Below are 253,727 nucleotides of genomic sequence, written 5' to 3' on the forward strand. Positions count from 1 at the left end.
CCGAGGGCAAAAAGTTCACAAGACCCTTTCTTAACCACTACTTGGGAATGGTGGCATGCACCTGTCTTCTTAGCTACAATGGGAAGCATAAAATAGGATCATGGTCCAGGCAATCCTGGGCAAAAAATTAAGACCCTATCTCCAAAATAACTGGAACAAAAAGGGCTGGAGGGGTGTCTCAAGCAGTACAGCACCTGCCTCACAAGCACAAAGGCCTGAGTTCAAACCACAGTTGACTGCATTGATAGGGAAAGGAAGACACTAACTACTCCAGGAATGCTGCTTTAAAAAAAAAAAAAGTCTAACATTCTGGATGGATATGAGATGTTTGAACAAACCTGTACCAGGTGCTGAATTGCCAACCACTCATGGAAAATTCTTGAATAAAATCCTATAGTGAAGACAGTTTATAATCTTATTTAAACTGAAAACCGTATGTTTTAAATCGCACACATATGAAGAAAAGGAAAAGGTTATTAATCTGTCATGTGCATTTTAAGAGTGAGGCAAGGCTTTTCCCAAGTTCAGCAGGAGACCAACTCTGTTTAAACAAAAGTGAAAGGCTTTGTGTCCAGGGAAATGCAATGTTTTCACCTTAAATTAGGTTCCATTCTTTCCAAGAAATGCAGATACCTGGTTGGGAAGCAAAGCTATGTGTCTTTTAATGTGGAAACATGGATAATTAGAAATCCAGCAAGAACTGCCACCTGCGCAGTTCCCATTCCCAAACTTGTACTCCCCACACTGCTTCCATCTGCCTCTACCTGCCTTCTATCCTGTGCTTTCCTATTAGATATTAGGATTGGACCTGCAGCATAAATTCAGGTAAGGGAAAGGGGAGGAAACCAGAGATGACAAGATCTAGGAATAATGTCAAAGAAAAAAGATTGTGGGGTAGAATATGAAGGTTGGAAATTATTTGTGTTTGACTCATATCAAATGAGAAATAATTTTAAGAAAGTTTTTGATCTAGATGCTTTTCCTATATGATCCTAAATATCTGGTTGCCTGGAACATCTGAGAGATTGTCTAATTTCCTCATTTTTCATAGAGTATTTTGGCATTGTTGGACACTAGCAGACACCATTCATGGGGAATGTGGCTAAGAAGTTTTCTAGGGAAAGGAAAGAGACGGGCTTAATTGTCAGAATCCAATTAATCCTATTAACAAGGTTAAAAAGTTTAAATCCAAAAGGGTCTATCTAGTTCAATCTGGATCAACAGCAAATATGCCATGAAGAACTCTACACAAAGAACAGTGGTAATTATAGCCACATGAAAGAGGGGCATGAATTAAAACTACAGCAGCAGACCAGAGAACATGCCTCTCAATATGGCAAGACTGCTGTAGTTGTATTAAAATGTCTTAATTGTATCATTGATGTGGGCTTCAAAAGAAAACTCAGAAGCCACAGTGGCTTCGAGGGCATGAGTATTATCAGAAGGATAAAGACAGCTTCTCCAGAAGAAAACAACTCTAAGAGGAAGCCTGGGAGCTTTTGCATGGCAGAACTAATCAATAATGTCTTGGCTTTATCTATATTCAGTTCAAAAAAATTTGATGGCATCCATGATTGAAGATCACTCATACAATTATGGCAACATCAAAGGTATTCTGTAGCATATGCTCATCCTGGGAAGTATAGAAAATCAGAATCTAAGTGTATATACATCAGTGCACTCCACAAGAACACAGAACCCTGCAAAGGATTTGCTGAGTGCCTTCCCTCCAACATTTACAAAAAAAACAGGGTAAGTCTTCTATCCTGCCATAACCATGCACCTTTTCCTCTTCTTCTCCCAGTTTGCTAATCTTTGGATCTTAAAACAGTTAAAACAGCATGCCTCCAAATGTACTTATAAAAATTTTCCGGGTGAAAACAAACATCTATACTGGATAGATTTTCCTTTATGCTCCTCCATGAAGCCAAAAGAAACCAAATCATTTCCAAGGAGATTAAGCAGAAAGGAAAGGGAAAAACTGGTGAAATTTCCACCTAGTCCTTGAAAGAAAGAGGGATGAGGACTTCGTTGTCAAATTTCACATGCAGCTCTGCAGAACAAAGGAAGAAAATGAGACGTGCAATTACCCCAGCTTTAAGGACTCAGTGCAAATCACTTTAATCACCCGGACTTTGTACCGCTGTCATATTTTATTTTTTCTTCAACAGGTGTACAAATTGTTTGGACTGGAGCTGAAAAATAGCATTCAGGCCCTCTTGGCTGAATGCAGTCACAGTATTTCAACTGCTTAGCTGGTTTTGGTGGCCTGGTGTTTCTTTTAAGAAAGAGGGATATATCTGTTTGATTGTGATTTATTTTAATTAGATTAGCAACAGAAAAATCATATGACTTTCCTCACAAAAGTGGTTCATCCACCAGGCGAGCGTACACTGACTTCATATCAGAGATGTAAAGCAAACTGTTGCCCTAAAATTGAGCTGAAGAAAATTCTGAAGTTCACTACAGTCTTTCTTTACCTGTGCTTAATATCATTTTATATTTGAGAGTCTCCCGTAAGTCATATACCCAGATGCTAAGTGACATCACACTTTATGGAAGTTGGTAGTTTTATTTTCTGCTTTGCTTTTAGAATTGATAAGTTGCAGAATCCCCGAGAAAAGTAATCAAGTCATAAGTTATTAACAAACCAAAAAAATAACCATGCTTCTAAAAATAATCGTTTTTTCCTAAAACTTTGATTTGGGTCTATTTTTGTCTCATATGTTAAAGCACAGCAATTTTTTCTAGACAAAAGTTGAAACCGCATATTTTTTTCCAAATACAACATCTTCATTTCTCCACCTGATTAGGTACAAGAGCAAGACTTTGAAGTAGGGATTTTGACTCAACAGCCTCATTATTTCTGCTATATATACAACTTTTAATTAAAGAAATCAACAAAATGTTACATTTCAAATACACTCAACATATTTTTAGATTTATCCCATGGTAGTTTCTACTATTTAATAGAAATTTTCCCAAGTCATTGGGCTTCAAAGTAAGGAGACTCTTTCCAAGCTCCATTGGAGTAAAAAGCTGAGGCATAGCATCTCTCCAGATCCTCTGAGAAAGAGGCCAACATGGGATCCGCCATCTTGGCAAGCAACTGTCACCAGTTCAGTTTGTAAACTCTGGGACTACTTTGGCAGCAGCAGGTCAGACCTGAGGAGCCTGCTACCAATTTGAGTGTTGCTTCACTCAGAGGGCATCCCACGGCTCGGAGGAATTTGTCTGCACATTGCGATTCCTTGCCTTGTTTGGAAACACTGCATGTTGAACTCGCCAGAGCCTCCAACCCCAGTGAAGAGCGATATTATTAGCTCTGATTGACCAGGTCTGACGGTAAGAGAGTGAGAGTTAGTAATACATGAATTACACAGAGTGTGTATCAAGATGAAAATAAAAGCTGCAACGTGCAGACAGGAGGGGTGAAGGGTCCATTGAAAATCAGAGAGATTAGCAACTCATCACATTATTTGTGGGTTATCAGGAGACAGAGGTAATGAAAGTGAGACCTATATCCTTGATCAATAAGAGTTTGACTGCATTTTGAGTTCATTTTCCCCTGCCGAGAGAGAGACAGCAGGCTTACTATTGATCACCGTGTTAATCCATAACCAGACTGGGCCTTAGCCTGGTGGAGCAGGCAGGAAAAATAAGATAATAAGCAGGAACTCTTGATCTTTTATTATGGTGTGCTAGATAAAGAGAGTGCGGGGGTTCAATGTGGAATACTTTATGGTTAACCCTTACATTCCCTCTTAATTTGGAATGCATGAGGAGAAGAATTGCAGCCCACCTTCATCTGACTTCCATTTGACCTCATTTTGCCTGCTTCCTAACTAAAGTGTGTCAAGGGCCCTTTTTAAAGATTAGAGACAGACAGAAACTGGGCCAGAGAACAGTCACTATAACAGTAGGTACATATTAAAGAAGAACCCTTTCCAAATTCCACTGAAGAAAATCAAAGACAAGCATTAATATCATCTGCTTACACATTTTGTCATGACACAGAACCTCAGAATCTTTATGCATATGAACTTCTTGTAATACTTGTCTGTCATTCTTCTGTTTCAATAGTGACACCAATTGGATTGTAGATCAGCAAATAAGAAGACTAGAAAAAGACATTTGGAATTCATTTTGGTGATCCATGGTCTCATAAATGTCTTTGGGGCAAGCATTATTGCTGATAGAGGACCATCTTGAAACCAGGGGCCATTGATTCTTTCAGAACCTCCAGAATTACCACCTAGGTCTAAACTAAATTCCTACTGTAATTTATCTATAAAACTCTACCTCTTTCTTATAAGTCAATGTTTACTCATAGAACTTTTTGCTGAAATTTAAACTAATTCCATTCTAACTCCCACCAATCCATATGACACCCTTTACAAATAAGGAACATGTGACCCTCTGAGCAAGCAGAGCCAAAAAAAGTAACCGGACAGGGCTTGAGTCTCCCCTTCCCAATTCCCTCAGATACTTTGGACCATGTACTAAATAGTGGCCTTAATATCTACACAACAGCCTTGATGTCTACCTAATGGCTCTGATGTCTACACAGCTGTAAAGAAAGCAAGTTGATGCTTTCAATTAGCCAAGTCTGTTGCAACTGTCACAGACACAGTTCAGTTTTACTTCATGTCCTTGTCTCAACCCTACTGTTTCATCTTTAGATGCATCCTGTCCTTTCCCAAATGACTTTCCATCTTGCTTTTTCAGGATGTTTGTCCTTCTGCCCAATGAGCACCCATTGGTAAATGGTAACTTCTGTCACCCTAGAGTTAGGTGTTCAGAAAGAAAAGGAGAATGGAGTGGTGTGTTTGAGGGTGTCGGTATGTGAGAGAACACACAGGCTTCCCTAACTAGAAGAACTGGGCAATCCATATGACAATTTTAAATATGAAGGATTTTTTAATTAGATGTATTTTAACTAATTCATACAAACACAAAAATTGCACAAATTCATGGGGTACCATGTGATGTTTGACACAGGTATACATTGTGTATCAGGTTATTTCTCAAACACTTATCACTTCTTTATCATGAAAACATTTAAAATCCTTTCTTCTAGCTTTTTGAGATAGGCAGTACACAATCACTATCTATAGTCACCCTACGATACAATAACATACCAGAACACTTTACTTCTATCAACGCAACTTAATACCCATTGATCAAGGCAATCTGACTTAAGTGACAAATTTAAATATAAGGCCCTTTTTAAAATGAAATGCTTTGTGGTTATTAAGTACTTTATCATTGGATAGCCAGGAAAGTTAAAACACTCAATTAAGTTCATATAGTTATTATGTGCAGAAACTGGGCCCCAATTCAAATTTCTAAAGCCGGAAATAACCAGTTATTTTCACAAGAGTCAGCCCAAGAAAGGCTAAACTAGTGAAAGCTGCTAAAGAACTATTTCTCAGAAAGAGTTAGCATTGGTTTTGAACTCCTATATTCCATGCTGATGAAAACTATCTCTAACATAGGTGAGGCATTGATTTTTCTCAAAGTTTAAGTTCCCACTCTGAGAGGGCTTGTTCCTATTAATTTATATTTTGTATGTAGGAAAGATTGTTCAGAAAAAAAAGGATATCTCTCTTCTTTAGAATAACATGTCAGGGTTGGTGGACTGGCTCAAGTGGTAGAGCACCTAACAAACCTGAGGATCTGAGTTCAAAACCCAGTTCCACCAAAAAATTGACTCACTAAATAAAATAATATGTCAGTCTTAATTGGCCAGAAACCTCATAAAACAAGACAATCAGTCACATAGCATCATTTAAGTATGCAAGGACAGAACAAATAATTGTGGAATCACTTTAATAGTTTGTCACATAGCTGGGGACATGGCTTGAGTGGTAGAGCACCTGCAGAGCAAGCCTGAGGCCCTGAGTCCAAACCCAGTAACCACCAAAAAAGGAACTAAAGAAACCTGAGCCTGGCATCTGTCATTCCAAGCTACACATGGGATGCTGAGATCATGGATGATCAAGGTTCCAAGCCAGTCCTGGCAGAAAAGTGTGTGAGAACCCATCTCAATGGAAAAGAGCAGAGCATGTTATCAGTGCTTGTTTTCCCAACAATGGTGAGAAGTATTAGCAAGAAGATCATGGTCCAGGCCAGCCTGGACAAAAAGTGAGCCCATATCTCCAAAATAACCACAGCAAAAAGGACTGGAGGTGTGGAGCAAGGGGTAGAGCTCCTGCCTGGCAACTATGAAGCCCTGAGTTCAAACCCCAGGACTGACACATACACACAAAAAAAGTCAGTCACATAATATTGAAATAATGTGACTCCAGTTGGAATAACGGATGTTAGAATATCTGACTATGTTGGCCTATAACTAGTCCTGAGTCCTTGGGCAACCTTTCTGAACTTTTATGATCTGCATGATGATTCAATCTTTAATGTTCTATTGCCACCTACGGAAAAATGATCCTAGTCATCACCAACTGTCGCCAGTGATACTGATTCTTGGTGCCACAAAAAGAAGAAAATGAAGTTTTGTTCTTTTTTTTGTTCTGGTCCAATGTGATTCTTCTATGCTGACTTGAGTTTATTATCTCTTGTAAGAAATCAAGAGCAATTTAATAAAGTAGATGCCACCAAAAAATAGTTTAAGCAGGTAGAGGGAAATGTAATGGCTTAAGAAAATACTCATTTCAAATTTAATAAAAATCAGGATCTTATTTAAATTGGGAAAAAACATCTAAAGATTTCTCTGGTTTGAGATGGAGGCCTGGCTGATCAAGCCCCAGTAAACAAAAAATGAAACAATTTCTGTGGTCTGAATATTTGTATCTCTCCAGAATTCAAGTTGAAACTTAATTCCTAATGCAATAGATTTGAGAAGTGGGTTTTGGGGAAAGAGATTTAAACATGAGGGCTCTACCTATATGAGTGGCATTGATACCATTCTCAAAGAGATTCCAGAGCACGGCCTGGCCCTTTTCCCCTTTGGCCGTGTGAGCACACAGCACTGGACACCTCTGGTCCGGCAACAGGGCATGGCACAACTTGGAAGCAAAATATGAGCCTTACCCAGACACTGACTCTATCTACACTTTAACCTTGGACATCTCAGTTTTGAGAACTATGAAAAATAAATTTCTATTATTTATAAATTATTCGGCCTGTGGTATTTTGTTATATAGCAAGAACAGTTAGAAGCTAAGAGAAAGAGATCCTCACAGAAATATTTTCTTAGTTTTGAAGAGAAAACAGAGTCCTTATAGAAAATATGATAATCACAAAAAATATAAAGAATAATGTAGTCATAAGACCATTTTGTAGAATAAAGTCAGCTTTTTTGTCCTATGCTAATGTATCCATGAAAATTCTTTTTTTTAAATAAAGCAAAACAATTTTATTAGCATGTATTAATTACACAAAATAATGTGTTTCCTTTTGACACATTCATACTTTGATCATATTCGCCTCCCCCTTCCCCACTCTCCCGCTGGTCCCCTTCATCTTCACAAGTATTCCCCCTTCTATTTTCATGTCCTTTTTTCTGTACAGTTTCTGAGACCTTATACCCTCATGGGTATTATGACTCAAATGGTAGAATATCAAATTTCCCAGTATTATCATTTGGATATAAAATGTCCCTCAAAAACCATGTGCTAAAAGCTTGGGTGTTGGCTGATGGGTTTTGGGGAAGTGATTGGGTCACAAGGATCTAACTTCATCAGTGGATTAATCCACTGATAGATTCATAATTGAATGGACTATTGGGAAGTGGTGAAAACTGCAGGAAGTGGGACCTAGTTGGAGGAAGTAGGTTACTGGGTACATGCCCTTGAAGGGTACATCTTGTCCCCAGTACCTCTCCCCCTCTACCTCTCCCCCTCTGTCTCTCTCTCTATCTCCCCCTCCCTCTATCTTTTGGTCACCACAAGGTGAGCATCTTCCTTCTACCATGTCCTTCTGCCATGATGTACTGTCTTCCCCTGTCCCCAAAATAATGAAGCTAGTCAACTATGTACTGAAAGCATGAGCCAAAATCTTTCCTGATTTTCTCAGGGATTTTTTTCACAGTGATTGCAAGCATTGTATGCACATATGAATAATAAAACAATTAAAAAAATGAAACCTGGGAGTCCAGCATGCCTGCACTAAAAAAAAAAAAAAAAAAAGAAAGTGACTAACACACCCAACCATTTTTGACCAAACTTTCTCTTTTTTTTTTAGGTTTTTTTTTTTATTGTTTTATTATTCATATGTGCATACAATGCTTGGGTCATTTCTCCCCCCGACCCCACACCCTCCCTTACCACCCACTCCGCCCCCTCCCTCTCCTCCCCACCCCCTCAATACCCAGCAGAAACTATTTTGCCCTTATCTCTAATTTTGTTAAAGAGAGAGTATAAGCAATAATAGGAAGGAACAAGGGTTTTTTCTAGTTGAGATAAGGATAGCTATACAGGGAGTTGACTCACATTACTTTCCTGTGCATGTGTGTTACCTTCTAGGTTAATTCTTTTTTGATCTAACCTTTTCTCTAGTTCCTTGTCCCCTTCTCCTATTGGCCTCAGTTGCTTTTAAGGTATCTGCTTTAGTTTCTCTGAGTTGAGGGCAAAAAATGCTAGCTAGTTTTTTAGGTGTCTTACCTATCCTCATATCTCCCTTGTGTGCTCTTGTTTTTATCTTATGATCAAAGTTCAATCACCTTGTTGTGTTTACCCTTGATCTAATGTCCACATTATGAGGGAGAACATATGATTTTTGGTCTTTTGGGCCAGACTAACCTCACCAGAGAGCTGCAGAACCTAATGAAAATATATGCAAATCCAGAAACCAGTAACAATTTGCATTCTTTTCTTTTATGTAGTAGGCTCAGTTGGTATCCAAAAAAGCAGGATCCCATTGCGTAGTGTAACAAAAAAGAGAATGGCAGCCTAGAAAGAGGATTCTATGGACCTTGCAGACAATCTCCATTGACTGTTTGCATGAATGGATCTGTAGTGGAAGTCCTTAGAACTGCTTTGTACAATTACTCTCTTTTTTAAATTAGGATATATGCATTGTGCAGGGAAGATTCATTGTGAATTCAGTTATTAGATGCCCCCACCAACTTTCCCATTTGACCCCTCTCACCCCACTTGAAGCAATTGCAAGAGATTTCATTGTTCTATTTCATACAAGTATATGAAGTCCATCCATACCATTCCCTCACCTTAATCTCCCTCGATCACCCTGCCCTCTGCATAATTATTCTTATGCAATGCCTGCCATCAGTGGTGCATAGTTCCTTTCCATGTCGTGACAGATTGTTGGGACATTTACTATCACCACCTCTCACCCTGAAATTCTTGAACCCCTAAACAATACCACAAAGGCATTTGTCACCAAGAGGACTGATGGTCATACCATCTGCTGGAAAAATCACTCAGAGCCTGAGCGATGAGGCATTCTGAACAGTGGTTCTCTGAGGAAGGCATCATCACACATAAGCTCATCAAGAGAGACAGTGTGGTTGAGCCTGCAATTCAGTATTTCAATAAAAAGGCTGGTGTTACTTCTTTTTTCTTTGTTTTTATTTTTTTATTTTATTATTATTATTATCATATTATTGTTGTACTTGGGGCACATTGTGACATTTATGAAAGTGATTACAAAATATCATAGTTGAATTCACCCCTTCCATCATTATCCTTTATTCTCCCCTCCCCATTCCTGGAATAGTTTCAACAAGTCTTATTTTTCCATTTTCATACATGAGTATATAATATTTCTACCATATTCACCCTCCTACACCCTTTCCTTATATCCTCCCACCTCCCACTGGTACCAACACCCCCAGGCAGGACTTGTTTTATTTTTTCTTAATATTTTTATTAGCATCTATTAGTTGTAGAGGGAGGCTTCTTTGTGACATTTCCATTTCTGTTTACAATGTACGTTGGGTAGATTCATCCCTACCATCATTCTCCCTCATCCTCCTCCTACTACTTAAAATATTGACAGGTTTCATTGTCCTATTTTCGTACAAGTATATAAAATACATCAACCATGTATTCATCCTTCTTTACCCTCTCCATTCTCCTTCCTCCTGCCACAGGCACCCTCCCCCTAACAGGACCTATTTTACACTCCTGTCCTTCATTAATTAAGCATATATTCATTGTCCAAAGGGGTTTCACCGTGGTATTTCACCAATGAATATATTGTACTGTAATCAGTCTAACCCCCCATTACTCTTCCTTGCCCTTTCTCCCCTACTCTGTATTGTTCAACAGCCTTCAGTGTTTTTGTTATGTCATCTTCCTACAAAGATGCAATGTACTTCAATATTATTCACTTTTATCATTCTCTTTTCCTCTCCCTCCTCCCCCTAATATCCTCATGGTGCTACTTCTGAGGTCATACATTTTTTATTATGGTATTCCAGTTCTCCTCTCTCTTGGTTGTACAATACAGGATGGCAACACAAAGCCTGCCATGATTGTAAGAGAGAGGGTAGGAAGAATGGAGCGATTTACTCCAATGTATCACACAACCACAGAGATACTCTCCAGGGCTAGAAGGGTGTGATATCACTCTTCATGGAACTTCCAGATCACTGCTTTCATTGACGCCACCATTATCTGGAGTCTTCTCTCTAAACCAGAAAGTCTAAAGAGGGAAACAAAATGAGCCAAAAAGTTTAAACTTTTGATTTTTTTTTTCACTAAGAAAACACTCTTTAGTTGGGTGCTGGGGGCTCACACCTCTAGCCTCGCTCCTTGGGAGGCTGAGATTGGGATAATTTTGGGTTCAAGGCCAGCTAGGGCAAATAGCTCAGGAGACTTCATATCCAAAATAACCTGAACAAAATGAACTGGAGGTGAGGCTCCAGCGGTAGAGCACTTGCTTTGCAAGCATGCAGCCCTGAGTTCAAACCCCTGTCTCATCCAAAACTAAAAGAACACAACTCTTTGAATATGCTTTTGCTTTATAGTTTAACAACAAAATGCTTATAATTGGAACACAACAAAAATGGACACTACAAGAAATGAGGGGTCATGCTAATGTCTTATGCAAATATTATCACATGAACATACACATTGTCTTTTACTCACTTCTCCAGCCACATAACACATAAGTCTACAAGGACAGGAGAATGGAAGACTTTATTGAAGCAGCAGAACTTTAGAGTTGGAAAGCAGGTAGATGGCAAATAAATTAGCAGAGCCCAGAAAATGAATTCATAAACTAAGCATGGCAAACGCTGTGGATCAATATGTGTTATGTGAATGATACTCCAAAGTGAAGGCATGTGTGATTCCAGGTTTCCCTGAAACAAAAGTGGAAAGAGATATAAGAAAATTGGGGACAAGATACAGCAGTTTACACCTATAATCCGAGCTACTTGGGAGGAGGAGATTGAAATTTGAGGTCAGCCCCAGCAAAAAAATTAGTGAGATCCATCCCAACAAATAAGCCAAGCATGGTGGTACATTCCTGTAACTCCAGCTACTCAGGAGTGATAGGTAGGAAGATTGCAGTCTGAGGTCATCCCTTGGCAAAAACATAAGATCTTATCTGAAAAAAATAACTAAAGCAAAATTTAAAGCATACCTTCAGCAGCAGATCCTCTGCCTAACAAGTGCAAGGCCCTGAGTTCAAACCTCAGTCCCACAAAAAAAAATAAAATAAGAAAAAAATGGTTGTAAACATTACATAAGAATAAATCAAATCTTTAGATCTCTGCCTAGCACACATAGCCAAAAATGTCCCAATCTCACCAAAGATAAGAAAGGACAAGAAGGGTCACAGCCATGTCACTTTCCAGTTAATGGGAAGAGTACAGAAGACCGGAGGGATATAGGTGAGATGTAGGCACAAAGCCTTAAGACTCAAGCAGAGAAGTGGTACCCATCACTCCTCTTCTCAGGCCATTGCTCATGGGCATGTCTAGTTGCAAGACAACACTGGGAAATGTAGTCCCTGACTGGGCAGCCGCATGCCTCACTTGCTCACCATCAAGGATGGGAGACAAATTTTGGATGCATTATAAGACTAGGAATAAATTCTGACCCCATAAATTCCTAGAGTTAATATAAGAATATTACCCCTGAAAGGCATATGGGACCAGTTGCACCTTGGATATGCAAAACGACAACAGACTCTAATGTGGATACTAAGGTTGTGTCACCTCTCATCCCCAGACATCAAAGATAATCCCAGATGTCACCAGAAGCAGAGAAAGACAGCCCCAAAAACTCTGCATTGGCCAAAAGAGCCAGAATTTTCCAGAGAGTTTAAAACTATAAGCGGTTATAAATTTATATTAACAAAAAAAAAGCAGGTTGAAAGTTCAACAGTCCACCACTGACCTGACCACCACCCTGTCCTCCAATCAGCTCCTGAAAACATCCAATCAGATGCCAGGAAATAAAAGAGTTTTTGCTAAGTATGATAAGCATGCATCATAACCAATCCCCTCTGTGGACACTTAGTATGCTTCCAGTTTATTGTGTTAAACAACACTATGTGAATATTTTTACATATGTGAGTTTCCAAACTTTGTTCTGTTTTTTTTCCTGTGGATAACATCCCATTAATGCAACCACTGCATTAAAGAGAATTCACTTTTTAAGGTCTTTGTTACCCTTTTCTAAGCTCATTGATAAGTTCACAGCAGTATATTGGAAAACTAAACTCTCTTCATCCTGAGTTTTGAAAACCTCTTAATGGTGGTGTGTAATTGTAATTCCTGCATTCAGGAAGCTGAGGAAGATGGATTATAAGTTCAAGGCCAGCCTGCGCTACATACAGAGACCTTGTCTCAGAAAGGAGAGGGGGGAAGGGGGGAAAGAGGAGGGGAGGGCAAAGCATTTCTTAAATATTTCACAGGAATTTTTTTTCTAAAATTGTTTATTAGACAATTTTTGTTTCCAATGCATATCATATAAATTGAATAAGGGTCCAAAGTGAATAAGCAAGTGAAGAAGTGTTTAGTTCCATAATGAGTAATAATAATCCATTTCTAATCAGTGAATAAGAGGTTCTCTAATAGGTGCAGTCGGAAGAATTACTGAACAGAGACCCAGGAACACTACACTCAATAGCCACTTCTGGCAGCAGAGAGCTATGTGGCATTGATAGATCACTCAACCTCTCTGGACTTTTTTTATCCTTACAAAAAAATAGGTTAAATTTATTAAGTTTTTTTGCCATAAGGTACGAGAAACCTTACTGGTAATATATCTTATTTTCTTTTGAGCCAAAAATACTACCCTAAATGCTGAGCCATGCATGATTGAAACAGAAAACTCAAGGGGAGAAGAACTGTTTCATTTTGTTCTGTCACCAAAATAATCTCACTAGAAATCGTATTATTAATGAGTCCCTGATGCAAGATAGCAACTGCTGGCTTACATTCAGATGGATGGCTGTAGCTAATGTAAAATTTTCAGCATCATTTCACTTAAACTCAAAATTCAAATTCAACAAACATTTATTGTGCCAGAAGCTATTCCATGGGAAGAATATAAAACAATGACCCTGTCCTGAAGAAGCTGACAACATAGTTAAGTCATTTTCTCCCAGTAGGCTTTCAAGATAGAATAGCTCCTCCTTCAAATAATAGGACAGACTACTAAGACCAAGAAATGCTAAAATTAAATTACAAAATGTTCAAGCTATCTCAAAACTGAAGCTCACTTTTAAGTTACTTGTACATTTTTCCCAATATTTAATATAATTTGCACATATTGTAATAAATGATTTTAAGGCATTTGGGTTGTCTGTGTGTTATATATGTATATGTGTGTATATATAATTTACCAAAGTCTTACTAATAGCCTATACTAATTTTAGTTTCAGTCATGTTAAAATTAACTATTTATACATTTAATAATGCTTGAGTCAAGGTTTCAAAATTAACAGGAAAATAGGATTGACATCAGAATGGCAAAATGTTATAAAACATAATTACTTAATTTTTAAAATTAACTCCATATAATTAACTAATACATCAATAATTAAGCAATATGTAATTAAGTAAGTTATAGTCCATGCCATTTAGTTACTTAATCATAAAAATGAAGCATACTTTTATAAACAAATGAAATAAATATGAAATCAATTAAATATGTGGTTGGAACTAAGAATAAACATTAAGAATAAAAATTATCTATTTTCACAATCTGTGTAATCAGAAAACAGATTTTATGATGATATGCATAATTATTACATTAGTATGAAGAAGTTGGTGTGGTTTCCATTCTTTAGTTTGCCGGCTCTGCCGCTTTTCAGCTGTGATGTGCAACTCACCTTTCTATGTTTATTTCAGCAAAATCATGTTATAATAGTGTCTACCACTGTGGGTTGTTGTCAGAATTAAATAAAATAATACATGAACAGTGCTTCCCATAACCCTTGACACATGGAAAATTCTAGACACCATTTGGGAAATGGATAATTTCATATTTAATCAGACTTCTGTATCTTTATACAACCAACCCATTTCATCTCTGATAAATGAACTGTAACAATGGATGCAGAAGTATTATTCTTTAGGTTAAAGTCATAATGAGTCCTGTCTCCCAATGACTTACCCCTTTCTACTCATAAATATCCAGTGTTGGAAGTCTTAATCAGTACCACTTTCAAACTTCTTCAGCAAAGTAGTTCTGATAGCTGTGAGCTCTCACTTCCAACAGAGAATTCATATGGATGGGTCCTTTGAGGGAAGACCAAAAAAATACTCAAAATTACTCCAACTAATATAAAGTGAAGAAATATGTTGGCAGGACATTAGGAAAACATTTTCAGAAGGCTGTAGAAGCAGGCTTGGAAGAGGCAGGAACAGAAGCAACTCTCTGGGGTTACCATGGACAAATGAGGACCATCCTCATTGTAGAAATCACCTTGTTAGAGCCAGCCTCTGAAGAAGGTGAAGTCTTATCCCTTCCTCCATGTTCTTACGAGGCTTAGAATATGTGCCCACATCTGTCTGTACAGGGGCAGGGAAAAGAAAGATCTGTCCCACTGGACCACTGTGATGGGAGGGACACAGCTGGATACCAGTCACAGAACCCTGCATCAGTTAGATGCTTTGACAAATATGAATCAATTCTGAACAGCCCCAGAAAGTGGGATTGTCACAGTTAAATGCATAAAGATTCCATGTGCTATAGTTTAGATCTTAAGGGTCCAGTAAAGACCCATGTGTTAAAAGCTTAGTCTCCAGCCCATGGCACTATTGGGAGGTGGTGGAAAGTTTAAGAGGTGGGGTTTGGTGAGAGATCGTCAGGTCATTAGGAGTGTGTCCTCAAAGGGAAATGTGGATCTCCGGTCCCTGCCTTTCTCTCTCTTTGACTTCCTAAACATGAAATAAGTGGTTTTGCTCAGCCATTTGTTCCCACCATGATTTGCTGCCTCACCACAGGACCAAAGGAATGGGGGAAAACATCATAGACTAGAACCTTCAAAGTCAAGAGCCAAGTTGTGCACCGGTGACTCACACCTATAATCCCAGCTACTCAAGAGGCAGAGACCAGGAGGATTGCAATTCAAAGTCAGCCTAGACAAATAGATCTATCTTAAGACCTTCTCTTGAAAAAATCCATCATGAAAAAGGCCTGGTGGAGTGGCTCAAGCAGTAAGAGAACCTGCTTAGTAAGTGTGAGGCTGTGAATTCAAACCCCAGTACCACCAAAAAAAAAAAAAGAAGAAAGAAAAAAAGAAAAAACCAAGAGCCAAAATAAATCTTTTCTCTTTATAAGTTGGTTATCTCAGGTATTCGTCATAGTAATAGAAAGCTAACATCCCATAGACCTTTGTGAAACTTAAATGTAATTCCATTAACATTCCTGGGGGAACACCAGTTTAAGTTCTCGCCTGGGGAGTTTTAGCAATCACAATACTTACAAGGTTTCATGTTAGAGGAGTGGAACTAAATCCAGAAGATAATTATAAACTAGTGGAATGGTGATACTTTATAGAATTAAGTAATACCATGTCAATGAAAGAGTGTCACTCATAAAACACTGCACACCATGTGAAAGTAAAGTATGAGAAGTATCAGCAGACGTCTTTCAAACAATGTATGTCTTTTAGCAGGTGAACAATGGATTACAGATAGGACTTGCTCTTCTCCCCTTCATTGTTCCCCAATCTACCAGTTTGCTTCTCTTTTGACAATGCCACATTTAAATCACAGCCAAAGCAGAATTTAAGAAAAATAAAAGCCATTGGAAAGAATACATACCCTGAAGGTATGCTAAATATAAATACACACACATACCATATTATAAATCCATTCATAAAGTACTCCACTTCCACGTTTAATTGGCAATGTTTGCATCATGCAAAGAAAGAACCTAAGAATAGGAAATGCGTTCTAATGAGGTTTGCCTCTGGAGCAGCAATCAACTAGGAATTCAGGGAATGCTCTGGCTTGAGTATTAGGAGGACTAGTTTGTTTGCATCTGTTAAATTTACAGTGCTTAACTTTTCAATGCCAAGACTGTCAGATTTCCAGAAAATGTTTTATTCACTCAGTTTCCTTTGTCTGCAAAATGAAGCTATCATTGAAATATTTCCAAGGAAATCCCAATAGAGATCTTCATAGACAGAGGTAATTGCATAGACAGAATGAATTGGCTCTAAGGCTTTTTACATGTAGAAAGGCAAATAATATTCCAATAATATTGAAGTCAACAGACCTAGGGTTTGGGAGGTAAAAGCCACAGAGTAATGTTATGAAAAATGGTGAAAAAAAAAAAAAAGCCAAAGAACTTTTAGGGAGAGAAAGCAAGTTAAACCATACCTTTTCAAAGAAAGGTTGAAAAACTACATATTTTGCTAAATACTAAAGAGTCCAAATGATACTAAAATTCTTAAAAATAAAAAAAATTTTCCTTTATAATATCTTCTGGTATATAATATTTTAAATTTCTAGTGTGTCATTTATCATTTTATATTAAATTTTTCTTTTTTTTCCACCTTTCTTTTTTGGTGAAGCTCAGAGCTCAGAGCTTCACACTTGCAGAGCAGGCACGCTACCATTTTGAGCCACATCTCTTGTCCATTTTGGAGCTGGAGCTCTCAAACTATTCATCCAGACTGGCCTCAAACTGTGATCCTCTCAAGCTTAGCCTCCCAAGTAGCTAGGTCCAGAGGTGTGACCCAAGAGCCCAACTAAATTTTTCTTTTTAAAATGCCTCTATGTTCTGTTTGAGAAAATTGTCTATCCTGTATTCATAAAAATAATCTCATTTTTATTCATGGAAATGTATAATTTTTTGCTTTTACTTTAAATTCATTGTCCATTTGGTATTATTTGTATATGGTATAATCTATGTTCCATACTTTTCACTTGGATAGCCAGTTGTTACAGATTATTCATAGAGGAAAATATTTCTTTTGTTATATGGCCTTGTTGAAAATTAAGTGACCATACATGTAGGGGTCTGTTTATGGAATCTCTTTGTTGCTTTGATTGGTCTAACCCTACCATGACTAATTATTCGATGCTAGTTCTTTGCATTTACATATATATTTTAGAATCAGAACATCAATATCTTTAAAAGAAAAAGATCAGTTGTAGAGCTACTAAATCAGAGCTAAACAATTGAGGTCCAGACTTTCCCATGAGGGAGAAAAGAAAAGTATCTCTTTTTCTGCCACTTTTTAGTATTCATTAATAGTACAAAGGTGTTTCATGTGAAAATTCCATAGATGCATTCAGTGTATCTTGAATAAATTCACTTCCCCTGTTATAGCCTCTTAATCCTCCTTCTTCCTCTTAAGACAATATTTAGTGGGTTCCTTTATGCTATCTCTATACGTATATAAGTAACATATCATGATTCTCTTCACCTCCCCTCACAGCCTCCCCATTTCCCCTCCTCCTCTTTTTCTGTCACTCTCATTCTTAATGTCTTTTACTGAACACCACACTTGGTCATAATGACACCAGCTCTGATGAGCTCTGATGGAGCACTTGCCAAGCCCTGAGGCTATGGTCATGACCAGGTAAGGATGAGGAGGCAGCTCTACCAGAGCCACTGGAATTGATTGTGGAGAAGAGATGACTTCCCAGGAAAATTAGGGTGCTAGAGATAGACAGTTTTAAAAGAATGCCAGGTTGTGAGACACAGCCCCAGAATTAAACAGACTGGAGTTTACACATACCTTGATTTGTTTGTATTAGAAACTACCTGGTTTAGGGGGAAAGCAAACTCATTTGGCTTAAAATGTGCTTCTAAGGATGTACTGGTTCATACATTCTGAAATATAACAATGGAACTCAGGGTGAAATATATAAAAAAGTCAAAGCTGTGCAGTGGTCCTGAGATTCACAGTATGGTCCACTGAAGAACATAGCAAGAGCTCAGCTAGCAGAAACACAAGTCTTCTCATCATGAACTATTACCAAATAGTCAAATGAGGAAGCATCAACCAGAAATTTCTTTGTTTGCTTTCTTCTTTTTTATTTGATTTGTACTAGTCAAGCAATCGTGCTAAAAAAAAAAAGGAAGGGGCATATTTTCAGATTGAAGTGTACAAGTTTAAGAAGTCACTTTTGGCAACTTAAAAAGTATTAATAGGTTGGCTTCTACCAAATGTCTTTGGAAAACCCAGGTGAACTTCTGAACATCAACATGGCAGACTTGCAAAGTCAAACCCAAGCCCTATGAGTATCTGATGAATCCACTTACTCATTTTAATTGGAATGTGGAAGATGACTCAAGTGATGCAGTTGGCAGAAGATCTACATTCCTTGGAAATGGCTTCCAGCCTGGGCTGAACTTTCTGCTCTGAGCTGCTTGGCTGATCTGTACTGTGCACACCTATGGGAAGAGACTGTCGGTTTCATCCTATGAGGTAAACAGCTGCTTCAGAAGCTGCTTGGCTACATCTCAGAGGATGCTTGGCTCTGGTGCTCTGAAGATTACCCCCTTGTTCCTCCTTTTCCTATCTCCAACTCCATCAAATTTCTGTCTACCTAATGCCTTTGCAAGAATTAGAGCCAAACAAGACCTTAGAACATCAATCCCCTTGTTTGCAGATGAGAAAACTTGTATACTAGGCTCTCTGGGAAAGTTTTTGTAGTGGAAGACAATGTCTTTGCCCTTGGACAAGAAAGCTTCTTGTTTTGTGTTTATCTTGTTTTCTTCCCATGACTTTCTTTCTTTTTCTTCTTCCTCCTCCTCCTCCTCTTCCTCCTCCTCCTTCTTCTTCAGGGCTGGGAATTGAATCCAGGATCTTGTGCCTTGCTATGCTAAAGCTACACTTCCAGTGACTATTTTTGTTTCTTCTTCTTAAATTACTTATCCTAAAGCCCACCTATGTTTCAATTAACTTAATGTATTGAAATATCTAAAAAAAAATGAAATTGGGAGAGCAAGGAAGAACTTCAAGTGTTAAAGTGTATGAAGGGTGTGATATTTGTTTGATTTAGAAAAATTAGTCTGAAGGATTATCATCAACCTTGTGGTACCGTTTAATTAAGAACCTAGGGCTGGGGTTGGTGCTAGATACCTGTAATACCAGCTATTTGGAGGTAGAGGTAAAAGGATTGAGGATCAAGACAAGTCCAGACAAAGTTAGCATGAGACCCTATCTGAAAAATAAACCAAAAGCAAAAGACAAGTGGTAGTGCACTTGTCTAGCAACCATGAGGCCCTGAGTTTATTCCCCAGTGCCAAAAATTAATAATGATAACAATAATAATAGTATATTATTATTTATTACTGTAATAAATACAGTAATAAAGTGCCTATCTGTCTATAATGCTGTGCCAGACAATATATAGATGGAATTAAATGAACAAGCACCCAGAGTTCAAATGTACAATTCCATGTAGGTTGCCTTAAGACAATAGCAATTAGTGTTCCTGGTTGGCCTCACCTCTCTTCTTCTTGCCTCAGATGCAGGTATATCTGTGAGTACATTTCTAGCCATCTCAGATTGTCACAAGCACAAGAAGCCATCTGAACTTGGAGACCAGGTCAGGGTTCATTTGGGATATGATGCAACTTCATCCAGTTTTGCTTCCTCCCTACCTTCACCTGGCCCATATCAACAAGGAGTCCTTGGTACCCTTAAAGCCTGTCCTTTCTTTGTAAGTTCAGATTCAAGTTCACAACTGCTAACAAGAGAATAGGGCTTTATGAAATATGACTTGTACTACATCTTCTTTTCCTTATTATCTTGTTTTATTTCCTTCTAATCTGTTTTATTTAACAATATCATTTGCATTTTGTTGATCATTTTGAAGCCTTTTTGGAGCAATTTATGTTTTATATTATATTTTGTCAATGAATATAATTAACATGTGTGCATATAATTTGGGGGCATTGACAAAAGAGAATAGGCTTTGGAATCATATTATCCTGCTTTAAATTTCTGCTCTGCCACTCGGTTTCTGGTTGACCTAAGATGAGCTAATTCACCTCTCAGAAATTTGCTTTGTTCACCTGTGAATTAGGCATGAATGAAATTCTATGTACCTAGGACAAAGTTGTCATTGCCTGGGACAAGTAATCACCATGCTGGACATTAGGTATAATTATTTATGAAGCAGATCATCTGCAAAATATTTAGCAATGATTTTCTTCTCAACAGAACTGGGCATTTTCTGCTAAATTCAGCAATAGCAACATTCTACTCTTTCCCCATCCCAAAGCAAAAGTACAAGCTGTAATCATCACTAAGGTATCAATATGCTACAAGGAGGGAAGGAACCAAAAAGAGCAGAAGGAAGAAATCCCAGATGAGTACTTAAGTGAGTCTAATACTTGCCAAACCAGCTGGAGCAGCACTATACTAGCTCACCACTTCCATGCTCACCTACAAGGCCAGTCTCAGCATCAATTGAGAACTTAGAAAAAGTGCAAGTCAGAATTGCTAACTGTGTAGCCTGGGAGTTTGTGATTTAACAAGCTCTTCAGGTGATTCTTATGCAGGGAATAGTTTGAGAAGCACCACTGGAAACCTGGTGCTAAAAGTTACCTTCACCTATCATCAGCCAACCCAGACAAAACAAACCAATGACCCACAGAACATCTCTAGCCTCTAGGATTATTCCTTTGGAACTACAAAATGATTTTTTTAAACAGCTGCTTTCCCTTTCTTAAAACTTGGTGATCTCTGGGTTCAATGATGTATCTCAAGAGGAAAAGAATGTAGAATAGTAAACTTAAGGTCAGAGAGTTTAAGCAAAGTCAGCAAGCAAGTTAGGGAATACAATATCACTTGTTAAGGGAAAAATGAGGTTGGACCAGAATACATAATTTTACACTGTGGTTTGCATCTTTTTCCCCTGACAATGTCTTTGGTGTTCATTTTTCATCCTCCCACATCAGAATGTTATTTGGAGAAGGGAAATAGTGTGATTTGCTGAGTATCAAAAGAAACAATCAAAAAACAAACAAACAATTTTACTCTTACAGCAACCAGATCTCATCTTGGTATTACACAGCCATGGTATCTCATTTCTAACAAATACTTAAAATTATACTTGTAAATGGCATGCTTCTATCTGTAGAAAAAAGATGTTTCTTGGTCCTTGTAAAATGGATATTTAAAAAATTTCCCAGATGGCTCCATTTTTTTGCAACTTGGCTTACAAAACAATGATTTGAGTAACTGGCATAATTCAGTTATCCTTTCTCTGTCACCTCTAACAAATGGCATGGTCATCTTTTTAACTGTTTTCAAATAGATTGAATTACAAGAACGTTGAGCCCAAGATCCACTACATGCAGTACCTGTCCTTCCTTCTTCCTAGTTCCCTTTGAAAGCATTTGAGATGTTTTGTTCATTCCCACTCAGTTTTCTCTCAATTAGGCTTTAAATGATTTGGTTTCTGAGATTCATTATGATCACCATCTCAGAAGATAATAATGAGATTCATCTTTTATGGAAACTACTCTGCCAACATCAAGCTAGGAACTTTTGATCTCTGCTTGCATATTCTCAGAAAGCCAGAGAAGTTGATTTTATTCTTTAAATAGAAAAGACAAAGCTGAGACCAAGCTAGTAATGCTGAGAAGAGCTTTCCTAGGCTGGTGCCATTTGGTGGCTAAATCAGGGAATAACATTTTTTAAAGTAGAAACTTCTAGTCTAGATCACCGTGTTTCCAGGTTTAAAGTTAATATACACATCTTTGCTTAATTTGCCTTAGAGACAACTTCATATCTGACTAGCAGGGAGATGAGCCTAGTAAGGCACCAGCAATGGCCTGCCAAAGAGTCACACTTGATGGGACCTGTGCATCCACTGTAATATGTGGTGTTGAAAGAGAAGTCTGTTGGGCCCTTGAACACAAGAGGAGAGCCTCGAGAGAAGTGAGGGGAAACAGCTGCATATTCATTCATGAGGCATCTTCATGAAGGGCTAGAAAAAAAAATAAAAAATGTGGGCTGGGATTGAGGGTGTGGCTCAGTGATAGAGCACTTTCCTAGCATGTGTGAGGCCCTGGGTTCAATATCCACCTGTGTGAATGAGAAAAGGAAAGAAAGAAAGAAAGAGAGGAAGGAAGGAAGGAAGGAAGGAAGGAAGGAAGGAAGGAAGGAAGGAAGAGTAGGCATCATATGGGAGAGGAAAAGACCTGGATTTTGGGTTTGGTTTTGGCTCATTTTTTTAATACTTTTTTTTATGGTATTGGAATTTGAACTCTACACTTTCTACTTGCTAGGCAGGTGCTGTACTACTTCAGCCACGCCTTCAGTCCTTGATGTTTGTAATATATACATATTTCAATGACATATAATTTTACATATTTATGGATTACAATTTTAATTTCAGTGTATATTTATGAATATAGTTTGGTTTGGTTTTTTGCTAGTCCCTCTGTTCTCTGTATTCCTCTTCCATCTCAAAATAATAACAAAGATTTATTTTAAGAAGGAATTGGGCTGCATGTGGTGGTATACATCTATAATCCCAACATTTGAGACTTTGGATACAGGAAGCGGCAGGAGGATCATCAGTTAAAAGTGAACCTGGGCTGGGATACAGAGTAAGAGTCTGTCTTAAGAGAGAGAGAGAGGGAGAGATGGGGAGAGAGAGAGAGGGAGAGAGTGAGAGAGAGAGAGACTGAAGAAAGAGAATTATAACCTACAACTACCATTAATAACTCCTCCAAGAATAAGCAATAAGAACTTCAAGGTGGTTTGGTGTGCTCAACTGTTTCCCTTCTTTTTTCGCATGTAAGTGTATACAGGGACACAGGGACACACCAGGAAACATTTTGTGCTCTCCATGTGTGTGATTGGGGTGGTATCTATCTTTGTCAACAAAGTGATAAAATAATTCCAGAGACTTCACAGATTTCTATTAGGATTTTATTACATGGTATTGTACCTTTTGTAACAATAAATTTACCTTAAACATACTTGTAAGATAGGACTTTCACCTTATGAGAATTGAAACAAGCATGCTAAACACTTATAATATATGATAGATACTTTCTATGCCAAATTCTGTTGAACAGTTAACCATTTTATATAATACTCAAAAGAAAATTAAATGGGAAGTCCAATTTATGTTTTTATTTTTGAATAGCTGATATAAATTGATTCCTTTTTAATTGAAAGTTACATAGCTTGATTACACAACCTCAATAACAAAAAGTCAGTTTGCAATCACTTGATTTACCCATGTTTTGTACCTTGCCAATATTAAATTAATTCGCCTTGTGATAAAAATAATTCCTAATGTTGAGAAAATATGGATAAGTAGAGAGAAGCTTTATTAAGATCATCAGTATTAAAACTAAATCCTTTTTTCCTCATTAAAGAAGATACAGTCAATTTAATTAATGTACATTAATCCCTAGTTGACATTAAATTCATCTAAAATTCTACACTCATATAGATTATTAACACTAAGACACAAAAGTGTTCAAAATAATTAATACATAGAAGAAACGCATTTCTAGAGATCCAAGTGATTATATTCTTAAATATTCTATAGATGAATTAATCATTATGGGTCATTCTTTCATTTATTGAATACTTAAATTTGGAAAAAAGGAGACCAATAAAATACCTTATCTAAGAAAAAAACAGTAAACTTTACTAGGATATTGACTTAAGAGTTGATATTTTCTTCTAAATCAACTTGCAGTCATCACATTATGAAAGCTGAGTCCCAAATTATCCTTACACTTATGCAATTGAAATTCTTATTTTGAGAGATAACTTCAATTTGTTGATGTTTTCTCCTTTCCTATTTCTAGAAAAGGGAACATTTTATAAAACAATGATTAATTCACCCCATCATTTTTAAAATCTCTCTAGATTGTGAAGCTTTTTTGTTTTAAAACATCTTTTACATGTGAACTTAAATTTTCAATTGGATATTTAGAGCATACCAACTTCTAATTGTTAAGTATATGCCTACTGGCATATTTTTATTCTGACTTTTATCAATCTGTTTCAGGATACATGTCACTGTACAAAGAATGTCATCATGTACTTTAACACAGACTTCAAATAATGTTCTCACCCTAAGTACATGCAGATCAGTCTTATAAATGTTTAACTTCAATTCATGAATTCCTTTTTTATAGGGCTCAAAACTTCTACTAGGGTAGCCCAAGCCAAGAAAAATAACTGTCTTTCCAATGCCCATTAACTTAAAGAACTTACCTTTCATGTTTAATAACAACAACAAGAAATAGACTTGTGTTTTATCCAGGCTTTCAATTTAATGATAAGCTCTTGAGCTAATTAATTTAATAGACTACAAAATGCCAATTTTCTTTATTTACCTTTTTTGTCTTGATAAACATTAGCGTGCTTGAATGGACACCTCTATTTTCCTTGGCATTTTAAAGCTTCCTTTCATGTGTGTGAAAAATGGCTAAATATGTCAAGGTTTATCAAACAGACCCTTGCTTTTTTGGCTGGTCCCTTTCTCCTTATCTAGCAAACATGTTACCCTCTCCATCAAAATGTGGCAGAGCAAACACCTCCGTGGGCCCACACACAAAACCAGGGCTACCTTTAAACAGCCTGAGACACTTTAAACTCAGCTAGAAAGCTGATTAGGGCCCAGACCTTTGGACATTATCTTATTTTTGATAGCTGTGCTATGAAAAGGCAATAAAGAAAAGTCTGTCTAATGGGAAGGCGAGTTAAAGTGTCTGCTTATTTAGGAGCTGTACTTGAAAGGAAGGGGGGAAATGTGTAAACTAGTTTAACTACTTGCTAAAATCTCAAACAGAGCAATTTTTTTAAAAAAAGAATTTATATATAACTTAAAGGAGAACCATGATACTTCCTTAAATCCACCAGTTTTCATTCAGAAACAGATCACAGTGGTAGATTTGCCTTTCTGAGGATATTCTAATATGCTTGTTTCATGCCTTTTAGGCAATCTTGAGACTCCTGTTGGTCTGTATGTGAATATTTCTGGCCTACTGAGCAATTAGGAAAAGACATAAGAGGAAGGTTTTTATATTTCAGCAAACTTACCTTTACCCCAACCTAAAAAAGTGAATTAATTAAGAAAAAAATGAGAAAATATCTAATACTGAAGCTGAGTTTACACATCAAAAATTCACCTCTCATATCAAATAAAGCAATGTCATGATTTTTAAGAGAAAATATTGTATCAGATGTGCAAAGTCTAGCAAATCAGGACTTCCTGGATTTTTGGTGTAATGTCTTATGACATTGAAGACATTGTAAAGAAAGGAAGTGAGGAGGTTGTAGAATGTTGACTGAAAGAGAAGAGGCATGTGATTCCAAGTGCAAGGTTAACGTTGACACATGTCAGAAAACACCAGCTCCTGTGCAGGCTTGATAGCAGGAATTAGTTGGGGGAAGGACGTAAAATAAAAACTACTCATACCTGAGGTTCTGTGATCTAACAGTAACAAAAGCAAGTCATATTCTGTATCCAGAGGGTGACCGAGACAGAAGGGGAGGATGCTGTTAACCACCTCTCAAACACTCCACTTTCACTTTAGCTCTGATCCCAAGTTACTATGGAGAGTGGCATGAGTCCAACTCAAAAACAAAAAGAAAGATACTCCACAGTTGAGATAACACTGCTATCATTTCCAATCAAGTTGGTTTTGTCTTAATTCAGCATGTAGGTAGGAAAAACTCAACATGTGGCTGGGGGGGAAAAAATCAAGTCCTGAAGATTTTCATCATTTCAACCCATTCATTGTCACATTAAGATCCTAGATTTTAAAAAATATTCTAACATGTCATTAAGTCATATCTTTCCCTATTAGAAATAAAATTGAACTTAGTCTAACAGAGAATAGTGCCTGGCACCTATAAAATGTACATTATGAAAGGATGCTTTTAACAGAGTGTTAAACTGTCATTAACATGTTAAATGTCATTACCAGAGGGTGTTAAAGCAATGCAGACATACTTACAAAGCAAAGTGACTGGAGCTGGAGGTATGGTTCAAGTGGTAGAACACCTGCCTAGAAAGTGTGAAGCCCTGAGTTCAAATCCCAGTACTGAAAGAAAAAAAAAAGGCACAAGAAAAAAATAGTAAAGTGTTTGGATAACAAGGACCCGGCTGTTTGACTTTTTAGGGGCTTTGGTTGACTTTTTCTGTGACTTGACTTATTAATATTTTGGTGACATTCCCAGCACTTTCTGGGGCTGCATTTTACCTTGGCTTTTACATATAAGGTTATTTAGCATATTTGGGGCTTAGGAACACAAAGAGGCTGGTGATCACTTAGTTCCTTGTTGACAGTTTTACACTTCTGAAACTTCACTAATCAGAAGCAATTCGAATTTAGAGTTTAAGTTTTGGAGTCTGGTCACAATAGTATAGGTAACCATAACAAAAATATTGTTGTCAATAAAAACATAAGGCTATAGTAATAGGCTATAGGTACTAGCTAGTGAATAATTAGGAATTATCAAATGTCAGGTTTAGCCATAAGAGCTTCACATGAGTTAATTCACATAATCCTCACAGCAAACCCTAAGAACAGCATAATAATGTATTTCACTAGATGAACAAACTCAGGCACAACGAAATTAAGTCACTTGCCCAGGGCTGCACAACAAGGAGCTAGCCAAACTTCAAAGAACTTAATTTGTACATGTATGTATGTATGTATGCTCATGCATTTAAAATAGTGTCCCCTCAAAAAGAAATAAGACCTCATTCAATTTATTTGACTCTTCAGGAAACAACATGTGAAATTATTTTCTTCATTATTATAGATAATGGGTATAGTGTTCTATGAAGAAACCTGGTAATGAATGTCTTTACAAGGTTTACTCTCAATGCAAACCAATGACTTCTAAGTCATTTTGGAAAGTGACCACAGATCGATCTATGTGGTATTTCAAAACTTCTTAAGCTCATGTGATTAAAATGTGGAGAATGTGTTCACTGAAAACAAATTGGCCTTCCCTTAACCTCACCAGGTCTTCCTTGGTGCACTGTACTGCCACAGGGCATGGGTAAATATTTCCTTTGCCAGCCTGCCCTTTCTCTTTCTCTCTGAATAGTGTGTCTGTACATACTTTTGATAAAGGCTGTTTTCTCAGCAGAAAGATACATCTCCTGGAGTTTTGCAAATGCTCTGTTTTTTGTCATTGAATATCATCTAAGGATAAATAGCAACATCTAGGGATAAAAAGAGTTGCTGAACATGATATTATCAGCAAAGAAGCCATAGTATCAGGATTTCTCAAATCTGTCCTAAATAAGAGACAATCCAAGAAAGGCTTCAGTCTCTACACTAGTCTCACATCTAGTTAATGTCTTTGCAACATTTTAAGGCACACAATGAAGTTAAAAGGTACACTTTTGTGAATAATATTCAAGAATGAAAAAGAAAGTTTTAACAATCAATGCTGTCATCATCTGCCATCAGTTAGGTATTTGTAAAACTTTTTCTCCCAATAATAACCTAAGAACTGAAGTGAGGGGGGAAACTGCTTTAGATACATTGACTTATTTGGGGAACAATTATGTTCCTAGTATCTTTTTTTAAGACTTGAATCTCCACCTTAAACTGTAGCATTAGATACTTAAGCAACAAACCACTTTGGTAATGACTTTCCCATTTGACCTAAAATGGCAAAATTATACTCTGATGGACAAAGAGATACATAGTTGTACTAAGATGGCGTTTTGGGGATTCAAGAGTCTTTAAAAGACAAATGTAAAAACACCAAGCATGATAAACAACATTTCCGTCGCTGAAAACAATACATGCTTAAAACTTTTGTTTTGCATACATATAAAAATATTACTAAAGCAAGGGGGTGGGGGAGAGGGAGGGGATGAGGAACACAGGGGAGAAATGGCCCAAATTCATTTTTTAAATGAATTTAAAATATATATATTACTAGCCAGAAAAATAGTAATCTAAAAAGATGTCTAGAAAAATGTACCCCATTTTTAACAGAGCAAAAACAATCCAATAAACACAAATTAGTCATTACACATATACACGTGTACTCTGCTGGCCCTAGCACAAAAAAAAAAAAGTTTTGTTTTTGGAGAAGCCCTCCTTCCTTTTAGAAATCTCATAGAAAGTACCTCGATAATACTACTTTCAGGTCACTACTTTCAAAATTATCAAAAGTATGTGCCCAGAACATTATGTACTGAACACTTTTTCACTTCATCTATGGAATTAAATAATAACAGCAAAAATCCAGTTTGTTGCCAACACAACCTCAGAAGACTATCTGTAAAAAAATAAAGAAAAAAAGAACCATTTTGTCTGCCTTTTTGTTTCCACACCCCAAATCTGCTGTTGAAAGACAGTGAAAGAAAAAAGAAGCCCACACTATTCCACATTGTCCTCACCACCTCTCCACCCCTGTGTCACCCCCATTTAAAGAAATGCTGATGCAGTCAGAGCTTGAAATGAATCATCTAATGGGAACTGTGATAAATAAAGGTCCTATGCCCTATAATTATTAATTATGTAAACTGAACCATCTCAAGAGGCATTGAAAATATTTGGGGGCTGCAGGTGGAGAGTGGTTTGTTGGCAGTAGTGGTTCATTGAAATTTCCCACAAGATTTTTTTTTTTAACCTAGTCTGTGATGCAGAGCCTGCTGTGCTAAATTATGAACCAAAGTCTTTGGGGTGGGAACAATCAATCAAAATACCTGGGGTAGTGTGTAATGTGCATGCTCGTGTCAGCGTGAACAGGCTGCCCCTGCACACAGTCCCCCAGCAGGTTAAATAAATACGATACTATAGACAAACCGACAGGATCACACGGCTGCATCAATCAGCTGTTGATAAAATACAATCTTCCTTTAATACACGCTGAGAAAGTTATTTAACACTTACAAAACCTATATCCTTCTCTTCTCCTTTTTTTTTTTTTAAGTCTTCTTCGAAAGTGTAACTCTTTTAAAGGGCAAAGGGAAGAAGTTGGGAGATCCTGGAGGGAAACAAGTGGATTTGAATGGCTCCAAAGAAACAAGGAGACCCAACTATTTAACTTGGAGGTGTACAAATGAAAGCGGGTAGGGGTGAGGGAACTGGCCAGAGGGTCGGGGAGAATGCAAATCTCACCTGAAATATTTCAACAGATCTGGAAAACGTGACCGCCTTGTTGAAACATTTCCTACTGGGCGGGGAGGGGGACAGAGGGGAGGAACCCCGGTGCATTTCAATTTCGTCTTTATTTTAATTCATTTTGCTCTGTTTGTGTGCCTGTGGAGCAAATGAGAGGAAGTACGATATTCTGGATTAATTGGAGGTGGGGGAGAAACAACTGGACAGGAAATAATTTAAAAGAGGAAGCCCTGCATGAATTTGAGAGAAAAGTGACTCCATAGAGCTGGTGGTAAAAAGGCGATGATCGATGACTTCACACCGGTGAGACTTGTGGGTCAGGTGCAGGGGGATGGTTAGACGGCTGCCCTGAGTCAACAGCGAGGTTGTTAGCGCCTGTGTGGTTTGTGGCTTAAAAAACAAATAGCTCCTCACCAGGAGAAAGTATTCCACTGTCCCCACTTGCAAACAGGCAAAAATTAAAGAGGTGGATGTCAGGACAGTCCAGAGCGCCAAGTCAGGCTGGACTCCTTTTTTTAAAGTCGATTTTGACCTTAGCTTTGGGCTCATGCCTGGCGTCTGCAACTCGCTTGCCCTGCCAGAGTTTACCCGGCTCCCTCTCCTCTGTAGTGCGCCTTGACCGAGTCCTGGTGGGGAGTGACCGAGCTCTGGAAGAAGGACAGCGTCCCTAGGGAGAGGTAAGGCCCTTGGTAAATAGTGACAGCCTATCTCCTAACAAGTGAAGATTAATGTCCCATCCAAACCTAAGCTCTCCTAAGTGCCATCACCCCAACATAAATACTGAGAGTGAGGAAAGGCGTCGCCTGCCACTCAAATACCAATCTTTCCCAGCCTGTTGAAATAACTCGTCGGGACAGCTCGAGGTGTTGATGGCCACGTTTGTCAGCGCGTCAGGCCTCCTCCGGACCCTCTTTGGCCGCAACCCAGGCTCATACCGAATCTGGGCCCCCCCCCCCCCCCCCGAGACCCCAGGTAGCGCGACTTCCTCCAGAGTCTACGCATACCATCCCCCCCCCCCTCCGGGTTTCTCCCAGATTCGGGCCGGGGCAGAGGGTGAGTTGGTGGCCCCAGGGCCTAGGGTCCATCGCAAAACCCGCAAATCACTGCAAACGTTGTCCCCGCGTCCAGGTTGTCCCAAGAGGCTGCTCCATGGGGCATTAGCGACGCAGAACAGCGCCGGGACGCGCGTGGATGATGGCAGCTGGCACAAAATCCCACCCCACCCACCCACCCCGACCCCCGCCAGTTCTGTGCTGGTCCTGCTGGCAGGGATGGGGACGCATGAGGCTTAGGTTATCCGAATAGAGATAATCCCCCGAGACTCACTTGGGGTTCGTTAACACATGCGCTTAGGGTTTTCCTTAGCCCAGGCTGCTGCGACTTGGGGAGGCTCTGGTACCCTTGTAACCTTTGGGGAGCCTTTGCGCTTTCAAGAGCTCTTTACCTGAAAGTGACACCCGCAAGCACTCTCCTGGGACCTGTTGGGCAGATGGAGTGGCAGGGCCAGGCGGGGCCTGTTGGCGAGACACGGGGACATTTGTCATGGGTGACCCGGCGCCTCGGCTTCTGAGCCCACGCCGGCACGGGGAGGCCCGCGCTAATGTAATAAAGCGAGAGCGACAAGAGGAAAGGCCTCTCTCGCCCCGGGGCCGCCACATGCTCACTCTGTTTTACTGTCAGGATTGGCCGAGGCTGTGGCTTCGTTTCATATTCCATTAATATTTACAGCAGCTATTGAATTTCCCATTACAAAGTTCACCATACACACTGCTAATATGAAATTTTAATAGTATTGTGCACATTATGAAAAGTCCTACCATTAAAAGGGGAGGAGGGAGAATCCCAAGGAGAAGTTGCCCTGGAAGTTACTCACCAACGAACGCTTGAAACGCCCCCAAGTTGAAAAATGTATTCATTTGCAATTATTATCATAAAGATGTGAAACGTTTTATCAATATTGAAATCCAGAGAGGGGGAGGGGATGGAGTGTGTATAAAGCAGCCTGGCTAAATTGGGTTTTCCAACTTCTATGTGTGATGCTTTGCTTTCGCTTAGAGAAAACGTTTTTGTTCTACTTGGCAGGAAAGGAAAGAGGCACAAGGTTATGTTGGATTCTGGATGCATTCAGACCTGGCTGGCTCCTAGAACTGCAGGAGGGTAGGTGTGTGGCAGTGGAAAAGCCCTTCCCTTCTCCAGCCCTGTCCCAGTTCTTCCAACCTTCCACTCACCTCCATCACCAGGCCCCAAAAGTTCCTAGAGCCCTGGGGGAACCCACACAGCCAAGAACTGTGAACTTCATGTAGTTCTCTGAGTTGTTCAACTTCTCAGAATTGGGACCCTAAGGTCAAGAGGATTTCCTGGGAGAAAGACTGTCCTGGTGAAGGTGAGTCCTGTTCCCTATGATAGTTGACTCAGCCATGGGTGAAGGACAAATTAGTTTGGAGGGAAAGGGGAAGGAGAGAAACAAAGAATTTGGCTTGGACACTTGGAAGTACTCCTGCCCAGATCCCAACCTCTTGGCTGGCCACACTGAGAGGTAGGGTTGGGGTTTCTCTCTTAAGACCAGGGGCCACTCGTGTGGCAACTTCTAGCTTCAGCTCCAGCTGAAAATGTACCTACCTGCACAGAGGAGTGCCCTGGGAGCTTCCTCCTATTGCATGTGCCAGCAGCACACATACCACCTCCTCAACCTATCTCAAACAGACTGAGACCCTCACACAGATGATGCCCAAGTGCCACCAGCTCCCTGAGATGTCCTTTCCGTTTTAACTGTAAGGATGTCCAACTTTCTGGGAGACCCAACTGGTTCCCAAGCTTCTCACTTTTCGGAGTGAGCCTTGTCCTAGAGTGGGTAGATAAAGTGAAAAGAAATGCACACTTTATTTTCTCTGGAAGATGGGGTATGCTGTTATCTCTCTAATGTACACCAAGCTTTCCCCAGCCCACCAGCCCTCACACCATCCCTCCTCACACTCCTCGGGTGTAAATTCATGACGATATTTTGAGCAACACTGTGGTTTCTTCATAAGCTTCTATTTCTGCAATGAGAAGGCAATTTCTGAATCTTTAGGTTATTTTTCAGCTGAAGAAAAATGACAGTACCAGAAGGTAAAGATGGGTGACATTTCCACAGGAGGATCTGATGTTGATTTTTCCCCCAAGTTAAAAAAAATTATTATTATTACTATTCACCACCCCCCCCAAGCATTTTCCTTGTGGTTTTCTTTATATGTGTGTGTCAAAGCCCCTAAATGTGTCATGCTTTGTCACATCCTCTGTGTGTGTTTTTAGAGAACATTTGAATAAAAGGCTGGATGCCAGGTATTGGTGACACAGGGGGTGGAATTTTCAGCTGTACCACAAAGAGTTGGCCGCCTCTATTTGCATAAGGTCAGAGTAGTGCTTCTGATAGAACTTTACCAGCATCTCTGTCTCTTAGCAACACTCTTGCACTCTTGGTCCCTGCATTAAATTGACTGGTCCCTTCCTTTTCTTCCTTTCATTGGGAGGCTTACAATAAAATGTCACCCTTCCAACCTGTGCCTGTCACCCAGTAGGTCATCTGTATCTCCCCCTCCTCCCTCCTCTCCCCCCTCCCCCACCACCTCTTTCTCTCAAGCTCCAATTAGACAGTGAGATTATTCATTGAGTAGATTCCCAAAACTGTTTCATTTTATGGTGTTAATTAATATTAATAGCATTTCTCCTTTTGTTATTAATAAAAAGCCCTCGTAAACAGAGGCAAGATAAGGAGCAAATTGCCAGCACCTGCCAAACAATGGGCCTGGAGAGGGGTAATAAGGCAAGGGGAGATAGAGGGAGCAGGATGTCGGTCAGTCTCCCCACCCATTAAGTTGATGTGGGGTTGTACAGGCAGTGTGGAACCCTTGAAATGCTTGGAATATGCCAGGCAGCCCTCTTGGCTCTGGGATGGGATCCAGTGACCGAACCCAGATGCTGAAAGGTAGTGTTAATGGAGGGTCACATTGGGACAATAGTATCCATCACTTGCCTCCTGGCTCTTCTGTCAATGGAGTCATTTTTGGCTACTCCATCACTCAGATTTGGGATAAATTCAATTATTACCTTCACCTTGGCAACAGTATATACAAATCTACACCCAAGGGACTAACTACTAATAATAGTTATTATTTTATCATGTGTCCCTTTTTAAAAAGAAGAAACCCTTAAGTGTTCAATGCATTCCTTCCTATTTTATTCTATCAACAGCTGCCCAGTTATTCAACCTCACAAGATAATGGCTGCTTAATTAGCACAAAAAACTTCTGTCTGAATGCCTGAATAATTATTGCTGATTTTTACAACCTTATCTGTTGGACAAATTAAATAGTCTCTGGATATTCTCTAAAGTTTTTGCATGAGTCTGACTTAGAAAGGGTCTGGGCTATCTTAGTGCATAGAAAGTGTTTCTTCTCTTTTGAGAAGTGTTTGCAACTGAGTGAAAGCAAGAGTTTGTATCCAAAAGGAAAAATGAAGGGCGAAGAAGAGCACTTTATATGATTCTTGCTCAAAAAGTTAAGAATGCATTTAAGTCAAGTAGCAGAAATTTTAAATCCTACAAAGCTCTGCCTTGAGAGGGAAGTCAGAGAGATGGAAGGATGGTGCCAAATTCCCTTGAATTTATCTCTTCTTTCTTCTTGGACAGAGAAACTGACCCCTTTCTTAGAGTTTTCTGAAACATATTTCTCATGCCCATGAGTGTAGTAAATAGTAAGGTAAAATACCCAGCTGTTCTCTGATATTTTCACAACTCCCTAGCCCCTTTTTCTCTTCATTCTAGCTTGCATGCTCTATAATTCTCACAGTGTTTTGCCAGATAAATTTGCAGGTAATGGGGTCTGAGAAAAGCAATCAGGGTTAAAAGTCAACTAGCTCCTCTTTAATAATTCACGTGTCATATTTCTTCCACTATGTCAAGTTTGCTAAAGAAGATGGACAGGGGCTGAGAGGCAGCCATTTGAGTTTATTATTCCAAGCCTCACAAGGGAGAAAAACCATAAAAAGAGATATCCTTCACTCTCCTCCCAAAGGCAGTAAAACAGCCCACACCCTTCACAGAGCTCCCAGGTCCCCACTTTCTTGCCTCATTTTCCAGGATGTCTCCAAACTGCCTGGAAGACTGGCAAAGATTGGGGTGAAAAAAACATTCCTGGAGATTTTCCTATTTTCATTTATTCCTCTTTAAAAATTTATCCCCCTTCCCACCTACCAGGATCTTCCTTTTCATACATTTCCAAGTGGCAATTCTGTACATATTTTTGTCACCATATAGAACACCTCTGCCAGAGCAATTTCACTTACATATGAGTTCTTATTTCAACTTTCTTGTAGATGACCTTTCTTCTTTGTGCAACTGTTTTTCAGCATCATAGCTGTTGACAGCTTCTAATGTCTTTGACTTAAATCTCTTTATTCTTTTTCTTTTGGGAAGGATGTGAAGGGAAATTTCAGATGTGTGACTTTTTTTTCCCAACAATTTGTTCTTTCTAAGAAGAAGGAGGGACACAGTGCAGACAGGACAAGAAAGTGAAAAGCCAAGGAAGTTTAAAGCCTATTTGAGTTTGATTCTGGAGTATAAATTGATGTACTACCAGATCCTAGAGTGGAGGAGAGAAGAAAAAGAAATAAAGGTTGAGTTTTACCAGTTAAGACTTTGTCCAAATGCAGAAAGGAATATTCTTAATTTAGTTTTTATTTTTCTATGCACGTGTTACCTCCTCACATTTTTAAGGATCTCATTTTACACAGACCAAGCCAAGGGAGTAATTCGTTTACATTTTCTCTCTCTCAATCTTTTCAAGGGCAAAATATTAGAAGGAGGTTTTCTATTATGAGAGCTAAAATTCTTCCATGTGTTACTTATTTAATGAAAATTATTCTGTAACTTTACCATTTTTTCCTGATTAATAATAATGAATAATCATTTGAAGAACAACTATTCTGCATTTGTTTAGTTGTGTGAGATTTAAAGCAAAAATAGCACAAGGCAGTCTTTGGAGAACTATAATTTTATCTTCGAAGTACAATTATCACTAGTTGCAATCATGATAGAAAAATAAATAACATCTTCCATGCCCTTCCCTTTACGACTTCAGCGCTATAGAAAAATTTCTGTTTTCTGAAGGTCTTTTCCACGTATGCACTTTATGACTATTTAATTTTAAACTTCGTTTTTGCAGCAATTGCTCTGTGCGTGGTAGGGGCTGGGGCACTTCTTTGGACTTAGTTGTAATATGAACTTTCTTCAACTTCTGTCACAAACTGGAATTGGAGGTCTGTTTGTATGTCTGATATAAGTTGTTGGGAGTAACTGAGAGTTCTAGAAGGAGAGCAAATAATTAAGGTTTATTAAAATCAGGCACATTCTGACAAGAGAATAAATAGTTCTGAAAGAAATTTATAATTGAAGTTTGGGGTTGGGAAAACAAAGTTGGAGGGCTCTGGTTGGTTGCATAATAAAGAGTAGGGGATAAAATGTATCCTAGATCCTCACTGAAAGAAATAATTTGAAACCAATGTTTAAAACTTTTTTGCTTGTTACAGTTTATCTAATTAAACTAGCTACTAAGAGCTGCTTTTCAAACACCAACCCTCCTTGAGCATGAGAGAAACACTGGATGGTCACTAGCTACATATTTGCAATTTATTTACACTCTCTCCCTCTCCACCTACAGAGTTAAACAAGATTGCTCACTTTATGTTTACATTGTTTTGTTTTGTTTTTTAAGGGAAGAAGGGAGGAGACTCTGCACTTTAGTTTTAAGCATATCATACTGCCCTAAACATTGCTAGCAGGAAAGTTTCTAGTTTCTGGTTTGAACTGAGCTAAAACTCTTCAAGGAAACGAACTTTGTAAGCTGGTTTGCTTTTGAAACTACCAACCCTGTTTCTTTCTAGGCTGAGATTATTGGGATGCAGCTGGGATAAACATATCACACCTTTTAGGATGCACTTTTCCTCCACATCGCTTCTGCCTCCATTTTTCCAGATAACGGCCCTCCCACAACTAAGCTGGCATCCCAGGGCCAGTAGCAATCCTGCAAGCTACATGTCCAGATGAGTTGCTAATTTTGAGTTCTGTCAGGGTTCCCCACCCCACTCTAAGTTTAAGGCAGGACAAAGCTCTGCAGGTCTGGACCATCACTAGACAGAGCTGTTTTCTACTGGTGATAGGCGGTGAAAAGCATCTGAAAAGCTGCCAGGGAAAAGAAAGGAGTATTCCCCACTTTGCAAAATCAGCTGGCCGAAGGGACCCTGAACACCTAAGACTGCAGCACTAACTTAGCAGGAAGCCTCCCTTCAAAAAAAAAAAAAAATCAGGCAGAAATATATCTCTGCCCTGATGTAATTTTTCTTCTGATTTAACTAGGTGAGAAGAGGGAAACTCAGAGAAAAACCAAAACAACTCAAAGACAGTCTAGAGGAAGTTTCTGTGAAGGAGAACATACAGTATGCACTCGCCTGTTTCCTAGAGAACGAGAAAGAAATAGAGACTGTAACAGAGAGCGCGAAGAGTCGATTTCCTGCACACATATAGAAGACACAAAGTAGCAAAATTGGGCGCAGAGATTTGTCGGAATTTTCTGGGATGACAGTTGGAATAGTGGCTCCGGGACTTTCAGAGGAGGCAGAGGAGTGTGGGGCAGGCCATGGTCTCCCGGCCCCGCTGCGATGATGCTCGCACTGGAAGTGGGGACAGCGCCAGGGACCCCCAAGGCGCGTCTGGCTCCCCCGCCGCCCAAGCGCGAGGAGGCTGCGCGGTTCCCCACCCCGGTGGAGCCCGCAGATTGTATCTCAAGTCCTGCTAACACCTATCATTTGAAGCCATCTTCGCTCTGTCTTCCAAACATCTCGAGCATTTTTTGATTCCACTCGCCGCTACTTCTTATTGAGTTCCGCGTGTCTCTCTGCAACTTGTCATAGCCTGTAATAAAATGCCCTTTCTGTCGGGAGTTAAAGTCCAGAGGGCAGCGGTTCTATTTTCAACTGACAGCCGAGAAAAGGAGCCGCGGCGACCTCCCTTTTGTCTGCCTGGGGGTTTAACTCCTGCTGGGCCGGCTGGGAAGACCCGGCTTTGCGCCCCAACCCCGTGCTGCGCGCCATCGCTGCGTCCGAGGTCAGGGATACCTAGCACCCAGAAATCACCCCGAGCGAGGGTCGCTGCGATCAGGGGAGCGGCTGTGGGAGAAACTTCTGGGTCTCTAGGGCTAAATACACACGTCCTAAGATGTGGTCCTCAAAATGAGTGGGGAGCCTTATTCGTACTTTAGGGAGAAGGGGGAGGGGGTGACGACCAAGTGGAGCAGAACAGGGTAGGGAAAAAAATAAAAGAACGATGCTGAGACCACATAGATCAACATCTTGGGAGTTTTTCACTGCGTTACGTATTAACCAGTTCAAACTATTTTCTTAGTTAAACCCATCCTATAATTATTTCCATAATCCTGGCATCAAAACAGATTTGTTCGCGGTTTTCTGTCCCACACATACACTGGGCTAACTTGGATGGGGCTGTAATGTCTCCTTGTTGGAAAGGATGGAACTGCTGGGTTGGCAACCCCAGAAAGGGCCCTCAAGTTGGGGTGCCCCACTTTCTTATCTAACATCCCTCAGAGAAATCACTTTACAGTGCCCTAAGTTTGCTGATGAGCGTCAGTGAGTCTCCCAGACATTTTTTAATTTTTCTTCAATAGTTTGTAAAGGAGGGAAGTGATGGTTGTGATGTCATCTGATGGGGTGTGTTGGGGGAGAAGTAGAAGGCAGATAAAGCAGGTCAGGTGATTGACTGATACAGGTAGAACCAAATCAGAAGAACACTGCATGCTGTCTCCTGACATTCCTACCTTTACCCTTAGTTTCTCCACGTCCAAACCCACGTGCAGACCACTTCTTCCAAGTACCCAAAGGAAAGGGAGACTATGAGATTGTTTTCATTCACACATTGAAACAGAAACAGCCTACCACCAAAGCTAGCTTCCTGGCCTGCCACCCTACCTTCCCAGGGATGCCCCACAAAAGAGACAGGCCCCAGAAATGCGCCCAATCTGAGGCATAAACTCCTGATTCAAAGGTTCCCATCCTGAGCCCCTGTCTTCACCCCTGTCCTTCTCATTTCACACACTCTGCTAATTTCTTTCTGCCAGTAAAATTAAAACCAATACTGTCAAAACCCAGCTACTCTAAAGGAAACCTGGAAAAATTGAACAGGTGATCTCTGGAGGTGGGAAAACCAAGTGTCATAAACTGTGATAAGAAAGGGAAAGTAGAAAGATTTGATTCAAGAGTAGGAGTTATTTGATATTTCTTTACTGAGAAGTCCATTGTGTTCAGGGGGGTTTGTTGTTGTTGTTTTAAGGCATTTGTGCCCTCTACATCAGAAGTCATTGGTGGGCGGTTGAAGAGAGAAGTGTAAAATCTAGGAAAACTTAGTAGTGGAGACTTTTTTATTCCTCAAAGAAGAAAAAAAAAAGAATATTAATAATGCACTGCTTCAGCAATATATTTATGAATAATTCTAGTGCTTTGTTTATTGCAACCTTCATTTCTCCTTTTGATTTATTTCTCCAGGTCAATCTGTTGGTCTCAAATGAGGCTCTTGATGTGGACAAAAGGTGGGAGTTTGTCATCAGCTCTGCCAGTGCTGCTGACTTTATGAAGGTGATTATTTCTGTCTGTTCTGATCTCTAGGGAAAGCCAGAATCTTCCTCCCCTAGGAGTCCTACTTTTGTACAATCTGTGTTCATTTAAAACACTGTTCAGAAAGACTTGGGATATATTTGAGGATCCCAACCATAAGAGTCTCCTTCACACCAGTTGGCTCATAGATTCTATTCAAAATGAAGTTATTTGGGAACACGTAAAAGCCAGTAAATTTCTTGGTGCACAAAAGGAAATAGTGCTTTCTGCCCACTGCCTATTTTCACTCAAAAGTGAATAATGCCCCAGTTACCACCAGGCCTGACTTGATTTATCTTGGTTAATAGGATTAACATGTCAGTCCCTCTCACGAATTTCCAAATGCATATCCGGAGAGTCACTGACTAGCTGGTGTCTTTTTTCTTCTCTGCTGGGCATAATGACGCACCTACAAGCAGAGGGTCTTTGTCCTGTGGGAGCAGGCAGATTATCTGTCTCCAGTGAAATAAGGCGTGTTGCAACCACCTTTGCCAAGTCTCAAAGCCAGAACACAGTCACTATAAAATAATTGTGTCACTACCTTACCAGTGCACTGTCCATGTTTCATTTATCTTTTGACTGTAATTGAATGGTTGAAAAGCAAAAATGTAGACAAATTCCAGCTGTATTGAGATCTGTTTCTTCCTCTGCTACCTTGGCCCATCATTAGATACTTTCCCTCTTGGTGCAGGAGGTCAGAGTGTATAAATATAAATTGCATTTTGCATTACTTCTAGATGAGTGAAGCTGTCAAAGCAATAATATGAGCTTTCAGTCCCACATTCTCCCACTTCTTTCCCATTTTTTGGCCAGGAGGTCATGTGCAAATTGAACGTGACAACCCAGAAGACATGTCCAACAGACTCATATTGTTACCCAGCTCAGCTGCCTGGCTCATAACGACATTAAATCCACATTAGTCCCCAGCCTCTGCCAGGCAGGAGCGCCTAAATGCAGGACCCAGGCTGCTCAGAAAGTTCACTTCAATGGTAATATTTCATCTGAACATGGAAGGCAGAGCTGACCTAAGGTATTTTTCACCCAAGGTTCATGAAGATGTTGTATTACAAAGATCAGGACAGTTTCTTATAAGAAAAAGAATAAAGAGGAAGATAAAGTACCAAAGAGCCCTCCAACACACACACACACACACACGAATCTACCTGCTTCTGTGTGAAATGATACATATTTTCTAGAATTCAATAGTGATGTAGTTGGAGATATTTTTCGCTATTATTCCAACAATGTTGTAATTCAGGAAGCTACATGAAAATATGGATTGACCTTATACTGTTACTAGCAAGTTCTTGATAGTATTGTTTTGGAAGTCTAATTGCACAACAAAAATAAAGTTTTAGCAGCTTATTATCACAAACATTAAATAACCCACCTCAAACCACATTGTGCTAAAGTAATCGGAAACCTTCATAAATTTTAAGGAATCTGAATGATTTAGGGGATGGGCAACTGTCTAATCCATGTTACCCTTTCATGTTTTGCCCATATTGCAGTTAACAGAGAGAGTTGCTGTTCATTGACAGGGTGTTTGATGGTTTCTAGGAAATGAGTGGCTGTTTTCATTCCTGTTCCAAATGGACAGGTGTCTACATCAGAATTGGCAACCTGGTTGGCAGACTTAGAGAGTGGCCAATGAGCAAATTGTTTATGGAGAATAAACTTTCCTCCCTCCTGTGATGGCTGTGCACACGTGTGAGCGCTGGCAGTGGGGAGGGAGGAGAAATGGAGATGCTGGAGGCAGAAAGATTGATACAGGTCCATGAAGCATAAAGGAGCTGCAGCTTTTTGGTTCCAAATGGCACCATATGCAATGGCAACTCTCCTGGAGCTCATCTTGTGCTCTAAGTGTACAAATGAAGGTCATGTAATCTTCTTTAGGATGCTCATATCGATATCAACAAATAAAACAGATTAAGAAGAGGTTTTTCAAACTTTGTTAAATTTATAATATTTCTATATATCTCCTCTTTCTCAAGAAAGATATCCTTATTTTCAACCCCTTGGGTGAACTGAATGGGCTTAAAAACTGAATATGAGGAAGTGATAATAAAGAATCAGCTGAGAATCACTGGAAATACTAACTCAAAGTAGAAAGAGTCTCTCTTGACTGGATGCCTTTGGCTCACTCCTGTACTCCTAGCTACTTGGGAGACAGAAACCAGGAGGATTGTGGTTCCAGAACAGTCAGGCAAATAGTTCAAAAGACACCAATCTCCAAAATAACCATAGCAAAATGGGCTGGAGGTGTGACTCAAAAGTGGTAGAGTGCCTGCTTTGCAAGTGTGAAGACCTGAGTTCAGACCCTAGTCCTACCAAAAAATAGAAAGAATACAAGAAAGGAAGGAAGGAAGGAAGGAAGGAAAGAAGGAAAGAAGGAAAGAAGCAGGAAGGAAGGAAGGAAAGAAGGAAGGAAGGAAGGAAAGAAGGAAGGAAGGAAGGAAAGAAGGAAGGAAGGAAAGAAAGAGTCTCTTGTGTCCTAAGTGGATAATGTCACATTTTATCACAAAATACCTAAGGATGACCTTCAAGCCTATGAAAGTATTATCTCTCCTTTCACTGTTACACATAATCATTATAATCCAATTATTCATGCTGATTTTTACTTCTTGTGTGTTGTTATTATTATAAAGCAATGTATAATGCCTATGATTAAGAAAACAAGTTGTTGTGATTCCCCAGAGTCTGGTGTGTTTTGTTTCTTCACCTTTACTTCCACAAGTGTTAGCATTTCAAGTTTTAGAAAATGTTAATAATAGTAAAGAAGCAAACGAAAAAACCCTTCTCTAACTGTGAAACTGAAGCAGTCACTGTTGTTGACACTGAAAACATTTACACATAATTTGGGGCAAATTTTCTGGATATCAGCAGTTTTTAAGAATGTCTAGTTTTACAAAATTAAAAAATTTTATGCTTCCAGTCACAATATGATTATGTAGTTCTCCTTTGTCCTAACAATTCTCTTCTCTTCTTAATAATAAAACAATTTGTGCAAATCTGACCATTTTTCAGTTTTTCTCTTTACAGTATTACCAGAAATTACAGCAGTGGTTATCAAAATCTTTAGAGTGAGACTAACTCCTACACCTCTATGTAGTGCACTCTGTAACCATGGAGTACATTATTTAACTCTCTGGGCCTTAGTTTCTTCTCCTATAAGATGAAGATATTAATAGCCTTCACTTTCCAAAGTTGCTTAAGGATTCCTGAAGTCACATACTTTCCAAGAGCCAGAAGCAGAAGAAAGTCTGAGTTAAATACCATTATTAAAGGGCTGGTGAAATGGTTCAAGGGGTAGAGTGCCTGCCTAGCAAGTGCAAGGTCCTGAGTTCAAACTCCAGTGCCACCAGAAAAGTCTAGAATAAACACCATTGTTGCTGCAGATGATTATGATGACAACCATGATGATGGGTGGTGGTGTAACCTGTGTAAATTTCAATATGTTCATCTGTGCAACAGAATGAACAATACCCAAAGAGTTGGTGAAGATGTTGAAGTTAGGTGAAGTGTCTAAAGTATTTGATGTGATGGCTGAGGTACAGCATCCCTTCTGTAAATAGGAGATGCTTTTGTAGAAATAAGTGAATTGGTCACTTTGCAAAGAAATCTATTCTTCAAGAGTTTCTCTTGGCTGTTCTTTATGTTTAGATGGCATAAGAATAACACGAATAAAGCCAAAGTTGAGAACAATACCCAGATAGCTTCCTTTATCTTGTGACCACAACTCATTCCTCCCTTTCTTATGAATTCATACCATAGGGTGGTAGTGAGAAACCTCATAGAGTGAGGATGGGCAGCCCAAATTCACCTCTACTGCTGAAGAAAACAACTGAAGCAAAAATCAAAATATATGTTACACATATCCAAAGATATGTTTTGGAATATGAAAGAATATAAAAGGTTGGAGTACATTATTTAAATTCTGATTTACTAATTCACTTTCAGAAGTAGAGTCAAAACTTTCTGGAACCTGCATTTAAGGATGAACTGTGATCTGCTTGGAAGCAACAGGGTGGGGATGGGGTGGGTGGCGGGGGAAAGGGGAGAGTAATGACCCAATCATTGTATGCACATATGAATAAAGGAAATTAAGAAACAGGAAAAAAAAAAGGATGAACTGTGTGGTATTTTAAGATTCATCTTAAAGGAATCCTGAAGCCAGTGGCCTGCAGCACCCTCCTTAAGAGTCAGATATATCACTGAAAGCTTGCTATGCCCAGGAAGGAGACCTCAATCATGATTCTTTGGGAACTTTACATTCAGCCAACAATTTAATTTTATTGGAGTTTTTAAATGGTAATTCTGGGTGTCCTGAATAAAATTTTGCATTGAAAACATTCCAAGGACTGGGAGTATGGCTCAAATGACTGGTGCCTGCCTAGAGAGCAGAAGGCACTGAGTTCAAATCCCCATTTTGTCAAAAAAGAAAAGAAAATTTTATAGCTTGTTCCTTCAAAGGCCTTGGTGTTAATGGATGGCTTGGTCACCAACCTGTGGTACTTCTAGAAAGTAGCAGAACCTACTGCTCATCAACCTACTACATTGAGATGTACCCTAGTAGAAGTTGAGTCACTGAAACCTCTGATGCTGTGAAGCCAATATAAACTTTCCCCCCTTTTAAGTGGATTTGTCTTGGATATTTCTTACAGTGAAGAAAAACTGATTTGCACATTGTTTCCATCAGAGGTGGGGGCGGGGAAGAACCGGAAATTTCCATTCTTAAGCAATTTGTGTATAACATGACTAAATAAAATGTTTACCCTGGTTGATTTTGTGAGTCTGGGAGGTGTTTGTTTGGATTTTTTGAGGGGTGAGGACTAAAACAGGGTCTTGCTACATGACTTAGCCAAACCAGCTTCCTAACTGGCCTGTCAGTCAAAATTACATTTGCTCTCTCTCCTTCTTCCTCTCCCTTTTTGCCTTGAATTCATGATTCTCCTACCTCAGCCTCCCAAGTACTGGGATTGCAGATGTGTGTCACCTGATTCTGCAATACCATATTTAAAGCCAAATGTTCATTAACTGATTAGATAGTTGCTCAGACAGTTCCCAATTGCCTCAAATTTGGGGATATGTGCATGTCTCCATTGTATCAATATTACTGAGTAATATTTAAAACCTTTAATGTCTTCATTTCAGCAAGAAAGCCAAATGCAATTGTGTTTGATGCATTCTCTCTAAACATAACTGTCTCATTCTGTAAGAGTAAATTGGATTTGATGAATATTAAAATTTAGGCAAAGAAAAGTAAGTCCTCTTCCCAGTCACCAATCAAGACCCACACGGCCAAGTGTTTGGCATTTGCCTGTCATAGGGAGCAGCCCAAATGACAGACTCACAGATGGATGCCTTCTATGATTAATGGTATCTACCAGACCTGGTGGTGAGGATTGCAGAAATGAACTAGTCCCTTTTGGACTTAGTTCTCCTTCCAAGGCTTAAAATAAAGAAGAATCAGGAAAATTTCCAGCCCCATTCTTTGCTACAAAACCCAAAAGTATTCTTTCTTTTTCAAGAATTATCTGGCAAAAGCAAGCTTGTATTGGGAAGCCATACTGGCCCTTCAAAATTCCATTTTCTCTCTCTCCCTCTTCCTCTCCTTTTCTTCCTTTGTTTTCTCTCCTCTCTCTCTCTCTCTCTCTCTCTCTCTCTCTCTCTCTCTCTCTCTCTCTCTCTCTCTCTCTCTCTCCCTCTGTGTCTCCTTTTATATGTCCTTGACTTCTTTTTCTGCCCTGTCTCTCATGCACTGCCCCACCTCAGTGACCTCAGAGAGCAAATCAGACCACCAGTGTGAGTACTCCAGAGAATCTCTGAAGAACAGAGTAAAGAGTGCGATGCTGGGAAGGGTAGGAGCAGGCAGCATGAAGATGGATTAGTAACACCCAGCTCATGGAAAACACTGATCTTTTTTCTGTTTTGCCTTGTTGAGAATGATCTAGCTGAAATTATACACTGTATACCTTTTATGTCTGGCTGTTTCACTTAGCAATTTGCATTTCAGGGGCAGGGGGTGTATCTTAAGTGGTACAGCACCTACCTGGTGGGTCAAGTATAACAAAAAAGAAAAAAAGAAAAAATATGGACCTCAGGTTCCTCCATCTCTTCTTAGCTTCATGGGTTTTACCATGAATAATATTCCATTGTCTGAATGGACCACCATTTATCCATTTGCCTACTGAAGAACCTGAGTTGCTTCAAGGTTCTGGAAATTATAATACAGCTACTATAAACACTCATATATAGGCCTTTGTGTGGACATAAGTTTTCATCTCGTTTGAGTAAATTGCAAGAAATGTGATTGCTAGGTCATATGGTTAAAGTATGTTTACTTTTGTAAGAAACTGCTGGGCTGTCTTCCAACCCAGTGACCTTTCTGGTGGTTTCAGTGAACATATTAACACAATAAGTACTGAACAAAGGTAGAGAGCTGAGTCTTGGCAATAGCTCCTGGTGGACACTAAGAAAAGAGCTGCCTCTGTCTGAAGGATCACAAGGTCACTTAAGAGGATGTACTTGATCAGGCTACAGGGATTATTTCTCAGCTTTGTGATTTACTTGCTCTGTGACCTCTGAAAAATAGCTTAGCCTTTCCGTGTTTCAGTGTCCTCAACTGTAATTAGGTATGGTAATGGTACCCAGATACTAGGTTCCAAGAGTCACCTAAGATATTTCATGCAGATCTTAATACAACACTTGGTGTAAGTAACTGCTCAATAAATGTTACTCACTTTAATATTTTGCTGCACGCACCAGCACCTTCCCCCAACGAATAGCAAGCTCATACTGTAGGAATGAATTTGTGTGAGGCTGCATTTAAATGCCCCAAAGATAGAACAATTTGATACAATGAAACCTGGTGAGAAAAAAAAAAAAAAACATGGCAACTAAAATAAAGCAAACCAAAACTAGGAAATTAAATGAAATTGCTTCCTCCTTCCAGGTCTTGGTCCAGGAAATAAACTTCCTCCTACTCTCAGTCCTGGTTCTTATTAGTGTCTTGATGGCTTAGAATTCTCTGGAGTAAGTCCTGAATTATGAAATACCCTCTCTCTGGTGGCCTGCCAAAACCTGCTCTGTAAACACCCAAGCCAACTGGCATTCTCAAATATAAGCAGACTCCTCACCCGAGGGCCTGACTTATGTTCATGCTTTTTCTTTTCCCAGAAAACTCCACAGGCAGTTGGGAGGAAGGCCATATAAAGCAATTCTTGTGGTAATTTTTAAATTTTTCTTTGAGCAATTCTTACAGGATGACATAATGATAAGTACTGACAGTGAAAAATAAATGCATTCCAGCTATGTCTTCTTAAGTTGAATTTGTTTTGGAAATGAACAAAAAGAAAACCAATTCTCTCCTGTGCTTTTCCAATTAATAATCTATGTCTCTCCACAATGCCAACACACCACTGAGAACGGAAACATTTGAGTGTGTCTAACAGCTGATTTGCCTTCATGATATCAAATAACTAGTTTTCCTGCTTGAACCACATGAGCAGGGTTTAAGTGTCATGAGGTCAGAGCATATGGAATTTTTTTAAACTAAGAGTAAACAATGAAACCCAATACCACAGACAGGGCAAATGTCTGTGAGGTAGGCACTTACTAATATGAGTTGTATCCACATTAATAAGCCATGGCACTGAGGGCATATTTACATCAAAATATTTGTGAACAGCTACAAACCTAAAATATGACAGCAGAGCTCAGAATCCTGCCCGTCATTTACATACAAGGAAGATTTGAAAAGCTGAACCGTAAGAGATGTGGGTCTGCTAGGATCCCTGAAAAGGATGGCCATCACCAGAGTTTAGGATTGTTCGGCCCACCTATCCTTTGAGAGGGGGGAAAAGTTAAAAAAAAACAGGGGATCAGAATGGGCAGTCTTACTTGTTCATCTCTCTCACCCCAGTGAAGTACCCAAGATAGTTTCTGGTACAGCTTAGTAAGACTTGGGAGAAAAAGGAAAGAAAGAAGGAATTAATCCTAAAATAGGCATCCCAGTCTAAATTTGCTTTTGATGTACCAAGCTCCAGGGAAATTTCTAGGACATTTTTTTTGGCAGCACTGAGGTTTGAACTCAGGGCCTCATGCTTGCAAGGCAGGTTCTCCTACCACTTTAAGCCACTTCACCAGCCATTTTTTGTAACGGGTTTTAGGGTCTCAGAAACTATTTCCTCAGGACTGGCTTCAAACCACAGTCCTCCGGATCTCAGCCTCCTTAGTAGCTAGGACTACAGACGTGAACCACTGACGCCTGGCCAACTCTATCCTCTGAGCAATTCTTTACTTCTGTTTCCTGAGCTGTAGAGTAGAAATAATATAAGGAATATACCACTTTTACCTGCTGTAGGGATTACATTAAATCATAATGCTTAACGCAGTCACTGATGTGTATGGATGCTCAGTCTAGGCCATTACTGCCTTATTCTTGTCATCATTGCTAATTTGGAGTAGACTACTCCCAAAATGAGTTACTGCTCTATCTAAAACAGGAAATAAGCAGGAAAGAGATTAATAGCAGTGTTCAGGCAGGAATACTGGAGTGGGTATTTCAGCACCCTTGATGTCACCAACTGTGCTGTATTAACCTTTTAATTCAGTTTTGAGGACCTTCTCATTAGGGGACTCCATGAGGAGTTTTGGGGAGTGTGTAAGTAGAGGTGACCATGAACTTATCCTTACCTGACAAGCACAGGAAGATCCCACAAACAGAGTCATTCAGTTAAAGTTGCTGTCATATAAAATCCCCTTCCAAATAAAATATCTCCTCAAAACAAAAGATTAGTGTCTTTGAATCTGAATGCACATTTTATTCTAAGCCTTGTCCTTCCCAAAACATATATAGTTATATATTGTTATAGTTTAACAAAATAATTTCTGTTTAAAACCTTTTAAAATACTGTCTGCAATATGCTTGAATATGGTTAAGCAAAAGAATTTTGACCTATATACCCTTGAAGAAAACATTGGTCCAAAAGTTTAGGCAATTGAAGAATGAAGATGTGACTAAATACATTCATCACTATGCTTCTTTCACTGTGTAGACATGACAGAGATTCAGCTACTTGTTAATTTGGCACACATCTTCTACTTCAACCTTTAATTTTTTGTCTGTTAATTAGAAAAATTATTGAGAGGCTGAGGATGTAGAACAGTGGTGGAGCTTGCCTAGCATGTGCAAGGCTCTAGATTTTAGCACCACTAAATAAACAAACAAACCTAGATAGATAATAAAGATACTGAAACCAAACATCACATGAAAACCAGGACACTATACTGACTCTCCCAATCAAGCTTGTAAAAGAGAATTTCTATCTTCAATATCTTTCCAGTCCCTTTGTTAGGACAAACAAACAAAATTAGAGGCTCAGCTAAGATAGATAAGCCTATAAGTAGATAAGTATATGAAATTGTGAAGTTAAATTGATTCTCCAAGATTTAGATTGATTTGAGGGAAGGGTGTGAGCCCAGGCTACACTCTTAATGTACATTAAGCCAGGCCACAATCAAGTAAAGCTATGCCCAGCTCTGCAGAAGCCTTTTCCAATAAATTTTCTTTCCTACTTGAAGTCAAATATCCCTTGGTCTGCTCTTAACCCTGGAGACACAGAGGAGAATGAAGGGAGAAGGAGAGGTGCTTTTATCTCCAGGTACAATCAAAACATATAACTATCTTTCTGCACCAATGGGAGGATGAGCAAAAGAAGATGACCTTATCCTTTCATTTCCTCTCATTGTCAACAAAGTGATCCTCTCTTTGGGTGAGAAATTCCAAATTGCTTAATTTTTATGACTTTTATGGATTTGGCTATACAAGAAAGGAAAGAAGGAAGAAAGGAACATTATTTTGAGAGCTAGTTTTGAAAAGAAGCATCTGAGCTGAGCATGGTGGTACACCTTACAAGCTCAGCACTCAGGGGGTGGAGGCAGAAAGATTTAGGCTGTCAGGCCAGACTTGGCTATATAATGAGTTCAAGGCCAGTTTGGGCTACATAGTAAAACTACTTCCAAAAAAAAAAAAAAATTAAGGATGTAGCTCAGTGGTAGAGCACTTAACTAGTATATGCAAGGACCTGGGTTTGATTCCCAGAGCCAGAAAAAATAAATAAATAAAAGGATTAAAGATCTGAAAAAAGAGTTTTCTATGGTGCCTCTAAGTTGGAATCTCCTGATTACTTTAGCTTACTTCTACCCATCCTTTTGTTCTGGTTTCCATATCATTTCCCATAAGAAGTCTTTCTGGCCCTCTTAACTATGATGAGTGCTCCCTTGGCTTCTCATGGATGACTCTTAGTGCAATTGCTTTTTGTTTGCCTGGTCCTGCTCTGTGGGTTCAAGTCCATGTCTGCATTGTCACTGCATCCTGCTGCCTACCACAATATGTACACATAGTAGTTACTTAATAATCTTTTATGAAAATAATAGAGAAAGCATAGAGGAACAAGGAGGGGAAGGAGAAAAGGAAGTCAGATACATGTCTATAATTATAGCTACTCAGTAGCAAGGGGACTGTGAGTTGAAAGACAGGTGGGACAAAGGTAGAAAGACCCTATCTTAAAACCAAAATACAAGCTAGAGAGCTGGGGGCGTGGTTCAAGTGGTAGAAGGAGAGGCCCTGGGGTCAATCCCCAATACTACAAAAAGAAAGAAGAGGAGGAAGAATAAGAAGAAAGGAAAGAATAAAGAGTAGAAGACAGGAAATGAAGAAGGCAGAGAAGGAGGACAGGCAAAGGGATCGCTTGAGAACCATTTACTATTTGTCATTCCCCTGCACATGGCCTCTCCCTTCCTTTCTTCTCATTTTCTCCTTTTCACAGAAACTCCAATATTAGAATAAAACTAAAACCATCCCTGCTTCAGTATATGCTTCCCCAATTTTATCTGTGTTCTGTTTTTTTGTTTGTTGCTTATTTTGTGTGTGTATTTGTTTTAGTTATTGTCTTGTGTTTTGTTTTTGTTATTCTCCACCTTGGCTCTACAAAAGTGTTTCATAGCCCAATTTACTCAACAAGCATGAAATACCAGTTCTTTCTCATGTACATTTCAATATATAAATGGCAAAGTATGTTTATTAAAATATAGTATTTTATTTAAAGTTTGAAAATCTTACAAAACTTTTCTCAAGTCACCAAATAATTCCATTTTGATACTGACATTGTAACACTAATGAAGATGCTAGAAATAATATTATTTGGAGGTGAAGGGAGAAGAGACACATTTTAGAAAATTCTAGGGAAAATGTGGTCCTTGGATAGTTACATGCTTTATTTGCATTTTCCTCCAATTCTTGAGGTGTCTATTTCTTAAGACAAATGTTTATTCTGTTTAATAAAAAGACAATTTATTCCCTCCCCCAAAGAATCTAAAAATTGGAATAAAGTTCCTTTTGGACATTCTCCAGAGGATGTTTCCCTAAATGGGGTTGGGGATTTACCTCAGTGGTAGAGCACCTGTGTAGCCTACACAAAGTCCTGGATTGGATGCCCAGCACCGCATACAAATACATAAAACAAATTCCTAAACTATATAATGCTATGAGAGTGATATAGCATTGTATATGAGGAAGGGCTAGATAAAAATCTTTCAAAGAAACTTCTGCTGCACTCAGTGAATCTTCACTTATTTATACACAGAGCAATTAAAAGAATAAAAAACAGAGCATAACCCAATCACACCATTGAGGGGAATAACACACGTTCATTTGGATTATTATTTTCCTCCTTCCTTTCCTCACCTTAAGAAATGTAGTTGTTGGGCTTGCTGAGTTCCAGAGCAGGGCGAGAAAATGAGTTGCATGTATATTTGCTCATGATGGGGGATTTCAAAAGTTAGAATTACTAAGTCTTTGGCTGCAAAATAAGAGAGATTTACTTAGGCATTAAAGGTATGTACGAGGCAGTAAAACTGATAGATCTTTATTCCATTGTCGCCTAAGAGACTAGGCCACTCTGAGAAGCTAATGCTAAGGAAATTTAAAGCAAGTTATAGGAAATGCTTCTTCACTTGCTAGAATTCATGCTGAGGAATTGGCTGCCACAGGCAGTCATAAAATCAATCAGTGAGTTGGATTTTTCAAACGGGCTGGATAATGTATGACCCAGTCTTCTGGCTAGTTCGAGAGGAGAGAAGCAATCAATTCACCTGCTTCTAGGCGATCACAGTTGATTACAAGTAGGGTCAGAAAAAGGATGTCCCCCACACTTGATCAGGATAATTAAAAAGTGTTTGCCCACACTCACGGGTCCTTGAAGGATAGTGTGTATAGGACATGAAGATCAAATGACCTGGTCCTATGTAAAGAAAAGTTTTTTCATAGGAACAAAGAAACAAGATAACACACACAAAAAAATTCAATTCCAGGAACTAATGAATGGTATTTCTAAAATCTCTTTATAGAGAAACAATGTTTCCATGTTAATAAATCACATGGTATTTTGTCTCTATTTTTAATGGTGTTGGGAGATTGAACTCAGGCCTTCATGCATGCTAGGCAAGCACTCTATCACTGAGCTACATCCCAAGCCCTAGTTTTGATTTTTAATCTTATTCTCTGACCAGCATTCTTAGAGTACATCTGACAACTTTGAAAACAGTTACGTGCATTTTGATTCACCCTCACACACACCCAAGGAAGAATAGAGTTTAGTTGAAAAGTAGAGTACATTGAAGATAGTAAGGCAATGTTGATTTTGAGGCTGTCATGTTGAATATCAGTATTGAAGTCTTGTGATAAAGTTATCATGGCTTAAATGCAGCCTTTTTATGCTGTTATCTCCTCCCACCTGTTTTAGTTTTTCCCCCCTCTCTTGAAAATGCAGAGTAATTTGCAGGAATTTACTTTATGCTCCCGCAGTTGCCTCAAAAACAATATTGCACCCTTGGCATTTCAATTTATGGGCTTTGGAGAGATCAGTTGGAAGTGTTACTGACTTTAAGGGACAATTACCTAATTACATTTTCCTTGTTAAAGAGAAAACAAAAGTAAAGATAAAAGGTGTCTGAAAGCTAACCCATGGCAAACTACCATAACTTACAATACTCATAGTTGGGAGCATAAGAACATTCTTGTCTGTATAAGCATGTTTTATTTAAACACTTTCCTGACACTCCCCCCCCCAATTAAATAAATGATATCTTTTTCTTGGGTAGTAGTACTGGGATTTGAACTCAGGGCTTTATGCTTACTAGGCAGGCACTTTACCACTTGAGACACATACTCAGCCCCTCTTGCTTTTGGCTATTTTTCAGATAGGGTCTCTCACCATTTGTTCAGATTGGCCTTGGACCATGGTTCTCCTACCTCTGCCTCCCACTTATAGCCGGTATTATATGCTTGATTAGATATCTTAATGCTACTATTAGGGGGGGTTTCTATAGTTTCTATGACACTGCATTGTCAGTTCTACAAGGCATTCCAGAATCAGCCCACAGACACGTAGGAGCTACAAACCTTCTTTGTGGAGGGGGCAATTTCTGGAGCCAGGCTATCTCAGGTCCTGTTCTGGTTCTGCCTCTCTTTCTCAAGCTTGGTTTCCCTGGGGAAATCCCTTCACTCCCTTGGCCTTAATATCTTCACCTAGAACTTGAAGAGAACCATGTTTTCTACATCATAGGATTTTTGTGAGTTTAAACCAACAGAAAGTAAGTGAAAATGTGCCTGGGACATAGTAAGTACTCAGTTACTTTTATTTTCATTCAGTCTCCAGAAAGCATGAGTGCTAATAGAATATGTCTGTCCCCTGGAAGAGAGAGGAAGAAAGTGAGGACATCTGCTGTCATGGATTTGAAGGCATGAGTCAGAGAAAATTTATTTTTATGCTTGCTCCTTATTTCTTATTCCTTTCTTATATTCCTTACCTGTTAGTTTTCTCACTGAAGTCTGTACTCCACAAACCAGCTAAGTCCTTGTGTCTTCTCTCCCCTAGACCTGAAACAGTTGCCTCTTCCCTTCTCCCACCAAACCCTGACTTGACCAAACTCATACTCATGGGTCAGCCCTTTGCTTAGACGTCACCATCTCTAAGAGCTCCCCAAGTTTGAGGTAGGCACACCTCCCATGTGCACTCACAGTCAACCTAGACTTTCATCACCATCTTTTACTGTATCCAAATTAGACTGTGTGGTGGGAATCTTGTCTTTTTCATTGAGCTCCATTTCTGATACACTCATTGTTCAATAGTCCTGAAGGTATGAAAGAAGCAGTTAATATCACCAGGAAAGGCCATGCTGTCTCAGAACATGCATTCAGTTTTCATTTACCTTTTACTCTACAAAACTACCTGCTGACCAAGGTCTGCCAAAATGCAACTGATGTCTTGGCCATTATATTCAAAGCCAACATTACAAAAGAACCAGAGTTGGGGTTGTGTGAAAATATTTGGCCTAGCTTTCATGAAACTAATATTGGGGAAAATCTATGATGCAAGCATGAATTGGGAAAAGTTCAAAACAGCAAACTGGGTGAAATACTTTCCTTGGTACTTAAGTAGTTTATAAAGAAAGACACGAGTCTACATTTAATTATTTAATAAAATTGTGGCATTTACATTTATTTATCTATTAGACAATGTGAAATAGTCTTAACCTTATAATCATGTGAGTACATATAGTATATACTTGGCTTTGTATTGGGTGAGAAAAGTTAGATGACATCATGGGCTAGACAGATGACTGAAGCAATTTGTCCTCCTATTTTACCCAGGCCTGGAAGACGCAGTTACTAGAGGCCAAAGCATAGTACAATCCAGATGAATTATTCAGTTCTTTATTTCTTTTCATGAATATAGGTTGAATCTGGATTTTGAGATGTCTGATGACAAGAGCTATAACTGGCATATTAAACCAAAAGCAATATTCAGAGTCCCTGCTCATGGCTCTCCAGGCATTATTTCATTTAATCATCACAAAAATCCTATGAGATTTAAAATGATTTAATAGAGAAGAGTAATTTGAGGCTGAGTGATTAAGAAATTTGCCTAAGGCCAATAACAATCAGCAATTGAACCAGGCTTCAAAACTTTGGCCATTTGATTGCAAAGTTTTTCCTGTTTAATGGCCAATGCTACCATCACCCAAACTCAGATGAGGGGTAGTGAGAAAAACCTAAGGTCTAGATCTGAAGACTGGCATTAATTATTGCTTATATCAATCTGAGTAGGCCACCACATCTCTCCAGATATCTATCATCTCTATGATGTGATAATAATAATATTCTCTACCCTATCTGCCTTCCAAAGCTTCCATGATAATGAAGTGAAATTGTTTAGATGCAAGAAGTTGGAAACAGGAAGGCACTGCATAAATACCACATGATAAGATTTATTTACAAGCAAAGTCTCTTGCTGGCTTTGTATGGAATTTAGTTGTTATTCTGGGAGTGTTTTTTGTGTGACCATTGGAAATTAGTTCCACCCAAGATAACATCATATATTTGGGGGTGTTTATTTGCTTTTGGTTGGTTGGTTTGTTTTGGCAGTACTCAGGGACTCCCGCATGCTAGGCAGGCACTCTACCACTTGAGCCAGTCTGCCAGCCCTAGATATGATAAATAGATGTTAATGATGGACTTTGTCCACACAGATTAATGGGTGTGATTTGAAGCAGGAAGTGACTGTCCCATGACCATACATCACAGGCTTAAAGAAATAGTAATGGTCACCTTTAGAAAAATAAGAGACAGAAATAAAGTTCCCACCCTAAACACAGTGGTGCTTACAGTCAATTACTGTCTGCAGATTAGGTAAAAATGATGACTGGAAGTGTGACTCAAATATGAGAATAACCGCCTTGCAAGTGTGAAGTCCTAAGTTCAAACCCCAATCCTACTCATAATACCTATCTATCTATCTGTCTATCTATATGTGTGTGTGTATATAGAGATATACATATATAGATAGATATGGATATAGAGAGATATATATTGGGGGTTTCCTGATGATTAAAAATGATTTTTATTTAAAGAACAAACAAGTAGCTACATATTTACTTATTTGTAGAAAACTGGCTACTTACATTATAAAATGTTGTTTCATAGCCTATACATCTCCCTGTAAAATACTTTTTATTAAAATTGAAAATGCAACATATGTTATTAATCTCTATTACATGTGCACAGCTCCGGGAAAATGTAGTGTTAAATAGAAAATAACTTGAACAAGATTAAACTATAAGATTTTCTGCCTGTTTTTAGTGTCTAAACCTCTTTGGTTTCATTAAAACAATAGCTTTGACTATAATAATTTATTTTCACTCCTACATGTAGTGAGTACCCAAGCATATAGTTAAATACTAGAATATATAGCTGTAATTTTTCTGTATCCAATATCTATCCCCTCTTTGTATAATAACACCTTAGTTTTCTCTCAAGATACTATTTCCTTTTTGCATTCTCAGTCCTTAGGTTCAAACAAAGCTGACTCCACTCATTGATTCCAGCAGTTGGCAGATGACTTAAGTCTGGCAAAACAAAAGGATAGCGATTTTTTTTCAAGTCTGGGTGGGTAAGTAACCAATCCAGACCTATCCATATTAACACTTCATTGTTTGGTGGAACTATCAAGAAAAAAACTAGTGCTGGGGTATAGCTCAGTGGTAGATACTTGTCTAGTATGTATGGGCCCTTGGTTCCATCCCCAGCATGAAAGAGAAAGAGAGAGAGGTAGAGAGAGGGAGAGAGAGAGAGAGAGAGAGAGAGAGAGAGAGGAAGAAAGGAAGGAAGAAAGACAAGAGAAAGAAGGAAGGAGATAAAGGAGGAAGGAGGTAGCAAAAGAAGGAAGAAGGAAGGAAGAGAAGGAGGGAGGAAGGCAGAAAGAGAAGAGAAGAGAAGAAAAACCAGAAAGAAGCTAAATTAGTAAGATATAACTTTGGTAATACTAGTAGACACCTTTGCTGCATCTACTTGAGAATGAAACCAATACAAAGGAAAGCAAAAGATAAAAAATAGTTTACTGATGGCTCATTGGCACACTTAGCTCTTCTACCTGGTCATTTCTATTACATGAGCTATTATATTCTTTTTTTATTATACCACTCCCTAGTGAGGTTGTTACTGAAAAGTAAGTCAAACTCACTAACTCATGGAGATTTATCGGTTGTGCAAAATTTATGTGGATTATGGCTATTATCTGTCAGAGCTCCATAGCTCCCTAGGAATAGGAAAGAGAAATTGAAGGCAAATTTGCAGTAGTGGATTTACTGCTTTCGTTTCACTTTTTCCTTAACCCAGAAGGTTGAGTACCAGCAAACATCATATAGCACATGCATTATTACAGGTACTCTTCTAATTGCTCATCTTTGATATAATTCTTGGTCCTATTTTAGCAGATAAGGACACTAAAAGAACAGAATCTTTTGCAGTTTTTCAAAAGACATCCAAACACCAGAGACATATGTGGAACCTCATTATAATACCATCCAGATATCAACATTCATTGTATTTTTATAAACCTGGCAATCTATATAAAAAAAACTAGTTTAAGATTCAAATTATGTTCCACATCTTGCTACTAAGAAGCTGTTGAGGGAGGGGAAAGAGGGAGAATACTGAAGGGGATGAACAAAACTGGGATACCTTATATTCATAAATTAAAATATCACAATGAAATCCCTTGAACAACTATTATAAACTAATTTAGAAAACATTATTTAAAAAGCTGTTAAAGTTTGAAATCACCCAAGGATTCCTTTCACACAGGAAATCTACATACAATATCAGGGGAAAGGAAGGGAAAGATTAGCTTGTACTCTAATAGTAGCCTAGAAGTTCAAAACTTTGGGTTCTAATTCCCATGTTATCATTAACCAACCTCGGGAGTTTGGTACATCATGTTAGTGTCTTGTATGTCAAGGACACTGAATCTGCTCATCTCAAACAAATTATATATGGAGCAAATGAGAACAGATATTTGAAAATGCCTTGAGAAATTTAAGATTCTAAATACATGCAAGATACCATGTTACTACTTGTCAAAAATTCACATTTGCCATCACGGCATTAGAGGATAAAACCTGAAAATCACATGAAAGTCACAATTCTTTGTTTAGTCTTAATGATTTATCCCACCTGTTTCATATCTCTGCAGTATTTCTGTGCCATCAACTCCCATATGCTAAAGAGTTAACAACAGTCAAACAACAGAAAAATAGCTGGCATTAAAATTGCTGAGTTCTAGTACTGACTTACTTCTAGTACTGGCTTATTTGTGTCACTGGATACCAACTTTCTTTAGCCCTTAGTTTTCTTATCCTACAAAAATGAAGGGATTGAACAATGTATCATGATGGTCATCACTGGTACTTAACAATATCTGACTCTCTTCTGTCTTCTAGGCACACAGAATATTACCTTTCTCATACCGCTTACATTTATGCTTGGCTGTATGACTAATACAGTCCAACATGGTTTGAATAGAAGAGACATGTGTGTCATTTCTGGGCATTTCATTGCCCAAGGGAGATCCTCCAGTGCTCTCCTCCCCTACTGGGGCCACAAAGGATACGGCTAATATAAAATAGTTCATTTGTTGATGGTAGAGCCTCCTTCACCTTGGGCCTTTCAGTGGCTTGTGGAACACAATCTCCCCTTACCAACATGCAGTTGTTAATAAAAATTATTGTGAATAAGAATTGAGCTTCTATTGTAATAAGCCACAAGTATTTTCATGCTAATTTGTTCTGGCAGTATAGCCTACCTCATCATAGCTAATATGGATAATTTCTATATTTTTCTCAACTTTCACATATTATGCACATATTATTTTCTGTACTTAAAGAATTATTTAAAGTGAAAAGAAGCTATGAACTCCACAGATCCAGTATGAGACTTTTTTTTGTATGTTACAGAGAAATATGGGGATAAGGAGAGACAACCCCCATACAGTTTCCATACCTCCAGGAAGAGGTACTCAACAAGGTCTCTTTGAATATGTCCTCTAATTACTCTCGCCAAAACTTTAAAAAAAAAATTAGCCAAAGTGGTGGCTCAGGCCTGCTATCCAAGCTACTCAGGAGGCAGAGATTGGGAAGATCATGGTTTGAGAACAGTCCAAACAAAAAGTTAGCAAGACCACATGCTAACTATTACTGGAAGTAGGCACATGCCTACTTCTAGTAATAGGGCAGTCTGAGATCAGAAATATAACAATTCTAGACCTGTCCAGGCAAAAAAGTTCTTGAGACCCAAGCTTAAAAAAAAAAAAAAAGCTGGGTGTGATGGTGCATGCCAGTTATCCAAGCTACAGCAGAAAGAATAAAGAAGAGGACAGTAGTTGAGGACCACCCAGGCAAAAAGTGAGAACCTACCTCAAAAATAACCAATGCAGAAAGAGCTGGAGGTATGACTCCAGCACAAGTGAGAAGCCCTTAGTTAAAACCTCAGTACTGCCAAAAATTAATGGGCTAATTGATAGCTGGGTTTGGTGGTTTGCACCTGTAACCCAGCTTTCAAGAGACTGAGACAGGAGGATTGTAAATTCAAGGCCTGCCTGGACTACACAGAAAAACTGTCTCAAAATAAAACAAATTAAAAGATATGATTTACCTTACTAGATATCAGAAAAAATAAAAACTTGAAAGACCCACATGTGCTAATATAAAGTGTACAGAATAGAAATGTAGATTTAGTACAGACAGATACTACATTTAATTTATTTGTCATATGAATTTGCAAATGTAGCCCAAAGGACTTGAATAATTAGTACATTATAATAAGTCCGGTAAATAACATAATATTCCTGATGTGTGCATTATATCTTTCTTCTCACAGCCAAACTGGCTGATGCAAGGTACATTTTCTATATTTATACTTTTTCAGTTTTTTTTTTATTTTTGTTCTTGCAAAGATCAGAAGATCCATTTAAGAAAAACACCAAGAATAAGAATACTGCAAGTCAAACATAAGTATATTTTTTCCACTTCATCCAGTGCCTTTCTTGCATTTTATTGACACCTACATAATACCTAAATATCAATCTAAAAAGAAATGGATTGATCTGAAAATAATTTGCATGCCTTACAAATTCCAAAGTGCCTCTACAATGGGAGTACATGACCTAAAGAGAAAGGTGGAAAAGAAAAGAGGAGGAAGTGGGGAAAAATGATTTCAGACTCATCCTTTTATTTACCTCCTGTCTTACCATTGTGAATGGTAAACAGAAGGGTAAGAGGTAGGGGGGGAAATGAAGGAGATTATTAGAATGGAGAAAGTAGAAGAAGAAACTGGCCAAACGAGAAGAGTTAAAAAGATAAAGGAGAGAAATGCAGGTTATCTCACAGAGTTTCAAATATGATCAAGTCAAGATTGAAGCACCCAATAAGAAAAACCACTTCTTCACTATTTCCCTAGCCCTGAAGTGTTTCGTTTGAAAAACTTCTACAAAGGCCCATACAGCTCTAACTTTAAAAGTAAGTACGGAGACACATAGGACCCAGGTTACTTTGGTGGAAGAAGAGCCTCCAAATGATCTCTCAGGGGACAAACACCAAAGACCAACCGACTTTCAGTATTTTCATGTTACCTTTATCCCATCTCAGCAGGCTTCCCAGGAAGCTGACAAGGAAATCTAACAATATTTTTTTTTCTTTTCCTTCTTTCTTTCTTTCTTTTTTTTTTTTTTTTAGCAGTAATGTAAGTTTGTACTCAGGGCCTCCTGCTTACGAGGCAAATGCTCTACCATTTGAGCTACACCCTTAGCCTTTTTTCTTCAGTTTGCTTTTTAGATAGGCTTTCACACTTTTATCCAATCCAGTCTTGAACCCCAATTCTTCTACCTCCTCCTCCCAAGTAGCTGGGATTATGGAAGCGAATCACAAAATCCAGTTTCTAATCATTTTCTTGACTCCAAATTTTCAGACAATCCTACCATATTGCATGTACTTAAAGGAGAGAGAGGCAAGCAAGCAAGAAAGTGGTCTAATGGTGTAGTATGCATGAAAACTCATCATAAGAAAAGTAGCTGACAATTTCTGAAGTGCCTACTACTTTCCAGTAATATGCTAAACCTTTTAAGTTCCTCGTCTTGTTTAAAATCTCTATATCATATTTCATGTTTGCTCAACTTATAGGTGAGAAAAATGAAGCATAAAATGATTAAACAATTTCTTTAAGAGCTCATAGTTCATAATGAGAGAGGTGAAATTCTAGTACAGATTATCTGGCCCCAAAACTAGCTTCCCTCATACTTTGTACCACAAAGAGAAGGATGAGCTACCATTCCCCAAAATTGTTCCTGTAACTGCTGAATGTCTTGAGTTATTCATATTCCTTACTTCAATTATTGGTCTCAACTCACCCTTGAGTATGTCACTTATGAAAGTAACTTCTCTTCCCACGTGTCCTTTATTTTTCTTGGTCAGCTATATCCACCTAGCTCAACATCTGAGTTTTAATCTTTATAGACAGAGGGCTTACAGTGAGAGATTCAATAAATATCTGTTTATAAAACTTTGGCAAATGCTCAATTGGGCTCATGTATTTCATAGTTGAAGAGAATGACTCATTGACATAGCAGCAGCAATAAATGTTTGGTGAATGACTGAACATTTAATAATTAATGGGATCTCTCCCAGGAAACTCTTGAGAAGGTACTTTTTTTAAAGACTAGAAAAATAGAGAAAGGTTACTTAGGAGTCTGAGACAAGAAGGGTGTGAGATTGAGGCCAGATTGGGAAAAAGTAGCAAGAACCTGTCTCAAAAACAAAACAACAATAAAAAAAGGTTCAAGTGGTAGAGTGCTCCCTAGCATGGACAAGATCCTGGACTTAATCTCTAGTACTGAGAGATGCAGATAGAAATAGAGAAGAGAGAGAGAGAGAGAGAGAGAGAGAGAGAGAGAAAGACAGAGAGAGAGAGAGAAATGGAGGTTGGATGGTTATAAATAAAACTTTCTCATTTATTCAACTTCATAAAAGCATTCAAGAAATATTTATCTTGGGAGGCTGAGGCAGAAAGATTATAAGTTTGAGGCCAGTCTAGACTACATAGTGAGACCCTGTACCTCTCCACTGCATAAAAAGAAAGAAAGAAATATTTAAGTTCCTTTTTGTAGTCAAAATCAGACACTGTATTGATTCTTTTATAGGGGTGTACTACATTTCTTTGCAACTAATTAACCAAAATACACCAAGTTAAAACAATAAACATTTATTATCTCAGTTTCTGAAGGGCAGAAGTATGAAATCACCTTCACTTGTTGGTTTTAATTTAGGCTCTCTCCCAAAATTTCCATCAAGCTTAAGTAAGACAGGACTAGGGTAAAGGTTCTGGTTCCAAGTTTACTGTTATGGTCAGCAGACCTCAGTTCCTTGCTAACCATGGCAGAGACTTCAACTTTCCCAACATAGACCTTCCTGTAAGCTTTCTCAAAGGCAGAGAGAAAGACAGAGAGGAAGGGAGGGGAGAGGAAAGAGAGAAAGAGAGAGAGAGAGAGAGAGAGAGAGAGAGAGAGAGAAAGAGAGACCCAAGACAGGCCACAACTAACCTTTCATTACCTAGTCTAGTTTCCAAAGTAGTACAATGTCTGTCACTTCTGAGAATTAGACTTCACTTGAAGGGAGGAATATTAGAGGATTAGTAGATACAATTATAAAACAATGAGAGAGGTTGAAAGAGAAAGAGAAATGATTAAACTTTGCTTTATCTTTTTGTATTTTTACTAATTATAATCAACATGTTGTTCGGTAACTTAATTTTCTGTTACTAGACATTATAGATAGTCATATCCCTTGCATAGGAAGAGATATAATTAGAGTTGGATCATTTGTAATCACCCTCTTGTCCTTTCTCAGTCTCTCCATAGATCTCTGAGAAAGAATCAATCTTTGATGAAGATACTTGGTGTCTTGAGACCATCATATGTCAAGGTATTACACAGACGCAAAGTTCTAGTAAGTCTGGGTACCTTAGTAGCTCAAAGAGAGTAGAGGAAAGTTAAAATGACACAGAAACTTAAGATTCTTCAGAGAACCTAGAAACTGCCATATAATTGAATTTCCCAATGAATTTTAATGTTCTAATTTATTTAACTTTTAATGGTCTGACTGTATTTTGACCTGCTGAACTGTTTAGCAGATTAAAATTCTCACCATTGTCCTTCACATCATATAATGAATTCAGAAGCTGATTTTCTATCTGTCAGTTTAGAGAATGCAGCATCTCATCTCTTCATTGAAATCAAGTTCTCCTCACCTTTCAATGGCTAAAGTACCACTTCATTGTCAGCAATGTGGAAAGCCACAAATCAATTAAACTCACCTTGCATTTATGAGTAGCCAGGAATTGCACTTACAATGCTTTTACAAAAGGGGATGGTTAGGGCAGTGTTCGCCACAAAAGCATGAATGTCAGGGAATGGCACATTTGGGGTTGATGATACTTTCCCTATTTGTCCTGTCTGTGACCTAAGCAGAGTTCTTCATTTTTTCCCTCAGGCTCACTGCCACATCAACATTGCAATACTCCTGGTTGCTTTATTTAAATCTGAGAATAAAACCACATGCAGGTTTCTGAAGAGCTGCATGTGGCTAAGAAAGCCTCAGGTTGGAATGCAGCCCTGTAATCCCCACACAGCGGTATGGAGAGGAAACAACTCCAAAGAGAGTTCCAAATACACACTAATGCCCCTTCAAGCTAAATTTTGCATTTTGTTTTCTGCTTTAAAATCTCTATTGGCTGTACATCTGAGAAGGCTTAAGAACATAATTTATTCCATATAAGGTTCTCAGTAATTTATGCTTACTAAATTGGCAACATAGGAAGAATTTTTTTTCTTTGGCTACCATGGAAGATTATTAAAGGCCTTCTTGCTCAAGGAAAGACTGTACGCTAGAGCAGTCATACTGTAGGCATAAGGAAATTTTCTAGTACCTTGGGTTTTCATTGAAAATCATTTTTATCTTGTGAATTTATAAATGTATAATGTCAGATAATTGTCCCTTCATGTGTTACCTTCTCTAGATAGTCCAACTTGGGGATAGACTTTATCTTTCCTAGTCCCTCTTCCCCAAACTGAGTAAATACAAGAAAATCTTATTTCTATAACTCATTCTATTTCTATATTTTTTCAATTTCAGATTTATGCCAAGATAATAGCTCACTGCCCTGAAATGTTTGCTTTCTTGACAAGTAAATATTAACTATTTGTTCTCAGCTTTACCTTTCTCAGCAAGAGAAGGAATTAGTACCAGCACTTTCATTGTTTTGTCTTTGGATAAAAGAGAGAGAGAGAGAGATTGGATCTATGCATACAAGGCCAAAACTATGATTCCAAAGGAGGAACTGTGTACCATTGTTTAGATGGAAAGTCTGAAACATTTAGATACTTAAAATTTATATTCTTCTATTAATGGATGTTACATTTTCCTACCATTTTTGCATCTATTAGATATAAGCATGGGTTGGAGAATATTATTTGTAATTATTAAGTCATAGATCTTCCTTATTATTTATTAAGAATGTTTACATTGAGAATATTAAATTGACACATTTGTTGTCATAATTATTTAGAATCCCTGGTGTAGGCATAAACATAATTCTCCAAGGTGATACAATGAACTGTATTGACTTCTGTGTTCCTCAGCTTTCTATCACTATAAAAAATAATTTATAAAGAAAGAAGGATTATTTTGGCTCACAGTTTTGGATGTTCCAGCCTGTGACAGGTTGGGCCAGTTGCTTTGGGCCTGTAGCAAGATAGTACATCATGGTGGGAGCATGTGTTGAAGCAAAATCTCATGCCTGAAAGGAAAAGAGGGCCAAAAAGGACCTGGGGCCTGACACTCCCACGCAAAGGCGTAATCTCAATGACCTAAGATTTCCCACTAAGCCTCACCTTTTAAAGCTTCCACCACTCAAATAGCACCACCTTGGTGACCAAGTTTTTATCACATAAGCCTTTTGAAGGCATCCAAGATACAAACTACAGCAGGTTCATATTAGAATCATAAAAATAAGTTGATCCATGTTGTACACTCTGCACATAGCCACCAGAATGCAGATGAGTGGACAAGGGATCTAAAGCTTGATTTCCTGTGTTTGGCACTTGTGTCATCCAATTTCATCTAAATAGGCTCTCTAGAATCATATTTCAATATTGTTAATAAGAGCGTTTGATCTTGTCCTTGCCAACAGAGGTCCATAGCTTTCAATCTTTTGCCTGTCTTTGAGTCATGTGTCAGGGGCTAGATATTTGTACAGTTCCTCAGTTGTCTGGATACCAACAACTTCAAGATGATTATTAAAGCTAACATGACCTTTTCAGCTCAAAGCAAACAAAAGCTATACACTTCTTTACTGGAAGTTTTGACTGCTCCCTAGAACCGTGAACACCAGTAAATGTAATGTTTAAAAATATATTCTATTTTGTCTATGAATTCCTTTGCAATTTGAATTCTTAAAAGAGAAATTTCACATGAGAAATAAGATAGTAGGAGGGATTTTTTTAAGGAAGAATGGATTTAGAAAAGAAGAATGAGAAGACGTCTTGCTACTGAGGCAGTGGGTATTTGAAATTACTCCAAGCCAGGGAGCCAGTATCGTGACTAAAACATAAGGTAGAATTCAGAGGGAGCTCATTATGTTTTCTTCATACTTGTTTCCAAGATGTAATTGGTGCCTGTTGGAAAATGTTACTACAGAGTAGTGATGTAAAAAAAGTGTTAAAACTTCATCGATGAATCCCTTTGTCTGCATGGGTCTTGTGCTTTCCCTGGGACTCTCACTTTTAAGAATCCAGGATATTGCCATTCCCAGATTAACCAAAAGTTATAATGGACATCATGGCATAAAGAAGATATTGTCTTCTTCACCCACTCCTTAGTCCAACTAAGAAAGGGGTTTTTTGAGGGGGGCAGTACTGGGGTTTGAACTCAGGACCTCAGGCTTTCTAAGCTGGCATTCTTGAGCCATGTTCCCAGCCCTTTCTACTTTAGTTATTTTTTGGATAAGGTCACATGGGTTTTTTTTTGTCAGGGGGTAACCTTGGACTGTGCTCTTCCTACCCAAGCAGTTACCCCATGCCCAGCTTGTTTGCTGAGATGAAGTCTCAATACCTTTTTTTCCCAGACTGGCCTCGAACCTTGATTTTCCTAATCTCCACCTTCTAGGTAGCTAGGATTACATGGGTAAGCTACTCTGCCTAGCCTATAACTAAGTATCTTAACAAATGCTCAGACTATACATGAAATGGCATATATACATCAAAAACATATAAAATGAAGGTTTAGTCCTGTGAGATTTTACCATGGCTCTGAATGGTAGAAAGGCCAGTGAAAGGATCATTGTTTAGCCTTATCATCAAACTAAGCAGGGAATAAAACAGCAAATCATTAATTTGAACCTTCTCAGTCAGTCATTTTAACATTTTAGCTCATGGGAAGTGTCTCCAAGATCAAGGCCAAGTGCACAGTTTTATATCAGTACTCCTCAGGCTCTTTTGCTCCACCAGGTTGGTCCCACCATAAATAAGAACCATTTGACAATTTCTACTCTATGCAATCATAATTAAAACCTGCAAATGACAAACATAAAAAGATATTCAGATGTTCCAGCCATCATTAACACAAATTAAAAACCTATATTCTTAAACTTGTATCATTCATTCACTCACTCAGAATGTACTTAGATTTAATTATGAGCCTGGCACAGTGCCAGGATCTGGGAACATAAGTGAATCAGCCAGACTTTTAGCCCCCAAGAAGCTTCCAGCCCCGAGGGAGAAAGAGACCCATTGAGAACAAACCAAAACAGTGTGTTTCATCTGTTCTGGTGGAGACACAAGCACCAAAGAGGAAGCCAAAGGTGACAATACTTTTGGCATACATGCAAAGTTAGCAATACATGCTGGCAGGAATATTTTGGGCCATAGCTCTATATGTACAAATCTCCTCTGGTGTTTTCACAAACTTATTGACTTTTTTGGTGTCCTTTCTGCCTTAAATCTGCAGGTAAATGCCCAAGACACAAGGTACTGAATTTATCCAATCTAAATCTGACTACAAAAAAATACCAAACCTCCAACTCCATGGAAAACATTTTAACTCCTCTCCCCTCTGAAAATGACAGAGGAGATGACACACTGTAATCAAAAACTTTGCAGGAAACAACAGCCTCTTTACCAAATCCCAATAATCCAAAGAAATGATCTTGATTGTCCCACAGAGGAATAAGAACATAGACTGACCTCCTCACCTCTGGTCTGTGCTTCCTACAAGTGGAATTCTTCTCTCTCTCTCTCTCTTTCTCTCTCTCTCTCTCTCTCTCTCTCTCTCTCTCTCTCTCTCTCTCGTCTTTACCCTTATTCTGCCCCTACCACACACATCTTATGAGTTCCATGCAAAAAGTCCCTCTACCATGAAGTCTCATCTGTAGCAGAAAGAATTGTTCTCATTTTCAATTTTCCAAAGCTCTCAATATCAGTGATCAAAGTGTGTTATAATGTCATGCTTTCTTGCCTCTCCTCACTACCCTAACAACTTTGAAGGCAAGGAGTGTGGCATTAATTTTGTATTCACAGGTGCCTTGTGCCATACTGGATACCTACTACTAATGTAGTAAGTAGATATTAAACAAATGCACAAATGAGAATGCTTCTGTGAATAGATATAAAATGACTACTCATCCCTGTTCTGCTAGATTCCTGCATTCTCCAAACTGCCCACTCACATGCACAGTCCCAATCACAATCTAAATTATCCTGCCTCCTTCACACATCTGATTATACATTTCCCAGCTTAGAAAGCTCTAAATTCAAAATAGGATCTTGACTGTTAATATTCTTCTAGTTCAGGCTGATGCAGACTATGTTCAGTCAGATGAATAACACACAGGGGAGCTCTTTCCTGCAAGTTAAAGATTCCAATACTGTCTCTTAGGGTATCATTTTGAATCAATAAGATGATAACTAGGTGCACTGATTTTTCTTTCGTTAGAACCTTAGAACTATTAAATGCTTAGCTTCATGGAAATGTAACTTTAGCTTGTATCCAGCCACCAAATTTGATTCTGAATCACTGATTTGCTTTGGTTTTTCCCTTTTATTTGGTTGAATATGCACTTTCAGTTTGCTTCCAGTGTCCCCACTGGCCAGATGAAGAGGATAAGCAGAGAAAGTTGGAGCTATCCTAACTTGGTAAATCATGGTATGAAATTTTAATATACATCAGTGGGCCATGGTAGAACCTTGACCTGGCTTCCCAGATATTCCCTAATATTTTGATATTTCTGCAAGTTGTGTTCACCAAACATCCTTTCCCAGCATGGACCCTAAGTACTATAGCACTCTGCCCATGAAGAACAAGAAAAGACCATTCTCACTGAGGAAAAAATAACCCTAAGCAGATAATGAAGCAGGAAATAATTACAGGCAACCTTCTGAATGTTTGTAAAGACCTATGCAGATGGTATTACAACTAAGGTGAGAAACCCATTCAGATCCCTTAAAAAAGTGGAAATTTTGAACATGGAGTGGAAAATTGAGGCAACTGGGGGAAAGAACACAGCTATCTTCACATTCCCCATATCTCCACAAAAAACTCATCTCCACAAATATATATATATAACAAAAAATGTTTCCATAAATAAGTTTCCACTCAACTTGATCAAAGTGGAAAATATTGTGATACTGACTTTATATGCAGAAACTTTGTGATCCCATGGCCTTCTTCCAAACCTTGTCTTTGCCTCTGCCTAGCTATGTATCACCTTAGACATTTACTTAACACCACTGTGCCTACATGTATAAAATGGAGATAATACAACTCATTTCATCACATGCTACTGCAAAAGTTGTTTTAAAAATGACAAATAGATAAGGTAGGAAGGTACCTGGATCACAGAGCTAAGATGTTCTTCAGAGAAGAACTAACAAACAACACCACGGGTCAGTACTGGGGTTTGAACTCAGAGCCTTGGCTTGCAGGACCTCTCCTATATGGACCACACCTCCAGTCTGACAGGACCTTATCTTAGAAGTAATAGCATACAGCAGAAAGTATCCTTACACTGTCCTATTGCTTCCAATTGCTTTGCTTTGGTCTACATCACTAATGTCAGGACAACCATAGCCTCTGTTATGTGAGATGTGTGTGTGTGTGTGTGTGTTTAAGAATATTTTCTTAAATTCACTGAATATGGACCTCCTTAGTGTAAGAAACCACACTCATGGAAAAAGTTGAAAAGAGAAAAACCAAAACAAGGAGAAGACAAAAAGTTAGGTCCAAAAGTATTCACACCAATTTGATGGGATAATTAATGGTTTTCTGTCATTGTTACTTACAGAAATCTGCTACAGTTACCCTCAAGACATCTGCTTCCCTAACTGATAAACAAAATCAGTTTAAAAGTAATTAATGCCTCTCAAAACTACTGGAGAAAGAGAATAGAAGTTGATTAAAAGGAAAAGTGGGAAGATGTACCCTTTGCCATTGATTCTCCATTAACAATGACTGACAGGGTCTGCTCTGAGAACATTTTGATGGTGCTCCATGTGTAATTTGGAATTATAAATAATTCCAAAGGAACAAGGAAAATTCTCCTGTGCGTCTAGGTCAGGGTCTCTCCCCATCACAACTGGAAGCATGTTGGAGTATTTGGAAGGTGATTATTTGTTTTGATATTGAAAATCACTGCTTGCCATTTTCTCACCTGCCTTCATCTGCCACGAATAATTCCTACTAGAGATGCACCATGGTTTTTATTCTTCTCTCTTCTCTTCTTAGAAGTATGAGTGTTCCAATGGACTCTTACAAGTAATAATTATCCTGCACTTCTTGAGCAGGGTCCAAGAGAACAGCTAGGACCCCTAGTTCATCCCTAAAAGAGGGAAGACACAGCACACTGACCAGTCCTGGGAACAGCAGACAGCACCATGGAGTAAGTCCTGGCCCACCTGTCTACTGCCTCCCAGCTGAGCAGTAAAGGTGCTGATGATGGTAAGGAAATAGCTGGCTGTCTCCTTGCAGGCTAGGACAGCTCCCCAGGAGTGGGTACTGTTCTACTGTTTGGTCCCCAGTGTGATGTTTCAGTTACCTTACCGCTGCAAGTGAACCTAATTCTCTCCTGAATCTAGTCTGGAACCAGAGCTAGCTGCTGCTGAAAGAGACCACCTGTTTCCATTGAGGCCTACTTTGCTTCTAACTGGTTAAATTTGTTAGGGCTTCTTACCTCCCTGAGCTTCAATTTCCCCAGCAGCAAAAAAGAGACAGGAGTAGTATTTATGTCGTGGGAGTGTGGTGTGGACAGTAAAGACAGAACGCAGGTTAGAGGCTTAGCTGCAGCCAGGCATGTGCATCAAGTCAGCACTTCTTGTTTCTGTTTTTCTCTGTCTTTTTTTCCAAAGGAATTTTTGTAGCTGTCAGCAATCAACTTTGTTCGCAAAGGTGAATACACGGCGAAGATCGCTGCAGAACAAAGTGTAGAACTGGGAAAGTGAAAACTGCAAGTATAGATTCCATCAGGACTTGGGGAGCAGAGATGTAGCCGCACCGTGAGGCAAGAGCCTGGTCCTGAAGCCTAGGCTTGGCTGCTGTGCATTGCGCAGGGAGTCTTCGATCTGCCAGACCCGCCTTGCTATTGACCCAGGGCAAGCAGAAGGAGGTTTTGCCCTGTGCTCCTTAACAAGCTCTGAAGCCCTTTCTCCCTCTGGTGCCTCCCAGCACTCACTACGAAGCAAAGAGAGGCAGGCGCCGGCCTGTCAGGTCTTGAGGATGCCAAGAGGCGCGTCTCTGCAGAGAAAACTAGGTCCAGAGGAGTAGACACCCGTTTTGTTTTGTTTTCCTGTTCTTAGCAAAGCAATCCACCCCCACCACAACCCCAGGTCGCCTCATCAAAGTCAAAGCCCTCCTCAATCCCACCTCAAACAGCTTTTCCTCCTCAGGAGTCCCAAGAGACAGAGAATTCCCCACTCCCCGCCCCTATCTCCAGGCCAGGAAAGAAAAGTAAATGTAGGCAGCTGAGGGAGAGTGCAGCATATGCCCCTGCTCTCAGGCCTAAAGAGCACGCCCTCACGTTGCTAGATGCCTTCAGGAGCAATGGGCTTTTTGATTCTGAAGACCTTGTGTCTAGTAAGCCCCAAATAAAGCCAAACCTTTCCCAGAAAAGAGCAGATCTAATGAAGAAGTATTGGAGTGTGATGAATGCAATCGCTTTCCTGAACTTGCCGCACTAGTATTGCTTTCATCGCTCAGCCCATGCATGTTTCTTCTCCCCTGTTGTACCCTCTGGTGATAGCACCAATTCCCTCCCCGCAAAAAGGACTACTGGGACACACTTATTTCTATGCCACACCTAGCCAGACACGGACACCTGGGGTCTTGGAGGGTGAAAAAGTCTCAGCCTTGGTCTGACCTGCTGACTGAAGCTGATCAGGTATGTTTGTCCCCTTGTGGCTTAGTTTGCTAGTCCTACCCACACTCTGGACACCCTCAGAGAGACAGTGAAGCACACTCCAGGCTCCAGTCCTTGCTTTTCCTAGGAAACTCTTTAAGCCAGACACAGGGTTCCTATTGGAGCAGTAGGGTAAAGAAATCTCTCTCTCTCTCTCTCTCTCTCTCTCTCTCTCTCTCTCTCTCTCTCTCACACACACACACACACACACACACACAAACACATGCAGCCACTTTTTGCAACCTGCTGCTCTCCTGACCATCATGCCAAAGGCAAAGCTAAAAACAGGAAGATGATGAGGCCACATTAGGGGCTAATGTCTAAAAAGCGCACAGTCTAAATTGTGCTTTGTGCCTAGAAAACTCTGTGGAAAACATGTAGGAGCAGTCAGTGAGTAAGAAATGGAAAAACAAAAAAAGGGATTTGTCCCTTGTGTCAAAGCATGGACACTGCTGGGGGGGGGAGTAAGGAATAAATGAGGAAGGGTGGGAAAAGTTAGAAAAGATGCTACAGACTGAGAAAAGAGACCAGGGTCTAGGACTGGGAGGAAGGTGGCAGACTCTGGTGGCTCCCAAAACTCTGGTGGCTCCCCGGCTCAGGAAGTGAAAACCTGAGGCTAGAAGGTAGATCTGGTGAGCAGGAAAGAGGAGAACCATGTTAGAATCTCAGTGGGGAGCTCAACTGCTGGCTCCTATCCATGCAGCAGAAAACTTTATTTCCTCAGGGAGAGTATAGATTTCCAAAGGGGCACCAAGACTGCAGGGCAAGGGGAGGACAGGACCATGCTCTACACTAACCCTTGAAGCAGCAGGCAGCTCCAAAGAGCTCAATCAAATGGAAAAGTAAAGGCAAAGACCTTCTGGGTACAGAGTTTAGCCCCTACCAAAATAATTATTTTTCCCTGTCTCTGCAGTTCCAGATCCTACTCCCGGCACTTATTCAGGATTAATTTTAGATTATGGCCCATTCAGAGTTTCCAGCATCCTTAGAGGATCAGCAAGGCTGGGATGCCCACTGTCCAGCATGAACTGTCCTGGGACCAGGATTCTTGGGTGCTGCCTGGGATTTGCCAAGAGATGTCCCCATCCTCATGGGACAACTCTGCCTGGTGGGTGGCTGGCGGTGCCAGCAGGAGTATAGGCAGCCTCAGGCCTCAAACGCAACATTTTTTGAAACTCATTGCTGTGTCCCTGAAAGGTGTTATAACAGCAATTCAATTACAGTAAATGGAGCACAACTTCCTCGCAGCTGGAAAGTCAGTAACTAACTGTGACCAACCGGTGTAAAGGAATCCCAGTAGAAGCAAGTTACTTTTATTTTCTGCCCTCCTTCTGATTCCTCCCTTTGTGTCTTTTCTTCACTCTATATCAGACCACAGGTTAATTAACTCCAAAGAGCTTAGTCTATCTGGACAGAAACACACTGAGAAATTGGCAAGAGATCCGAAAAAGTGAATGTGGCATCAAAAAGTTTGTCTAAAATTTCTTGCATTTCCTTCCTTGCCACTCCAAAGAACAGAGCCCTATTCCCTAGTGGCAAAGTTGCCTGAGGTTGTGATCATCTGGCTGTACCTATCTCCCAACTGTCCACTTTTGCACTTAGTAGAGAGAGTCCTACCAAGAAGCCGACCCACTAAATCCCAGATGCATGCCCTGCAGACATCCGAGGAAAGTTCAGGTTTGCTACTGATGAGTATACACTCCGAGACCATTGGAGGTAATTGACACACCAAACCCGCGAGTCATGTCATGCATTTCATGCTACACTTTAAATAGTATCCAAGAAGTTAATACCAACTATAATGAAGAAAGTGTAGGGGAGGGGAGCTGCTCACTTTCTAGAGACAACTGAGTAGGTTAAAATCGGAGGGAGAGGTGGGGGAAGGAGGAGATCCGCTCACAAGTCAGCCTTGGCAATCATTTAAATAAAAGATAAAATTAACATTCGCTTCTTTGAAGTTAGAGTGAAGATAGCTTGAAAGAGGATTTTATTTAGTGGGTGTCATAGCAAAATGAGAAGAAAAGTCTCTGAAGTTTTGAGGTTCATTATATTTTTAAGCAACATTTTAGAAAGGTCAAGATGACCACAGGGGTGTCCTCGAACGTTCTTCCTGTTTTACGGGACAGACCACTCCCTGCAGTGGAAGGAGGTTTATCAGCGCTGGAAAACGGCGCGGTAGGGATGATGGAGCTGGAAGATGCTTTAGGAGGTCGCTTCTCACCCAGCACTCAGCTAGGTCCCCGAATGCTTTTAGGGGTTGACTCCAGGAGAAAGCAGCGGTTGGGATGCAGCCGCTGTACAGCCTCAGCCGCCCGTAGTTCTCCACTTGCGCCTTTCGGGCTACTGGTTGCGCCTCGCCCTCCCGCAGTCAGCTTATGAAGAGCGGGGTGAGCACTTGCGGCCTCCCGATTCCGAGTCACCAGACAGAAGCGTGAGGAGGCCAAGCCTGGGGTTTGGCCCCTGATTTGCCTTGAGCGCTATGCTGCGTTCCTGGCCCGCTGCGTCCCAGAGGCACCGGGGACCTCTAGCCGGTGCGCGACCACAGGCTTTGTTTGCTTTAAAATCTAAAAGCGCCTTTTCATCTCCAACTGGGACAAACTTCTCACCTCCTGTATGCGATCCTCTGCTGAGTTCTGACTTTTTTTTTTTTTTTTGCTTTTTTTTTTTGTTGTTGTTTTGTTTTTTGGTAAGGAGAGAATGGGACAGTGAGAAAAAGGTTACTCGCGTGTGCTTGGCTCCCAGGGCTGATGATGGTAAGAAGGGAAGATCTGTAACTATCACCGGCGGTCGCCTGCAGCCTGTGATCTGGGGTCGCCGCCTTCCTCCCCGCCCCTGGCTAAGAAGTTGCCAAGAGACATCCTGCGCCAGTCCCTAGCTGGACCCAAGTTGCGTGGACCTCACCTCTCATCCGGAGAAAACCCCGGCTTTGTGGACAGACTGTCCTCTAGACCTCTTCTTTGAGGCTTTTTTTTTTTTTTAAACTGAGGCTCCCGCCAGCTCGGAATTCTGCAAAAGAAATTGCCCCTGCCCCAAGACCTCCCACATTCCAGCAGAGGAGACTTGAATCTCTCTCCGGCCTGATTCTGGAGAGATCCCGGGCGCTACGCCAGCCAGCGGTGGCGTTGATCAGCAGAAACCCGGTGCGGCCTCCCTATTGGAGCCAGGTCGCTTCTGCTCGGAGGCGGCACAGTCCCCATTCAGCCTAGTGTACCTTCTTACTTCTCCCCGCTTCCAAGCGCTCATCCAGCCTGCCCTTTTTCTGAGCACTATTATTACTGGTTACCATGACTGGTCCCATAGTATTCACTGCACAAAACCCCACTTTTAAAGCCCAGTCGGGTACCTCGATCCTTCGTGGGAGACAGAAGGAGAGAAATTGAGAGCCCTGTAGGTGGTCCTTCTCAGAAGCGAAGGTTCCCCTCATTTGCGTCTCTGTCTGCTCAAGTGTTTTAAAGTTAGAACTGTTCTCTATTCCTTCACTGTGAACCTGGAAAGAAATATTTGGAGAAGTAGATTTGCGTGTGGCGACAGCCCAGCAGACATCGACCCTTGTCTCCAAAACTTCCAGGGTGAGAAGTTCTCTGGCCAGAATTGGCAAGTTGGGTGTCTAGAAGGGCTTTGGATGTGAACTTGAAAGACACTCACACTCTACTCCTCTCCACCCTCATTTAGTCACCAAAACCTGAGCCAGCAGCCAAGTTCTCCTCCTAAGCCTGGCACTGGCAAGCTGCGGCATCGGGTGCCTGTCCAGCCATCACGGCCATGACCAGGCGGCCTGCGAGGTGCTGTCTGTGTGCCTCAAGTCTGGAGTGTCCGCAGAGGATTCCTGGGGACTACAGACGCTAGCGTTTTCCAAGATTTGAACTGATAAAACCAGTCAGAGTAACTCTTACACTTTTTTCCTTCCCACCTGTGAAACAACACACATTCAGAAAATAGGAAACTTTTTTTATACAGGTTTTCTCTTCCCTGATTGCGGGGAGGGGGCTCCTCAACAGTGGTATCCCGATATGTGCACTTAAGGGAAGTTCTCCAAAATCAAATATTGGCTCATCTTGGGTTTAGAGTTAATGAAACTCAAGTATAATTCAGATTATTCATAAAAATACCTTGCTCACTTGTCTAAGATAATCAAGGAAAAAATAAAACTGGCAAAATGATGCTAAATCAGTCCCTTTCCCCTGTTTTTCCTAAAGTTTGTCAAACTAAATGTAGCTTTTTTTTAAATGATTCACTGCTTATTTGCTATTACTTCTTGTTATCTAGTAGGTCCCACTGGCTGTCTAGCCAACTCTTTTGCCTCTTTGATTCTGGTCCCATTTTAGAGTTTTAGTTTGTTCTATCTCAGAAAATCCCCTCTTCGTGCCCCCCACACACATACACTGGTGGATCAATCACAGAAACGATTGTTTTTTTCAAGACATCTTGGGGAGGGGGTCAAATTATGAGTGAGCATTTACTCCACAAAATATAAGACAGACAGGCCAATCTCAAGTTTGGAGGTTTAAAGTTGTATGTATGTATGTATGTATGTATGTATGTATGCATACACACACACACAGACACATATACTGAAGTTTGCTCATGTAATCATGTTTATACTCCTGAATATGCAATAATTGACAGTGGTGAGAAATTGTAGGATGAATTTTCAAGATAATACCAGAGTATAAAATGAATAAGAAATCATCCAAATATGGATAGAGAAGCGTCAAACTTAAGAGTCTAGGAGTAGATCATTAATTAGGAAATCCCAAACTCTTTTGAGCTTACTATGATGGTTAGAAATGAAAGATCTCCCCCCCTTCCTTTATTGGAAATAAGACACTAAATTCCTTTTGACTGAAAGGAAGTTACGAGACAAGATGCAATTTTCTCTTTCTTTTCTGACAACTCTGTCATCCACAGGATCACAGCCATGTCAGGGTATCTGTCTAGGAAAGAAAAAAAGAGAGAGCAAGCTAGTGAGAGAAGCCCTGCAGCCTGTGGCCATCTTTGCATCAAAATTTTTCAGACCTCTATTTTTGATTGTGATCCCACTGATCTGAGTTTGAAATGCGAACGCAGTGAAGCCCCTAAGCCTTCAATCGTGTGAAATTTTCAAAAGATCTCTAGAAGCAATCTCAGGCTGCCTGACCCCTGACAGGCACCGATCTCTTTATTCCTCTCTCTGCCAGCACTTCATTTGTTGGAATATCTTTCAGATTTGCACCTCCAGATGACAAACCTGAGTGTTTATTATGTGTACATGAATCGAAAATCTTCAAGCCTGCACAAAAGCACCATCTTAAACATAATATTTAATTTCCCAGCCTAAGTGCCTGCTTCTTTATTTGCTTTTCATTAGCTTAAATATTTTTCCAGGTCTCCCCATGTGTCACTTTGATATTTAGATGATTCTCTTTTAATCATCATTTCCCCCTTGAAAAATCTCCTGTCGCTGACATCTGGGAGTCTCACACAGCAACATCTCAGTGAAGCGGGCAGCAAGGACACACAGCTCAACACATAGCACATCTAGGTGTGGGGGGCACGTCTATAGGTGGGGTGAGTGAGGGTCAGTGGGGTACCAGTAAAACACTTGCCTTTTAGTCAGGAGCCCATGCTGGCTGTGGACCTGTGATGAACCTCCCATCCTTCAGGCCTTTTAGATATTGTTATTATTATTATTATTATTAAAATCCAAACCAAATCTCAGGTTGTCTGCGCAGGTGCTAGGAGCAGCTGTAGTTGCTCCAAGCATTCCTTGCCTGCCACTGGTGTCTCTGAGCGTGGGGACTGGTTTAGATTTTCCACAGACATAAGTCTGACATCTATTCTTGCCCTGGAATTCATGGGGGTTTGAATACACTAGAAAGAAATGGGATGTGGAACACTTCTTGGCTGTTTTGTAAAAATGTCCTCTGCCAAATATTTCACCCACAAGGCACTGGGGTAGAGAAGTTGCCCACCCCTCCCCCAATCTCAGCCCTAGACTTCTTCTTTAGAGCCCAGTGATTCACTCAGGCGTACTTAGTTGGGACTGAGACCTTACACCTCTCCTGCTGATCCCAGAGGTGAGTCGCCACTCTCAAGTACGGGTCCCAAGTCCGGAGGTAGAATGAATGACCCCCTTCCCCCAACGTGTTTGGATGGTTCGTGTTGCCGTGATTAACTTATTAAACCCCCTCGTAATTATTTTAATTTGACTGGAAAAATACATTGGGCAGCGGTAGGATGTGTTTGTATTTATACATCCACCACCCCCCCCCCCGTAAAAACCTGTGTTAAAACAAATGTTACTTTTCTCTCTCTGTACATAGACCCTCCCTTTTTGAAATAGACCGCAGGGACTGCCATTAGATCGAATGGCAAGTCTTTATGGAAAGTGTTTTGCATAATTACATACCAAAACCAGAACAGTCACCTCCACATTTTATGGGTCACAAACCATCAACAATTGCCACATTATTGTCCACGAAACCTTAGTCCCTTCATTGAAGGAGCGGACTCCACTGCCTAATCTAGAACGGGTGAAGATGGAAATTTCTTCTAATAAGAACCCGAGAAGATTATGTCCCCTCAGACAACGTGTTTACATATAGTTATAAAGTTCAGAGGACCGACAGAGAGAGGAAAGGAAATCGGACTAGGCCTGATTAAGAGCGAGCATGGGTCTAATATAGATAGCGCTTCAAAAGGAGCGGCTGAATACTTCTCCCCTTTTCAGATTCGACCCCTTTTCTACCTTTGTGATGCAGTAATTAAGATATTCTTATTTAGACAGACAGCTTCTCTGGTAACTGAATAATATTAGCTCCTTTGATGTCAAACTTTTGACAGTTATCACACCAGCACTGGACAATTTAGCACAAATGCCCTCCTTTAAAAAAGGGATAGAAAACCCCCATCGGCTTTGAAGAAATCTAATAAGTGTGATCCTTATCACCAAATGATCTAAATCGCCGCCGACAGGCCGCCCAGCTATAAATTACATTTGGTTGTACATAATGAAGCCGAATTTGGGTTTTAGCTCATTGATGCTGTACTGGTGGAAAATGGGGTGGATGCCCCACAATTACACCTTCCCTATTCTGGACCTCTAGAATGGCTACTCGGAGTGGGGAGGAGTGTAAGAGGGAGAACACCCACAAACTATCGGGTGAGGGCAGGAATCCTACAGAGGTAGGGGCACATGCGGACGGAGCACATCACCCTTGCCCCAGCTCTGGGGAGTCGGGCAGGACCAGTCACCTACTCCCGGGATTAGACTTCGCTGTTGCTTTCCGAGCTTGGTCGCCAAATTTGGGATTTGCCAGATGGCAGGATTATCTGCGCGTCTGTTATATTATGTGTGTGTGTGGAGGGCTGGGAAGAGGGATAGAGAGCAGAGACAGGGACAGGAACGTCCAGGGACCTGGTCCCTTTAAAATACACGCGTGTTCCCTCTTTGCCTATTCCCGAGCTCCTCCGCCTGAACTCTCACCGGAGCTTTTGGCATTTCGGAGCGACCTCGTGGCAGACACAGGCGGAGTCCCCGCCACCACTGCCCCCAGTGCCGACTCCCTGCCTGCATCTCTGGCCCCGAGGCCCAATGCCCAGAAGCGTAGAGCTCCGAGTTTGGAGGGCGGGGTATGAGCGAGCTTCCCCCAGAGGAGAAAAGTGGGGGGGGGGGGCGGGGGGGGGAGTGTTGGAAGGAAAAGGGGCCAAGAGGGCGGCTTAGGAGGGATGGGACTGTGACGGTGACACCTGGAAGGCATTGTCCTTGCGAGAGACACCTGTCAATCTCCGCTCTGAGGTCCTGGGGCTGGGGGCGAGGAGGCCGCGGGTCTCCGCGGTGATGTCATCTCAGAGTCTCTTCCCGGCGGAGGGCGGGAAGGGTTGGGAGGGGCACTGAGCCCCGCGGGCTAGAAGAAGGGTGGGGGAGGAAAAGAGAAAATAAACAGAAGTCGCTCTCACTCGCTGAGTTCTCTGCAATTTACATGGAAATCAATAATCCATCTTTACTGTTATTTCTAATCCTGATTGACCGGCTTGCCTTTTCCTAGGGGAGGAGAGATAGGGTTACAGCATCCTCGATCCACACAATCATTGGGGAAGTCCTACTTTCCCCAAATCCTGGGGTAACAACTCTCCTCTTTTTTTGCCTCTTGTCCAAGCGCAGGTTTCAAGCATGAGTAGGAAACGTTGGGAATGAGTTTTGAAAGTCTTCGGATTCTGCTCGGGGTGATGGGAAGTTAATTAACGCTAGGCTGGCGCCTGGAGTGGAAGAGTGGGCCTCGGCGTGGGTGGGCGGGCCAGGTCTCACGCTAGGGTGCATACGGTGCGGGAGGCTTGTGATCTGGAGGCCCCAGTTAGGAGGCCATTGCTGGACGGAGGTGATCTGCGGTGGCCTGGGCGGAGGTGGCTGAGATGCCCTAAGGAATATCCCGATGTTCTAGGGGAAATTCTGATCTCCCACCTACTGAGCCCCCACCCCCCAACCCACCGTGTGCTACCAAGCTCTCATTCTTTTCGGCCGGAGCTAATTAGCAGCCTGCCAGCGGCCTGATTTATGGAAACGCTCGGGCGGGCGGAGGCGCGTAGCTAGTCAAGCCCCGGCTGCCTCGGGGAGGAGTGGAGGAGGAGTCTCAGCCCGACCCCCGAATGAGTTTCCTTCCTCCCGGCCAGAAAATGAAAGTTGCCAACCCCATACCACCAACAACCTCGACCCATCCAGGAGGCTCCCTCTGCCCCTCTGGCCACAACCTGGGGAGCTGGTGTCCTGGGTCCAACCGGGCCAGTGCCCAGCAGCTGTCCACTGCGGACTGTTGAGGCCGGTGGGCTCCAACCCCACCTGACACAGAGGGCGGACTGGGCGCATATGGAGCTGTCGGCTCCTGTGGTGGCGTAGGCTCTTCCTTTCCCGCGGCCCGTGTCCCCAAAGAATGGAAATCGGACCTGAAGTGACAGCAGGAGGTCCGCATCCCGCCCCCAGGCTGGAGGCGCGGACGAAGAGGGACTTTTCTGGCTAGGAGACGAATGGAGCCGAAAACTCAACTGGCTGGGGAGTCCCTGGAGAGCGTCTTTGGGATGGGCGTGGTTCCCTCCACTTTTCTCCCCAGAGCTTTATCTTTTAGAGGGGGTCCTCTGGGTGCTAGCTTCCAGCCCAGCGGGCTGGGCTAGTATGAGCCAAAGACCATTTCTAGAGCCACTTGCTCGGAGTTTATTCGACATCTAGCCCGGTCTCCAACTTCCGTGGGTAGTTCTGGGTGGTCAAGGGAGAGAAGGGGCGAGGAGGAATCCAATATCCTCCCTCTGGACCCCAGAAACGAGGATGGAGAAGACAAGTTTGGAGGATTCGGTAGTAAAGGCGCAGCCAGACCTGTTGCTGGCGCTCGAGCAGGCTCCCCCTTTGTGAGGAAGTTTCAGGTTGCTAGTATTTCTCTAAGAGGCAATTGGGGAGGGTGCTTTCTATGTCCTCTCCAACCCCCCCCCCAACTGGGAAAAGTGTTGGGAGAAAAGGCTAGAAGATTCCAAGGGCCCGGTGCTCTAACAGGCTCCCTAGCTTAAGACTGAATTCAGGACATTCCATGTCCAAAGTTGGGGGGTGGGATGGGTGGGGAGGGTAGAAGTCAATAGGAAGAGGGCCTCCCTTCTCCCAAGTCTTGCTTTGGCTGAAAGTGGAGTTGTGGAGAGCTGAACTCCCAAACAGCTCTTATAAAGTTAACTTTAAAACAACATTATCAGTTCACCTTTTCCGGAAGTGATTTTTAGACCCTTGACTGGGGCAGGTGCGGAATCCTGACCCTTCATCACCCTCCCAAAATTTCAGCCCTATCCCAAGGTGAAGGCCGGCCAATGTCAGGAGGAACCCCAAGCTTCCTCTTAGATTCCCCGGGGAAACTTAGTCTGCTCATTTCTCTCCCCTGTGCCACCCCCACCATTTTCAGGGGGTAAGATTCCTGGAGTCCTGCAGGACTTGGCCCTTATTGGATAGGCTGTGTGGCAGCGATAGTGTGGCATTCAGTCCCCTGAGTGGTGGGCCCTCTGGATTCCCAAATGTGCTAAGAGATCACCTGCCTGGACACATTACTGTAGTGGCCCAAACTAGCAACCAACATCTAGATGGAAATACGAGGCTCCATACACAACCATAATGTCACCTTTGGGATTCCAGGTTCTCCTGGTCGCCTGAGGGTCACGCTCCAGACACAGTGTCTCCCTGAGACCAGTCACCTCTATGACTCTGGCAGGCGGAACTCAGAGCTAGCAAGTGTTGGCGGTTAGGTGCCCAAATAACATTGTTCATTCGTCTTTTTCAAAGTTGATTTATAGCAATCGACAGGTTACAGCCTCATCTGACTTCATTACTTTTAAAAGCTGTCTATTTCACGACTGTCACTTTTCATCACTTAGCTCAAATAAATACTTGAAGAAATGAATTGAAAGAGACTGTTAGATCATGTTTATAATTTTTTGGTCGCTGCGTTAACATTCCTAATGACCTGACCCTCTGAGTTTCTGCAGACTCCTAATTTGGGCCGAAAATCCACCCATTTGTGCTACAAAACTTGAAGGAAGGTGAAGTGACCAGAAATACCCACTAAAAGGAGAGGCGATGTTGATGACTACCGCTACTGGGTGCCAGGGACCGCAAAAGCAAAGCAAAGCTCCCTGGGGCCTGAAGAGTCCAGGCCTAGTACCTAAAGCCACCGCCGAGGGGACAGACAGCACACGGGTTTGGGGATTCCGGCAGAACCAGCGATTGCAAGGAGGCACCCATATTAAGAACCCGGAACCTGCGTTACTACTGTTCACCTAACCGGGCTGCAAAACCACGAGGAAATTCACGCCAGACGGAAATGCTGCTCGTTGTGACTATTACATTATTTCTATCATTGTGTCAAAAATGGTTTTAAAGGAGCCCCGCGGCAGCAGATTAGGAGGGCAAAGTAAGAGGAATTTCCTCCCTGTCATCTTTGACTTAGAACTTGTGGGACAGGCATCCAGAAAAGCAGAAGTGGGGTGGAAACGAAGTCTCATGGACTGAGGTCCCCTCAATAAGTCGAAATCGTTTTTCCTCAATTTTCCTGCCATTTGTTCAATGTTGAATGCTGGCTTTTCTAATGATAATCTCTCTCTCTCTCTCTCTCTCTCTCTCTCTCTCTCTCAGAAATGGGGGGAAACAGAAAAAATTAAAAAGCGAAGGAAAGGAAAATTACAGAAAGGGAAAAGAAAGGAAAGAAAAGGGGAAAGGACAGGAAATTTGCCTAGTTTGGGAGACAAAGCTCAAAGCGCATCAGATTTTCTTTCCTCTTAGTATTTTTTTTTAATTTTCTTTCTTTTTTTCTTTTTATTGAAAAGAAGAAGAAGCAGCGAAGTCCCCTGAGCCAGAGCAGATGGGTGAGGAGGCAAAGGTCCTCTGACTCCTATACCCTGTCCCCAAGCCCGAGGGTCCGCAGCCGGCACGTCGGCCTCGCTCACTCGGGTCCCAGCGGGAGATGGAGTTCGGCAGATCCCGGGAGCAGCGGTAACAGAGGAAGCCCTAGCCTCGGCCAGGCCGCGCTTCCAGCCACCACTACCCTTCCTCGGCAGTACACCTCGGGCCTTCGCCTGTCCTGTGGGCCGCTCGGCCTAGGCGTATCCGAGCGCTCCCGCACCGTACGCGGAGGCTTTGGTAACTCCGCGTTAACTTGGCTCGGTGGCCGCTGCCTCACTGCGCGAACGCGGGGAAGCCCCGGCGCGCTGCGGTACCTTGGAGCGCCACCTCGTTTCGGAAACTGGAATTACACGGTCGAGCCTTGGAGCCTTCGACTTGAGTGTCACCTGCACTTTTTCCCTCTTCAGACCCTTAAAAGAAGCTCAAATTCACAGGCTTTCTTCCCACAGGTTAAGAACCATTACCAGTGACCAACATATCTCACGGTGGCTTCATTGGAATGTGAAGGAAATAGCAAGAGAAGAACATATATAAGTACATTTCATGAAATTCAAGCTGTGATGCTACTTTCACAAAAATGATACAATGAATGAGACATAGTGTCTAGGAGGCCCCAGTTCGGGCTGCCATGTCTTTTGGGTCATTCAGCTGTGGTCAATGCAAATATCTCCTATGAGACGGGTTCCTATGAGGTTATTCCCCCCGCAATTATGATTCCCACCGAAATCCATTCGTTCTGGTCAGTCGGGCATCCCATACCAGTCGCCAGCCCATTGGGAACGCCTCCTCTCAATTTTCAGCCTTGCTGATAAAATAACCATAAAACACAGTCCTCAACATGTACACCTATCAGCCAGTGAAAGTAGCAACGGCAAGAATGACAAATGTCACAGCATTTCTCTCCAAGAAGCAACTGGCCATTTCACCTTAGTTTATCCAGGTGGTAACTTAAGATGTTTGTCTTACTTCTAAGTCCCTCCACAGGACTATAAAATGTACAAAAAAATATCACTTATATGGTATGCTGAAACTTTGCTTCGGTTTGTTTCCAAAGTGTACCCTCCCAGAGAGAGGTGTTATAAGTAAAATTAATTTCCCACACTAAACATGGTTTTTCAAAAGTGGAGTATCTCTCTTGTGGTCAAGTGGAGATTTATGTGGTTTCTTTGTTTTGAAAGGGATATAGAACCTTACCGAATGTGATTTTGATTATAAGTATAATATCGTTTTTTTTTTTAAAAAAAGGAGTTCAGTGAATTCTACACATAAAATGAGTTGCTGAACTGGGCACTGTGGGGTGGAGATAGAGTGAGTGGTATTGTATAAGCCCCTGTATTTCCCTACCTAGGCAAATCTAACATAAAGCCCCTTTCCTGAAACTTTACACTTCCCTAGGTTGGCAGGGTGAGCCCCCAGGGTGTCAGGGAATGGAGCGAGTACTCTTTTTCCCAGAAACCAGTGCTCCTCCCCCGTCAAAATTACAGGGCTTCACTAGGAAAATAGCCAGGTTAGCTTTCTGGCTGGCTTGTTGTTTTTCCATCAGGCTAGGGACAATTGCTGAGACCACATAAGACTAGCAAGTTCCTAGCAAGACTTGAAGATGCATCCCTCAGGCCAACCAGCTGAGGAGGGATAGCCGGGCCCATGGAGATCCTGGGGCTTCCTGTGTGTGCTCACACTCCTGTGAGCTGACTTGTGGAAAGGAAAGGTAGCTGCTGAGAAATCCTGGAAATTAAGAGGCAGCTAAGAAAGGGGTCCTGGGACCCACTAGGGGATGGTAGTGAGGAGCAGGGACAAAAAACAGAGGATAGGAGATCATCAAAAATAATATGCTTGAATGGACATGTCTGCAGTTGGGAGAAGGGGAGTTTTAAACTGGGGATGTTTTACTTCTCCCTCTCTGCCTTCATTTTGTCCTTTCATTTCTCTCTCCTCCACTCCTTCCTCTTCTCACATTCATGTTTTCTTAGTTTCTTCCTCCCACTGAATAACGCCTGGAGATGAAAAATGATTTTTATTGCTATTACAAGATGCAGTGCAAGGCGGCAGAGTTTGTATTACACCTATGTCTCAATGTTTCACTGATGCGAAACATGTAGCCAGAGGGTGTTGCTAATGACTCCTGGATTAAAGTGAGATTGAGACTGGGAGAAAGAAAAAGGAAGAGAACATAGAGAAGAATTGCATTAGAGAACGGGGGAAAATCACCATATAATCAGGTCTAATAATCTAATCAGTGTATTTTCAGATTTCAAGGTTCCCTCCAAGCTGTAGAGTATAAACTCGAGAGAAACCATTATCCTTTTAAACACCACAAAGGGTTTTTTTTTTCATGTTAATAACTATTAATTATGTTTACAGCCAGTTAAGTGCAGAACTCTCCTTTAGAAAGAATCAAACTTGGGAAATCGCTGCACATTAGATTAAAGGCATTTCCTGCGCCGAGGCCTTTGGGAGGCAGGTGAGGACTTAGTATCACCCAAGGGTGTACCGAGGGCAGGGTGGCCAGCACAAACTCAAGGCTACCGCTCATCGTAGTGCACACAACTAAACAAACGCCTGTGAAGACCTGGTGGGGCCCAGGGTGCCCAGTCCAGGTCGTGGAGCAGCCCCGAGGCTTTCAGATTGGCTTGCGCTCCTGTGTTATCGAAAATATCCCTCCGGGCTTGGAAGTCCCTCGTGCCCGCCCCCGGGGGACCAACTACTTAGGGAAATGTGAGGTTCCTACCGTGGCCCAGCGGGTCCCACCGCCCTGCATGCAGTCCGCTTCTGCACCCCGGGGCACCACAGGAGGGCAGTCCCTTGGGGCTGCGGCCCTTTGAACCCCGGGAGCCCTGGGCTCCCTCCCGGACGCGCGGAGCTTGCTCGGGGCCCGGCTGCAGAGCCGAGTGCGGGTGGCGGGTGGGGTTGAAGGGGAGTGGGAGAGGCGGGAGGGGATGGAGGGGCGGGGGCGGGAGGGGGAGCGGGCGTTAAGCCTGGAAGCTTTGCTGTTTACCCAAATGATTTTCCTTTCAGGCGGGAGACGCCAACGAGACAAGATCAAACTCCCCTTCTAACAGTGCGAGATATGTGATGTGTGTGTGTGTGTGTGTGTGTGTGTGTGTGTGCGTGTGTGTGTGTGGTGTTTGTGTGTGGCGCCTCTTCCCAGCGGGGCTTTGTGAATGGGGGCTCCTGGGAGGGACACAAGGAGGACTCCGGCACCAGCGCCTCCTCCCGGGGGCCGGGGGAAGACGGGCGGAGGGCGCGGGTCTCAATGCACCGAAGTGCGCCCCAGGCGCGCAATGGCCCGGAGAAAGAGAAGCAGCGAACGACAGGGACTCGCTGCGGAGAGCTAAGGGCCGCGTCCCCAAAGACCTAGCCAGAAGACACTTAGTCGTGTGTAGGGGGGTGGGGCAGAATAATATGAATCACATCCTCACTGCAGTCCCTTAATTTCCGATCCCTTCAAAGCTTAAATCCAGCTCCTTAGGCCACTGGTCTCTTCCTGACTCCCTCGCTTCAGATCTATTAGCTGCAAATTAGGCCAAGGTTTTGGCGATTAAGGTAATCGGCAAATGCCCGCGTGACACACACTGCCCCGACCTGAGCCAGGGTCCATCTTTGAACCATAAAATAGTTAAAAATTAAGAGGAAGAGGTAGTGGGTATTAACAAGACATTTGCCATTTTTAAAGGGACCTAGGCTCAAGAAGCTCCATCTGTCTGAGGGAGAGTACCTGGAGGGTTGAGCCTCGGAGCAGCAGGTGACAATCGTCCTGGGTATGACTACTGTGGCTGCTGGAGTGGCCACCCGGGACTGAAACGTCGTTACAAAATAATAATAATAATAATAATAATAATAATAATAATAATAGCAGTAGTAGTGTTCATAATAAGACGTATCGGAAAGCAGAGTTATATTTATTTATTAAGGACACAGTGATAATTAAAATCTGGCTACACAGGTGTTATACCTGCATTTTTTTAATCCCCCACAACTCGTTCCTCTGCCCAGGCTTACCCAAAAAATTTGGAAGTAAACCGATGTCATTCCAGTGTTTCTCACTGAGTCTCTATTGTTCCTCCAACATCAGCCTGCTCCCCACCCATACACTTTTTTAACGAAAGGATTCCTTATTTATTTATTATTTTGTGCAGGGCTGGTGATCGAACCCAGAGCTCACCGCCTACTAGGCAAATGCTGTATAGCACTGAGCTATATCCTCAGCTCCCACCCACCCCCAATTTTAAACAATCGTCAGTCATCATTTCACTTCCTGGATTGTTCTTATTTAACTAAAATTCTACTCCCTTGTCGTTGACTTGCGCAGGACACATTAGGGACCTTATAGCACTTGCTTCAGTCCTCTGTGCCTTCCTACCTCTCTGGTGACCAGGCTTGGATAAACAGTCTCAAGGAGGAGGAAACTTGGGGGCCTCTGATTTTGTATGGCTTGTCAGGGTCCAGGGCTGTGGGGACCAGAGGCAGCTGATGTCCCCTGGGACCAGCTAAGAGTAGAGACATGACGACCTACTTATGCAGTGGTTTGTCTAGGATAAATGTGTGTGAGAGGGAGGATGCTCACGGTGGGAAACAGATGTTCCTAGTAACAGTAAGAACGCAGCTAACGTTTATTGAGAGGTTACTATGCACTAGTTACTGTGTCTCACGCCTGGGGACCCTCTCAACCTGAGGCCAATCCATCTTGGCCAAGAGTAGGCCTCGAAGCAGGGTGGCCCGGCCAAGGCAAGCAAGTCAGGAAGGTGGAGTTGCATGGCTGAAGGTCAAGGTTTCTGCCCCTCAATGCACTCCCCGGTCCGGGCTGCAAGGTGCTGTGAGCCCTTCCCACATGACTGCAGTCATCTGACAACTAGGGGCTGTCCCGCATGCCTAAGGAGGGGAGGCCAACAAGTTCTATTCTTGTTTCCACTTCTGCGCGCTGGAATCCTGAGAGGAAAGTAGACCAGGCCGCGAGGACCGCGGAGACCAGGCCTGCGCAGGTTCTGAGCTCTGGACGCGCGGAGGCCAGGTCCACAGCCAGTCTCTAGGCCTGCACCTTCTCCTACCTAGGTCCCGGCGAAGCTGCGGCAAGTGAAGTGTGCCTCTCTTGGGTGCCAGGGGGCGCTTGAGTGACTCTGGCGCCTCACAACCCAGGGAGGGGCCTTTGGCATTGACTGCCTGGTGCGCCCCCAGAGGAGGGGCAAGGGGCAAGGCACAAGCAGTGATCCAGGCCGCCTCTTCTCCTACTCAGGCCACTTTCCACGGCCCAACCCTCTGGGGATCTCCAGTCTCGGGACCCAGGCCGACGGAGCGGGAATTTTGTTCTATTCTCCGCCTTTCTTTCCCATCCGCCAGAAGCAGGGGGCTGAGACTTGCCTGTAACCTGGTACCGTGCCCTGCGAGGCTACCAGAAAAGCAGGCGCTGCGCTGGCTGGAGACAAAAGGCCTCCGCTCACGGCCTCATCCAGGCCTAGCCGGGAGTCTTTAGCACCCGCCTCCACCTCTGCAGAGGAAGAAGGAGCAGGTGGTAGCATCGATGTAGGGGTGGTTGAGAGAAGAGAACCTTTATTGATTCCTCCAAATTCAACACCTCCCAGACTGAGGGCATGGGCATCTCCAAAAATACACAGTCTGCGCCCCCAACACTCTTCTGCCAGCATTCAGCCAGCCCTCCTCCTATAAAGGGGCCCCTGTGGTATTTTTGTTCTCCTGGCAAAGCACCTGGCAGCTAGGAACACTAGCCCCTGATATTGACCTGCAGACGTTATTCCTTTCCCTAAAAAACGATTCTTGTTTTTCGTTCCTCTACTAGACCTCAGGGAGAATTCGCTGGCTTTGATATATATTTTTTTAATTCTTTAAATTCTCTCTGGGTGTGAGATGCAGTAGGAACTCGCCGAGACTCTGGGCTCCCCACACACCCTCTGTCGCACCTGGAAATTCAGTTCTGCGAATAAGAAGTAGTCTTTTCCTGCATTCTGTCATTTGGATATCACAAATAACAACAGTGGTGCGAGAAATACCTCTGGCTTGAGAATATTGATAGATGATAGTAGCGATATTCACAATCGATCCTTTAATAGGCAGACGTCATAAATCACGTTCAGTGTCCTGACAGCACAGTACTTCACTTAATAATATAATTAAGATTAAAACTCCAGAGGTATTGAAGGCAGCGGGTATTGATAGCTTTAAAAAGTGCATTCTGAATATGATGATGGCACACAATTTGGAAAATATAACCCCTTCCTGAAAAGGTGGGGTCTTCCTGTGCCCCATCTCCAAGTCCCTTTGGCCCTGTTGACTATCATTACCCCCCCCCCTCAGAACACCTTCACCTTTTACCCCCACCGGTAATACTGACCTGGAATACATCTGAGCAGACAGTACACCATGTTTTTTGGTTTTTGTTTTTTTCAGAAATGGTAATAAGCAAGATAGGAGACACGGGGTAAAACTTTGGTGAGGTTCCAGGATTTAGGAACACTTGAAAGAATTATACCTTCAGCCTTGGAACAAAGAGTTTTAAGATGTTCAAGAGACCTAAAAACCAATGTTTTGTTTTTTCATACACTTAAGTTCCTCTATACAGTTTTCAAAATTATACATAGATAAGTGAGCATGTGAAGATATGTGAGTCCACTCCAACCTTGCAATTTAACGGCCTGTCCCCTGTCCCCACACTCAGAGCTCTGGGCCTAGGGATAGGCTCTAAAGCTGTCCCGAGCAAAAGCCAGAGGCAGGAGTCCATTCAGGGGTGAGAATCTACTGTTTACATCAGGGGTAGAGAAGACTGTAAGTGCTGTTGAAATTATTTCAAAGAGTGGAATATTAATCAAATGAATCAGAACTGACAAATGAAGAATATCTGAAAGTCAGTAGTAATTTACAACTTTGTTATTAGTTAAGAGTCACCTGCCTTGTACAGTAATTAATAATGCTTAGATTGGAATCATTTGGAAATCCCCCTCCTATTCTTTTCATTTTCTTCTGTCTCTTAAGGAAGGAAAGAGAGAAAGGAAACAAGTGAGTGATCAGTAGAAACAGGAAAAACACTGTGGGGAGAACAAAACTGGAAAATATAAAGGAAAGGAAAAAAGATTAACCCCATGGGAGGCCATAAGGAAATAAAGAAAATACAGGAGGGAGGCTAATAAATCAGGAAAAGAATTCTGTAACCATATGCCATAAGAAGGACAGCTAAAGGATGGATTTCAAATGGCCCAGAGACCACAGCAAAATGAACAGTACTGCTAAAATATCTCGGGGGTAGCTCAGTTCTGAATCCAGGCAGAGCTCAGGGCATTGTCTGTTTTGTTGCTGTTAACAATGTATTTCTTTATAGCCCAGGAGCAGACATGTTCAGGTCCTTTTCCAAATTCCATCCCTGGAGACCTCGCTGGCTTTCATGTTTCTGATGTCAATTCTCCTTGGTCCTAGGCAACCTTCCCCCAACACACCAGTCTTAACATTAATTATTACATTGTTTCAGCCCCACCTAGACCACATACCAAAATAATGACTTGTTGAAAAACTATAAATCATTTCAGCATCTGAGTTTGGAAAACTGTTTCAGTCGACAGGCTTGCTGTGAAAATCTCAAGAAATTCTCATTGAGGAATATTGCTACTTAACTTTTATTTGTTGGATGAGGGTATTTTTCAGGTTGGCTTTTTAAAAAAAAAGATGGAGGAGGGTTAAAAATAACCCTAAATTTAGCAAACTTTATCTGGTCATTAATATAAGCCCTAGGGTTTTTGTTGAGCCCAGCTTGGGTCGACAAGAGGTAGCTGGAGATTGAGATTTATTGGTCTCTAAATGAAAAGATTCATTTGATATAAGAGGTTAACTCAAAGTTCCTCCACTGTGACTAGCTTCAGTAAATGTGGGGTCAGCATAAAAGCAGTTCAAAGAAACCTGAAAAACATCCAGAGAGAGAGACACACGAACACACTCACTCTCTTAAGCCACTCATGCATTTCTCCTTTTTTTGTCATTTCTTCTGTCCTTACACACACCTTCAGCTTCCTGGCTTGAATCAGTCCACAGATTCTCCAACTTTGCCATTTTGTATCTTCTGCTTTTACTAACAGTCATTGAAAAACTAAGGGGGAGGAGAGGGTAGAGGAGGAGAAGTGAACTAATTCAGATAACGCAGAATATGTTTGTAAATGAAGAGAATGGAGGAGAAAGAAAGGATGGAGAAAAGGGACTGCAGGATTAAAATAGGCAAGTTGGCTGGAAATTGATGAAGTGGGTTTTCAGTGCTGAGAGCCTATGGTAGGAACCAGGAACCTGGCAGAATGCAAGCTGTGATGATGGGGAGAAGAGAGAGAGAGAAGGGGACCAAAGAGAAACCGGCAGTCAGGACCCGAGATCCAGTGCAAGGAGCAGACTATGGAGATGTAAATGAGGGAAAATTAACCTTCGGGTTGGGTCTATGACATGGGCCCTTCACTGAATGTCTGACCCAAGGGCTGCCAGCAGCTTCCCTCTGCACTGAGAAATGAGATAATCGCTCTGAAATCCACCAGCCTTGGTGCAAACAAGCTCTGAGTCACTGTAGTGGAAGGGAGAAGAACAGCTTTCTTTCCAAAGAAAAAGGGAAACAAATGAAAAAAACAACCAGAGTCACAGGCAGGTGCAGAGTGCAAACCTGTCCATGTGGAGATCTGTTCAAGCCCCGAGTCCCTCCAGGTTGAAACATCAAAGGAAAGGAGGTGCAGGACCTAGGAATATCTTCTTTCTCTTGCACCAGTCTGTCACTAAATGCTCCTGATAACTGGGTCTTGGTGAGGCCACACAAGGGACAAATGAACTTTATCTCCTGGAACAAACATGGTCACTGGGTGAGATGATCTTTGCTTAGCCAGAGAAGATGTAGTGAAACAGGGCGGGGGAGGGTGGTTGAAGAGGACAGGCACAAAAACAAGCAAAAGAGAAATTCAAAGGGAAATTCTTAAAAGTGGTTTCCTGCCACATACACTAAACACACAGGGATTTTATTAAACAAACAAGCCAACTACCAAACACACATCAAAAACACATTTGCTCCTTCTGTCATAGGGAAAGAGGGTTTGGAGTGATTGTGAGCTTCTAGTAGGTATCCATCTGGCCTTTAGTACCTGGATATCTCTTCTCTTCCTTTCTCTGTCTCTCTCTCTCTCTCTCTCTCTCTCTCTCTCTCTTTCTCTCTCCCCTCTTTTCCTCCCTTTCTCCCTCCCTTTCTGTATTTTTACAGAAACCATGAAGCCCCAGATGGAGACAGGGCCAAAGGATGATTTCAAAGCAGGGCCCTGTTGGAAGCAAAGGGGGTCGTGTTTCCAAGTAGAGACATCAGCAAACCGCAATCTTAGTGACAGTGACAGCGCAAAATTATGTTTAATGTTGGAAGGAGGAAAGGGGAAATATAAAATTAGCACGGAGAAAATGTTTCCCAGACCTTCATCACAATTTGGGCAGCAGCATATGGATGCGTACAACAGTGGGGGTCTACCACTGGGAGGCAGTGACCCTGCAGTGCAACTGCCCTAAGTGGAGGCAAAGCCCCTCCTGCCCCAGGAGTCCTCACTCCACAGGAGGAAAAGAAAAGCTCCTGGTGGGGGTGGGAAAGGGGGGTTAATGGCACTCCACCCAATCACTTCACTGGATTCAGAACCTCTTTTGGAGAGAAAGGTATGTTCTAGACTGGTAGAGATGAGAGTTCAACAACCAGCCTGCTTCACCCAAACCCACAGGGCTTTGTAATTAGTGATGAGGCTAGTGCAGGGGTTGGCCTAGCTGAGCCTAGATAGACCACAGAGAAGGAAATGGGGAGGGGGTTGTAGATGAGCAGTTCTGGATCCATCCTCCCTCCTCTCAGTAGCCTTGGAAGCTGTAAGGAGATGTTGAAGAAGTAAGAATTATTTAATAATTTAGCAGCTCCTCTTTGGACCTGGCTATCAGTCCTGTTTCTGCAGTCACATACTGGCAAGCAAGACAACAGAGACTTCCCACCATGCTCTCATCCAGTCCATTTAGGTGCACCTCCATTCCCAAAAGCAGGGCCAAGGGCAGGTACACAGCAGCTAGCATAGGCTAGCATAGGGGACTGTCCCAGAGACAGCCAGGGAGGTGGCAATGGTGACACTATAAGGAAACTGCAGTTTCTGTTCAAAACGGGAGATTATTCCTTAAACTGCTCATTTAAAGAGAGAAAGGAAAGATGGAGAGGAAGGAAGAGAGAGAGGAGGGAAAGAGAGAAGAGAGAGGAGAGAAAGAGAAAGAGAGAGAGAGAGAGAGAGAGAGAGAGAGAGAGAGTCCCCCCTTCTTGTTGTGGTTATAAAGAATATTTTGCCTTTGTCTGGAAATCACTGTATTTTTGTGGTTATTAACCACCATGATTTTCCTTCTTAGTGGCAGGTAAAGAGAGCAGGGAGAAAAAAGTGAATGGAAAATTCATTTTCAAGTTATGCAAATTTTTAAAAATAAATTTAAAACTAAACCAGGCAGATAAAAACAGGAGCTGATAAACTGCAATGAACAATAAAAGAGAAGGGAAAGATAATCATTTTAAAAACTGCCCTGTGTAGAAGCAGGGGCAAAAAAAGAAACTACCATTTTCCATGTGGTAGCTACAAGAACTTATAAAAATGGGGGAACCGGCTATATCTGTGGTTTGTAGTTTTATACTTTGATTTTAGCAACAAGTATCAAAAGATCTAAACTAATTGATTGCTGAGTTCCTTGGCCCTTTTCCAAACAGCAATATAGATTTAATTGTATGTTGCTTAAAACTCCATTTCTCGAACAGTGTGAAACATGTAATAAAAGTCATAAACCGTATCAAAGATTATTTTCCCCCACAAGCATAAATACTCCACTGATACTTGGAAATCTTAGCTAATACTACTCTTAATGGGTTAAAAAGAAAAGCATTTGAGAGAGGGGTAGCCACATAAAACCTAAACTCTTAATCCATTTTAACTCATTCAAAATAACCTGCGGTTGCGAGTGGGTGTTTTTCAGGGGAGGGGTCGTGGTGAGGCGACCCCACATCAGACACCTGACTTGTTCAAATGCGGTCCATCTAAACCACATTCCCCTTAAGAGGTTGTCTTTCAAAAAAAAAAAAAAAAAGCACCACAAATATTTCCACCCGAGAAAACAGATCTGAAAAGTTGGAACCGAACTGCCCGGCAGGAGCTCTCTCGGCGGCCGTCACTCTCCGCCGGTCGCCTCCGCCTGGCTTCCCCCAGGGAGAAAGGGGACTGGAGACACAGCAGGAGCGCTCCAAAGCAGCGCAGTGAAATCCTCTTTTTTCCCCCTCCAAGACAGCCCCCTCCAACCCATTGTACTCTGTTATCCGTGACCCCAAGTGGCTGGCGGTTCCAGTCTAAAACCAGTCCCGGCGCCTCCTCGACCAGCAGCAGCACAGAAGAGGAAAGCGTCCCCGCCACGCCTGTGATTTGGTCCGGGATCAAGCGCTGCAGCCGAAGTTCCTAGCCGCCATCAAGCTGGCTGCTCCGCGCGTCGCGGGCCGTGCCCTGTCGTGGCCACGCGGGGCCGGCTTGCAGGCGGAGATCTGTAAAAATCCACGTGAGCCGCCCCCTCCTTCTGCTGCCCGCAGCCCCTGACACTGCAGCATTGAAGCCAGCCCGGAGGTCCCCGAGGTCTCCGTGTGTGACAGTACTCAGCATAGCGGGTAGATGGCACAATTTTCTAACATTTAGAGAGAGGAACCCACGCTGGGAGCAATAAGTCCATTTAAAAGCCTTTTATTTAAGAGGAACAAAGATAACTGACAAGCGAAGTACAGAGACATCTCAATGAAATTTCCAAAGAAGAAAGAGAAATCAGAGGCCAAAGCAAATGCGAACTGGGCTTGATGGAACAGGCCAGCACTTTCCTCCCCCCTCGGGGGAAAAAAATAGAAAGATAAAAGACAAAAAGAAAGAGGTGGTGGTCAATGGGGCTGTGGATGTTAAGGATCCCTGACCAAATTCTGAAAATCCACAGGCACAAGAACTCTAAAATGGCGAGATGGGCTTGGCAGGGGCCGGGAGATCAATTTAAGGGAAGAGAGGTGGAAGTTTTGCCTCAGTTTTAAAGGCTCCTCCCAAATCTTTGATAACAGCCGCTTCAGCTTTGGTTTAGTGGCTTCCGGGGTGGGTGGGTGGGTGGGAATCCCGAGGAGGATGGGCACACCAGGCATCAGCTCTGAACACATCCGAGTCCCTCCCAGGTCCTGGGGACCAGAGGACTCTGTCCTAGAGCTGTCTTCCCTAGAATGGTGTCCAGGGTAGCGAGGATCCTAGGCCCTAAGATTTGGTCAAAACCAGGACACTTCAGCGGCCACTTGCAGATTTAAGAACAATTGCGATCTCTTCAAAACTAAGAAGGGCGCAAGGACTCCCACCGACGTCTCCCTGCAAAGCCACGCAGCCTATATACTTCATCCTGTGATCTGGCACCACCCCCACCTACAGTTTCCTTACCGCCAAACCTGCATGCCAAGGGCCTCCCATCCTCTCCAAGAGAGGAGAGTCATAGACCGAGAGGAGACCAAGGAGTGGTGAAAGGCCAACAGATGGGCAAGACAGCCCCTTTGGTCCTCCGGCTGTGCATTGGCCCCGGACGACTCTCTTCCACCGACCCAGCGGTGGGAAGGGGCGCCCGCAGGGGGTCAAATGATTGCATTTGGGTGGGTGCTCGCTGACATATTTGCTGAGTAAACCTCCCTGGCTGTGCTGAAGGCGAATCCCTGTTGATAAATCCATCATTACAGTTTGGATTTAGGGAGGCAGCCGCGCCACTAAATTCATCTTACATTTGTAGCGCTTTAATAGACATTTATTAAATGCTTTTAGAGAGAGGCATGGGGCGCGTGATTACATCCTAGTTATAGACAGAACATAAAGACCCACGTTAACACCCATTTGCAGGAAGGAAGGAAGAGGTGGGGAGGGGTGGTAAGGCAGAGGGTTGAAGCGAGAAAAGATGAGGCGGGCAGAGGCGCTGAGCCTGGGCGTTATTAGCAAGGGCTGCCTGGCAGGGAGCGAGGCAGGCGAGGGGAGACCCAAGGGTAGTCTCAGGCTGTGGAGAGAAGTATGCGCTCCCCTTTTAGTTCTGGGGTTTCCCTTCCCTTGTCCCCCTCCCGCATGAGGGACTCTTTTTCTTTCTGCTAGAGCACAAGTGGTGTCCACCGCTACCTCTGTCTAGTCTTTCGGTCCCCCCACCACCCTTTACTTTATTCCAGGTCTCTCCAACTGGGACTCTTTGGAGCAGCCAAACTAGGAAGATAGCGAAGGGGAGTCTCCGCACTTCAGGGTCCCAAGAATCTCTTTAAAGCATCCTCTCCACCCCCCACCCACTCTTAACCAGAGAGCTCCAGAGTTAGGCCAGGCCTCCTGCTGCATAAAACAGATGTTCAGGCCACCAGGCAGGGTAGCCCCGCTCGCTTTGAAGGTTTCTTGGCCTGGCAAGCTGTGCTGGAGGATCCCCGCTCCGCCCAGCGCCAAGAGGGGACCAGGCGCCACCTTTGCGCTTCCAACCATTTTGCCAGGGAACTTTCCCGAACAAACCCCCAAACCCCTGGACTTCAAGCTCAGGAAGCTGAGTCTGAAGGGGTCCCTGACCTGCAAAGGGCCTAATGCTTTCTGATAGCCTAAAGGGCTTCACCTAAAGGCCCAGTTCCTGGACTCCACCAGCTCTGCGCGCTCTACTCTCGGCTCGCGCTCGCTCCCCTGAGACACAGCCACCGACCCCAGCCCAGACAGTAGGATCCTTGGCCCTCCCGGCTCTTGGTAAGGAACACTTCTGCTATCTCAAAGTTGCCATAAGAAAATAAATACAAGCGACACTGTACTGGCCAAATCTCATTAGTTCGTTGTCCAGGCCTAATAAAGGAACAGAAGCACAAATTATAGAGTTCAGCTTCAACACACGCTCTGTCACCCGAGATCAGTGTACCGCGAACCTGATTCCAATTGCTCGGAACTTGCTGCGCAGTTTGCCCCCCCACCCCGACACACACACCCTCCTCGCGAGCAGGAGGTTGGGTGGAAAAATATAGTTCCAAAGGGAGTAATGATCAAACTTTTCCTCTCGGAAGCCTGTGCCACCTCATTTCCCATCAGTAATCCCAATAAAATTAACGTCGTGGCTGCAATTGAAAAGAGGAGGGCCCGCGACACTCCTGAAATAACACACTCTCCCCCAGCAAAAGGTAAAAAGCAAAACGGCCCTTTGTTCAGCTAATTAACGAAGGCCCAACTCCGAAAGCAGATGTGTTTGCTTAGCTAATGACAAAGCATGTTTCTTTCAAGGAACGTCATTTTGAGGGGGCCATTGGGGGAGATTGCAGAGAGGGATACCGACCCCTAGGCCCTTTCTGCCTGGGGGTCTCTAACCCCAGTCTAAGATTCAGAGATGAATCCAGCCAATTCATCTTTCTCACACTCTTCTTCCCATGGCTGTACCCCAAAGGCCCAATAGACAGGAATCTCCCCGCTAGCCCGAAGGCCAGACCTGCAAGTCACGAGGGGAGAAAAAAAATAAAAGTTTTAATGACACAGATGCCATATTAAATGAGGCAGTTTTACAATTCACTTTGAATAGGACGCTAACTTATTACAAGTGTGTTATCAGAAGGACGATAAGATTTATAACTCCAAGAGTCAGCTTTACACCTTAATGACAATGTATGTTAAGGGGAGGAAATCTGTTCTCTGTTAGAAGGGATGAGAGTCCCTTCCCCATTTTCAGACATTTACAGATGCATTCAGCAGGATAGATACCGAGCAAGCCCTTTGTGTCTCCATATGAAAGATTCACCCTTTCCTCTTTTGACCATGAAACTGGGTCTTCTTGTTGGATAGAATCTCGCTCAGCTTTTTAGCCTGAGCTTGAGAGAGAGAAGAGAGGAGGGTAAGGAGATCGAATTGGAGATGGAGGTGGAGATGGGCTGACGGACGGTTCTCAGTTCCCCATTCATGCAGCAAAACCATTTTCCGATCTTTCTTTACCATACAAAAGATAGCTTTCCCTTAAACCAATACAGTAAGCAAACTTTAAAAAACTGGGGTCCTATTACAAACCAAGCCCAGCACTAACTGCTTTAAAATTACTGCATAATTAGATTTAGTTGAATTTCACCATTAATTAGGCAGCCGCACTGCAGGGAGCCTTTGAAATCTGAGAAAATGGGGAAAATCATCTGAAGCACGTTTTTTAGACCCAACTTCAATAAATCTTGACAAGGCCTGGAATTCAGAGTACCACGCTCCCCTCCCAGGCTGCTGAATAGAGTTCTCCAGGCCCGGGCTAAGACTAGACATTGGACACAGGGGGTGATTCCCTGATCGTCCTAGAACAGGGCCGGGTCCTAATCTACTGTCTCTGAAGAGGCCAACGGAAGACTCTCTGGGAGGTCAGGTCTGCCCCACCGCCGCCCTTGCAAGCTCTCAAAACTATTAGAGAGAAAGAGAGAGAGAGAGAGAGAGAGAGAGAGAGAGAGAGAGAGAGAGAGAGAGAGAGAGGATCGTCTGCAGACGCGCTCCTGCCAAAAGGCGCAGTCCACGCGGGCTCACACAATTCTGGGGCCTGCGACCACCCTCCGGGAAACCAGCTCTCGGCCCCTGCTTACTCTCAGTCCCTAGTCAAATCTCCTTCCAGGAAAGGCCACCTTTCTCAAAACTTTGACATGCAAGCTGCAAGTTCTGCCCACAACCGGCGGGGGTTCGCAGCCCGCACCGCCCCCCCCACCCTCTTCCTAGCTGCTCTTCGGCCCGCGCCAAGGCGGGCGCAGCCTCTGCATTAATGAGCGCGAGAACTGACCGAGGTCTGTAAATACTGGCTTCTCCCCCTCCCCCCTATACCATTCAAACATTTAAGATCATTTGTGGACACTGATTTTTAGACTTCTCATTTTTGTTCTTGCAGAGGGAGGAAACATGAAATCAACTCTTCTGAATATAAAAGGGGGGGCTCGAAAAAGAGCGTGCTACGTTACCCTTATTTTAATTATTTTAATTACAGAATAATCGAGGACTGCACTCACTTGCCAGCAAGAGTTTAAAAGAGGGTTTTCTGCCTGCAGACGGAATGGCCCTTCGCCCCCCCCCCTTTTTTTTTCTTCTTTTTTGGTAACCAATGTGTTTTCTATTACCCGGCCCTGCCGTGCCTGGCAGCCCAGCGCTCGCGGTGCAATGGGAGACGCCATGTTGGCTCAGCTCATAGGACCAAGTCAAAAGCGAGCTTCAAGGCAGAGTTTCACACGCTCCAGCTCCCCCTGACCGCCCCCCGCCCCCGCCCCCCCCCCCGCCTGTGGCCGCTTAATGCACATCCCAGGAGTGCAGCTCCGCGCGCCCGGCACCCCGGACTTTCCCGGGGCGCCGGCGGAATCCTGTCGCACGTAAGTGGGGGCGGGGACGGGGGGGGGCAGCCACTTTCCCGCAACTGCTGCCAACTCCAGGCCTCCGTCCCTGCAGCCGGCCGGATGCTAACCCAGCCGTCTCCGCGGAACCAGCCCCGGACGTCGCCTGCTAACTTTGAGCCCCAGCCCCATTTGCGGCCCAGGAATCGTGAAAGGCCAAGGCAGGGCGACCGCGAGCAAAGCGAGCAGGCTGCAGTCGCCCGTCCCCCGTCCCCACCCCCCCGCCGTCAACCCCGTATAACCCCCCTCCCCGCCACCCCAGCTCAGTCTTCCCCCAGGTTTGTTTGAAAGTGGCAAGAAACAGCGATCGCCCCTCTCTCTTCTCGGACTATTGTTGCATTTCGCGTCTTTCTGGGTTCTCTCACACCCCCGAGCGCCAAGAGGAGGAGGGGGAGCGTTTGGGAAAAGAAATAAAGCGAGCTCAGATCAGATGGGGGGGAAAAAAAACCCAGTAAGGAAAAAGAGACACTTAAAGGGAAAGAGTCGCCATGTTTAGCAGCTTTTTTTTTTTTAAAGATCTCGTCAATTTCACACAGAACGCACTCGCTGAGTCCCAGCCCTAGTCTTTTGTCCAATTCAGTCGCAGCAAAGATCTTTTGTTCTAACTCAGCGTGAAAAGAAAAACTTTCTTTAAATGCAATAAACTTAAACCCAACTCAAGACTCTAAACAGATCCTCCTCCGGCCACTCTAAACATATACAAGGGGTTTTGTTTTAACCAGTTGAAAAATTTTGAGTCCTGTTTTTCTGCCTTGAAGACCCCCAAGCTCACTGCTGAAACTTAGATTTTTCAACGTCTAGAACACATGCTTAAGGCATAATAAAACAGGGACTGTCTTTTGCTTTGAAAATCATAAATTATAATTTAATGCCAATAATAATTTACAACAAATGGCTGTTTACAATACGCTAACACAAAACAAACAAGGAAAAGGGCCTGTGTTTTACTTATTAGAGAAACTTCACACACTCACATGGATAGCACTTGCAAGAGAAGAAAATAAACAACCTACAAAACCGCCATCTAATGATCAGAACCACTATGCTGTAAGAACATACTTATATTTATATATGTATATATCTACAGAAAGAAAGCTAAGGGTCAGATGGAGAACTCTGCCCAAATGCATAAATCAGACAGATTTTTCAGTTCTGCATGTCTTGACTAGAACTAGATATCCAACTTTAATACACTTTTGCAAAATGATTCGTTTCTTTTCACCTTCACCAGCCCCACTCCGATTTTAAGGTTAAACCACAACATGGCAAAGTGTTTTGAGGGAGGGTAGCTTGCAAAGTCTAAATAAGAACAAATTGCAAGCTCCCAGCACTCAGCTTTTTCCAAACCAGGTAAAGAGAGAAAGAAGGAGGGGGGGAAAAGACTGAAACAAATAGTTACTACTTCCAAATTAGCACACTCTATAAAGTTTCCTTCCTTCTTTTTTTCTCTTCTTTTTCTTATTTTGGCTTCTAAGGACAAAGGATCCCAAGAGCAGTACAGATTCTATCTACACAATCTGAAATGTCCAAATGTCCATGTGTTTTTATGTACATAACTCCAATGGAAAAGACTCCCGTGACCTATGGTCACACACACACACACACACACACACACACACACACACACACACACACACGGAAGGTAGGGGGGAGGGGAGAGACGGCTTAACTGCAAGTTGTCATATATACATTGAAAACAGACCTTTTAGCGCTATATTATAAGCTACATCACTGAATTTGAAATCCTCTCAACAACCACACTAGATGAGAACCACAGAGTATTTTTTTTAAATCACACCTACTTAAGGAAAAAGTCATTGCAAACAACTGCTCTCTATTTACAACACTGAGATCAGCTTGCTTGAACAATCTTCTGCCAACTGTCAGAAATGTACAAAAGAGTATTTTTTTCTGATCATAAAATAGATACTGATCTCAAGATTTCTAATACTTTTCACAATACCTTCCCTAAGCAGGCACTTAAGTGTGACAAATATAAGGGGCTATTTTTTTTCCTGGAAAATCCATTTTTAATTAAAAGGAGGATTAGGTGAATGGGGGTGGCTTACTATATCAGTGTGGCACTTCCTAAACCATAGATAAACCATTAACTTTAGCTTCCCCCCACCCACACACCCAAATGAAACAGGCAAATACACTAGTCTACCTTTGAAGAAACTACCTTTGAAGAAACAACTGAAGACCCCAGCAGCTCAGCGAGAGCTTGTAGGGGCTCTTCTCCATGGAAAGACAGTGAGTGGGGACAGCCAAACAGGTTTCAGATATCAAATAATATTTTAATTTCTGAATACTTTCAATTTTCCTTGGAATATAACACACAAAGACTCGACCAAACAGTTCAGTTATTATAACTTTTACAGTATACAGAAATGTTGCACTTAAAAAAAAACCTTCAGTTTTTTTTAAAACACAAACTGTAAACTCTAAGATACTGAATCAATCACGTTACCTATAAGTGCCAACAGTGTTATTTTGTCATGCTGATTTCAATGGTATTTTTTAAAAAGGGAAAATATCAACAATTATAATACAAAGGGCTTGCAAATATACAAACAGATATAGGATTTTCATAACAATTCAGGAACTAAGTGGGGACCCAATTCAAATTACAAAAGTTCACGTTTTATTCAAACCTCAGCATGTGTCTTGGACACATTCCTTGGCTGCCAATAAATTCCACAGTTCATTCTCTTTCTTAAAATATTTTTAAAAAGCTAGGTTTGTCATGGTGTCTTGGGAGGGAGGGCAGGGTAGGGGAAGTTAAGTGTTGTGTGGTTCCTCCAGTTTGCTAATTAGTGTGCTCAACTTCACCTACAATTTTTGGTCACCACTTGTAAGTGCGTTTCCATCATCTTTGAGTTGCCTTTTAAAGTTTTATGTCTTCCTATGATATTTTCATGGACTCAGTTTTAATTCTTGCAGAACATATATTTTAATGATACACAGTTTTTTAAGAAGCCAAGATTATATCAAAACTTATTATAGAACCACAGAATAAACTGGTTTGGAACCAGAAAAGTACAAAAAAGAACAGCTAGAGGTACATAGACACAGGACAATTAATAATTTGGAAAAAAAAAGACTTACTTTCTCCATTCTGCTAATTTTCTCCCAATCTCCTTAAATGCACTTTTAGCAATATTTTTCAAAAAATTACCAAAAAGAAAAAGACTAATTTCCTTTTTATACAAAAATGATAAGTAGCAAGTTGTTCTGACCGACACAGGAGTTTTTTTTTTTTAATGCATTCTGTAAAAGTTCATTTGACAGTCTTTTTTTTTTTTTTTGAAATTCACAGTCCATTAAATTCTTCCCCTCTCTTCTTTTAGCAAACTTGTAACATCTTTTATATCCTTTCTTAACAGAAGGAAATTAAGCAAACAAACCAGTCTTTTGCCTTTTCTTTCTCTGTTTCACTCCCCCTTCTTATTTTTATTTATTTATTTATTGAATTGCCATATACGGCCAGTTAAAACTGCTGCCGGACAGTAACATATCTCGGATGAGGGTTTCGATGGGGGTTTTACCTACCAAACGGACGAAAAACAATTGCTCTATGACTGAGGAGGAGACCGTGCGGAGGGAAGGGAGGCGAAGCAAGAGTTTTCCGAATCTTGTTGGCTGGTTGGGATACTGGCTCCTAACGTATTCTTCCAAAGCACACTGGGACTTTTCCTGTAAGCTTTCCACATGGGCTACATCAGACAGACCACAGGCATCTGGAAGAAAGTTTAAAAAAAAAAAGGAGAAGGAGAAGAATTCAGTCATCAGATTAAGAGGTTTGAAATGGGTCACATGAGGTATGTGCACAGAGCTCTGTCAAACTGCTCCAACCAGAGTTGGAGCAAATGCTTATGCACTGAAAACTTAAAAGGGGTGTGTGTGTGTGTGTGTGTGTGTGTGAGAGAGAGAGAGAGAGAGAGAGAGAGAGAGAGAGAGAGAGAGAGAAAGGGAGAGAGAGAAAGCATGAGGTGGGTCTGGAGTGTTTGCTTTAAAATAAAACACACTTGGTGTGTTACAGGCTTTCATTACCCCAGTCCTCAGGATAGGTCAGTAGGAGGCCCAAGCAAAGTGCTTTGGGTGTAGCTGACCCAAGTCAGTACATAGACAGACAAACAGACAAAACCAAAACTGCCAGAGCTCCTCCCCTTCATCCTCTGTAAATAATACTTTGTCTTATAATTATATAGGGATGGGGGGGCTAACAACCTGGCTCAGCCTGGAGTAATGGCGCCCACGACCCAGCCTCAGATTCTCCCCAAAGAGGGCGACTCATTTTTCTCCAGTCTTTGAAACTGATTTAAGTGGTCCTTTAAAACTGATCTTGTCAGTTTAACCTATTGAAGAGCAGTCATGCAAACTGTGATCTCTCTGTTCATTTGAGCTGTTTCTTCCCCCCCTTTTCTTCTCTCTCCCTTTTCTCCCACCCCCTTTTATTTTTAAAAACCCAGGTCCCTCTAAGACGCATTGCCTTTCCCTGTTATCTTCAGCACAACACTTTTCTTTTTCTGATACGTGAAAATACAATAAGTGCCTTTGAAATGAGAGGCTTCTTGGTGAAGGCGGTTCAGGTTGTGACCTGACCTTTTGGGGCTCCCCAGACAAGACTGGGGTTAACACATGCACATTGTGAATCGTTAAAACAGATATTCGAAAACAGCCACCACCACCTCCACCCCTAAAACCAGGATACACATGCAACCTCCTCCACTGTGTGTCTAGGACTCTTCATGACTACAGAATGCATAGGTATCTGTGAGCAGGAATTAAAAGATCTGTTTGTCTAGCACGCCTTCCCTCCACACTGTGTGTGTCTCCTTCTGAATCAGATAACAGGGACCTTTAACTCTTTGTGAGGTGATCTGCATTCTCCACACAGACCTCCACATTTTGCAAATAGTAATAAATTAAACTGTTAGGACAGTATCAGGCATTTCTTGTCTTGAAAGACCAAGGGTAAGGGGAAGAACTAACAAGGATATCAAGAAATTAACAACCACCTCCAACATCTGAGAACGTGGGGTGGGTGCCAGGTTGTGGGAAGGGAGGTGAAGGTGCCTGTGGGATAGAGGACTTTCCTGCCTCTATATTTGCATCAGGCAAACATTCTAGACAGAACAGACTAATGGAGAAAAATATTCCAGATCCGACCCTCTGCATAAGTCTCTTCTCTGCTCAAACACTGCCCTCTAATCCATTACCTAAGGACTTCCAAAGGCAGGATTTGGGGCAGCTGTGTGTGAGTGGGTTGAGTGAGTGAGTATATGAAAAACAGCAACATACAAAAGACAGTGGGTTGAGGACTCAGAACCTGCAATAGATTCATCTAATGCCTTGGTTCCCCAGACTTCTCTCTAACAATAAAGCCACAACTTTGAACCTCCTTTTTGTCTGCCACCTAAACTACATATTTTTCCTAGTTTCCTGATTATGAGTTTAAAAAACTGCAGTGGGTGACTAGGTTCCAAACCCTGCCAATGTCCAAATGTTTATTAATCTTAATTGGGAACCCCTTTCCCTTCTCTGCCATGACAAAGGGATCAGCTGACAACTTAGTACAAGAATGTGAAGGGGGGGGTGTAATTTCCACCCACCTGGGCTTTGGTGAACTCAGCCTGCAGGCAGCCAAAAGGCTCAGGTGTGGCCCGAAATGGAAAGCCAGACACTTTCAAAAATCATTTGGCCTCAAGAGTTAATTAATATCAGATCTATTACTCACACAGGTTAAACTACATGCAAACTAATTAGATTTCATAATGCAGTCAATGATGGTTTTATTTCTTCAGCAACATTCAGAGCCAGCCTAAGTTGGCATACACTTTAGGTTGCTTGAAAATTGCCTGAAGTATTTGCCTGGGCAGGGGAAGCAAGAGGTCAGAGTCTACAACCCCAGCAGATAAAGTGAGATTATCCTGGTCCCTTTTTCTCCTCTTGCCCCTTTCTGACAGCTCTTTCCCCTTTTCCTGGCAGTCTGCATTATTTTAATAGGAATATGATTTTGAAAATTGGTGCCCTCAGGTTGCTTTTGCCTGGAGCTCCAACTCCTACTGAGTTCACAGGCAAACTTTTCCCCTGCAAGGGCTAACTTTCTCCTGCAGGGAGGATGCCAGGACTGATCCAGTGCCCAGGGGCATCTCCTACAGGCCCAGCTAGGGTGCCAGAGAAAACCTAGGGCTTGAGGAGATTCTCTGGAGACCAACGAGGCCCAGAAGTCCTGGGCTCAGGGAAGAAGCAGGAGAGAGCATCCCAGTCTTACTAATGCAGATGGGGAAGAGGCCTGAGAGGCTGCTGCCCTATGGCTCATTTTGGGAGTCTGTGTTTGGAAGGATCCTTTCTGCAACTCAGCCTCCTCTTCTGGCCAGGTCAGGCCTGGTGGTGCCCAGAAGCTCTACAAAGTGCCCACTTCTAGCTGCCCTCCCTACTTTGGCCTTTCAGGGGGGAGATTGAGCTTGCCCTGGGGACTTCCAAATTCTCTGGGCCCTAACTCTGCACTTGGGAGTCCCTGGGCATAAGAGGACAGGGCTTCTTCCTACCTGAGGTGAACAGGACTATGGCCTTGAGGCAGCTGTACTCGGCTGAGTCGACGTGCAGTGCCTTGAGTTTCTCCACTTGTTCTTGGAAGATCCGTATGTGGTCCATAAAGGCGACCACCCGGTCGGCGGACATGGGCGAAGCGTGCAGGCCAGCAGCGGCCAGGAGCGGGGCGACATGGAGGGGCATGGAGCACTGCGCCGCATTCAACACGAACAGCTCGCTCCAGGTGAGGCGAAGCAGGGCCACCTGGTCCGTGATCTGCAGGTCAGGGAAGAAGGGGATGTTCCGGGCCCACTCGACGGCGCTGAAGAGCATCCGTGCGGCCAGTTCGCAAATGTTCTCGATGCCCATGATGTTGTTAGGCTGCATGCACTGGCTGCCGAAGCGGGACGTGGGATAGGGCTCGGCGCGAAGCAGCAGAGAAATATATCCGGACAGGTATGAATGGCAGTTGAGGGGGTCCCCGTTGGTCAGCGCGAACTGCCCATGGGTCGGCTGGGTTGGTGGCATCCTGCCCCTCTGCACCGCTGCGGGGAGGAAAGGAGACACTCTGCAGTTAATGACCAACTTCAGTCCCCAGGTCCCCCAGCAGGGTCTGCCCCAGCTCGATCCCAACCTGTCCTAGGCCCAGAACATCGCAAGAGCCAGGCAGACCTGCCACAGACCGAGGAGTCGCCGGGCTCCCAGCACCACTCCTCTCAAATCAACCACCAGGCAAGCTCTGACGGCCAGAACTGCACACTTGCCTGGGAAGCCCTCTTGGGCTGGTCCGCCGAGGACCCGGAATTGGCCACTTTGCCCGAGGGTCCCCGGCGCTGTGGGCGGGATAGAGCATTCTGGGGGCATCTTTCTACTTTACTGCTAAACAGCTGATATTTCTTATTGATTGGAGGAGAGGGAGCGGGAGGGGCAAGTCTAGGGGGAGGGTGAGACGCTCTTGCAAAAGACACAAGGGTTTACCCCAGATGGCCAGTGGCTACCCCGGAACCACTGTTCCCAAGCCTTTCAGCCCAGCCCCAGCCTGGAGGGCAACCCCCGGCAAGAGACGAACAGAGTGAGGTCTGGCGTCTGCCTAATCAGTGTGCTCAGAAAAGGAAAGACCGAGGGAGAGGGAGGAGGGAAAGAGGCCGGCCAAGGCGAGAGGAAGCCAAGGAGAGGCAGGGAACCGGCGGCAAGCGCCAGTGGAGCCTGGGCAGGGCCGGGGAAGACCAGGGAAAGCCGGTGAGGCTCGGGCTGGGGCTGTTATCTGACTCCGGACCAGGAGAGTCGCTCTCGCAGAAACACAAAGAAAGCCCGGCGTTGGCTTGTCCCAACCCGGAGCCCGCGCCCCGGCGCCGAGCGCGCCATTGGCAGAACACTGCTCACGGCGCTTGGCGAATTTTATATCACAAAGACCCAACTCGCGCAGAGCGAAAGCAGCGGCCCAAGGCCCCTCGCCCACCCTTTCCTACTGCCTAGAGCGCTCTCTCTCTTCGTTTCAAAAGTGAAAGGAAAAAGAAAAACAGAGGTATTTTTTTAGCAGAATGTTAATTCACGGAGGGTCACATGAGCGCTGCCCAAGCGGCGGCGTTAATACGGCGAAGTGCATAAAATTGCCATTTGTAATTTGAACCTTCTGTACAAAAGTACAATCTCAGGTTTTTTTTTTTCAGAGGGTGGGGGCTGGGAGAGGGAAGGGGAGGAGGAACATATGTTGAACATGCAGGAAAAACAAGGAGAGGGCGAGCGAGCGCGAGAGAGAGCTTTAAAATAACAACAAACAGCACCCCATCCTTTGCAGGAAGGTGAACTCGAATGAACTCGTAATCAATGCAAAGAAAATGAAAACAGACCGAAGAGAGAGTAGATAAGGCAACCAGTTTGCCAAAGCATGCGGATTTGGGGGTCTGGGTTCCAGTGCAGAACTCGCTTCTAGTATAAAACCCCTTCTGGCTGCAATGCGAAGAGAAGAGCTTGGGGCTTCTGCGTCCTTACCCACAGCAGGCTAGCCAAACGTACCCAGGGCCCCGGGACCCCAGGCGAAGGGGGTAGAAATGAGAGGCCGATACCTTCCCGTCTCATGCCCACTTTGAGGCACTTTTTGAGGCGGCAGTACTGGCACTGGTTGCGGTGGTGCTGGTCGATGGGACAGTTCCGGTTGGCGCGGCACGTGTAACTCAGGTTCCTCCGCACGCTGCGCTTGAAGAAGCTCTTGCAGCCCTCGCACGTGAACTGGCCGTAGTGCTTGCCGCTGGATTTGTCCCCGCACACCACGCACTCGATGTGCTGCTGCTGTTGCTGTTTGTCGCCGCCCGGGCCGCCAGGGCCTCCCTGGCCACCAGCCGCTGTCTGGGCCGGCGTGCTGGCCGGGCCCCCTTGGCCCGGAGTCTGTGGCGTGTGCGGGGCGCCAGGCGGCGGGCCGGGCACGGGCGGCGCCTGCGAGGCCTGGCTGCCCTGAGAGCCGGGCACTTCGTCCTGGGGGTCGCGCCACGTGCTGACTACCATTGCCATATCTATGGGGGCCGCGTCCGGACTTCCTGCTCCCCTGGCTGCGGGCGGCGGCGGGGCTGCGGCGGCTCCCGGGTCTCGGGCTCCGGCGCGCCGCCTTTTGTGTGTGCGAGGGTGCGAGAGGGCGCGGGAGGGCGCCCCGGGTGGCTCAGGGCTAGTTGATTGAGGTTGGTTAGTTTTTCCTGTTTTGTTTTTGCTTTTGCAAAGTTTTGTCGATTGCTTGTCTGGCCCGGTGTGTTTGTTTTGTTTGTTTCCCTCGGCTCAGCTTTGTTGGTTTCGGGGGGCTTTCCGTCGAGGGGGAGGGGAAGGGAACAGGGGAGAGCGAGTGGGAGCAGAACGTGGAGAGAGGGAGGGGAGGGAGAGCTGCAAGTCGATTGTCTGGCTTCAAGACAGAAGTAGGAGGCAAAAAAAAAAAAAAAATTCTCTCCAAAGATCTCGCTCGCTCTCACTCTCCCTCCCTCTCTCGTTCACTCTCGCTCTCAGATCTGGTGTGCAGCCGAGGAGTTGGAGGAGGAGGAGGAGGAGGAGGAGGAGGAGGAGGACAAGGACGAGGAGGAGGAGGACGAGGAGGAGGAAGAGGAGGAGGAGAAGGAGGAGTAGGAGAAGGAGAGGCGACTGTCCGGGGGCCAAGTCCAGGGCAGCCCACAGTCAGCCATTCAGGAAAGCCATCGAAATCAGGAGGACTCGGAGAGCGGAGGCGCCGAGCGCGGGCGCGCCCAGGGAGCCAGGCAGGCCGGGGCGGAGGCCGGCGGCCGGCCGAGTGGCCAGAGCGCTTCCCGGGTCCGGGGGAATCAGCATGAAAGTGGTCCGCGTCCGGCGCTGCGCGGCGTCGTCCTGGCGCTGGGCCGCCGCCGCCGCCGCCTGCCCGGGCGCCCGGCGCGCGCCTCGCTCGTTCCGGCCGCCGCCGCTCGCTGTCGCTTGGTGGAGGCCGCTCGCTGCTCCCTGCGGGCCGCCCGGGCCGCCGCCGCCACCGGAGCCGCCGCTGAAGTCGCCGGGTCGGGCCCGGAGCCGCCGCGTCTAGCGCCGCCGCCGCCGATGAAGTCGCTGCTGCCGCTGCTGCCGCCACCGGAGCCGCTGCTGCTGCTGCTGCTGCCGCCGCCGCCTCACACACATAGGGAAAGAGTCAACTCGCCGGCGGCGGGGGAGAAATGATAAAAGAGAGAAAGGAGGGCAGATCACCACCTAGAAGCACATCCTTCGTGCGCAGAGGGGGGAGAAAAAGACGGAGAGAAAGAATGAAAGAGGGGAAAAAAGGCAGCACGGCACCGGGAGAAAGGAGGCAACTCGGGGAGAGGAGGAGGAGGAGGAGAAGAAAACACACACGCGCGCACGCACGCACACACCGCGGAGAGAAAAGAACAGAGAATCAAAGTGATCAAATATGCTAAAAAGGGGGGCGCGGGAGGGAATGCGATTTATAGGCGCCGGGGCTGGCAGAAGTGGCTTCTCCGCGATCAGCTCACTGAGCTCTCTATATAGTGAACTTTGACACGACTGCTGCAACTTAGCGCACGTTGCTATGGCGACGGCGCGCCTTATAAGGCAGCAGCCGGGGTTGGCCTGGCCAGGCGCGCGCGCGCCGCCCCCTTGCCGTCATTGGCCGGAGCGCGGCGGCCCCGCCATGGCGGCCGCGGGAGCAGCCCGGTCCTAGCGCGAGCGGCGTCGGGACCGCAGCACGGGGCGCGCGAGGGGACGAAGGGGGGCGGGGACCGGGTGGCCGCGCCGCCCCTGTCGCCGAGCGGGGGATGGGCCCGAGCCAGCCTCGGGAGCGCGGCCCCCGCTCGCCCAGCACCCCGAACCCGAGGTTTCCGCCCCAGCGGGGAGATGAGCGCGGCGCGCACACACAACGCCTCTTAAAGGCTCCGCAAGAAGCTTGGGATGGAATCGAGGACTTCGCCTCTCGCAACTTGGCGATACCACGAACCCTCCGCTCGCGCACCACCAGGGACTCCAGGCGCATGTCGGTGCCTACAATGCCAAAGAAACAGAAAAGTTCCCCGCTTTCTTTGCCGAGAGGAAAGGAGTGGAGAGAGCAAGGTGCCGCGAACTGAGCGTGCAGGCGTTTTCCAAACGAACGATTTGGCCAAATCCGGGTGATGGCAAACCCATCTCTTAATCAACTCTCATCACTTGCTCGGTTTGATAGCTCTTTTTTGTTTTTGTTTTTGTTTTATGGGGGAAAGGACTCGTTCAATATCTCTTTTCCTTGTAGGGTTAATATTTCTTAGTTTGTGGCCTGACATTTTAATTGCTCAAATAAAGCATGTCTCGGGTGCTGAGAAGCAGAAGTAGTCTTCATCTCATTGTCATGACGCAATTAAAATAAATTTCCCTCAACTTTACTCTCTCCCGTTGCATTTAGCTAACTGGCAAGCCAATGTCTTGCCACACAGCCAGTCGTGGTAAGAGGGAAGAAGACCATTCTATCTGCTGATGGACAACCGGAGGCAGCCGCTCAGCCTTCCTGTGCACACCCTCTGTACACACATGTAAGCCCACATATATCAATGCACATTTGTCAGTGTACACAAAGACTATGCTTCTAGGTCGTAGTTGAGTACAGACTTCATTGTTCTTCAAGTTCTCTTTAAGCATTCATATAGTCATTAAAACACACCCAGAGATTCTGTCCCAAATTGGAAATGATAGTAGTACAACTCACAAGAGTCACACACAAGCCAGATTCTGCCTGGGGAGAATCACTGCAAAAAGAATAACTTCATAGCCTATGCCATTCTGCTCATCGTAACTAAAATTACTGATACGGTTGTGTCTTTGAATTCCAGATGTTTGGTTTTAAACATTAAACGCACAGAACTGCTCTCCAGAACACACTATATTCCATTCCGTGACTTTGCTGTTTGATTATGACCAGTTAGTAGATTATGATTATTCCACATTATACAACTAAACTATATTTCCAGCAGAGACACTTACACCAAGAAAAAACATAAATCCACAAGCCAACCAGGTTTAACAACAATTAGAATATTTTTCCTAAAACATGTTAGCTACAGAAAAAAAAAAAAAGAACACCCTAAAGAATAAATTGATGACTTCACAAAAGCATCCTTGGTAGCTCATAAAATTGACAAGATACAGTTATTTAAAAAAATAAACCACACATAATCATTGACGTGTGTAGATTGCATTTTGCCTTCAGTTCCTTTTCCACATACAGGCAGAACACAAGGCAAGGACTACATGAGCATATGGGCAGAGAGGGGCTGGTTTTTTAGGAAGGAAAAAAAATCCTCTTTAAGTTTCACCCTTCAAGCCCCCTTGCTCTCTTTTTCTCCGCTGAAATCATGTATTTCACCAAAGCTTCAGGTGCTGGGATTATTTGAATGTTTTAAGAAATAATAATCTATAATGGGAACTGAACTATCATAAACCTGAGAATAAGATTGACACAGAATGAAACCAGGTTGAGAACTTCGCATTGGTTAGAGACACAATATAACTTTCTCCTAAAGAGAACAAGAAAAGTAGAAAAGAAATCATTTCAGAGGACAAGATTTTGTGGAGGGTTTTCCCCCTTGTTCAACTTGTATGATTTGAGGAATTACCTAATGCTGCGGAAGTCAGAAGATTGGGACAAGCTCAGCATATAGTGGTGCTGATGTCGAAATGGGAAATCTAATGTATATTTCCAATTCAACTTAATAGAAGATGCAAATAATTGTTTAAAGGGAAATTTTAACCTTGCTTCTTGAGTGGGAATACCTGCAGAGCAAGATCACTTTTTACACACATGTGAAGGGATGATTTTGAGGAGGAAGAACATCATTCAGAGATTTTGGGCATTTGGAGGCTATGATGGCCTTTTATTGAAAATGAAGAATTTCCAAAGTGTCTCTCCTACAGAGTTGGAGCCAGGTAGGCATAGGGTCACAAGGCTGCCACGAAGTCAGAGACATTTCACGCTGTATTTTAGGGCTCACTCAGTTTTGGAAATGCTGTTTAAAAGAGGGAAAATGTCACCATATGAATTGTAGTTAATTTTACTGAATAGAAGAAGAGACATAACTGTGAAGAAAAAAGACAGAAATATTTTTAAATGTCTTCTTCAAAGATGCTCATTTTTGCCTTGACTCTAACATTTAAAAAACTCTCAAACTAAAAGATAAAATGTATGTATGTATGTAAGTATATATATATTATTTAAAAAGCATCCTGCCCAGCCTTTTATTGCAGATGTAAATTTTATTTTAATAAGAGGAATGGCAAGCTTTAATTTAGCTGATGAAAGTTGGAAAAACATTTGTCTTAATCTGGAAAAAAAAACCCATACACCGTGGAGTATGATTTTCTCACAGAAAGTAGCCTGATGGTCTGTAATTCTTTACAGATTAAATCACAATATGAATACAGACCCCAGCAAATGAAGAGTTTAACTCTGAACTCCGGGGAAACCAGTCCCATCCACCAGGATTCATTGAATTCCTCCTTTCCCTCAATCTAGTCCGTGTGTGTTTTTTCTCTTCCACCACACTGGAGCTCTATGAATAGGGAAAGGGGCTTCCATTGTGTCTCTCTGAACTTCCAAGTCAATGCAATTTTTAACCACTGGCTTGTGGTACTTTGAAAATCACCAGGGGCTGTCAGAGTTGGGTCCTCTGAAAAATTTACAGTGCTAAATCAGAGCATATGCTGGGAGGGAAAAAATTGCTTAAGATTGGAGCAAGTACAGTATCTGTCTGCCCCCTAGTGTAAGAGTCCTCGCTGCCTAAAATTCAACTTGAAAAGCAGCTCTTAAAGGAAACGACTTTGGGCTCACGTAGGCATAGGAGAATGAAACTTCTGTACATTTTAATCTGAATAATTCTTCAGGATTTAAAATTAATTGGCTTTGGTTTGCTTGGACTGTACTCGGATCTTGTCGCCTCTACGTTTCCCGAGTCACTGGTGAATAGGTGATGGTTTTTTTTTTTTTTTGAACTGGGTTTATGTGAGTCCCCCTCACCCTCACCCCCTCCTCTTTTTTTTTTTTTTTTTTTTCTGTCTCTGTCGTCTCTCTCGCTGCCTTTTTAAAAATGAGGAACCGTTCCTTGAACATTTTGGACAGAGCACAGAATTGCTTCTTAAGTCAGCCCGGCGCGGTTGCAATAGACAGCAAAAAGGTAAACGTTTGCCTGAAATCCGCACGCCAGCTCCACCACCCTGCCCGATGGTGAGTACCCTTCTCGTCGCGATTCTCCTCTTAGCTTAACCGAGCGCTCGCCTTCCCTTCCCGAGCCCCAGCCGAGGGCGCCGGGCAAGGCTCTCCTCCCTCCCTCCCTGCCTCCCTGGCTGTCACTTGCACAAGGTTGCAAAATGCAGCGCAGAGGCAAATCGAACAGTAAATTCTGATACTTAGTGAGAACCTAGCAGCTCCTTTGCTTAGCACACCGAGTCGTCTGCTGCTTGGAAAACCAGGCTGATCAGACTGGTTTTCAGTTTGGTCTGTAGAAGGAAATCAGTTTGAGGAGACAGGACCAGGAGATGGGAGGCATCGCAGTCTTTAGGCTTCGGTTTAATCATATTTTGGCAGCTTTGCAATTGTATTTTCCCCCTCTCCCCCCCTCTCCCACCTCTCCTACCACACACATGTAATAAAATATGGCAATTGACTCTCTGTCCCCCCTTCCCCAAACCCCTTAAGCCGCAATCCTAGGCATTTCATATACGTTAGCAAACCCATTTTCTGAAAAGCCCCAAGTCATCCCCAACCCCGCACAGCACAAGGAGAAAAGTGAGAAAGGAGAGAAAGAGGAAAAAAAATACTGTAAGTAAACATACCAAAACCATATTTGCCTTGTTCAAGGTCCCAAACCGCTTGCATCTTCCTTCTAAACTGGAATAACTCTCCTTTAGTTTGGCGGGTGAAATAAACGCTTTGTTGGCCCCCTGAAAAGATGTGACTTTGATAATTAAAGAGAATCTCCTCCTCGGTGTTTATCTAAGCGATTGTGCAAACTGATAAAAAGTAGGCACTAGCCTGCAGGGAAAAAGAGGAAGGGTGAAGGGAGAGATCTTCCACCTCAAGGAAGTGCTTCCCCATGTATTAGACGCTCTCAGTCTTGGAAAACCCTGCACAGTAACTTTAGAGAGACAAGATTTCAGGGAGCTTTGTACATAGCTGCTGAAGAATGCAAGCCTCGCCTTTAAGAAAAAAATCCCCAAACCGTAGGTAGGAGATGTCTGGAGTGATCCTTGTCTCTCATCTCATTCCTTAGAAGGAAGAGTGCGTTGTTACACCTTGTTTGGGGCTGGAAAGACGAGACTTTAAAAACACCCGTCCAATTGAAAAAAAAAAAAATCTCCCAACTTAATGAGTTTAGTCGGAGGCTGGAGCAAACGGCTGAGCCTCAGCAGAAAACCGCCAACAACTCTAGGCAATATTGCAAAGCAAGACGACCCGAGGCACAGCCAAATTCCACTGTTTGGGGTCGAGAGGGATGGAGGCTAATCCTAAAGCAAGTTGGAAAAAAAAAAAACAGAGGTGGGAGAGGAGGGGGAAAAGCAGCAGCAGCCTCAGAGAGACTGGCAGACAAGCTTCTCTTACCCTGTGGATCAAAGACAGAACTTGAAACAGGAGGGCAACATTTTTTCCTAGGAATCTATTGGAATCCTCATTTTCTACTTTTAACTCAAGTCCCCCCAAGTGATTTTTTTTCCTTCTCCCCTGTGGATTAGTGACTCCCTCCCCCTTCTTGTGCCCATTCTAGAACTTTTCTGAAGAAGAAATCTATTTCTTTTTGGGGGGAGGGGTTCCCCATTTCATGCCTTTATATAATGAATGCTTAATTCACCCCCTCCTTTAATTACTCCCCAAAATGAATAAAGGAAGCAGGAATACAATAACTAGCAAAAATTGATAATAAACCTGGCTGCCTCTTGCAGTTTAATACAGTTTAACTAATGGATTTTTTTTGTTTTGTTTTAAGAGAAGAATAATGGGGGAAACACGGATCTTTTATTTTAGGAAACTGTTATGGTAAGATGTATGTCAGACTTGACAAATGGAACTAACTCGCTCCTCGGCTGCTTCTTGTCCTTGTCTTAAACAGGAATTAAGTTAAACACAGTGCTGAATGTTAATTACATGTTTACTGGCTAATGAAAATTACAAATGGTTTTGCCACCTCAAACAATGATGAAAACTCTGAAGACACTGTAATTATATACTTTGAGGGAAATAACTCAGAATATTGATCATAAGAAGTGTAAATCTTTTTTTAACTATTCATTAATACCATAAATATGGGCTACAGAAGTTTTTCCTTGCGGTTTGTCTCATCACTTAAATTGAGTGGATGGCTGGTGAGGTTTCTCTGGGGAGGTGGTGAACTCGTTCTCTTAGTAGAAGGAGGACACTTGTGTAACTCAAGGGTGCCCCCTCCCTTTCGCCCTGCCCCCTTCAACCCTACTGAAGGTCGAGGGATCATTGAACAAGGAGGCCAGGCTCAGGGCAGGTGAAGGTGATCCCAGCCTGGCCTCTCTCCTCCCCTCCTCTGCCCTCTTTTCTCCTCCTTCTCCCTCCTCCCTTTTTTTGCCAGGTCTGATCTATGATTGCCTTCTCCAGCCTAGGTACCTGTGTGACATTCTGGGTTCCCAAAGGAGGACCAATTAGACCAGGAAACTCACCACCACTCAGAAATGCAGCTCTGACAACTTCTCTCCCTCAGAGGTGGCTAGGGCAGTTCAAGGCCAAAGATGAAGAAAAAAAGAAAAGTTGGGTATAGAGGTGGCTGTTGGGTAAGGTGGCACAGATGGCTGAACCAGGGTGGGTTTCCCTGGGTTTAGGAATAATTTTTCTGTTGTCGTTTTCTTTTAAGTTTGGCCAGATTTGGAGTAATGGCAGTCACTCCAATCTTGGAGGTCAAAGGTGAGGGCTGCACTAACCCTAAAAGGCTGGCCTTCCCTGGCCACAAGGCCAAGGGGGCAGGAAAATGGTGGATTGCTCACTGAACTGCTTGGCTCTTCAGAGGGGGCTCTTGTGAAACCCGCCTGCGGGGGGCACAGCACCAAGCGCAGGTTAAAGTGGAATATTGGACTTTTTTTTTTTAAGTGCCCAAGGCTTGTGGGACTGGAGTCTTCTTTTTTCCTGAGAATTCCCAAGGCGCTGGTCTTTGTCTTAGAAGGAATGGAGTTTCTGAATGGTGTGAAAGGGACAGAGAGGGTCGCTTCAAATCGATTTTACTTGTCCTTTCTGTCTTTTCGGATCAACGCCCTTCAATGGGCACAGAGGTGCTCTTTCAACCAAAAACTTGTGCTACATTTTCTGCCTGTATTGGTGCTAAATACAATAAGCATTGGGCAGATTTTTTTTCTTTGCTCTCCAAAGCAAGAAAGCACCCTAATTAAATTGTTTTATATGGACAGTCAAGACGGACCAATTAAGTATGCATTAGTATAAAGATATAGTCTGCAGATAAGGAGGTTTAGAAAACCATGTGTAGGACAAGGCTAGGGCGTTAGCGTTTGGGAGGGGTGACTGGACACAGCAAGGTCGCCTCACCTTCCTTTTTCGGTCCAAGGGAAATTGCAAGGCCCAGGTTCCAGGTGAGAGGGGAGCAGGCCAGCTAACAGGTGGGCAATAACGTTGGAGACCTTCAGGCCTGCTCCTGAAAGAGCAGTGGAGCTCGAGGGGTGGCCATTCCTTCTATTATATATTTCTCAGGCAATGTAGCAGTGTGAAGTGGCAGGTCCCCTAGGGCACGCAGGGACCATGCGGTGCCCCACTTGGCGTCAGGACCACTTTCCGGTGTCCCAGGTCCAGCGTTCCGCTCTATAATAAGTAGTGTGCGCCCACCCAGGGGAGGGTCAGGAGTTGCTGCCATGGCCCAGAAATGGTCGCAGCCCTCTTGGCAGCCAAGAGCCGGGCAGGAGGCCTCCTCGCAACAGCTCCTAGCTAAGCGCCTTTTCGCTTCTACGGAAAGGGAAGTCTCAACGAGGAAAGTAAAGTTCCCACCCGACGCCATCCGGCCCGAGGGGTGGGTGTTGAGGACAAGAAGCTGGCTTAGGGGAAAGGCCGGGGGTCGCAGAAAGGGTAGCAATCAGAATTGGTCCTAGCTCAGCCGGCGATCTGGCCTTTTCCAGCCCCTTCTCTGCCCTCGGAGGTGTGGGCGGGCGGAGAGCATCATCACGCCCCAAGGAAGGCTACGACCCCCGAACAGCGGCTGGGGCCTCCCCGCGTGGCAGCGCAGGGTTGTGATAGGTGGTCCGGGGCCGCCAGGGCGAGAATGCGGAGCGCAGCCTGGAGAAGGGTTCAGGGGGCGCCCAGGGCGTCCCAGGCGGGATGGGGGGCGCGGGGTGGGGGAGAGGGAGGAGTGGGGACGAGGATCGGAGCCTGGGGAAGTGGCTGAATGTCAAAAGTAAAAAGGTTGAAAAGGCAATTTTCCAGGCGCGGTTTGTCCCCCCCTCCCCCCAGAACGGGCTGCACAGGCAGTAAATCAGCGGCCAGGGGCGAGGGCGGGAGCAGCCCCCTCGGTGGGCTCGGCGCCGCCCCGCCCGGACCGTGCACACCTCCCGGTGGGCCGGAATCGATCCCGAGCCTAGCTGAGGATGTCACCGCACTAAATATTTACTGATCACACACAAATAGCCAGGGCTCGAACGATTTTCCTCTGTAAGGAGAGCGCGGAGAGAAGGGTAAATCATTTTATTAGTGTGGATAAAGCCCAGAGCACACTCTGGGCTGGAGTGTTTTAAGATGTGTCTTCAACGGGATGAAAAGAGTTAGGGGAATCGATACGGAGTGATTAGAAGCCCCCGGGGTGACAAAGGGGGACAGGGCTTTCAGGGATTTGGTGGAGCTGGAAGGGGGGGAGCAAGCCTCGAGGGGGGCGACTCTACCACTGTCTGGGAGCTCCCAGCGCAGGCCTCGGTCCTCTGTCCTCGACGGGAGATGCCAAGGCGCAGCAAGCGCCAGGATTCCGCCGCCGCCCGACTTCGCTGGGCCCTCACTGGGTGAGGGCTGCGCGGGCCGCCGCAGGGCCGTGGGCTGCGGAGCCACGGGCTCCACGACGCGAGTGGCAGTGGCCAAGTGGCCACGGGAGTTGAAAACAGGTGTGGTGCAGGGACGCAGTCAAGTTCCCCGCCACACGATCTCTCCAGGCAGCCTGGATAGCAAAGATGTAACGGAAAATGGGCTGCTTTCTCCTCCTGGCATTTCTGGGGCGCCTCCCAGCTACAACTTCCCTGAACTTTCTCCTTGATAAATCTCTGCCTCTCCCTCTGTGTTAGGATTTCTAAAGACATATTGGTCCAGCCCCACTAAGGGCTTTTCCGATCACCTATCTTGTGTTGAGGGCGGCCGCCAGAAGCCACACGGCAAGTGGATTCCAGGCTAGCGGCTCCTGGGCAGGTGGAACGAAGTCTCCTGGTGAGGATCAAGGCAGGAGGCAGGGTGACACCCACTAATGAAGCCCCAGGACGTCTCCATTCTCTCCCAGGCGGGGAAATCGGCTTTGGGGGTATCAGGCCACACTCTAGCCATTGGAACCCGTCTGTGGCCCTACTGCTGGGTGCAGTGAGCGAAAGTGGCCGAGGTGTAAAGTCTTGTAGGCTTGCTGAAGTTCGCAAGGCTTTTGTGGGGTGGGGTGGGTGGGGATTTGCTGGAAGGGAGAGAGACAACTCCTTCTCAAACCCAAGCAGCAAAGACCTGGCGCGAAAATGGCATTTCACTTCTGGAAGCGCGAGTCTCACTCGCTACTGAGAACAAACCTTGAGGTTCGAAACAGCTGCAAATAATCAAATAGGGACTAATTTCTGGGGAAAAGGAGGGGCAGAAGGTGAGGAAAGAAGAGAATCATTTTCGCTTCTTCATCCTTTTCCCGCTCCTGACCTTTTCTTAAAAAAAATGCTATTCCTAAAGAAACTGATGACTACCTACATGTATGTTCTTTATGTGTGCAAGCATGTATGCATTTAGAAAGGTTCAACCCCACGCCCTCTCCCCCCCATTGCTCGGATTTTCTTGGCAGCTTGAGGGGTTTAGTTCAGGCTGTCTTCTTTGGCACTTCGGTGCAACAGGAAATATAGCTGCAGATCCAATTAGCGTTTTCCAGAGGGGAGGGTTTTTTTTTGTTTTGTTTTGTTTTGTTTTTTGTTGTTTTAAGTGGATTCAAGCGATGTGTTCAGGTGTGAAGCGATCAGTGCCTTCCTAGGTAATCCTGGGATTCCTGCATTAGAAGCTATCAAGTAGCGCTGACCTGGACGGGTATCAGGAGCTCGGGCTCCATTAACCCTTCTTTGGTTTTGGTCAGAGAGAAGGTTAACTACACAAATCTATCAAAAGGAACTGAATTAAAAGGATGCAAGGAAGCGAGGAAAGAAGGGAGGAAGGGAGAGAAAGAGGAAGGAAGAAGGAAGGAAGGAAGGAAAGAAGGAAGGGAAGGAAAGGAGAGAAGAAAGAAGGGAAGAAGAAGGGAGGGAGGAAGGAAGGAAGGGAAGGAAAGGAGAGAAGAAAGGGAAGGAAGAAGGGAGGGAGGGAGGGAGGAAGAAAGGAAGGAAGGAAGGAAAAAAAAACGCACTCTAGCTGCTAGGGGCTAGAGCTCTCTGCCTCTCTGTGGACATCCCCCCACCTCCACCCTTCCTATGCAAACGGGGTTTCCATTCAGAAAGACAACAGTGTCATCTATCACCGCAGCACACTCCATGAAGATGGACTTTAGGGAATAGGGGGGAAAAAAGGTGTCGTGAAAAAAATTTTTTTTCCTATTTAACTGACCACCCAGTTCACTTAAAAATATTTCTAACTTGTGTATAACTGGTATTGTATAAGGAAATTAAAACAAAACCAAAACCCAACACATAGTTTACCTCTTTTGATTTAAGCAAAAGCTAATTTAGAATCTTGTCAGTAGCCAAATTATAGCCATAAAGCCCGGATGAGATTAGAAAATATATTCTGCTGGCTTCAAGCCTGGTGGCATTTTAATGTGTTCTAATATGATAGACATGTGCACGAAGGTGTATGCATATGGGTGTGTGTGTATATATTCTTGCAGTGTTAGAAGTCCCTTGATGGATTAAAGGTTCATATACTGTAGTACTAGATAAGGTTGTCACTCATGTGTACAATTCTAGAAGGCTGCCAGAAGTAATGCAGAAAGAGTTTTGAATGAGCTCCTTGGAATCACTGTTGTTGAATTACAAGCTGAAGTAACTTAGTAATAGCAAAGGTTTTGTGGCTTACAAAATCACAGGAAGACACTTCAAAGTAAAAACATCAGCTTTCCAGCTTGGTAGCTTTGGCAGGGCATTTACACAAAAGGTGAGCATCCTTTGCCTGATATATTGATTTCAAAATTCAGGGATATGCTACTCTATTTTTTAGCTTTCAGTGAATTGAAGAATTAAAAGAATAGGCTACAGAGGATAACATAAGCTTTTCTGTCCATTTAATCAAGTCTGATGTGGGATATGCATGCTTTTGATATTAATATTATATTGAAAAGCAACTCCTGGTGAGAAAGTTCTAAAGCTATTTAAAGCCATCTGGACAGCAGTTCTTATTTGGAAGTGGACAAAGTAAGGAATGAAATCTTTTAAATGACAGTTAATTTTTGATATGTCAGAAAGAAGCCTTCATCAAATGGTATCAAGTGCCAGTCACTTGAATGTGAAGGCAAATATCCAGATAACTTAATATTGTTAATTCACTGCACAAAGTGTGCATCAAGAAAATACAAGCTGAGCAACAAACGGGAATTAATTTGATTTAAATTTCTTTTACCCAAAACTCAAGGTGAGTTTCAGAGGTTTTAGAAGTTGCTGATAATTTTTTTTTAAATCCCACTTTCAATATAAAGGACATAATTTGAGAGTAAGTAGATGGCCAAAGACACATGTACTGCTGTAATAGAGAAACATTCCGTATGGATTTAGAAAACATTTGATTAATTATGCTATCAACTTCTTTCTTTTCTTAAAAGGCTGATTTCCTGAAATATTAGAGGTGTGTGTTAAAAATAAACAAAGAACTTTGGTATAAACTTAAGAGGAGGTTTAAAAAAAACATTATATTTAGTTTCCTGACACTCAGAAGTGTTAGCTAAGAATTTATAAACTATACTGCTTGAGAAAATTTACATTGGTCTTTATGTTTTGAGTATAGGGCAGAGAAAGGTAATTTTCCATCTATTCTAATTTATTATAAATTAATCAGTCATATTTAAGAGATTCCTATGTACTTGACTATGGTAAATTGACTGAGATGATGCCACTGTAAATAGTTAAAGTAAAACTAAAAACATGAAAGGAAGGGATATTGACTTCAGTGAAGTGTTATCTTGGGTATTTTTTGACAGGACCACATCACCTCACATATCAAGAAAAAGAAAGAGTTGGGGAACATAATTTCTATGTAGACTCAATGTTAATAACTTACTTATTTACTCCCCAAGACATGTTCTAATTTTCCATTTTATATATTCTTTGTTGCCATATTATCAAGACATTAAAAAGAAACTAGTCTTGTGAAATTTCAGCAGTGAGGGATTTTAAAAGTTATTTTTCTACAGTCTCTTCTGAGTGATAAAGACATAGGCATTACTCTTGATTTTCTTTCATGTAATTTTGACTAATTTAATGGCTTTTAAAATAATCTACTATGTTGCAAAAGTCTACATTGTATATAAAAAGAAAACAAATTCAAAGGCATCAGATCTTTTTTAGGATGAGTAATTGAATGTTTAGTTACTGAAGAGCTTCTATTTCACCCCCCCAGGTTCTATTAAAAACCAATACCTAAACCTGTTCTTCATTCTTAGCAAGTCTTAAAATTGCAACCAACTTGACTGTGGCTGAATATTTAATATAAGAGTCTGTGACTCTCTTTTCTTGTTTACCCTGGAAATGTCTTTAATTTGTGTTTTATGCTTACGTACTTTAAAAAGCATTACTCAGTGTGCTAGAATTATCCACCCTCCTTTAAAAACCAGTGAATAAAAATTCTAATTATAGAAAAGAGGTGTGATGTTTACTCTGTAGTTTCAGTAACATGCAAAGTTTTCTTAATAAACTAGAAGAAATTCTATCTTAGATAAATTAAAATAGGGCAGTAGTAGGGTATGCCTTTTTATGCATGTCCTTTTGCTCTCTCTTACACTTGGTACTAAGGTTTTTGCCTTCACACATTATTGTTAGCAGTACAATTAAAAAATTCAAATAGTCTTGTCTTTATAGATGAATGCAGCATTTCCTTGAATATAATATTCATTTTTGTTCAAATCTATGTGTCCAGAAAATAATTAAGTAATGTTCTTCAAGATACACCCTCCTCCAACTATCAAAAAACAAAAACATTACATATGTTAGCTAATGAGAGAAAAAAAATTTGGGATTCAGTATGTTAGAAATATAGGTACATTTTTTTTTTTAAACCATTGAACTCCTAATAAGGTTTTGTTTCATCTTATCTATTTACCAAGATAGAACACTTGTGTTTTATATTTAGTTTTTGACTTTTAAATTAAGTTGTAAAAGCACATCATTGTAGGCTTTTCGAAGTAAAGGGAGGTTTGAAAAATAAGCCTCCCAGATAAAAGAGAGAAATAAGTGACAGGGCATGATGGCTTGACTCAGCTTTTAGGGATATTACAATACTTTTTCTTTTAAATTCACTATATCATGCTTTTTCACTGAGTGCAAAATAAGGCAATAATGCAAGAGTGGAAAAAAAAAAAGATTCTCTTCCATTCTTTTCCACCCCAAGCCCAAACAAGAAACCTAACAAAACCTAATTCCTATTCCTCCTCCCCCAAAGAAAACTTTTACCATTTTGGGAAAGTTTCTGTGTAATTGTGGGTTTTGCCAAGGTATCCAGGTGGTCAGTTTTTAAAAGAAGCAGCAGTGGAAGGAGGCAGACTTTGGAGTTAGACTCTAGAGACCAACCACTTAGAGGTAAACTTGGGAAAACAGCTGTTGAAAGTGAACCTCTCCTTTCCAAAGGCAGGACAGTAAAAGCTATCTGATAGGACCAATTTTCTTCTTTTCTAAGGCATTTCTAACTTTTATGATTCCCCCCTCCTTCTTTTACTATCTGTCTTTGTGCCTCCAGGGCCAGTGAAAGAGCAGGGCAGATTCTAGATTGCTTTCAGAGTTTGCTTCTCTGATGATGGATTATCACGTCAATTTAAACGGCATAGGATTAATTTGTTTCAATGATTTCTCTTTAGGCTGAATGCCAGCCGTTTTTCTATCTCTTCCCTTGCTCTTGCTCTTCAGAACAACAACGACCAAAAGAGAAGAGAAGAGGGGAGAGAGAGAGAAAGAGAGAGAGAAAAAGAGAGAGAGAGAGAGAGACATTGAGAGAAGGCCTTCTTTCCATATTCTAAATTGAGCAACAATAATAGAAATAGACAAGTTAGCTGTAAAGTTGCAACACAGTTATAGGTTTGAGTGTTTTTATCTCTGCCTAAGAGGCTGGAACATACAGTCAGTCACATTAAAATAAAATTGGTCTTAACATTTATTCAATAAATACTTGTCTTGTAGATAATCCAGTGCCGAGTACTTTTGACACATAAGGGCTTAATTTGTCTTGGATAACAAGTTATTAGTATGGCACATTTAAACTTGCCACCTACAATAAGGTTATTGAGATCTAGAACAAACTCAAATGATCATTGTGAAAAATAGTTTGTGTAAGGGAGGGAGACATTTTTGAGAATGTGTATCTTTATCATACACAGGCATGCACACATGTTTGTGCATGTGCACATGCATGTATCTCTAGATCACATATGACAAATAACTTCAGTGAAGTTCAAAAAAATTCCAGCCATTATGCAGATGTATCTGACCTTTCCAAAATAAGAATGTGTCAGAGAATTTTCTCTTTTGAAAGATTTCCAAAGCCCACAAGGAAAATGCTGTTTAACTCTACTGTATTCTTTGTGAAACCAAACCCATTATGAGGCTGAAAAATGGCACCAAAAAGCACTTAGGTGCAATCCAAAATCAAACACCTCCTCCACATTTTTCACCTCCACTAAATTTGCAGCCAGCTAGGGCATGCCATTTAAAGAATAAAGGCAATTTAAGTGAAATAATCTATCCCTAAAGTGATTATTTTATTTCCTTCCTTAAAGGGAAGTCCTTTAGTGAATGCAGAAAGATAGGAAAAGAATGTCACCCTATGGGGTGAATGTGTTAGGGAAACCAGGTTGTTTGACTACTGGGTTTTTTTTTTTTTTTTTTTTTCACCAGTCTCTTCTAATTGCCTCCCCTCTCCTCAGCATTACCCAGTACTAGAATTTAGCATCATAGTTCAGACCAATAAATTGCATTTGGAATATGAATACAAATGGATTTTTATGGCCTTCCCCCTTTTCTCAGCCCTTTCAATTCAGAGGCGGGCTTTAGTTTTGTAGATTGTACTTTCTAAGGACATCCACAATCAGAGACCAATCAATGGCTGTCAGAACTGGACTCTATGCAATTTTAATTTGTAAAAAAGTTGTTGGTTGCTAACCTTGGGGGAGATTGTGCATGTCTAAGAAACGAAATCTTTGAGAGCTTTCCCTGGGAAATGATGTTACACATGAGCAGAAAATCCAGGCAAGAAAGGCTAATTGAATGAAGAAAGAGAATTAGGTTAAAAAATAGAGTACAATCTAGTATCACATTTTCACCAGTGTAACTTGAAATGAAGGTGTCTTCAAGTCGCCAGTGATGCCACAGTGTTTAGATGTTGGCCACAGATGGGAACACCTATTGAAATGTGTCTGAAGAAGATTAATAGGGCTTGTCACTGTTGGGAAAGCACTGCTTTGCTGTAAATTTCTACCAGCACAAGATGAATTACCGATGAATGCTCACTTATCAACCCCATCACTATCGTTCGACACTAAATCAAATTGAGAAGTTATCTGCAATCAGAAAATTTCTTTTTAAAATAGATATACACCTTTAGGTCCCAACTCTAATAATCCCACTCACAAAACAATACCTCATCCCATGATTCTCCTTTAGCATAAATGGAATTATATTTATATCTTAATAATGAATATATTTATCAAGTTCACATGCAGTGGACAGCTGGCCAAATAGCAAAGTTTGACAGGATTTTAACAAGGATATGAAGGCTTCTTGGACATCATTATTTAACATTTCATAAAATATACTCTTTTTACTTTTAGACTTTTCTCTCCTTTTACTGGGAAGGCAAAAAAAGAGGATGAGTTTACTGTTTTACTAAACTCTGCAACCTAGTAGTTAGGTAGTCATTTAATGTTCTGATAATTTAAATGGGGTAGGATAATTGAGGACTTTTTTTTTTTGGTGGTGGTGGTGGTTTTGGAGTTTGAACTCAGGGTCTCATACTTGCTAGGCAGGTGCTCTACCACTTGAGCCATTCTGCCAGCTGGAGGACAAATTTTTTTAATGATTTAATGGTGTTTCATTTATCTCATGTTTGGGGAATACTGGGTACTGAACCTGGAACCTGCAGGATGCTAGTGATACAGTCTATGGCTGAACTATATACTGGGTTCCCTTTGCATCTCATTTTAAAGTTGATTTATTAGGGAAACAAACCAAGGTCATTATCTATTTTAATTATCTGTTAACCAATTGTAAGCGTCCAGAGGCTTTCAACATCAGGATAATAACTTTTTGGGAAAACTGTCAACTCCTGTACTTGTAGTATTCTATCTATTTAATAAATACGCTCACGTGCACTACCCATTGGATTTCTGTTGAAATCTTTTTTGGGTAGATATTTTGAGTTCCCATTTTGCTGGTGAGTAAACTGAGGCTCGGAGTTGTCTGAAGTCAGGGAGCCAACATAAGCAGTGCTAGACCTGGAAACTCTGTCTTCTGGGTTCTTTTGAGGATATTTTACTCTAAGCCATTATGTAAATCGAGAATAAAAAGATGCTGATGTATCATCTACGTATGCCAAAACCATTGTAAGCATTTATATAGTATTTTATTTTATCTCTATATCACTATTTTAGGAAGATACTACTATTATTTTTATTATCTAAGAAAAAAATGGAAACAAAACAAAATCAGGCTTATGAGGCTTATGAGGCTTAGAAACTTACCTAAAATTCACATTACTAGGAATTTGGGGACATGTTCAAATCCAGGAAGTCTGCATTCAAAACCACTGCCCTACACATGTTCCTGTCTCCAATTGCAAGGAGCCTTGAATTGGCTTATTGTCAGAGTATAAAAGTTCCTCAGACTCTGAGGCAGCATGTTATGGTGGAATAAGCCCTTTTTTAGAGATAAGAAGATCTAGCTTTTTTTCACTTATGTGTGTATTTGTTTGTGTTTTCAGTATTGGGAACTGAACCCAAGGCCCCACACATGCAAGGCAAGAGCTATGCCATTGAGCTGATACCTGAGTTTAAATTCTGACCTTACAATATACTAACTAGATAACCTCTGCCTCATTAGTCTTTATTTTCCTCATTTCTAAAATGGGTGGATGGACCAAATGAACCAAAGTGCATTTTGAGGGGTGTTTTCTCACTCATGATCCTTAACATGAAAGAAGAGAGGAACAGAGAAGCAATACCATCTCAGGTTAATGGAGACAAGTGACACTCAGGGTGAGAGGAGAGGCTATGACTCACATCTCTAGGACATGGCAGCATTGGAAGAGGTCTCTATTTCCCTTTTCTTAGTTTCAGAGAATGCTGATAGCTGATGGGGGTTGGTTCTAGAATCCCCATTGGATACCAAAATTCATGGATGTCTAAATTCCTTATATATTGGCATGATATTTATATAAAATCAACACACATCCTCTTTATACTTAAATCATGTCTACATTATTCATGATATCAAGTACAAGGTAAATGGTATGTAATAATTGCCAGGAAAAATACCTATGTGTCCAGGACAGATGTAATTTAAAAAATACTTTCAAACCTCAGTTGGTTAAACTGGCTGATATAGAGGCTTTAAACCTTAAAACAGTGTTCTCTAGAAAAATCTAGAATTTAAAACTATTAAGGAACACATTACTCCCCACCCCTTTTTCCAGATAAAAGCAAGAGAAAAATTCAAGTTCTGTAGAGGTTAGGGGACATGTTCAGAGTCATCCAGCTAATTAATGACACAGTTAAAACAGGAACTCCTTTCTCCTGGTCCCCAAACCAGGAAGTATCACCACCCTGAACACACCTCTCTTTACTGTACTTGCTCTGTCAAAAACATACTTTTGATCATCTGGTCAGGTCTCTATTATAACTATTTTTGTATTTTCTTTTTTCCTTTATTGTTTTGCTGGGTGGGGGTACATTGTGGCCTTTACACAGGTTCTTACAATGTATCAAATATATCACACATGAATTCACCTCCTTAACCATTCTCCTTCATCGTCTCCTCCCCCAATTCCTGGAGTAGTTTCAGCAGGTATCATATTTGCATTGACTTACATGTGTACACATCTTTTGCACCATATTCACCATCCTACCCCTTTCCCCAACACCTCCCCCGTCTACTTTTCTATTTTCTGATGTGATACTTTGTGTGGGTTATTATTGGTTGTAAAGGAAATTTTCCTAAGTCTTTCACATCTTTTTTTTTTAAATAAAACCTATTAAACTAACCAGCCAAATAATCAGAGCTTCAATGAAGACTCACATTATAAAAAGAATATTCTGTAATCTCCATTAGGTCACTATAATACTCCGATCTGTATTTATTACAACCCTTCTCTGATGTTTCCATAACCAAAATTGCTAGATTTATAGTCTCTAATGGGTTCCCAATGGGAAAAACTTGTATTTTTTAATCTCCCTTTTCTTGTCCCAAATCATCCTTCTCTATACATTGCCTGCTTTGGGAACCCCTGTCTGGGTTTAATCAGAAGTTGCAAGACAAAATGTGCATTATTAAGAAATATAAATATTTTCAGAAGCAATCAAAGGGATGAAAGATTGATTCAGCATGTAGATTGGACCTAATTTGAAGCAGCTTTGTTCTAATGAGAGCTACTGGGATCTAAAGTCAGAAGCTGTCGTGACTACCAGTTGGAAATCCCAAAGTATTTGAAGAACCTGTCAAGATTCCTCTTGCTAGATATTTTGAAACACTTTGCAAGGTAGTCTAGTCTCTGGGATAAAGCACCTTTCATGCCACCCTTACAGACTTGTAATAGTTGTCTCTGAGAAATTGTGACTAATTCCTTCTCTTTAGGGTTTAGATCATCAAGTAGCTCCCTTTTCACAACCTGGAAGTTGGCTTAGCATTAACTTTCATAAAACATTTTGGCCTGGAGGTATCTGTATTACAATTTCATTCCTGGCTTAATAAAAGGTATCACATTATCTACCTGGTCAATCTCTGTTGGCTTTCAAAGTAGAGACATGGAAAAACCTAATAAGCCCCATTAAGATATCTGCTTTAAAAACAATGGGCTGCCTCATTTAGCATGTTACTTTGAAATGTTCCAGCAGAGCTGGGTGGTCATTGCTTGAATACAGGTATTGCTAATTTGGGATCTTTGTTAGTCTGGTAGCTCTGGAAAAAAAAAAAAAAAAGCCTAATCTGTAGGTGGAATTTTAATACACAAGGGATCAAACCCTGATTGTTGTATTTTGTTTTTGTTTTCTTTCTTTCTTTCCTTTAATCTCACTTTTTGTCCAAATGGCCATGTATGAGAGATGGCTTGATTCTCTGGATATGGTTCATCCAGCCACAGCTGGAATTCCAAACAGGACTGAAAATGTCTTTAAAATCAACACAACTCAGGGAGCCTGAGAGAACAAGTTTTCCTTTGTTGTAGGGTATAGTATTATTTGCTGTAGGTTTTTTGATATACATTCTAAATTAGGCCTGCAAAGGCATGCTTCATCTTTAATTCATCACTCTCAGCTGAAAGAGATTAGCAATGTCTAGCACGCACCCCTCGTATGGTGCTGACCTCATCAAGTATGGCCTGAAATTAATTAGCCTCATTCATTCCAAATGGAAAAGGATAATGGAACAGCATTTTAGAGATGACCATCACAAATTGTATGCAGCATATTTAAAAGGCCCCTATTTTCAAACCATGTAGATTAAAATTCTTTCCAGGACTCACAATATGCCTGAGTTATCAAGGACCTAGAGGAGAGCCCAGTCAGGTTTTGTGTGTGTGTGTGTAGTTGTATGTTGCATGAGTGTTAGTGCTTGTGTCTCTTAGATGTGTCTGTTTTTAACTGGATTGTTCTCTAGGATGACACCTGGAATACTTGACCAACAAAAATCTGGTGTTTAATACTCTTTTAAATGATCTGGGAGTAGAATATGTTAAGTGGACTTTTAGGGGGTTGTCATTAACTAGGGCATGACAGCACAATGTGGCTGCTATTTTTCATTAAGATACTATTCATTCTTGAATTTAGAAACAGAAAAGCTTCATAAAGAAATGCTCAACTTTTCTATTTTGAGTTATTTTTGAGATTTTCTATGTTCTTTCCCAGTCCCAATCGTTTGATCATATTTTAAAACATGACTGAGGACTAAGAGTACAGATTCCCTTAAATTTACCATCTTTCTAAGATTAGCTGAGTTTTCCCTTTTGGGGACTGACTAAGGGAGGCCAAATTTTGGAATATAAAAACTGCTTTATTTTCTAGCCAAAAAAAATCTTGACCAGGGTTCTTTGGGATTCTCAAAGATGTTGTAAAGTTTATTTTTATGAGCAGTAGTGTGGGGATTACAAATCAGAAGAAGGAACCCATGACTTCTGTGTTTTCAGTTTTTTAAATTTTTAATCAGTCTGAAAGAATGTGGTGAATTCATGGCAAGGCATCAGTGATATCTTGGGGGAATTTTATATAGTACGCATTTCTTAAGAAAAAAAAATTATCCGAGAATAACCTTGTTCAGTTAAATTAAAAAGCAGATATTCAGTGTAATGTAATGACAGTGTTCACTCAACTCTTGGAGTAAAAAAATGCAGTTTTAGGCAAATAATCTTTTCAGAACTTATTGATGTACTAAGTTTCCTATATATTATTTAAGATTATTTTGTCTTATAATAAAACAGAAACTGGAAGCATGTCTCTCATGTCTAAAGTCACTTTTGTCTAATCTTCTCATCCCAAGAAGGTCCCTTATCTAATGGGTATATATCATTTATGTGTACAAGATCATCAATCACAAACTGGGAACCTATCATTTTGATGTAAAAGATCTACCCTTAAATCTTTCCAAACCTCTAGCATATAATTTGAGGAAATTAGCTAGCTTAAAGTCTGGGCTCTGACTTCTAGGGGATAAAATGCAAAAAAAATAAAGGGGGGGGGGCAGAGTTTAAGTTTTACAAATTTGATATTAAAGTCACAGTTTAATTGAGCCAGGGATAAAAGATGATTTGGTGCAGATCTTTCAGTGTTGACAGAAATAGATAATTCTGCTAATTATCATCTAGTCAATTTGGAAATTCATGGCAAATAAATGCAATAATAAATAAAGGGAAATATTCTGCAAAAATTGCTTACTCATTAAAACATGTCACCCCAAACATGAGATTTTCTTAATAATAAATTCAAAAATATATTTATTATTGAGACAAAGGAAGGCACAGACTCTACAATATTGAAACTTGTTCACATGCTGAACAGCACGCCTCAGTTTTTACTTGAGTTTCTTTGAATAAAAAAAAGATGGCAGAAAAACTGTAAATATATGGAGTAAGCTGTGTGAAATTTGAGTTCATCCAAATTGACAAACTTGAAGTAAAATTTGGATGAACTTATCAAATCTCACTTGGTACCCACCTGAATCCTCTCTTGGTATTTGAAAGTAGAAAGGCAGTTCACTTAAAATTCAAAGCAGATTTTTTCTAGCTTAACCTAGACTTACTATCTTTGTGGTAAAATGCAGTTTCATTTTGGGTTCACAATAAAACTTTCATCCCACTTTATGTAATGGTAAATAGATGATGGGTTAGGACTGAGAGAACTAGAAAATGTTTTTGGAATTGTTGGTTTGTTTTGATTGATTGTGTATTCACTGTAATGTTCTGAAGTAGGGAAAACAGTATATGAAACAAATTTTCAATGATGTACCTGGGAAGATAAATATGAGAGACCCAGAGGAAAAAATCTGTAGCCTTTGGGGTGCTAAATGCCCATAAGATTTTTAAAAAAGTGAAACACAGATAAATTATTGCAAACCAATATCTTGGGGGTACTTGTGCCCTATCCTGAGCACTTCACATGGGTTAGCTAAATTTAGTTCACCATGATAGCACCAGGAAAACACGAATTATTTCTGTTCTGCAGATGAGGAAGATGGGGCACAGGGAAGTTACATAATTTGCTTATGATTACACTGTTCATAAAAGTGATCAAACCCCAGGATCTCTGGTTTGGTTTCTCTGTGGTGATATCCAATGCTAGACTGCCTCGCTAAAGAAAATACAATTACAATATTGTATGGAAAACAAACTGCTATAGAATATAAGCAGGAGGGGTATCTTCTTATTTTTTGGCCACTGAGGACAGTAAAAGTACTAAGGAATACCAAGTAAATTTCCTGGGAAAAACCAAAGTAGATAATGTGCATTTGTTTTTTTGTTTTTGTTTTTGTTGATACTGGGGGTTGGTCTCAGGCCCTGACACCTGCTAGGCAGGCACTCTACCACTAAAACCATACCTCCAGCCCTTTTTGCATTGGTTATTATTTATTTATTTATTTAATTTGGTGCTACGCTGGGGCTTGAACTCAGAGTCTCATGCTTGCTAGGCAGGCACTGGAACACTTGAGCCACTCTGCCAGCCCTTCTTTGTGTTGGATATTTTTGAGATAGGGTCTTGAGAACTATTTGCCTGGGCTGATATGGAACCATGACCCTCCTGCTCTCCACCTCCAGGGTAGCTAGGGTTATAGGCATGAGCCATCGGTGTCTGGCCGTATTGGTTATTTTTGAGTTATGGTCTCACTTTTATGTCCAGACCGGTCTGGACCTTTTTATGTTTCCCCTGGTTGTTGGCATTTCAGGCTTGAGCTACTGTCTGGCCCCTATCTAATCTTTTTATCCTATGGATAGGAAGGAGGTGGATTTCCCAAATCTCCCTTATAGCTTTGCTCAGGTTCCAGTTGGAAAGCTACATGATGTGTAGGATGCCTTAGTGCTACAGAGAGAGAAGGAAAGAGGAGAGAGAGAGAGAGAGAGAGAGAGAGAGAGAGAGAGAGAGAGAGAGAGAGAGAGAGAGAGAGAGAGAGAAGCAACGGAGTGGAATTTAAAGAAAAGAAAGTATAAAAATGACAGGGTGAGAGATTGACTTGGAAAGAAAGATCAAACAACTAAGTAAATAGAATTTGGCTAAAGAACAGTTAATAGAGAACTTGATTGCTTCTCAAAATATTTAGAAAAAATGTGAAGGTGTAAGGAAGCAGGAAAAAACGAAAAGAAGGACCAAGAGAAAAATTAAAGGAACTGTAAGATTTTGTCATTGTTTTGAAAGATTCACAAAGAAGGCTGTATTTTCTTAGAATACTGAAGCCCAAACCAGAGATTTCACAGGATAGGAAACATTTTTCCCTGTCTTTGTGTAAGTTGAAGCAGAAAAGGGGCTATAAAATATGGAATTCTTAAAAATGCTTTGCATATTAATAATTACATGTGGACTACTCCCATATCCTTTATGCTCAAGATCTCATTTAATCTCATGATGAATTTGGAAGGTATATGTCATAAGCTCTGCTTTATAGATAGGAAAATAAGGCCCACAGAGGTTATATTACCTGCCCAGGGTCAGAGAGCCTGAATCCCTTTATGTCTTCTCCAAGTCTGTCCTCTTCTCAGAACACCACATTGTCTTGTATTCTTTCACACCATGTCCCTACAATTTTGATCAGAATATGATGTCACAAAACAACCAGTTCTGGGCCAAATTAATGACAGTGCGTTCCACTCCAGGAATGTACCACCGATCAGAACACATTATGCTGGAATGAGACATTGCCCAGCTACTGAAATCTGGCTGTCATGTTTTAGGAGGTGGCCTGGTCTGTGCAGCTCACTCAGAAAAAGTGCATGTTGATGGTGGAATAGATCAAACACACAGCATTTGGCTCAGAGGGGGATCTAGTAAGAGATGGACAAACATGAGAAAATGGACTAAATCCTCCAAGGAGGTCTCCTGAGTCTACACGCCCCCAAATGAAATCACCTAGCTGTTTATAGGAATCTTAGTGCTGATGAAAAGACTGAATTAACACTCCAAACCATTCCCTGCCAATAGAGAAAAGATCCAGATTCTTTCAAAAGTAAGTAAAGCATCGATCGGTAAAGTGGCAACAACATTTGGGACCAATTACCCAGATTAGGACACAACGGTGGTCTGTTTACACTTTGTACCCCAGAGCCCTTTGGCTCTGGTCCACAAGCTGAAGATTGTAAATTACAGGAATTTCAGCTTTACATTGACTTCTCCCTTGACCTGGGTGTCTGAGCTAGAGCAAAGCAGGTAGAAAAACCTGTTGTGACTTGTCTGAGCATTTCACTGAATAGGATAGGCAATAGTCTTTAAGGTAAGGCCCTTCACAGAGAGATCCCCTACAATGGAGATATGAGTTTTATCACCAGAGAAGAATCTAACTGACTACATACATGTGTAGGTTTTTCTGTTTTGTTTTTTTGCAAATGAAATTAAGAACTGAAGTTTCCCTGCCATCTTTTGCTGAATTTCCACAGTCCTTTAACTCCAGTTTCCTAAAACACTGGATTAATCAGCAACAAATTATTATTATGAGAATTTTGATACTGAAACTGATTAGACTTAGATGGCAAATACAGATGTCATGGGCAAAATAGAAGTATGTAGAACATTTGACCAAAACACTGAGGGTGATAGAGGTTTGAATTATTTGAGGTAGGCATATAGGTTTATCAATAGGAGTTCTCACTTTTTATAACCCACATAATTTCAAAACGTTGTCTTTCTTTTAATATAATCCTGATGTTAAGGGCTTGACCTTGCCAGGAGGGAAAATACCCACAGAGGTCAGGAAACGAGAAGAAATGGGAGAGTATTCATTCCTGAAAAGCAGATTGCCAATTGCAGCAGTGTTGAAAAGACAAGTCATTGTGTTATGTGGGGCCATAACACCTGGGCCCAGAATTTTAAAATTTAAGCAAACTAAATACCGCCATTTGACCATCATGTTGGAAATATCACCGTTGGGGACTGAGTTCTTTTTTCTACAGTTATTTTAAAAAGAATTTAAATAAAAACCAAATTGGGGGATGTGATTAGGGAATATTATGTGACTCTCAGAAGTTGGGAAGCACTTTTTTTTATTTTGGTGGGAATGAGGTTTGAACTCAGGGCTTTTTGCTTTTTGCAAAGTGGGTGCTATAGTGCTTCAGTCACACCTCCAGTCTATTTTGCTCTGGTCATTTTGGAGATGGGGTCTTGCAAACTGTTTTCCTGGGTCTGGCCTCCAACCTCGATTCTCCTGATTTGAGTCTCCCAAGTGGCTAGGATTACAGGCATGAGTCATAAGCATGTGGCTAGGAAGTACTTTTTATTCAATCACTGAGTGAATACTTAATGCAAAGCTGTCTTCTGAGGCAATTCATAGACAATACCATTCCAGACCTTTCATATATCAACATTTTTTTTAATAAAAACTGAGCTTTGGATTTTTTTCAATTTCCTTCCCCTTTGGATTTTTTTCTGATCCGGGTTGATCTCAACAATTTACCATTTTCTACAATGGCAGAACTTCTTGACATTTACAATTAACTCACAAATTAACTTAGAAGTGATAGTAAGTTCTCAGCTAGATGATACAGTGCCCCCTGGGGAACAGACCAATTTCTAGAATAAGGTTAGGACTAAGTTGCTCTGTAGTGATGCTAAAGTTGGTTGTGTAGAAGAAGCTATGTAAGCATGAGCAGGAACCGAGGTGTGAGAGGAGAGATATGTCTAATTCTGGCTGGTTAACTCTGCACTCTGAAATGTCTTCACCTATAAAACAGAGATAGTTTTTTAAATTGTTATTATTTTCAGAATTCAAAGCTCCATCGTGGAACCCAGAAGGAATGGAATGCTATCCCTGGAAGGAAGCTTAGAAGGCACTGATCCAACTTCTTGCTGAAGCCAGAGCTCTGGAAATGGATAGGTGGTCAGACAAATGAAGACAGACCAATTTCAGGAGTTGCAAATTCAAGCCAGGTAACAGCAATGTGCAAATGCTTGGGAAAGGCCAAGCAATTAGGCCAGGACCACCTGGAGAAATGGATGGGACAGGTTCACTCCAAGACTGTTGTTGTTGGAGACCTTTATTCCTTGTATGAACTTTCTAGATCATCTCTCCATTGGGATGGACTCTGTCCCCAGAAGCATAGAACTGAATCTTGCCCCTTCACCCTTTGGCAGATGTCCCAATATGTGAAGATTAACTGTCTCACTGTTCCATCCATGGCCTTTGTTTTAGTTTCCCATAGGGCATGGACTCAGTAGGCTTTGCTTTCCTGAGTTAGCCTTGGTTTGCCAGTGTCTTCAGAAGTTTCTTGGAACAAATAAAGTACTCAGATGTTCCGTGACAGGCAGGGACAGTGTCCACCTTTAGTGTCCTGTTACTAACTTTAAGTAGAGCCCCGCATCGGGGGTAGGGAGTGAACCCCCATACCCTAGAGTCCGATCTTAATCATCTGGGGTATATACTGGGGATTTAATTCATTTTAAAATGTCTCATGTTTATCCCCATTAAATTTCATTTTGCTTTGGCTTTTTTCATAGCTTTTAGATGCTATCTCTCTCATGTTTTTGTTGTATTACAAATTGACTAGAATTTTTTCCTTACAGTTTTGCTCAACCATTGAACTTAAAGTTACAGATGTCAGATTCTCTGGGGCCTTCAATATCCCTAGTGATTTTGTTGAAAATAATTGCATTTTTTTCTTTGATCAGCTCATAAGTAATGGTTAATAAAGGTTTCTCAGAATGAGATTTTCTTAAGTTTAAATCCTAGGTGCAAGGTGAGTGGCTTTAGGCATGCTAATTTATGCGTGCCTCATCTGTGAAATGGGATAATAATGTGACTATTGAGTGTTTTTGTTTTTTCCTTTATTATGCTGGATGAGTGTACATTGTTGCTTGTGAATGTTTTAGTGGTTAAATGAATTAATATTAACTTCTAGTGCCTGGCACATAGCATGTGTTATTTAAAATAATTGAGATGGGATCCCTAAAGATGAGGTTAATATATTGTTTCTCCCTGGAGATGCAGGAATGCATCTTGTGCTAGTATGTTGAGAATATAGGTGAATTGGATTCCTAGTGCTTTACACACTGTATATAAGCAGGTCATATAATCAATGCCATGGTTTCTAATGCTAACAGATTGCCAGTATTATTACTAAAGCAATTTTTTTGGTGGTACTAGAGTTTGAACTCAAGGCCTTAGGCTTGGAGGCAAGAGCTCTATTGCTTGAGCCACACCCCCAGCTCTTGTTGATTTAGTTATTTTTTTCAGGTAGAGTTTCTGCTTTTTTGCCCAGGTCAGCCTTGAACTTTTGTCCTCCTACTTGTGCCTCTTCTTAGCTGGGTAACATGTGTGTGCTACTGCCCCTGGCCCCCAAAATAAATTCTTGATCATAAACAAAGAAGTTGTGTGTTATTCTACCTCAGATCATCTCCATGGTGGCTATTTTGCTGCTAATCTTTCTGTGAAAAATAACACATTAATTTTTTTTTGTAGTGCTAGGGATTGAAACTAGGGCCTAGTGCATGCTAGCTAAGTGCTCTACCACTAAACTACACTCCTAGCCCCAACATCACTTCTTTCCTTCCTTCCTTCCTTCCTTTCTTTCTTCCTTCCTTCCTTTCTTCCTCCCTCCTTCCATCCCTTCCTCCCTCCCGACCTTCCTTCCTTCTTTTCTTTCTCTCATTATTAATTATTCTACCACTTGAGCCATTTTGCTAGCCCTTTTTCGTGTTGGGTATTTTTGAGATAGGGGCTCTTGAACTCTTTGCTTGGGCTGGCTTTGAACCTCAATCCTCCTGATCTCTGCTTCCCAAGTAATTAGGTTTATAGGTGTGAGCCAAAATCACCCATCTTAGTATTTTAATAGATGCAAATCTATCATGGTTTCGTTCAGTAGGAAAGAAAAAAAAAAAATCACACACCCAAGTCCAATCCACACTCAGTAAAGGAGGACTGGAGGTGTGGCTTAATTGGTAGAGTGCCTGCTTTGCAAGCATGCAGCTCTGAGTTCAAACCCCAGACCCACTCTCACACCCGCAAACATGGACATAGACTCAGGTAATGGGGACCATGCTGCATAATTTGTGCTTGCTGCAGTCTGAGAAGGGATGCTATGTATTTTTAGCACGAGAAAGAGCTTCCTGAGATTGTTAGTGTTTCTTAGCTACATCTTCATTTTGCTCAAACTTTTGCAGATTCCTGCACCATAGGCAGACTCATTAAAAAAATCAGTATTTAAACATGAACTCGTATGTGGAAGTCTCTCCCTCTTTCTGCCTTTCCATTAACATGAGCAGTGATGCTGCAAACATCAGGGTAGGTCTTGACTTAAGTGCATGGCAACCTAACACTCCCCTTGGTTCAGCTTCCCTAGGTGAAGTCAAGTTCCTATCAAGTTAGAAATTTACATCTTTCCGAGATCATTTAGAAGCAATTCTCTTTGAACTTCTGTCCATGCTAATTTAAACAGGTTCCCTCTTTTCCTCATTCTGTATTAGCATGGTGGAGCTCAAAGAATAAAATCCAACAGTGTTTTCTCCTTTGTATGTGTTCAATAGATACCCCTGCAGCAGTCACCTGCTGCGAGACGTGGGAGGAGCCCTTCTGTAGGAGTGGGGGCCGTGGGTAATATGATTCGGGGCTGTTGTGTGTGTAAAGTGCTAATACTTTTGACAGCAACTATCCGAAAGGGGTGTAACAAGTCATTTGAAAATTGTAGCAGGCTGCCCTACCCGTTACATGTCCCCCATATCATACCCATAATCTCCCAAGGCAGATACGCTGTTACAGTCCACGGGCCAAGGTCTTCTGTGCTTATATACACACAACGCCCACCGACTGTGCCACAGAGACACTTCAATGGGACTTGTCAGCAGCATAAATTTAGCCCAGTACAGTCGCGACCACAGCGGGCGCAGCTGAACAGAGAGACCTGGCTGTGTGTTTAAAAGGCTGAGGAAGAACAAAAAAGCTGCCAGTTTTCATAAGAAATCTTATCCCTAGAGCATTTAGAACTGTAGCCTGATACTGACTCACCACACTCTTTATCCTTGTCCCAAAACCTATGGATCCGAGGCTGGGGACTCAAAAGCTGCCAAAACAGAGTGGGCATTAAAAAAAAAGGGCATCCCACCGTGCCTTGCATCCTGGCTTATTATGTGAGGGGGGAACAATTCCCCATAGATGATCTTTAGAACATTTATTTATCAATATTGAAAGGAGTACCTCAGAACCAATCCTGTCCTTTAAATATAGAAAAATTTAAAATACATAAAACCAGGGCCTAAAGATGCTCAGCTTCTGAAAGTCACTCAGCTACCCACTCAGAATTACACATTTTTGTGGACATTATAAGATAACATAGATATTGTCATGCTAACACAATCATTCCTATATGAATTGTCCATTGTGTTTTCCACAACGTTATCTAATGTGATTTTTCGGAGGCCTCTTTAGACCTCTCAAGCATCTCCCAAATTGCATCTTCTAAGTGACCAAATGCTAGTGACCTCAAGCCCTGGTTGCAATACAAGTCAAGATTTAATCCTTAGTTCTTGGAGTCGCCACTCTTGACATTGCAAACAGTGAAGTCTATTTATTCATGATTGTTGAAAGCAGTAATTTGGCAAGCAGAGCCTGGGTTTGAATTCCTGCTTTGTGCCCCACTAACTGTGTATCTTGGGAATGTCGCCTAACATCTGTAAGCCCTATTTTTCTCATCTGTATTTTGAGGTTGACAATAACTTCTTCATAAGTGATGCTGGGAGGTCAGCATCAGAACCGATGTGTAGAGCACTCAGTACAACATCCACACGGTGGTGAATGACTGTACTCCATTGTCGCAGTGTGTGGTACTTGGTAGCACTCAATGAAACCTCTTCCTTTTTCCCCACCACATGCTAATAAGTTAATGTTTATGCAAACCTATGTATATTAAGAAAAAAATGACAAAATTAAAAGTCAGTAGTCAATGGCACATGCCAGTAATCCCAGCACTCGGGAAGCTGAGGCGGGAAGATCACTTATGCTCAGGAGTTCAAGAACAGCCTGGCAACACAAGACTCAGTCTAAAAAAAAAGAAATTAAATATTGTTCCATAAATAGCAAATATGTTTAACAGAACACATTTAAAACTATACTCATTCTTTTGTTATTAGTACACAATAGGCTCAGAATGGTCAATTCAAAGTAAAATGAAAAAAAGCAAAGAAGAAGCAAAGAAGCACTTAGATATTAAGTTGAGTCAGGTTAATGGCTCTCTCTAGTGGAGATTTTAGTTGAGCTTTGGATTCCTGCCTCATTGACTGTTATGTGCTGTGGTTATGGGTAACTGTGAAGAAGCTGAATGCAGCCGGTGCTGGTGGCTTATACCTGTAATCCTAACTACTTGGGAGGCTGAGATCAGGAGGATCACAGTTTAAGACCAGCCTGAGAAAATAGTTCCTAAGACCTTCATCTCCAAACTAACTAGAGGAAAATGGACTGGAGTTGTGGCTTAAGTGTTAAATCATCTGCTTTGTAAACATAAAGCCCTGAGTTCAAACCCTAGTCCCACCAAAAAAAAAAAAAAAAACCCAGAAAAAAAGTTGAATGCAAGGCTAGCGGTGTAGGTCAATGGAAGACTGCTTGCCTAGCATGTATGAGACCCTGTGTTTGATCACCAACACCATAGAAAGAGAGGAAAAATGTGTTGAATGCATAATTAATTCAAATTTCATATAGATTTTCTTTCTCAATTTGGAAAAACCCAGAAGTCAGCTACAATTCTTTTAACGATATAAGACTAGTATGCTTCATGCTAATGAATTTAGGCATTGAAAAGTACATTACTCCTTAATAAATTTAGATTCTTGTCATTTCTTCACTTTTTAAAAACAGTTGACAATATGAGGATTCTAGTTTGGAGCTGGATTTAATCATGTGTTAAAAAGTTTTAGCACTCTAATAGACAGTAGTATAGGTCACATTTGAAAAGAAATGTTTCTTTTTTTGGTGGGACTGGGGTTTGAACTCAGGGCTTCACACTTGTAAAGCAGGTACTCTACAGCTTGAACCACAACTCCAGTCCATTTTGCTCTGGTTATTTTGGAGATGGGGTCTCTCGGACTATTTGCTTGGGCTGGCCTCAAACCACAATTCTCTTGATCTCAGCCTCCCAAGTAGCTAGAATTAAAGGTGTGGCCACCAGTACCTGGCTAATAATATATTATTGAATATGAAAATGTAAAATAGGTTAATTTGAAAAGTATGACTAGTTTAACCCAGAATCATGCATTTCTTTTTACATATTTTTCCATATGAAAATGTTGCTTTATCATTGTTAAGTAAACACCCACTGCTCTGTGCAATTTCCTGAGAGCTCATTTCAGAGGTGGGATGTTGTGTTTTGTAGAAGAACGGAGCATCTGAAGTTTAAAATACTTGGAAAGAGCTCATGCAGAATGTTTTCTGTGTGTGTCGGCAAGGAGTGAACTTTTTTTTAGTTCCCACAAAGCAGCGTCTTTGGTTTGAATTTGTGGTTAGAAAATGTTGGAAGTAAAAGAAAATAGGATTTCTTGAATCCTATTTCTTGAATAGGATTTGTATAAAATTCGGCAGAATTGAAGAATGTGTGTAAGAATTTGGGGATGGAAATGCAGTCATTTCTATGTGTGTAGAAGAAGAGTCAGAAATAGAATGAAGCTCTCTGCAAACATACTTTAGGTGATAAACCAAGCTCTAAATCAAAAATGAAATTGATGTACATGTATCCAAACATAACTGTGTACATGTCATTCTTACATATCCAATGAGCAGAGTGTGCACACGATAAACTCTTTACAAGTTCTTTTTGTTCAATCAAAGATAATAGGAAAATAATAGCATTCAAATCTGCCTTCTCCTTTCCATTCTCATATGTTCAGTGTCCAGCTGACCTCTCAAATTCTGGCTAATTTTGTGGCCAGTGGATCTTGTCTAACAGAAATTCTTGTGAAGCAAAAGGTACTCCTTCTGCCTGCCCATATTTTACCAACTTTGCTTGTCGGATCATTTAGGATACTAGGTATTTCCTCAAAAATTAAATTCCCCATAAAAACTTAACAGGACAACAGCAACATAAAGAAAAAATATTATGGGAAAAGTGCCAGAAACTGAGCTAAAATGAAGGCCGAATCCTTTATATCAGGGGAAAGGGGAAAACGGTCAGACAGAAAGAGAAGCAAAAGGAAAAGCAGGGCAGGAGAGGCATGGTGAAGAGGCATGAAGGAGAGAAGGGATGGAAATTAGAACAAGAAGCTATGCTTATTAATAACCTTACTGACCCACAGGCTCCTGACACAAAATACATTAAGGATTCTTGGAACACTGTCTGTCACTCACAGATACAGGAGGAACAAATAAAATGGTGCTGGAAAGTGCAAAGTTTCTGGGAACAGATGTAAAAAAAGGGGGTTGGGGGATGTAGAATGAGGTGAAGGCATAGACACCAGTTTAACAAGCCTTATGGCCTGGGCTCCTCTTCTTCCCTTGTGTCATCATCTCCAGGCAGGCTACCTTCCTCTGACAACCTCTCAGCAAACTAGGGCTTAAAAAGCAAAAAAAACATATTGTTCTCTGGGTTTCAGATGGGACATTTGGAGATTACGGAAAGGTGTGATGAAGTAAATAAAAATTGTCTCGCTCCCTTCCACTGACATTTGATCACGGCTCACATTCTGACTTTTTCTAATCTTTTTCCTCTACTTTTGTTTTTACACACATATTTGTGTGCTTGAAAAATAAGATAGAAGCCCTGTCATAGTTCACTATTTTGTAAACTGCTTTTCCCATTTGATAAGATGTAATAGATATTTGTTCATAGTATTTTTTTTCTTTCAGCAGTATTGGGATTTGAACTCAGAGTCTTGCACTTACTAGGCATCTGGCAGTGAACCACTCTACCAGCCCATTTCTCTTATTATTAAAACTGTCCTAAAACATGACTTTTATGTCACCATGGTATCTCCTTACTTGTAGGTACTCTTGTTTGTAGGCCTCTTGTTAGATATGCATTTGTAACTTTTTACCTTTATAAAATCTTTATCCATTTCCTCTGGATAAAATACTGCAAGTGAATATCCTGAGTGAAAGCCTATTATTTATTGAATTTTTGGGTTATGTTTTATAGAGCTGTACTCTAAAGTATTTGTGCCAATTTATATTCCCACTCACAGCGAATGATTTTTAGAAACATATTAATTCTTCCCAAAATAGGTAAAAAATGTAGTATCCTATTGCTTGTATTCTTTTGATTATTTGTGAGGCTGACATTCTTTTATATTTCTTATTTGTCTTGTTTTATGTGTGTGTGATTTTCATGCTTGTTTTTACTTTTACTTATTTAATTTTTCCCTGTGATTCTCTGGAGGTATTTACTGATTTCTTATTAAATTATAAAAGTTTTTCTTTCCTAAAGCTTAAGTTTATCCTGTATTGCAAAAATGTTCTCTGTCTAGCCATTTGGTCTTTAGTTGTTAATGCATTAATACATGATACAAACTTAAGTACATAAATATTTTCCTTTTTTTTTCTTTCGTATTTACAGAGGCTTTGCACTTCCCAAAGTGAGATCAGTATTTGCTTAGTTATATGTTTTTTGCAGTGTCAAGGCCTCATGCATGTTGACAAGTACTGTACTACCAAGCCACATCCCCAGCCTAACCTGAATTTCCTACGAGTGGTTCTGTTGCTGATTTTATTTTCAAGAGCATTTAAATCTCTCATTTATCTGGATTTTTTTTTTTTTTGGTTCATCTGGCAAGAGTTTATTTAATAAAAAGCTCCTCTTCAGTCCTAAATATTGTAAGTTAGTGGGCCTATTTCTGTGTTTTTACACTTTATTTTATTGTCTTTTTGTCTTCATCACTTTTTCTCCAAGCCCTTCTTTTTATTACTATAATTTAACAATATGCTTTTTTTATTTAGTAATGCAAGTTTCTTTTCATTAACATTAGTTTCCTGTGTGATGAACCCCTATTTATTATTCCATAAGAACTCATCAAATTCAAAATGTAAGAGAAGGCATTTGTATATATTAATGTGTGAGGATTTGACTGTTTTTTTCTTTATTGCTGAGGTTTGAACTCAGGCTATTACACTTGCTGGGCAGGTTCTCTACCACTTGAGCCACTCCACCAGTCCCTGGAGTCATTTAATACTGGGTTTTCTCATGCAGAAATAAGCCATGATTTCTCATTCACCTTTGTGAATGACCTTCGGTAGACTTAAGAGTTTCTTCGTGTAGTTTCTCAACACAGTCTCAAATTTAAGCAGTGCTACTGAGCATGCAGCTACCCTATTGTACTTTGTTACTGTTTGCTGGATAAATTTATCTATTTATCCGTTTTTGTTTTGGGTTTGTCACTTGAATAGTCTCTTATTCCAAAAATTTGTCAGTTTGGTTCTTTTTGAGTTATCTAGGCAGATAATATTATCTGCCTACAATAATCTTTCTATCACCTTCCCAAAATTATAGAACTTATTTTTTCCTGTCGTATTGCAAAAGACTTGAACTTTCAAATCATTTAAAAATATTAATTAGAAATTCCTTTAATATTTTCATTATTAAGTTTGAAGGCCCGAATCATTGTATTTTTGGTGAGTTCTGACTTTTAGAGATGTTTCTGATTTGTAATATCTTTTAACACAAGGAACATTGTGTTTGTTTTTGGTGGTACTGGGGTTTGAACCCAGGGCTTGCTATGTAGGCAGTCTACCTCTTGAGCCACTCCACCAGCTTTTATTTGCTGACCCAGTTGTAAGTCTCCAGGTCTCTCTGCCAAGTACTGAATAGTTTGATTTTGTGTGTGTGTGTGGGGGAGTGGAATTTAAACTCAGGGCTCCATGCTTGCAATGCAGGTGCTCTACTGCTTGAGAAGCACCTCCAGTCCATTTTATTTTGATTATTTTGGAGATGGGGGTCTCATGAATTATTTGCCTGGTCTGGCCTTGAACCACCATCCTCCTGATCTCAGCCTCATAAGTACCTGGGATTACAGGTGTTGCTATGATTACAGGTATTGCCTGACTATTCTTATACTCAGTAGTGTTCTCTCTACATACTGATATCCCTTGCATATATCTATTGATTTTTCTTTTCAAATCTAAACATACTTTTTTCACTGATAGCAGAACTCTCCTTTAGTTCTCAGACATTAAAACTCTGAACTGCCCTTATTTTTTTCATAAGTCATATGAAACTACCAGGCTATTTTCTGCCAACTGAAAAGTTGGTGTTTTGTATAAGATCTTTTATTTTCACATGTTAAGGAAATGCTAAACTATTTTCTCACATAGAAATTATCATTTCATTTGAATTTGCTGACTTTTTGCCAGTGAGAAGTAAAAATAACCCTGGGTTTTGCATATGCCATGCAAAAAGAATTGGTTCCATGGGTTAGACTAGTTAAAGCAACATGTGAAAAGAGACAGAAGGAAAAACTTACAGCAACATTTGGCAACAGTGCTGGGGTTACATATGGGGAAGCAGAATGGTGAGTGCCTTTAAGGTGGACTAGGCTTAAAAACTGTGGGGACTTGTACATGTCTTTGTGTCACCCTGAGCCCCCATGTCTTCACCTCTGAATTGTGAGATAACACAAGAATTAGAGACAACCTCCATTAAGCCTTCAGTCACCTTGCAGGCACTTAGTACAGAAGCTTCTGGGTCTATTACATTCGATGGCAGGTATATGGATGGACCATCAATGGTTTATGACAAATGGAAGAAAAGTCTCTTCTTTAACATAAATTTCTGCATAGAGCCAACCCTAAGCACACTAAAGAAGTTAAAGTTTATCCAACAGAAAGAGATGTACTGGGGTACAGCTAAAGAGCCCCCAACTTCTGCTCAAGGTGGTGGGAACTCAGCCATGTGCCTGAATTTAAGAGCGTTGCCAGTACTTTAAGTTTTTCTAATTTGTGAGCCTGGGCATCTCTTCTATTAGCATCGAACTTAAGTCTAAGAGATAGAATCAAAGTTTTCTTCTATCTTTCCCCAAATGAAAATAGTGATCTAGACTTTTTTTTTTTAACATGGTGGGAGGTATCTGTATTATTATTGTTTAAAATCAATTATCCTTTACTTCATATTTCTTTCCTGTTTATTTTATCTGTCCTGCTTTCCCAGAGGGGCAGAATTAAGGCCCCCATTTGGTTTTTATTAGCTTAATCAGTTAATAGCTGTTCTATAATGCTTTACTTATTGTGTTAATTTTCTGTAGTTATGTCCACAGGCAGCTTCCTGGAAGACCATATTAAAAAAATAAAAAATCTGACTTCTTCTTTAATGGATCCAGTTACCATTTATAGTTTCAGCTCAGATTATTGAACAATAGTGATCTACCAAGGTCAGGGAAAATGCATATAAACTGTAGTATTTTAAAATGTATCTGTGATGAGCTTAAATATTCTGTTAGCATGATGGTATACAAATGCTATTCTTAGTATCTCTCTTGATGGTAGGTTGACATCAGTTCAGGCAGGTTGGACCTGCATGAATATGTCAGAGGTGTTAGTGTGTGCTATTTCCTTGCATACTGTACTGATCACTACAGTTTTATGCCCATGTATCTAATCTCTGGGACCCTAAACCCACTGTCTGTTGCTCTTGGGAGGGTTTTTTTCCTATAAAGAAAGCAAAGATTTATTAGGATACCATTAAAAGGGGAGAAAATTGTAGGTGAGTAGCCAAAGGAGCATAGAATTGCCATTGGGAGTTTTAACGGGAACATATCCTGTGAGAGTGGTGATGTTCACAGGACTTGTTCTCAAATTAAAATGGAGCTTCAAAACAGACCATAGTAACAAACTAACTTACTGGAAGGATAACAAACAAAATATTTGTGATAAATGAGAGAGCTTTGGATTGCCACGTTAGGTTGCATCATGAACTAAATAAAAATACTGAGTCGAAAAGCACTTGATTCCGTTAACAACCATGAGTCCTAGTCCTATCTGTAACAAAAACTAGCTCTCTGGGCTCTCTGGGCCTCAGTTTTCTCCTCTGTAATATGAGAAATCGAGATGGGAGTTGTCTAGGCTGTGGTTGCTCTGTGCTGGGGCTCACACGAGACGCATCATCAGCAGGTGACTGGGGCAGGATTAGAATTCTTCTCACTCATTGTTTGGTCTCTGAAGATTATCATGGCACTTGTCACAAAACAGAGGCCCATTGATACTTTTATGTAGGTTGAATGACCCTTACCTGAGGTGCTAGGGAAAAAAGTGTCTTGATTTTGAGTATTTTTTTCAGATTTTGTAATATTTGCACACACATAATGAGCTAAACACAAGACTCACTTGTTCCCTATATACCTTATATACAGAGACTTAAGATAATTTTACACAATTACAGTGAGCCTGCATTTTGACTGATCTATACCATGAGGTCAGGCATGGAATTTTCCACTGTGGCTTCATGGCAGTGGTCAAAAAATTTTGGGGTTTGAAACAGTTTGGAGTTGAGATTTTTAGATTAGAAATGCTCAACCGGCAATAAGTTAGTGTTGATGGTGAAGCCTAAATAAAACTCTAGTTTGAGAACTATTATGTGTAATGCCTATGAGAGAAAAGGGAGTGGGCACTAGGTCACAATCATGTGAGCTGTGGTCCCCTGGTCATTTCACCCCTCAATATCTTATTTCTTGGTCACAATGTAGGCTCTGTGGAAGAGTCTCTGAAGTAGCTTCTAAGAAAGTCAATGACCTTCCAACAATTGCCAACAAAATAAAGCAACTGAGAAGGTTCAGATATTCTACAACTTTAAAGGCCCAGAGCTAGTACACTATGTTAGCTACTATGATTTTTTTTGGTGAGACTGGAGTTTGAACTCAGGCCTTTGCATTTGCAAAGCAGGCACTCAACTGCTTGAGCAACACCTCCAGTTCATTTTGCTCTGATTGTTTTGGAGATGGGGTCTTATGAACTATTTGCTCTGACTGGCCTTGAACCTCCATCCTTCTGATCTAAGCCTCTAAAGTAGCTAGGATTATAGGAGAGATCCATCGGTGCCCAGCTTATTAACTATGATTTAATGCTTACTGGGAAGATGGATTTTTTTTCTTTGTTTTTTTGGTGATACTTGGGTTTGAACTCCGGGCTTCACACTTGCTAGGCAGGCACTGTATTGCATGAGCCATGCCTTGAGGCAGCCCTATTTGCTGTGGTTATTTTGGAGATAGTGTCTAATTTTTTTAACCAGGCAGGCCTGGAATGTAATCCTCCTAGTTTATGCTCTCTGCTGCAGCTAAGATGACAGATATGAGCCACCTCACTCAACTATTGTTTGAGGTGGGATCGTGAGAAATTTTTAACTGGGCTGGCCTTGAACCATGATCCTCTTGATCTCAGTGCTCTGAGTAGCTAAGATTACAGGTGTGAGTCACTAGTGCCCAATTGGGAAGAAATTCTAAAGGATGGTCTGAAAGAAAAGGAAGGATGTGTGTGTGTGTGTGTGTGTGTGTGTGTGTGTGTGTGTGAAGTTTTGCCAGAAATTTTATGCAAAAATGAGGTCTCCTGTGATTGCCTGTTATTAAGGAATCAAACTGATAAAATGCTGTGTTTAAATAAGTTAATGCCAAGTTATTAGCATAATGCATCACCTGCTTTGCTCTTTCCATATCCTGCCAGTAGTGGTGACCTTTCAGGTAATGCCCTCACAGGAAATGATAAGTGACAAGGACATATTTGAAAGGAAAAGAGGAAGGGTCCACATCCAATTCAGTGAAAGTACTTTGAAGGCATTTAAGGAGGAGTTTGAGAAGTAATTACAAAGTTTAAAAAGAAAGAATCTTAACTTTGATATGATTATCTTCCATAAAGCAATTTGCTCCATAATTTTAAAGTGCTAAGCTACAAATTCAGTGGCTGGATCTGAATGCTATCATTTGTGTCTTGGGGCTTATTTTCCTCCAAAAAAAAAGAAGTTAAAAAAAAAAACTGTTAAGGAGATTTTCCAGAGAGATTAATGTGCACAGCATTAGTTGGTCAGCTCTCATAAAAACTATAGCAGCATAGCATAGCTGAGATTCAGAGCTAGAATTTAAATCATGCAAGAGCCCAGTTAATATGAGCACCTAATTAAGAAATCTGTAATATTGATTTGATGGAGAAAACTCTATCAAGGTGTGATTGGAATTTTTACCTTCCAGTTGCTGTTGGGGATTTTAATGGGAATGTATCCTACATGGATTTTGATAGTCACAGGACTAGTTCTCAAATTAAAATGGAGCTTCAAATCAGAGCATAGGGACAAACTAATTTACCTAAAAGGTAACAAAGGAGGTTTTTACCTAAAAATAAATGTGATAGATTTAACCTCAATGTTAAGTTGCATTTCTCTGTACTTTTTCAACTTGAAATCGCTTTCTACTTCACATATAAATGTTAGACTGCCTTGAAGGGAGATAACAGCTATTGTTTTTTGTTTCGTATACCCTGTTTTTTAGTGCATAATAAATTCACAATATGAAGTGGCAGAGTAAAAATACTTTGTTAATTTTTAAAGGGTATTGCAGAGCACAGTACTTTATTGTAGTACATCTCTCCAGTAACTGGATGGATTGGCCACTCACTCATGCAGCAACGAGGAAGCACCAGAGAGCCAGGCTGCAGACTGAATTTGCCTAGTGCTTGTCAACTCAAACACTGACACACTTCAACTTCATATGAGTTTCTGGATTCCTTTGAAACATCTGAAGTTGTGGCTCTCATGGTCCACAGATTCCTATAATAACATTCATTTGGGACCCAGGAGTAGCTAAACTCATTGGAGGGTTCCTTCACTTTCTGCCATCATTAGTGAAAGTGTTTGCCCCTATCCCTGGGTTAGGTTTCATGTTGCCTCAGATGAATGGATTGAATTCCCTTATGCGTGACTCCAGGGTGAATTCACTTTTTTATTTACCAACCTTGACTATGGGATAGGCCTGGCTAGAGTTTGGATTTGGAGTATCTCCCTAGAAGCCCATGTTGTGGAATTTTTGGTGTGCAGTCCATGGTGCTATAAGGAGGTGTCAGAATATTTAGGAACTGGTGCCCAGTAGAAATTAGGTAATTGAGAGTGTATCCTTGAAGGGAATATTGGACACCTTTCTATCTCTGTCTTTGCTTTCCAGTCACCAGGAGGTAAACAGATCTCTGCCACATTCTCCCACCATGAGTACTGTGCCACCACTGGCTGAAAGCAACAGAGTCAAGCAACCATGGACCAAAACCTCTGAAACTGTGAGCCAAAATAAATCTTTTCTCCCTACAGGTTTATTTTCTCAGGTATTTTGTCACAGAAACAAAAAGATTAATGTAGACCCTCAGGATTGGTATGAATTTCTCCTGCTGTTGGATTTGAATGAGTTAAAGATCTAAGTGTGAATTAATTGCTTCCTGCAGCCTCAGTAAAAGAGAAGGCAAGACTATAAGTACTAGACTTGGAGTGAAACTAGTGGGCACATTTTTACTACTTCACTGTGGCTCTAGAGGGAATTGAGCAGGATCTGAGCACTAAATAACCCTAATGATATCGGGTAGGAGCTCACCGGGGACCTGTTTCAGAGTTTGTCAGAGCATATTAAAATACAATACATTCACATAATCAAAAAAGGCGCATCAGTCCATCTGTCCATACATTCCGTTCTGTTATTTAAATTTGTCCAGGGACTTTTCAAAATTACATCATCTATCCATACCCCCTTCTTTAGTGAATAAAAATGTGGGAAGGATGGAGAGAAAATCAGAATAATGTACATTGGTGGAAGTCCTGTAATTGAAATCATTATTGCTTAAGACACCATTGCTTTAATCAGCTGTATCATAAATCAATGCTTTTCACAAGTGAGGGTTTAAAATAAAGTGCTGTTAAACAAATTGGATCTCTTAAAAGGCATGATGCAATTGGGAAGCTACTGAAAATGGATAAAAAAGTGCTTTCTGAATGAATACACTGGTTATCACATTTTATCTTCCACTTAATTTAAAAAATTATATTACTTGGTCCTTTCTTAGAAATTACATATTGGAGGTCTATAATGGCCAAGCCTTTAACCCATTAAAAAAAATTACTCCCAGGAATAGTTAATATTTGACATTTAATTGCTTTTTCTTGTTGGAGAAAAAATATGTTTCTTTCCTTCCTTTCATGAATGACTTTCCAAAAATCACCTCGTGAGCTATAAAGATGGGAAGAAGTAATTGATTTTCAAAAGCTCAAGTACCTGCATGTGTATTTGCATACACATATGTGTGTGGATGTGAAGGTACTCTCCCTTGTGCCAGGAGCTGTACAGCTTCCCTCCCAGTGGTTCTGTCAGGCAGGTGTTACTGTCGCCATTGAATAAGTCAGGTGCAGAGGCCTAGAGAGGAAATCACTTATGTAAGGTCACACAGGTAGTAAGGGATGGAGACTTACTCCTTCCACCATGTTGCCTCTTTCCAGGTATGCTTCATATCCAGGTGTGGAGTTGTCAACGGAGAAGAACAGATCACCCTGCAGTGGTCCCCATCTTGGAGCATCAAATCCTTGAAGGCTGTTTACGGAACACCAGACTCTTGGATTTCCCAGATCATCAGTGACATCAACCTCAAAAGCCCAACTATGATTTGAGCATTTTCTGCAAGTTCTCCATTGTAACAGTCACCTTATCAGTGACATAGACATAGAAGAGAATTCTCATCAGAGAGAGTTCATGGCAGTGAGCAAGGAAGTCAGTAATCAATGCCTGTTAATATCCATGAGAACTTCAGATGAATTTCCAGGTCCTCCCTTATGATTTGTATCAAGAGAAAGAGGAGACCAGAGGACATTGGTGAGAAAAGGACTCAGAAAGCCATTTATTTCATTTCTTCAAGTTAGAAAATTTCCATTTTGACACTGTCAGCGTCTCTCCTTTCATAGGCAGTAAATTCACTACGAAGGGCCGAAATCTTCTCTTTCTCTCTTTCCTTTTTTTCACTCTTCCCACAAAACCAGGTATTATTTAGGTCTTTGAAAAGCTGCATAAACCAACTGTTCCTCCACAGATTAGCCCTTTCAGAGCTCAGGTGCTGTGCCTCCTTGGGTTACACCGCCGCCTGTGACTTGTGGTCAGATGTGGGTGGTGTCATTCTGCCTTATTCCTCCTTGTAGGAAAACATTTGTATGTTGGCTTCGTCAGGTCCTATTTCCCTTGGGAATGATCCTGTATGCACTTCTTCATGCTCTTGGTGGGCAATTGAGTCACTGGCCTTCATGGAACCTCTGGACATCTTGGAAAAGACCAGGAAGCCTTGCTTTCCCTCTGTGCCTTCACTCAGGCCAGACACGATAAGGTTTGTGACAGCAGAATGAGAGGTGCAATGTGAATGTGCTAAATTGGCTGAGTGAAAGAATGGGAATTTGCATTCTTCACAGATTTTTCCTATCCTAGATATGAAAACACAAAACTTGGCACACTCTTTGTAATATAATGTTTTTCTTTTCTCTTCTTGCTTCCATCTCTTCTTTTTTTTTCTCTTTGCCTTTTCCATTTTTTTTCCTGGTTAACAGTAATTTCCATTGTTCACCTAGGAGTGGTGAAATGTACACTTATATTTGGCGTGGTAGGGAACATTGACAAAACCCTTTTGGAAACCCACTGGAGGTATGCATCAAGAGCCATCAAATTTTATGAAAACTATGCATTAATTGGCGATCAGGAGACTCCTAATGCTTACATTTTTGCTTATATGCAAAATATGAATAGTCATGACAATAGGTAACATTTGTCTGCTTAATATATGATAGGCAATGTGCTAATGCTTTGTGGACATTGTCTCATTTACTTCACATATGAGCTTTGTGTAGTAGATATTATTATCTCCAGTTTACAGATGAGAAAAAGAGAACCTCCAGTATGTTACTTGGTTTGTCTAAAGTCACACTACTAGTGTGAGATTTCTGTCCCATCCTAACTGTAGAGTTTTTACAGTTAACTTATAATAACTTGCAATTCCTCATAATGTGTGGTTAATTTTCAGTGAAAAATAAATACTGACAACAAAAAACTGAAACCACACCAACAAACAAATATTACTAGCTATACTCTTACAATAGCCATATGAAAGAGTAAACAGGATATCTTAGATGAAGAGAAAATAGCCAAACTTGAAATGACTGGTACCTATCTGAAGGAAGACTTAAATATTTAAAGTCTTTCCTCTGGATGAGAATTAGGCAATATGTGAATGGTCTTCAGCTGAGAGAATCTAACTGATATTCTTCCAGTTTAAGGGAGGTCTAAAGAAACAAGTCTTACATGTAGGTCCAAAGGATTTTGAAAGGACTTCATCCAGGTTCATTTGAGGATTTTCTTTTGGAAAGGAGCCTACATCAGTGTTTTAAAACTTATTTTGTGGCAAACATATCTGAAAATATTAATGGAATCTATGGTATCTTTCTCTCTCTAGAAAAACATATACATTCAGAACATATATTTACTTTTATTTAAGAATCTTAGATATCTTTTATTTATCATTATTGTTATTTTGTAATACTGGGGATTAAGCCCAGGGTCTCTTACATGCTGGCAAGAGCTCTATCACCAAACTTCATCCCCAGCCCAGAAATCTTTTAGATTTCTTGCTGATTTGAGGGTTTAAATTTTAATTTCCCTTTCTATTATAGATTACAAGATGGCTGTTTTACCTCAGTTTGGTTGGTGTCCTTTATCTAATAGATCGAGCATGGGTGCAGTTTCTGTAGAGTGTTGTCTCTACCTGGATGACTAAAGATTGTAAAGTAAGTAACTATAATAAATAATTTAGTTTCAATCCTTTTAAAATATGACACTATGTTACTATGGACACTTGTATTTAGATGCATGGCTGAAAGCTGCCATTTGGGTTTTCCGTGTTACAGTGAAAAAAAATGCATGGCACACCTTACCAACAATCAAAGGTCATGGCTGGCAGTGTAAAGTTGACTGTCACAAAGAGAAAAGCTTAACAAGGTGCATAGGAAGCATTCTGAATGGCTTTTCTTATCCTACTTTCAGAAATGCACTTTCATTAAACACATGTTAAGTGAATGTGTATAAGGTAGAGTGTTAAATGGACACGAAAAATGGGTGAATGATGCCCCTGTGTGAAAGCTGATAAGGACTCTTTCTGATACTTAGAGGTTTGGAAGTGCTTTGGCAGCCTCTTGCACTGTCATCTGTGCTGCAAATAAGATTCTCAGCAAGGATGATTTCATCCCGTGAAATATTTTCATCATCTGAAAGAGGGAAATAGTTCTTACCATTTCTGTCCTCTGAAATTGAAAAAAATGCTCAGGTACAAATCCCAAAAGACTTCTTGGGCACTCTAAATATACCATTCAGGGTATGGGACAGAAATGTGATGTTCAGAGGTCACTGGACCCTCTAGTCCAGGAACTTCCCCTCTGCAGTGGTCTCTGCTTATGTTACAGGAGACGGCAAAAAAAGAAATAAATAAAATACAAGCCATCATGCATCTGGTCAATTATACAACGCTCTATCAACAGGGGGAAATTCCTTCCTCACTTCAGCTGGTGAACAGTTATGCCCCGGAGCCCAGGACGGACATGCCTTGTAACTTTTTAACCTAGTTAGTGTAACTGCCAATATTATTCCTATTCATATAAATGTCTAATCCTTTATTGAATCTTGCTAGACTATTTGCCAGAATAATATCCTGTGGCAATGAATTCCACAGGTAGATTATATGTTGCTTTAAGAAGTATTTCCTTTTATTCATTTTAAATTTGTTACCTTTTAGCGTCAGAAGGCAGCCCTTGCTCTTGCATTAAAGTGGCACAGGATAAAGGCATTTCAAACTCAGCTTTAATTCTTCCAAGCACTTTCGTAACTATTATTAACCCTCCTCTCTATATATATACATATATGTACATATCTATACATATGTATGTATGTATTCCATTTTGGCACTTACAATACTGATTAAAGGGGATAATTTAAATAAGGAGTTTTATGCTACTTTAGAGACATAGTAGGCACCAGTAGAAAAGCTCTCTTTGATATTCATTCACACCTATTAGACAAATATTTATTAATATTATAAATACTTATTTGTGTAGGAACTGTTTCAGTTTTGGAGAGATAGCCTTGAATAAGACTTGGTCCTTGTTCAGAAGAACTTAATTTTCTGGAAATGGAGACAAGCAGCAAAATACAGAGTAAATACATAACTACATGGTTTCAAATGGAGTTACACACCATCAGTCCTGCTTATCTGTGGCTTCCTCATCCTCAGACTCACCCAGACATTGTTCCTTGCCATACTCTAAATAATATAGTATAATAACTATTTATTTACAGTGCATCAGGTAATTCCATTGTAATTATGTTGTATTAGCATTTACACTTTATTTACATTTGCATATACACATACATTGTATTAGATAATTACGGTGTATTATAAGTAATCTAGCAATGATTTGGGAAGATGGATATTGATTATTTGCAGATTCTGTATCATTTTATATAGGAGACTTGTGCATCCGTGGATTTTGGTGTCTGCAGGGATTCTGGAATCAATCCCAAACAATACTGAAGGATGAGTGTATTTCAGGAAAATTAAAAGAGTGACTGAGGAAGAACACCAGGGGCCACTTTAGATTGACTGGCCATTGAGAGGCTTTCTCAAAGGGGACAGTTAAAGGTGATGACCATGAGTCACTTATGTGAAATCTTCATGAAGGTGCTCTGTAGCTCCAGAACAACGCTCAGCAGTAGTTGAGGCTCAGTTGTTATTTGTTGAATGCATAAACGAGTCGAGGTTGTTATTTCTTGAATAACATTATTCCAACCTTATAAATCTGAAGGATGTTGGAGTAGAAAAATCAGGAGGTTTAGCTAGTGGGATTCAGGTTTAAAGATCTTACCATATTCCCAACTAACCAGCTGCATGACCTTGGGCAGGTCACCAATTTACTCCTATTCAAATTATTCTGTATAAAAATGGGAATAAAGTTTGCATCTTTCTTGGAGGTTAGTAGATTAAGGTAGTGTCAATATAAATACATATATATAAATATATAAAATATAAAGATATATATATATAAATAAATATAAATATATAAAGTGGATGTTCCTTATATGCTGCTAAGTGATGTGGAGACGTGATTATTCTTGTGGGATTTGGTTGTTCTCAACACTGGGTACATTGGTTTTTCATTTCTCCCTTCCTTATTTTCTCTCTCTCCAGTATTATCCTTGATTCTACTGAAAGCCCAGTAGCGTTCATTGTTCTAAGCTTCCTGTCCTAGAGATGGTTTTAACAGGGTTTATTTGTCTTCCTGAAATTCTTGTCTATTTCTTAAGGACTTTAAAAATGGAATCAGATGGAATTATGGCTTATTGATTCAGTGGACTGGATGTGGCTTTCAAATAGTGATCATTTGATTTTGTTTACCGTTTAATCTTCTTGGGTCATGTTTACCAAACTTCTGTATATAAAGAGAAAGTCTTTGTCCAAATTTCTGAGGGAATCTTTCCCCAGAATCCAAGACTTTGTTTGACATGATCTGATTTACGTGTGTTTAGCGTCTTTCCCGAGTTCTGGTATGGTAGGCAATGGACCATTTCCTCATGTTGCTTCTTGTGATTCTTTTTAATCACCCCTAAGTGTACTTTTCTTTTTAAAATCATTTAAGCAATTTGAAGTAGAAGCATGTGCAGCTCTGCATAATAATGTATTGTAAAGGCATTTCAAGGAATAAATTATTAGGATTATTTACATGCATGGTTCAGATTTACTGGCAAATTTCTGGGGCCTTGGTTTTATGATGTTGCTGCCAGCCTGGCTCCTCTGAGTGAAACTGAAATAGGAGAAGATGCCCTTTGCTGTCCCTCACCAGCACCTCCGCTGCCTTGTTCCTGCCCTTTCAGCACCTCCCTCCATTCCTGCCCCCAAATAACCCAGTGGGGCTCTGCAGCCTTTTGCACCTTTATGTGAAGATATTTCATGGGTCCTCCCCAGACCCGCCCTAACCAAGGTGAGGTGTGCAAAGGAATAAATCTTCAATGGTATAATTTTAGACACTGTGGCAACTGGGAAGGATAACAGTTTTTGGCTGTGGGGCTTTCTCCTTGACCTGACATGATATGGGTTTGCCTACAGCTAGTGTGACTGGCCAACCCTGCATGTAGATTTGCCATTCCTGGGGGTGGCTTCTTCATTTTCCTGCTGAGCGGTTCTGTGCTCCTCTAGAATTCTGGGCATTTGAGCAAGGGCATGGATCTGTTGACTTGTGGCCACATAGGCTTGTCACAGGGTTGACACACCAAGGTGATGGCCAGGACACCCTAAGGGCAGCACAGATGGAATGGATTCCCTTCCACATGGGAGGGGAAGAGGAAAATTGCTGATCCCTCTGCTTGTCCCTCAGCCTCCCTGCTTTATCAGCTGCTCAGCCATTGTTGTTCTATGAGTCACTCCTCCTCTGAGCCAGACAGCTCTCCAGGCCACAGTATCTGAGCCTTCCCACCTACACTGCTTCATTTGAAGCTTTGTGCTCCCAGTGGCTCTTCCGACCACCCTGCTTGCTGACTTCCCACTCTGGCTCCCTACACAGCTGCTGTCTGCAGACCCCTGTTCTGCCCCGGAAGGGAGTCCAAGCTCCTACAGCCACAAGAAGATGCAAAGGTGGCCAAAAATAACAGTACTTTCCAGATGAGGGTGATATTAGAGCCAAGATCATCGCTGGGGTAGGGTATCTTGTTCCTAGTTTTACAACCTAAAAAGTATACAGAAGACTCGAAGATCATACAAGAAGGAGAAATAAAGTCAGCAGAGAACAAGAAAATAGAAACAATTTTTTTTAAAGGATTTTAAAAAGCAATTGAGCTTCTTTTTGCCAGATGGACTTTCATATGTATGGAGAGAGAGAGAGAGAGAGAGAGACAGAGACAGAGAAAGAGAGAAAGAGATTAGGTCTGCTGTCTGCAGACCCCTGTTCTGCCTCCTCATAACATCTCATCCTTTCACTTCTTAGATGGCAGCTCAGGGCTCTAAAGATGAATGTTCCAAGAGAACAATACAGAAACTGAGTCATTCTTTGTGTTTAGTTAGCTCACATGCTCTATTGTTCCACTGTTTCCTAAGGTCTGCTCACACATTCACAGGAAGGATGATAGAGATAATGTCTCTGGATCTGAGGAATGTTAAAGAACTTGTGGTCATGTCTGAAAACTTCTAAAATACCCAGAAAGTTGCCCCAACTCTCAGCCTCCCAGAGTAGCTATCTATTTGGAGCTATAAAAGTTCATTAAGGGGCTGAAGGTGTAACTTGTGCTTGTCTAGCATGTAGGAGATCTTGGGTTCAATCCCCAGCAAGGCAAAAGAAAAAAGTCCACTAAGAATTCAATGAGAAGTAATGAAATATGCACTTGTAGTGGGAGGGGGGTGGAGAAGGACATGAAGTGATACATGAGTTTATACAAGGTAGGGTATAAGAAAAACACTTGCATGCTTAAAGGTCATCGGCAGAGGTCAGAAGAAGGTCTGTGGCCACTTATTCGAGAACACTGAAGGCCAACAGAACACAGTGGTACAGAATTAGCATTCTCTAATCCCAGAGTGGGAGTGGGTTTCTTACTAGCTTTGTTCTCAATAACTTATCTATGCATTGCTTGTTTCACTCTGTATTCCACCAGTCCTTCTTTCCTTTGACTACATTATTGTACTATCCTTCTAAAACTCTACAGCATCATTCAATATACCATGGTCATGACTTTATCCTTTCCGTGCATGAAAAAGAATAACCTTCCATCACCTTCCTTCCTTCCTTGCTATTCCACTGCCATTATTCATACCAGTGAACTTTGCTCTGCCTTAGCTTGTCTTATTCCTCAGCTGATTGCTCATGATACATATTTTTGTTTTTGTTTCTTCTTTCATGCCACTGTTTCTTGCCTTCTAAAATCAGGAATTGTTTTCCATGTGACTCATGCCTTTCTTCTCTCTTTTGATCTGTCTTATTCTAGGAGCCACTCACCCAGCCCAGAGTGACAGGACATCAGGCCTCTGTACATACAGTGCCTGGCTTCCCCATCAGATGCAGCTTTGACATTTTCCTGGGGAGACTCCACTCCAAGGACTTTCAGGTAAGCTTTGCTATTCAGCCTCTCCCCATTCTTTGATAAGCATTTTGTACATTCCATTATAACTAAAAATACATTTGTCTTCATCTGGGCCTTTAGTCTGAAAATACCACCCACTGTGGAATTCACTTTTTAATCCTCATGTAGGCTGGGTTTCTTTTCTCTTAGAACAAAGTGATATATTTCCACTATAGAAAATTTAGAGCACATAGGGGAGCCAAAATAAAACAAATATTATAGATAGAAACATTGGTAATACCTTGATATGGGTACCTTTCAACTTTTGTCCCTTCATATTTATGGCTTTTATAGACAAAAAATAGGATCACTCACTACTTAGATGGTCAGTACCCTTCCTTTAAACCACGTGCTGTTTTATAGAACCAGTTCTATAGAACTCTGGGCCCTGGCCCCAGCTGATTGGAATAGGGCTGGAATGTTTGGCTGCAGCTGGGCTAATACTGCTCTTTCCTTGAGAGTACATCAGACAGTATCTGGGAATGGACCTGCAATATCATACAGAGGTGAGATTAGTAATTGTACCTAGACACTTAAAGATTTGCTGGAGAAGGTGATTTGTAAGAGATGAGTAGGGGACACAGTAAGAAGCAGAGAAAGATGTACAGTTATGGAGACAGAGACAACTTATTGTGTTGGCACTAATTCCTGCAGCAATTTTAAAAGAATGACCTTGTATCCTTGTCTTACTCCTGTCTTTAACTAAGTAGTACTTATGATATTCTGATATTTCAATCTGACAACCCCTGTTCAAAATGAACCTTTTCTATTTTTGGCACCACTGGAGTTTGAACGCAGAGCTTGCACTTGCTAGGCAGGCACTCTACCACTTGAGCCATGCCCCCAGCCCTTTTGGATTTAGTTATTCTTCAAATAGGGTCACACATTTATGCCCAGGCCAGCCTGGATATCCATTCTCCTATTTACACTTTCTGGATAGCTGGAATGACAGATGATTGCCACCATGCACAGATTTTTTTGGCTAAGATGGGATTGTGAGAATATTTTGCCCAGACCCTCATTAAACTGTGATCCTCCTAGCTCTGGCTCTGAGTAGCTAGGATTACACATGTGAGGCACTGGCACCCAGCTGATGACTCTTTTTTATAAACTGCTTTTTTCAGTGAATATTACAGAATGTTTTTTCTGTGTGCTATGTATTATTCTAGATTATAATTTTGATGACTGTACAATGACCACTGTGAATTTACTGATATTTATAGGAAAAGTGCAATTAATGAGCAAAACTTGAGCTGTGGTATTAACTAGTACTGAGTTCAAATGCTTTGCCTGATGCTTGTTTGCTGTGTGGTTTTTGACAAAATAGACGTCGTTTGTCTCAGGTTCTTCATCTGTAAAGTGGTAAACAATGAAGTTAAATTATAGAATGAGTCTTAAACTTCCTAACACATTATCTGTCACATAATTAAGGGTTCAGAGATTTCACCTACCATTACTGATTATCACAAAGCAGTCCTCTATTAACAGCTCTCTTATTTTCAACATAATAAACAGACTGCAATGAACATCCTTTTTTTTTTAAACTGTTTGACATGCTCACCAGCAATGTCATGGGTATAGTAGTTTTTATGTCTATATAAGACAAGATTTAGTTAGGAAAACAGAAGCCACTCTATCTGTTCTGCATGCAAAGAATTTAAAATAGAACTAGGGGCTTGAACATAAATTGGAAGCTTTAGGGGGAAGGAGGAAAGAGAGGATGATACCATAAGTGTGGGTGAATTGTTCCTAAAAGCTAAAGGAGTTGACATCTCAGCCTGAAGACCCAAACCAGGTGGCTCTTAAAAGCTTGCCTGGAATTCTTGAGACTCTCCAAGAAGCTCCCTCAACCAGCTGTGTCCAGCTACAGTGGTAAAGAGCTTACCAGGAAGCCTTAGAGAATCTCATCTGTCCACATCATCTCTGAAGACTGATGTTTTTCACTTCCTTTAGGCCTTCCAACTGTGTGAATTCCTCTGATTGGAAAACCATATGAATAAGAGGTATCTATGAACATCCTGGAAGTTGAATATTTGTGCATAATTCCTTGAGCTAAATTGCCAAAAGTGCAATGGTGAGCACCTATCAATTCCCACCTAGCTAGGTGGGAAACACTAATAGGAGGATTCATGCCAACCTGGGCATTAGTTGAGATCCTATCTGAAAAATAACCAAGGCAAAAAGGGCCGAGAATATGGCTAAAGTGGTAGAGCACCTACCTAGCAAGTGTGAGGCCGTGAGTACAACCCCAGTACTGCCAAAACAAAAGAGAAAAAAACCCAGATGTTGAAATATTGGATAAAAGATGATGTGCATTAAAAAGTGTTTCAAATCTGCCCTGTCATTGCTATCTGTGATGGCTTCTAAGCTATTCATCACCCCAGCCTTTGTCGTCTTTTTCTTTACCACATCTCTGCAGATTTAGAGACAACGTGTTTCCTTCTGTGTTTAGGATGTGACCTTCGCTCAGCTTCCAACAAAATTAAGAGCACTGTCACACTGACATTTGGGACTCTTTCAGGTAAAATTTAAGACCATTTAGCTAGCTATTCACTGATATGCCAGGTGTAGATTAAGTTTATATATAAATGGGATTTCTGAATTTGGTTTCCATTTTGAGAGTTGACTCCAGTGTTGCTAACCATAGAGCCAACTTTGCAACCAATGAGAAGGAATCCTAGATGGAATTGAGGTCTTCTGCACACAAGAAGTCATTTGGTCCCTTGGGCTTTTTAAAATTTGAATTAAAGGAATAGCATTATTATTTTTTTTTATGCCAGGTGCCAGTGACTCATGCCTATATCCTAGCTACCTGGGAGTCTGAACTATGGTTATGGCCAGCCAAAAAGTTCATGAGATCCCATCTCAACCTACAGCTGAGCGTGGTGGCATGGGTATGTCATCCCAGCTACAACTAGAAGTGTAAAATAAGAAGATCGCAGTCCAGGCCAGCCTGAGGGAAAAGTGAGCCCATATCTCCAAAATAATCAGAACAAAAAGGACTGGGGGCACTAGAAGCATGGATTAAGCAGTAGAGTGCCTCCTAATAAGCATGAAGCCCTGAGTTCAAACCCCAGTACCACCGAACCCCCTCCAGACAACCCCTCCCTTTTTTTAGTTGCCAACAGTAAGCAATGAGAGATTTTTAGGTAAGAATTCAGTTTTCTGTCTTTCCTTGGAAAACTGGAAGAACTGGTAATACTGAACCCTCATTCTCCCATGACAACAATGAAGTGAGAGTAACTTTTTAGACAGGAATGAGGTCTCCTTTTTTTGTTTTTAACCACAGTCGCTACCACTTGATACTGTCTTTCCCTGAACTCCACTTTACTTACTTGTGCTATCTGTGTGATTTTTATGGTCATGGCTTAATGACAGGAAGCCCTTGCTCTTTTACAGGTTATCTGAGAATGCCTAGAAAGAACTGGAGGTGAGCAGGAATTTGCTGTGTAGATAGGTGGATAGGGAAGTACCTAATTCAGATGGTACAGCATGTGCAAGGTACAGGCTTTGGGCACAGAAGGGCCACTTGGTCAATCATGAGCAGACAAGTGTGGCAAAGGTGTTTGGTATTCAAGGAAAGTGATCTAGAGACAGAATTGAGTATGCAAGTGACAGGTCATGAGCAGCCTGGCATGCAAAAAAAAAATTTAGATTTTGTCTTATAAGAAGTAGATTGGAACATGATTAGGATCACACCTAAGAGAGTTTCTGACAATGCTCTTGATTCTTGCTGGCATCACACAAAGCACATTGAATGCAGGACCTCAATAAATTCTGACCCTAAGTACATGAGACATGTAATGTTACAGATGAGAAGATACAGGTAGAGGGAGATGGGTTGAGTGACTTTTACAAGGTTAGGTTAGCCATGATCTTTAAGTAAATGGCAAAGCTGAAAGTGGATGCTAGTCCTAACTTTATCCTTAGGAGGTTCTGATTCCTAGATGGACCAGTGTTTCAGAAGAGCTACCATAGCAAAAAAGCTGGGGTTGCACTGGGAGTGAGTACAGGGAGGCAGAGAGAACTGAGCTGCTGGAGGTCAGTCATAGCCATGCAAGACAGCAGTAAGTTCTTCACCAATGCAGAGAGCGGTGACTGTGGGAAACCTTGAGCAAGATGAATCAATGGGGTTCTCCTTCATGGAGCCTGCAAGCCATTGGGTTTTCTCTTCCTGCTTTAATCTACACAGGGTTAGTTGTTCCATGTCCTCAAACAGCTGCACACATCTTATCACATCTACTATATTTTGAGTTCCTCAAGGGCAGGAGGAATTATGCTTTATTTGCCTTAATATATATTTTTTGCATTGCTGAGTGCAGTGCTTTGGTAAATGAGTGAATTCCAAAATTATCTTTTCAGATCATTTCTTCTTATGTATGCAGTTTAAAAGTTAGTGGCAAGTTAAATACTTTTTTTCTTTTAAAATATGAAAATAATTTCCTAACACAATCTACTTGGAGCTATTCTAAAATATGAGGAAAAGTAAGACTGGGAAGTTGTTTAAAAACAGCAAACCCTTTAAGAGTCAATGTCACATTTATTGCTATAAAATATTTTTCTCTCTCTGTTAGACATCTGGTTCCCATTACATACAGTATTGGGTACTTGAGTTCACCAGCCATTTTGCATATAAAGCAGCAGGCACACAAAATCCCCACCGACAACCGCCAATGCCTATTTGCACAGTGTAATTCTTGCTTTACATTTACAGACAACCCTTCCATCACCAACTTAATGGTTACTGATACATTTTTGAAGTTATTTTTTCATACTTACCTTAAAGACAAAATTGCCTACGTTTGAACAATGAAGAACTTCGAAACCTTGAAGTTTTGCCTTGCTGTCATTCTATAGTCCATCTATCTATAATCTAGCACAAAAGTCAATGGAACATCTAAATCTCGAGTCTATATTTCCTAGCAACATTGACCCAGAAATGAGAAACACGATATGGGATGTTTGCTAATGAGTCATGAATTTCATTATAATTGCTTCCATATTCAGGATAGCTCCTTTAAACCGTCTAATCTCGACCTATCCTGCAACAATCCCATGTGTTGTAAATGATTTTGTTTTATTTCTTGGGTTACTGTTAAGGGCTTATTTTCTGGTTCATTTCATTTTCTTAAAGAAAACCACACACTTGTCTGCGCGTGCATACACACACGCACACTCAGATGGGCATACTGATGCCACTGTGGCTTTTGCCTCAGTCTGTATATTTTTAAAATAAAATAATTATGAAACAAAGAAAGGAGCCTTCATAATTTGGTATGGAAATAAAAACAAACACATTTATGAAGAAAGTTGACATAGGGTCCACCTTAGTGTCCTAATTCAGTTCTCTGAGAGTTAAAGCCAGCTTTAAGCAATGGATCAGTCAGCAGCAATCTGTTCCCTTCCTGGATTTCAGAATCCATAATGGAACAGACAGACACAACCAGCATTCACTACAGTAATAATGGAAAATTAAATACGACTTTTAAAAACTGCTCACATTATAAAGTGATGTATTAGCATTATATGATTTTAGCACTTAAAGTGACTGATTCTAATTGCAAGATTTGGCTCATAGCAAGCATTAAAAATTTGCGAGAACTTAAAGGCATTTTTATCTTTGGGGATATTTTAAAGTGGGTTTTCTTTGGAATTAAACTTTATTCCTGCTACATGAAAGATTGTAGATGAAATCTCTCTTTTAAGATAGAACCAGAGGTAATTATAAGTTTCTTTTTCTTGGATTCAGTAAACCAAATAGTAAAAGCATGCTTGCATGTTTTTTCCCTTTCATTTGGTAAGTGGTACTATCTCTTTATGGCTTGTGGATGTTGTCTTGAAGAAGTAAAGCTAGATGCCCTTCCCTAATGAGCTGTTCTGGTGAGCAGAGAGGCACTGATTTCCTGCACCTGGCAATCATACTGTCTCCTTCAGCATCTGTTCTGGACAAGATGGTGGGTCTCTAAGATGAAACTGCCCTGCCACACCTTGAACTGAACTTAATTTACATAGGTTATCACAACATGATGGAAATTTTGAGTCTGAGCACTTCTCTTAGATGTACCTACTAAAGACTTTGCAGGTTCCAGAAAAGAAAGAAGAAAATGAAGGAATGCCATTCACTATTGAAAATTACTTTATGTATACTGGCCTTTTCATAATTTTTCTTTTATGTACTCTATTAACTAGATAGTATTAGAAATCGAAGCTCTTTAGGCTAAGGGAGTCCTTATTGAGCTTGCATGTTTAAGCAGGTTGAAATATATTGAAATTTTACCTCCAACATATGGATTTCTTGTGGGTAGTTTTAGATCTCTCGGAGAATAGTAAAATTGCCTTCTGTCCTTCAGAGTTTTGATTTGATGACCTGCATTGCTATCCATGTAACCAATAACAGGCACTTGAACATGTAATTTAAAAACTCCAGTAAAAGTTTTAAGAGTGTGAGCATCAACCTGATTTTAACATTTTTATTGTACTGTTATTTTTTGAGGTGCTGGGAGTGGAACCCAGGGTCTTGTGCATGCTAGGCAAGTGTATTACCACTGAGCTCTGTCCAAAACGGGTGTTGTTTATTTATTTATTTTTTAGAAGGACAACACAAGTCAGATAGAAGTTTAAAGGCATTGTGTGATTGCCTGTGAATTTTTTGCTAGCAGATCGCTGGAGTTCGTAATTGCTTCCTGTCTTCCAAAACCTAGAATCTACGTAAGGGAACAGAATTGCTTCACGTTGACCTGAATTAAGATAAAAGGAAATAGAAGCTCATAGCTGTTGACTCTTTGTTTATAAAAGCATCATTTTGAGGATATGCTTGAATTAGGCCAAAGTAATACTTCTCATTCTCTCTTAGAATATTTTAAATACCAACTTGGCCAGACCAACAAAATAGAGATACTGTCTTTCCTATATATAGTCTATTACACAATCACATTATTTAATCATAACTAGTTTTCTTAGATATTCTAGAAATATAAACTATATATATATATTATATATATATATATATATATATATATATGCTATTTGATTTATTTTGCAGTGCTAGGCAAATACTCTATCATTGAAATTAATCCCAGCCCCTACATTTTATTTTTAAGTACTTTAAGACTCACAAAAAGTTTTATAGATATTTGGAGAGACCCCAGGCACCCTTCCCTCATTTCCTTTGAAGATAGCATCTCACTTACCCATAGTACACTGTCAAAACTGGGGAACTGATTCAATACTGTTAACTCAGAGAGAGACCTTATTCGAACTTTATCAATTTTATTTGCACATATTTTCTGGGTGTATATTAACATATAGAGATGTACACTTCATTTTTGCAGTGTTAGCGATCTAATCCAGGGCCTGATTCATGTCAGGCCAGTGCTCTACCACTGAGCTACACCCTGAGCCCCAATACAGTAATACTAAGGGAGCATTCTCTCATCAAATGAATATTGATGGTATGCAAGATTCTGCAGATAATGTGCTTTTCTGTACCTTGTGGTTCACTAATGAGGAAATAGAGTTGGTTGCATTAATATAGATTCCTTATGCTCAATTGTTTTATCTTTACATTAATGAACTGGGAAAGTAATCATTCCTATATCAAATACAAACTGTGAGCCAGCTCCTTTAATAAATTGGAGATACAAAGATGGAAACATGAACTCTGCCCTCAGAAAACTCACAAGAAGAGACAGGAAAAAAGTGCACAGTTATAACAGACTGTTGCATACCATAGCACAAATGAAACAAACCAGCATTACAAGCACCTACAGGTGCTCAGCACCATACCAGGCATTAGGGATAAAGTGGTGACTAAAACTGCAGCTGATTTCCTCCTGGGGAGCATCCTGGCAAGTGGAGGAGACAAGACTGCTACCCAGCAGTATCAACCACATGCTGTAGTAGAGGGCTGTGTTTGAGTGGGTGGGTCCTAACCAGATCCAAGGATGTAGGAAGGTGACTCTAGAGCATGTCATTTGGTCAAGGACAGCATCTCAAGACACTGAGAATGAGTACTTAGGTTGCATCTTTGAACCAAACTCTATAAGACCCAATACCGCATCTTTGAGCATCTGCATTTTAGCACATGGCTTGCTGTCACCAGAATAAGTCATTTTTTCCTTAGGACTGACTCAAAAGCTCTTTGATTTCATACCTGATATCTCATCTTTCTATTCAGTGTGGACAGGCTTGGTTTTGGGCTCATCCAGGACATGGGTAGGAGAGAGGCTGACATTCCAACAGCAAAGGGGATGTGGCTTGTCCATTGCTCTTTAACTTGCCAAGATGGTTCCTACTTTTGGACCTTGGCTCATGCTGTGTGCAGAAATACTTTTCCTCTTCTTAATACTTTCATCTATAACCTCATTCTTCAGCTTCTTCTGCATGATTTCCTCCATTGAAGCACTCATTTCTATCAGGTCTCTACTACAAATACTACTTACACTTTCTGGGTTGCCCTTGACCATGTCATTTTTTATACTTTGTACACATATCATAGTATGCTATTTTATAGTCAGTAGTATTATTAAAGAATATTTGTCTCCTCCATTAAGCTGTAAATTCCACGGGGGCAGGGATGATGTCTAATTTATGATTAGTTCTTCAAGGCTCAGTATTTGTTGAATTAATTATTGAATTATTAATAAAAACATAATGACACATATCTGTAGTTTTCCTTTAAGTTTAAGAAATGCTACAGCTGAGATTTAGAAGTATTAATATAATGTACCAGGCTAATTAGTTTTGAACTAATTTCTGGGAGTTTCTCTTCCAAGTTCAGGCTGCTGTAGTTTTCATAGGAAATCATGGTTGCATAATTTTTGTCCTTGATTTTGTTTGCTCTGGTGGCTTTTATCTTGGATGCCTTATTTGATGCAATTGTCATCTTAAGGCCACTCCAACAAAGAATCAACCATATGTCAGGTGTCTACTTCTGGTTGAGGCAGTGGTCACTCTTGCAAAGAGCAGCCCAGAACTGCTTTGCTAAGAGTTCTAACCATGGCTGTTTGCCACTCAGGGGTTCTTGAACATGGAAGACACATTGGCAGACAGGTCCAGAGTCTATAACCTTGAATGAGTCTGTATCTGCTGGACTCCAGATACAAATACTATCTTCACTGGCTTCAGATGGGAGAGTCCATTATCAAGATGAGGGAAATAATATCACAGGCATTTGGGGCAAGGATGAAGGGGTAGAAGTCAGGGAACATCTCTGAAGAGAAGTGATCTTTGAGCTAACTTTATACTGGTGGCCAATGTTAAGTCACTTAGATGGGAGTTTGTGACATGGGCTAAGGAAGTAGCGAGCGTATGCCAAGACTGGCAGAGGTGTTTGGTGAGAAGACTGCACCAAGTATTTGGACATCCAAATTTACGTCTCTTGGAACATTCAATTCATGGACTATGAAGAGTGGTCATTTCCTTAACCCTCAAATTTTAATTATCTAGATAATGGCTTCAATCTTACAGCTGGGAGGCACCCAGTCTATATTTGTAATCTCATATGGATTATGTATCTTAAACTGAATTCTAGAATGCAGTATGAATTCTAGGATTTTCTTTCAAGTTTTTTTCAAGGAGTGTGTGTGTGTATAAATGTATATGCATTTATATATGTGTGTGTTTAAGCTCATTTGTAATCTGGCCCAGGTCTAAAGGAAGATCACAAGACTTACTACGTTCAGAGGTTAGAGAGTTGCTGCTGGTGGCAAATGCACAGTTAAGCAAGAGGTAGCATAGAATGCCAGAAAGCTCAGGTTTTGAAGTCAAATACTTGAGGTCAAGACTTAACTTTGCATTTACTAGTGTGGAGTTTGGATGAGTCATATCAGCTTTCTCAGTTTAATTTCCCCCCTGTACCTTGAGGATAAGAATAAAATTGTTTGGCTCACTGTTCATAGAATTACATATTTGAGAAACCTTCAAACATTGTAATGATGAAGCATTAATATCATATAATAAATACAATATTTTTTATGTTTCATTTTAACTTTTATGTAATATATTTATATATAATATATATTTCTGAGTACAATGGGGTGTTTTGAAACTTGCATACATTATGTAAGGATCAAATTTGGATAATTACCTGTCACCTTGAACATTTATCATTTCTTTGTGGTGAGAACATTCAAAATCCTTTCTTTTAAATATATGAAATATAAGATATATTATCATGCTGGGTTCTGGTGGCTCATGCCTGTAATCCTAAGTACTTGGGAGGCTAAGATCAGGAGGATTGCCATCTGATGCCAACCCAGGCAATCAGTTTGTGAAACTCCATCTCAACCGATAGCTGGGTACAGTGGTGAACATTTCTCATAGTCTAGTCCAGTCTGGGCAAATAGTTCCTGAGGCCCCATCTTCAAAATAACCAGAGCATAAAAAGCCACATGCTGCAGATGTGGCTAAAGTGGTATAGTGCCCACCGAATTAAGTGTGAAGCCCTGAGTTCAAACCTCCGTACTGTCCCCCCAAGATATATTATTGTTATTTATAATTATCCTACCTACTATAGGACAGGACCAGAACTTATTCCTCTTTTCATGTTTGCTCATTGACTAATCTCTTCCCCTCATCTCTAGACCCTGGGATGTCCTATTCTACTCTCTACTTGAGAGAAGAAGTTGATACTTCTATAAGATCAACTTTTTAAGATATCCCCTAGAATAAGTGTACTCTGAAAAAATGTTACAGGTGATATAAGTGAAAGGAAGAGATTTTCTGAGGCTCAATATCATTTGAAAATTAAATTTGAAAATTTAAATACGGCCAGACATCAAAAATTTATAAGAGAAATTCAAATGTATACTTACTATGTTTCAAACTTATAATTTGGAAAAGGTATAAGATAAAATGCTTAAGGTCATAAAATTTTTTTCTTTCTCCTTTTAAAGGTTATAAAATTTTAAGATTGTAAAATTTAAAAGTCAGCCTCTAAAATAAAGATTGATAAAAACATTTTTTTAAGAAAGGAAAGTATAAAGTGACTTTTCCTGACAATTTTTAGTAGATCATTTTAGGGCACTTTTGGAAATTATTTAGCATGAAACTCACATCCTAGAATATGAAACAAACTTCCCTTAAAATGTTTTACTTAACCTGGAAGTAGCTAGAATAACTGGGAGGAAGGCAAGAACATCTATATACATAACCAAAGGCCATCTCAAAAATTAATTTCAAGATATAGTGAAGCTAAAAATGCACATTAAATTTAGTATGAAAATCATTGAGCTCTTTTTAATATAAAAATTGTTTTCTAGAAACTCAAGGAAGATTCACATTAGAGAAGACAAAGATAGATTTTTTTTTTCAGATAACACATGTCCAGGAAGTGTTTGGTGGGTAATACACTGAAATGTACATTTGCAATATTAAACCACAATGAACCAAACCATTTTAGATCAAGACAGGTTTTTATTTTCTTCTTTCCTTCTATTTCTTCTTTCTATTCATGTTCTTTTTTCTTTGTTGCCATTTGAGACACTTTCCTCCCTCTCTTTAACCTTTCTAATCTCTTTATAAATAAAAAGAAAACAAATATTAGAGGCACATAAGAAGGATACCAGTTGCCTTACTAGTTCAAGTTGGATTCATTGGCTGTATGGTGAAAACCTCCACCAGCTAATGCATATAAGAAGCAGAAGAATGTCTTCTTGCACAGAGAAGCTTTGGTGTTTGAATTTTTGTGTCTTGAAAAGGCAAGACTTACTTTGAGGTGGGGGTTACAATCCAGTAAAAATACCTTTAAAATCATTGTTTGGACAAAGCTTGATCCACTTAACAGTAGACTCCTAGGTGATAGAACTAATTAGGGTGGGGAGGTAAAGAGAATAGAATGGTCATCTGGTGTCCCCTGGGCACAAAGTCACCCCTCCACACATTTCTTTCCAAAGTGCTCTGGTGTCTCCACTGATCTCGAGTGCTGGCATTTGTATATAACACCTCATCCACCCAGAGCAGTTCTAGTGACCAGCTGTCTCTTGAATGTCAGAGTCATGCTATCACTATTACCTAGGAATTCTCTTTCCTCCTCTAGAGCAGAGTTGTTTGAATGGGGGTTAACACACAGTTAGGGCTTGCTTAACTCAAGCTCAGAAAGCACACGCTACATCTTTAAGAAATAGTTTACTTTTGAATCAGTAAATGTACTATACAAAGCAGCCATTACTTATGCATTCCTGCATACCCAGCAAGGTGAAAATAATAGAATAAACATCATATACTTCATTATGATATCGGTTTACACTTCCAGGGTACACAAAAAGAGGCCATTTCATCAAGCTAATTGCCTGAAAGTAAAAGAGAGAGAACTTTAGCTATTAGTCTATTATGGCTTTTTTTTTTCTTAATCACAAATAGGGGCCGTGTGTCCCTGGGGGAATGTGTATTCTAATTTACAATTGAACTACAGATCAGAGCAATCAATCTTGGGCAGCACTTTTACAGTGTAATTGCTGCAACATAACAAATAAAAAAAAAAAAAGAAAAGAAGATGAAGAAGAAGAAGGTCTATGCTGGGCTTGAGGTAGAGAGATTTCCAGGCACTAGTTCAGGGTGGGAGGGAGAGAAGAACCACCATGTACATGAATATGCAATGAGGGCTCATTAGCGGCCTAGTGTTGCCATGACGAATGGCATTATCCCCGGCCTGGTGCTGCCTAAACATGAATTTTATAACGACCCATTTATCATGACTTGTCATGGGCTTCTGTACTGTGCTTTCTTCCAGCTCACACACCTTTCCCTATTATGGTGGTAGAAATCTTCCCTTTATTATTATTGCTTCCTTTTGTATTGATTTCTGGCTCTTTGAAGCAAGTGTTCAAATATAGCAACATGGTAATGAGTGATTTGTGACTTCAAAGCTGAAGGAGGAAAATCTGATTATCCTTCTGTCTTCCTTATCCTCGAATCATGGGAAAAAGTTGTGTTAAACTTTCAAAGAAATTTGCCAAGGTATGAGCTTTTATTTATTTATTTTTTTAACTCTAGCATTCTGACACTACAGAGGCTTTTCTCTCTCTTTTTTTAATTTTAAATGAATGAAATTGTATTCCTTTTGTTTATGTTATCCCATTTTCTGTACTTCACAAGTCTTTCACTATCTCAAATGTACAACTCAAAAGTCTGGATACCTTTTGCAAACATCTTGGAGCCATAACAAAAAAGTGTAAGGTGAAAACATTTGAGAGACTTTTTTAATGCTTAGCATTTTTCAAGTTGATTTTTCGCTTAGAAACCCTCTTCTACTGTGGAAAGAACATATGCTCTTTGATGACAAATTACTAAGAGCAAAATCAAATCATGAAAGCCATCTCCTGACAGACACCATGAGGTCTGTTTGGATATTCACCAGCCAGACTATTACTATATCCAAAGGCATGACTCTTTGCCTTTGGCCAGGAGAAGGATGTGTGTATGTGTAAATTCCTCAAAGTTAAGTCCACCAGTCAGCCAAGAATAGGCTGGCAGAAGAGGCTGGTTATAGTCAGAGCACATCCATGGTGTTGCGATCTGTCTACTTAGGAATAATAAGAAGAACAGTGCTAGACTAGTCCTTGCATTCAGCTAGGTAAAGTGTCAAAGCGCAGATAAATTGAAATCTGGTATAGTTTTGCTCAACCAGGGGTTCTAGTCATTTCTGTATATAATTTATACACAGTAAATGTCCTTGTATTTTCTGTGTGACTGTTGCACTGTGTTCCCTTGGGTTCCATATTATCAGCAAAGACTTTTTTACATAGTGATAGAATTTATGCAATTAAGTAAAGTCAATGATAAAATAATGTATATCTTAATGATAATTTTATATTTTTAAGATATTTTGGTAATCTAAAGTTCTTCCATCAGATTCTTAGGTTAATGGAAGCAAGGTTATTATTTCTGTCTTATATTTGGGTGCAGGGAATTGAACCTATGTCCCCAAGCATGCTAGACAAGCACTTTACTATTGACCTACATCTCCAGCCCTATTTCTGTTTTAAAGGACAGAAAAATCAAGGTTCAAAAGTAAAGTGACTGGCTCAGGGTCACACTGGGATTCACTATCAAGTCTTTAGATAATTAGCTTTGTATTTTAATGGGCCTAAAGTTACAGAGCTGAAGGCAATTCTTAAAATGTCAAGTACAGTTATCCTCAGTATCTTCAGCAGATTGGTTCTAGGACCTCCGCCCTCAGCTAACACAATCATGGCACCTATGCACATCCTTCTGTATACTTTAAATTACCATTTCATGACTAATAATACCCAAAACAATGTAAATGCAATGTAAATAGTTGTTATACTGTTAGGGAAAAATGACAAGGAAAAAAACTGTGCACATTCAATATGCAGTATTTTTTGCATATCTTTGATTTGTGGTTGGTTGAATCTGAAGATGCAGAACTCATGGATATGAGGCGCTAATTGTGGTCTATTTTAGGATCTAGTACTAAGTAAGTTGTGAAGAGTTGGTCATCGTTTGTACTTGAGGGCCTGTAATTCTCTGAAGCTACCCACTAGAATTGCACATGCACATGCATGTCGATTAAAATTAGGCTTGCCCTTCTAGTCTGTCTCCATTTAAAAGTGCAGATATGAAATGTTTTTTAATATAAAGACTTGGACATCATTCTGGGTGGTGTCCTTGTGTTGTAAGTTGACGAGACAGTACACTTTTGTCTCTGAATATATCCTTGTCTTCTTTCCCATGAATGAATTAAGTAGGATTTTTGAGATAGTTTTGTGAAGGAGGAATTCAAATATTGGTGAATGATATTAAAAACATTGTGGTTGTGACTGAACAGACTAAGACTGTGTCTGTATGACACTAAACATCTGGATAAAAAAGAAAAAAATATTAGAAAACCTTGGTGTTTTATTTACTTGATGCTATACATCTGGATCTTTTATAAACAGCTGGATTTTTAACTTTTTCCTCTTTGGTTTCATCACATGTTCAGCATCACATACAGAAAGGTCAAAAAGCGTATTCGGTATCATCACTACTGAATTGGATAAAACTATTGTACTTAATTAAGTCTACAAATGCTAGTTATCTTATTTAACATGGCATGTAGTGAATAAAATTCTTCGCCAGGCAAATAAACACAGAAAGAAAGACACCATTAGGTGATATAAGAGTAAAACTTGGCTTAAAGTGTATTTAAATTTTGGTCATAGTTACTGACATCAATATCCATGGGCAAAAGTCTTTGGAGGCACTCAGACAATCGTTTCCCTCCTGAGGAATAGTTTTCCTGGTGTATTATGAGGCTCTGTTAATTTACGGTGTGTTTTGACAATAGTACAATTTAGTAAACACTTAGTAACATATGAAATACATCTAGTAATAGACATTTCCTTTGCCAAATGAATTATCCCAGCTGATAAAATCAGTGTAAACCCACTCTCTGAGCCACCTTCTGTCATGCCGGGGGCTGAACCCTGAAGAGGAATCAACTCAAATTGAACTTCAAAGACTTTGTGGCAATGAAAAGCACCTTTTGTGATTGGCCTTTAAGGGGTATGTGTGTGTGTGATCTCATCTAAAAAAGTTATCATAATTATTGAACATTTCCTCTTTAGCTTATTCTCAATCCAATCAGTTATAATGAAAATAGTCTTCTTAAGTTTTCGAAATGATTAGTGCTTCCTTGAGATTTCCCATTAATTGGACACCCAACCCAGATGAAAAGACTGAAACTCAAGAGTATATATAAAAAAAAAATAAATAAGGTTGTTGCAATTTAAGTGCCTTCCAAAGATCTAATTTGATTTTTAAGAGCAATTCTGCAGATGTGAAAATTAAAGGCACGCAGAAACAAGATATGGTTTAATGACTGTGCAGGTTAAGAAACATTTAGAGGTTTTAGTAGCCTTACACTGATTTTTTTTTTTTTAGCTGTTAGCTTGGAAAGATTGGACTCACAATAGAAGTTGCTGAATTTTATGGACTGCTATGTCCTTTATCGAATTTCCCCATCCTTCCCAACATGTTTCTGAAGAAAGTTGGTATCTTTGCCGATTTTCAATCCCCGTACCCGTCAGTCAGATTTCAAATTCTAATAAAGTAAGTCTCTTCACTTGGTTTGTCTTAGCTGTTTCATCAATGAGCCCATGCCCCACTTCTCCCAGCAAATTGTACACTTATTCCCACTGAGAAAAAAAAAGAAAAACTCCTTTTCCATTGGCTCTAATGACATCTTCAGTCATTAACGAGTTAATAAAAATCTCAAAATCATCTGGGCTAGATAAGGATGAAGAAAGAAAAGTATTGTACTGTAATGACAGGCTCTGGGGCTGCCCTCTGAGATGTCATGGGTCAGTCACGTTAAGAATGTGTGCATCCAATCATCTGCTGATTTTCATCAGCAAGCCCTCAAGCAGGAGCTGACAAGGGCCAGTTTGGGAGTCACAATGAATAAACAATGACTTTTTGGATTGTTGGGGGCTGTGTACTAGAGTGAGGGGTTTATACATACTAAAACACGATGACACTAGCAATCAGTACACCAATTACTGGACAAGTTATTGTATGAGGCATTCACATGTCTTCAGCCTTCTCATACTTTGAAGAGGCCTCTAGTAGGGAGAGTCCCTGTGCTCAGAGGCCAGCAATAGTCCAAGACCAGAGACCCAGATCTCAAAGGCAAGCCTGGTTCCTCCTGCTACAGGAGTTCAGACTTGGAGGATTTGAGTCACCTGGAGAGTTGATTAAAAAATATATGTATATATACAGGTTCCTAAATCTTCTTAGAAATTCCATTTCAGGGGCCTGGAGCTAGGGTTGGGCCTTGGTGTTTTTAACAAAAGCTCTAGGTAATGCTGACTAGGCAGATTAGAAAACTGCCTTATAGCTGTAGTTATTAGTCTTGTCCCCAAAACAGCAGCATTGGTGTCACTGGGGCCCTTCGCTAATACCACTGAAATAGCCTTCGGGTGGGTTATTCTGATCACTTTACAGTTTGAGACCCATGGCAGCAAAGCAACAATCTAAACCTAGGTCTTGTACACAGCACTATTGTTCATCTTCTCTGAGGCTCCTCAGGGGTAATTTGTTCTTCTTACTATTTAGTGAGCTGAAGTTTGCAAATGATTTACTTTTAAAAATTGAATTAGAATAGACCCAAGATTATCTTCATAATCATGTCACTTTCATTCAACTGCATACACTGTTAGGTTTTCTTGAATGATCTTGATGTATGTGAATGACTTTGATTATAGAAAGGGAAGAATAAACACAGCCATTTGTTTATTATTAAAGTCGAAAAGGAGGGAGTGATTTGCAAATAGTCATTAAAGAAAGGGAGCCTGTACAAAAAAAAAATCAATGCATGTGAAGTATTTATTTGGTGTATCACTAATATCCCTCTGGGCCTTCAATGCCATTTTTGAGGCCCACAGGCTTTTGTGCAGATGAGGATGTCTACTGGTTTTGTTCATAGCCTCATGGTCAGGAGAGGAGAATGTTGTGGGCTAAGGATAGCGTTAGGAGCAGGCAAGGGCAATCTCCTCTTACAGTGAGGTTAGGGACTTCTGGTATTTTGCCCAAGTGTCTTCCTGAAAAGACATCACAGAGCTTGCAGAATTTTCACATGCCACATGTGCCTAGGCTTAACTCAATGTTTTGCAGAGGTTGTTTCAAAGAATAATTGAATGGTTCTAGCATCAGAAAAAAATATGTGTCTATTCTCAAGTGAAAAAAGAGTAGGTTAACATGATTAAGTAGGGCTGTTTGCAGAAGGGCTCCCCAAAGCTTCTAACTCATGATTCTAACTGTGCCGCTCCAGGGGAGGTTACAGACAATGGATTTGATCACCAACACCCTTTTATAAAAGACAATTTTGTAGCATTAGTATCCAAGGATCAACTTTCAGTAGTCCTGGGTTCAAATCTTTAAGACAGCAAATATTTGCAGGTAGAAGGTAACTCTGTGTGTTGTATAATAAGAAACCAGTTTCTTCATTATAATTTATTAAACTCTTTATATCTATATATGGTGGTTTGATGCCAATAAGAAAGTTCAAGTAACCATCACCAAAGAGTTAAATAAGTTGTCCAGCTGTTGATGGCCTGGTTAAATCATCCTTGAATTGTTGGCATATCTCCCAGAACAGGTACTCATTAGAGAGAGAAAGAGGGAGAGAGAAAGAGAGAGAGAGAGAGAGAGAGAGAAAGAGACTCTTGAGTTTTATTAGTGAGATTACATTGTGTTTTCATAGATGAGTGATAATTCCATTGTGAGTCCTTATAAGGACCCAGACTCTGAAAAAGCAGTACTCCTATCTCCTCTTATTCCCCTGGGCCCCACATGCCATGGTCTGGCAGCTGTCTTTGTCCCCATACTATTTCTGAAGGTGAAGGTGATGGAGATTGTGGCTCTACTACCATGTTCAGGCCAGTAGAGATTTTGAGCACACCAAAATCGTTGTAAAATATCTCCTCTTGATGTTACTGACAGAATTGTGCATTAATGCCAAATGTTAATTCTTGCTGAGGACATGATGTCTTATAAATATTATGAAAGAATATCATTTTTCCTGTAGAAGTAAAGGTACTTTTAAAGCCATTTTGAAAAAGAGGTTAGTTTCCCAAGCAACATCTGTAGATCACCTGCTTGCTTATAAATGCCTTCTAGGATCTCCACCCCACCCCCCTCCATTGTTCTACCATATTTAGAAGGAATTTTCACAGGGAAGAAAGAATGAAACATAATTGACATTTGAAAAATGTGTAAAGATTAAAAAAAAAACCAAAACAACCCCCCCCAAATAAAACAATCCCACCCACCCCTGCTAATGCTTGTCATCTTTTCTACAAGTCTCTACAAGATTCAGAACTTGTTAGGATGGGTCCTTCTGAACTAAAAAGAATAGAGCAGATTCTACTTTGGGAGGTCTCGACAGCTTTGTTTCATCTCCTTTGTAAATATATCCCCATTGACACCACACGTGCTTCCCACCTTTCAAAGCACAAGGCGACTGTACCCTGGCAGGATGGAGCAGAAGTTCAGCAGACGTGAACCGAGGTCCACCCATTGCTCCACTGGTTTGTTATGTAGTTGAATACTTCTCCCCTTTATATTCTTTGAAATGTTTTGAATTAAAATAGCTTACTCAAGGTCACTGAAGGCATATGGTCCTGCTCAAAACTTTAAACAAAACATTAGTTTTTACAACCTTTTGTAATTTGGTATTGTATACAACATGGTTATATGCAGAGTTTCTGTAATCTTTTCAGTGGGTGACAGAAATATGAGAAGCAAATTTATAAGCCATTTAGTGAAGCATTTAATCAATTTCATGCATAGGAAATAACTCTGATTGCTTGGCTTTATCAGTCTTTCTCTCCAGCAGAACTACAGTCAAATCTCCAAAAGGCAGCTGAGAGGGAGAGGGCGAGGAAAGAGGGAGGGATGTAGACAGAGAAGGAGACTTTCCCTGTGACAGAATGAAAATGTCAGAGACTTCTGAAGTTCGCCTGACAGGTTACCAGAATCTATGAGCCTTCTGGAGGCTGTTAATGTATTTCAGAAAGGGAGCTGGGTCTAATGTTTAGAAGAAGTTTTCAAGGCCTTTTACTGTAAAGTTATTCATTAAGCACCCTTTTCCCAAGTGACTCTCCCCTGCTCAGCCATGCAGATTGTACTCAACTTTAGGCTCCAGAAATATTTTAAAAACCCTCTTTAGTGGTGACTACTTTCAAACACCTGAGAAAATAAAAGGATGTATATCAGCAAAGAACTTCTAAGTTAAGGAGTCAAAGCAATATGATCAAAATAAATGAAATCCACTAAAGTGCCATGCTACTGGGAGAGCTATTTTAATATTTTTTTTTCAGAATTTTTGAGCCATCTTTAAGGTGCATGTTCTGATTCTCCTTCGAATTGTTCGAAGGATTAATCCAGCCTTTGGCACCAGGGTAGGCTAATATTTTCTTGGTTATCACATGCTAGAATCCCATCTATGACACCTTTATCCCAAACACCATCAAGTTCTTAAGTGAAAAAGTCCTAAGGGAACAAAAGACAGTCTTGTTGATAATTATTATCAGCTAGACTATATTAAAATTGCATTAGCTCTAACTTGTCCTCTAAAATTGGAAGTGTTATGAAGGCATTGTAGTTTCTAATTTGGAGAATAATTTGCTCCTGCTGAATTCTGAGCCTAAAAAATATTTCAGGGCATAAATTCCAATGTAGATTAGTTTTGATTTCAAATCCATTCATGGAACTCCTCTCCTCCTGCTGATGTTTCTCACTTCTTTTAAACATGACACATGCAAGGATTTTCCTGTGTTGGAAACTCAGTGGCATGCCATTTTATATTTATTTTGTCATAGCATTTAATGTGCTGATTGGAGTTACCTTGGTAATCCTGCATAACATTGGCAGCCTTGATAAATCAGACAAGTGATGTTGTCATTCTGTCTGCTTTTATCTATCTATATTTATATGTATGTATATATCAATTTTTATCTATATGTATGTATCTATTTGCCTGTCTATGTGCATGTATGTATGCATGTATCTATATTTATATGTATGTATGTATGTTCTATCTATCTATCTATGTTATCTTCTACCTGCCTACCTACCTATCTACCTACCTAACCTACTCACCCACCATCCATCCATCCATCCATCCATCCATCCATATATACATCTATTATCTATCTATTTATCATTTGTTGTTATTCAATAATTAGCTTATGGATTAAACCAGTACCTCATTGACTTTAAAAAAAAATCATCATTTTGGGCAGAGTTGCCAGTGGCTCATGTCTGTAATCCTAGCTACTAAGGAGGCAGGGAGCAGCAGAAAGATCTCTGTTCAGAGCCAACCTGGCCAAATAGTTCACAAAACCTTATTTTGAAAATACTCAACACAAAAAGGGTTGGTGAGTGGCTCAAGTGGTAAAGTGTTTGCCTAGCAAGCAGGAGACCCCGAGTTTAAAACCTAGTACTGCCAGAACAATAAAAAATAAATCATCCTTTTAGAGGAAAGATGTCTTTAGGATAATATTCAAGAAGTCAAAAATTGAGTTTTTAGAACTAAAGAATTTTAAATTCTTGAATAAAATTTGAAACACAAAACAATTGCCATATGCACACTCTCGTTGTTAATATAAAAGTAGTCAAAGATAGAGTTAAGTCTTCCTCATCATGATTTCCAATTCCAGCTGGTTTCTTCACCTGCCTTGATGTGACCTGTGTGGTTAAAAGTAGGCATCTTGATAGTCACTTTTTCCATCCAAACGAATCTCAGAAACAAGTGTCGTATCACACATGTTATTACGTACTTGATATTTTCATTCATCAACATCTTGGCAAACTTACCTTGCAAGTAGGAACTTGTGTACCTCATTCTTAGTAACTCGTTCAAGAATTTTCCATGGTATGGCTAAGCAGTACTCACTGAGTTACTCCAGTGTAATGTGAGCTTAGGCTTTCCCTCCATCTTTTGGTTATTATAAACAGCACCTTTGTGAATATATTCATACATACTTTCTCAACTCTTTCTCGTGTGCTCCTGTGCACAGAGTATGAAGAGTACTTGTGTTATAAGAATAACTTGAACATGAATACTTAGAGTGAAATTGTTGGGTCATAAGTATACATATTTTATGTTTTGCTAGTTCTTTCAAAATTATTCACAAGTTTTGATTTTAAATGACACTTCTACCAGTACAACTTTTTCAACTCTGCTTAAACCTACAAGTCAGTCCAACCTTTCTGATTCTTTGTTAGTAAGTTTTCCTCTGTTTCTCCAAGGGGGAGACCATCTCAAATGCTTCCTCCTGGTCCCTGCATTGGGTTTTCCTTCTTCTTCAGGTGGCCTAATTATTGGGGCCTCACCGATGCTATTCATGACCATAGAGGTCATCACATTGAGGACTGGGGAGCATCAGGTTAAGGAACGAGACAAAACTTACTGTCTTTTTAGCATGCATCGATGTGTCAATGACGCGTTCATTTCAATCGTAACATTGGTATCCAAATTAAGCAACAATATTTCAGTCAGATTTATACCTGAGGCCGACTTATTTTTTACTATGTTTCTCTTTCTTTGTCTTTTCTTTTTTTGGGTAGTAATGGGATTTGAACTCAGGGCCTCAGCACTTTTTGCTTTAGCTATTTTTTGGATAGTGTTTTGTGGTTTTGTCCAGGGCCTGGTATCAGACCATGATCTTCCTACCTATGTCTCAGTGTCTGAGTTTATAGGGATTATAGACTTGTACCCTCAAACCTGGCATGTTGGTGGAGAAGGGGTCTTGCTAACTTTTTGCCCAGGCTGGCCTTGAACTGTGAGCTTCCCAATTTCTATCTCCAATACATGTTTTTCTTCTTTTCTTTTTTGGTGCTGGGGATTGAACCCAGCGCCTCATGAATACTATGTGCTCACACTACCCTTGAGCTACACTCCCCAGCTCCCTTTATTATTTTCAAAGATAGCCTTGTGAGCACAGATAAGAAGTCTTGTGATAAAGTGGTATCTGTTTAGGATTTGGGGCTCAGGAAGGAGGTTGTCCTGGAAACTCTTCCATCACTGTACCTGCTAAGCCCTAATGCGGCACAACTCAGGTTTTGATTTGCTATTGCTTAAAATAGCTTCTCCTTACCCAGATGCTAGGTCCTGCCAAAATCCTCCATGATGTCTTCCCCAAATTCAACTTTCAAAATTTGTTTTTTCCTTTCCCTTTATGTCTCTTTTATTTTTAAATTTATTTTGGATGTACTGGGGTTTAAACTCAGGGCTGCATACTTTTAAGAAAGGCGTTCTACTACTTGAGCTATACCTACCGTACTTTTTCCTTGAGCTATTTTGGAGATAGGGTCTTGCTTTTTGCCCAGGCCAGTTTTGACCCTGATCCTCTTTATTTCACACTTCCCTGCGTTGCTGGGATGCCAGGCAATTGCTACCACACCCACCTTTTCCCGTTGAGATGGGCACTTACAATTTTTTTTTTCCCTGCGCTGGCCTGGAACCATTATTCCCCCAATCCAAGTAGCTAAAATTATAGGCATGAACCACCAGTGCTCAGCTATGTTTCTTTTATTTGGCAAAACCAGATCATTATGTATCTCTCAACTTTTCTCCCTGGAATATCCTTTTCTCAATCTTTTCAAAATTGGAGCACTGAATGAGGCTTCTGCTGTTTTTCTCTTTGTCCTATCCCAAGCTCCATAAAGTCAGTGGGACCTTTATTAAGGGGATTAATTCCTTTATTAAGAAATTAGAACAAGTTAGTTGTTGTACTATTTCTTATTGAAATAGTTGCGCCAAGCATAATATAAGCAATGGTTAAGCAGATTCTAGGTGATAGATTTTTTTGTTGTTGTTTTGTTTTTCCTTTATTTTTGGTGCTGGGGATTGAACCCAGGGCTTCATGTATGCTAGGCAATTGAGCTACATCCCAGCCTGCTAGATGTGTTTTTTATTCTGTAGTCTAAAACAAAGAATGTAGTGAAACCATGACTGTATTAAAAATGGGGGTAAAACAGATCCTGCCTGGGGGCTGGTACCAGTGAAAGGGAAGAGGTATAAGGAATGGATGTAGGAGGGTGAATATGGTGGAAAATTATGTACTCATGTATGTAAATGGAAAAATGAGATCTGTAAAACTATTCTAACAAGGGGGGTGGGGGAGTGGATAAAGGCGAATGATGGAGGGGGTGAATTTAAGATTTTTTGTAAGCACTTTTGTTAATGTCACAATGTATCCCCAGTACGACAATAATATGATAATAAAACAAGACCAAAAACCTTATGTTAAACTTAAGTCTCTGTTTAGTTATATTCCAATACAGCAACCAAGTCAGGAAACAGCCTGTGTAACCCTTGCATCGTTTATGACTTAGAATCTTAAATGCCATGAAACTAACACCAGATACATAGTAACATGTTCGGACTATTTTATGTATGGGAATTTGAGATGAAAATGATACTTTTGGTTGTTTTCCTAAGATAAAAAGGATTCATTTTATATAATTTTTCATCTCACTTTTCTGCCTGTTCTCCCTTGTGACTCATGGTATACACTTACGAATAGTTTATTGGACATTAGTGATGCAATACAGACATATGACCAGAATTTCTTCCCTTGAAGATAACTGTCAAATATTAGGATTAAATCTCTAAAATTAGCTTTTAAAATTTATTTATTTCAAATAATGGAGAATTGAAAGCCAACTTCGTATGGGAGAGTAGTAGATTGATTACATACATATAGCCTATCAATACTGCAATATTATGTGGGCATTAAATAATGTGTGAGGAAGCCTCTGATAATATTGGAAAATATTTTTCTTTTTTATTATAGCTGTTAATTAACACATTAATTGTACAAACTAATGGGTTTCATTGTAACATTTCCATATATATATATTGCACATTGATTAAGTCCAGCCTTCTTTCTATCTTCTCTTTTTCTCACTGTCCCCTTTCCCCACTAATAATAGTAACTCAAAAAAAATGGGAAGAAAAAAGGAAAAAGATGACCTGAAAACCATTTCAGGAAAGGTAAAAGGTAAATTTGTGTGTGAACCTAACTTTCCATGTATATGGACTGTACTTGGAAGGGTGGTAGGTTCAAGGTTTTTTCTAATGTTATAATAATGAGTGGATTTTGAAATCAAAGATTATACTAGCTGTTTACTCCGAGGTGCACAGTCAGAGTTGAACAGAGAGAATTCCTTCTTCCACAGCCCTAAAAAGGTGACTGGAGGGGTTCCCTCTAATTAGGAAATACACATACTCCCTGGGATAGGCAAACTTAGAAAGGACCCCAATTCCACTTGAGGAGACTGGTTTAAACATACTTAAGAGAAGACCTGAACCTTCAGCACAAGGGCGGAGGTCATGATTGATTACCCCAATACTGGAAGCACATCTGAGTGTCCAGATCTTGACAGACTGGTTGCCTATGAGAGGGAAAAGAAAACTAGCCGACCAGATTACCAAAGAGTTTTACTTGTCTTTGAAGGACTATGAACTGTGGGAGAATTATTAGAAATTTAGTACTATACAAACAGAGTTTTACTTCTAAAAATATTTTGAAGTTAAATTTCGAACACATTTGGAATGCCTGGTGGCCCATTAATGAGCTATTGATCCTCAACAGGTTTTAGGAGGCATTTATAATTGGATATTTGGTCACCCTTTATCAGAGGAGGATGAAAATCTAGAACATAAGACTGGGAAGGAAGTTGAACATAGAAACAGCACTAAATTACTCCGGGGCTCACTAAGAGTGGCTCATATCAGGCTGACTTATTTCATTCCACGGTGAATGTGTCCTAGAGGAGAGGGATGCTTTACAGCAATCTCCTTAAAGCTGTGAGGTGAAATGAATGTGTGATAGGAGAGGATTGTTTTAGAGCAATCCTTTCTAAACTGTGAGGTGATGAGGGGAATCTCATCAGAGTGCTGATTCAGATTTGGGGGTTGGCCCTAGCATTCCTAGGAGAGTCCCCGTGATGCTGAGCCAAACTTTAGGCAGCTTGCAAGGTTTTAAACCATGGCTTGTTAGAAACCAGATTCCAGTGTGCTGTGTCCAAGTTTCTGAATTATTTCTTCAAGCATCCAAGTTAATCCCATACGAAACCTCAGAATGAGACATTGCTGCATAACTGGCCATGATATCATTTTTACAATTGGTTGTCTATGTAACTGGTTGGATCTTTTCTCAATTCTACATAGAATTAATTACTTTCCACCTCTGTACAACTTCTTCACCTTGCTCACAATTGCATTTTTCATTTTCTATTCTGACAGGCTCCAGCTTCTATTGTCCATGCTCTCCTACTCACCAATGCACCACACTCACCCACACATCCTTAATGGAGTTTGTGTGCTGGGTTACATCTTTTTTGAATGAGATTGAGTAGTGATTTATTCTCTGTTCTGAAATTCATGTTCTCATCTGGTCAGTAGACATGAGAACACCATCCTTGTCTATCTTGGTAGAGATCAAATAGGGAAGAATGACCAGAGACTGACCTTGACACTCAGTCATAGTAGTTCTAGGCTATTCTTTCTCAAATTTTACATCACTTCAGACCATTCATTGGGGTCTCTGACCATCCTACACCAGTAACAAAAGAGTTTTGAAAAGTGTAAAGTGCTAAAAAACAAAACTTGGGAGAGTTCTATTATTAGAACATTACTCTTTCATTTAGTGAAATTAATATCCAAAATTAATTGAACATTATTTAATTAATGTCGTTAATTTTCTTATGGATTTTCCCCATTTGAAATGTGTCCCCTAAATGTCCACTGGAAGGGTCTGATAAGTAAACATTTATTCACTGATAGATGACTGACACCTGATAGCTATGCTAAGTTCCCAACCTCTTCCATGATTCTGGTCATGAAATGGATGACATTTTTTGAGCTTTAGTTGCCCTTGTGGTATGTGGGAAATTCTCACTTTGGTGTTGTGCAAGCCCATTGTGCAAGCAGTGTGATGAGCACTCTCTGTGGATGCCTTTCCAGAACTATAATTTCCCCTATCTCTTTGGGGTTGGTCAGAGAAAGAAGCCAACCAACATGATTGCATGTTGACATTGTCTGTTGCTTGTGGGGCCACTTTATCCCTCTGAGCTCTGAAAGGAGCATTTCTGTGATGCCTATCTGATGTATGTGTCTTTGCCTGAATATTTTTTCTATACTAAATTTCAGAGAGAAGAAAGACAGAAAACTAATTTTTAAAAAATGTTAATCTATCTAGACAATGTCCTCTACTGAATATAGTCTAGCTGACTACATTTACATATAAACTCTCAAGGACCTAGATTAATGGACCCTTGACCCAGCAAAAGATGAGTTAGAAATGGGGAAGGCAGCTGAGATGTGGTGGTTACAAACTTGGAGTTAGGTAGCCTGGACTCTTGCTCTAGTTTTCTTGCCTTCTGTTTGGGAAACTGTAGGCTAAACTAGCTCATTTCTTTTTATGAAAACTGCATTAAAGAATGCAAATGGGGCTAATCTTGGTGGCTCACTCTTGTAATTCTAACTACTTGGGAGTCAGAGACAGGAGGCCTGCAGTTCAAGTCCAGAAAAAAAGTTAGCAGCAAATCTATCTCAAAGAATGAGCTGGGTGTGGTGGTTTTCAATTATAATCTCAGCGTTGTAGAAGGTGATGGTAGGAAGATCAAGGTCTGAAACTGGTCTGAGGGGTAAAAGTGTAGACCCTATCTGAAAAATAAATGAAGTAAAAAGGGCTGGAGGTATGGATCAAGTGGTAGAAGCCCTTGCCCAGCAAGCACAAGGCTCTAAGTTTAAATCCCAGTACCACAAAAAAAAAAAAAAGGCAGCCAATTTTGCTGGAATCTGTATTTATTATTTTTCTTTTATTATTCATATGTGCATACAAGGCTTGGGTCATTTCTCCCCCCTGCCCCCACCCCCTCCCTTACCACCCACTCCGCCCCCTCTCTCTCCCCCCACTCAATACCCAGCAGAAACTATTTTGCCCTTATTTCTAATTTTGTTGTAGAGAGAGTATAAGCAATAATAGGAAGGAACAAGGGTTTTTGCTGGTTGAGATAAGGATAGCTGTACAGGGCATTGACTCACATTGATTTCCTGTGCGTGTGTGTTACCTTCTAGGTTAATTCTTTTTGATCTGACCTTTGGAATCTGTATTTATAAGAAGCAGAGATCTTTGTTGTCATTCCCAAAGTACTAAAAATGTCTACAACATTTTCTGGCACACAGTAGGTGCTCACTTGGTGTTTGTTGAATGACTAGTTTCCTTCCAGACCAATGGAAATGCCTGTCTTTTTCTAAAGCCTCTCTGGTGTTTCTCATGTGCTCTTTGAAAGAGCTGCTTGAGCCATGAAGAAGAACGAAATGTTATCATTCGCTGGTAAATGGATGGAATTGGAGAACATCATTCTGAGTGAGGTTAGCCTGGCTCAAAAAACCAAAAATTGTATGTTCTCCCTCATATGTGGACATTAGATCAAGGGCAAACACAACAAGGGGATTGGACTATGAGCACATGATAAAAGCGAGAGCACACAAGGGAGGGGTGAGGATAGGTAAGACACCTAAAAAATTAGCTAGCATTTGTTGCCCTTAACGCAGAGAAACTAAAGCAGATACCTTAAAGCAACTGAGGCCAATAGGAAAAGGGGACCAGGAACTAGAGAAAAGGTTAGATCAAAAAGAATTAACCTAGAAGGTAACACCCACGCACAGGAAATCAATGTGAGTCAATGCCCTGTATAGCTATCCTTATCTCAACCAGCAAAACCCCTTGTTCCTTCCTATTATTGCTTATACTCTCTCTACAACAAAATTAGAAATAAGGGCAAAATAGTTTCTGCTGGGTATTGAGTGGGAGGAGAGGGAGGGGGCGGAGTGGGTGGTAAGGGAGGGGGTGGGGGCAGGGGGGAGAAATGACCCAAGCCTTGTATGCACATATGAATAATAAAAGAAAAATGAAAAAAAAAAACAAACTTAATATATCAAACTAGAACCAAAAAGTCAGAATTCTGTTAGGTAAATACAGACTGTTGAATAAGAAAAAAAAAAAAAAAAGAAAGAAAGAGCTGCTTGGCCGGAATATTCTTACTGTTCTTCAATAGTTAATCGCCCCAGCATTCTTTCTGACATGCCAGAAACAAACAAACAAACAAAAAGACCACTCTTCCCCCCAAAAAACCCCAAAAGTAGTGGGCACTGATAGAAATTGAAACACTTTTGTGAACTGTCTCATCATCTAAAATGTTTATTGTCTTGAATAGAAGTAGTTCAACAATTTGAAGCTACAACCTAATTTAGTCATTTTTTTTATCCTGTTCACAAAACAAGACATTTTATGGCTATAATTTATACATCAAATAGAAGAGGACTATTCCCAAAATTGTCTTTATCTTCTTGACATAAGTAACATAATCAACATTTACTATGATTGAAATAGATTTTGGCAGACTTTATGCATTGTATACAAGGCTTATATAACGCTGACTTCCAAAGATGAAGGCCAGGATTTGTAGTTTGGCTTGCTAAGTGAAGACAAAAATCTACTACTGTATTTGTAGTTTTTATTACATCTGAGAGATTAATTCTTGTAAATAAAATTGTTTGTACCATCTTCTAAACAGAGAGTTGAAATTATCTATGACAATGTAACCCACTAAAAACTTGTATACTATGAAAATATTTCAATAATTAATGCATGCTCCATCTAGAGCAATTGACAGTGAGGTTGTAAATGTAATGGACCATGTATTTGGTTTGTACATGAAAATACTTAAAGGGATACACAGGTAATTCAAGATTCTTGGACAATGAAGATTTGTTCCAATTTCTACAAATAGAAGAGCCATTAATTAGTTTCTTTGTTTTGTTTTTTCTGGTTCTGGGGCTTGAACCCTGGGCCTTGAAGTTGCTAGGCAAGTGCTCTCCACTTACACCACAATCTTTTTTTGTTTTATTTATTTTTCAGATAGGTGCTCATGTTTTTGCTCAGGCTGGCTGTGGGTAGAGAGAGATTCTCCTACCTCTGCTTCCCAAATAGCTGGAATTGCAGGTATGCACCACCATGCCCAGCTTTGCTTGTTTTTTCCTTGAAATCTTTTTCAAGTTTCTATTTGAACTCTGCTCTTCTCACTGTTTCTCATTCTAACGCAATGATCCGTTTTGGAGTTTTTGGTGTACACGATGCTCACATTACTCCTCAAACAATTATACCTGGCTCTTCTTATCATTTTAATGACAGCCACGTGTGATTAAAAAATACTCCAATCTTACTCCAACATTATGACTTACTCATTCTACTCATTTTGGCGACTTCAAAATTTATCATTGCAGAGTTTGGTCTTTTGTCAGTAAACAATTAACCCCATTTATATGTATTGACAAACAGTAATAGTGGCATTAGGAATCTTAGTAAGATTTTTGTAACTCAACTCTTTTGGTGTGGAACAGAATCTTCATATTTCTGGATAAAATATGATCAGGGTAGACATTCAAACAGGATGGATTTTCTGTTCAAAAAACCAGAAGACATTGAACAATTGCTTAGGACATTGTCCTCATATCTAGACCCATAAACATCTAAGAACACATATTCATCTGGAACTTACTGATCATTCATCACCTTTCAGGTACTGTGTGAGTCATTGAGGGTGCAATGAATGAAATCAACAAGGTCCCTGTCCTCTTGGGTCTGAGATTCTAGTAAATTCAACTTTCTCCAAGTGTGTCTTATAGATAGCATAAATTCTATAATTAGAAAGATTGATGTGTCCTCTCATATGCTCACAAAGCCCACCTCAGATCTACATCTTCTCCTGCATTGACTGCTTTGGGAAAATGTGTCATGTTGTGTTCATTCACCAAGGCCACTGGGTTATCCTAGATAATCCCCATCCTCTTTCCCCTTCATGAGAACGATCCACATATTCTACAGTGCTAACTGCCTGTCATTGCCTGACTCTGCTTCCATCTCTCCATCCCTAGGGTCACAGCCTTCACTCTAGTGATATTTTGGGGGGTGCTGGGATATTTCAACAACAGCTAGCATTACTTCCTTACCAAATTATTTGCTATAATGCTGCCAGAGTGATATCTTAACATTAAAATTGCTATTATGAAATACTTTGCATGGGAGGTGGTGATGGGTGGATGGCAGTTTAAGGCTAGCCTGGGCAAAAAAAAGATAAAATGTAGAGAGACATTATCTCAAAAATCAAGCTCAGCATGGTGGTATGTGTGTATAATCCCAGATATAAGGGAGGTGGAGGTAAGAGAAACACCACCCAAGGTTGGAGCTGGGCAAAACCACAAGACACTAACTAAAAAATAACTAAAAGCAAAAAGGGCTAAGGTTTGGCTCAAGTCGTAGAGTACCTAGCAAGGCCTAGCAAGAATAAGGCCTGGAGTTTAAACCAAAGTACCTCCCTGTGCCCCCAATAATACTAATAAGATTGTCACTTCTCTGTAAAAAGTCTTTAAATTTTCTGTTATTGCCTTGGAGACCAAACTCAATCTTCAAACATGAGAATACAGGGATGACCTTTGCACATGTGGCCTCAGCCTGACTTTACAATGCTAATTCTTGCCACATACCCTGCTCTCTAGTTACAAGGATATAAAAACAATATCCTGTTCTACATATTCCTTATAATCAGCCTTTTCCACTTAACATAGTAAATAGATCCTTATCACCAGACCTATTTGGATTTATGTACTTAAATAAGAAACTATTGTTTGTCAAGAAGATGTGTTGCATACTACAAGTCAGCTCATATACTCTTTTATTAAAATAAAATTAAACATATAGATACCTGATAACAATGTATAAATACATCAAGTTAGCATGAATATGCATTTTAAAAAGCTGAGTGATGTGCCTTTGCAGACAAATCACTTCAGGGTAAAAAAGTTGAGAAAGTGGGGTGAATATTTTAATAGAATTTCATATAACAGAATGAGCCTGCGCTTTGGAGAGGAACAGTGGACATTTGAGTCCATCTGGTTGAAGCTGATCCCCAAGTCCTGGACTGTGTCCAGTGAGGACACTTAGCACTGGCCTTGGTATGCTGTGGCCTGGGGAGAGTTGAGACCCATTTAAACTGGCTGGAAGAAGTGGGGACACAAAACATGAGGTAAAGAGAGGCGGGAGGGATGGAGAGGGAATGCAGTAGCTGGGCAAGAATGTGTGAGAAATGCTAAGTAATTGTGTGCCTGAGAAGTGGGTGACAGCTTTGTGATGGGCTGGGGAAAGGAAAAAAATGCCAGTGAGTGCTATACTGTCACAGAGGCCTCCGAAGAGGAAGATGATGATGGTGATAACAGCTAATGGTCAGCATTATATAATAATGATAATACCAGATCATACATACATAGCAATAGCTATATGCCAAACAAAACCTCTAGGCCCTTTGTATAAATTAACTGTATAATCTTCACCATACGCTATTTGACCTACCTCTTACAGCTGTTATGAAGATTAAGTGAACCTCTGAGAGATCTGTGGTTAAAAGGGACATTGACAGGGCTGTGGCTCTCTGGCCTTGGCTCCACCTGCAAAGGAATTTCCAAGGGTGACTGTATTTCTCCACTTAAATGACTCTCAGAGCAGAAGAGTTTCATCAAATGACACTGAGTGGCCAGCTGTGGGCCTGACTTTGACTCTGCCTTTCTCTCTTAGCCACTGTAGATGCTTCTTAAGCAGAGTTGCTCAAAACCAGAGAGAACAGCTGATGCACCTGCCCCAATCCCATGCCCTCCACTCCTTCAGCTCTCTTTGAGGCAACTAAGTGGGAAGGATGTTCTGAAGAGGTTTGGTGTGATATTGCTTAACAAACAGAATCAAAATGTAAACTGACCCTGTAAGAATGTTGCCATTACTGAGAAAGAGTTTAAGACATTCTTTAGTAACTAGAGTTTCCAAGATCACTGGATTAAGACTTAGAATTGAGCCCTCTACTCCATGTCCTTTTCCCTGCTCTCCCCTCTCTTTGTTTCTGCCCTCAACTATTTATACCCTCCTGTTTGCCCCACTACAATAACAGTGATTGTAGTTGTAATAACTAGAGAAGAGTTTGGTGGTCCTTAACACATAAAGGTGAGAGTATTTGAGGAGATGCAAATCCTACTTATTCTGATTTGAGCATATAAGTTGAATATATTTTTTTCTTTAACAGAGCATATTTTCTTAGGTTCAAGCTTGATTTTATTAAAGCAGAATTGATCATGAAGTAATAGAACATCCCCAAAGGAAACTGAGGATGGGCAGTTTGACCAAGAAGTCAAGTGCCTGTACATATGTATTGAATTATAACACTGTACCCCACAAATAAGTATAAATATTGTGCCAACTAAAAAATGAAATTAAGTAACAAATAATATCATTAGTTCACAGTTATAAACTCTTATGTGCCAGGCACATTAGTGTATTACCTCATTTAATCTTTATAACAACCATGTGAAGAGAGAACTATATTTTTATAGAACTGGGATTTGAACTCAGGGCTTTGTGCTTGCAAAGCAGGCATTCTGCTGCTTGAGCCAGGCCTTTAGTCCATTTTGAGAAATTCAGTACATTTTATATCCCTTGAGGAGGAGCTTGCACATATCTTCACCATGATGTGGTCCACGAAGGGACCATCTGCTTCTCCTGACCATGGTAGCCCTGGTGGAGGCAGCCAGGAACAAAATGAACCTCTGTCTCTGGTAGGTTGGGTGTCTTGCCTGTCTTTTCAGTGCCTCAGCAGATGGTAATAGGAACACAAATTTCCTTGCCTTCTACCACTTTTGAGTCTTGCAGTGCCCCAAACCAAACAGCTGACTGGTACATGCTGATAGAACATGACCTTCAAGAGAGATCACAGGTCCTCCAATGAGATTCAGGAAATAGGGGAGAGAAATCCAAAAGGCTGGGACAAATGGTTCATTACTGAGGTAGAACAAGTAGAAGAGAAAGAGAATTGAACATGAAAATAATGAACATTTTCAAAAAACATGTCATTGAAACACCATGAAGATCTTTAGGAACTAAAATGATGATTTCTGAATTAAAATATCCACCAGGTGAATCAGAAAGAAGAATAATCCATGCTGGCAATTGAATTAGAGGTTTGAATATTAAGTAAATGGAAGAACAACATGCCACAGAGATAAAAACACCTGAGTGGAAGTTCAGTAACATAGAGCACACAGGTTTAGGAAATTTGGTATGCAAATAATGAGCCATCCAGAAGAAGAAAGGAAAAGATGCAGAAGTGGTTATCAAGCCCAAAAGATTTCTCTGGACTGAAGAGATGTTAGTTTTCTGATTATAAGAGCTGAGTCTAAGAAAGCTAAACAAGTTAACCAATCCAGATAGACCACAGAACTAGACATATCCTCTTTGATTTCTGAATATTTAGCATAGGCAGAGTTCCTTCTGAATCCCACCCCCATTTTAGGAAAGGGGCACTAACTCCCCTTTCTGCTATAGTCTAGAGTCAATGACTCATTGTTGTGAGGGTGCAAAGGGCTGTTCCTTTTGCCCTAGTTTGCTAATTCAAACCCAGTTTCCACAAGATTAGCTTTGGCCTTTGTAAAGGCTGAGGCACAGCTCACCTCCTTTTGCCCAAATCTCTCTTCTTTACCTGTATGTAGGTACTATTCCTAACAACACTGCTCAGTACAATATCTGTCCACAAATTCCATCTGAGAATGAACCGGGGAACCCTGAACCTTTGACCTTAAACCCTAAACAAAGCAACACCAGATAAAAATTTAAAAATTTCAACAATTCAGAAACTAAACCAAAGCACCAAACTCCCTTCCCCCAAGCCCCTAAAATTCATGGCTATTTTTCTGATAGAGATATCAGGTAGCAAACTATGAAGGAAGATTGGACAAGCATTTATGCTCATCTGCAACAATGAGAGTTTAAAGATGAAACTAAGAGCAGAGAAAAGTCTAATGAATGCTAAAGATGGACAAATAAAGTCTATTGTGAAAAAAGTTCTGAGACCAAAGAAGCACTTGATTTGTAAAACTTTATTTATTTAGTTCAAAAGAAAGTTATTCTGGGACAGACAGAAATTCAGTGTGTACTACTCATACATTCTTTTGATGGAAGAATGACAGAAAGTCCTCTAACCACACAACAGCTAACCCCCCACCCCACTGAGACATCTCAGGACTAAGAGTTGAAATGGTAGATCATGATAATGATATAAGTGGGAATTTGTAATTCCATGATAAGTATGGATTATTGGAACAGAAGGAATGACATGTCAGTTAAGTGATGTAAAAGATGCAGAGAGTAGGGAAGCAGGCATCGTGATAGGAGCTAATAATAATGCTGATAGACTAGAACTTCAATAGCTAATGGAGGGAGAACAAACAAAAATATATGTCAACTTACCAGAGAGAATATAAGCATGAAGAGAAACTTAAGTAGGTCAAGAAAAAAAAAGATGAAAAGAAGCAATAGTAAAATGTAAAAAAATAGAAATTAAATAGAAGGTGGAGGAATTAATGAGATCAAGTATTATAAGAAAACAAATGGACATAGTTCCCTATTAAATGTCAGAGTAGGTTAAAAAGCAAATCCTAATTATATCTACCTGTGTCATCTCTGTGACAAAGTGAAATACTCTAGATCAGGGGTTAGGCAAAGATATCCTAGATACTTGCAAATGATAAGAAGCAAAACAAAAGCCCGGTATGGTGGTGCACATCTGTAATCTGAGCATTTGTGAGGCTTAAGACAGATGATCTCAGGTTCTAGGCCAGCCTGGGCTATCCAGAGAGGCACTGTCTCAATAAACAAACAAACAAAGAAAACAACCCTCCCTTCCAAACCTAAGTATCAAGGTCAACCAGAATGCAAATTTTAATTCATACAAAAAGTCAAAGAAAGATATTGCTAGAAGTATAGTAAAAGATTGCAGTTGTAATGGGAGTATTTAATAAGACATTTAGAATCTGAGAGAATAAGAAAAAGAACAGTGAGCAGGATATACTGAATTTGTGTGAGATGGTCAATATCTAGTATACATCCCTTGCAAGTATGTGCAGATGTGTATGTACACATCTATGAACTCTACAGAGACTTTAGGTCTTATCTTGCATCTGTGGAGCATTTATAAAAGTTAATAGGCTGTTGGACACACAAGAAACCCAAATACATTTTAAAAAGTAGAAGTTTTATAGACTACATTTCTGATTATAACCCTGTAAAATTAGAGATGAGCTTAAAAGAGTGAAAAAATCCTCAAATAATCCTTGTATCAAAGAGGAAAATCAAATTAAAGTTAGAAACTAGAGTAGTAAAATAGGAACACTTCATACTATAGAAGCAATCCAAAAATTTTGGGCAAAGACAAAAATTGTCCTTAAATTTTATCGTTAAAAAATAGGACTTGAAAATAAATTTTAAAATACTCACTATAAGTTCAAAAGTAACACAACAAAACAGGGAAGTAGAAGGAAAAAATTAATAAAGATGAAAGTTAAACATAAAACGTAACTCTGCCATGATGGCGTGTACCTGTAATCCCAGAACTTGGGAGGCTGAGGTGGGATGATCAAGCCTAGCCTGGGCTGTATAGCAGGACTCTACCTCACAAAAAACCAAAAAATTAAAACAATAAGCAAAAAAAAAAAAAAAAAAAAAAAAAAAACAAGTAAAACCAACAAGAAGCATTAGTTTCTTTCAAAATCTTGATAAACTAAATACAACTTTGTCAAGTCTGATTAGAGAGAGAAGTAAAATACAGCATTTTAAAGGAAATATAATCACAACTACAGAGAAAATATGAAAATTTATACATGTACAACTGTTAGAGAGTATGCAAACCTACAGGCAATTGATGATTTCCTAAAAATACAATACAAACTCTTAAAATTAATTCAGGGCAGGTATGGTGGCTCATATCTGTAATCCTAGGATTTGGGAGGCAGAGGCAGAAGGATCAAGAGTTGGGGCCAACTTGGACTACAGAGTAAGACCCTGTCTCAAAACAAAACAAACAAATCCCAACATACCATTTTAAAGGAAATTAAGTAGGTCGCTTTATAGACCATTATGATTGGAATTGTTTGCACATAACCATTTCAAATTCGGACAGATTTCACTCATGAGGTAAGAGATACTGGCAATTCAAACTGACATGCCAATTCAGAGATCTTGATGTTGCTTTGTAAGCTCATTAGAATGTTTTTGCTGACTGTAACTAGAGAAACACAAATACTTTTGCTGCAAAGACATCCACGCTTACCTGATAATCTCAGGCTCTCTTAATTGCTACATGTCTGCTGGTTGTATCATCTCTGAGTGGACAATGCCAAAACCTTCCAATGCCAGGACAGGCACTTTTGTTCCTAGTTAACATGGCTCTATTGGAGCCTCTTGAGACTCTGGGGAAGTGAGTGGTTTCCAGGAGGAAGAAAGAAACCTTGGGACATTTCTGTCACCGGGTAGCATCCCATCTCCTTTTGAGGGTGCTTCCTGATTTGTATGTCTCTGATATTGCCTGGGAGTTGCTTTCAAGGATTTCTCAGGTTTACCTTTAGAAAGGAGATCCAAGTCTGGAGCCTGCAGCACCAGATGCCTTTCTGTGGGGCATCAGAAAAGCAACAGAGCTCTGTGTACAAGCTGCTGCTAGGGAAATTTAAAACAAAGCAAACTATGGACACCTCAGATGCAAGTCTTTGTTACTTAACAAGTCAGAGAAATAGCTATTAGGTCAGTGACTATAAGTTTATCCTATAAACAAGGATTATAAGATTTAAATGGGGGCTTTGCCTCACAGAAATGATGTCAGCAGCCAGTAGTGATAGCTACCCTGCCTTTCTGTTCCATCACTTAAAGCGACAGTACCCAGCTTTCCACTCTGCATCTATCATGAAGACACATTGATTTCCTTTCTAGGGAAACACATATTTCTTCTCTCCTGCTGAAAAGATAAATCTGACAGATTTTAATCAAATGTAGTTGCTCACAACTACAGAAATGCCTATCGTGCCACACAGGCAAACAAAAAGAGGACAGCTTTTAAAGGGGGAGTTTTGGAGCCAACTTTATTTGTAGACAACATTTGCATTAGGGCACACACACACGTGCACTCTCACACACACAGGCATCAGTAAAGCCTAGGAATTGGTTATTTTAATATTCTTCAAGATATTACGTTTGTCTATAGTGACATCAGCAAATGTTAGTTTAATTAAAATTTCCACCAACACTGAGCTCTCCAGATTCTTTGCTTAACCTAAGATTCTGTAATATTGGGTCTTGGTCTTTAAGGATGAAGTGTTTCCCAAGATGCAAGTTGGTGTTCAGAGGGCACTGTGTGAAGCATGGCATTGGAAGGTGGAGGATCACCTTGCCTCTTATCCAGCAGCTGTCATAGCTGTGTTTTTGTTTAGCACTTGACTATGATTTGGCCAAGTGTGTAAGGAGTGTTCGCGTTATTTCATGTAGTGATTCTGAGTAGCCCTCGTTATTCTTTTCAACATGTCTACAGAGATTCAAGATGTTTTTCTTCTGAGTTTAGGTAGACATTTAAGCTGATTTGTCTTAAGATGATTTTAAAAAAATGTCTGTGGGAGAGAGAATTAAAACCAACAAGACTTGATGCTTTTTTTTTTTAAATCTTACTCATTGATTGGTTTGGTAGCTCTCATTACAGGTTGCTCATGAGCTAATTTTTTAGTGAAAGTTTTGGAAATATTTGAGTCCTTTGCATGTTTTGTCTTTTCCTCTACATGTAGGTATCACTGATTAAATTATCATTAGAATAGAGATGGAATGTCTCTTTCTCACAACTACCTAGCTGCAACTTTCTGCTTAGATATCTTGGTCTAATGTATCTTATGTCAGTTGATTTTTAGAGGTAAAAAAAAAAAATCATATTGCTGATGAATGTATAGAGATACTGTCCTAATTTACCACTGATGTAATTCTTCCTTAAGTATTACATTTTTGCAATAGTTTTCTTCAATTTATTCTTACAATTTTGAATATTATGCTAAAATACGGGATTCAAGAAGAATTACATACTGAAAAGAAAGGTAATGGAAGTTAGCTTAACATATATATAGTAATTTATTGTGTATGTGCATATATCTCAGTGGGCAAAATGGAGAACTATATCCCTTTTAAAACGTGAGCTGTAAAATTTTGCCTTTACAGTATATTTGATGTCATTTCTTGGGGAACTGAATTCAGGGCCTGGCACTCCCGAAGCAAGCATTCTATCAATTGAGCTGTACCTCAGTCATTTTGATCTTAGTTTAATTTTCAGTTTGGGCCTCCCACTTTTCCTGCTCCAGCCTTGGACCACAGTCCTCCTGCCTTTATCTTCCAAGTAGCTGAGATTTCAGGCATGCATCAACATGCTTGGCCTTCCACTGTCATTTCTAAGACCCGAGAAGTTACAATCATTATTATTTCTATGAAAATCTTCCCTATAAATGAATTGTCCTGCAATGAATTATTGGGTTAATTTAGACAAGCACTCTGATTTGAGAATGCTCTCACAACACTAATATTTGTCTTTGATATTCTATTTAGAGATATTTCTTCTGAAAAGTACAGGATGCTATGAGAAAGAGAAAAGATAGTGTGGCCAAATCAGAAGTTACCTCGTAAGAATAGAATTAGAAGAGCCTGGCATTTAAACTGCAAGAGAAATTAAAAAAGTAAAAAAGTAAGAAAAGGAAGCCCATAAAAGTGGGTGAACTCATTCACTTGAATATTTTGCTGTCCTCATTTAAGGCTCAGCGAAGAAATCAGTGGTTAAAAATTTGTCCTAATTTCTACCTTGTGCTGATGTTATTTGAAAATTTAACCCAAAATGAAAGGCCACCCTGACACAGGAAATATGCAATTCTTTCCTGAGAGAATATTTGTGATGCTCCAAACTATATCCGCTAGAAGATATGAAGGCAAGCACAAATATTCACTGGATCATGATTTATACATGCTGAGCAGACAATAAACTTACCACACTCCTCTGCCCCTACAGAAAGTGCTCCCAGCTAGCTATAACTCCAGCAGAGTATTTTGAAGCAATATTTCCCAAAGTTACCGAGTTTCTTCTTATTTACAAAAGAAGCAATTCATTTTGTAGGACATTTCAAACTGGCAAATGGCCAACAACAATTGTGACCAAAGCTGGGTGCAAAAGGTATTGCAAAAGCACAAAGCACAAGAATATTTAGGAAAGATGGAAACAAAAAAGATTATTCATTCTCCCATATGGCTTTTTAAAGCCATTTACAATTATGCACCATTTATGGCAGTTCCTACAAAATTTTCTCCATTGAGAAGGCAGAAGATTGAATAAGTTTGTGAAAGCATCACAAAAGACAGAGAAGGGAATGACAATGGCATTTAACTGTTCGAGAATCTGCAGTGTGATGATGACTTTGCCAAGGAGGAAAATAGAGAATATGATCTCATTTGCTTCTCCAGAAAGGGGTTTTTAAGAACTTCACTGAAAATTAAAGTTGCTAGTGTTGCTGTGAAAAGTAAACAATAACAGTCTTGCCACAATTATGCATCTGATTGAACCAGGTACAGAATATCAGAAAACTTAGTTTTTTTGTTTGTTTTTTTAGTGGGACTGGAGTTTGAACTCAGGGCTTTGTGCTTATAAAACAGGCTCTCTACCGTGTGAGCCACACCTCCAGTCCTACCAGAAGTTTTAGGACCAGTGTTTTATTCATCTATCTGTTTCATGTGAATGGAAATGAACTTCAAAAGGAAGAAGGAAGTATGGACTTCCTCAAGATGTGTTTATTATTAATTTATTTTTTTGGTGGCATTAGGGTTTGAACTCAGGGCCTCATGCTTACTAGGCAGGTGTTCTTACTGCTTGAGCCACTCCACCAGCCTCTCAAGATGTGTTTAGATCATATTATATAATACACAACTTAGCCCATCTTACTTTTCCTTTTGTTTTGAAAATAATCCTTACAACTCTCTCAAAATTTTTTGTATTTCCCTAAAATTGGGAAGTTTGGACACAGGAAGACCTGGGGTTGACTCTCAGCTTGCCTAGACACTAAATCTTCAACCTCAGAATAGTGAAAATGTGTTTAAAACTTTACTCTCGCATGAAAAAATGGAAATAGTAATGCTTGCCTTGCGGAGATGACACGCACTAATATATTAAGATCATTGAACATAGGAAGACTACTAACAACAGCAAAGTGAAGACCAAGGCACAAAGAAAGCAGGAGAAAATGACTTAACTGTAGCTTCTTGATTTTTCTCTGAACCACCCCTATCTTTCCCTTTCTGCTGATTTTATCAACAAGCATATAGACATACATGTGCTACAGTCTTGAGGTTGTTCCTCTTTTTTTTTTTTTTTCTGACATACTCCCTGCTCATCTTGTTATGAATCAGGCTGAATTCGGAGCCTCAGAATGTCAAGCAATGAAATCTTTTCTGGAAAACAGTGACTTCCAGAAGCCACTCTGGGGTTTTAAAGCAGAGTAATAAAATACTGCTCTGATATGGTGAATAATGCCCTGGAGGTCAGAAGCAGTGAATCCTTTGTCCAAAGCACCCAGCCTTTCCCAGGATTAGTCACTTGGCTGTCTCACTATGCAGCTAGTAATTCAAAGATAATCACGTTACCAAAATGGCATTTAATCTGTATTTGGCATATCTTGAGTTTTCATTGTCATTAATAGAGACATCAAAGTTTCTTTGGGCCTGACTGGTATTGGATGCACCCGGAGTGGGAGGCTGAAGTTTGCATGAGGAGCCTCTAGTTGCCAGATGGCAGCTGGTAATCTGCTTGCTGTAAGGTGTAAGGTGTGTGTGTGTGGAGGGGGTAAACTTAACTGGCCCCCAGCCAATGGGGCTCGTTCTCTCCTCTGATTATTCCACGGCCTTGTGGCAAGATCTGTTCTCCACTGCTGTGTGATTTTGTCAACAAGCCTGTGAATAGATGCCAGGTGAAGAGAAGGAATTGTTCTCTAGCTGCCTTACAAGGATCTCTAGCTGTGTTTTTGATGCCTCTGCCTTCGTCCATTGAACCATGAGATCCCCATGGATGGCAGTATGGTACAGGGCAAGGATGTGAGTCTGGGAATCAGAGAAACTTGGCCTTGACTCCTGACTCCACCACTTGACTAATATGTTCATTTGCTCCTTGTTGCTATAATAAAATATTGGAGGCTGGGTACTTACTAAGAAAAGAAGGTGAGAGTAGGGAATTGTGGCTTGTGCCTGTGATCCCAACTGCTTAGGAGGCAGAGAGTGGGAGGACCATGGTCCAAGGTCAGTCCCAAACAAAAATGCTATATTCCATCCAGAAAAATCAAAAAACAAAACAAACAACAAAAAAAAAACAAAAGCAAAGAAGGTCTGGGGAGCATGGTCTAAGTGGTAGAGCACCTGACTACCAAGTACAAGGTCCTGAGTTCAAACCCATATACCACAAATAATAATAATAAAAGAAAGAGGTTTATGTAGCCTACAATTTTGGAAGCTGAAAATCTGAGCAGCATGGCACCATTTGTTTCAAGGGCCTCTGACTGCATCACTGCATGGCGGACGACATCACAGTAGTAGGGGTGTTTTTGGGAAGAAGAAAGAGGTAGCATTGCCAGTCATGAATCCAGAACAAGGAGAGGGACCAGTTTTGGTCTCCCTTTAGATTCCATCTCTTAAATTCCACCACATCTTAACATCACCACATTGAGGACCAAGCTCCTAGCACATGAACCCTTGGGGGACTCACTGAAACTCTATCTAAGCCACAGAAACCAGCTATGTGGAGTGAGGAACATCACTAAACTTCTTTGAGGTTAGGTTGTCCACTACACAATATGAACTTGATATGACCTGATGGTGGGTTCTCCAGAGAGTGATCAAGACAGAGGAGCCAGATGAAGGCCAATCTATCATCCCCATGGACCAGGTGTGCCACTAGAAGCAGGCACCCCAGAAAAGCACTCACACAGGTTCTTCAGGAGTCTGGTTGGGCATATTTATCACAGTGTTGTGTGTGGTCCCGAGGCCAGTGATGATGGAGTTGTTCATCACTGAGAGACGGGCTAGGAGATGGCAGAGACGACGACTGTGCAATGCTGTGCAACACTTTGAAGCAGTGTAGATACAATTTAAAACTGATGTGGGTGAAAAAATTGAAACAGAAGTCTGTGGGCATCATTTGTAGACATTAAAACATACACAATAAGTACATACATACATAGAAATGAGGAGTCTGTGTGTTTTATGAGTCTGTATACAAATTCAAGGATATAATCAAAACAGCTGTGCTCTTGCTTATGGGTTAAAGGGAGGACACGGATGGGGGATGGAGTAAAAGACCATAAACAAATAAATGAAAGGTCTGGTACAAACTTCTTTTGGTGGTACTGGGGTTTGAACTTAGGGTTTCTCACTCTACCACTTGAGCCATGCCTCCAGCACTTTTTGCTCAGGTTATTTTGGACATAGGGCTTCACTTTGTGCCTGGGCTGGCCTGGACCACCATCTCCCTATTTGTACTTCCCATTACAGCTTGGATGGCAGATGCACTCCATCATACCCAGCTTTTTCTGAAGTGGCCTGAAATCAAGGTCCTCCAGCTTCTGGCGTCCCACAAGCCAATAAGTTGGTTCCACAACCTATTGGTGAAATGAGATTTTGCTAAATTTTTGCCTGGCATTGACCTCAAACCATAGCTCACCCAATCTTAATCTGAGTAGCTGGGATTGCATACCTTGTGCCACTGGTGCCCAACTGGACCTGGTTCAAACTTCTAATGACAGTGTGCCATGAGTTGAATCACTGAAGATATCATATTCAATGTTCTGCCACTGGATCTTAAAAAAAAAAAAAAAGAGAGCTCAAGAAAAAAGTCCAGGGAGAGGGGAGAATCAAAGTCATAATGGTGCTGTCTGTGGGCTTTCGGACCAGGGCATAAGGGCAGACAATTCTCTGTGTGGCTGTGGAATAATTCTTCATTCTCTCTCTCTCTTCAAGTATTGGAAAAAATGTGAGACCATAATGAGGCAGCACGACCTGAGATCCACAATGACCCTCTCTGAGCCCTCCATCTCTCAGATGCTAGCTGCAACAATGTTGAGATGGATATGACATTGTCTGAACACCTAGGTTCAGCCATGGCCGACACCCATACCTTCCATACTCCTCACTAAGCTATTCCCTTTTTTGGTTTGAATGGACTTTTTTTTTTTTTGCCACTTACAAATTAAATATTTCTGAGTAATATATGCCAAGCAAGGAAAACAAATATTGCCACACTGGGGAATCTATAACTTATTTATCAGACATTGGGCACATTGCTTACTTTACAGCAGACAAAGCCTTTGCATAGTAAGACCTACAACTAACTTGGTTATTTCAAATAAAGAGAACAAATCTACAAGCTAGTTCAAGGATACCTGCCATATAATTGAGTAGCTGAGTAAGTTTGTGTGAGTATAATGTGTCTATGTGTGTGTCCGTGCATGGTTTTACTTCAACAGATAAAAAAGAACTTGGTCATATGTTGAGTCACCTGGATCACACGGTCACCAGATAGCAATTCATGAATTCTGTGCTAACATTGTCATCTGTGATGGTGTTTGAGTGGGAGCTTGAAGATGTACTTTCATAGTCACAGGCTGATGATCTGTGTAAACTTAAGCAGCTTGCTTAACATCCCTGTACTTTTCAGTTTTTATCTGTAAAGTGGAGTTAGTGTTAGTGTACACTTCAACCCATTAATTGTAGGCAATAAATAACAGAAGATGCTGAGAATAGTAGCTGGCCCACAGCAAAATCATTGTGCAAGATGTGCTGCTATTAATAGTATTATTGTCACATCTTTTTCATGAGCATGGTGAACAAATCCTCACCAGTATTCTGAATAACTTTAATGCATATAGTACTTTATTTACAATTTGTGGGTTGTGGGGGGTGTGGCTCAAATGGTAGAGCTCCTGCCTTGGAAGCATGAGGATTTGAGTTCAAATCCCAGTACTACCAAAGGAAAAAAAGTACATATTTACCATTTGCAAAATATGTTCACATACATCATTCAATTTAGTATAATGAATATACACTGTCACACAACATTCTTTTCACATTTTGGCTACATGGGAGTTGACAAGAGTATTTCCCCTCCCCAAAGATTTACATGACAGTTGACAACACCTCCTGAATCCAGTATCACATATGACTGAGAAACACATTTGTTTCTGCAAAAAAAGTAAAAACAAAACAAAATAAAGACATTTTTAACACAAATGTGGTCTGCTCTTGAATGACTTTAATGAAGACTGGAAGTATAACTATTTAAAACTTTGGTTACAGCTGTTATACTTGTGAACAGACCTAATCACAGAGATGAAATATTATTTTGACAATAGTTTCTTTCTTTTTTCTTTTCCTTAACATATCACCTAATAGTAAAACATATGAAGCAAACTCATCTTTATGTCATTGGTCCTTCACAATATTTTAAAATTTGGACCTTCTGAAGACTTTGTGTGTTTTATGTTACAAACATATGCACAATGTTGAGTTTGACACATTTAAAAGTTTTCTTTGTTTATGGATTTTTTTCACAAAGGCATGCTTTCAAAATGCTAAAATACGCATCCATAGTAAGATGATCATTTTGTACAGTAAGTACTTTTGAATTAAAAATCCTAATGGTATTATTGAAAGGAAGGTATACTCTTGATCTTACATAAATTTATTGATTAACAAAAGTACTTGAGTCCAGGCATGGTAGTTCACACCTGTAATCCTTGCTCCAGAGGTAGAAGAATTGCAGTTCCAGGATGGCCTGGGCAAAGTTTGAGACCCTATCTGAAAAACAAACTGAAAGGAAAAGGACCAGAGTGGTTGAAATGATATCGTACTTGGTGAATTCAATCTTCAGTACAGAAAAATAAAGTACTTGATTTACTAATTTATCACTTTGTTGGCACAGGGTTTTTTAATTTGGATTTGGACCTTATTTATTAACACTTAGAGGACAAGGTGTGGGAGGAAAAATTAGTTTAATTTTTCAAGTGTAAATTTTAATCATTTCTTGCATAGCAAAATAAAAATGAACCCAAAGCAGATAAAGCTTTCTTTAGTATTTGAATTAGTTCTTCTTTCTCAGAGCTGCTACCAGAAGCTGGAAGAAATATTTAACTCTTGAGTTTTCCTTTTCTTTTTGGGCTCCTCTGTTACTAAGTGACTTACGATGTTGCAACTTTTAAAAGACAATCAAGAAATAGTTTTCATTTTGTGTCAACCAGTGATCTATTCTGCATCGAGTCCTTGATTCACCAAGACCACATCTTTCTGCATTATTCATTGCTTCATGATAAATGCCAAATTTTGACTTAAATATTGACAGTCATAATGACACCAATCATTGTATAATGAACATGATTTTTAGGGCTTGGGAGTATTGAATGCATTTGAAAAGACAAGGAGACAAATTCACCTAGTGCTTATGCAATGGCATTAAATAAATAAATCAGATGTCCACAGAAGTGGTGCTAAGGTACACCACAGAATCATTTGGTAATGGGCAGAACAGTGGTGTTAGATTTGGCAAGTTTGTCCCAGGGAAAGCTAACCATTAAGTTTTGCATTGTCAATGAGCATTTTAGGCAGCTTCCTGCTGGGGTTCCTGAAGTGATACTTAAACATGAAATTTAAACTTAGGCAAATACTCATGTATTTCAGGTGGGTAATTCGTTTCCACTTCAACCAATATTCCATGTACAAAAGGCAACTGGTTGTTCCTAGGTCTCACTTAGCTGTGTACATGTAGAATTAAATTAGCATTATCACCTCTTGAGAGCCTCCCATGGACACCCAGGGAGGGTGTCCCAGGCCCTCCTGTGCACTCTCGACTCCTTGCCATCTTTCTAGCTGGGTCTTCTGGGTTCAGTTGTTCTTTACTTTTGGTCCTGGGGTGGAGTCAGAGCTGCTGTGAAGTCAATGGCAGAATGTGGGGGACAGGTCCATTTATATGTCACATTTCATCACTTCTGCCTGCAGGCAGCACCGTTTGGACCTGAGGCTCACACATGGCCTTCATCAAAACAGCTCCTTCAAGTTCATCTTGCAGTTTCTCTTGTGAGCATCAGATTGAGTTTCCACCTACCTGGCCTCACACACCTTCCTGGAAGCCTTTCGAAATCCACAACAGTCTTGACATTGACCCATGCAAATAAATGCTTTGTGGGTAGTACAATAGGGGTTTGTAGGTCCCCAAATCTTACTTAGCACTTTGTTTCATGACAATGTATTTTCACTTTATTTCTTATTTATTTATGTAATTTATTTTTACAGTGCTGAGGATCAAATCCAGGGTCTTGAGCATGTTAAGCAAATACTGTAACCTTGAGCAATATCCCAGACCAATGTACTTCAATTTTGTGGATTGTTTTGGATGATGACTTAAGCATAGAGACATGATTGGGTCTCAGTGGATAAAAACAGACCCAGAAGTTTTATAAGAAGTTTCTTTTGTGATTTTGTGGCTATTAAGAAATTTACTACCTATAAATGATGGTTAAAAATACAGAAACCATCACAGAACATGAGTAGGAATTTAAGAAAGTCTGTAAAAGTTCAAAATACGCTCGCCATGATGTTTTGGGGGGATGGTTCAGGATATTGAAGAAGCGTGGGAGGATTCAGTAGTCAGTGATTTCTGCATGATATTTGCAGGCAGCGAACTTTAAAAAGGTTACATTTCTTTTCTATGTTCATATTTACTTTGTGTTAAGGTTATCGGATTTCTTTGGCGATGTTGCGGATGCTATTTTTGTAAACTCTGAATCAGTGTTTAAGTGGAATAGGATGGAAATTTTGAGCCCCAGCAACAATAAATATGTTTTATGTTCCCAGTACCATTCAAGCTGTGGTATGTCTGAGAGCCAGTGAAAGTTTTCTTTTGCCTTGAGCTCTGAAGCAAAAAAGAAACTTTTATTTATCAATTTGAGAATTTTCTCTTTGCATATATTGCAAAGTCAGATGTAGATATAACCCAGTATATGCCTTTTGGTCAAAACATCAAGTATGCCTGTTTTTTGATAATAGAAAAACACACAACTTCTCATGAACACACATCTTTTACCTATGTTACAGATATAAGCCTACTCTCCATGTAGCTTTTGATCTTGTGGACCTATTGAATACTGGTTCTGAATAGGAAGTAGGAAGCAGGTATGAAATCCAGGACATCTTTCTGATCCTTGTGAATAATGTATGATTCTGCCTTGATAAAATTTCACAAAAAAGGACTCTGCTTATAATTTTGTTATTTCTCTATTTTCTTTTATTTTATTGTGGGACTGGGGTTTTCTTCCACACAAGGCTTCAAACTTGCAAAGCAGATGCTGTACTGCTTGAGTCACATCTCCAGTCCTTTTTCTTCTCTTTAAAGATGTAAAATTTTACATGATGATTTGAGTGAAATGGTCTGAGGGTGTTCAAAATCAATGAAGGAAATATTTATTAAGTGCTTTGTACTGGATTCCTTTACAAGGATATTTGATAACAGAACAATTGTATCTATCTATCTATCTATCTATCTATCTATCTATCTATCTATCATCTATGTATGTTTTTAGTCAAGTGCTCTACCACTGAGCTATACCCTTAGTTCATTTTCTATATGTTTTTAATTCATCATGCTTCAGTGTGTATACTAGAGTGTAAGTTCCTTGAAGGGTAGGGTTCAGGCTCTTCAGAAATAAAACACTTGTTTATAAATGCACCAACTTTATATTCCAGAGGTTGTCTGTCAGTGACTTTCTGTAGGTCTTATACACACATCTGCTGGGATGGACTGGGCAGGTATACATCTGTTATTTTATAGATGCTGAATTTGAGTCTCAGAGAAAGAGTGTGATTTACCATTCCCTCTTCAGCTTTTTCCCATCTCACAGCTGGACACTTCATGTTGAGAAGGAGTGACATCCTGAATGCTAGACAGGACAAAGTGCTTCTGACACATGTTATGTTGGAATTCATGGGTCAGGTTAGTGACATTCAATAGAAATCTTCCTATGGAGACAGAATTTTGCCATGACCACTGGTGACCTCTAGAATTAGAAGCTACCAAACTATACTCAGGACAATGAGAACAAACCTCAGCAGCATTTGCAACAAGGTTTCCAGATAGCAGTGGGACCTGCTTCTGCCTGGAGGTGGTCACCAGCATGTAATAATTTTCAACTTCTGGCTCAGCCCTTGAGCTGCTGGACCATCTTCTCCTAACTTTTACCTGGTCTTGTTTATTGCAGACAAAAGTTACCTCTTTGCTAGATGGATTTGTATTGAGAAAGCACAAGCTGCAATAAACTGACTTACGGCACATGGTTACCTTATATCTTTGGGTGGGAATTCATTATATACCAAAACTTTCTTATCTCTAAGCATCATGGTGAGAAATTTAACACTTACGTCAAGTACCACACATCATTCTGGGTTGGATATTGCATGGCTTACCCCTGAACATTGCATGTGCTGATACATTTCAATGTGTATTTTATTGAGCATATGCTACATGACCCATGATTGTGCTGGTGTTGGGAATAGAGGAGAACATGAGATATGCACAGTCTCTGCCTTGGTAGAACACACAGATTAGTGGGAACAGATGAGAAAAAAGGAATGACAGGGGAATTAGTACAAGGAAGAACAATTCCATGGAATAGGAGTAGCCTTTCAGAGTGTTAAGCATTCTGGAACTTCTGACTGTCTCAGATTGCTTGAACTTTTTCACATCCTTGGCTCTGGTCTGAGTAGTTCTGAAATATTGTAAAACTTTCATGACCTCATGGGACCATAGTTTTATACCCATAAAACACAGAAGTTTAGCTAGAGGGATTTAAGTGCCATTGGGATCCTAAAGTATTGTTCATGAATTATTGCAATTGCTGACATTGATCAAAGGCTGAATATGGTCCAAGCACTAGACAAGGGATTACAAGTCAATTTGGCTACAACCTTGGAGGAAGGGTGTGGCAGGTTCTGGGCTAAAATGTAGATGACCACCAAAGGAACTAACGGACTTGCTTTAGTAGCTTCCTCAATTCAGGCATTTTATTACCTCTCTGTTTGTGTGTGGGTGGGGGGGGGAGTATAACCTGCATCACATGTACAATCATCTATGTTATATTTGTGTAACATATATGCATGAACTTTTTGGTCATGTTTGAAAATAATCAACTTTATGCTTCATATAATTTTTTCAAATAATTTTTTAAAAGATTTAAGGACCTTAATACCAGTCCCCAAACTCTGAAGTTAGCACAGGAAAGAGCAGGGAATACTCTGGAAGCAATAGGTATAGGCAAGGACTTCCTCAATAGAACCCCAGCAGCCCAGCAACTAAGAGAAAGGATGGACAAATGGAACTTCATAAAATTAAAAAGCTTCTGCACAACAAAAGAAATGGTCTCCAAACTGAAAAGAACACCCACAGAGTGGGAGAAAATATTTGCCAGCTATACATCAGACAAAGGACTATAATATACAGGGAACTCAAAAAACTTAATTCCCCCAAAAGCAATGAACCAATAAAGAAATGGGCAAGTGAACTAAACAGAACTCTTTCAAAGGAAGTCCAAATGGCCATAAAACTCATGAAAAAATGCTCACCATCCCTGGCCATAAGGGAAATGCAAATCAAAACCACACTAATATTATACCTCACTCCTGTTAGAATAGCTATCATCAAAAATACCAACAACAACAAATGTTGGTGAGGATGCAGGGAAAAAGGAACCCTCATACACAGCTGGTAGGAATATAAGCTAGTACAAGCACTTTGGAAAACAATATGGAGGCTTCTTAAAAATCTAAACATAGATCTGCCATATGATCCAGCAATACCACTCTTGGGGATATATCCAAAGGAATGCAACTCAGGTTACTCTGTAGGCACCTGCACATCCATGTTTATTGCGGCACTATTCACAACAGCCAAGTTATGGAAACAGCCAAGATGCCCCACTACTGACCAATGGATCAACAAAATGTGGTATCTATACACAATGGAATTTTATGCAGCCATGAATAAGAATGAAATTTTGTCATTCACAAGTGAATGGATGGAACTGGAGAACGTCATCTTAAGTGAAGTTAGCCAGACTCAGAAGGCCAAAAATCACATGTTCTCCCTCATATGCGGATTACAGACCTAAAACAGATGCAGTAATGCCATTAGACATGGGTCACACACTAAGGGGAGAACACGCACAGGAGGAACAAAGAAAGGGAAGGAAAGTTAAAAACTGAAAGTGTTTGATGTGCTCACTGTAAAGGTGAGAATAAAGTAACCTTACACTGACAGAGGCCACTGGGAAGGTGACCAAGAAGTAGTGAAGAGGTCTGGTAGAGATGAATCAATTCGAGTTTTAATACACATGTGCTTGGAAGCAATGCTAGAAGTCTCTCTGTATAGCTATCCTTATCTCAACTAGCAAAAACACTTTTTCTCTCTTAATATTGCTTATGTCTTCTCTTTAACAGAATTGGAGAAGAGGGCAGAACAGGTTCTGTCTGGAAGTGATGAGGGTTGAGGGGAGAGGGACGGGGTGGGGAGCAAGGGGAAGAGATGGCCCAAACAATGAATAAATGAATAAACAGTAAAAAAGTCTAAAAAATCTCTAAGAAAAAAACAAAACAAAACATTTTTCAAAACAAATGGAGTCCTACCTGGCATTTGTCATTTACTTAAAAGGTAGGTGGTACCTTCAAATACCTATTCCTAGCCTTCTCCATCAAGTACCTCCTTTTGCAGAGTTTTGAAAGTCTTTTTGGAATCACTTTATACTGTTTTCAAATGTTCTTGAATTTAATTGCTGCACAATATCATTGGGCAAACTCTAGCTACCTGCTGGGGATTGGTCCACATCCCTTTCAATAATGTGACAGAAGAAAAATAAGCAAAGTACTTTCTATAGACTCAAAGACACATGCTCAGAGACAGAGATAGGATGGGATGACTTTGGAAGTGGTGGTGGTAATGACAGTGCTGTCTAATGTGTACTGAGTGTCTCAGGGAATTGAAACTTAGTTTGAATAACTGTAACTATTTTATTTAACTCCCCAATAACCCATTGAAGCATATGTCAAAATGCTCATTTTGGGTCTTAACATTCATGCTCGACTTGCTCTACGTCACAGAATCAGTCACTGTACAAACCAGGATATGAGCCCGGGTCAATCAAACTCCAGATGTTAGGCTGTTTGCTTCTATGCAGTACGAGTTTGAGATCTTCTTGCTGGGATTCTTTTCTAAAAGGGACAAGGTGAATGTATGAAACTGTCTTTAATTCTATAATGATCTAAATGGAGGTGTTATTATTTTAACATCATCAGTCAGTACATCAGAAAGTCTCTTAAAATTGCAAATAATTGGAAAAATCAAAATGTTGCAGAAGTGTCACAAACACTTAGATGTTCAGGATTTGGTCCATGTGTGTGGGCAGATGTTATGGTGGAGTGATGGCTGTGACGTTGAGCCTGACCTGGGTTAGAGGTGGCCTCCCACAGGCATCCGTGTGAGCTTGGCTGTCACTCACCCTCTTTAAATTCTAGTTTTCTCGCTAAAAAGTAGGGCTTAAAATATCCACCTTGAAGGGGTGTGACAATGATTGGATCATAAATCACAAATACTGTATGGTGCAGGGAAAGTGCAAAATAATTTCTACTTAGTAAAGGGCTGGAGAGCTCATTATCTAGTGCACAAGTCATTTATCCATACTTACTATGTTTGTGGAATGAAACTCTCACCCAAAAGCCCTGCCTGATTTGCTACCTGGCTATGTCACCAGCCCCATCTTAGACACTTTCTGGTTTTTCTCATCCCTCACACAAGCCAAGTGGCACCCTTCCACCCCAGGGCATTTGAACATGTTTATCTAAAAAATACCTTTCAAGACTGTGTTGACTTACTACTCTTTTTTGTTCTTGAGGTCTCAGCTTAAATGTCACTTTCCCTAGGGAATCATTCCTAAAATCCCAAAACATCAGACCTCCATCTTATATACTCCCAGAGTGCCTCCCTATTTGGGGAACTCCTACAGGTGATAATTACCTACTTAATTAATCAATTGTTGTTTAATGTCTGCCTCTGTCATTAGGGTGAGTGCTCAGGAAGTGCAGGGCTGAGTCTGATATATTCACAGTTCCTGCCATGGGGCATGGATGGTTGGTACCCTGTGGATATTCATTGAATGAACAAATGGGTTGATGAATAAAGGATTATGTTATTTTAAAGTTTCCCCTTCATATTTCCTGATCTCTGTTTATTAAAAGAATACTATGTAATGTGAGCCACAAAAACGTTTACCAAAGTCACGGGATTTTGCCCAAAGTTGCACCCTTTTCACCCTTGATGAGGACAGACTTCCTGAGGGACCGTCCATTACCTGTGGCACAGCAACCTTGTGTTTGATACAAGCCACATCCACTCTGATGAGAGCGATGCACTGGATGATAAAAGCTATCACCTCCCTGAAACAGATGCTTCTTCATTTTATGATGGAAACAGAGAAGTCGGAGCTGCAGGTGCTAGGCTGACATGTGCTCTGTGGAGAATCATTACAGTCTCTTTAGAGAACTGAGTTTACTCTGTGTTTAATCAGCCCCAGCCCCAGGCAGAAGAAATGGCTTCATTTCAGCTCAATGAGAGCCAGATCACAAAAAGAAGATAAATGGCCAAGACGGTTCATCACTATAAGCATGCTGTCTTAATTTGATGGAACGCCTGTGCTGATCAAGAAGGAAAAAATGCAATATGGCTAGCATTGAGGGCCATTCACTAACTCTCGGTGCACCCCTTAGCTCTCTGATGTTTTCTTAGTATTTTCGAGAAAGTGAGAACCATGAAAGATGTCACTCTGTCACTTATGAAGTTCTCAGGCTGGGAATTCAAGCTACTTTAGAAAGGACTTTTCACATCTGAAAATACCTCTACTGGGAAAAAGAGTATTGCATCTGGATGTGGTGGATCATTCCTGTAATCACAGCTACTCAAAAGGCAGAGATTGGGAGGATCGTGCTTTGAGGACAACCCCAGGCAAAAAGTTTATAAGACCCCATTTCAAGCAATAAAAACCTAGGTGTCATGGTGCATGTCTGTCATAGAGTCCAGAGACTCTATTCAAAAAATGACAAAACAAGAAGGGTTGGAGGAATGGCTGAAGTGGTAGAACATCTGCTTAGCAAGTACAAGGCCCTGAGTTCAAACCCCAGTACTGCCAAAAAAAAAAAATTTAAAGAAAATGACTGCAACCAATGAATCAAGTCCCTTAGGAAGGGAGACCAATTTGTTGGCTGCTTTTAAGACATGTGGTCTTTACCAGTGGACTTTGAATTGCTACAAAGAGAGACTGTGTCACATCTTGTGCCAGTACTTGTAGACCCCTTGTTTTTAATGGCTCAGTCCTCTACTTGCTTCTACCTACCCACAGAGCCAATTTTATGGAGATGTAACTGATAAATGATAGTTGTATATTTAGGTACACAAGGAGTTTTTCTGTTATGTTTTTATTTCATGTGATCAGAACACTTATGATCTACTTTCTAAGGAAGGTTCTTAGAGAATATAAGTGTTAACATTATTGTTATTGTCATTTATTTATTTTTGCAGTGCTGGGAATTGAACCCAGGGCCTCATACATGCTAGGTAAATGCTCACCAATGAGCTACTTCTCCAGACCAACGCAGTACTATCAATTACAATCTCTGGGTTGTGCCTTAGATCACCAGAACTTATTTATCCTTCCCAACTGAGACTTTGTATTCTTTGACATCTCCCCATGACCCCTTCCCTATATCCCCTTTCAGCCACCATTGTACTTCCCTTTCCTCTGCTTGCTTCTGGTCCTTCCACAGCTGTCCTTAGTGAGGATTTTAAAATGGACATTTAGTTCAGGCACAGTTTCCCAATTGCCTAAAACATTCTAGAAAAGGGATCTGAGTCCTATGTAAGAACAATAGCATGTATCTGAGCTCAGTGTTCTTGTCAAACCTGTCTTATTTGAAGTAAAAACAGATAATGAGTAGTTTGGGCACTTGCAAGCAATTGGCTGGTTCAGTCATATGGTATGTGTCACAGCCATATTTTCATTACATCCCCTGAGTCTTAGCACAAAGAGCTCTAACAGTCCTCCCCACCTCCATGCCTCTTTTCCAGATGTTCTGAAACAAAGTGAAGTGACCCAGTTTACCTAAGAGGTTCGTGAAGATGAATTTATGGAGAGCCGGCTGAGTGAAGCTGAGATACAGTCTCAGCAGCTTATTCTCAGATAATCTCCCTGAACATGGTATCGAATCTTGCTTTACCTAAGGCACATTGGTACGGGGTTCAGAAAATGATAGGCTAAAACTCCTCAAGTGAAGAAACAACTTAAGAAGCTTAGCGATGGATGTAGAACTATTATCATCAGCTATCGGGGTAATGGTATCCAGTCATTCCACACCTACAGGCACAAAATTTAGGCTTAAGCAGATGAAGACAATACTAAGCAAGTGTGTGGTCTCCAAGTGTTTAAATATCAGCAAGTCAAGGGGAAGGATTTTGTTAACATAAAACCTGAACACGTGTCATTGGCTTTCTGTGCTAAATATGATTGCAGAGGTATGCCAAGGTCTTTACTGATCTTCACTAGGAAGTAATACCATTGAAAATGGAGGCATCATTTGTAAATGGGAGTTTGTTTAGTTCTTTGCCCGTGGGTAGCAAATACCAGCGCAGTCCCCGGGATCAGAACTTAACTCTTGGCTAGATGTGGTGGTCCATATCTATAATCCCAGCAATTCAGGAGGTGGTGATCAGGAGGACTGCGACTTGAGGTCAATCCCAGCAAAAAAGTTAGTGAGATACCATCTCAACCAACAAGCCAGGCATGCCTGTTATCCCAGCTGCGCAGGAGGCATAGGTAGGAGAATCACAATCTGAGGCTGACCCTGGGCAAAAACTAGAAACCTTATCTGAAAAATAACTAAAACAAAAAAAGGATTGGGGGTATGGCTCAAGTGATATAGTGCTTGCCTAGGAAGAGCTAGGCCCTGAGTTCAAATCCCAGTAACACCAAGACAATAACAAATAATGATAAAACCCAAACTCAACTCTTGTTCTGTGCAATGGAGGTGAGCCATTTCTCAAGCAGGAACAATATGTTGCCTTATATTTAGTCATATGAAATCAGTCACCAATTCCCACAAAACATGAATATCAGGCAACACTATTGTGTTGCTATATATCACCAAATAAGAGATAATGGTCCTTTTGCTGAATTCAGAAATAGATGGTCCTTCATTTCTCACAAGGCTGGGAAGATTTAGCACAGGAATGTTTGTTTAGCTCAAACTTTGATAGAGAAGTACAATTCCAACTTCATGGAGAGATGGATCCCCACTTGAGATAAGCAGAACTACTCTTTGAAAATTTGTGATCGGAAACATCCAAGATTGAGCATTTCCAGTCAACTGTCATTGCTGGCCCTCTTTTGATTCCTGCACTTAATCTGCTCCATAGTTAGAAACATGAGTTAAATTACCCTTATCTTATCCTCAACCATCAATGTTGTTATTTGGTCATAAAATTAGCTGCTTCCTCTCATTTTAAATGCACTGACAGTTTTGGGTGGTTTGAGTTGAGGCTTGGACAACGGGAATAGACGATTTCCTTTACATCTTGTAGTTAATCTCTCATCCAGAGACTGCTAACACATCTCTTTCAACAGCCGTCTTTATTCCCAGTTTAGCAGCATAACTGCAAAGAGCAAGTTTCTTCCTTAGAGTGCTCCAGCCCCAAGTCCAAATGATAGATGACTTCCTGGTCCTGAAGAAGACACTTAAGCACTTATATTTCTTTCAACAATTTGTTCTAGTTTGAATAAGACAGTCCTTTTCTCATTTACACGTGGAGCCAGCAGGTTATGTGTGTGCAAACAAAAATGTCTGGTCCTATTCAAGTGTTGGGTGAAAAAAGGGACTTAAAAAGAAGTTTATAGCTAGAAATATTATTTCCTAGTGTCCAGCATGTGACATTTGGTGGTTTCTCCTCTGTTTGTGCAGATCCGTGCTCCTTAAAAGTCCTGTTTAAGAAGCTACAGGCTCGGGTTTGCTTAGAGTGCTGAGTGTGACCTTTGGCTATTTTACGTTCACTCTGGTAACCCCAATAAAGTTCACCTCTACTTCTTAATCTTTACATCCATTTATTATGATTGTTCTCCCCTAGAACCACTCGCCAAATAGCTATTTGGTCTGCTTGTGTGGTCAAGCTGACCTTGAATCTAGATAACATTCCCAACTTCATCTTCTAACTAGTTTCATTTTTTTGCCTGAATTAGACATTTATTTTAGCAAATGTGCTTTGTTCAGTAAAGCACATCATTTTTTTTCTTTTGCAGTATTAGGAATTGCCTTATACATGCAAGGCAAATGCTGTACCATTGATCCCAGTCCAGGGGAAATATTTGCAAATATCTTCAAACAAGGAGTCCTCATCCATTACCCCAACAAAAATATAGCTAAGTCAGCACACACTTATAAAGCCTCTTTCTTTATAAAAGTCAGTCCAAATCTTCCTTCCTGATCAGAAGAGCTTTCTATGTCCTAAGCTTTCCATATGAGGGTGAAGAAGTTTGTATTTTTGCCAGATATACTTTGAAATATGTATTTGACCTACAGAGGCAAAGGGGCTTACCACCTTTGAGTGTGATGGTGATTTTAGTAATCTTGAGACAAGATTCCAACTGGCAGGTTCTTGGGGAATTGAAATCTGTGTCTCCCATTGGTGCTTTCAAGGATGTCCAGAATACTCCCCCATAAGAGCCTTCCAAGAGGGCTGAGCTCATTATAGTCTAGAGAGGAGTCGCTACCATGTAGGTAACTTCCGTCTACTTCCTTCTGTGCTGTGTGAATATAAGACTCATCTCAGTAAAGTGTTATGGGAAAATTCATGCCTCATCACTAAGAAACAGCTGTGTATCGCTACAGTCATTAACTTTGGAAAGATGTTAAGGGAAGGTATTCGTTGGAAACCAGTCAGTTCAGCAAGAGCCCTCCTTCCCCTTCAGGTTTTAATACCATGGCATCTCCTCCTGGTTGTCTAACTATCACTTGTTTCTCTGATAGGACTAGGGGAAGCCAGGGCCCGTAATTTATGGCTCCCATTAAGAGGGTTGGCTAGATGTGCAGACAATATGTCAATAATTATTTCTGGTAGGGCCTTAACAGCAGAGGAAGTGTCTCTGCAGAATGGCTTATTTTAACAGAAGACAGATCTGCCTGACCTGGGTTTTATGACAGATGTCAAATACATTGAAGCGTGTTGTGAAGCAGATCACCTTATTGGCAAAGAAATGAAGGACCACCAGGAAGATGGATGGGATGCTTTCCTCTAGGGTTTTCCTGTCTCCTTGTGCAGGTTTGGTAGTGAACCTGAAACAGGACCAATGGGCAGGTGAGACTAAACACTTTGGAGAGCAGACTGAACTCTTGCCTGTCCATGCAACTTGGACACAAAAGTCTCTAACCTGGAAAAGGCTGTTGGGGGTGAGGGAGGGGGGAGAAGGATGTCTTGCACAAGAGCAGTGTGGAGATCCAGTAAAGCCAATGAGGCCACCCTGGGGAAGAAAGAATCTATGTGTTCCACCCCAAGAGCTTTTGGTTCTCCAGCCCTCCTTCTTGAGTTCAGTTCAACAAATGTTTATTGCAGGTACACCATGTACCATGCCCTGTGCTAGGCATCAGGGGTTAATGCTGATCACCACAGGGCCCATCTTACTTCCTCTGAGTCATGCTAACTTCATGCCCCTGGAAGACAGAAGGTCTTAGAGTCACTTTTAGCTACTGGGTGATCTGTCATAGACTGTGGCCACTTCTCTGAGCCTCAGGACACCTGCTTCACAGATTTGAGAGGATTGCAGACAGCAGCACCTTGGTGGTTCATAGTAGGCATGAGAAAGGAGGACAGGAACCCATCTGTTCTGAGTGTGTCACACACACACCAGTTCCTATAGGTCGACTAGCACTTGCTTACTCCTACAATTGTGGATAATAAATATAGCCATGAACCATATGCCTAAAATGACATTTTGTAGATGATTGACCACATATACATACAACAATGGTCCCGTGAGTTAACGATGGAGCCGGAAAATTCCTATGACCTAATGGTATGGAAGGCGTAGCAATGCATGGTGCAATGCATTATTCACATGTATGTGGTGACACTGCTGTAAACTAACCTACTGCTCTGCCAGTCACATAAAACTATAACACATGTGATTATGTACAGTACTGATACTTAATAATGACTGTGTTACTACTGTGTTTTGTTTTGGTTTTGAGACAGAACCTCACCCAGGTTGGCTTCACACTCTCTATTCTCCTGCCTCAGCCTCCTGAGTGACTAGATTAGAGGCATGCACCACCACACCTAGCTTTTGCTATACTTTTTTTTATTATTTTAGAGTATATTCATGCGGTTAAAAAAAAAGTTCACTATAAACAGTATATCAAATTAGGTGGCTGGAGTCTTAGACACCCTGTGGTCACCATGTGTCCTGATTGCATCAAGAGGCCACATGGCATGAGTGTCTTAGCCCCTCTAGGTTTGCATGATGGTCACACAACCACAAAATTACCTAATAGTGCAGTACTCAGAATGTATCCCTGTTGACAAGCACCACACAACTGTTATGACTGAAATTAAGGAGGCAGAAGTGGAGATGACAAAGAAAAGAATTTTCCTATTTAGAAACAGACCACCTAAAGTTAACTATATATAAAAGGGGAAGTGATGACCACCCAACTGTTTTCCTTTTATCTCAAACATGGTGTTTTTCAGGTCATGTATATTGGCTTTCGCTGACATGATCTTCTACACATTAAAAGTTCTCTGCATCCCAATGCCCTAAGAATTCTTTGTCAACTATGGCTAACCTTGGAACAAGCAGATTGTGAAAAGGCTGCCTTTTGTGCAGGTAGGTGCAGCCAGGTAGTTATGCTGTGTGACAGCAGAACACAATAACATGCAGCTGCCCCTTCAGCTGGGTACCTGGGCACTTGGCATGACATACACATTGGTTTGTGGTAGCCTTGTTGGGTTAGTATGTAACAACCCAATGCATATCCACAGTTAATGTTTTCAAACTCCATGTATTTCAGTGACTGTTGTGATCAAATGATGGCATTGTATTTTCTTTTTTATTATGTTATTGTTGTACTGGGGAGGGGGTACATTGTGACATTTACAAAAGTTCTTAAATATATGCCATAGTTGAACTCACCCTGTCCATCATTCTCCTTTAATCCTCGCCCGGTTCCTGAAAGATCTTCAACCTGTCTCATTTTTCCACTTTCATATATAAGCATATAATATTTCTACTACCCTCAGCCTCCTTCACCCTTTCCTTATATCCTCCCCCTTCCCACTGGTACCAAACTCTCAGACAGGACCTGTTTTAACTTCCTGTTCTACACTTTTAAAAAATGGTGTATTTGTTTGTTTAAGATGACATTGTATTTTCAAAGGGATTATTTCAGTCATTGGAAAGGCAGTGGATGAGTTATGAATAAAATGTAAAAAATATTCTTTTTACAAAAAGTATATTTTTTGGCTTCTAAAATGTTTCTTATTTTGAGTCAATTTCAAAAAAAAGATGAAAGCATTTGAGTCTTTCTAGATGTGCTGGATTAGGGGCAGTGTGTGTGACCAGATAACCCTTGAACTGTGGTCTGGAGAAACTGAGACAGACCAAATGATTATAGGACATTCAAGTTTCTATACTATGTGGGATTCCTCCAAAATTATATAAGGGAGGTGAAAGAGAGAAACAAACAAACAAACAAAAACTCACAGGGAAAGTTACTTATAACATAGGATATTAACGTGTGGAGCGATTTTTCCTTTGACTAAAATCCTTCATAAATGGAAGAGCTATACAGTTTTTTTGCTTTGGATTTTGTTTTCAGGTAGAATTATGAAGAAAGATGTGTAGAATGTAGAACTTATCTGCTTGAGGTTTTCTCTTCTTCACGTACTGGGTTTTTTACTCCTATTCCTATGAAGAAGGGAGGTGGATGTAAGCTGTTCTCAGAAGTTTTATCCTCCAAACCCACTGCTGGAGTGATTGAATGCTTTTTCCTATGGAGCAGAGAGTGAGAACACCTTTAGATGGGAGGAAACCAGGACCTGATTTTGTGTAAAAGAAAGGCAAAGGGAGCAAAGTGTGAACTAAAAGAGGAGTTGCAGCTGCCTTAGGAAGACCCTAAGGTCTAGATTTGTTCTTCATAAAAAGGGAAGTGACTCACTGTGGCATCTTCTAGGCTGACATGAAGTGTCAAAGCAGAAATAATTCTTAGTTTCAATCTAGAAAATGTAAAATCTATCACTGGTTAGGAGGAGCACATGGTTTTTCAACCATAAGTGTATTTTATAACGTCCTTTTTTTTTGCTTCATTTTGGCTTTTTTCATCCCTCTTGTTCTTTTATTTCCCACTTGAATTTGTATTAAATTCATTACCTTTTCTTAAGGGGGAGAGGTTCTCAAGGGCTTAATTGAGATGTAAGACACTACAAAAAAAATGTTGGGGAGGGGGGCAAGAATACACGATTGCTTTGTTGAACCAAACGAATATTTCAAATGCTGTTCCCCTTTTTGGAGAAAAAGATACCTTTCTCCTTCAGGAAGTTCTAAGTCTCAAAGGCCTCTATTAACTTCATCTTTGGGAATGGTGTTTTAATCTTTTCCATAATCATCATGCAAATTGATCATGATAATCTCTGGAAAGGAAAATAAGGAACCAATGGCCTCATTAACTTCAATGCTAGGGGGAATTGTGTTCATAAGAGCTCTGTCCTTCCCCCATGGTGGCCCAACACTTCTTGGTTGTATGACTTGGTCCAGTCCCCAGTGGGAGCTGGGGACTTTTCTTCCCCTGGCCTGTTTAAATTGCCTCATGCATTTTACTCCCTTACAGAATAATAGGAGAATAATTTGAAAGGTCCCAACCTTATAAAAGAACCACGTATTTTTTGCTCGATGCCCACCAGGATCTCTGAATCTCTTTTCAGAGCCGTACCACTGGTGCATGTGTATTACACATCGACCTTTCCTTCGTGACAGCATGCTCTCAAATTGTTAAACTTTGGGCACCAAATGGAGCCAGTCAGCATTAAAATGTATGGCTCCAATGCATAATTCTTAATGTTCTGCTGAACGAAGAAGCTGTTTTAAAGCACTTGTTTTAATTTTAATTTAACACACATACAGAGAATGGCAGAGACAAATAGATCTGTCCAAAATATACTCAGTAACAGATTTTGCAGTTGGTTATCAATTTTATCTAAGTGGTTCCTCTTTTTATTCTTATAAACTGTGAAATTCAGGACAAAGCACAACCAAATGCAACACCCTTTTATTGATTGTCTGCAATGTGCCATGCAAGGTGTTAAATGTTTTCAAATGTTGCCTCATTTATCCACCTCTTACAGACAAGGAAAAGAAGGTGTGAGGAGGTGAAATAGCTCACCCAGCTGGAAAGTGGCAGTCATTCACAGATCTGCCTCCTTGTTAAAAATTATTTCATGCAACTCTTTGAAAATGATCTTATTAGAGCCATGGACAGTTAAGGACTACATCTCAGTGACCCTGTTCCTCCAATTTGCAGTAAGAAGTTCCTATATCGCTTGGAGCTACCAGAAATTTCTGCATAAGGATGACCATTCAGTGGTGTCCATAACCAAGCCTGGTGCACATGAGTGCCTCCATTGATAACTGTGGCTAAGACATCTCTCTTTTCTAAGTGTTTTCTTTTTTTTTAAATTGTTGTGCTTGGTGGAGGTACATTATGGCATTTACAGAAATTCTTAAAATACATTAAATATATCATTCTTGAATTACCCCTTCCATCATTCTGCTTTATCTCCTTTCCCCCCATTCCAATAGTTTCAACAGGTCTCATTTTTCCATTTACATATTCACCCTCCCACACTCTTTCTCCACCTACTCCCCCCTCCCAATCTCTCTCTTTTCTTTTGGGAAAGATCATCTACTCCTAGAGAGATACACATACACGAAGCGGGAATGGGGTAGAATAACCAAGCAACTAGACTCAGACAAATGGACCTTACTACCTGAAATACAGCAGGGACACATATCCATCTCTGTTATGGTTTGCATCTGTCTTGAGCATTCCCCCAAAGTATCATGAGTTAGCATTTAATCTCCCATTTCGAGGAATTGAGTGGGCAGAAAGCAAAGTTTAGAGGTAGGGCTTTTGAAAAGCAATTAGGAGCACAGTTATTGGGATGGAGCCCTTATGATTCAGTCCTGTTGGCTTTACATGAGAGACCAGAGACACATGTACATAGGCACCACCTCACCCTGGCCATGTGATGCTCTGGGTCACCTTAGGACACTGCCAGCAAGAATACTATCATTAGATGAGTCCCTAGACCTTGCACCTGTAGATCCAAGAGCCCAAATAAACTTCTTTTCTTAATAAAGTAGTCTGCTTCAGGTATTTCATTTTAGTCACAAAAATGGACTCATTTAGTCTTCCCTTGGGAATCACTTTCAGCTAAGTGATGGACTAGATTGCATTCTTTTTTAAAGCCTCTTCTATCTCTCTGGGGAAATTTTATATAAAAATGCATTGGCACCTACTATTTGTAAGGCATTTAATTAGAATACAGTAAAACATACCTCCTATCAATATGTATTAAGTGTCTACTGTAGTATGTATACTGGGTATTGAAGTAGGTGCTCCCAGACACAAAGATGAAAGGGTTAATAATCGCATAAGGAAGGTGAACTTAGGAAGAAATCCCTGCAAAATCCAGAAAGGTGATTGAAACAGAATAAGCACAGAGGAATGGCTCGAGGTTTGTCATGGGGGTAAAGTCGTAAAATTTTTAGTTGTTCAGATTGAACGGTTTGGGACAATACAGTATTTTAATGCTTAGCTTGACAAAACAAGAGTGTATTTTTGCATTGGAAATAGCCATAATCATGGTGGGATTGGTATAAGAAGGTGAACATTGATCAAGAAGAGAGTTTAAAGGCCAAAGAAAATGTGGGAAACACTGGGATAGGCCAGCTACATGAGTTACTTCCTTCAGAACTTCTCAGATCCTTTAATATGCTACTCTGTGTGATAAACTCCCAAGAGTTTACCCTAACCCTACTCATCTTTCTCTTTTCACAGTGTGTGGAGGGTTCTATGGATCTCATGGTGGAAAGTGCTGCTTTAGGACAAAGACAGTGGTCAGTATTCTTTAGAACATGAGTGATTTCTGTTTCAGAAAGTAATTTTGACCATCTGAAGGAAGAATACCAATGGTGAGAGGCAAAGCCCAAGGCAACCTATAACTAGGCCAGTATAGGTTCCAGGCAAAAGAAAACTATGGCCAGTATTAAAGCAGTGAAGATAGATAGAATTGAGAGATATTTAGGAGGTAGAATGGATACTCTGTAACCATAAAGAGGCTGAATGAGTAAAAAAATTTAAGGTGGATCCCAAATTTCTAGTTGGTAAACTGGGACAGTGAAGAGAATTGTTGGGTAGATTAGAAACTTAATTTAATTCGGGATGTCTTTTAATTGAGCTGTCTGTAAGACATATGGTCAGAGCTGGACAATGCACAGCCAACAATTGTAGATAGCAATCTGCAGCTCAGGGCACATATGAACACAATTTTATTTTCCTGTGATGCTTCAGGTGACTGTATTAGCTTTCAGTGTCTTGGGAGTCATCATAATTAATATCAAGTGTTGTTTGTCTACAAATGTATAAAAATGCAGGTTGCAGAGACCCGTGTCTAGTAGAAAGCTGAGTACAAATGATCTATTAATTATATTCATTGAGGTATTAATATGTGCCTAGTACAGCAAGAGTACATAAGGAAAAGAGAAGCAAGCAAATAAACAAAAAGCCAACCAAAGAAATGTAAGAAAGGTAAAAAGATAGTACCCTTGCTCAGTTTGCTTATTGCTTTAATTTTACCCATGATCTTACAAATGGTCGGAGAACTATGTTAGGTTTCTGCGCTTTCCCTTAGTATGTGACCTGTGGCCAGAGACATAATTTTTTAAAGCTTGGGTTCCTTTTTTGTAAAATACTATTTGTAGAATATTTATTATTTGTAGATTATTAGTATCTTGGTCATTCAGGAGTTGTGAAGGCTAGTTAGAGTTAAATATAAAATTTACCATATTTTGAATGTATAAAATAAATTTCTTTAGGAAATAATGTATGCATTGTAATCTATTTAATAAATTTTACTATTACTTTATTTGATTTCCAGTTAATACCAAATAATAATTTGTCTATTTGAATTGCAAAAATCAAGCTGGGTTGAATTAAAGAAGTGTGAAAAACTCTTGGGTTGGCAAAATATGTAACACTTCCATCAATTAAAAATGGTAAAATGTGTTAAATATTATGAAAGTTCATGCTTAATTGAACTGCCTGTTTTTCATGAGCCTATATTCTCATGAAGTTTTATGGAACAAAAATTGAAAATGTGCCCATTCTGGAATCTGTGTTAATTGTTATTACTCTCATAAAGTTCAAATGATTAAAAAAAAGTTTTGCAATTATGCCAACTAGAAATACACAGTGCCGGCCTTTCATTTTCTCTGGATTTATTTTTGGTAATAGAGACCAATATTCACCTTGGCAAACAGAGCATGTGTTAAATTGAAAACTTCCCTCAAACATACTGGGAACTTTAGATATAAGATTGCCCAAATAGTAGGGTGTTTTTGTCAGCCTGACAACATGCTCTTTGTTCTCCCCAGCTTCATCATGGATGAGACTACTTCTCCACTTACCTTAAATCCCGTCATAATCTTAAATATCATCGTGCTAGAAGGCACTGAAATATTAATTAAAAATAGAGTCTAATTATTTACCCTCGTTGGTTCATACAAACCTCCATAGTATAATCAGTGGACTCCCTTAAGGGGTTTGATGGTATTTCAGAGTGAAATAGGAAGGCTTGTTACTGACTTACTCTTGGCTCACATGTGTAATTAAGTCTAACCTTCAATTCACCCTTAGGTCACAAGATCAAATATAACTTATCTGGATAATGTCCAAAGGTATGTGCTGGTATTGACTAAGTGTTGGTGGGTGGCACACAGAAAAGAGGAGGACTTTTCATTTACTTCTAGGAGTCTCAGAGATCTTTCTGTGTGTTTCTGAGAGACAGAGGGAAAGCAGAGGGCAGCCAAATAGGTCATTCGTTTTAGACAGTCTCCAAGACAAGCACTATAAGCCAAGCTTAGGAACAGCTCAGATGGCTGGAGGTGTTAGGTGACGATCTTTTCCCACGCTTGGCCTTAGCACTAACCTACAGTGGCAGGATGTGTCTGGGACTGTTCACCACGGAAACAAAGAAGGACTCATTCCCCAGCCTGACCTTATGTCATTGGGCTTACCTGGCACAATGAGAGAGAAATTTCTTTCAGAAGGACACTCAGAAGGTCCATGGATCTCCCCTTCACATATGTTCTAGAAAGACTGACCATAGCAAAACATTTTGTGCTTAAAGGCATAAAATAACCCAATCCCACCTTAAAATATAAATCAGTGTCACAGTGCTACTTAGTTTGCACCATGGAACAGCACACAAGCAATGCCATAAATCGACAAAAGAAGTTTGGACAATGGAAAACAGTAGTAAAAATGATACACTATGTTAAATCTTGAAACTTGTTAGAAGTCAGAGTGGCTAAGCTGTACGGATATCGAAGTCTGCTGTGGGATGTGAGAAAGAAATTTGTTGGGCTAGATAGGAAGATTTTGAATATGTCAAGTACTCTTTTCAAATGTAGAAAGCCAATGGCTTACTTCTTATCTGTGTAGGTAATAGTGTAGAAATTATCCAGATACTGAAGTGAGAACAGGCATTTGATCTTACTCCTCATCTAATTCAACTTGAAATTTTGCCTGAGTAGAGTTAGGAATTTAGAAATAGAAATGGAAGTAACTCTGTTTCATTGTTCAACAGGTGTTTGGAGGCAGGAAGATAACTGAAGATGCTGAAGGGGTACTTGAGAAAGACAGGAGATGATGCCTCCCATGGGAAACTCTCTGAAAAGGAAAAAGGAGAAAGCAACCTTTGGGGTTCATCCTTTTAGAAGGATGACAAATGGGACCCAGCCAGCTGGAGGCTCTGAACCACGGCAAATCCATGTGACATATAAAGTCAAACAGAAAGATTTTATTTTATAATGTATCCATCTTGATTTGGCAGATTGGACTGGATATTGATGGAATATACTAGAAAGCACCTCCAAACACATCCCATCTGTCCCAGTGGTGTAACCATCCATCTACCCATTCACTCAAAAAAATACTTATTACTATGGGAGGAGCAAAACCACCAGACCCCTGACCTCATGAGGCTTACAGAACAATGAAGCATCCCAGGAGAGGGAAGTGTCACTTTGGCTACAGCCTTGAGAATGGGACAAAGGGGAGATGGCAGGAAGTATTGTGGAGACGTGGACAGGCCAGCTGTCTGTATACTGGAGGAAATACTTTATTTTAATAGTAAGAGGAAATTGGATGCCAATGGCTCATGCTTGTAATCCTAGCTACTTGGCGAGGGCTGAGATCGTGAGGATCATAGTTTGAGCCCAGACTGGGCAAAAAAGTTTGTGAGACCCCCATGTCAATGGAAAAAGGTTGGGTGCAGTAGCTTTTGCTTGGGAAAAAAAATGAGACCCTATTTCCAAAATAACCAAAACAAAAAGGGCTGGACGAATAACTCAAATGCTAGAAGAGCTGCCAAGTGCTGAGTTCAAACCCCAGTATTGCCAAAAAATAAAAAAGAACCCATCAAGTCTTTTAAGTAGGAAAATGAAATGATCTAATCAGTCAGATTGGCTGTTGTAAGTTTTCAATCAATTTCAGTTGAGTTTGGACCCTCATGATCTTTAATCAATAACTCTTATTGTTATGAATCAGAAGCCTGCTGTTCCTGCCAGAAAAATCTTCTCAATCAATTGATTCAGAAGCCCCCACCAGGTCTACAGGACTACAATTCCTGACCTCCTTAGCACAGCAACCTCAACCCTCCATGGAATGGTCGCTGTCAGCTTTCCCCATGAGTTTCACAGAATGCCATTATAAAGAGATGTTAGAAGTGGGGCACTGGTGGTACTCACCTGTAATCTTAGCTACTTGGGAGGGTAAGACCCCGAGGGTTGTAGCTAGAGGCTACTGTAAGCAAAAAGGTTTATGAGACACCATCTCAATTAATAGCTGGGCTTGGTGATGCACACTTGTCATCCCAGCAACAGATGGAATCCCAAAATTAGGATGTTCATGGTGGGCTGGCAGGGGCAAAATGAGAAACATTATCTCCAAAATAACTGGAGCAAAAAGGGCTGGAGGTATGGGTGAAGTTGTAGAGTGCCTATCTAGAAAGTGTGAAACCCTGAGTTCAAACCTCAGTACCACCAGAAGTACATAAGTAAGTAAATAAATAGATGTTAGGTTTACAGTAAAAAAAAAAAAAAAAAAGAGGGGGAAAGGTCCACCAGTCAAATAAATTGGTGAAATAAACTCACAGACAATATCTTTACTCTCATTGAAATTCACACTGCATTAATCCTACTAAAGTCTGCTGAATTTTGTATAACTCTGCTGGGTGCTGGTGGTTCACGCCATAATCCTAGCAATTTAGGAGGCTGAGATCAGGAGGATCAAGGTTTCAGGCCAGTCCACGAAAATGCATCTGGGATACCCCATATCAATGGGAGAAAAACTGGGCATGGTGGTGTGTGCCTGTCATCACAATGACAGCAGGAAGCATAAAATAAGAGGATCTTGGTTTAGGCCAGCCTGAACAAAAAGAAAGACTCTATTTCCAAAATAACCAGAGCAAAATAGCCTGGAGGTGTGACTCAAGAAGGAGAGAGCCTACCTAGCAAGCAGGAAGCCCGAGTTCAAATCCCAGTACCACCAAAAATTTTTTTTAAAGTTTTTGTCTAACTTAACACATCCCCAGCTTAATGGATGTCAAACCTTTTTCTGGGCATAACCACCCTGACTTTTTTTTTTTTTTTTTTTTTTTTGGCAGTACTGGGGCTTAAACTCAGGGCCTCATGCTTGCTAGCCAGGCGATTGACCACTTGAGCCATCTGTCAGTCCTGCCATGGCTCTTTATGCTGTTCTTCCCTTTTGGACAAATCATAATGATTCTCTCCACCTTTCCAACTTTACCCAACTTGGATGTCACCTCCTTCATGAAGTCCATGCTGCCTATCCCAACTTGGACTCATATTGCTTTTTTTCTAACTTCTAAGACACTTTTTATTTCAGTCTTTTGATATTTTATTATTGAATGTTTATCTATCACGTGGTCTTTTTGACCATCTTTGTTTATAATCTTACTCTTTACATCTTTATAGATATGAAATTAGCTTATAAGTCTTTTGAAGGGATTTATGATTCTAACTTTCTTTTTTTTTTTTTTTTGGCAGTACTCAGGTTTGAGCTCGTGGCTTTGTGCTTGCTAGGCAAGAGCTCTATCACTTGAGTTACACCCTCAGCCTAACTTTCATGTTAAAAGAACATGAGCTTTAGTATAAAACAAAGTTATTTTAGTTACATTTTGGCCAACCAGCTATATAACTGTGGAGTTAACCATCTCCACTAAATCTGAGCTTGCTTATCTACAAAGGAGGGAAAATAAATTCTCCTAATTAAGGTATGGTGAAGGTTGAATGAGACTATGTCTGATGTACTGGAAGCAATCAATAAATTTTAGCTGCTATTACCATTACAATCATCATCATTTGTTATTAATTATTAGTATAAAGTCTCTTTTAGTTATGTTCACTGGGCATATACTTGCCGCAATCAAAACTTCTGAGGATCCTGGTGTTTTAGCATCTGAAGAGGCTGTCTCTCTCTTTGCAAAAGCAGGAAGATATGTGAGATGACTCCATTGCTTAGAAAGTAATGTTCCTCATAGATGACCCTATGGCCATCCCAGCCATATCCCTGGATTTTCTGGTCAAGCCAAGTTGTAATAGTAAAACCCACAAGCAAATAAAGAATTAGTCCTACTGCCTCCTGATTTCTGGTTGAGTGTGAATGCTGCATCTTGTGTGAAGAGGTGGTTGGTTGGTTCCTGCCAGCTCTGATATGCGTTGTTCAGATGTTAGGGACTATGCAGCCATAAATAGGTGACTGGGGAGATTCAGCCATCTGGTTACTTTTAGGTTAGTTTTCTATTGAATTCATGTGATTGTCTAGAGTTAGCAAAATAGTTCAGCAAAGTAAAATCTTTAGTTCTTTTATGTTTCATATAATAAATACATGTGAATTGAGAAAAAAGGGGGCCACTGTAGTGACATATGCCTCTAATCCCAGCTACTCATGAGGCAGAGATCCAGAGGATTGTGGTTGGAGGCCAGCCCCAGCAAAATTTAGCAAGACTCCATTTCAACAAACAAGCTGGGCGTAGTGGCATATAGTTGTAATCCCAGTCATGCAGGATTCTGTGCAAGTAGGAGGATCGTGGTCTGAGGCCTGCCCTGGGCAGAAGTGTGAGACCTTATCTAAAAAAAATAATAATAAGTAAAGCAAAAAAGGGTTAGGGACTCAAGTGGTAGAGTACCCACCTAGCACTGAGTTCAAACCCTAGTACTGCACCCCACCAAAAAAAAAAAAAAATTATTGTCCATTCACTAAATGATTTCTGTGTGCCTGCTATGTTTTGGCAGTTGTTAAACAAAAGACACATTCACATTGTGTTTGGTCTTAATTTTGGTGGGAGAAGACTGAATTCAACCAAGGAAACAAATGTAAAATATACCAATACTTACCAAGGTCGTATGTGCTACGAGAAAATTAAAGCAGAGTACAGGAGAGAGAGGGTCAGGAAGGTCAGAGGAGGCCCCTCTGTTACGATGACATTTGAGTGAGCGTGTGAAGGGAATGTAGGCTAAGGGTCACCTAACCGGCAAGGGAAGAAATTCAAGATTGAAAAGAGCAGCTCAAAGCTAGCTAAAGAAACAGGCCAGAGATTCTGGCCAAGTCAACAAGTATTTTTCCTATAAAGGAACTGGGAAGCCCTCAGTGAGTTTGAGGAGAAGCACTACATGGGAGTTTGGAAAAGATCCTTCTCCTGGTGTGGAGTGGAGAACATGTTGCAGAAAGTAAAGTCAGGATGGAGAGGTGCAATGGGGGCATAGATTAGAACAGGGTTTCCCAGCCTCAGACCTGGATCATTTGGGCCTGGATAATTCTTTGTTATAGGGCTTTTCTGTATGCTGTAGGATGTTTATTTGCATCCTTGGTGTCTAGCAGCTAGATGTCAGAAGTATGCCCTGCCTCCAGTTGTGAGAAATCCAGACCAATATCGCTGGACTGCATTGCTGGTAGAGATGGACAGAAGAGGACAGATTTGACTAGCTAGGAAGCAGAGTAATGGGAGGTGGTATGGACAGAGTGACAATGAATAACAGAAAGAGGAAGAGAGAGGAGACTGGTATCCCTGCAGGAAAGCTGACTGAGTGGTACTGGAATTGGAGCAAGCTCTCTGGGGAAAGAGGCTTATATAGGTCAGGTCTATAAGTCCAGCACTGAGGCAGCCTAGGAGACTCCCTGCCAGCGGAGATGGGAGCAACAGGTCACATTTCCTATTCTGGAGTATAGGAGAGACACCTGCTTGGAGAGAGAATATTTCAAGTTGGTGGCCCATGAATGGTGCCCAAGGCCACCTTGGGAATGGGTAGCATTGATTAGGGAGTGCCTTCTAGTAAGAAAGGAGAGAAGATGGTTGAGGATAGAACAACACCAAACCAAAAGATCTCAGGTCCAAAGAAGGAAACTACAGGGAAGCCAAAACCCCCTCCCCCACCAAGCCTATGATAGTCTGGGCACTGCCCACCAGATCATAGGGTGATCAGCACGAAGGGCTCTGGAGTCCAATGGGCTTGGCTTTGAGTCCTGTTTCCACCACTTAAACTTACATGACCTTGGGTACATTACTTCGCCTTTTGAGCATTGCAGTGTTGCTAGAGGAATCAGAGACCATGCTGTATTTAAAGTCTTTAGCACAGTGACTGACTTATAGTAGGTGCTGTGTAAAGCAGGAGAGATGTGAAGGCTGGTAGATGTGAGGAGATTCTTTAAAAAATCGTTTAACATGAAGCCCTTAGCAGTGTGAGCGGAGGGAACCGTGACATCTTAGCTAGCACGCCTGAATAGGATCTGTTGTAACTCTACACAGCCCAGAGCCTGTCGTGCCCTCGGGTAATGTAATGAAAGGTGCTTTCCTCCTCGCTTTGGGACAGGTGCTCAACTGATACAATTTAGAGTCTCAAATTCCAGAGCTTAATTGTTTGTTCTACAGACAAGTTAGCCGGCTCAGAACACCTGTGGACGAAGTTCTTTTGATGCCCCAAAGCCTGTCTTTTATTAAGCTCTTTGCAAGCAGTCAAAATAAGACCAAACGCCATGTGTCCTCGTATATCCACGTGGCCATGGAACAAGCCAGTGTGAGGGCTGCTCAGTAACTGCTTAAAATAGCAAGCAAATCCTTGGGCTCTGGAAAATATGGTTATGTGAGCAATATAACCACTGTTAGATATGAAATCAAATTAAATATTTTATATACAGAGAAACTTGCCTACACACACATAAAATTCCCTATTCGTTGTACTTGAAGTTTAGACATGTTGAATTGATAAAAAATGATTTAGAACGGATGGTTTTCAACAGCTGGTTGCGCTTTCAGTCTTCCATAAAGAAGTTAAAATTAATTTTAATATGTTGATGGTGCTTATTGATGATAATATTCATAATAAATATCCATTGGAAAAATTCTCTGGCACATCTATGTGACAGAGAGGTCAAGAATGTTAATGACGATCACCACTACAAAATGTAATTTAGTCAATTACTTTAATTAAATCTAAAACTACTTTATGTCTTCTCATTTATATAGTAAACTGACAGTGGGGAAAGGGATATCATCTTCATCCAGCTCATTTTAGAGTCCAACGATGGGAGTCTCAGGTTGTTTTTTAACATTGGTAGTGCTTATATCCTTGTGGAATATTTGAAGCAATTATGGGTCTTATAAGTAATGCTCCTGCTTTTATAAAGGGAAGAAAGGGTGGAGATTTCCCTTTGAATGTGCTTTTATAGAAGAAAGTTTTCTCTTCACAGAAGCTAATCTCATATTTACAGATGGGGTTATACTTGTTAGAGCCAACACTCCTGGATAAATGGAAGATATGAAATATATAAGAAAAATATGAAATATACTGAAAATTATGTGAAATATAATGAGAAAGAATTGTATTCTTTAGGATCAGAAGAGAAAGAACATAGCTATTTGAATTTCTCACTACCACATGGGTACAAGTGTCTACAACTCATGTGTCATTTAACCACATAAAACGCCCTTTTGTTAATTGTGTGTCATATAGAACTTTGTATTCCCACGTGCTTATGTTATTAAACTTGGAGAATAGAAAGATTGTCAGTTAAGAAAATAAACCAATCAATGGACCAAAACTATTTAGTTTTTCAACTCTGAAGTGCCTACTATGTGCCAGGTAAAGATACGAATCAAACTTCAAACAACACAGTCAAAATTTTGTTTGTATCCACAGGGGGCTTGCATTTTAGTTTGAAGGAATTGAGAAAGCAAAAAGACAAAGAAAAAGCAAATTGAATAATATAAAATATTGGTAAAGACTATGAAAAAGTTAAAACAGGATGATGATAGGCAAACAATTCCGGTTTTCTTTTAGCATGGAAAATCTTGCATATTGCTGGGTGCCAGTGGCTAATGTCTATAATCCTAGCTACTCTAGGCAGAGATTAGGAGGACTGTGGTTTAAAACCAGCGTGGGCAAATAGTTTGTAAGACCCTACCTCAAAAATAACCAACACACAAAAAAGGACCAGTGAAGTGGTTGCAACCTCAGTACCACCAAAAAGAGAGAGAGAGAGAGAGAGAGAGAGAGAGAGAGAGAGAAATTCCCCAAATTGGGACAAATGGGCATCCAAGTATAGGTTGACATCTGTAATACCTCAAGTGGAACTTTCCACACTTGACCTTAGGTAATGGATTACTGTCATAATGCATAGCCAGGCACTGGTGGCTCACACCTGTAATCCTAGCTACCCAGGAGACAAGGATCAGGAGGACTGCAGTTCAGAGCCAGCCTGGACAAGTAGTTCACAAGACCCTATGTTTAAAAACCCCTTCACAAAAAAGGGCAGGTGAAGTGCCCCAGTACTGCAAAAAAAAAAAAAAAAAAAAAAAACCCAAAACCAAAAAAAAAAAACCCCAAAATAAATGCACATGCACAAAAATAGTGCATAAAATTACTTTGGGTGTATATGGAACATAAATGAGTTTTGTGTTTAGACTTGGGTCACATCCCCAAGATATTACATATATGTGTATATAATAAAATAAAAAATAATTAATCAGAAACACATCTGGTCTCAAGAACTTAAGTTAGAAATATTCAATCTGTAATGGGAAAGAAAGTGATTAGAGGAGTGGCCCTTCTGGGTGCCAAGGAAAGCCTCTCCAGAAGAGCAATATTTGAGTTGAGATAAGAGTAAGGCAAAAGAGCTGTCTCCATATATATTCACAGAACCAGCAGGACAAGGTTCATCCCTCCTGGAGATGTTCCAAAAAAGGGATTCATGCTCTGAGTTGAATAAAAATATGTGGGATGTTTTCTGCAAGCCAGACAATTTAAATATTTTATCTCATTTAAATCCTGTAATCCCAAGTGGGAGACATTATTTTTCTTATTTTGAGTGTCAGACATACACTGATGGAAATAGTGCAGTGTTGAGACTAATGCAGTGTGAGGATAAGACATTTGTCTGCCAGAGTTCAAAGCCCACACCAAAGGTGAATTTAAACTACTTTTGGAAGGATAAAAAAAAAAATCACTTCATTATAGTCTGACTATTGAAAGAAAGAGAAAGAGAATGTCGCAGGCATTAGAGAGGGAATCACAGAAACCTTAATGAGATTAACAGCTGACTTCTTACCAGAAATCATAAGAGCCAAAGAGCAATAGTTCACATATTGAAAAAAGATGATAGAAAGAGGATGATCAATAAAGAATTCCATTTCCAGTGAAACTATGCTCTAAACTTATGGGAAATAAAGACAAAAGAAAGAAAAAGAGAAAAAAGGAAAAAGAAATATTGTGATAGCTGCCCTGCAAGAAAGTACTAGAGAGTCCTTCATGGTGCAACAAAAGGACTCTAGATAGTAAATGGTAAACATAACTACACAGATAAGTATAAAATGTAGTATAAATAAGATTTTTTTTCATTTTATTCAAAGTAAACTCTACAAAGCAGGAATTACAGAATTGCATTGATGGGCTTATAGCATATAAATAGATAGGTTATATAACAATTACACAAAGGAAGGAGGGGAAATAGAACTGTATTAGTGGAAAGCTGTAGTATAGTGTTAAAATGAAGTTGGTATTAATACAAAGTACATTGTAAGCCAGGAGAATGATTTTGGTAGCAAGTGTCACTGCTAAGAAAGCAACAAAATGATAATAATAGTAAAGCAACCATTAAAGTCATTAAAATATCATACTGTAAGAGCCCGTGGAACATGCCTGCAATCCTAGCTACTCAGGAGGCAGAGATCAGGAGGATAGCAGTTCAAAGCCAGCCTGGACACATCGTCCAAGAGACCCTATCTTGAAAAAACCATTCATAAAAAAAAGAAAAATTCTATTTACCACACTGCAAAGGAAGGAGATGTTGGTGAGGCTGATGACGTGATAAACAGAAAAAGAGACACAAAATCTGCATAGAAAACATAAAAGCATATAGCAAAAATGGCAGGTATAAACCCAACCTTACCAATAATTACTTAATATAAGCATATTAACAGCTCTAATCAAATGGCAGAGACTGATAAAATAGATTAAAAATTGTGATCCAACTTTATGCTGTCTACAAAACACATATTTAAGACTCAAGGATGCAAATTGATCAAAAGTAAAAAAGATGAAAAAAACATACCAGGCAAATCAAAAATGAGCTGCAGTGACTCTATTACATCCAATGAAACAGACTTTAAGACAAAAATTGCTACTAAAGACAAAGAAGAACATTTTAGAATAACAGAAGTATCAATCCATCAGGAAGACATTACAATTATAAATAAATATATATATATATATAGCCAGATGGGAAAGGAATAAATAAAACTATTTCTACTTAAAGATGAAATGATTCATTGAAAATCTTAATGAATCATTAAAAATTTATTGGGTGAGTTTAGCAAGGTTGCAGATATAATATCAATATATAAAAACTACTTCTATTTCTCTATGAACAATCTGAAAATGAAAATAAGTAAACAACTCTATTTTAATAGCACCAAAAATTTAAATATTTAGGAATAAATTTAACAAAATAAGTACAAGATTTACTGAAAACTACTGAACACCATTGAAAGAAGTTGGAGACCTATATAATTGAGAAGAAATCCTGTGTTCATGAATTAGAAGACTTATTATTATTTTGATGGCAATATGCTCCAAAATGATCTATGATTCAGTGAATTTCTGGAATAAATCTTAGCTGATTTTTCCCCTTACATTATTTAACAATCTATCCTAAAATTTAATTGGAAATGCAAGGGACACAGAATAGCCAAAAGAAAAGAATCTTGAAAAAGAGCAAAGTTGGAAAACTCACATTTCCCAGTTTGAAAACTTAAATATAAAGGTATAGTAATCGAGACGGAGTGGTTTTGGCACAAAGACAAATATTTAGATGGAACAGAACTGAAACTCTAGACACAAACCATTGCGCATACAGACAATTTGACAAGGTTGCAAGACAAGGAAATGGTGGAAAACACAATCTTCTCAAAATTTGGTGCTGAGACAACTGGATGTCCACTTGCAAAAGGATAAAGGTAACCCCACCTCCAATGCATGTCTTGTTCAAAAATAACCTGAAACTGAATCATAGAACTAAATGTAATAGGTGAAATTCAATTAGGTGATAGTTTCCTATTTGTGACACCTAAACTAAAAGCAACAGAAGAACAAATAGGTACTTTTGACCTTATTAAAGTTCACAAGAAACTTTTATGTGAAGCATATCACCATGAAGAAAGTGAGAACAAGGGGTTTCTGGTGACCCACACATACAATCCTAGCTGCCTGGGAGGCTAAGATCCACTGGATGGTTGGAAGCCAGCCCAGGCAGAGAGTCTCTGAGACCCCATCTCAAACAATGGCTAGGCACAGTCGTATGTGCCTGGCATCCCCAACTATGTGGGAGGTTGAAATCAGGAGGATTGAGATTCTATAAAATAGCCTGGGCAAAAAATTTGCAAGACCTTACCTCAAAGGGGAAAAAGCTGGGTGTGGTGGCATGTGCCCGTCATCCTAGCAATGACAGAATGCCTAAAATAGGAGAGTCCTGGTCCAGACTGGCCTGGGAAAAAGTAAGACCCTATCTCCAAAGTAACCAGGACAAAAAGAGCTGGAGGTGTGGCTCAAGAGATAAAACAACTGTCTTGCAAGCATGAAGCTTGGTGTTCAAACTCTAATACCACCAAAAACCAAAAAAAACCAAATAAACCAACAAAAAAATCGTAAAAACACAAGTCACAGAATGGAAGAAAATATTTTCAAATCATGTGACCAATAAGAAACTTGTATTCAGAATATGAGCTGTACTCTTTCAGTTGTACAATAAAAAGACAAATATCTGCTTTAAAAGGGTCAAAGGCTTAGACATTTTTCTCTGAAGAAAATATATAAACAGCCAACGCTCTATGTCAGTAGTCTTCAGGAAAATGCAAAGCAAGACCACAGTGAGATTTCACAGCATACCCTTCTCTGATGGCTAAAATAAAAGAAAATGAACAAGAACGAGTATTCGTGAGTATGCATAGAAATTGGAACCCTCCTGCATTGTTGGTGGCACAGTAATGCTGCGGTCACTTTGGAAAAGAGTTTCTCGAAGTGTTAAACATAGAGTTTCCATACAATACAACAATTTCAAACTTAGGTGTATTCCCAGGAGAACTGAAAACATACCTCCATGTAAAATCTTCTTAAAAAATATTTTTAGCTGCACTGTTTAAATAGCTAAAAAGTGAAAACAACTCAAACATCCATTAGCTAATGATTTTTATGAACAACACATGACATGTCCACACAATGGATATTATTTGGCAATAAAAGCAAATGAGGTATTAATTCATGCTACAACACAGATGAAACTTGGAAACATTAAATATTAGGTGAAAGAAGGCAGGCACCTAAGATCACATATTAAATAATCATATTTATATGTGTCCAGAACAGGCAAATCCACAGAGACAGAAAATAGATTAGTCATTGCCATCAGTTGGGGAAGGAAAGAACAGGGAGTGACTGTTAATGGGCACAGGATTTCTTCTTGGGGCAATGAAAATTTTCTGAAATTAAATAATGGTGACGATTGTGTAATTCTGTGACCATACTAAAGCCCACCAAATTGCACATTTAAAGGGTTTATTTTATGGTATGTAAATTTTATTTCAATAATGCTGTCATAAAAATATTATGGTTTATAGAAGACTGAAAAATAAATATCTAAGTAGATTAATTCTGTAAGATAAAATAAATTTTCTTCTGTATAAGGCCAACCTCCCTGGACTTCAGTATGGCTTCAATTTAAAAATGAGATGTTGTGAAGCTGCTTTACTGTGCACTCAACAGAACATTACCAGCCCTCTACTTCCTCTTTCCCCTTTTAGGCAGCCAGCAACGTTCATATGGGGGCACTGAGACATCTTTTAACAGACGTCAAGAGCAACACTCTAGAAGGTTGGTTTGCTGGGCCAACTGAGGTGCAGAGCTTTCTGAATCACTTTCATGTCACTGAGAAATAAACTCTCTACCATATATTGATCATTGGTATTTTGGTCACTTTTAAAGCAGTCAAACCAGTCTTTCAATTTATAGAATGACATCTTTGGGGTCATGGTAATATTTTTAAAAGATATTTTCTTTTCCGTAGATCTATGCTCAAATGGTTTCGAAGGAATAACTCTGAGGGTATGAGGATAAATAATCACAGCCCCTATTTTCTGACACTAGAAAGTATACTGGAAGGATTTGCCACATGGATGAATTGCTAGTAGAAAATGCAATAAATAAAAACACAGAGATTCAAATAGTGTTTTATGGAACTACATTTGAAGTTGTGGAGGGTAAAGGCAGATAGGAAGGAGAGCTGGAAAATGGGGGTGGGTCTGGAGTCCCCTACTTGAAGGACATTGAAGAATTTCAGCAGACAGGAGGATGGGTGAGGGTGGGGAAGAAGGCGAAAGATGAGTCTATAGCCTTTAGCCATGGCTGGAATGCAGCAGAGTAACTAAAAGGGAAAACATTTTGAGATTATGTCAGGTTCTTCGTGTGGACTGGTCATGTAGATATTCATATTGAAATTTGGACAGATGTCCAAGTCAGAAAATTGAATTTCAAAATTATCTGCAGAGAGAAAGTAGTTGAAGAAGTGGGAGAAGATAAGACTTCAAACTTTATAGTCAGAATCAGCCTTTCTGTTTATACTTTGTGTGCTCTTTACCTGTCTTAAAAATAATTCATTTATTAAAAAGTAAAATATTAATAGCTTTATAAATAGGAAAACAGTGGCAAAGATTTCACTTCTTATATGTCTTAAGTAGAAAAAAAAGTGCCCCCTTATTAGGATAAAACAAAGTAAAAGCAGAATATAAAACATAAGGACATATAAAATGGAATGAGAAATTATGATGCCTTTACTGACTCGCAAGTGGTTTTTCTAACTAGTTGACAATTAGTTGAAAAATTATGGGCTGGTGGAGTGGCTCAAATGGTAGAGCACCTGCTTAGTAAGCATGAGGCCCTGCATTCAAACTCTAGTACAACCAAAAAAGAAAAATTACACCTGGCTTTTCTCTGCTAATATTCACTTAGAATTATATGAATAGCAGTCTGACACACTAATATACTTATCATTTTAAAAATACATTAGTTATATTCAGAAGTTTTCTAATTTAAAAGAATTTTAAAGTTACAGAAGACTCAAAGTGGTATAGAGAATTCCAGTGCACCCCTCACCCAGCTTGCCCTAGGGCTAACCTCTTATATAACCATGATACCAGGAAATTAGGTATAATACTATCCATTAAATTCCATATTTTGTTGGATTTCACCAGTTTTCCTTCTAATTTTTTTTTTCTGTTCCAAGATCTAAACCATGATCTAGAATTCCCTTTAGGCTTTAACTTTTGAGGATTTTTTTAAAAGTTCTAAGCCCAAAGGGATTCTTATGTTCACACATATGTAAATGGAAAATGAGATTACTGAAACTATTCCAGGAAAGGGGTGGGGGGAAGTTGGGCGGGGAGTATGGATAAAGGAGAATGATGAGAGATGGGGAGAGGTAAATTCAACTACGACATATTTGAAGAATGTTTGTAAATGTCACATTGTACCCCAGTATGACAATAATAAAAAATTAGAATAAAATAAAAAAATAAAATACTCCTTAGCCAGTTTTCATTTCAAACATGATGGTTACCCTTGGGACATCTCCCATCCACGTACTAACCAGGCCTAACCCTCCTTAGCTTCCAAGGTGAAGCACATTCAGGGCAGTATGGTCATAGAACCTCTAGGGTATCTTTCTAGACCATCTGAAGCCAAGATTGGAATGAGAGCTCAATGTGCCATCTGAGAGCAGGATCAGTCATTAAAGAATCCTTAGGTTTGTCAAGCGGATAGTGGTGGGAACCAAACATGAAAGTACTCTGAAAGTTATAAAGTACTATATTCTGTGCAATAAGATCTTTTATTTAGCCACCATTCATTCAGAAAACACTTCCAGAGCACAGACCATATTATAGACACTGCTGCAGACAGAAGCCACACAACAAAGACCTCATCCAGCCTTTGCTGGCAGTTCTAGTCTTGCAAGTCTGCTTGTTAAGTACTTATTCAATGTCTACCACTGGCTCTGTGATACCAGTGATTACCTTTCCATTAGCGTGACCTCAGTGAATATTCCATTATAGGCTTGAAAGAGTTAATGTGCTGCAAATGCTCCCTGTCCCTGGTGGGGGGAGGGAGAAAAAAGGAAGGGGGGAGAAGGGGGAGCTTTTCATAGTTCTTTCAGACTGCCATGCATTAAGCTCTGACTATGTATTTTCTTTTCCCCTCTGTTTATGTCTCTGTTTTCTGTAAAGTCTCCTAAACTACCTCAGTGTCTTCTAAATTCTCTGACAATGTTATAAATTTCATTAAGAAGATGAAGCCTTATGGGGCAATTAACTCCCAAAGTGGTACAAAGCTATAGCAAGGAGATACCAGCCTGTAGGACTTAGCACTTAGCTCTGAAATTGAGATAAGCCCTATCAATCCAGGGTTGTGTTTAATGTTCACTGCGCTTCCACACCACAGCTACAGCCTAGCGGTCACCGTGTTAACACTCCCCAATATCTATTACAATTAGTTTTTGATTAAGAAGTCTAACATGCCTTTTGAGCTTTTTATGTCGTGTCAAATGGCTGGTGATGGAGAGGAGATGTTCAGACACCTCCCTGTAACAAAGAGTATTGTAAAAGGTTTCAAGTGAACTATTTTATCATCCTAATGGAAACCAGATGACTCTAACTACCCCCCTTAATTCCAACTATTTACTGAAGAGTCCTTGTTTTGAATTACTGAAAGATTTATTCTTTAAATGACTACCTCATGCATTAAGAATCGCTAATAACAGAGTCATTGGAAATTTGGGGAAGCTTGAAAGATGACCAAAGCGATTTTTCACAGAGGGTTTGTTTTATTTTATTCTTTCCTTAGATTCTTAAAAGAGCACATGCCTTTGCTCTTTTCTGGCATTTCATTATTATTTTAATTTTTGTTTATGAGGTTTTTCTCTGTGGAGTTCTGAGTTCTCTGCCAGTGTTTCAGTCAATAGTCTTAGCCTGTTGTCTAAGAGAGAGGGGTCATTGGTATTTTGTGAGGAAAGAGAAACTTTGCCTAGCTATGTAAGATATAATTCCATGTGAACTCGAATATATATGTTATCTTCGTAAAGGTTTAGATAAGACAAAGTATAATTATTTTTTAAATTTATGAACTATAAAATATCCTTATGAATTTAATAAGGATGAAATATAAATATGCCAAAACTTGCAAATGTGAAGCATAAGCCTTTTAAAAGATGCTTTAATTGATGACAATTGTGCATATTTGTGGATTGCACTGTGATATTTTGATACCTGTATGCAGTGTACAGTAAGTAGATCATACTAAGAGGTATATCCATCACCTCTAACATTTATCCACTCCTTTGTGTTTGGAGACATTCAAAATTGTCATAATTAATTGTTGTCAACTACAGTACTATAGTGTGAGTGTTCAATGTCCCCCTAAGGCCCACGTGCTGAACGCTTGGTCCTCAGGGTGGTGCTTTTGGGAGGTGGTGGAACCTTTAAAAGGTGGGCCTTAGTGGGAGGTCCTCAAGTTATTGGGGGAGTGTCCTTGAAAGACTGGTCCCTTCCCTTTTCTCTTTAGTTTCCTGGCCATGAGGTGAGCCATTTTCTTCCCCATGCAGTCCTTGCTGTTTCAGTCTAGCACAGCCATCAGAGACCTAAAAGCAATGGGTCTGACTGATCACAGTCTGGACCCTCTAAAACTGTGACTCAAAATCAGCCTTTTTTCTTTGTAAGTTAATTATTTCAGGTGTTTTGTGATACTGATGGAAAGCTGACTAAAACATAGCTATCCTGCTGTGATGTTGAATGTTAGAAGTTATTTCTCTTATCCAATGACACTCATTAGCCATCTTCTCTCCCTCTCTCCCCTTTTTCCCTTCCTAGCCTGTGGTAACCACTATTCTACCCTCTACTTCTATGAGATCCACTTCCTCAGAGTCCACATGAGCTAGCTCATGTGCTGTTTCAATTTCTGTACCTGCTTATTCCATGTAATATAATGTTCTCCAGTTCCATCTATCACAGGAGGACTTCATTATTCTAATAGCTGAGTAATATTGTCCTGGCTGTATATGCCACCCTTTCTTTATTTATTCTTTATTGATTCCTTATCTTAGCTATCTTGAACAGTAAGAGATTTTACTACCGGTCATTTTTACAAACATACTTTTTTTATTAATTGTCTCTGGTTTTGATCATGTTCCTTCCTTTGAACTTCAGTTTCCACATCTGAGTTCTGAGGGTTAGACTAGACTCATCCTGAGTTTTGGTTACTTCTCAAAGTCATTGATTCTGTGATGTCAGCTGTGCTGGAGACATTTGACTTCTTGGAGATAGGGTCCCATATGGGGAGGCAGGTATGGTGTGCTGGTTAGAGTGTTGACTGCATCCATGATGACCTGTGTATCCTATGTTATGATACTTAACTCAAAATTCCTTCCATGTGAAATCAGGATTATGTTAGCTGCTTCACAGGGTTACAAGGAATTACATATGAAATAAATAAGATCACTTATATAAGATGCTGAGTAGATGATAGCTTATCAATAATTTCTATTTCCTCTTTTTCTTTCATATTTAATGATGCCCAGTACAATTTGAATGAATGAAATTACCATGGTGTTTGCAAGTCCATTGTTAATATTTTAACCATTTACTGAGCATTTGCTCTGGGGTAGGTATTGTGCTAAGTCTGGTAATATTGAGACTAGAGGCAGAGCCCTGCTCATGCACAAATCAAACCAAAGACAGTAGACCAGAGATTTTGATAGAATTAGACAAAGATGAGCAGCGAAGGCAGCTTTGGTGAGGGGAGTGAGGAGCAACTGCTCACTCCTTTATCACTCTTTCAACTCTTTCATCATTTATATGCTGTTTTTCAAGCACATGGTGCTATGATTTAAATATGGTTTGTCCCCACCAAAAATCTTGATTTTTTTGGTCTCCGTGGAGGCAGTGTTCGGAGGTGTTTGGTTCATGGGGATGGAGCACTCATGAACAGATTAACAATTTTCTCACAGTAATGGGTTAGCTGTCGTGGGAGTCCAGTCCCATTTTCTCTCTTCCATACAACTCACTTGTCCTTCTGCACTCTGCCATGAATGAAGCATCATGGACCTTCACCAGATGTGTCCTTCTGACCTGGGTCTTACTACTCTCCAGAAACATGAGCCCAAACAAGCCTATGTTTTTTATAAATTACCCAGTCTCAGGAATTCTGCTACAGCAATAGGAAATGCAGTTCAAAGATGAAAATAGTAGCCTCTGTGTTCCACAAGGAATTTGGGGCCTGTGGGAAGATGACATACAAAGCCGTGGTTGTAGTCAAGAATGGTTGTGAGCTAGAGATTGGCAGGGGTGTCTGAGGAGACATAAAGGAGAGAGCCTTTGGTCACTTGGTGAGGACTAAAGTGAGTCTGTCTGGGAGAAGAGACCTAGCTGAACTTTACAAGATGTATAAGGAGTTGCTGCATCAAGAGTAAGGATGATGTGGGAACAGATCTGAGGGCCCATCTTGTTGGACTTCTCTCTTGTCCATCATGACAAAAATCCATGTGGTGGGGATGTGGCTGTGGAGAAGTATAGACAGAACAGATCATGAGACCCTTAGACCAATGCTTGTATCTCAATGGCAGGTTCAGAAACAAATCCTGTACCCCTTCTGTTATTCATATATGTCAAATTCTAGTCCACATTTAACTAGTAAGCAAGCCTTGAGTCTTATTTCTTCCTACCTCCTCTCAAACCCATCTCATTTGCTGCTTTGGGCTACTCTGGTTTTATAGTCCACCTTGACAGTTGATTAGTATAACCAACCTTAAATAATTTGATTCTCAGTTTAGGTATGTCACAATATCTCCTGTGGGCCTGATAGTCGAACTATACATTTATTTTAAAAATTGGCTTCTTTATATTTGAAAGCAGTGCTACCCATTCATCTGTAAGCCACTAGGTCACATGTATAAAAGTATCTATTCTGGGGTGTTTTATTCTCACGTTCTGAAGATCAATATTCAGTCTTCACTGATATTTCAGTTGTCTAGTAAGTATGTGGTCCGTTTGCTTTTGAAAACATTCTTCTAAAGAACTCTAAGGATGTATTTAAAGCAGAAAAAAAAACCCTATAATAAATTTTAAAGCTAAGACTGCTTTTTCTTGCAAACTGTTGGGGATTTTTGTTTGTTTATTTGTTCATTTATACTGTAAACAAGAGATTTTTAATTGACCTGGGGTGGTCTGTGTTAGATGTGTGCTGTTTACATGAGTTGTGAGATTTCACATATAAACTGGCTTCCTTAAAAAAGATCTGAGGACAGGGCTCCCCACTCAGGGCTCTGTGGGCTCAGGCACGTTTTTTCCCCATTCCTTACAGTCCCTGGGGGACAGACTCACTGACCTATTTCCCTGCCTGACCTCTAAGCTTTTGCCTTTATGTCCACAGATCCACATTTGACTTTTCCTAATTAACAAACTGGAGTGAAAGCCAATCAGTGTGTGTAAAATGCAACCCTGTCAGCTCGGAAGTCTGCACAGGAATAACAACAAAATGAGAAAGGTGATATTTTAAGAAAGACTTAGTAGGTTAGTGATAAATTTCCTGCGCAATATTTATACATTGCTATGGAAAGAAATCAAGGGACCCTGAAGTGTTAGGCTAAGTATCATTTATCAAAGCCATCTCAATTTTTTTTTGGGTGAAAATATGAGAAAAGGGAGTTTCCTACTCTCTGTCAACTAGAAATCACTGCTGAGTTTTTCTAGTCTTCTTTTGGGGTTTTCTCTGTGGTCACCCACTTTCCTGAGCTTGGTTGAAAGTGCTGGGTTTTCCTGGTGTTAATTATTAATGTGACCTGTTTATGTACCAGTAATCGGGCTAACCATTAATATCTGTTTACTGATTGATGACCTTGTAATTCTGTACCTAGCTCCTGGCTGTAAATGTCACCTTTCTCTTTTCCTTTTTCATAGGCGAAATGGTTTTCTTCCTATCTACTGAGTCCTTGAAACAACTCCTTAAGAAAGTAAAATAATATCAAACAATGCAAATATAACCTTTACATATTCAAAAAGGAAGGCAGGAGCTATTGTTTTCAGAGGATTAATAACATAGTACTTTCCTGTTTGGAATGAGCAAGAGATGTACATACATGGCCAGTGCAAGGATTCCTGGGGTGTTAACAAAAACACTCCCACAACTGGCAAGAAAAAAAAAAGTACTTTTTGCTATTGGGTTTAGGTGGGGAGAAAAATAAGGAAGGGATGTTGCTGTTAAGCACTTGCCATTCACACAAGCCTGCAGGCTTTATCTCTAGTTACTCAGTCAGCCCACATTAACCCAACACTAGCAAGGCATTTCCATTCCACATAGTTGTAATGGCTAAAATCGAGATTAAGCAGCGGCTGGATTAAGGCTGCAACTGTTGACCTTAATGTTACCTATCATTGGAGGCTGTGTGTATTTGACTCTTCTTAATTGCATTTGCCTAATTTAAACAGACAACAGCAACCCAAGACATTTTTTCATCCCCAAAAAATAAAAAAGGAAGAAGAGCTGTTTCTTGGAAATGAACCCCAGGACACTTGGCTATGGCTTGGATAAGAAAAGCAGTCATTTTTCTTTTTCTTGTCCCATTTACATGCTGTCACAGAGAAGCACACACTGAAGTATTATCATCTTTACATAACATACAATTTTAAAGTCTCACAATGGTTCTTCAGTGAGATGTCTTAAAATATAACTATCACCCTGACCGTAAGTAATCATTCTGGCTTCCATATAGATTAAAGTTTTGAAATATGCCCTAAATATACATTCACATTTTCTCGTTCATTGAGTCCTAACTTAAGTAAAATTAGTTTTTGGTTTTTTGGTAGAGCTCTGAACACTTGCCGTGACTGTCACTTTGTGTTGAATTTATCATGTAGAATTTAAGGCGGAAGACCAGGGGAACAATCTGTCACAAATGATTGTATTTGTGATCTTTCAGGGTTGGGATGGCGGGCTGGGGAGTAGATCATGTTCTAGAACTGGCTCTTGTTCCCTGGATCACTCTTTCAGCTCCAGTTGCCTCTCTGGTGAGATGATTTGTGTAGATTGTGTGTGCAACATGCTTACTTCCAGTCTGTCTCAGTGTCTGTGGCTCTGCTGTACTTCACACGGATAACTGCCTCGCGGGTTTTCTCTGCTAAATGATAACTCAGCTGTCTTTCCCTGTGAATTTGGCAATAAATAAATATATGGGCTAGACGTGGGTTTTGCTGACTTAGGTAGATCCTTTCGTGTGCTAGAACAGACAAGTGGACTCAATCATTGTGCTAGCTGCAAAATACACTCTTGCCATGGAAATACAGGGGCTGGGATTTTATGCTAAGTTTACCATGATCTGAACTGAAAAGCAATTTCCAGTCAAGGTTGATATGGCAAGTTCATGTCAGTCAAGTGCATCTAGGGAAGAAAAAAAAAAAGAACAGTTAAATTGCACATCATTTTCTTTAAAAGTGAACATCTATTTGGGGAATTTGGAATTACAGGGAAGTCAAATAGTTGAGTTGCTTCTTAATCTCATTGAATGTGCAGTTTTGCTTTGGGAACAAAGTATTTTCCCAAAGCTGCTATTCAGTGCTGTATGTTTTCCCCCTCTGATGTGCCAAGCAGGAGTTTCTTCACAGCCTCTGGATTTTGGAAGTCAAGTACATACTGTTAATAGCTTGCAGATCTCTATCTGGGTATCACAATCACAGGCTTTTGAACTTTGCCAATCAGAATCCCACATTTACATTTCCTTTTCATGTCCCATGGTCAATGAGCTTAATTGACACATGGAAAATTTCCTTTGCACGTCTTATCCCAGGCAACCCTGGAAATTTGGGTTTATGGAATGTGCCGGCAGCTCTGAACTCTCTTGGCTTCATTGCTGCCTTGGTGCTTGGCCCAGAATGATGCAAGTTATGCATAGCTCAGAACTCTCAAATTTACTGCTGGGGCGGTGTAGGGAGTTTGCTTGGGCCTAGCAGCCACTCTTGAGGGGTGGAAAGAGAGTAAGAGAGGCCCCAGTTCTTTCCCAATGGTGAGGTAGAGGTCATTGTTGTTTGAAGAGACTTGGCTATTAACTTCTGCAAGAAAACGACTCTCATTCCTACCCTGCAGCATGACTGGGGCTCACGCCCTGGACCTCTGTGGTCTACAGGATTCTTCCATCTGCAGCAATGAAAGATTCCCTCATGCGGCTCCCTTCCAGCTAGGCTGTGGATATCTTGAGGGCAAGAAAGCTGCCCTGGCCTCCAGCAGCGTCTAACCTGCAGAGATAGTCAATAAAGCAACCAGGGAGGCTGGGCGTGCTGTGTGCCTAAACACAGAATCCGAGTTACCAATGAACAGGCCATCAGTCACTCAATGATTCTGACTATTGTTCTTGGTGATTCCCTTATACCCATTTTAGGGATGAGTAAAGCAAAACTCAGCAAGATCAGCTGATGTTCACAGGGTAACTCAGAGAAGCCAGAGAACTGCAAAGGAAACTTATATCCAGGCCACCTCTTCCTCTGTGTCACCTGGCAGAAGATGGTATTTCCATTTTCAGAATACAGTTGTGTATCAGTCACAGTCGGCGACATCTGGAAAGACTCAGTCTTTCCAGAACCTTCACCATTTTCAGATTGAGTGTTATATTTTGGTCAATGCAGTATTTCATTCCAAACATCTCGCAATAAATTGTAAAAGGCTTCTTTCAATATTTCTGTCTGACTTCACCACATCCTGGTTGTGTGATCTTGGGCACGTTGCTTCTGCATGGCTCAGTTTCTCCTCAGTGTTCATGGGGTTCTGGGTTTGTCTTGAGGAGAAACACTTCTGATCCTTGCATGGATCTTGGTACATTCTGAGCAGGCGGCAGATGGTAATGTTAGGATTGATGGTTTTCCTTGCCACCATCCTCATCTGCCTGAGCCACCCTTTCTCTGTGGCTCTGCTGTGGAACATTTGTTGAGTCTGGGGCCTGGGCCCAAGGTCCTGTAGTCTTAACTCACTCACCGTGCATCAAGGAGGCACGGTCACTTCCCCAAGGAACTGTCATGGGCTGGAGTTCAAGTGCTTGCTGGCAGTCTGGTCTTCTTGCTGTCCTCCCTCCCCCACCACCACTCTTGCCTCAATTAAACCTCTCTCTCCTTTGTAACCCTTCTCTCTATGCTCTTTCAGGGACCGGAGCTTCTGTCCTCTTTTTCCCTGGCTGGCATATCTCCTCCCAGAGTTTGGGTTTTGGGGAAACAAAAGCCAGGTGTCTTGGTTTTGGCCTTTTAAAACAAACTTCCCCTGAGGCAGGGCACAGGGAGGCCTGGCTTCCTTTGTAGAATGAGATTAAAAACCCAAATTAATATATCAGTAAATTATCCTGCCACACAGACATACTTAGTAATCAGGAAGACAGTGGAAACATGTGGAGTCTGCCAGGGAAGAATCTGGAGGAGGAGAAGGAGGAGCAAGGAGTCACAAAGACAGCATCTGAGGGAGGGCCAGGCCTCAGGAGGTTTCAAAGTCTGAACTTTTCCCCTAAGATTTTTCTGCATGTGCAGGGAGCACCAGCTCCCACTGCCACTGTGGTGACAGAAGAAGGGAGACAACAGGAAGAAATGGAGGATGGAGGAGCCAAAGCAGATAGGAGGCAGGTGGAGGTCAGGTATAGCCACTGTGATGTGGCTCTCCTAGTCATGACAAGCACCCTCTGTTGTGACCTTGCTTACCAACACCCCCATTTTGAGGATGAGAAAGCTGAGGAAATAAAGGTTAAGTTTCCTACTCCTAGTAAATGATGAAGTCAGGCCCTTGGAAGCTGGAAGTCATATTTTGCTAGCAGGCTCCCACTGACAAGTCTGTGATCTGATTGAACTAGGGGAATTGGTGGAGGTGTGTGAAGAGTAACCAAATACCTTTAGGGCCAGGAAAAATTAAGAATTTAGGAGAGAATGAAGCTGTACTCCCAGGACTTCAATAGGAACAAAGTTTTCAAGTGTCACTCTAAAATTGGTAAAGAACTTGCAGTGGTTCCTCTCACCCTGTGAGAAAAATGAGGAAAAATATTACTGCCATTTTATAGATGTGGAAACTGAGATTCAGAGAAATGAAGTAACTGAGCCAAGTGCAGAAGAGGTACAATTCAAGATGTGACACTGCTCTGCTTGCCTGAAATCCAGTTCTGCCAAGGTAGTGGATATTCTCTGATCAGAGTGCCCGTTAATCCCAAACTCAGGTTGACTGAGAAGAGGATAGGACGATATCCTTTCCCCTTGTAGCTGGTAGTTCCACTTAGGAGAAATGCATGTTGAAGATAAAATAGTAGATATTGTACAGATGGGAAGAGAATGGAGATTTTCATGTAGGTCTCAGTTTAAGCATTAGATTTGGCAGAAGAGGAGAGGTAACTGCGATTCAAGATATGAAGCAAACGTGATAGAGAAAACACTAAAAATTGTAAAGTTGTGAGATGAGGAAGAAATGCAGGAAGGACGAAAAATGGGGTCCAGGCAAAGAATGCCTGGCACACAAGTTGGAGAAGAAAGACGTGGGAAAAGAAAGTAGGAAGTGAAAATTGAGGGAAAGTGACCAAACGTATGACTGGGAAGTTGTCCTCAAAGTGGAAATGTGGCCTGGAATTTGAACAAAACAAGAGGATATAAAGTTGGGGGCAGGAAACATCTGTCCAAGGAAGGGTGTGGGAGAAGTCAGAGCCACACCCAGATTGGAAGATTCCGGAAGACTGATGAGCATAATTGTTATCAGAAAATAAAACAGTATCTGTAAGTTCTAGTCAAAATAAAAGAAAAAATAGTGGGATGAGAAAAAGGAAGAACAAGAAAACCAGTACTGTTTTTTAGAATTTGCTAGAATCATCATAGAAATGTTGGCCTTTGAGCTATTAGAGCAATATTTACTAAAAAAATAATTTGCTAACAGACCCTCTGCCTATCTTTTATCTATCTATCTATCTATCTATCATCTATCATTTACTTACTTATTGAGACAGGGTTTCACTCTATGTTCTAGGCTGCCCTAGAAATTTTCCTTTATCCCTAGATGGCTTCAAACTCACAATTCTCCTGTTTCAGCCTTGTGAGTGCTGGGATTACAGATATGCACCACCATTTTGGCACCTTTTCTTTTTATTTTTAAGGACCATTTGTAATAATTTTGTGGAACGATGATTTTAGGAAAGTATTTTGTAAAATGCTATCTTGGTGGCTGTGATAGTCACTTTTTTGTTATGATGACAAAACACCTGAGAAAACCAACTTGAAAGGAGTAGTGGTTTGTTTTGGGTCATGGTCAGAGGTTGCAGTCCATGGTGACTTGGTCTAGTTGCCTTTGGACCTGTGGCAGGACAGTACACCATGGTACTGCATGGGGAAGTACCTCATGGAATGGGAATGCATGGGGAAGAATATTCATTTTATGGCAGCCAACCCACAAAAAAAAAAAAGAGAGAGAGAGGAAGAGGTTGTGTTCCCACAATTCTTTCAAGGGCACACCCCCAGTGACCTATCCTCTCTCCATTAATCCCCATCTCTTAGAGGTTCTACTAACATCCAATAGCACACAGCTAGACCAAACCTTTAACACATGGGCCTTTCTAGGACATGGAATAGTGGCACTGGTGGGCGTTTTTTGTTTTTTTTTTTTTGTCCTTACAACCGATCTTCCCTAATTACAGTATTTTTGGGTTTGGAATGGTGGCTGCTAATTCTTCTGAATCTTGTTGTTTTCACTGGTCGTTCTATATGCCTCTTCTCTTAGCATATGAACTGAGAATCCTGACTTGTTAAAATTCTGCTTAAGTGTCATAGGATTTTAAGTGTTAGTTGTTAAGATTCTTCATGAGTAAATGTGCGAGCCTGGCGCCCTAAAGCTTTCACAGCTATTTTGACTGCTCTCAGGATTTTCTTTGCTTACTTCCTCAGTTCTTAGCTTCCATTCAGAAAACAGAACTTTCCAGCTAATTGGCCTTCAAATACTTGAAGCATGATTGTGTTATTGCTACTAATAATATTGGCATTGCATAAAAGCAGATTACACACTACAGAGGACCTTAAAAGAAACAGTTAATCCAGCGATTACACTGCATATTTGGAGGACTTTTGCAAATTTTTATCATGCATACACACTCATCTGATGTTTGTAAAAGTGGTGAGCATTTTATGTGTGAAATGGTAGTGAACCTTATTATAAAATACATGACAAGCGCTAGAGTGGTTAAAAAGGCCAAGACATCAGGCATGATCAAACACATTCCTGTCTTTCTACATGTTCACGAGAGAAGGGTGTAAACTCACTTGTGGAATTTATATGTTGCCACAAGTGGATATTGTGGAGGCATCTCACTGGGGATTTTGCTGTGCCTTTCATTTTACACATCCTTTTGGAGTAAAATTTAAACAGGAAATGAATTGGTCTCTTGCCATGGAGTACAGCTCTGTCACAGTACATTCTCTTATTCTTCGACCCAGTGGTTACACCCAAGGTGCTTCTGGGTGAGTTTAAGGCAGGGCACTTCAGGATCTAACAGTTACATTAGAGGAAATTAAAAGCTAACATGGCCTCACACTTGGAAGGCTGAGGCAGAAGGGTCAGTTGTTCAAGACCAGCCTGGGCTACATAGCAAGACCCTCTCACTTACAAATACACAAACATCCACCAAAAAACAAGCTAACATAAAAATGGCCAAGGAAATAATGGTGTCACTTTGTGCTGCATTAAGAATATTTGTGTCATACTCTTCTCCCCACTTCATTATGAAGATTTTTTTGAAAGTACCACCATTTAATATGAGTGCACTTTCTAATAAAAAGCTTCACGGAGGTATAATTGACATACAATCAACTGTACAAAAGTAAAATATGCAATTTAATAAGTTTTGACATAGGCATAAATCTGTGGAATCTTTACTACGTTGAAGATAGTGGGCATAAAAGTTATTTTGAAAGTAAATTTTATTGTGACAAAACTTAAATGTATGAATTGAAAGAATTACTAACCGTTCATGTACCCACCACTTACTTTCCACAATGGACATTTTACTCATCTTGCTTAACTACAGACCTTGCCATCTGTTGATCTCTGTATCTAATCACCCAATGATCTTGATTTTCTGATGTATTTCAAAGTATCTCAGGTATTGATTCCACTGAACATTTTAGTGTGTAGATCATTCACTACAGTGTAATATTTATTTACACGTAGTTTCCAAAGCAGATGTAATATAATGTAGAAATCATCAGTGTATATTTTGATGGATTTTGGTAAATAAGTACATCTCTGTCACCCAAACAATTGTCAAGATCTGGAATGTTTCTGTTATCCCAGGGAAAGCCCAACCCTCATGCCTATGTCAGCTAATCCTGGTTCCATTTTCCCCAAACAACCATTTTTCTGATTTTTTCACCATATATTCATCCAAACTATTTTAGAATTTCAGAGACATAAACAAAACAGGAAGAACAATATGTGGTGGTATGGGTCTCTACTACAGTTGTTTTCTTTTTTATTGCTGGGTAATATTCTATAGTATGAATATAGTTCTGAGCCCTATTTTAAGAGGAATAGAATATGCATTACACATGAACTGTCACATAAGACTTTTCAGGATGATGAGATAATGAGAAGAGAGGAGGACTTGAGATATTTTGCCATAAAAAAGAGACTTTAGGAAAGAACATAAGAACTTCAAGTAATTAGATAAAGTAGGGGTAAGCAAACATTTTCTGTAATGGGACAGAGTAAATATTTTAGGCTCTGTGGGGCCATATGGTCTTTATTGCATCTACTTAATTCTGACCTTGAAGAATAGTGAACACAGCTATAGATAATATGTAAATGACATTTCATTTATGGACACAGAGATTTGAATTTTGTATGATTGTTACGTGTCCCAAAATAGTCTCTTCTTTTGGTTTTTTTGCAACCATTTGAAAATTTGGTATCCATTCTTAGCTCACCGCCCATAGGAAAACAGATGGTGGGCCAGATTTGCCCCATAAACCATAGTTTGTTAATCTCTTACATAAAGGACTATCAGATAGAAGAAGAAATAATTATTATTCTCTCTGCCTGGCTAGTGGGCAGTATGAAGACTCAAGGAGGCAGCTTTTGCTCAGAAAACTGGAGAGATCTTTCCATTAATTACAGTAGTGTTGAAATGGACTTTAATTCCTCATCCTGTCTCTGTCCGTTATTCCTATTGGTAACACAAGGTTAAATGAGCCGGCCTGTGTAGTTCAATTCCCCAGCTCTTCTTTGTATAGCTGTGTGACCTCAGGATCTCTATTTAGTTCCTTTCTATGTCAATTACTTCATCCATAAAATAAGAGTAATAGTAGAACTTACTTCCTAGAGGCATTTCAAAGTTTCTATAAGTGAGTGTATTCAAAGTCCTAGGGATAAGGATGATTCACCAACAGTATTCAATATGCTTAGTACAATGTCTGGTTCATAGTAAGTATAAAAGAAGTGTTTATCATGCTTGTGGCTGTTATTATTATTCTTGCCACTGGGAAACTAGATCTGCATGTATGTCAATCAGCTTTCTGTCACTATGACAAAATACCTGAGAAAATAAACTTATAAGGAGCAAAAATTTATTTTGGCTCGTGGTATTAGTGGGCTAAGTCCATGGTTGCTTATCCCTGTTGCCTTTGAGCCTGCAGCAAAACAGTATTTCATGGTGAGGAGGGTGTGGTGGAGAAAATTGCTTACCTCCTGGTGACCAGGAAACAAAAAGAGAGGAGAGGAAGGGGCCAGCATTCTAATATTTCCTTCAAGGTCTTGTCCTCAATGATCTAACTTCCTCTCAGTAAAGGTTCTACCTCTTAAAGGTTCTACTTCCTAAAGGTTCTACCATTTCCAAACAGAACCACAAGCTGGTGGGCAGCATTTAACATGGGGGCCTTTGGGAGACACTGTGAATACAGAGTGTAGCAGCAGGTGTGAGAATTTTATTGAAGGAATTCTTACTTTTTATGAACTGGATCTATTAAGATCTACTTTTCTTGCCTGAACAATCAACATTCTTTTGGAGTTAGTGCTCAACACTTCAGCCCTGAGACTCCACTGTTGTTGAAACCTGAGAAGAAATAGCACCATACTTCTAGTCGTTAATATTAGCCTAGCCCACATAATAGGGTAAAAGAATATTTTGCTTCTACTTGACCTCTCTTGACCTTGGATCTTGGACTTACTTCCTAGAGTATCTTACTAAATGTGGACATTGTCTAGTTGTAATGCTACTTTAATTCTTTCTCTGCATGAAAAAGTGGGAGGTGTAGGGATCTTTGCTTTGAAAAAAGAAATATATCGGATGAAAAGTGTCATACATGGACCCTATGGGATGCACTCACTTATTAGGCAAGAATAACTCAGTAGTTATGGGAGTATTATGTGATTGTGTCTGAGTGTCATGTGACCTTGTATGACTGGTGCTCCAAGCCCAATCATGATACCTGGTGTATCATTGGGAAGAGAGGAATTAAGGTAGAATCCACGATGAGAGAATCTCCATTATACCTCCTTATTCCCCCGGTTGTATATTGTTGGCTTTGCTTCATCTTTAAAATTTGTTCATACAAATCTGGATATTTTTCAAAATTTATTATTATTATTATTATTTTTAGAGACAATCTCGCTATATAGCCTGGCATCCAGCCTCAGCAGCCCCAGTACAGGGATTATAGATTTGTCATGCGTGGTTCAAGCCTGTGCATTGTCATTGATGTTTTTGATTCTGTCATCTTCCTTTTCTCTGTTAGTTGGCAGAAATGATGGCCACAATACCTAAGTAAGTACAATATGAAGCCACAAAATAGCACTGGAAGAGATCTGTGGGACTGTTTATGGCAACAATTTCACTTTACAAATGAGGAAGCTGAGATACAGATAGGATAGAACCTTATGATTCCAATACAGTGCTCTTTTTATCACACTACATTAGTCTTTGTTTGTAAGCAGAATCTGATGCTGGATAATACGAGGCCCAGAAGGACACAAGCCTGTCCTTCATGTCTGAAATGTTGAGTTTTAGTATTATTTCCAAATACAGATATACAATAACTGGAATTAATACTCCCTAAAATATTGCATATTCTCAGACAAAATTAATAAATAGCAGATATTCAAACTGAATTCATTTTAACAAACATGTTTGGGGATGTCTTTATCTTTTGTTATTGGAATCTCAAAATACGACATTGTTCTCAGTTTGTGTATAATTCCAACAATTCCTACTTATGAAATCATAGCATTGAAACAGATATTTAACCATCTGTATGTCCATGTGGACATATGATTTCAGGAAGAACAGATAAAGACACAGAGCAGCATCAAAGTAGACCTTGACTGACATTAGATGATTAACAAAAAAAAAAAGTCATCATGGAAACAAAGAAGAAATTAAAGGAGGGAAGAAATGATAGGTAGAGAAAGAGGAAGATGGTAGACCTCAGAAATTCCCAAAAAGGAAGGGTGAAATATAAAGCACTT

The 253,727-nt window shown here is 40.5% G+C and overlaps 1 protein-coding gene and 2 long non-coding RNA genes across 23 annotated transcripts; 1 reads left to right on the forward strand and 2 right to left on the reverse strand.

The window, feature by feature from the left end:
• Window positions 1–9,539: 9,539 nt before the first annotated feature.
• On the reverse strand, window positions 9,540–84,854 carry LOC141419229 (uncharacterized). Its single transcript, XR_012443945.1, has 4 exons — window positions 84,714–84,854; window positions 26,358–26,444; window positions 14,559–14,683; window positions 9,540–10,629 (listed from the first exon to the last, which is right to left on the reverse strand). It is a non-coding gene; the product is annotated as an uncharacterized lncRNA (long non-coding RNA).
• A 15,800-nt stretch (window positions 84,855–100,654) lies between these two features.
• Window positions 100,655–113,956, reverse strand: Nr2f2 (nuclear receptor subfamily 2 group F member 2). 5 transcript variants are annotated; one of them, XM_020179967.2, is made up of 3 exons: window positions 106,982–108,236; window positions 104,933–105,460; window positions 100,655–102,118 (listed from the first exon to the last, which is right to left on the reverse strand). In XM_020179967.2, exons 1-3 carry the CDS (start codon window positions 107,421–107,423, stop codon window positions 101,844–101,846), a joined length of 1,245 nt encoding a protein of 414 aa, XP_020035556.1. In that variant the 5' UTR covers window positions 107,424–108,236; the 3' UTR covers window positions 100,655–101,843. The 5 variants fall into 5 exon arrangements, with proteins under 5 accessions (XP_020035556.1, XP_020035557.1, XP_073917824.1 ...); XM_020179968.2 differs by lacking the exon at window positions 106,982–108,236 and adding an exon at window positions 113,202–113,956 and having other exon boundaries at window positions 101,608–102,118; XM_074061723.1 differs by lacking the exon at window positions 106,982–108,236 and adding an exon at window positions 106,908–106,931 and having other exon boundaries at window positions 101,608–102,118.
• On the forward strand, window positions 111,661–225,759 carry LOC109679274 (uncharacterized). Of its 17 annotated transcripts, none has more exons than XR_012443932.1 (12): window positions 111,661–112,593; window positions 134,384–134,548; window positions 148,718–148,826; window positions 150,031–150,400; window positions 150,749–150,902; window positions 152,236–152,349; window positions 157,580–157,699; window positions 160,134–160,235; window positions 212,360–217,160; window positions 221,389–221,447; window positions 223,246–223,286; window positions 224,198–225,759. It is a non-coding gene; the product is annotated as an uncharacterized lncRNA (long non-coding RNA). The 17 variants fall into 17 exon arrangements; XR_012443929.1 differs by having other exon boundaries at window positions 111,671–112,593; window positions 150,031–150,902; window positions 212,360–215,635; window positions 217,025–217,160; XR_012443930.1 differs by having other exon boundaries at window positions 111,694–112,593; window positions 150,031–150,902; window positions 212,360–212,489; window positions 217,025–217,160.
• The last annotated feature ends 27,968 nt before the right edge of the window (window positions 225,760–253,727 follow it).

The sequence above is a fragment of the Castor canadensis genome, chromosome 19, assembly GCF_047511655.1.
Source record: "Castor canadensis chromosome 19, mCasCan1.hap1v2, whole genome shotgun sequence".
Taxonomy (NCBI): Eukaryota; Metazoa; Chordata; class Mammalia; order Rodentia; family Castoridae; genus Castor; species Castor canadensis.

What these genes read in the sequence shown, in the direction of transcription:
- Nr2f2 (XM_020179967.2), bottom strand. Translation starts at nt 107,423, where the DNA reads ATGGCAATGGTAGTCAGCACGTGGCGCGACCCCCAGGACGAAGTGCCC. An exon ending in AGTGGGCATGAGACGGGAAG is followed by an intron (nt 105,461 to 106,981) that starts GTATCGGCCTCT and finishes TCCTCCCCGCAG; the next exon opens with CGGTGCAGAGGGGCAGGATG. An exon ending in CATAGTCCTGTTCACCTCAG is followed by an intron (nt 102,119 to 104,932) that starts GTAGGAAGAAGC and finishes ACTTTCTTCCAG; the next exon opens with ATGCCTGTGGTCTGTCTGAT.